General features: G+C 39.3%; 4 protein-coding genes across 5 annotated transcripts; 3 read left to right on the top strand and 1 right to left on the bottom strand.

Annotated features, from left to right (window-relative positions):
• The first annotated feature begins 6,776 nt into the window (after window positions 1–6,776).
• Window positions 6,777–14,321, top strand: LOC127452543 (syntaxin-12-like). The gene is made up of 10 exons (XM_051718070.1): window positions 6,777–6,816; window positions 7,155–7,259; window positions 7,496–7,565; window positions 8,271–8,370; window positions 8,453–8,590; window positions 11,274–11,317; window positions 12,393–12,489; window positions 13,131–13,203; window positions 13,326–13,408; window positions 13,493–14,321. The coding sequence occupies exons 2-10, from the start codon at window positions 7,160–7,162 to the stop codon at window positions 13,583–13,585; spliced, it is 798 nt and encodes a 265-aa protein (XP_051574030.1). The 5' UTR covers window positions 6,777–6,816; window positions 7,155–7,159; the 3' UTR covers window positions 13,586–14,321.
• A 47,695-nt stretch (window positions 14,322–62,016) lies between these two features.
• On the bottom strand, window positions 62,017–116,853 carry LOC127452547 (uncharacterized). Its single transcript, XM_051718077.1, has 2 exons — window positions 116,844–116,853; window positions 62,017–63,040 (listed from the first exon to the last, which is right to left on the bottom strand). Exon 2 carries the CDS (start codon window positions 63,036–63,038, stop codon window positions 62,331–62,333), a length of 708 nt encoding a protein of 235 aa, XP_051574037.1. The 5' UTR covers window positions 63,039–63,040; window positions 116,844–116,853; the 3' UTR covers window positions 62,017–62,330.
• Window positions 77,872–80,250, top strand: LOC127452541 (popeye domain-containing protein 3-like). The gene is made up of 3 exons (XM_051718067.1): window positions 77,872–78,557; window positions 78,651–78,759; window positions 78,838–80,250. The coding sequence occupies exons 1-3, from the start codon at window positions 78,064–78,066 to the stop codon at window positions 79,129–79,131; spliced, it is 897 nt and encodes a 298-aa protein (XP_051574027.1). The 5' UTR covers window positions 77,872–78,063; the 3' UTR covers window positions 79,132–80,250.
• A 3,006-nt stretch (window positions 116,854–119,859) lies between the features above and the next one.
• LOC127452520 (E3 ubiquitin-protein ligase HACE1-like) lies at window positions 119,860–190,648 on the top strand. Of its 2 annotated transcripts, XM_051718018.1 has the most exons (25): window positions 119,860–121,504; window positions 122,299–122,353; window positions 126,618–126,707; window positions 126,924–127,028; window positions 127,231–127,306; window positions 127,889–128,020; window positions 149,141–149,263; window positions 149,673–149,755; window positions 151,159–151,255; window positions 153,159–153,260; window positions 153,356–153,462; window positions 153,542–153,692; window positions 161,820–162,127; window positions 162,388–162,456; window positions 162,575–162,662; window positions 172,730–172,841; window positions 172,922–173,019; window positions 173,195–173,282; window positions 173,523–173,672; window positions 174,360–174,556; window positions 182,591–182,722; window positions 185,021–185,119; window positions 187,414–187,484; window positions 187,679–187,792; window positions 187,985–190,648. In XM_051718018.1, the coding sequence occupies exons 1-25, from the start codon at window positions 121,426–121,428 to the stop codon at window positions 188,085–188,087; spliced, it is 2,829 nt and encodes a 942-aa protein (XP_051573978.1). In that variant the 5' UTR covers window positions 119,860–121,425; the 3' UTR covers window positions 188,088–190,648. The 2 variants fall into 2 exon arrangements, with proteins under 2 accessions (XP_051573978.1, XP_051573979.1); XM_051718019.1 differs by lacking the exon at window positions 149,141–149,263.
• The last annotated feature ends 97,710 nt before the right edge of the window (window positions 190,649–288,358 follow it).

Below are 288,358 nucleotides of genomic sequence, written 5' to 3'. Positions count from 1 at the left end.
ACCATCAGGGGTGGGAGCTCGTTCTAAACTGTCCATCATATTCCAGCTACCAAGGAGCTTGGATGGCGGTGACCCCCAGTGAATTTGACAAATTTCTTGGGTTGCTCATTTACATGGGGTTTTCAGTTCTCCAATTCCAATTTCCACAATACGAATGGCTCAACCGAAATTACTAGGTTTGTAAAAAATGATGGCGACTGGACAAAAGAAATAGCCCTCCAGCCCACTGTCATTAGCGATTATAACAAAAACATGGGCGGATAGGTCAGACCAAATGGTAAAATCTTTCGACGTCCTACAAAAAACTCAGAAGTGGTGGAAGACTCTTTTTTCCACTTCATAGACATTGCCGTCATCAATAGTTTCATACTGTTTAAGGAATGGCAACACATTCATGAGGCACCAGGAGATGAGCATAGACCGGTGAACTTAACCCAGATAGATTTCAGAGAAAATCTGGCTTGTCAGCTGGGAGGTATCGCATGCACTCTGTAGTCCCTCTTTAGCCATCACTCCACACAGCCCATGTCCCTAAATTTGAAGAGTCCTCTAAGAGATGTTGGCTATGCTATCAGAAAAGTAGGACTGAAAATAAAACTAAAGTAGCTTGCTGCATGCCGGAATGTAATGGCAAAAGACTTTGCTTGGTTCGCGATTGGAACTGTTTTCAGTCTTGGCACTCAGTTGAGTGTGACCAGTTTCGCAAAGAGGCCTAGGTTGGGCTGTGTTTACTGGTGTTGTTGTCCTCCCCCTTTCCTCTTTTCTCCCTCTCTTCTCTCCACAGGTATTGCAGTTGTTGAGTATTTATGAATTTATATATATTCTGTTCCTGCACTCTTTATTAAAAATGTATTTATATAGATAGTTCGAAAGTTTGATGTTGTATGTTTTGCTGTGTAATTTGTGTGTAATTCTAATGTTCAAATTAAATAAAGTGTGTGTTTTATTGAACACATAAAATGTATATTTCAGTGTTTGTGTCCTTCAATTTCAGATGCAATCTCAATTTATTATTACAGGTGCTCAAAAGAAGTATTTGAGGAGTGGTCATGTGAAATGTATCTTAACATTCTAAATGTTTGTTTTATTCCGTTTTCCCACTAATCACAAGAATGGTCATAACTTTTAAACAATAGATTATATTTCTAATCTGTCTGCTATTCTACATTGCCCACAAAATTATGTATATTTCATACACTCTAAGTTTCCCTCTAGCTTGTAAATAAAATGGTTGAAAATGCAGTTGTCTGATGAAGTATGGTGGCCAGAGATGATTTTTGTAAAAACTGCTGTGTGAAATCTTATTGATAAAGGATGATTAGCCTTAAATAATCATACATATATTTATATAATTTGAAAGCCCTAGTTCGTCTCTTCAATATGGTATATACAGTTCAGGTGTGTGATGTTATATGAATATGAATATGAATATCATATTCTGGCACAGAATGGAATTTTCTTAATTTTGGGCTCAGGCTTTAAAGGGTTAATAGTGCATCAACCAATGGTAACAAATACAACTTTCATTTAAAAAATGTATTAGTATATGTTGAAATTAACATAAATTAACAACCAAGATTAATTTAACAACCAATGTTCATTGTTAGTTCATGTTAACTAATGTTGTTAAGTAATGCTAACAAATGGAACCTTAGTAATTAGTCATTTGTAATTAATTACTTTTTTTACGCAACACAGATAAGAAAACATCAGGCAAAATTAAGGAGGCTGTGAACTGTCTCAACAGTATTGGACTAAATACTGTATATCGTATTCTCTATGTAATGCAATCATTTTGAAAACATTACAGATGATGGATTCCTAACAAAAAATAACTCAAAACTTTCTTTTAGGTGAAGTACAAGGTATGTGACCAGAGATCTACCAATTTGAAAACTAAGATGTCTTTGGTGCCTCTTTGGACAGCATGCAGTGACTGTGTTGATTGTGTTGACATTGAGAACATGATGTTCAATGGTAAAAATGGTTTAAAAATGGAATCAGGGTAAATGTATTATTTTGTTGCTATATTGTTCGTAGAAATTGATAAAGTCTGTTCTAATATTCTGAACTTTTTTCTCATCAAATTTACTTGCCTCCTTTTCCAAATATACAAGTGAAACTGGCCACTCACTTCTTCAGCTGCTCTGTTGCAGCTGGTATATACCATGTTAATTGCATCAAAAACTGCCAGAGGAGGCAGTACACATACGCAATATGCTTTCCTCTAACCAACCAATCAACAGAAAATTGTCTGGTTATGACTGTAACCCTGGTTCCCTGAAAGGAGTGGAAAAAAATTCTGCATCAATTTGCTGATGCTATGGGAAGCTCCTCCCAGTAGTGATGATCTTTGAAGCCCTTAAAATCACGGCAGTTTATTGGCAGATGGTGCTTGACACTCCTCCCCCAATGAGCGCATCACTACGGGCATATAAACTGGAGCACAGCGCATTTCATCAGGATTTTCGATTGAAGAGAGCACATCTCTCGAACCCTTAACAATGAGAAATCAGTAGAGCGGCCAGCATAGGCTGCATCTCGTTCCCCCTTTGGGGAATCAGGGTTACAGTCGTAACCAGACCATTCCCTTTCAAGTCAGTCACTTCGACGCTGCATCAGTTGAAGATGCTATGGGAACCGTCTACCATCTCTCCATGCTACTGATACGCATGCACAAGCAATGTCTACTAGCCAGTAGGGTAATTAACAGGCACTGATAGAGTCTCCCCTTCATATTGACAAATAGGGAGGAAAAAGATAAATAAAATCCAACAATTTAAGGTAGAGAATGTGACAGTGGCACTAGCTAATCTGAGTAGCGAAGCATCGCCGAACTATAGCCATAAACATTATGGTGGGGAAAAAGGTCAGAACGGTCCACTGACAAATTCACATAATGCCTCTAGCCAGCAGGGTAGTAGGACATTAAAAATTACTCTTTACACTGGAAAGAGCCAAGAACAACATGGTTCAGAGACCGATAGTCAGAATACAATGCACTAGCTTGCAAGGTAGTGAACACTGGGAAATCAACCCTCCTTCGTAGTAAGAATATGGGAGGAGAGCGAAGAGAATTCCTAGTTATAAAACCTGGCAATAGTGCTAGGGAAAGCCAAGCCTGCAGCCAAACAGATGTCCTCCAAGGACACACCCTTAGCCCATGCCAAGGAGGAGGCCATGCTCTTGGTACAGTGAGCCTTACCACCCATGGAACACTGCACACCTTGTGAATCATAAGTGAGTGCAATAGCGCGGACTGCAGAGTGAGAAAGTCTTTGCTTGAAGATGCAAAGCAGGCAAAGAGCTGATCCTTCAGCCTATGTTGACTTGTATGGACAACGTAAATGCATAGCACACTCACAGGGCAGAAAATGTGTTGTTTCTGTGACTCGTCTGACAAGAACAGAGTAGGAGACAAATCTTGTGAGATAACAACCTGAACCTTGAAGGGAGTGGCCAAAACATTGGGCACATAACCTTCCCTCGGCTTGAGAATGGCTGATTTTGACAAGCTATGTCTAAACTCTAAGCAAGAGTCATTGACCAATAAGGCCTGAAGGTCCCCAATACGTTTTACTGAAGTCAATGTGAGTAACAATGCGGTCTTCAGAGAGAGTATGCACATACTTACTGTGTCTAGTGACTCAAATGGGGAACCCGTAAGTGCATTCAACACAAGCACTTAGATGGTAGAAGGGCGAGAGGGTCTCAGCCGTCTCACTCCTTGCAAAAATTTGATGAACCACCCAAAGGGTCCAAGCCAGTCGCTATAGCAGTGACATACACTTTGATCTTGGATGGAGTGAGTCCTGAATCCAAACACTCCTCTAAGAAGTGAAGCGCTGTGCACTGCACAGGGCAAGAGTAACACCAGTCAGCAAAAAATTGGCCATTTCAAGGCATACAGCCACATGCCATTGAAGTGAGGCGGTCGCCTCGCAAATTGGGAATTACATTAAGCGTATTACCCGAGCATGTACATATCTCTCTAATGAAGCCCAGAGATAAGATGTCCCTGATATCATCACCACTATGTTTTAAGACATTGTTAAACAAAAGGCTCTTTTAGTGGTTTTTCAATGAAAGAAACACAAAACAACACAATGCACAGGGTTGGGAGGGTTACTTTTTAAATATAATCTGTAACAAATATAGATTACTTAGAAGAAAATGTATTCAGTAACTTAATCCAGTTACCTCAATAAGAAAGTAATTACTTTTAGATTACCTCATGATCGCATATGTGAATAAAGTCAAGAGAAAAAGCAATATTTTCTCAAAGAATTTTAGTCATGTCATCTGAATGCAAACAAACCAATATTATTATGAATGCCTCCAGTGCCTGTCCTCTGCTTGCTCATGATCCTGAGTCAAACATCACCAGTTAATGTTTATGGGTGATTCTATGTTTATGTTTAAGGAGGATATTAATGACAAAAAAATTAATAAGATAAAAAAAATAAAAAAAATCCCTTATCATATCTGTACCACTCTAAAGCAAGCAGCGGTCTTCATCATTTTATGTCAGGAGGATCTTTTGTTTATTTTTTTATTTATTGAAAGTTTTATTCCTGCTACTAATCCCAATTTTTACCAAATGTAACTGTAATCTGAATACCTTGAGTTTTTATGTAATTGTAATGGATTACAGTTACACATTTTTTGTATCCTGATTATGTAACACTGTTACAAGTATTCTGTTACTCCCTAAGCCTGACAATGCACAATATCAAACACGGAAGTGTTTAAAAGATACGTTGTCCATCAGAACACAAGCAGGAAGGCAGAAAATAATCCAATCACTGAAGGTGTGCAATATCAGCGATGAAGCGAATATTCAGGCATTCATAGCACAAGAGATGAAATCACAACCCTAAAGTAGAAAATTCTGATTAAATGGTGCTGTGCTCCAGTTTACATGCCCACGGTGACGTGTGCGTCCAATAAATTCCCCTGATTTTAAAGGGCTTCAGAGATCGTCACTCCTGGGAAGAGCTTCCCATAGCATCAGCAACTGACGCAGCGTAGAAGTGACTGACTTGAAAGGGAACCACTGCTTCTCCAAAACCAAAGCAGTGATTTTTGAAGATGCATGCGAGACACCAAATTGTAGAGAAGCCCTCATCTACAGGAAACTGTCATATGCTTGATTGTAAATTATAGTATGAGCCTTGGCCAAACAATGATCAAAATCAACTGATAAATCCTTTATCAATGTGGATTATATGGCTATTCTGTACGGTCTGGTGGTAAGATTTGATTCTGCACCAAAATCTGATGACTAAAGAATTGAAATGCCTCTGCACCTTCATTAAATTACAATTGTCTTGAGGTGTTGATATTTTAGTAAGCGACTGAAAATTACCTCTTTAATACTGAACAGACCATTGTCTATACTAATAAACAAATGATTTTATCATTGTTCTGTTTAGAACCTGTTTTCTGTTATGAGGGGCAAAACCAGAGAATTTTCAGCTGTGCTAACTATCACATCTGTGGCAAACATCTTTGCTTTTAATGAAAGTGCCACAAACTGTGTGCCCGATAATTGCATACTGCTCTTTCAGTCTCCCCCGTGCTGTGAACAGGTAATATAGAGGCACAGTTTAAACACAATGTGGACTGACATGTAAAGACATACTTAACCATTTTTTAATTAATTAGCTGTGTGACCTCCATAACACAGTTTCTGTGTTCCTCTCGTAGAGTGACTTTGATTATAATGATAATACAGCAGGTAGATTGTAGATTTTTATTTTATTTTATTTTTTTATTTTCACTCAAAAAGTGTTCTGAATACAAATAAATGTTTGACTGTAAGCACAAGATTCCACTATAAGTGCCTCCCTCAGTGTGACTGAAGTCATGTGACCAGAGTCCTATGAAAGTCATGAGGCAGGAACCTGACTTTGCCAAAGAGCTTTAATTAATTCTCTCTTTAGCCAGTCACTTATGATTATGACACAATGTACTTTACAATGTATTTTAAGTAAGGCCTTTTTATTAGTGATGTGAATGGACAAGACAGGAACCTCACGTGTTCACAACCCAAAATTTATAACCCATGACATTTATAAAAAAAAATAAAAAAATAAAAATAATAAAAAAAGAGGAAACAGGCTATACTAAATGTTCTTCATGTATGCTTGAACATTAAACATATGCAGGCCTATAAACATAATGTTTGCTGTCAGTGTGACGCGCATGATTTGTCTAATGTGAATCCAAGCATCATCCTAAAAGGAACATTGCGTGGCAAATATTGATATTAACAACAGTTTTCTATGAGATGTTTATCTTTCAACAGGGGGCGCTAGACGGCTCAGAAAGCTAAATCATCAATTGAATCACATTCGAATCTCAGGACGTTTTTGACTTAGATATTTGTACACTAATAATGATAAAAATAATAATAATTTTAATTTATTACTTCAAAGGAATATTAACCGGTAAATAAAATCAAATTCTACCCCAGCAATCTCTTTTAAACGAGTTATTAAAATTGGTTAAAACAGTAATCACAAACTACATTGATTGGTCCATCCTTCAAGCGCTGAGCAAAGTAGCAGATACCATGTGACAGAGCCGCTTTTGCAGCGCTCTTCTAGACAATAATTTATACATAAATAATGATATTGAAAAAGTTAAATAGCAATTTATATGCAAGTACACAGTGAAGAGTTAACATAGGTGAATTAATTGATTTAAAACGACATCCAGGCAACCAAGCCCCGCCTACTTTGAGTCTTTGTTTCATGCTGATTGCCATTCTATGCGGAGGAGAGCGCGCTTTACCGCAACACAGCATCACAGGTAAGCGACTCGAGCTTACTGTTTCCTTTTTAAATGGTTCACAATGTGGATATTAAACCAAGTATTTCTAATTGCATAATTCCATGTAGCAATATGAAAATAAGTATTGGAACTATTGAATCATGATGACGAAAGGCCTCCTCAGCCCTTATGAAGAAATGTCTCATTGCGTTGCACAGACAGCACATTTTTATATTTTGTCAACCTTAATTATTTGTTTTTATGTAATATTACCAGAAAACATTTAATCTGTAATATGATTTGTTGTTATAATACTGTGAAAAATTGTCGTCTGTGTAAAATAAACGCAGGTTTCTAGCAGCTGTGTTGTTTTTCAGTCATCATGTCTTACGGAATGATGGACAGCTGTCAATCTCAGCCGGGAGATTTCAACAATCTCACTCAGACATGCAGCTCAAACATCCAGAAAATCACACAAAACAGTAAGTGAATATTTACACACACTTGAGTTGAAGATAATTAGTCATAACATTTCTCTGTTTTATTATTTTCCATATAATAAACAGGCTTTCACATTTGGACAGTTAAAAGTCTTTTGTGTGAGTGAGTGAGTGAGTGAGTGAGTGAGTGTGTGTGTGTGTGTGTGTGTGCGTGCGTGTGCGCGTGTGTGCATAATTTAGTGTTATAAAGTCTCCTCTGTTTGTGTTTTTGTGGATAGCTGGCCAAATCAAAAGCATGTTGTTCCAGCTGGGTACCAGACCCGATACACCAGAACTTCAGGACAGACTGTGAGTTTCTCCAGTATCTTACATGTTCATCCATATTGAAATCTCACAGAGACAGACTCATGACTGTGCATAAAGTCTGGTCCACCTCGCATCTTATTCTGGCAAAGAATGGCCCACTTAAGGCCAAAGTATACTTCGGTCAGACACGAACACTAGGCGAACACGCAAATTTCATCATCATTTTTATAACCACGCATACCCTGCGCGCACAGTACGCGCATGTGCCTGAAATTATTTGCACTAATAAGTGGGTCCACAAGGTGACAGCACTCACAGTTGAGCCTTTGCTGTCACGAAGAAGCACTAGAAGAAGATGTAATTGCTGCTAAACAACAAGCGAAACAACAACAGTGGATGAGCATGTCAAAATTGAGCGTGTGAAGAGGTCAGGAGATACCTGCATTTGTATAACTCGAGTCTGAAGTAATATAAAGAGATCTTTATGGGTCTAAACTCCTGAAGAGAAAAAGTCCAGTATCTCATAGCACACAGGCTGGAAAAAAGCCAAAACGCAGTAACTACACCAACAAAAATGGCGTCAAAGGTTTTACTATCTTGGCAATTCTGAATTACATGCTTTTTTTTTTTTTGTTACATGCAATTACATTTCAGCTAGCATCTGCTCATTTTTTATTGAAAATAAGAAAGCATTATAAATCTAAGTAACATTCATTGGTGGTTCAAGTCTCTGGATGTTGCACACAGACAGCAGATGCAGCATTATACAAATCAGTTGGCAAAAGTGACCAACAGACACCTGAAAGACCTGGGCTCTTTACCTCAGCCGCAGTCCCCTTCAGAACAGGTGAGTTTATAGTCCTCCAGAGAAACACACACCTGACCTCAAATCAGCCCAGTGTGTCACGCAAATGCTGGTGTTCACACAGCGGCAGCAGAGAATTCAGAAAGACCGTCTGATGAACAACTTCTCAGCCGCTCTCAACAACTTCCAAGTGGTTCAGCGCCGAGCCGCGGAGAGGGAGCGTGAGTCCATGGCGCGGGCACGAGGCGGCTCCAGACTTTTGGTAACTGCTGTAAAAATACTGATCTGAAGATTGTCTGTTTTTTTCGTTTGTATCTGTATATATATGATGTGTTAGGCAAATAAACATTTTACATTCTTGAGCTCTGTACCAAGACCTAGTGAGCTGCCCATGGAAGCGGCACTTTAAGGCATCCTAGCAAGAGAAATGTTGATCATAAATCGACTTCATTTAATACTAAAAAACATTAATTCTTAAAAAAACTATTATAATACAGTTTTACCCAATATGTGTGTGTGTGTTACTTATTTTTATGCATCTTATGGATGATGATTCCAGAAAGGTGCCTTGCCTGTGCCTGACAGTCTGATCAGGATTTATTTTTCTCCAGTGCAGAGTGCGATTTGTATGCCACACATAGTTGCTGCCTACTGTATGTAGAGATTGCTCCACATTGGCACTTACGTCTGTTTGCTATGTTAGCCAGCTGTAGTTTGTCAGCGCAGTCAGTAATGTAGCAGATTGAAAGGTAAACATCAGAGCATCTTTTTGCAGCTCAACAGACATCGGTGCGGTGGTGGATTGTGTCTGTTGACTGTTGATTTCACGCTATGTTGTTACCTAGTTGGTGAGATGCAATGCTGGTCCATCTTTTACTCTCCGTGACAACGAGCTTATAGCTAACTAGCTAACCACGTATCTACTTTCATACACTGTCAGCTGAGTGGAAGCTAATGAGTAAACGTGTATTCACCAAACTGTTTTGTTCAGGAATCACAGTTTGGTACCCCCTTCAACCGAACAATTCCAGTCGTTGCATTTATAAAATATAATATTTAAAAGTCTGATTTGACTGATACTAAACATACAGTACTGATGTTTATTTAGCTATTTATTTTATTTTTATTTATTCTTTATTTTAATGGTCAGCATCTGACTGATACTAAACATACAGTACTGATGTTTATTTATTCTTTATTTAAATGGTCAGCAACTGACTGATACTAAACATACAGTACTGATGTTTATTTAGCTATTTATTGTATATGTATTCTTTATTTAAATGATCAGAAACTGACTGATACTAAACATAAAGTACTGATGTTTATTTAGCTATTTATTTTATTTTCATTTATTCTTTATTTTAATGGTCAGCAGTTGACTGATACTAAACAGTACTGATGTTTATTTAGCTATTTATTTTAGTTTTATTTATTTATTTAAATGGTCAGCAACTGACTGATACTAAACATACAGTACAGATGTTTATTTAGCTATTTATTTTATTTTTATTTATTCTTTATTTTAATGATCAGCATTTGACTGAAACTAAACAGTAATACTGATGTTTATTTAACTATTTATCTTATTTTCATTTATTCTTTATTTTAATGGTCAGCAGTTGACTGATACTAAACAGTACTGATGTTTATTTAGCTATTTATTTTAGTTTTATTTATTTATTTAAATGGTCAGCAACTGACTGATACTAAACATACAGTACAGATGTTTATTTAGCTATTTATTTTATTTTTATTTATTCTTTATTTTAATGATCAGCATTTGACTGAAACTAAACAGTAATACTGATGTTTATTTAACTATTTATCTTATTTTCATTTATTCTTTATTTTAATGGTCAGCAACTGGCATACTAAACAGTACTGATGTATATTTAGCAATTTATTTTATTTTTATTCTTTAATTTAATGGTCAGCAATTGACACTAAACAGTACTGATGTTTATTTAGCTATTTATTTTATTTTTATTTATTCTTTATTTTAATGATCAGCATTTGACTGATACTAAACAGTAATACTGATGTTTATTTAACTATTTATTTTATTTTTATTTATTATTTATTTTAATGATCAGCATTTGACTGCTACTAAACAGTACTGTTTATTTAGCTATTCATTATATTTTTATTCTTTATTTTAATGGTCAGCATTTGACTGATACTAAACAGTACTGATGTTTATTTAGCCATTTATTATATTTTTATTTATTCTTTATTTTAATGGTCAGTATTTGACTTATACTAAACAGTAATACTGATGTTTATTTAGCTATTTATTTTATTTGTATTTATTCTTTATTTTAATGGTCAGCATTTGACTGATACTAAACAGTAATACTGATGTTTATTTAGCTATTTATTTTATTTTTATTTATTCTTTATTTTAATGATCAGCATTTGACTGATACTAAACAGTAATACTGATGTTTATTTAACTATTTATTTTAATTTATTCTTTATTTACATGGTCAGCAACTGACTGATACTGAACATACAGTACTGATGTTTTTGATTTATTCTTTATTTTCTCAGTTTTCATTTCTCAAATTTGTTGACAATGTATAATAATAATGTCAAATATTCTTTGATAAAAATATCTGTTTAAGAAAGCAGCCTTCTGAGTACCTTTGCATAGTCATATCGGTGCAGAATTGGTGCACAGTCCACATAGAAAGGTCTGTTTTCATTCCAGCTCAAAAATTACAATATCGGCCACTATATCGGTAATCTGTGAATTTCCCCCCTCTAAAATCGGTATCGGTCTCAAAAATCCCATATCGGTCGGGCTCTAGTTCTGAGTATCTATTAAGATACTGCCTTAGAAGGCAGCAGCCTATGTAGGTAGTTGGCAGCCAGGCAGCTCACTAGGTTTTGGAACAGACCCTTGATATGTATAGCAATTGTAGTCCTCTCTTGTTTTGTAGGTTGATGAGAGCAATCAAGATGAACAGCTCGTGACATTTGAAAAGTAGGTTCAAATACCCTGATCTTAGTCACAAATGATGAATTAAAGTAATGTTTCAGGTTCATTACAAGTTGAGCTCAATCGACAGCACTTGAGGCATATTCATGATTACCACAAAAAATAATTCCAACTCGTCCCTTATTTATTTTTATTAGGAAAGCAACAATTGTGGTTACAATAAGGCACATAAAATGGAAGTGAATGGGGCCAGGCATAAATGCTGAAATAATTTTTTTTTTTTAAAAGACTTAAATATTATACTCTACATGTTTAACACACTGTAGATTTAGTCTGATAAAATCTCTGTTCTATATGATTTTTGTGTGGAAAAACACGTACCAGGATTACAGAGTTTACCATTTCCATTACAACTTTACCCAGATAAGGTTAGAAAGTGATTTTGTCATGCTGAAATCATGTTAAAATGTATTATGTTTGTGTCTTGTAGTTGTATTTTTGAAACAGTTTATGGACTGGCCCATTCACTTCCATTGTAAGTGCCTTACTGTAGCTGTTTTATTAAATAAATGAGGGATGAGTCTAAATAATTGTTTGTTGTAATCAACAATTATGTCACAAATGCTGTCGATTAAGCTTAAAGGGATAGTTCACCCAAAAAGTATCCATTTACTCACCCTCATGCCATATGTGTGACTTTCTTTCTTCTGCAGAACACAAAGTTTTTCCTCAAAAAGATTTCTAGAAACATATTTCAGCCCTGCAGGTCCATTCAGTGCAAGTGAATGGTGGCCAGAAATTTGAAGCTCCAAAAAGCACATAAAGGCAGCATAAAAGTAATCCATAAGATTCCAATGTTTTAACCTATATCTTCAGAAGTGATATAATAGGTGTTGGTGAGAAACAGATCAATATTTAAGTCTTTGTTTACTATAATTCTCCACCTTTGACCAGCCCCGACCAGTAGGTGGCGATATGCCCAAAGATTGTGAATCATAAAAAAATTTAAGAAGAAGAATGTAAAAGTGAAAGTGGTGATTCCTTTATAAATACCAGCCCAGATATGAACAGTATGTGTCTGGAGAGAGATGTGAAAGCAGAAATGTTTTCATCTGGACAGAAATGAAGGGTGGAGAACACAGACAGAGGAGGAGCCATTCACTGAAGAAGACCTGGAGATTATTAAAGAGAGAGAAACCAACATCCATCAGCTGGAGGTGAGCACCTCCTGTGAGAAGTGAAAACCCTCATAAACTTTGGGTCTTTGTGGTCCAACCTTTGCAGTTATTCTCACTTCACAATGTGTGTATATATATATATATATATTATTAATTGATATAATATTATATCATTGTCACACATGAAATTATTAACTGGTGATTCTACTCCATCCAGCTCAGAAAAACTTTAATATTTAAACCAGAGCTACTCAACTTTGGAAAGCTCTGGAGCCGCAAAGCGAAATCTCTATGAAATGTCGAGGGCTGCACTCTTAATTTTTTGTAGTAATTCTTGTATATGATACATATACAGTTACTGAGCACCAAAAATCATGCCACGGTCGAAATCACTCGATTCCCATTCTGATGGTTGATGTGAACATTCAGAATGCTTTTGCCATCTTTTGATGGCTCAAGGGCCACGTGTTGAATAGCGCTGATTTAGACACTGTCAACTGTACTTGCTTCTGTACCATGACTAGTAACTCTACAGACAGTTGTGTAGTGTTACTGGGATTGCCGAATATTAAAAAAGCAATCAAATACATCTGATAATAATTGAAGATTATTTATTAATGAAGTATGGAATTTCATGTTTGATCATACAATAACCAAACTGCTTTCTGGTCTCGGTTTAGTCAGATATTATGGATGTGAACCAGATCTTCAAGGACCTGGCGGTAATGATCCATGACCAAGGTGACATGATAGGTAAGTATAACTTCTCATCAACCAGATTTGAGGAGCTTCATTTAAGCTAATTCATCTGCATAGGTCGAGCTGTTCATTATTAAAGATTTTAAAGGCTGGTTTCCTCATGTCACCACACACAGACAGCATTGAAGCCAATGTGGAGAGTTCTGAGGTGCACGTGGAACGAGGAGCTGAACAACTCCAGCATGCGGCGTACTATCAGGTATGATCATCAGCAGCAGCATTTATACAGATTCAGTCCTCTACACGCTAGTAACTGTTCATAATTGTGTTTTGTTCTTTGAAGAGGAAATCCCGCAAGAAGATGTGTATTCTGGCTCTTGTCCTGTCACTTGTGGTGACAATCTTCGCTTTAATTATCTGGCAAGCAATCAGATAAGCTGAAGAAAGAAGAATCTGTCAGATGTACTGTATATTCAGTGTTAAGTAAACAATGACAGATTGTGTGTGTGCGTGTGTTGATGTGTGTGTTATGTGTGTGTTTGCACATGTAGCTATGAAAAAATGACTTCTGCATGAACGGCTCCTAAAATATTTTCTCAATTTCATACTGAAGTCAGAAAAAAATATAGTCTTACAAGAGAAAACACACCATTTTACATTGTTGCTTACCTCCTCTTACTGAGATGGATGGACATACCTTGTGTCTTTACACTACTGTAACTGTCAGTTCACCACAATTCTGAAAATATTTTCTAATAGAAATTTTAGATTCAGTTTTCAGTTATAGTAGCAGCTCAAACAAAGGACATCAAGTACTTGGCCATTGATGCACACTCCCAATGAAATTCAATGATGTGATCTAAAGCAGATCCTCCCAAAAATATGCACAAACTGGAACAGTCTAATATAGCTCCCATATCACTGTTCAGCTACAAGCCAAGTGTTTTGTTAAACAGAATATTAAATATATGGGGCAGATTCACTAAACAGTTGTGCCATTTCAAAAACCTGTGTCTTATTTATTATCCACCCTCAATCTATTTTAGCAGGTGCAATCAGTGCTGAAATTGTGCTGTATCTTTAGTATTTAAATGAGGTCAGTACTTTCATTTGCGGTAATGGCGCGATCTAAATTGTGCCAGGGAATTTGTGTGAATGAAGCGCAATCTACAATGAGCCTAATTTGCATAGAAAGGAGGCATGTTTATGCAGAAAGGAATGACAATAGCACCAGTCACGCATACAGCCTTTTCCTACACACTCTCATGGGAAATCGTCAGGATTCAGACGACTTTTCTAAATTTGGCTAATTTGTATGATATCGTGCGACTGCACTGGTATGAATTTGTACGACTTTCACTACAGCCAATGATGTCGCTGGACATCGTTTCCATCTAATATGCAACAATTACTTGCTTCGGTCACACACAACAGCTTCCTATCATGTTTACACACTCTACTGATTGGTTAAGTTTAGATAAGGGGTTTGGGTAAGGGCATTAAGGCGAAACTCGCGCTTACTTCCTCATTAGACATCCGGGAATTTGCACGTGATGAAATCGTTCAAATTTATATGAACGAACTCATACGAAATCATATGAAATAGCCAACTCATAAAATATGTACGAATTTTCATGAGACTGGGTTGCCTTTTCCAGAAAGAGGTTATGTGTGAACATATTTTTGAAAATACTGGTAAATTGGGCTCTGGCAGTTTCACTAAATGATAAGCTGTATCATTACCTATAAATGTCCATATTGATGGTATGTGTGAACAGCATATGTCATGAGGTACATTTGCCAGTAAAAGCAACACAACGATTTTCCTGTAATTTACCAGGTTGCATGTTTGAATGGTGCTATTGTCATTCCTTTCTGCACGAACATGCCTCCTTTCTATGCAAATTAGGCTCATTGTAGATTACGCTTCAATCTCACAAATTCCCTGGTGCAATTTAGAAATTGAGACCACAAATGAAAGTAGGCGGGAAAATGAATTGTATTCAAAAGAGATGTTTGTGAACATTTTCAACCGATCATATCAGCAGAATAATCTTCAAATGATGAAGAAGAGCATTATAACCTGGCATATATCCAGGTGTGCAGTGTCGTCAAGTGCACATTCTGCCTGTTTAAGAGATGATACAGGTGTCTGGATCAGAGTGATGCTGTTCAGTCTCGACAGGGTGTGTCAAATACGGTGGTCTGTAGCATCTTCCACTATAAAGTGCTCAGGATCAGAATTGCACACGCAAATTGTGCTAAGCAGCGATTTTTGTGGGCACATTTGCATCGTTGCTTTATCTACATAATTTCATTGATGAATCGAGACCGCGTGCAAAAAAACGACGCTTTTACCGGCCGCAATTAATTCATAGTGAATCTGCCCCATAGTGTTTATATTAAAAATCGACCTTTTTTTTTTCTTTTTTTTTTTTACAAGTATAAAATAATCACATAAAATGAATAAAAAAACAATAATTGTTCAAACCTCTTTGCACAAATTGTGTTTTTTTATTTTATTAATATTAATATGTATTATTCATGAGCCATTCATGCAGAAATATAGATCACCTCAAAGTGTTTAATGTTTTCACCGAATCTGCGCATAACATAAAGAAATGTTGCTGCCAAGAGCGGAGATCTCTCGAAATGTCTTTGAAATGTTAATGTTGGGGGTTATGATTTTATGATACACTTTACGCTAAGGTTATGTACGTTAACACATGCACATGTAACATGTAATACATTTCAAATTAGTTTTCAAGAAATAATGAATATTTTTAACGCAGTTGTTCATCTTGGTTTATGTTCATTTATAAGCTATAAGTTTGCTCACTGTTAGTTCATGTTAGTTCTTAATGATGTGACATTACTAATTTTTAATATTAAACTTATTGACATATACCATGATTAAAAATGGTGTAAAAAATATTGTTCATTTTTCATGTTAATTAATTGTGTAATGTTAATGAATACACGCAACCTTATTGTAACGAGTTACCGATACATTTAATAAACATTAATCAAACAATACTTCCATAGACATAGACTACATAAATTAAATATTATCATGTACTTTCTCGACTACTCCTAAACTAACTTTTCTTCACAAAATAGTAAAAAATGTCCCTCTTTGTTCTCTTTCTCTGGCTCTTGTTGTCTTCACTGATTGAAATCTCAGTACAAAAGGAAATATTTATTTTATTTGATGCAAATATCACTCCATGTTGCTAGAATTCGCTATCATTATAGGACTTAATTGAACTTTTTCTTGGATCAAACAGTGCATTTGTGAGTACAGTTGTTTCTTACAACACTATCGGGATATTTAAAACAGCTTTTATTTATACATTATTCTTAATAATGTTATTCTGTATGACGTGACAACATTTTCATTTGAAAAAGAGCACTACAGTTTTGTTTCTTTCTTTTTCTTTCTCCTGCCAATGATGATTCTGAGAATGCGCCTATACTATAGCCTATTGTTGATATAGTAACGAATGCAACTTCCAAGCTGTCTGATTGACAGGTAAAACGTAAGCTTATAATTCAGCTTTGTTGTTAGATTTGTGGTTAATTTTCGTTATTTCTGCAGACAGCTTGCTTCATCCTTTCGGATCAGCAGCATCAAGTTAATTTGCTGCGCTCTCCCTGATAGCACACGTACATCTCCCAGATGTCTGGTAGTGTGTTTAGATCTGAAAGATGTCTATTTTATGTTGTTTACTCATCTGCAATACATCAATTAGACGTACTGTATCCGTTTCCTTTCAGATGTCTATTAGACATTCAGTAGATGTCTTTGAGACATTTATGATTTGGAATGTTTTAAGATGTTTAGCAGATGTGTATTAGATTGCAATGCTTTCCAGATCAAAAGATCTAAAACAGACATCTCGGGGACGTATGTGTGCTATATGGGCTGTCCATGCGCGGAATGAGTGTGCAGATTCCAATTTAAAATCAAGCAGAGCTATAGAAATGTACATACAGTATTTACAATTAAAGCTTCATATTACGAGTACATTCTACTTTTTTTTTTTTTTTTTTTTTCTCTCAGATGAATCTCTTGGACTGGGAATCTGTTATATAATTTGTCTGTCATTATTTAACTTAATTGTGAACATACAGTAGTTCACAATTATTTGGTTATTTGAGTTATTTGATTTAGTATTTTACATTGTGAGATGACTGCTGGAACAATAAGTTTATCTTCTTGCTCGAGGTAAGGCGTCACCTTGTCTTTGAACATGCTAAACTATCTACTTATTTTACAGTTTAAAAGAAGGCTAAATGCATATTCTTAAGGGGTAGCTTTGAAATAAAATAAGCAAAATTGATGCTGCATATTTATCTCAGAAATGGGTGAGTCCATACAGTATTTCACGATTTCTATGAATTAGCGATCTGACCACTGAACTATATAGAAGCGGAACGCGCGTCTGTACGCGGGGGCGCGCGGTCTCGAGTCACTCTTAAATAGCTAGCTGCCACTACCAGCATGCGGAAATGACTAGAGAGAAGCATAATGAACTTGAAAAGTTTCTGAGCAAGTATACTTGTGAAATGGAGGCGGAATGTGTGAATTGTGTCAAACAAACACGGTGTCGGAGCATAAAAGTAATAGAATAGAAAAAACAAGCAAAGGTGCCGAACCTTTGCAGGCCAATTTCAGCCCTGACTGAATGTATGGCTCCAGATGGCAATAACCGTATTTAAATGTATTATTATTATTATGATTATTATTATTAATAATAATTTGATTATTATAAGCCCATTATTATAACTCTTTTTCACCCTCCGCCTATGCTTCGTTGGGTATCATATATTACTGTATATATCCTCGTAAATGTCAGCCTTATGTGAAATACCATTTGTTCGGCCGAACGAGTGCTGGACTACAGCAGCGCGAGCACAGACACTCGAGTGCACGCTCAGGGAATCTGCGTCTCACAAGTGCAGCGCGTTTATTTAAAGGACTACAGAGAACAGTGTCTGATTTACAAAGCGCTTCAAAACACAATGATAAGGTGCAGTTAAACCTGGCTGTTAGCCTACAATAGCATGATAGCTTAAATGTCATAGTAGGTAGCATGATTCATGCACCAGCTATAAGACTTTAAAATGTGTAAATCCTGCAGATGCATTTAAGGTATGAATGATCACCTGAGCAATGATTGCCTCTAACAGCCTGTCTGTCTATTGCAAAGGGTATGTGACATCTGGTTATAAGAGCTAGCTGGACAGTGCACGAACGAGTTGCTGCGTACATTTGTTGAGAGTCTGGACATGTTATTAAGTCATGGATGCATTAAAGCACAAACGTGCAGATTAGCAGTTGGACCTCACAGTGCACTGTGAGCTCCTGAGCCATTAAGAAGATACCTTATACAATAGATCTTTAAATGATAAAATTATATTAAAGCCGAACAAAAATAATCTCTGTCACTGCCTGCATCATAGTAAGCCTATTCTTAATCAATGGAAAATGCTCAATTCTACCCAGGCAGGTTCACTTTCCATGAGGCAGCGAACGCCTCGCTTTATAAAATCTTTGGAATGCTTTGATTTTTAAATGATTCAGCATTTAACTTGTGTAATTATTGTCTGCACACCAGAGACATTGGCTCACCGTTTATCAAGCGCTGAAACTGTGCCAGGTGAAAAACAAAACATACTGTATATATCATGTGTAACAGTCACATTAAGTCCAATTTGCAACCTAATCTTCATCAGAATGTCGATTTGTGACAATAGCACTGAAAAAGCTTGATACAGCGCAACTAATGGTGAAACAGAATACAGGTGTCACGAGATGCGTTTATAAATATTAAAGTTCTTTTAAACTTAACAGTGTCTATAAAAAAATGTGACGCTTCTGCACGGTACGGTGAAAAAAGTGTGTTGTGGCGCAACAATCGAGGACGTCCGTCCAGTGCGTTTACATAGAAAAACTACTGAAAAACTGCACAGATGCATGTAAACAGCCCGCAACCTGCCCTATAGCCTACTTGAAAATCAGACCCGAACCTGGCCCAAAACCTGTAGGTTTGTCGGGTACCGTCAGACTCAGACCAGGTTGAAGATCTTACATGTGCAGAATAACTAAATAGTGATTTTGGTATTTGAATACAGGCACTGTGCACATCCCTAATAATAACGCATAATTTTGGATTGGTTCATAATTAAAAAGTGCATATAATTGGCCATGTAAAACATTGCTCCAAACTTTTCTTCCATCTATTTGAAAAATCTAACCAAATCTGCCAAGCGTCGTGTAGGGCATAAAGGTGAACGTAGTCAAGTCATGGAGGGCCTCCATGGTGTACCGGCCCATGGGCCTCTCAGGTCTTAATCGGTCCTTGGTCACCGATGTGTGGAGTGATGTATGTTGTTTTGAAAAATTTACATGTTTAATGATGTGTTCTTTCATTCAGTCAGGACAGCATATAAGGACAGTTTCCATATCATGGTTCAGCATTACAAATTAATCACAACATCATGTTTCTGCTGAGTTTGAAGGGCCTGTTGAAGTTATTGTCAAGTGCTTCTTGGTCATTCTTGTGCATCATTTATTGTCATAATCAGCAGGCAAAACACTGCTGTCCTGCACTGATTAGCATGACTAACCCTTCAGTTCAACACATACATTTTATATTCATTTTGAGAAACTCTTGATTATGATTGTAGAGACTGAAGTATTCACTCAATCGAGAAGTGTTTATAGTGCTGGTCCAGGGAGTGTGTAGGAGTTTGAGACATTACATTGTATCTTAATGCAAACCATATTACAACCTTAGTTTGGTGCATCATAATCGCTTGCATTCTGATGTTCATTGTAACCGCAGAAGTCCATGGGACCTATTTTAAGAGTGCTTTGCGATACGTCATACGTGCAAAGTCAATGGGTATGGCCATGAAGTTTCTATATTTTTGTGCAAGCATGTGCTCAGTCTAGGCACAAATAGGTTTGGCGAAATTTGTGCACAAAGCGCTAATGGGCTGGTCAAGTGCAATTTAATTCTGTGTTTCTTCTCCAGTTATTGCACCATCAGCGTCCTATTATTGTATATTGTTAATTCCCTCAATAAACATTCTTGTTAGACAGTTAGCTTATGGGGTACTAAGAAATTGACTCAACAATCAAGAATTGACTTCTAGCTAAACTCTTCAGATTTAGAACAAAGGGTTTCACAAATTGAAATTTCCCCATCCATTCTCACTGATTTGAAATCTTTAACCTTAAAAATGTATTTGAAGTGTTACTGAAATTATATAATTCACCTTTAAATCATCAAGCTTATATGAAACAAATCCAATCGTTAATAAGTAAACATTGGGCTCAGGCAAATATTCTAAAATAATATAATAAGATTTGGGAACTACTGAAATTTGAGATAAGACAATTTAGCATTCAATTTGGAAAGAAATTGAAGGAAAACAAATCATGTATTTATTGAATACTTAATTTGTGAGATCTCAAATTTGACTCAAACTTCCACCCACCCATCCCAAGATATTGCTTTAGAACACTTGCAGTTAAAACTGGACAATACTAATAAAGAAAAACTCAAAGGTGCCTTTGTGGGATCTAGAAGAAAGTGGATGGAAGAAGGTGAAAAGAATAGTAAATACTTTTTCAATGTTGAGAAAAGGAATGCAGAAATGAGTTTGATTAGAAAACTACAATTTGATGAAAATGTGACTTAAATACAATCTCTAAATTAGCAAATTAACCCTCCTATTGAGTTCAGAAAATTATGCAAATATCTATTTGCTAATGCTGTCATTAGCAAGTAAAATAGAATGCTCCCAAAACCTCTCTCTAACTGAAATTGAGCTACATATAAAAGCACTGAAAATTAACAACTCTCCCAGAAATGACAGCCTTACAGACAGAATTTTATAAGGCATTTATAGACAGTGTATCTAAATTTTTACTTGCTGTGTATGAAGAGGCTATTAGCAGAGGGTCCCTACCTGCATCTTTAAGACAGTGTGCTATCACTTTTAGTTCCTAAATCTAAAATGTATACCTTATTTTTACAGAATTGTTGACCAATTCCATTACTAAACAATGATTACAAAATAATGGCAGCTATCTTTGGATACCTCATGAAAAATGCCATAAATGAAGTAATTGACAAAACTCAGTGTGGTTTCATGAAAGGGTGCCATATCTCTTCTAAAATCTGCTTAGTTCTTGACTTAGTGGGTAGCACTTTACAATAAGTTTCCATTTGTTAACATTAGTTAATAACATTAGTTAACATGAACTAACAATGAACAATAATTTTACAGCATTAATTAATCTTTTTTTTCTCCCCTTTTCTCCCCAATTTTGGTGTGCCCAGTTCCCAATGTGCTTTAGGTCCTCATGGTGGCGTAGTGACTCATCTCAATCCAGGTGGCGAAGGACGACTCTCAGGGGGCTTTCACACTGGGCACATTTGCTGCGGTCCGATTCCGAGTGCGATTGTTCCCGATGCCCACCGCAGCTTTGGTCTGGTTTCACACTCACTTGATTCTATCGAACCCCGGTCCATTTGCGTTCATCTTACGTCATCACAAACACGCATGGAGAACACAACACGACTCATCATACTTTTTGTTTTTTTGTTATTTTGGTGCCATTATGCACAGTAGAGTGAACGACAACTGCGTATATGTGCGCTTCATGGTGTAACTCATCAGATGTCCAAGGGAAGGCGGCTTGCTGCTGCTCGCAAACAGCGTTTTTTGAGGAGACAGCTGATTGCAAGGAATTCATTTGCATCTTTGTTTACACTGCACACTTACTCACACTCCTGTCCAAGGTGAAGTTATCGCCACTGTCATCTCCTATTATACCCTATATTTATAACCTATAATAGTATTTATATATAGTATTTATAAGGTGTATAGATAGATAGATAGATGTCGTCATCGGCTAAAACTCATGCGCAGGTTACTTTACTTCCTGAACAAGTGTGCACCCGAGTCCGAGTTGCTTTCACATTCACACGAATCGCGCTACAGTTCCATTGCAACTGAACTCAGTTCAGTTGGTAGTCTCAGGTTCGGTACCGCAGTGTGCTCCCCGGTCCGCATGACAGCTTTCACATTACCAATTTTTCACGTGAATCGTGCTGTGTTTCGAACTAAACTGCCAGTGTGAAAGCACCCTCAGTTGCCTCCGTGTCTGAGAGAGTCAATCCACGCATCTTATCACGTGGCTTGTTGAGCGCGTTACTGCGGAGACCTAGCACGTGTGGAGGCTCACGCTATTCTCCACGGCATCCACGCACAACTCACCACGTGCCCCATCAAGAGCGAGAACCACATTATAGCGACCACAAGGAGGTTAACCCAATGTGACTCTACCCACCCAAGCAACCGGGCCAATTGGTTGCTTAGGAAGCCTGACTGGAGTCACTCAGCATGCCCTGGATTCGAACTAGCGACTCCAGGTGTGGTAGTCAGCGTCTTTACTTGCTGAGCTACCCAGGCCCTCAGCATTTATTAATCTTAGTTAATGTGAATTTCAACATATATTAATACATTTTCAAAAGTTGTATTTCTTACATTACATTAGTTAATGGACTATAAACTTACATGAACTAACAATGAACAACTGTATTTTATTTATTAACATTAACAAAGATGAATATATGCTGTAAAAATGTATCATTAAGTGTTTATTAATGAAATCTAATGCGTTAACTAATGTCAAAGAATGAAACCTTATTGTAAAGTGATAAATTATAATGATTTACTAACTGAGGACCCTTTAATACTGTTCCTGGACTTTCAGAAAGCCTTTGACACTGTGAGTCATAATTCTAATATCTGGAGTGATGATTTGCACCCTGGTGTAAATAGCATCTGCCACACAATGCAGCTACTTGCACCCCAATAGTCTGGTACACCACAGGAATATACGACAAACGAATCAATAAAAGTCGCTGCAGTGGCATGAGGTGTAAAGATGGTGTGAATGTGTAGTGTCATCCTAGTGACCCCGGTTTAAATGTTTTCATCTTAGCTAGATCTGGGTATCGTCTGCATAGCTATGGTATGCACCAACAATCATCCATGTAATTATCTAATCAGCCAAACGTGTGGCAGCAGTGCAGTGCATAAAATCATGCAAATACAGGTCAGAAGCTTCAGTCAATGTTCACATCAACCATCAGAATGGGGAAAAAATGTGATCTCAGTGATTTGGACCATGGCATGATTGTTGGTACCAGACGGGCTGGTTTGAGTATTTCTGTAACTGCTGATATCCTGGGATTTACACACACAACAGTCTCTAGAATGAACTCAGAATGGTGCCAAAAACAAAACAAAAAACATCCGGTGAGGGGCAGTTCTGTTGAAGGAAATGCCTTGTTGATGAGAGAGGTCAACAGAGAATGGCCAGACTGGTTCAAACTGACAAGTCTATGGTAACTCAGATAACCCCTCTGTACTGGCACTGTTTGGTGGCACGAGGGGGACCTACACAATATTAGGCAGGTGGTTTTAATGATGTGGCTGATCGATGTATATAGGGAGAAAAGCAGAGGCCCTAAAACTGATCCGTGTGGCACTCCATACTTAACTTTAATTTGATCTGACAGTTCCTCATTTACACAGACAAAGTGGTAGCGGTCAGAAAGATAGGACCTAAACCAAGGTAATGCCTGTCCAGAAATGCCAATATAACTCTCAAGCCTACCAAGAGAATGTCATGATCTATGGTGTCGAAGGCAGCACTAAGATCTAAGAGTACTAGAAGAGAAATGCAGCCACGATCAGATGATAAGAGCAAGTCATTTGTAACTCTGGTAAGTGCAGTCTCTGGACAATGATGGGACCTAAATCCTGACTGAAATTCTTCATATATACCATTTCTCTGTAAAAATGTACATAGTTGGGAGGACACTACCTTTTCTAGTATTTTCAACATAAATGGGAGATTTGAAATCGGTCTATAATTAGCCAATTCTCCTGGATCAAGCTGTGGTTTCTTAATAAGTGGTTTGATAACTGCCAGTTTAAAGTTTCTTGGGACATGTCCTAAGGATGAGGATTATGAGGAGTGTGAGTAATGAGGAGCTAATAATATTAAACAGAGGTTCTGAGATTACAGGAAACACCTCCTTTTAGGAGTTTATTTGGTATTGGATAACATAAATGTTGTTTTGATAATTTTTGTTAGCTCTTCATGACCAATAACAGCGAAGGATTATTGTTGCTCGTAGGGAATAATTTTAGTCTTCTGGGGTGCTGTGGCAGACAGATGCGTAATTAGAATTTTGTTTCTGATGATTTTGATTTTATCAGTAAAGAAATTCATAAAGTCATTATTACTATGCTTCGATGGAATATCTAGTACAATTTAAGTTTTATTCCTAACAAATTTAGCCACAGTACTGCATAAACATCTAGGATTGTTGTTATTTTCTATGAGTTTGCTCAAATATGCAGACCCATCAGTTTTTAGAGCCTGTTGAAAAGTTGAAAGAATAGTTCTACCTGAATGATAACATTGCGTAGACTGAGTGACCTTAACATTGCGTAGACTGAGTGGCTAAGCGCAGCATACAAGAGATGAGGTAATGATCTGAGATATCATCTCTCTAAGGCAGAATTTCATTATATTATCAACATCAATTCCATATGACAAAATTAGATCTAGTGTATGATTTTGGAGATGGGTTGGACCTGTCACATTTTGTCTAACCCCAACAGAGTTCAGAATATCGATAAATGCTAGTCCAAGTTTATAATTTTCATTATCTGTGTGCAAAAACAAAAGACAACAAAGATTTTTTATTTATATCTGTCGATGTCACATTAAGCATTATCAGTTCCACTACTTTTATATGATGGTTATCTTCAGATTTTTTTTTTTTTCAAGTTTGACATCAATGAATTTTTTTCTAAATGACTTAATGTGAGTTTTGTGTTGTAGTTTGGGGAACAGACACAGTCTCTATATGATAAAGTATATAGGTGATTCATTCTCTATGTGTTGTAGTTTATGTGACCTGTGTGATGTCTCAGGGCAGCTAGCAGACGTTTGGATTAGCCAGTTTGTCTGCTTCCTGACCTGGGCCCCAGTTAGTCAAATACTATCACTATTAAGACTATGAGCCAAATTACTAGAGAGGAGAGTGGCACCTTCCCTGGATGGATGGAGTCCATCTCTCTTTATCAAGTGAGGTCTACCCCAAAAACTCTTCCAATTGTCTATAAATCCTATGCTATTATCTGGAAGCCACTCAGACATCCAGCCATTCAGTGACACTAATCTACTATAAACCTCATCACCATGATGAGCAGGAAGGGGGCCAGAGCATATTGCAGTGTCTGACATCGTTTTTGCAAGTTCACACACCTCTTTAACATTATCTGTAGTGATCGCCGACTGGCGAAGCCGGATATCGTTAGTGTCGACATGAATAACAATCTTAGAAAATCCACATTTAGAATTAGCCAGCACTTATAAATATGATCTTAAGTCAGATGTTCTGGTACCTGAAATGCTTTTAACAATGGTGGCTGGAGTCTCTATTTCCACTTTCCTTACAATAGAGTCACCAATAACAAGGGTGCTTTCAACATGATTCTCAGTGGGTGCATCACTGTGGGGAGAATCAATTGGAAATCCTAACAGGAATGGGAGAGTGGTGTCGCTTTGCCCTACGAGTATGCTGCCAAGACGTCCCCTAAACATCCTGCTGCGGGGGCTCTACAACCGGAACCAAAGTGTGTGTGTTGCTCGCTGTACTACCCGCATCAGAAAAAGTATCTACCGACTTCTCTTTCTCACTGACCTCCACTAGCATTCAGATGCATGTCTCTAACTAATTTATCTTCTCTGTCAGCTTGACTAATTCTTTACATTTATCACATGTAAATCCCACACTGCTGATGGAAGAAGCTTTAGTAAACTTCTAATGGTGGTTTAGTAAACATGTGACATGTGGTGCAAGTAACTATAACGTGAGGTAATGCCATGACTTACCGCAATTTTTTTGTTGATTTTGTGGTGGTGGTTTTTGATCATTGGGGGTTTGAGATTGATGTGAATCCCTCAAGTAATTGTTGGTGTTGTGGTGGTTCCTGATCACCAGTGGTTTGAGATTGATGTAAAGATTTGTGTAAAAAAGCGTTCTGTAAAAGCGCACAGTTTAAGTGCGATAAAAGTAGAAAGGCGGGTGTGCGTGGTAAAATGCACATAGTAGTATTACGTTAAAAGTATAAAAGTGGAAAAAACAATGCACATGGAAAAATGGGAGAGATTAAAGTTTAAACACTGAAAACAGAAAGATAAGCAATGCTAATCAGGCTAGCAGGCTACAAACACGAGTGCTAGCAGCATCAGGAACAGGAAAAGCATCACCACAGGAAACCACTAGTTAGCAGTGGAGCAGCAAATCCAATAAACAAAGGATAGTCCCTAAACGATAATCCAAACAACAGTGGGGTGGTAGAATCTGGAAAACTGTCCAGCAAACTATATCCGTAATGCAGCTTTAAAAGAGTGTCAGTGGGATCTGAATACAAAAAATAAACAAACTCACAGGTAACAAGACCGACAGAAAAGATGGGCCAACTGTACAAGGCAAACGGCACAAGACAATCTGACACAAGACAGCAAACAAAGGGGAACTAAATAGGAAGAAAAATCAAGAGGGTGATGAGAGACAGATGTGGCTGATAACGAGCGGCCATGATGATCAAGCCAGAGTGAATCAGCAAATGGAGGAGTGGCCACCACGTGGCACCTGTCAAAACAAAAAAACACACAAGGTGAGGGAACACACAAAAGACAGACAAGAGAATAGTGGGTGGATCACTCGGCAATCCTGAGAGTACCCCACCCGAGCACCACCTGGCCTTCCCACAGTTGTGGCAGACGTAGGCGATGGAACTCCTCAATCAGTGAGCAGTCCAGAATGTCCCGAGCAGGGACCCAGCTCCTCTCCTCAGGACCATACCCCTCCCCGTCTACCAGATATTGAAACCCCTGTCCCCATTGCCTGGCATCTAACAGCCTCCTGATAGTATACAAAGGAGACAAGATGGGGGAGGGGGAGGAGAAAATACAGGAGGGTTGAGAGGACTATGACACACAGGTTTAACATGAGAAACATGGAACACAGGCTGAATCCTCCGCAAGGAGACCGGAAGCCTGAGCCGCACCACCTCCAGACTGAGCACCTTGACAATGCAGATGAACTGGGGCCCGCTGTCAGAGATCACATCCACCGGCAATCCTTGTAGCCAGAAGATGTAGTCTACCACCACCAGTGCCGCCTCCTTGGCCTTGGGCAATTTGGTAAGGGGAATGAAGTGGACCGCCTTGGAAAAACTGCCCACAATGGTGATAATGACCATATTGCCACTGGACAGGGGCAACCCCGTAAAAAAGTCCAGGGCAATATGGGACCAGGGATGGGAGGGTATGAGAAGTAATTGGAGCACACCAACTGTGTTGCTTGTTGCTGATTTTATTACAAGTACAGACCGAGCATGCCCCCACGAACTGGCGGATGTCTTCCACTATGGCTGGCTACCAAAACCGCTGGCCAACGGTGGCCAGCGTCCTCCTGACTCCTGGGTGACACGACAACCTGGAAGGCATACCGGACCAAATCAGGAACAATCAGCAGGCCATCTGGGTACCCCCCAGGTGCTTTGACCCTGGCAAGAGCCTCCTTGACGTGCCATTCGATGCCCCAGATGATGGCCCACACCACAACATCCAAAGACAGGATGTCATCAGGTGGGGAGCCCTCCACTCTGGCATCAAACTGGCATGAAAGGGCATCTGGCTTAAGGTTTTTGGAGCCAGAATGGTAGGAGAGGGTAAAAACAAAGCGCCCAAAAAACATTGCCCATCGAGCCTGCCTGGAGTTAAGCCTCTTGGCTGAACGGATATACTCCAGGTTCCTGTGATCAGTCCAGACCGGGGAAGGAATAGCCGCTCCCTTCAGCCAGTGGCGCCAATCCTCCATGGCCATCTTCACCGCCAACAACTCTCTGTTCCCAATATCATAGTTCTGCTCAGCTGGGGAGAGACGGTGAGAAAAAAGCACAGGGATGCAATTTTTCATCAGTAGGGGACTGCTGGGAAAGAACCGCCCCACCTCCAATATCTGATGCGTCCACCTCCACAATGATTTGTCTATCAGGGTACGGCCTCACCAAAATGGTAGCAGAGGTAAAAAGGGTTTTAAGGGAATTAAAGGCAGTCTGAGATGTCGTGGACTCCTTCTTTGAGGAGGTGAGCGCAGTCAGAGGTGTGGCTACTTGACTGTAATTTTGGATAAATCTTCTATAGAAATTTGCAAACCAAGAAACTGTTGGACATCTTTGCGGGAGTCGGGAACCAGCCATTGGAGACGGCCCTTACCCTAGATGGATCCATGCGGAATCCCCTCGCCGAGATGACATAACCCAGGAGCGGAACTGGCTGGAGATGGAAGGCACACTTCTCTGCCTTGATGAACAGCTGATTTTCAAGCAACCTCTGCAACACTTGTCGGACATGCCGAATGTGTGCCTGGATGGAAGAAAAAATCTGAATATCATTCAGGTACACAAATACAAACTTATCAAGCATGTCTCTCAGCACGTCGTTGACAAGTGTCTGGAAGACGGCGGGGGCATTGGTCAACCTGAAGGGCATGACCTGATATTCAAAATGCCCCTTGGGTGTGTTAAACGCCGTCTTCCACTCATCTCCCTTCTTGTTCTGGCCTAAATGATAGGCATTGCAGATGTCCAATTTTGTGAAGAACCAAGCTCCCTGCAAGATCTCGAAGGCCAAAGACATAAGCGGCAGTAGATACATGTTTTTAACCGTTTGTCATTCAGCCCCCAATAATCGATGCAGGGACACAAGAAGCTGTCCTTCTCCTACACTAAATAAAACCCTGTGCCGTCCGATGAGGAGGAAGTATGGATGAGGCCCGCTGCTTGAGACTCCTTGAGGTAATTATCCATCGCCTCCCTCTCAGGGGCGGACAGGGAGTATAGCCGTCCATGGGCAGAGAAGTGCCTGGGAGGGGATCAATGGCGCAGTCGTATGGCCAGTAAGGAGGCAAGGAGGTTGCCCGTGACCGACTGAAAACCGCCCACAAATCATGGTACTCCAACAGCACTCCAGAGAGTTCCACCGCTTCCTCCTGCAACACAAAGAGAGAAGAGACAGGAGAAGATGCAGACCCAAGACAACTGGACAAACAAAATGTGCTCCACTGTTTGACTGAATTATGGGACCAGTCGATGTGCAGGTTGTGTCTAGAAAACCAAGGGTGGCTGAGGATGATGGGTGCAAAGGGTGAGTTTATGAGATAGAAGGATATCTCCTCCCAATGGTTGACCAAAATCATCAAACTCACCAAGTGGCTGGCCGTCGAGTGTGCTGGCCATCAAGGGTACAGAGTGATCTTGTACAGGGAATCAGGCAGAGAGTCAGGATACAGAGAAGACTCTGGAGGGAGCAATGTTTTCCAAGAAGGATGAGTGGGACAATGGCGACAACGAAGAGCCAGTCGATCCACTTTGAAGGCCATATCCACCAAATCATTAAATCGGGTGGGAAGATCGTGAGCAAACATCTCGTCCTTCACTTTCTCCATGAGCCCCTTACAAAACATGTTTACCTGAGCTGCCGCATTCCAGCCGGTGGCTGCCGCCAGGGTGCGAAAGTTGATGGATAATTCCTCCACTGACCGCTCCCCTTGCCGCAGGGCAGCTAGTTGATGTGCTGCCTCCTTCCCATACACCGATTGGTCGAAAACCTTGAGCATTTCGGATGAAAAGTTCTCATAGGAAGCACAGAATGGAGCCTTCCATTTTACTGGTCAATGGCTATGCCAACAAATACTGTACATAAAATTGTAAATGTGAGCAAATGGGTTATGTCTGCTGTACTGTATTTGTTTTATCTATTTCTATTATAGATGTAAAAAATCAATGAACAAATAATATCAGCAGTCCGGTATGCCTATATGCACTGTTTGACTTCTCAGACATTGTGAGTCTATGTGTGTGTGTGTGTGTGTGACAAGCACTAATATAAACATACTTGGCTGCGTGCATCGGATAATCATGCTCGATCAGCATGTTTTTATTGTGAGTATACGAGTTTTAAACTGTTAACGTGGTGCTTTTGTAATAGTTTGGATAGTCTGTTTCAGAAAACAAACGTATATGCCTGAAAAGTTGCTGATTGTGTGAATGAAAACCGTGCCTGCAAGTAGACATGGCTGCGTGCATGGAGAGATCGCGTTTAGACGTGATGGCTGTGCATATACAAACTGTGACCTGTTATTATGGTACTTTGGTGACAGTTAGGCTGTTTGTTACATAAAATAAACATAAAATGTGCTTGACAAGACTCTTTGAGTAGCTGTTTGTTTGACGAATGACAATTGCTACTAATGTAAACAAATGGCAGCATGCATCGGAGGAAGATTGCGTTTGATGTATTGACTGCAATTTTTGCGTTCAGAATCTGCATACACCTTTTCTATGGTCAGTTTTGACCCTGTGGAACGTGAAATTATTCTCAAGCTGATGGTTTTAAGCTAAAACTTTACTTTAAGTCATTAATAACTTCTTAATTGTTCATACATGTCAAAAGATTTATATTTTTGCCATGTTAACTGACAAATATAAAAGTTACTAATTAACATGCCATTTTTTTTAAAATTCATGTGACACTGAGTCAAAAGATGTAAAATTGTTTTTTAAATGCTTGTCTAAAAATCTGAAGAAAAAAGAGAATATATATATATATATATATATATATATAGTAATTATTATTATTATTATTTGTATTTTGATAGTCTTAAACTTGGTTTCCATACTAAAAACTATGTGGTATTCAAAAATTATTATCTACCTCTTCCGAGTCAAAAATGATCCGAATGCAAAAGGAGGGTTAAATGAGTTTGACACCCCTTTCCACATTATGTCACTGCTCATCACTGTAGTTTGTTTCTCTTGTACCAATGATGCTTAATCAGTGTTGAGAGAGTGCATGAGAGAGAAGGAGAGAGAGAGATTAATTCATCGATTTTGGACATGTGGCCTGTTGTACATGTGTAATAGTTTCATAATTTTTGGGGATATGTTTAGATATTAAGGGTACATTTATTGAAAATAAGCTATTTTATGTACTATGTCTGTACATGATTGTTATGCTTTCAATGCTGGTCAATTAAATTAGACCCATAATTCATTCCCCGAGTTTGCCAAGCTGGTGCAAACTTACCAACAACTATGCAATCGTTCATGTAGAAACATTTCCAAGAACATGTCATAGGATTTTTTTAAAAATCGTATAATGCATAATATGGCCATGTTTAGCTGTATTGCCGTATTAGCGCCATGAATGCAGAAAGTAAACAAGATGAATCACACATTATCTACTGCATGTATTTAAATGTATTATCGCTTGGTTCAAAACAGCTTCTTTTAAGGTGGGCGTACACGGTGCGATTTTCGGCAGTCGAGCTCCTGACCGATTTTTGGAAATCATTGGTGCTCGTGTGGTCTCGGCTCACTTCATGTGAGAGGAATTACGAGCAGAGCCAAGTGTGTGTGGTTGAACGAGCCGGTTTGGTGATTTATCTGAAGTTGACCAATCAGGAGAACAGTTCAATTCAATTCAATTCAATTCAGTATTTATTTATAAAGCACACTTAAAAACAACCAAAGATGACCAAAGTGCTGTACAAAAGAAAAATAATAACTACAGGAGATAAAACATACAACAAAGTAAATAACAAATACTATGATAAAAAGAAAACAGTTCACAATGATCAAGGAATATTGAAGGCCAGAGAGAATAAATATGTCTTTAGAGCAGACTTGAAGGCTGAAATAGAAGGGGCTAATCTGATATGGAGAGGTGGACTGTTCCAGAGTTTCGGACCGGCGATCACAAAGCTGCGATCACCTTGTTTTTTGAGTCTAGATCTAGGCACAGAGAGTAAACCAAGATCGCAAGATCTCAGAGTTCTAGAGGGAATATACAGATGGAGCAAATCAGTCAGATACTGAGGGGCAAAATTATTGAGGGCTTTAACATTTTTAAATCGATTCTATACTTAACAGGAAGCCAGTGCATAGCTATAAAAATAGGTGTAATGGGCTCGTACTTGCGAGTCCCCATAAGAAGTCTGTCAGCTGCAAACGGGAGAGGGAAAACTAAGAGACACTGTAGTAAAGCAAGTTGCAATAATCTAAACGAGATGTTACAAAAGCGTGAATCACAGTTTGAAAGTTACTCATGGATAAAAAGGGTTTTACTTTAGTGAGAAGGCAAAGATGAAAAAAGCATGACTTTACAACAGTACTAATCTGTTTATCAAATATTAGATTATTATCAAACAGAACACCCAGGTTTCTGGAGCAGTGAGTTTTATATGGGGCAAGAGAACCAAGGTCAAGGTCAACAACACAGTTTTCCTTAGGCCCAAATAAAATAATATCAGTTTTATTTTCGTTTAGGTTTAGGAAGTTACTTGAAAGCCATAGCTTGAGTTCTTTTAAACAGGCCAGTTGTAAGTGGTTGTAATGCGTATTTATCATTATGTTTTAAGGGAAGTTAGATTTGAGTATCATCAGCGTATAAATGAAAAGACACTCCGTACTTATTAAAAATAGAAGCCAGAGGGAGCATGTAGAGTGAAAACAACACTGGACCAAGGACTGATCCCTGCGGGACTCCGCAATTGAGAGGTATGCTAGAGGAGTGATGACCAATGCAGACAGTGAACCACTTGTTAGTCAAATAGGAGCGGAACTACTGTAATACTGTGCCATGAAGGCCCACTGATATCTCCAGATGGGTCAACAGGGCCTCATGGTCGACCAAATCAAATGCAGCACTCAGATCTAATAAGACTAAAGCCATGGATTTCCCAGAATCGGTCTCAATAAAGATATCACTTGATTCGGCAGATTCGGTACTGTGTAAAGCTTTAAAACCCAATTGAAATATTTCATGGATAGAGTTTACAGTCAAGTAAGATTGTAATTGAATCAGTACAACTTTCTCGAGAATTTTTGAAATAAAAGGTATATTAGAAATAGGACGAAAATTGGACAGAGAGGAATTATCAGGGTTTGTTTTTTTAAGATATGGTGACACCACAGCATATTTAAGGCTGTCTGTGAAGGAACCAGTAGATACGCATTTGTTAATGACCAATAACAGGCCAGGACCGACCGTGTCAATGATTTGTCTAAGGAAAAGAGGAATTTTCCGCACTTTCTTTTTAATCTTGTACTTTTTTTGGTGAATTTTGTGTGCTTTATTATCATGCAGTAACTGGCAGCAACACACTGATGTTATGATTGATGTATGCAGTCGTGAAATCATACAGCCTCCCTTCGATATCTGAATCTGTCAAATGTTGGACAGCATTTGTAATATTTATTTTAATCGGCAGATGAGTTTTCAGCTAATGCAGCCCCTGGCCATGACAATCTTTTTTTTATTTCTAAATCACAAGCTACAAGGAATTAAAGCCATGTCCTCTTCTGGGTTTATGTCTTATAAAACAAATAGCACGAAAATTCATGCAATTGCTCTGGAATTCGGCAGATCATAAAGTCATGTCGTGTACGATTGCATCCGTATGATTTTCGGATAAACTGACTTGTAACGTGTGCAGGGGCTCACAACCTCCCAAGTGTCAGAACTCGCACCATGTACGCCCAGCCTTACTGACCTCATATAGATTGTATTTATAAAATGGAACATGTAGTCACTGATAACACATTTTAATGTCACATTGGTTTATGTTTATGTAGTCTGTTGATAGGTCAGCTTGTTTCTGGCATTTAAATGTTAGCAGTGTGGCCAGTGACCACTGCTCCATTATTTTGACTTTCTTTATAGCTCAGAATAAAGACAAAGAAGAGCTTCACCGTGAGTGTATCGTTGCCCTTAGTCTTGGGGTTAGGGATTGGGTTAAGACTATGTTTGTTTGACAGAAATGTTGTTCCAGTGGCCTGTGTCACAAAGCATGATTAAGTGGCTAGCTAGGTAAGTTGAAACCTAGTTTAAGCAAACTCAGTTTCCCTATCTGTCACTCACTCGACGTTGTGTCGATGTAGTGACACTAGGGGTCACTCTTGGTCTTTGATAAAAGGCCAATGAAAATTGGCGAGTGGTATTTGCATGCCACTCCCCCGGACATACGGGTATAAAAGGAGCTGGTATGCAACCACTCATTCAGATTTTCTCTTCGGAGCCGAACGGTCATGCTCACTGAGCTGAATTCTCACAACTGTTCATTCACCTCTGCTGGATCTGACGGCGCATTTCAGCGGCTTCTCCCTCCTCTGCACTGGTGCACTGAAAAGAATGCCCCTGGGCACTTCGGCAGAAATAAAAGAGTATATTTCTCTAAAAGAGTATATATCTCTAAAAGAGCGGTACACACGGAATGTCTTTTTAAAGATGCATCTTTTTAAAGATGCCTTTCCTTTGTGTGTTATTCCTGGTTGCACTCCTTATCTCTCGCCTTCTGATGGTCACAATCACTGTCTTTCGTGTCTGGGCACTGCTCACGTGGAGACAGCGGTCATGTACTCATTGAAAGAACATGTCCATGGCAACGATGCGGTCGCGGCTTACCTTCGTAAGAAAGCAAGCCACCCCAGAGGCTCCCCGCCTCGGTCCTTCTACCCACGGGTACGAGGCCAGCGCGGCTAGCACTGGGGGTGATTTAGGGACCTCAATGGGACCACCTCCACCGGGTATCCCCCCACAGACCTCCCATTCCCCAGCATGCTCGTTTGCCCCGATCGGGCTTCTGGATGAGCCCGCCGGCTCGTCTCACGGCGAGTTCGACCTCTTATTCAGAGCCCGCAAAAGTGATGAGCTCTTGAGCGCAGCATCGGAGAGTGGGCTCGTCCAGTCGGACGCAGAAGCCTCAGCTGACAAGGTCGTGGGAGGCACTTTTTACTGCCCGGTCCCGATCTTTCATCTTCCCCGCCCTCACTGCCCTCGATGGTGGGGCGGCCAAAGGCTATGCCCGCAGAGCGCTGCCACCTGGTGCGGGCGCCCAAAGCTCCTGTCCAAGGCCTGTAGGTTTACGTCGTCTCTGACTGCCAAAGCGTATGGTGCCGCTGGACAAGCCACCTCCGCCCTGCACACCATGGCTCTCCTGCAGGTCCGCCAAGGCTCTAAAGGAACTGCACGAGGGTAGTTCTACCCCGGGATTGATGCAGGAGCTGTGCTCTGCGACCGACCTCGCTCTCCGGGCGATGCAGGTCACGGTGCGGTCTCTCGGGTGGGCGATGCCCACCTTGGTGGTCCAGGAGCGCCACCTTTGGCTCAACCTGGTCGAGATGGGAGAGGCCGACAAGGCACGGTTCCTTGCTGCCCCCATTTCCCAGTCCGGTGACACCGAGGACTTTGCCCAGCAGTTCTCAGCGGTGAAGCAGCAGGCGGAGGTTATCCAGCACATCCTTCCCCGGCGCGGCTCAAGATCCCGCACCCCATCTGCTCGTCGCCAAGGGCGTCCCCCTGTGGTGACTGTACTGGCTCCGCTGCAGCCTGCCCCTGCAGCCCGGCCCTGGAGTGGAGCCCATAGCAGGAAGCAGATGCCACCCATCTTGTGGCCACAAAGAACCCGCAAAAGGCTTTGAAGCGCCCCTGAGACGGGCGACCCAGGGACGACAAAACCTGCTCCATCCCCCGGTCGAGGGCCGCAGACCACTCCATCCCCCGGTCGAGGGCCAGGAGGAGAATCTTTTGTTATCTTTTATTATATTAGTTATATTTTTATGTGAAAAAAAGAATTTCACTGTATATGTGCAAATGTATAATGTGTGAAAAATAAATATAATTATAAATTATAATTATAAATTATTTAATTGCGCTGCATGCCCAAGTGGATGCAGTACCCAAGAGTTCAGCAAGAGCGGTTTCCTTGTTCCCTGGGTCACATATCCGGTGTGCACAGCCGTCATCACGACCACCATCCACCACTCTATTTGGCAGGTTTGGCGCTCCAGCGGCGGTCTCCCCGACCCTGAGCGCCCACCTTTGGCACAAATTCGCCCCCGATGTGACAGTCTCCACGGGTCACGAGGACAGGCCTCTTCCTCCCCCGTCCAAGGCTGTTCCGGGGGTGGTCACAAGGAGCCAGTAAGTACTTCGATGTCCCTGAACTCAGCATGGCCACGACACGGTGTGGCACCTCAGGCTCCGCCCCGCTACGAGGCCCCACCCGCCGGTACGTCTGACGAGATTGTCCCACCGGCCAAGATAAAGAAGGGGTTTTACAGCCCTTACTTCATTGTACCGAAAAAAGGCAGTGGGTTGCGGCCAATCTTGGACCTGTGAGTACTGAACCGGGCTTTACACAGACTCCCATCCTAGATGCTGACTCAACGACATACTCTAGCGAGTGTCCGGCATCAAGATTGGTTCGCGGCGGTAGACCTGAAGGATGTGGGCTTCGGGTCAACTGGGAAAAGAGTAAGCTCGTTGACGGCGTGCCTCATGAACGAGCGCGCACAGTCGGTGCTGACCTGTTTGAAGGCGTTCAAACAGAAAACATCGGTTCCACTGAAATTTTTTCAGAGGCTCCTGGGGCATATGGCATCCTCAGCGGTGGCCACCCCGCTCGGGTTGATGCATATGAGACCGCTTCAGCACTGGCTTCAGACTCGAGTCCCAAGATGGGCATGGTCAATATGCCGATCTGTCACCACCTCTTCAGCCCTTGGACCGACCTCATGTTTTTATGGGCAGGCGTTCCCCTAGAGCAGGTCTCCAGGCACGTCGTGATCACAACAGACACCTCCAAAATGGGCTGGAGTGCTGTTTGCAACGGGCACACAGCCACCGGCTTTTGGACAAGCCCGCAGCTGTGTTGGCACATCAACTGCCTCGAGTTGCTGGCAATTCTGCTCACCCTGTGGAGGTTCCGGCCGTTGATCCAGGGCAAGCATGTGTTAGTTCAGACAGACAACACGGCAATGGTAGCATATGTCAACCGCCAAGGTAGTCTGCGCTCTCGTTGTATGTCACAACTCGCCCGCTGTCTCCTCCTCTGGAGTCAGCTGCACCTCAATTTGCTGCGAGCCACTCACATCCCGGGCGACCTCAACACTGCAGCGGACGTGCTGTCACTCAGGGGAGAGTGGAGACTCCACGCTCAGATGGTCCAGCTGATCTGGAGTCGATTCGGACAGGCACAGGTAGACTTGTTCACCTCCCAAGAATCCTGCCACTGCCTGCTCTGGTACGCCCTGACCGAGGCACCTCTTGGCATAGACGCGCTGGCACACAGCTGGCCCCCTGGCCTGAGCAAATATGCGTTTCCCCCAGTGAGCCTACTTGCACAGACTCTGTGCAAGGTCTGGGAGGACGAGGAGCAGGTCATCCTGATAGCACCCTACTGGCCCACCAGACGTGGTTCTCACGCTCCTTGTGACAACTCTCCACCTGCGGTGGTAGACACGATCACTCAGGCTAGGGCCCCCTCTATGAGGCGCTTGTATGCCTTTAAGTGGCGTCTGTTCGCTAAGTGGTGTTCTTCCCGATGGGAAGACCCCCAGAGATGCACAGTGGGTTCTTTCCTTCCTGCAGGAGAGGTTGGAAGGGCGGCTGTCCCCTTCCACCTTGAAGGTGTATGTTGCTGCTATAGCAGCACACCACGACACAGTGGATGGTAAGTCCTTAGAGAAGCTCGACCTGATCATCAGGTTCCTGAGAGGCGCTGGGAGGCTGAACCCCACCAGACTGTGCCTCGTTCCCGCATGGGACCTCACTGTAGTTCTTCAGGGTCTACAGAGAGCCCCCTTTGAGCCTTTGCAGTCAGCTGAGCTTAAGGCACTCTCCTTGAAGACTGCCCTCCTGACTGCACTCATTTCCATCAAGAGGGTAAGAGACCTTCAAGCGTTCTTCATCTGTCAGTGAAACGTGCCTGGATTTCGGTCCGGGCTACTCTCACGTGATCTTGAGACCCCGACTGGGCTATGTGCCCAAGATTCCCACGACCCCTTTTAGGGACCAGGTGGTGAACCTACGAGCACTGCCCCAGGAGGAGGCAGACCCAGCCCTGTCGTTGCTGTGTCCAGTGCGTGCTTTATGCAACTATTTGTATCGCACGCAGAGCTTTAGGATCTCTGAGCAGCTCTTTGTCTGCTTTGGTGCACAGCGGAAAGGAGGCGCTGTCTCCAAGCAAAGGATCGCCCACTGGCTCATTGATGCCATAGCTATGGCATATCAAGCCCAGGACGTGCCGCCTCCGGTAGGGCTATGAGCCCATTCTACCAGGGGTGTAGCGGCCTCCTGGGCCCTGGCCAGGGGTGCCTCTCAAAGAGACATATGCAGAGCACCTTGTGAGGCTCTACAACCTCCGGGTGGAACCGGTTTCTTCCCGGGTAGTGGCACGCAATACAAGCGGATAAGCCTGGGATAGCTGGCCGGGTGTATCGCTTGCACATAGCACCTTTCACCTCCTCTGAGCTGAAGACGTGCGCAATTAATTCCCAGTAGTGTTCACAAACTATGTTCCCTGGTTGACTTCCTCCGAGCCCTGTGGCAGTCAAGTTTTTGGAGAGACTCGCTGCCAGCCCAGTATACATGCTAACTAAGAGCCCTGTTTAGGGGTAGGTGCTCCGCATGTGGCGGTTCCCTGTAAGGTAACCCCATGCAATGTATATCTTCCGCTAATTCGTTTCCCTGTTGGCAAACTGCGTCTTCCTTGGGCAGAGCCCCCTCTGCCACAATCTCCATGTTTGTAGTAACTCCTCCCCCGTTGGGTAGGATCTACCATGAGCCTTCTCCACATGATTGGCAAGACCATGTGACGTATTTTCCACTTAAATATCCCCCCCTCTCTCTGGGCGAGGTGTGGTCTCTGCGGTGTCCTCCCCTTGGGAAGGACACCACCCGACTAGACCTGGTCGGCCCAGTTGGATAATCCCAGGGGAAAAGAGGCCATGACTGGGATAGCCTGTCTCTATCTTTTGGGTAGTCGAGTTGTCCCCAAAGGGCCGTTCGACACTCATAACTATGTTGGGGGAGGTTACGTGTTGGCCTGGTGCGCTGGCTAATAGGCACACAGTTGTCTGCCCGTCACACACCGCCAGTTCACATAACACATGTTCAGCCAGTTGTGGCATTTTGTATAGGGACCCCTAGTGTCACTACATCGACACAACGTCGAGTGAGTGACAGATAGGGAACGTCATGGTTACTTGCGTAATCTCCATTCCCTGATGGAGGGAACGAGACGTTGTGTCCCTCCTGCCACAACGCTGAACTACCCGTTGAAATGGCCGGACCTTGTCTCGGCTCCTCAGCATAAAACCTGAACGAGTGGTTGCATACCAGCTTCTTTTATACCCGTATGTCCGGGGGAGTGGCATGCAAATACCACTCGCCAATTTTCATTGGCCTTTTATCAAAGACCAGAGGTGTCTCAGGCTCCCAAGAGTGACCCCTAGTGTCACTACATCGACACAACGTCTCGTTCCCTCCATCAGGGAATGGAGGTTACGCAAGTAACCATGATGATTTGCGGTACCAGTAAGGTGGATAGGTTTTTTCAGAATCATCGCCATAGTTGCATACTTTAAATGGCTAACCTGCTCCGGGACAGTTTATGTTCTGGATCAGAGATCTCATACAGATATTGGATGAATCAGCTTTGAGTAAAGTGACAGATTTCTGATGCAGCGCATTCAAGAGCACTGCTTCTCTGATTCAACTCACTTTGCAGCAATAGCTTCACCATTTCTCCTTAATCCCATGGATCGTGGAGCACAAATTTTAAGAATGGTGCTTCATAGGGAAGAAGATTTTAGGGATAGGCAAAATCCCCTGGCTTTCCCTGATAGTTTATTGATGGATTGGTATTGATTTTCGGCAGAAGGAATCACCTATCGTTGTCAGCTTCTTCAGCCGCATATTTAAAATGTGACGAAGCGAAGCCATGTGCTCATTGTACTGCAAACTGCATGTATTGCTTTGTGCAACTTGCAAATAGTACATACTTGTATGTGGTGGGTGATGTCAAGCGGCTCAGCAAAAATACGGTTTTAAAAGCGATTCGCAATGTCGTTCTCACACTCCAGGATTACATTGATTCTTTCTTTGTTTTCCCCGGATATTTATCAACTCTGTCCATGAAAGAGGGCTTTTGCAGAATATCTGGTAAGATAATAGATTTAAACTTTTATATTTATTTAGCAGACACTTTTATCCATAGTGATTTCAATGAGCAATTTATCATCATACATATACTGTATAGTAGCACCTGTCAATTATGGATACTTCAGATGCAGTATACATTAAAAGGTTAATTAAATGCTGTGATTTTTGAAAGGATTCCTCAGTCATTGGTGCAATAGATTGCATTCACATTGCAATCTCCAAAGCCCTAGGAGAACATGAAGCTGATTTTGTAAACCAGAAAGTCCATTCACAGCCTTAATGTTCAAGTGTAAGCAAATTTGTCTTTAATAGATATGAACATGAAATTACATTCTCAACTGAATGTAATTCTAACACGTGACACTGGCCTACTGTATATCTCATCTGTTGTTATGTCAGCGCTTTGAGGAAGGTAAGGCAAATTTGGCACAGTACGCTAACACTTGGACACAAAAGAATAACCCGTGACATTTGAGTGAAGTTTGTACAACTTGCCTTCTTCTGTTCACTGATAGGGCAGTTCTGTGGGAGACAAGGGTTATGTGTGCCAGAGGGTTTTCCTGACCCCCTATGCAGATCCTGAGGCAGCAGCACAGCAGCACTTCAATGCAAAACCAGGGTCAGGATAGAGATGACTTTTGGTATTTTGAAGGCACAGTTCAACTGTCTTCGTCACCTAAAAGTGTCACCAGAGCAGGCAGCACAGATAGTGGCTGCATGTGCCATCCTTCACAGTATAGCCACCATTAGAAAGGAGAGGATGGCACAATACAGCCAACTCCACCCTGATAAAATGTTGCATGTTCCAATAAATATGACTTGACTCAGAGGCGTAGTCAAGACTAGACCCTCCAAGACCCAGACCAACACTAGACCCCTCGAGACCCAGACCAAGACTAGACCCTTCCAGATCCAGACCAAGACATGTCGGTCCAAGAACCAGGCAGTACATTTTAATAAACCAAGATGCTGAATTTATATATTGGCTGCTGCCCACCATTTTTCGTTCATCATTTGAACAACGCAGAGAAATCTCCCCCTTCCGGGGGCCCGTGTGTGCCCCTCCCGTACGCCTCTGGTCACCAGCGCAGAAGAAATCCACACTGCTCACAGTCTGAGTTCTGCTGCTCCACACTCGCGAATGATCTCATTATAAACAACAAGGTGTAGAAACGATGTAAATAAGATATTTATTGTGCAGTGTTGACAGTTTCATTGATTATAACAGGAGTTCTGGCAAGATAAAATTATAATATACTATAGTATAAAAAACTATAAATGTATATACAAATGATAATTATTAAAAAGACTAAATCATAATATAATATAAAAAATATAGCATAATATAGTATACTATCATACACTTTAACAAACTGTATCAATTACAGTATATTAATTTATTTACACGTTGACACAGTCAGCAATTTTCCTCCAGCAGTCCTGCTGTGGTTTCATGGCAGCAACAGTGTTGCTTTTTGCTTTTAAGTGTCCTTGTACTCCTCATATCTTAATTATTTATTGCTCCTCCACTGAAAAATAAACCAATCTGTAAAATAAACGTGATTGGCTGTTAGCAGCAAACATCACGATTTTATGTGTGCGTGCTCAAGAAGTAATCACAGCTTGACGATCTAATCCATAGGAATTCATACACAGCGTTGGGGAGTAACGGAATACATGTAATGGGATTACGTATTTAAAATACAAAATAAAATAATTCCACTACAGTTACAATTTAAATAATTGGTAATTAGAATACAGACACATTCAAAAAGTATTTTGATTACTGAAGAGATTACTTTGCATTTTATTGTCATTTGTTTCATTTAATATTTAGTCCTTTCAGATGGAAAACATTTATACATATAATTTTGATTGGGAAGGTTAATGTTATTAAAATTTATTGTATTCCAAAATTCAACTACCTGCTACAGTCTCTCCCTGTAGATGTTCCCCTCTCTTATTTCAAACAATTTTATAGCATAGTGAAGTCCTTTATTTGGAATGGAAAACGTCCCAGGTTACATTTCAATAAGTTACATAGGCCGATTGACAAGGGTGGGCTAGGCCTACCCAAGATTTTGTTTTATTTTTATGCCGGTCTTAGATATTTGGCTCATTGGTCGCTTCCACCTGAGAGAGCCCCTGCCTGGTTTCTTATTGAACAAGAAGTTCTTGCCCCTATTTCGCCATTGCAAAGCCTTTCGATCAAACTAACCGGAGAAGTTAAGTTACACCCCGTTATTGCGCATTTGCACATGGTTTGGACTAAAATGTCCAGAGTGTTTAATTCAGACATTTATTTAAATGTTGCCTCAAGCATATGGCTGAACCCTAAATTACATATTAATAAGTCCCCTTTCTGCTGGTCAGAGTGGATTGGGAGTAGGGTTACTACATCTCTATGAAAGTGGAGTACTGAGATCTTTTGATAATTTGGTTCAACATATTAAAATTCCTTGATTCCAGTTCTTTAGGTTTTTACAGCTGCACCACCTGCTGGTTGGAAGTCAACTGATGCACCCTCATTTCGTGAATGATACACCGAGTTGGGTAAAGTGGCAGCTTTCGAGGAGATGACTTCCAGACGGCTGCGGAACATGTTGAGTTATGGCAGAAAATTTATTTATTTATTTATTTATTTATTTTCATTTTTTTTCTCCCTATATGTTGAACTTTGTCTTTTTTTATGTACTTATGTATTGCTGTTTGTGTGTCTGTTTATATGTGGGTATTTAGTTATTTCATATTTGTGCTGGGGTGGGGGGGTTATAAGTTGATTCCTAATGTATAATTTTGTGGTTGCATTTATTTTTGTCTGTCTTGGAATCAATAAAAAATGTTAATAACAAAAATATATATTGCTAAGTTACAACACTGTTGCTGATGCCGAAAAACTAATTGCGTTCATACCTCAAGACTAGATTATTGTAATGTAGTACTGGGAGGATGTCCAGCAAGTTCTTTAAATAAACTTCAATTGGTTCAAAATATTCATGCTGTTATCCAGAGGGGAACTGGCCCCACAGTGAGCCTGGTTTCTCCCAAATTTATTTTTCTCCATTAACCAATATCTTATGGAGTTTTGTGTTCCTTGCCACAGTTGCCTTCGGCTTGCTCACTGGGTTTCTAAATACAATTATTATTTAATAACTTATTTTTATACACACTTCATAATCATATTTAATCAAACTACACAATGATGACTCTAAAACTTTATAGATATTACGGTTTCATTTTCTGTTAATGCATGATTTTCTGTAAAGCTGCTTTGAAACGTTGTGTGTTGTGAAAGGTGCTATACAAATAAAAATGATTTGACTTAAATTATTTGCATGCTCAATAGTCTAACACCACTTGTCAATGTCATTTGAGATGAAGGCGGGACTCAAGTTTAAGAGGCTAAGCGGGAAACTTGTGGATTATTCCAGTGCCACGCATCAGCAAGCAGGTCATATAAGAGTGTTAATGTCATGTAAGGTGTAAGTATCTAACTAAACATGCAATGTTTGCCCAGTGTTTTATGATTTAAATGTTGTACCGACTGACAGTAATTTCCAAGGGTGCAAATTATTCTCCATTTGGCAAAATTCGCCATTTCAAATTGAAAATATATCATGTACAGTACGTGGTTTGTATGCCATTTATAACTGTGAATGTGAAAACATTAACAGTAGCTTTCAGCATTTCAGGCTTAAGACAAAGAGCGAATGTGTGTATATTGTAAAGGAGCTGAATGAATGTGGTTGTCTGGCAAGCTTTTGAAGTAGCTTTTTTAGAAAATCCACTTGGCATTGTCTAAGAAAATTATCTATAAAACACAAAGTAGAGCATTATTACCCTCAGATTAGAACTAGAACATTAGACCTGTGAGTTGTGGCTACCATTGAGTTTTTAGGTTGTGGCAAGGACAGTGTTATATATTTTTAATGCAATGTTAGGTAATAATTTACTATTCAAATAAGATTTTCTAAATAATTTCTTTATGTCTTTAATTCTGAATTTTGTACAGCATCTCCTTCTTTTATAAGAGACCATTTTATTTTGAGCTGTCAAGCTTCAAATAGGACAAATGCTATAAAGAACTATTAAAGGTTCAGTATAAAGGCATCATAACAGTAGTCCATATGACTTGTGCACTTTATTCCAATCTTTCTGGGGCCATACAACAGCTTAGTGTTGTATGGACTACTTTTATGATATTTTAGTAATTTTTTTTTCTCTCTTTGGACCTTGACAGGAGTGGTCAATATGAACTGTTTTTGTATGGAAAAGAGCAGCGTTAGGATTCTTGAAGAAAAGATTGTGTTAAGATTCCACTGGGGGAAAAAAATCTATGAAGAACAACTTGATGGCAGTAAATAATTTTGTGTATTTTCTTTTTGTTAACAAGCTGACACAGTCATGTCATTTTACATAGTCATAGTGTTTGTCTTGTACTGTGTGAATAAAAAAAAAAAAAAAAAAAAACGTGTATCTATTAAAACCAAACAATTATCACATTTTGGCCCTTTATTATATTTAAAGCCTTTATTCAGAAAGTAATTGCATTCAGAGCCTTAAATGTTTTAAAAGAATTAATAGGCCCATTACACCTGCGACCCCTACCCACAAAATGGTTTGGTTCCCCCCAATGTTCAAGACATGGTTACAGCCTTGGTTGACATTACATCATCATGGCAACAAATTTGTAAAGTTGGCTATAACTTTACACATGTCGCCGGTGGGTTGTAAAGAACAACATGGGATACAAAAATATATTTTTGGTGTTTTATTCTGATGGCTGTTGAAAAAAGAGAAAAAACAGCGTCGATGGGGCTGTATATATATATAAAAAAGAAAGAAATTAAATTAAATTAAAAAATGAAATGTAGTTCAACGAAATATGGTATAACAAAATACGGTAGAGGCCAGTCATCACATGTGCAGCAAGCATGGTCAAACTCCACACATGCAATCCATATGCATCCAAAAGAATTCTCAATCGATGAACAAAACCTGGAGCTCTCTTGCACAATGTATGTTCTCATGCTTCTAACACGAGAGAGTGCCAGAAAGCAGGTGTCACAAAACTCCGGTGTAGCAAAACTCCGGTTCTTAAAGGGGTCACGTCCAATTTATGACTAGAGTTAAATTACATGAAATTTCTCCACTTGGCTACATTCTGCCCTGCTAATAGTCATTGTCCCCGATGACTTTATAAATATTTTTCACTTCTTTAACAGCTTCTCTATAGAAAACATTACCCAGGCTTGTTAACACCTGAGAGAAGACTTCAGGACTGAGTGAAACTCGTGCTAATTTTGACTCATTAAATGGGTTTGAGTGTATGCCAGCATTGGCTCTTTTAGTTCTTCTTGGTGCTGTACAGGCTTTTTCATCTCTGGTTCAGACACCCTCTAAGCCGAGCCAGTGTCAGGCTCAACCCTCTCTGGACCAGACACTCTAGGAGCTGTGTCATTGCTAAACTCAACTCTCTCTGGTACCAAACCTTGTTGTTCAATGTTCTCTGAAATCAGTACATGTTCACCTATAACAGCTTCAGCGGCTGACACAGGGTTTTCAGGGTTCACATTCTCTGTCTCTTGCAGATTAGGATATGAGCAATTCCACGAAAATGTCAACCATACCATGAAAAAATAAAGTTTTAAGCAAATGAACAAAACCTCTTTGAAATTGTCTATTTAGGTCTTCATTTTGCTGTATTATAGTGCTATTATGATTTTTATTAGGAAATTACATTGTTTAACCACCTCTTATGATGAGTTTACCATTTCTGAAACAACATTTTCAACCAGCCATATTTCATGGTTGCAAAAGAGGGGTCAAAGGACTCTTTATTTTCACTTTATGTTAACAATAATCATTTTCCAGAAAGATATGAAGATGTATAAGACATATATACAGTTATTTTGTCATAACAGCGCTATTTGATTAATTTAACAGAGCCACATTTATTAGGTCGCTACATTTCAGCACTGTGTCACGTCCGTAACGTTTTAGAGGTTAAGTTTATCACTCAAACAATATTCATTCAAATAAGTTTATACTTTCTGCTAACCTTTGTCGATGTTCAGTATGATGAACAAATTGTCTCCCTTCCTTACTTTAAACACCCATTATAATTGCGTTACGGACGTGACTGTTATGGACGTTTCATATCAGATCATATGGATAATCAGTGGGTGAATAACTATCCTATGAGCTCCGACGCACATTTTTTTTACATGGTGTACTCTAAATTTTTGTGCTAATTTAGAGAGAGATAGAGAGAGAGAGACTTAAGTCTATGTTTCAAACATATTTTATTATGCCTTTTTTTTTTTTTTTATATATATTTTATTTTTACTTTATGTGCAACATAATTTGTATTATTTAAAATTATCCTTTTTTACCTTATATGTCAAGTTTACATTGTATATTTGTCTTTTGTTTATATTATGTATGTACGTTGTTTTGCACTGTTTTACTTGTATGCAGCTCAGCTGTAAAAGCTTTGGCAATATGAATGTACAAATATTTGTTATGCCAATAAAGCACCTTAAAACTGAAACTGAGAGAGAGAGATGAATGAATAAATAGGCAAATCTAAGCAGGTGCTAACTCACATGGCCGATTTATTAACATCCTACTGTAAAGCACACGCCTCTCGCATTTAAGTATATTCCCTTCTCGCTGTCATTGGTCATGAAGTCTGAGGTGTTTCCCAAGCTCCGATTTTCGGATCGAATTCCCACTTTATTCCCACTCATTTGTGAGTCATTTTATACTTTTTAAGTATATGTAAATGTATCTTATGAAAAAAAAAAAAAACACTAAATTACAAAAAAATAAACAGAAACACACTGTGCTAATCAGTTTTAACCGCATTATTTATTACAATTTAGCAATGCTAACATACAAAAATAAATAACAAATAATAAATACTGACAAACAATAAAACTATATACAGTAACAAATAACAAATGAACAAAAAAATAAGAATCATTTTACAGTGCAATGGCAAAAACGGATGCTGAAAGACAGAAGGCATTCAGGGAGAGGAAGAAAAGGAAAGGAAAAGAAAATAGGCAGGAAGAATGAGAAAGAAGAAAACACAATCGAAACAAGAGGCAGATAGTGTCAGCGCTCTTGCAAGACAAAGGCAGAGAAAAAGGCATTTACTGAAAAAAATCCCAGGTTCCTTGCTCACCCAAGAGATCTCAGTTTAAAACAAGACAGTCTCTAGGCAAAGCAGTGAAATGAGCACTCAAAGCTTTACCAACTAGCCCTCACAAAAACAAAACAAAACAAAAATATGTCATACAAAAAATGTCCATGTTAATGGGCCTTCTTCCAGTGGAAAAAAAAATAATGTGACTCCCACTAGCACTACATATGATTTCTATGAATGAGATGACATTTCAAGACAAGCTCCAGGGATGAGGAATGTGGTCACTGTGAGAGAGGGAGGGCTAAATAAGAAGATTCAGAAATGGCATTTGATAATGTCAATCCTAGGCCTACCGCTGTTTCAAAAGGGAACATCCAGAGCCTGCAATTGGGAAATCAAAGTTTGCTGAGCTCCGGCCATCCCACGTACTCCTGTGTTCAGACACGCCAAGGAATGTGTGCCTTTGCCGTTACCATGAAAATATCAAATTAGCCATGGACTGTGTGCATTGCATGATACCAAGGCAAGTATTTCAAAGCATGCAGAATTTTATTGAGGCTGTAGTTTATAGTCCAGACAGGCCTCAGTGATTGTTAGGCCAGTGTGCTGAAAAAATAATGAGCTCTTGGAAATGCATACCCTCTGCCACATCCCTGAGGAAGACAAACAAATTAAGGTCACCTGGTATACATGGGAAGCAACAGGAGGGCTGCCATGTAAGGTACAAAAGAATGGCACACTGGGTGATATTTTTCATTTTCACAAGGCAGCCTTTTCTAAGTTTTTGCAGCACTGTTTCATCAAAAGACAACAAAGTGCCTCTTTTCAGACAAAAAAAATCCCAATGAAAGTCAAACCATGAAACTGTGGTGCTGCAAGTTGACTTTGCAGAAAACTATACAGCTGCCTACGAAGATCAAATCCAATCTGCACACTGGCATCAGAAACAGATCACAATATTTACATCTGTTCTATGATCTTATGGAGATCCAGAGTCATATGCCATTGTGAGTGACAGCTTGGAACATGGCAACAGGTCTGTGGCAACATTCCTCACTAAGATCACAGAACATGTTCAAGAGAAACATCCTTAGAGGAGACAGCTTCACATATTCAGTGATGGTGCTGCTTCTCAATTTTAAAACAAGTTCATCTGGTGTTTCTTTTCAACCACTTTCCAGGACTTGTTCACAAATTTAAGTGTAGAGTGGCATGTCTTTGCCACAAGCCATGGCAAAGGTGCTGTAGATAGTGTGGGGGCAACAGTAAAATGGGCAGTTAATACAGATGATCTCAGCAGACAGGCAGTCCTTGTTACAGATGCTGAATCACTTTGCAGAGACAGTTCTGGCAGAGTAGAAAGAAATAGATTAGAGAGGAAAAAAGACGTTAAAGAAATCCTGAATGATATGTCAGTCACTCACTGTAACGCAGTTCAATGGAAAGGAGGAGGCGAGAACCGGCTTGATAATATAAATAATAGTTTAATGATAAACGTAACCAAAGAAGACAAACACACACAGGTGTCAGAAAGCTGTCCGTAACTCTCTCTCGGTTGCACTGCCATCTCTGGTCGGCCTTATCCCTCTCAGGCTTAATCAGCCTAATTAGGGGCCGGGTGTGCGGAATCACGACCCAGCCTGCACTCCGCCCTGCCACATTCCTCCCTCGTTCTCTCAGGCATGACGTAAATCAACCCCCCCCCACCTTCCCTGGGGGGAGGCATGCCCTTCCGGCCCTGTCTGCCGGCAGGTCATCCCCGCCTTCATGGAACTGGGAGGGTGACAAGGGGAGGGAAACAACAATAACAAAAAACACGGTACATACACGCCGTAAAGGCCGATGATACCAACTTAATATTTAAAAAAGAGAGGGAAAGGCCAAAGCGGAGCGGCAGCTGGAGAGAGAGAGGAGAGAGAGAGAAAAAAAAAAAACGTACTCGCCGGTTCTCCAATACGCCGTAGCCTGGTCCTCGGCCACTCCTCCACCCTCTAGTGGACAACAGCCGCGCCTCCCCGGGCAGATCAGAGGCAGTTTTCCAGCCCTTGGCGGATGGAACGCCCCGCCACGTTTTCAGTGGACGGAAGGGGTCTTCCCCGCCCCTGGTAGCGGTTCTCCTGCTCCAGGCGGTCAGCCAGGAGCCCCCCTCCCCTCGCGGTCAGCGGCCATTCCTCCGCTCTCAGGCGGCCGGGCTCCTCCGTCCCCCAGCAGTTGGCCGTGGCTGCTCCGTTGGGGTGGATGGTAGTGGCGAGGACTCTACTACGGCGCATCCCTCCTCCTTCCCGGATTTCGGCACCAGTGTAATGCAGTTAATGGAAAGGAGGCGAGAACCGGCTTGATAATATAAATAATAGTTTAATGATAAATGTAGCCAAAAAGACAAACACACACAGGTGCCAGACAGCTGTCCGTAACTCTCTCTCTCTGTCGCACTGCCGTCTCCAGTTGGCCTGTTGGGTGTACGGAATCACAACCCGGCCCTGCCCTCCGCCCTGCCACACTCACATTTGTTCATATTTGTTTAGGTTAATTGATATTTATTTCCCTTGTTGTATTCACTACCTCTGATTTACATTAAAAATAATAATTCAGCGTTTCTGCACTTTGATAGGTAATATAATAGTTTTAATAGTTTCATCACTACAAAGTGTTGGGAATGTTTTATATGAAATTTATAGTTGTTTACAGTTCAAGTGCGTGAATAAGGTTGCTTTTGTCAACTATTACTTTAAATTATAATTGCTAAAATTATTTCTGAAGCATGTTCAGGTTTAACAAGTAAAAGTACATTTGAAATTAATATGAATACTTAATATGAAATATTAAATGTATGCTGACCTTGTCGTTGACATCTTGATGTTATTTCAGATCATGTTGCTGCATCTTTTTTCCTCTTCTTAGAATTCAAAGTGCCGAAAGTGACATCTTGCATTGCGAGGCATCATTAGACATGACATGATTGGAATAATTTTGACATAAAAGCATAGTAGGCTAATGCGATCTTTTTGACGCATGATTGTGACTTAAACTGAGATAGGCTAGATTAAATATAATAGCGTGATTGTTTTGACACAAAAACATAGACCATGTGGTCATTTTGATGCACTTGAGATTTGTTCTGTAACATTTAACAAACATGTAGCTGTTTAGAACAAAGCAAGTATTACTATATGCATACCTTTGTAACAAGCACACGCAAGAATAGCATTAATATCACATTCTCTAAATTCAGTATTATCTACAGTACACACAGCTCTTAAAAAAAGCCTTCAATGATGGGTTACACGTATGAGAGCGCGCCACATGTGCTTTGCTTAAATTCACAACAATTTGCGATGTCTTCCTTTTGACAATAATCTTGCAAAACCATATAGCGTTTTCACAATGCAAATATCAGTTTTAATTTAACATTATTATACAGCCTTAACCCGATGTCTCAGATCTTATAGTTTAAAGACCCAACAGAGTTCACTGTTAAATTGAATATATAAATATATATTTAAAAAATAAATATTTCATGTTCCTATTAGTGCCAACCCTTCTACATTATGTGGCTAGTATTATTTCAGTTTTTTTTTTTTTTTTTTTTTTAATTCACAGAGTTTTTACAAAGCATGTGGTCTCCTAAAAACTCATGTCCATTTTAGTCACATCTGTAATGCACATTCATTTCCCAATCTAAACGTGAAGAAAACTCATTTAGAATAAAAATGTCCTGATGTCTGGACTAACCTATCTGAAGAGATTTATGATTATACTTACAAATGGTGCTATATACTGGTACTGAGTACTTTCTATGAGAAGTTCAAGTTCACACTTTCACTGCAAATGTCACGTCCGTAATGCTGGAATTTCTTCTAACACAACAAAATCAGGATCAGAATGCACAACCTCAACCTGCTCAGAAACAGATTCTCCCCTCGATTATGGTGTTGTGGGAGAACGGGTTTCAGTCACCTCTGGCTCAGGAACAGTGTTAACACAAGGCCACAAGTCAAATCTATGGACTTTCTTTATTGGACCACCCTCAAGGGGCTCAATAGTGTGTGTAGTACCCTGCACATCCATGACCCTGTATACAGTAGGACCCCATGAATCCTGTATTTTGTTCTTACCCAAAGGTCTGTAACGCAAGTATACCTGCTGACCCACATCAATCACAGGGCAAGAGACCTTGTCATTAAAAGGGGCAAGTCTCTCTGAAGCCTTGTGTTCAAAATATTCCCTGGCTTTTTCATGAGCTTCTCTCAATCTGTCTTGGTGAATCACTAACAATCATGTTTTCTGTCCACAGTTTGCTCTTGACCTAGCAGTGCACTGGAAGATGTGGGTTGACTCCAAACAGCAAATAATGTGTTGAGTATCCAGTGGTTGCATGTGGTGTTACATTATAAGCATTAACTAATTCAGGAAGGTGTTCTGACCAATGCTTTTTCTTTTCAGGGGGAAGTGTACGTAATAGATCATGAAGCATTCTATTAAAGCGCTCACACTGAGTGTTACCCTGATAGGGTGTGGTGCGGGTTTTCTTTACACTATACATTTTACACAGCTCAGCAATCACGTCGCTTTAAAAATTTCTACCCTGATCAGAATGCAATCATTCAGGCACACCATATTTCATGAACCACTCTTTCAGAAGGATCTTGGCAGTGGTATCAGCCCTTTGATCCTTGGTTGGAAACGCCTGTGTGAACTTTGTGAAAACATCAGTCACAATTAACACATTCTCACGGCCATCAGAGGCAGGTTCAAGCACAGTAAAATCTACTGCCACTACTTAAAGGGGCCTTGAAGCCAGAAATGACTTCATAGGAGGATGTATCCTTGGCTGTGGCATCTTGGTTAAGATGCACCTTTGACAATTTTTGATCCACTGCTCCACATCATTATACATGCCAACCCAGAAGCATCGTTGCCTCAACAGATTTAGCATGTGCTCAATGCCCTGATGTCCCATAAAGTCATGGAAACTTTCAAGTATCTGTTCTTTTAGACATGAGGGTAAGAGCAGCTGTTGACATTCACCATGATGTTGGTCATCCACAATGTGATAAAGCAAGCCATCCAGCTGTCTAACACACTTCCACTGCTTTATCAGTGACAGTACAGACTTTGATAGACCAGATCTCTCACGAGTGGTGGGATTTTGTTTACGTTCCCAAGAGGTTCTAAAAGAAATGAGAGTGGGATCTTTCATTTGAAAATCCTTCAGTTCATCTGTTGTATAACCCAGCAGATTAGGCGTACTTCCGTGAAGGTTACTACCTTCCTCTGCTCCACACTCTAAAGCACGAATCTGTCTAACCCTACAGCACTTTTCACCAGCCATCACTAAGTCAGGTTCTAAGGCTATTCCTTTGTTTATTATATTGCAGATGGCAATAGAGTCATCATATTCTGCATCCTCAGGAGTGGCAGGCTCCCCTGCTGATGGCTGCCTAGAGAGGGCATCAGCAGCTGCATTATGCCGTCCTGGGCAGTATTTCACCTAAAAATCAGCACAAAAGGTGAAGCATAAGAACTAGTGCTTTCTTAACTCACTCCTTTCTATGGAAGCTTCGTGATATATTCTCTAACTACCCTATACTGAGTAGGTGGGATACGCCTCGAGAGCAAAAACATCAGAGCACTTCATCAACAAATCACTAAGCTCTGCCTGCTGTTCAGGAGTACCACCAATGTGTAGTTTGTGTAGCAATAACTGACTGTCCTTTGTGTTCACACTGATCTCTTCAATATTAGCAGAAATTTTTTGAAATCTCACATGTCTCATTGGACTTCACACTCTCGACATGAGACATAGTGGCAAGTTTTGTTCTGGCCTGTAACCAAATATCTTCTGGGGAGAGGTTCACAACCTGTACAGGAAACAACAGTTTCTCTTAAGACAGAAGAGAGGGAACAACAATCAGACCGCCAGGTAAGGGTGTGTTCACTGGTTCTAACAGGAAGTCACATGAACCATCATGTAACATAGTCTTTGCTCCCTTGACCATTACCGTTGTAATTGATGAAGCAAGTATGTGTACCATGTCTTCTCCAGCTATTCAGAATACGCTTCGCTTCTCTAGACTGCTGGCACTCTGCATCTGTTGAAATGCCTCCCTCCAATCAGACTGCAACTCTCCACCTAGGGTAGTATCAAACTCTGCATGAACCAGTTGTCTACATCTGATAATGATGTTCATGCCAGTGAGGGCTGGTACAGCAGAAGAGTTTTGTGAGTCTCTGACTACTAGAAAACTACAGTCTGGTAGGGTAATGCCCATGGTTTTAACCTCTAATTCAAGATAACCTAGGTATGGTATGTCTAAACCATTAGTAGCTGTAATCTTCAGATAATCTGCTGTGGATAGCATATCTTCATCCTTCCTAGACAGGTGTTCTCTGATGAAACTCTCAGAAATAGCACTGACTTGGCTTCCAGTATTAAGAAAACAAGAGACCATTATTCCACTAATCTTTAGATTAGCAACAGGACATTTTCCCAATGCACGCTTGAGTAGTTGGTCACGACAAGTATCAATATTGGCTGAGCCTATGGACTGCCTTCGCACTGCCTGGCTCACAGCAAGCGAGGGTGCAAGTTTCCCTACTGCACTAACTATGTAGCATTCTCTGTGACAGTATGTTTGTTTTTGTTCACACACCTCTTAGTTATGTGTCCTACACCATTACACTGGAAACCTATTGGCTGACCATCATCTGTAAACCTTGGCTGCATCTTGGGTTTACAATGAGCCACAGGTTCTGAATTAGTGCATTGCAAAGTGAGTTTCTCAACAGCTTGTGTTAGCTCTCTTATAGCTTTTCCTTGTTCTGCTACAATTTTTACAACTTTTAAAAGAGCAGCAGGGTTTTTCTCAGGTATACCAACAGCAGCGCGCTGAGCTTCTGCTGTCTCAGACACAACACTTCTGTTGCTGACTAATTTTGTGACATGAGATTTAGGATCTTCTAAAGACCACATGAGGGCTTCATCATGTACTTTAATTAGTGTTGACTGTGGCTTGTCTCTCACAAGTTTACGAAGCTCCCTTCTTAGGCCTGCGTCCCTAATCCCCTCAATGAATTGATCTCGGATGGCCAAATTCACATTTGAGAATTGTTTCAGGATAGAACACAGAATTTGAGACAAAGCATGAGAGTAAGCACGAACACCCTCACCTTCCATTTGTTTACAGCTCCAGAATATTTATAATAACTGAGACACACTGCGCATTTCTCGAAAAGCTTCTCTCAAGTACACAAAGATGGTTGCTTTGGTTCATTCCCCATCCATAATCTGACCTCTTCTAAAGCTGCACCCTTTACGAGGGAGAGTACGAGGTCTAACTGGTCCTTGGTGGTCTGATTTCTAGCATGTAACACCATCTCAACTTCTTCAAAAAACTCATCAACATATCTTCCATCTTTGCTGAAATCACCACTGAATGGTTGAATGTGACATTCTCTTGGCACATACAGTGCATCCAGAAAGTATTCACAGCACTTCACTTTTTCCACATTTTGTTATGTTACAGCCTTATTCCAAAATGGATTAAATTCATTATTTTCCTCAAAATTCTACAACAATACACCATAATGACAATGTGAAAGAAGTTTGTTTTTGTTGAAGTCTTTGCAAATTTATTAAAAATAAAAAATGAAAAATCACATGTACATAAGTATTCACAGCCTTTACTCAATACTTTGTTGAAGTGCCTTTGGCACCAATTACAGCCTCAAGTCTTTTTGAGTATGATGCTACAAGCATGGTACACCTATGTTTGGGCAGTTTCTCCTATTCTTCTTTGCAGGACCTCTCAAGCTCCATCAGGTTGGATGGGGAGCGTCGGTGCACAGCCATTTTCAGATCTCTCCAGAGATGTTCAATCGGGTTCAAGTCTGGGCTCTGGCTGGGTCACTCAAGGACATTCACAGAGTTGTCCCGGAGCCACTCCTTTGTTATCCTGGCTGTGTGCTTAGGGTCGTTGTCCTGTTGGAAGATGAACCTTCACCCCAGTCTGAGGTCCAGAGCGCTCTGGAGCAGGTTTTCATCAAGGATGTCTCTGTACATTGCTGCATTCATCTTTCCCTCGATCCTGACTAGTCTCCCAGTTCCTGCCACTGAAAAACATCCCCACAGCATGATGCTGCCACCACCATGCTTCACTGTAGGGATGGTATTGGCCAGGTGATGAGCGGTGCCTGGTTTCCTCCAGACATGACGCTTGCCATTCAGGCCAAAGAGTTCAATCTTTGTTTCTCATGGTCTGAGAGTCCTTCAGGTGCCTTTTGGCAAACTCCAGGCAGGCTGTCATGTGCCTTTTACTGAGGAGTGGCTTCCGTCTGGCCACTCTACCATACAGGGCTGATTGGTGGAGTGCTGCAGAGATGGTTGTTCTTCTGGAAGGTTCTCCTCTCTCCACAGAGAAATGCTGGAGCTCTGTCAGAGTGACCATCGGGTTCTTGGTCAACTCCCTGACTAAGGCCCTTCTCCCCCAATCACTTAGTTTGGCCAGGCGGCCAGCTCTAGGAAGAGTCCTGGTGGTTCCAAACTTCTTCCATTTATGGATGATGGAGGCCACTGTGCTCATTGGGACCTTCAATGCTGCAGAAATGTTTCTGTACCCTTCCCCAGATCTGTGCCTCGATACAATCCTGTCTCGGAGGTCTACAGACAATTCCTTGGACTTCATGGCTTGGTTTGTGCTCTGACATGCACTGTTAACTGTGGGACCTTATATAGACAGGTGTGTGCCTTTCCAAATCATGTCCAATCAACTGAATTTACCACAGGTGGACTCCAATCAAGTTGTAGAAACATCTCAAGGATGATCAGTGGAAACAGGATGCACCTGAGCTCAATTTTGAGTGTCATGGCAAAGGCTGTGAATACTTATTTACATGTGATTTGTTTTTTCTTTTTTTCTTTTTAATAAATTTGCAAAGATTTCAAACAAACTTCTTTCACGTTGTCATTATGGGGTATTGTTTGTAGAATTTTGAGGAAAATAATGAATTTAATCCATTTTGGAATAAGGCTGTAACATAAAAAAAATTGGAAAAAGTGAAGCGCTGTGAATACTTTCCGGATGCACTGTATGCATAAGACCTGGTAGGTTCTCTACTCAAATTGGCGATAGCTGCCATGGTCTCGTCATGCTTTCTGGTGAGTTCTTGCATCTGTCCCTGAACATCATGCATACTACTACCTGCACCATGTTCATCACCAGTGTTTTGTAATACTGGACTATCATCATCAGATTGTGACATTTTGAAATGTTCAAATAATCTCAGTTTGACTCAATAAAAAATACTCTTAATCAGTCCATAATGTTTTTTAATTATTATTTATTTCCTCTGTAGCAAAAGGATATGCTGCCAAATGTCTGTATATTACTTCTATGTTCACCTGTAGACAGTCACTGGATAGGTGTCTCATCAAACAGTTCCCCTGTGGAATCAGCAGAACTCAGGTGCCCACTCTCTTCCTCGTCCAGCAGTCTCGTCACCTTGCCTTGTCACCTCTGTCTGACGTCTCTTCACTGGACAACTGCACTAAGGAAGACTCTGTGTCCCACTGGCACCTATCTTCACCTCTACCATATTTAAAAAAGAACCAAAAATTTACCTATTGGCTCCCAACATTCAGATACCCCACTCCTGGTACCAAAAATGTAGCCGGTGGGTTGTACAGAAACAACACAGGATACAAAAATATCTTTTTGAAGTTTTATTCTGATGGCTGTTGAAAAAAGTTTAAAAAAAAAAAACAGCGGTGGATGGGGCTGTATAAAAAAAGAAAAATGGAAATGAAATAAAAAAATGAAATATGGTTCACGAAATACTGTATAACCAAATATGGTAAGAGGCCAGTCATCACATGCAGCAAACGTGGTTAAACTCCACACATGCAATCCATATGCATCCCAAAGAATTCTGAACCGATTAACAAAACTGGGAGCTCTCTTGCACAATGTATGTTCTCACGCTTCTAACACGAGAGAGTGCCAAAAAGCGGGTGTCGTAAAACACATCCAATTTATGACTAGAGTTATATCACATGAAATTTCTCCACTTGGCTACACACAGAAAATGTTCAGAGTGATTTAATCACACTAAAATCATGTTTACACGCATATCTTTTATGTCTTGTGTCTATATTTTTGAAAGAGTGAGTATTTTAACGTTCAGAAATTGGCCCCATTCACTTCCATTGTAAGTGCCTCACTGTAACCAAGATTTTTGCTTTTATTAAAGAAAAGGTGTGACGAGTAGGAATTAATTTTTGTGGTAATCAATATTATGCCACAAATGCTGTGGATTGAGTTGAACTTGTATTGAACCTGGAATATTTCTTTAACTCTAATGAAGCCTAATTGCATTTTTTTTTAAACTAAAACCAATCCTGGAATCCTGAATTTGTTGTGATACGTGGCACAGATCCAACAAAAGATGTTGTTCTAGCAACACATCCTACATGGTAAAATCACAGTCACCTAAAAGGTGTGTTGTCCCTCAACCTACTTATCAAGATATTGAGGCCATTTTTTTTTTTTTTTAAACCAGGCATGCCACTTGTGGTGTTTGCTAAGGGAACCATTGCTGTTATATTGTCCATACTAATGGATATTGGTTTAAACAAACCCCAAACCCTAACTTTAAACCCTTAAACTTCAGCATTTATGCTTGAATGATACCTCAAAAATCTCAAAAATATAATCCACTATAAATTACTAATTCAAAAATTGTAAATAGATTATTTTACAAAAGAAAAAAATAAATCACATGAATTACTAATTACTATTAGTAATTACTATTCTTGCTAGAGTACTGCAATAGCAGTACTACTGTGCATTTTAATGTAATATTGGGTTTCTTACCAGTTCAATTCAGTACATTTTTATTTAACCATCTTATTTTTCAGCGTGACTAGGACACTGCCATTATCCTCCTTGAATGGTGACCTCTTCCTGTATAAGCCACCTCCAGCTATTTTAGCGATACAAATATACTACATTATGTTGCTTTATATTGCAGGCTGGCAATATATACTACCGGTCAAAACTTTTGAAACACTTGACTGAAATGTTTCTCATGATCTTAAAAATCTTTTGATCTGAAGGCGTATGCTTAAATGTTTGAAATTAGTTTTGTAGACAAAAATATAATTGTGCCACCATATTAATTTATTTCATTATAAAACTAAAATGTAATAAAAAAAAATAAAATAAATACATTTATAACTTGGACCAAATAATAAAGAAAACCCATACTGTTTAAAAAGCATCCCAGGGTGATACCTCAAGAAGTTGGTTGAGAAACTGACAAGAGTACATATCTGCAAATTTTAGGCAAAGGGTGACTACTTTGAAGATGCCAAAATATAACACAGTTTTGATTTATTTTGGATTTTGTTTCGTCACAACATAATTCCCATAGTTCCATTTATGTTATTCCATAGTTTTGATGACTTTACTATTATTCTAAAATGTGAGAAAAAAAGAAAGAAAAAAAAAAAGAAAAAAAAAAAAAAAATATATATATATATATATATATATATATATATATATATATATATATATATATATATATATATATAATAAAGAATGAGTAAGTGTTTCAAAACTTTTGACCGGTAGTGTATGTCATCTAATTATTATCATTAATTATTATTTTCATAAACACATTGGTTTGTAGTGCAAGCAGTTTTACTGTTTATGACATTTTGCCATCGTCTCATCACACACTGTTGCATAGGCAGAATAAATGAGAGTTCAGGCGCTGATCACTTTTTGAAATAAATAAATAAAGGCAACATCAGAGGTTTAGCAGATGAATATGAATGGAGGTTTACATGGAGACATTAAAAACTGCATCGTCACGCTCAGGGATGGGCAGTATTTCAGATAGATGTATTTGAAATACAAAATACTATTTTGTACTTAGTATTTGAAAGACTTTGAAAAAAAATCAAATGTAATTTGTATCTTAATACATTTAAGTTTGGTATCTGTGTATTTTCAAAATACATAAAATACTTTGTGCCAGTCAGCCTCTTTATTAGGCTGCTGATTTCCATTATCAACAAGTTCAGGCAGCCCCAACTTTCATGCACACAAGCTGCAGATGTCAGAGAGTTCCTGCAAGGAAATGTGGACTAAGATAAGGTGAGGATGTGATGGTTGATTCTACTTGTTGCAAAAAACATAATATTTGCTGGCAACTGTTATTTAATTTCCATTCAAATATTAAGGTAGCTATGATACTTCATGCCAGCCAATGCAATGTATGTCAACAGTTACCAACTATCAACTATCGTTAGCGAGTTCACTAGCAATCGTTAGCTAGATTGCTAGCTATCAAGCTAAAGTGGAACATCATTCAGATTTGCCTTCAGTTAGCATGAAGGAACAAAAGAGCACTGGCAGGGGAAAATAGCATTCACACTAGCACTGGACGTTGGTGCTAGCTAGTCAGTCTTGCTAGCTAATTGGTTTTGGTGTTAGCAACTGCTTGTGTATTTACTAGCTAGCTAGTCAAGTGTGTAAAACACGTGATTTATTTAAGGCAGATGCTATTTCCACCCTGGTGCAAATAATGGTATATGCTATTTACACCCCATTGAAAATAGAGGCAAATATTATTTTCACCCCAACCCTGGTGCAAATAATGGTAGATACTGATTGCACCCTGGTTCAAATAGTGTCAGTTATTATTTGCACCCATATTAAAATACTAACGTACAGTATGGGCATCACTGCAATGTGTTTATTGTGTTTATTTAGAGTCCGACAGACACACTACATCAACCTCTATCCCTATCCCTAAACCTAACTTTAACCTTACCTTAGAAAAAATAACACTGGTTTTACAACAGTATCCATGGTTTCATGTGGGTACGAGAGCAATCGACAGACCCAGCCTCCGGATCAAACACTTCTCTGCACTCTCTGACCTTCACAGTGACCAAATCACTGTGATAAATCAACGTTTATATTAATTTTTATCTATTATTTTAAGTAGTATTAAATTAAATATTATTATGTCATATATTTCTGTGGTTCCACCAGACTATTGAGGTGCAAATAGCTGCACTGTGTGGCAGATGCTATTTACACCGGGGACACTCTTTAATGGTTTTTATGGGGCCATGAAATGCTTTTTTGTTTTTGTTTTGTTTTTTTACAATTTCATTATGTTCCCTGAGGTCCACTGACAATGTCAGTAAAGTGTTTTGCATGAAAACTGTCATAGTTTAGTAATAAATGATCATTTTCCATCCTGTCTCAGGCCCTCTGTCTCAAATGCTCAGTGACTCCTTTAAACATCAATGTAAATGCCCACTGTTCTGATTGGCTAACATCGTGCAGCCCCTCAAATTCAGCCATATTTGAAACTCAATCAGAAGAGAATAACAATCTCTCCACAACATTATAAAACTAAATTTCAGGGTTTACGCATAACACACATCCAACATATTGTATCCGAATATATTAAAATGTTCTCTCAAGCAGCACCATAACTATCAAACAGTCAAGACATTCGAAATATTCATGAATTAAACTGTTAACTCACGGTTTTGCTGTCAAGTCCAAGTGTTTTGAACTGCCCCATTCTTCAATAACATTTCCTTTGAAAAGCTGAAATTGTATTATGACTGGTTCACAAGCATTCAACGCTGATATTAGCCGCACGTACACAGTCTATTCCACGGTGAAACACGACACTCGCACATAGATGCACTGAGGCGCAGATCACCAGAAATGCATCCCAGCGGTCAAAGATGTCCAGCTTGACACCGCGACTTTTAAAAGCGGTGCGATAAACATGACAACAGTCAAAGACGTCTGTGTAATGCATGTTATATGCACAAAAAACTTTAAAATAGTCCAGATGGGTCCCCTTTAGTGTTCAGGAATAGTTGGTAAAACTAGATCTGTCTCTCTCCATCTCTGTTTATGATACAAACTGAGCACCAGTGGGTGGGTCCAAGGATGCTATAACACATGTTGTGGGTTGTGTAAATACAACTGAGCAATGTCTCATGACGTTGAGAACACACACTTTTCAAAACCAGATGTTTCAAAAAGGTGGTAACTATAAATGCTTTTTTTAGACTGGGGAGGAAGTTTTAAATATGAGAAATTTTCAGTATGTTTTTATAGTAACCTAACTTTACCTAACCTCTTATATGTCTAAATATCAAGGAAAATTTGATTTTCCATTTCATGACTCCTTTAATAGGGTTTGCCACAAGTAATGACCAGGAATCTGCCATCTTGACCAGGACTCCCTAGAAAGAAGAGATCTTGAAAATCTCAATGAGACTTTCCTGGCTAAATAAAGGATAAATAAATAAAAAAATAGCAGGCTGCAGTGTAACCTGGACAGAAATAAGTATAGAAATGGCTGCTATTTTGCATCACATAATTTTGTAATCATGTACCTGTTTATATATCATTGTCTTTATTTGATTGCCTTAACCTAACTTTTACAAAAAAGTACTGTGGCAGTGCCATGGTACAGTGATGGCATTAGATGTTACTTTGATATAAACCATTACCATAGTTTATATCAAGTGCGATGTCCAAGTAAAATAACACATACATAATAAATGTTTTTTTTGTCATTTCTTATTTTCAACTGGACAGGGGAAAGGAAGAGAAATGAAATGAAAACAAAAGTTTCTAAGTAGTTGTACACCAAAATGTTCTTTCCATACAGAATAGGTCCAGATGGATTTCAGCCTAATAGTGATACTTCATTGAATGGCCAATTTTACATGTATTTTGTGTATTTTCAAGATACAAAATACTGTATTTTTTAAAAAATATAAAATGCAGTAAACTTTTATTAAAACAAAATATTAAAAAAGAGATTCCAACTCCTGCTCCAGGCACAAGCGGAGGACTGACAGGCATTCCGGAGCCTGATGGACTGAGAGGGGGCTGCAGCTGCTACCCCAGAGCCCACATTGCCAGTGACTCTCATCAAAATGGGGCCAGGCGATGATCCCGAGGCCTTCCTTGACCTCTTTGAAAAGACAGCTGAAGTGTGGAAGTGGCCTCCTGACCAGTGGGTAGACCGCCTGTTACTGCTACTCTCCAGGGAAGCACAGCTAGCGGCCCAGCAACTTCCTGCCGCCAGCCTCCTCGAGTATAAAGACCTGTAGAGGGTCATCATGGAACGGGTTGGCCATACTCCCGAACAGAGCCGCCAACATTTCAGGTCCCTGAGGTTCGGGAAACATGGCCGTTTGCTTTTGCCCAACAACTCCAGGATGCCTGCCAAAAATGGTTGCTGGCTGAGGGAGCCCACGGCACTGTGGAGATCCTTGATCTGGTGACACTGGAGCAATTCATCTCCCAGCTTCCTCGACGGATGGCAGAGTGGGTCCAGTGCTACCGCCCGACGTCGCTGGAGGAGGTGGTCAAGCTGGCCGAGGACTACATGGCGGCATTTCCAGTTGGCAGCGAACCAGAAGCTGTTCCTTCTCTCTCTCTCTGGTCTCTCTCTGTCATTCTGACACCTTGTGCACCTTTTTATGTCTCCTTCCGCCATCACTACAACGAAAAACAGGTGTTAGATATAATGACAACCCAGGTGACAAGTATTACCGATCTCTCTCTCTCCCGCAGACAGACACACGACCACGCCCCCATAACCACATATCCCCACCACCTGATTCAGGCTAGGGTAACATCCGGCCTGCCAACTCCCTCCCCATTTCTGGAGAGAAAGTCAGCCACAGCCATCTGCGCTCCTGGTCTGTGGATCACCTCAAATTTGTATGGCTGAAGTGCCAGGTACCAACAGGTGATCCATGCATTGGTATCCTTCATGCGGTGGAGCCACTGGAGAGGGGCGTGATCTGAACAGAGGGTGAAGGCCCACATCAGCTGATTTGGCCGGAGAAGTGAAGAAAATTTGGCGTGAATTGTTGAACGTGTCGGCAATGCTGACGAAGGTTGTTGCTGACTTGGAGGATCTTGCTGTAATACGTCAATCGATTCACAGATGAAATTTACTGAGGTGGTTACAAGAGTGGGGGATGTCGAGAAACAGATCAATTATCTGGAGTCATCGGAGAGGGAATTAGCTGCTAACCCACTAGTGACCAAAGTGGAGCACGTCTGGGAAAAGCTGGAGGATATGGAGAATCGTAGTTGGCGGAATAACGTCCGTATTGTTGGAATTCCTGAGGGAGCAGAGGGTCAGAATATGGTGGAATTCCTGGACGGTCTCTTTCCGAGTCTGCTCGACATAATAGGCCATAAGCTGGAAATCGAGCGAGCTCACAGGGTTCCGGCTCAGTGATCTGCTGAGGGAGACAGGCCCCAATCAGTTCTGGCCAAATTTCTGAGATCATCCGATAAAGATCTTGTGTTACGTGAGGCGAGGAGTAAAGGAAAGCTTTCTTGGAAAAACCATAGCATTTTCTTGTTCCCAGACTTTGCGAATTCGACAAGAGAGAAACGTGATCGATTCAAGGAATGCAAGAAACTCTTGCATCAATGGAAGGTCGCTTTTGCAATGATGTTCCCTGCCAAATTGAGAATAGATGGCCGTAAAACATTCACATGCCCACAGCAAGCATTGTCCTTCATAAAGTCAGTGGAGTGAGTAAGTTATTTTGTGGTACTCACGTTGCAGCCGAGTGGGCCTGACTCACTGAACATTCACTTGACTGTTTGAGGAACTGAGCGCCTTTTTTATTTATTTTTTGTGCTGGTTCCGCCTAGTGGCTGGAGTTTGTTTTGTGGAATAACACTCCTTCAGGACAGTGTTGTGGATGAATCTCAACGTTCTTTGTGCTTATGCATCCTATTGGCTGGAGTTTGTTTTGTGGAGTATTTCTTGCAAGACATTGGAGAGACTGGGTCATTTGTTGCACTCATGTAGCAGTCGAATGGGCTGGCTCACTGAACATTTGTTTGACTGTCCGAGAAAAATTAACGGCTTTTTTTTTTTTTTTGTACTGGTTCCGCCTAGCGGCTGGAGTTTGTTTTGGGACAGTTATGTGGATGAATCTACATGTTCTTTGTGTTTCTTCTGCCTATTTGCTGGAGTATATTTTATAGATTTTCTTTTGTTGTGTAATTCTGTCTCACAAAATTGGTATAGAAACACTGGACTTCAGCGTTCTGACAGCAAAAGTGTCATGGGGGCTCTCATAGGCGTACATGTGCTGTTTGATTTTAAATGGATGGATGCCAGTTGGCGCTGTCTCGCACGGGGTTAATGCACACGTTTTCCTTTTTTTCTGTTTGTTTGGTTCTGGAGGAAGTTTGGGGTTTGATTGTTGCTCTAATGTTGGAATGTGGTCTTTATAATTTTGTTTTTGACACAATCTATTTTTTCTCATATGTCAAAATGTCAAATGTTAATATGAGTGGATTGTCTCTTTCCACATGGAATGTGAATGGGTTGGGGCACCCCATAAAAAGAAGGAAGGTATTTCTCTTCTTAAGCGTAAGAAATATGATATAGTGTTTCTTCAAGAAACGCATCTTTCCCCGCAGGAAGCTGAAAATTTGGGAAGATATGGGGTGGACAGGTTTTCTTAAGTGCTGGCTCAAGTAAAAGCAGATAAGTAAACATTTACAATTCAAATGTCTCAAACAGATTAAAGATAAATTAGGAAGAGTCATTATTTTTTAGCAGAAATTCAGGGGCAAAGTCTTATTTTGGCTAATATTTACGTACCTAATGTTGATGATCAGAAGCTTTTTTTATAGATCTTGATGGGATGTTGCAAGTTGCTGGCACCCCTCATGATATAATATTGGGAGGAGACTTTAATCTTTTGATGGACTCAGTCCTTGATCATAGTGAAGCAAAAGTGTGCAAGCCCCCTAGAGCAACATTGATGCTTCACAAGATGTGTAAAAATCTTGGGCTTACAGATATTTGGAGACTTTTGAACCCATCTGGCAAGGACTATAAATTTTTTTCATCAATCCATAAGATTTACTCTAGAATAGATTTTTTTTTAATATCTAAGTCCCTCATTTAATCTGTTGTTGATTGCTCAATTGGAAACATTTTAGTCTCAGATCACGCCCTGATGTGTTTTGAGGTGTTGCCACATATGGAGAAAAGGAAATCATATAGTTGGCACTTTAATGTATCCCTTTTGCAAAATCCTGAATTCCAACGAATGTTAAAGGCTGAAATCAATGTTTATATGGAGACCAACTGGTCCTGAGTATGGTCCATAATAAACAAACTGATAAAAAAAAAAGAAAAAAGAAAATAAAGTCTTTTTATAGCTTGGTATTATTTCAAATTTCACAACTTAGTCCTGCTGTCCTCATATGAGGACATCTAACTGAAACTATTTGCTCTTCAAAAGAAAAAAAATAAATAAATAATAATAATAATTTCTTTGCGTGTGGAAAATGCACATAGCAGTCATGCTCGGGTCTCAGGAGGTTAAAGAAACTGACTGACAACACAGACTCTCTCAACAACTCAACTTGCTCATTATGTAACTCATAAAAAAATATATTTTGGATTCGAGGACCCAGACAAACTGTTGTATAACCATCAAAGATTAGTGTAACCATACAATTATCAACTTGTTAGTTTTTTTTTATTTTATTATTATTATTATTGAAAAGTGGTTATGTTAAGGGGTATGAGTAAGGGATCTAAGATATCCATAAATTGATGTCCAAAAAAAATTTAACTATACAAATATATTTATGTTATAAAGGATTCATATATATTTTTTTAACATTTCTAAAGCTGTATACCTACAAAATGTTATATTTTAAATGTTATCAATACATCCATATTGAATATTTCAGCATAGAAAATTAAAGTTTAAATTTTACGTACAAATACCTACAAATAATAAAGAGAGGTGACTGTATGAAAACAGACTTTATTATTGCAATTCTGTTTGGTGACGCTAGTGGAGCAGAAATGACACTTCATCTTTACAGTGTTAAAATATATCCATCCATATTCTATAGCCTCTTGTCCTATGCAGAGTCATGGGTAGTGCTGGAGCCTGTCTCAGCTGTCTTGGGAAAAGGGTCTACACTTAACCTTCATAAATTTTTAGTTTGCAAAGGAAACCAGAGCACCCCCACATGGGGGCAGAAAGGCCTGATGGAGCTGGGACTCAAACCCAGGACTTCCTTGCTGCAATGCAACAGTGCTAACCACTGAGCCACCATGCCATCCCTGTACTGAACTATAGGTTTCATCCTATTATTCAATGTAGTTGTACATGTAACGGTGCAGAGGTTTGGATTTTGATGAATCCTGGAGTGTTTAAAGTGTTAGCAGTCACCCAAGAGACTCCCCACTTGCACTGTCAAAAATCTTTTAAGCTATAATAAGATGCAATTTAAGAAACCTGCCAGGAACAATAATGCTTGTACAGCTCTTGTGGTCGTGCTCTATTTTACTGTAACACCTCTCATTAAAGGTCCTTGCTCCCAAAACTCAGCGCTGTTCTTTTAGATTTTACACACACTGCTGCGCAAGAATAAATGGTCAAACACACAGTCTGATTAAATAATGCTATTCATACTGCTGTCTGATGGCTTTGCTCTAATTCTCTCTTTCTCTCTTGCAGAAACACATACACAGACACACACAGCCATTGGCAGATAAACTTGAGGTCTGGATCTATATATAGATGTGCTGGGTGTCAGATAGCCTGTATAAAGGCCTATATTCTCTTTGTTTACTGAAAAGACTTCAACACTTTATTGTTTGAGATGTAGCTCTTCTTTAATGATCTCTGAGTCTGTATAGCAGGTTTGTCCTCAATTTCTCTCTCAGGTGAAGTTTGTGTCATACCTCAGAGAGAGCTGTGTGTAAGGCACCTTCAGTTGCCAGGTGGTGGGGAAAGGGGTTTTAATTCTGGCTTATTTTTATCCTGGACAAAACACCCCGATATGTGTCCCAAGGAGAAAAGTATACTGGCCCAGTGTCATGCACTCTCTCTCATACTCATTATACAGTACTATAAGGTTTTCGCCCATGGAGTCTGCCGGTCCTCTACATTCTCCTTCATTATTTTTACTGTGGAAATGTATTGTACATGCAAGATTTACAGTACTAAACGTTTATTAAAAATGATAATTCTCTAATCATTTACTCATCCTCAATTCATTACTCATCCTTGTGACTTTCTTTCTTCTGCAGAACACAAACAGAGATATTTTGAAGAATGTATGAGGTGCTTTTGTCCATACAATGCAAGTCAATGGGGTCTAAAATTTTCAAGCTTCGAAAAGGAGAAACAGATCAAAATTTAAGACCTTATTCATTATAAATCTTGCCATCCAGCCTGATTGGATCACAGTGCAGGCTAGGCCTGGGCAATATGACTCCAAAATTGTATCTCAATATTTTTCTTGAAGGTGAGTAAATGGTCACAGAATTGTCATTTTTGGGTGAACCATACCTTTAAATTGTCATGCTCACAAGTTTTGTTTTCAGCAGGTCACATTTTTATGACTTTTCAATTTGCATCAGCAAAAGAAGAAAAGCAGTAACAAAATGAGGCTCTGTGACAGGAGATGGACACTTCACAGAAAGTTTGTTAGACAGATAGTTGACCAGAAAAGTAATTAAATTCATGTCTCTCAGCCTCAGCATGAACTGCTGTGAAATTCACACAGTTGAAACATGAGACAGCTGCTATTTGGAAACCGCTTGTATCCAAGGGTAGCATGGATAAATATGCATGGCCTAGTGTTCGGAGCACAACATCTGGGAACCCCCTGAGCAATGGAAAAACTAATGCACTGATGTGTCATCTTTTAACGTATTTTTTACTCCACCGTGATGACCTTGTTAGACTTTAAACTAATTTGCATTGAAGAATAGACAACAGTTCTACAATCTAATGTGAAATATTACTCAAAGACAATATGATATTAACTTAATTCACTGGCATAAGAGTAAATTTGATTTTAACATACATACATTGATAAGAACCTTATGTAGAATAGGCTTTACAGTCTTTGTTCTTCAACTATTTGGCCGCAAATGGGTGTTTCTTCAACTATGGGAATTTTCAGCCTTAAAATCCAGTTAAAACATTTTTCACACTCTCACTAGTTTATTTAATTTGTCTACTAACAATGTCCAGCAGTGTATGTACAGTACATGGATCACAGGAGATTTATGTAATTTTTGTCATTTTATTAGGAAAGTCATGAAATTTCCAGCACATTGTCATTTCCAACACATCTCAAATTCAGAATTCTTTTTAATAGAATTCTGTGCTGGAAATGACCGACTCCTTTGACTTCCTAAGGCTAATTTCATAGCTAACATTTTAACATTATCCTAAATACATGCAATTAAATCATATTAAAAAATGTTTTTGCATAAATTGGCAACACTACAGCTTGATTGGAAATGACGGCCAAAAAATATTCTGCTCACAAGTGATATTTCCCTTGATTTTTTATTTGAGTTTTCCTCAAATATCACTTTTCTCATATTTCATCTCAAACATGCTCTTCACTTACACTTTTGTCCACTTGTTACTAACTTAAAAAAAAAAAAAAATTGTTTAGTGTGGTGGAAATAACTCCACAGCTGTGGTACAGTCGCAAATTTTAGAAATTTTACACAATAAATAATTGTAAAAAAGCAAAAAGAAAAAAATGTTTAAATCTGTTCATATGAATTAAAATGTTCTCCTGAGAAAAGACCACAGTAATATCATGTCTCATCTTTTTTATTATTATTATTGATAAACATAAATGATTATGAAAGCCAAAATATTAAATGTCATGGATCAATATTCACTGAGTTATCAATTATTTTGTAGAGGGGGTCAATACTACTATTTTCACCAATGATTTGGAGCAAAACTACAGGTGAAATAAATAAATAAAAACAACCATAGAATGGTGTCAGTTACTAAAATCAGTTGACTTCAGGATTCCTGGTTGCATTACTGTGTATGAGTGCAAAAAATGGGAAAAACACTTTTTTGTTGTTTTTCCAAGTTGCAGTGCCTATAACTCCAGAAGTATATAAAATATCTTAATATATCTTTGGATTCTGGTTAAAAACAAACTTTACTTTTTGTAACCTTATTTTTTAGCCCGTAGATGGTTAAATCCCAGAGATTTGGGCCATTTAATACAGCACCATTCGTACACTGTAAAATCTCATTCGTTGACCTTACTTTTTCCAAGGCAATCAATTTGCATGCTTTTTCTAAGTAAACATACTTATTTGGCTCAGGTAAACTGAACTTAATTTTTGAAGTAATGTTAACTAGTTACAAGAAAGCTTTACTCGTCTATGATTAAAGTATCGTTGTTTTGATTTAATTATTTAAATTGGGTTACTGTATAACATGTTTTATGCAGTATAAGGGAAATTATGGCTGGACTCTAGGTTAGTCATATGGCACACGGGACTCTACTCAGTACATCATAGTGCACATAAATCTGCACTTTTAGGGTGTGTTCACACTTGGCAGGTTTGGTTCGATTAAAATGAACTCTGGTGCGATTGTTAGTGCGGTTCATTTGAACAAGTGTGAACGCTGCCATCCGAACCTTGGTGTGCACCAAACAAGCAAATAGTGGGTCTTGGTCCGTTTCCAAACGAACTCTGGTGCAGTTTGATTTTGCGATTAACATTTTTATTGATTCATCTATTAAAAAGGAACAGCAAAACATATATATATATATATATATATATATATATATATATATATATATATATATATATATATACACAGAATCAATATTTAACCCTAACTACCCCCCCCCCCCCACCCCCACCCCCAATCCCTCACCCGACCTCCATCAACACCCCGGTGGTCACATAATTACAGACACAGAACAAACAAACAAAAAAAAGTATATAAATAAATAAATAAAAATTAAATAAATAATAAACTAATCACACACATCCCCTACATCTCTCTTCACTGTCCCTCCCCGAGAGCCCTCCAAAAAAGACAGATATTTGCCCTATTTCTCCCCAAACAGGTCTAGACTCCCCAGTCTTCTGGATATCCCCTCCTCAAGAGCTGCCACTCTGGCCACTTCTGAACCCCACTCCTGAAATGGGGGCGCTCCAGCCGACTTCCAACTCCTTAAAATAATCTGTCTGGCAATCATAATACTAGTTAGGACCCAGTTTTTCACGTGTTTATTCTCCAAATTAATGACTGCCCTATCTCCTAAGATACAGAGTCTGGGGCAGAATAAAATCTGAGAGGCCAAAACCTCGCACATAAAACTCTGAATCCTCAACCAGAACTCTTGAATCTTAACACATCCCCAAAAGACATGGGTTGTGTCTCCATCTTCTGACTGACATCGCCAGCAGGTGGGTGTGAGTTTAAGACCAAGCCTATGCAATCTAGAGGGGGTCCAATAGACTCTATGTAAAATCTTAAATTACATAAGGCGAACCCTTGCATCTCTAGATGCAGATTTGACATTTTTTTAGAATCCTAGCCCACACTGCCTCCTCCAATCCCAAGTTTAGATATTTTTCCAATAATCTCTTAAGAGAAGCTGAAGTTCCGTCCCCCAGACTCTGAATTAACAGGGAGTAATACACCGATGCCTCATGACCTTTTCCAAAAGCAATAATCACCACTCCCAGAGTATCTGCCGCTTTAGAGGGTTGTAAACCACTCCCAAAAACAGTACAAAGCAGGTGGCACAACTGTAAATACGTACAGAACTGAGATCTGGGAATCCCAAAAAGTTTAACCAAATTTTGAAAGGATCTCAGCACTCCACTCTCATATAGGTCACCGAGTGTAGTAACACCCCTCCCAATCCATTCTAACCAGCAAAAAGGGGACTTGTTGATGCATAATTTGGGGTTCAGCCATATGCTCGAGGCAACATTTAAATAAATGTCTGAATTAAACACTCTGGACACTTTTGTCCATACCGAGTTCAAATGCGAGATAACGGGATGTAACTTAACTTCTCCGATTAATTTGATAAAAAGGCTCTGCAATGGTGAAATAGGGGCAAGAACTTCCTGTTCTATACAGAACCAGGGAGGGGCTCTCTCAGGTGGAAGCGACCAATGAGCCAAATGTCTGAGACCGAAAGCATAATAATAAAATAAAATCTTGGGTTGGCCTAGCCCACCTTTGTCAATCGGCCTATGTAACTTATTGAAATGTAATTTGGGACGCTTACCATTCCAAATGAAGGAATTCGCTATGCTATCAAACTGGTTGAAATAAGAGAGGGGGTCATCTATATGGAGAGACTGCAGCAAGTAATTTAATTTTGGAATACAATTCATTTTAATAACATTAACTTTCCCGATCACAGATAAATGCAATGAAGCCCAACTTTCCGCATCGCTCAAAAACTAAATCATGCAATTTTGCTGGGAATAAAATGCCCAAATACTTAATGCTCTGTTTGGGCCACTGGAAAGTGCCCGGCTGGAAAGCCGTTACCGGGCAGTACGCTGTCAAAGCCAAAGCTTCGGATTTAGACCAACTGACTTTGTATCCTGAAAATTTAGAAAAGGAATTAATAATTCTGTGGAGGCAAGGCATAGATCTAGTAGGGTCAGAGATGAATAATAAAAAATCATCTGTGTAAAGCAAAAGCTTATGCGCCACACCTCCCGCCACCAGCCCTGGAAAATCCTCCTCCTTTCTTATTGCAGCTGCTAATGGTTCCAGGGCAAGACAGAACAATAAAGGGGAAAGAGGACAACCCTGCCGAGTGCCCCTATTCAGAGTAAAATAATCTGAAATGTATCCATTTGATTGTACCGCCGCTACAGGGTGTCTATAAAGTAACTTAATCCAACCAATAAATGTACTCCTGAACCCATATATTTCCAAAATCTTAAAAAGATAATCCCATTCTATCATATCATACGCCTTTTCGGCATCAAGTGAGATGGCAGCGACTGGAGTCTGATCATTCGCCACTGACCCCATGATATTGATGAAACGCCTAATGTTGTCAGAAGAGCAGCGGCCCCTAATAAACCCCACCTGATCTATATGTATAAGAGTTGTCATAACTTTACTTAATCGATTAGCCAAAATTTTGGACAATATTTTTACTTCTAGCTGGATCAGGGAAATTGGACGGTAACTCTTACACTTGCTTGGATCTTCGTCCTTTTTAAGAATCAGACTGATCCGGGCTTGAGTCATGGTTGGCGGAAGCTTTCCATTCTTTAATGATTCCATATAAACTTCTAACAAAAGTGGAGCCAGTTCTGCAGCAAAAGGTCTAACAATTTCATCTGCAAAACCATCTGGCCCCGGAGCTTTGCCTGAAGGCAAGGCCTTAATTATCTTGTCAAGCTCCTCCAAGGTTATCTCAGAATCAAGATCATTTTTTTGCACAGTCGTCAATTTAAAGAGTTCTAATGGTTCCACAAATTTTCTGATATCTTCATCAGTAGACAAAGATGTGGAACTATAAAGATCAAGATAGAACTCTTTAAAAGCATTATTAATATCAATGGTAAAAATTTCACCACCAGCAGATTTCACTGAGTGAATGGTAGAAAAAGACTCTCTCTGTTTTATATATCTTGCCTGAAGCTTCCCTGCTTTGTCCCCCGACTCAAAGTATGTCTTGCCCTGAACAACCAAAATTCCACTTTCCGCAACAAAATAGTATTATATCTGTATTTCAATTGGGTCAATTCTCTGAGGCCATCAGACGACATTCGGTGCTTCAGCTCTGCCTCGGCACTTTTAATATTCTCTTCCAACTCTACGAGTTCTTGTGCTTAGGATTTTTTGGTGATTTTGCAAAAGGGATACATTAAAGCACCAACTATATGATTTCTTTTTCTCTGTATGTGGCAACATCTCTAAACTCACCAGGGTGTGATCTGAGACTAAGATATTTCCAATTGTGCAGTCAACAACAAATGAAATGAGGGATTTAGATATTAAAAAAAAAAATCTATTCTAGAATAAATTTTATGAACTGATGAAAAAAATATATAGTCCCTACCAGATGTGTTCAAAAGTCTCCAAATATCTGCAAGACCAAGATATTTACACATCCTGTGAAGTGTCACTGTTGCTCTAGGGGGCTTACACACTTTTGCTTCACTATGATCAAGGATTGAGTCCATCAATAAATTAAAGCCTCCTCCCAATATTATATCATGAGGGGTGCCAGCAGTTTGCAACATCCCTTCAAGATCTATAAAAAAGCCCTGATCATCAGCGTTAGGTGTGTAAATATTAGCCAAAATCAACCTTTGCCCCTGAATGTCTGCTAAAACAATAATGACTCTTCCTATTTTATCTTTAATCTGTTTGAGAAATTTGAATTGTAGATGTTTATTTATCAGTATAATGACTCCCCTACTCTTACTTGAGCCAGCACTAAAGGAAACATGCCCACCCCATATCTTCCCAAATTTTTCAGCTTCCTGTGGGGAAAGATGCGTTTCTTGAAGAAAGACTATATCATATTTCTTACGCTTAAGAAAAGAAATAACTTCCTTCTTTTTATGGGGTTCCCCAACCCATTGACATTCCATGTGGAGAGAGATAATCCACTCATATTAACAATCGACATATTGATATAATAAAAAAAATATATTGTGTGTCAAAAGCAAGATTATACAGACCACGTTCCCCATTAATGCAACAATCAAACCCCGAACAAAACAAACAGAAAAAAGAAAAACGTGCGCATTAACCCTGCGCATGACAGCGCCAATCACCGTCAATCCCTCTAAACTCAAAGAGTCCATGTACGCATGCGAGAACCCCCGTGACAACTTTGCCATCGGATTGCTGAAGTCTGGTGCTTCTATACAAATTTTGTGAGGCAAAATTACATAACAGAAAATATTTTGCCAACAGGCAGAATAAACACAAAGAACATGTACATTCATTCACAGATCTGTCTTGAAGGTGTGTTCCTCCACAAAACAAATTCCAGCTGATATAAAGCCGTTCAGTTTCCTTGGACAGACAGACAATTGTTCAGTGAGCCAGTTGTTATGAGTGCAGCAGATGACGTAATCACTCTAATGTCCTTTAAAATTACTCCACAAAACAAACTCCAGCCAACAGGAGGCATAAGCACAAAGAACGATCAGATTCACCCACTGCAGACCCGAAGGAGTGTTATTCCACAAAACAAACTCCAGCTGCTAGGTGGAGCCAGCACATAAAGAAACAAAACAGGCATCCCGATTCCTCGGATGATCCAGAGTCAAATTCACTCGAAGGCCGCATAAAAAACATACATCATGACTTACTCAGTCCGTCAACTTTATAAAAGATGTCCTTTGTGTGAGCATGTAGATATTTTGCAGTCATCCATAGTGTCCATTCTCAAGAACTTCAGTGTAAAAGCGATCTTCTGTCAATGCAAAAGTTTCTTGGTGTGTCATGCCACAAAACAAACTCCAGCCACTAGGCGCAGCCAAGTGAGAAAGAAAAAAAAATGCAGAAAGAAACAAAAAATGGCGCCCAGCTTCCTTAGACAGTCGTGACACTGAACAGCGAGTCAGTCAACCCACATAAGAAACGCCCAATGGTTTACTCACCCATAGTTTGTATGAAGGCCAGTGACTTTTTGGGGCATAAAAATACTTTGCTGCCGTCCTTGGTGTCTATTCTCAGTTTGGCCAGAAACATCAGTGCAAAAGCGATCTTCCGTTGATGTAAGAGTTTCTTACATTCCTTGAACCGATCGCGTTTCTCTCTTGTCGAATTCGCAAAATCCGGGAACAAGAAAATATTGTGATTCTTCCAAGAAAGCATTCCTTTGCTCCTCGCCTGGTGCAACACGAGATCTTTATCAGATGATCTCAGAAATTTGGGCAGAATTGATCAGGGCCTGTCTCCCTCAGCAGATCTGTGAGCCGGGACTCTGTGAGCTCGCTCGATTCCCCATTTCTGGAGTTGCGTGCAGAGATGGGGAGGGTGGCGGCTTTTGAAAAGATGACAGATGGAAGGTTGGGGCTGGAGGACTTGTTTTTCAAGAAGTGGGGTGGGTATTTGGCGGTTTTGGGGGACTCTAGGGGAAGGGATGAGGAGAGAGACATTAAGTTTAATTATGCATGTTTATTATATATATATATATATATTGTAACGTGTGCTGGAACTGGCAATGACGAAGACGTGAAGATGAAGAACCCAAGTGCAGTTTATTTACAAAAGTGAATGCCCTAACTATACACGTGAATTAAACATAAACATGAACTTGACATAAACCTGACTTGATATAAACTTGGCGTGACATAAACGTGGCCTGACATAAACGTCTACACTCACATTCACATACTTGACCAAGACACAATGGAAAACATGAGGCTTAAATACAAGACATGGGAGAACATAAACCAATGAACAAACAGAACTCATAACAAGCTAATTAAACAATAAACCAATGAAAACATGACACATGAACATGGAGGGAAAACAGAAATCACATGACAAGGGAAACAGGAACTAAACATTTCAAAATAAAAGACATGACTCAACAAAATACACATGACATATATATATATATATATATATATATATATATATATATATATATATATATTTTATTATTTTTGTGTGTGTGTGTGTGTGTGTGTGAGTGTGTATTATTTTATGTGACCATGGGGATGTTCTTTGGGGTAGGGTGGGGTTGGTGTTTGGGGAGGGACATTAATGAGGGTTAAAAGTTAAATGTTGATTCGGTGTGTATATGTTATTTTGTGTTATTTTCTTTGAATAAAAAATAAATAAATGTTAATTACAAAAAACAAAACAAAAGCCGTAATCGATCGATGTATTACAGTGAGATCCTCCAACTCAGCAACAACCTTCGTCAGCATCACCGAGATGTTGAACAGTTGACGCTGGATTTCATCTCCCGACATGCCGTCCAAATCGAGTCCCTGGCTCGCAGTCCCGTCAGAGGCCTCAGCTTGAACACGTAAGTGTCTTTTAATGTCTCCGGAGTCTGAGGACTTTTTTTGCCATGTTTACCTCAAAGAGCAAATATGTAATTGGGTGTATTGAATCTCACCAGTTATAACATGAAAATAATCAAAAAACCAGCAAAGTGCGCAGAGCTAGCCGCTCACACGTCTGCTTCTCGCATGCCGTCACTTGACCTGGTGCGGTTCGATTGATATATGAATGCAACATGGACCAAAGATGTCTAAACGGACCAAAAACATGAAGTAATCTGCCTAATACTGACCTCAAGCATACCTGGTTCTTCTCATCATAGGAGCTATGTTTCCCATTACAGTTCGGTACAGGTGTTGGAACCACTGTCAGCTGTCCTTGCAGCAAATCTACGTTTGTGTGTGCAACGGAGGAATTCCTGGCGCTGTTTTGACTCCTTTACACATTTTATTAGCTCTTTGTTTGTTCTCAGCTGGTAAAAATACCACCATATATACATATATAAATCTAACGAGCGCATTTCACCCAGCAGCCAGTATTGTTTTGGATGTTCAGCAAGTTCCGTCGCAAAATATACGTCATAAAAGCTGTCCAATCAGGTTGTGAATTTTTCCTGATGCCTTTTGTTTCGTATCTTTAGGTTCGGTGTTAAAAATGCCAGTGTGAACGCTAAGCGAACCAGGACTAAATGTATCATTTTCTTTTTTGGTCTGGACCAAGGTTACCAAGAGAACCGAACTACTGGTGTGAACACACCCTTAGAGTAAACAAGAATGGCTTAAACTTAACAGGCTCCAAGTTCACCAAAGGTAACAATAATCACCCTTATGGTGACTTCACAAACATCTAGATTATCAACCAGCTACAACAAAACAACAACAACAGTCATAAGAATAAAAATAAATACAAATAAAAATATATAAAAAAACTATTATTTTACTACATAAGTTCCCTTGTTTTGACCAAACAAACATAATTTATTCAAGTGCAAGGGTTTTGGAGTATTCCACACAGCTGCAATTTTGTACTTGGTAGTTTTGAGTTAGTAGTACTTGAAGCCAAAGTTTAAAGAACTTATGTATTTGACTTATAATCAAAATGTGACATTTCAAGTAATGATTAATTAGGACCACTTAAATGTTTTTATTAATGACAACTGTAGGATTTAGAGAGTAATGGTAACTTAGTTAAAACTATTAAGAATAGTACAAATTTAAGAGTAAACTATTTTTATATATATATAATTTGAGATTACTATTAGTATTTACAGAGCAATTGTTAAATTTAACCCATTTTCAAAGTTCTGAAGTACAAATAATGTTGAAACTAGAAATGTACTATAATTTATTCACATAAAAACAATAAAGGCAACATTCCATCCAGAAGAGTTTCTGAAATTTTGTTGATTTGACATGAATAACCTCAAATGGATTTTAGGAGAAACATCTGAGACAAAGCTAAAACGTTAATTAATCATGAGAACTCACCTGAGCAAAGAAAGAGCTCAATGTATGCAATAGTCTTCCTCTGGGGTGACTGTAAGAGGGCTCTCCTGTCTCTGTGCGCAATGAGCTGTCGCTGCGCAGGACCTGAAGAACAAACACTTCATATGGACTGTCTTTGTAAACGCTGCAGTTATGCGCTGATATATGTTCATATACGCTTCCCGTCGTATCTGGCCGATTATTCTCATCGATTATGGATCCATCGACTCATCTGAATCTAAGTTTTAGAGCGCTGAAATACCCGGTGTGCTCCGAATGGAGAGAACACCCCGAAGGATCAAGGTTTCATCTCGCCCATATTTTGCTGGTTTTAGGATTCATGGGAGGTGGTGGCTTTTACGGATTGCTCTACATGTTCTGCTTTTTAACGCTCGGGTTTTTCTGTTACTTGATCTGGTCGTGGTCCGATCCCTGCACAACGGACTCGTTTTCTTGGACTCTTGCGCTTTTCGTCTTGTGTTTGGCGCAAGTTGTCCATGTGTCATACCGCCTGCGAAGCGTCACATTTGCTAAGGAGTTTCAGGATCTCTATAATTGCATGTTCAAAAAGCTGGGAGTGTCTTTGACACACTTTGGGAAGATCGTGGAATGCTGTGAGGGGGATATCCATACAATTGAGAAAGACCACTGCTTCGCTATGGAGGGCAAAACCTCCATCGACAAACTGTCAGTACTCCTCTCGGGCAGGTGAGTGAGTCATTGGACATCTGTCTCGTGTCCATGTCCACTGTCCATGTAAGGTGTCTTATGCTTAAACAGAACAAATACACTTCGTTTCAGAATACGGGTGACGGTCAGCGGGGAGTTTTTGCACTACATCTACCCCTTTCAGTTCCTGGATTCACCTGAGTGGGATTCTCTCAGACCATCCGAAGAGGGCATTTTTCAGGTGATTTTGTGGGGGAAATGTGATTAGCATATACAGTAGGCTCAACGTTGAAATAAAGCGTTTCGCGTTTTATTCCAGGTGACGTTACGCGCAGATAGTCGTTGTCGGTATGTGGCTTGGAGACGCAAGAAACTCTATCTGATGTTCGCGCAGCACCGCTACCTCGCCAAGATCTTCGCGCTGCTGGTGCGCAACGACATCACGGAGAAGCTCTTCTCTCTGAACGACAAGGCTTTCGACAGCCGCGGGTTCCGCTATGATCTCCGTTTACCGAGCTTCTGTCACGGGCCGGAGCCAGAAATAGAAAATACGCGTCAATCCCGGCCAGTTCTGGTACAGAGTGCACCAAAACCAGTGGAAAGAGACTGTTGAGAATCAAGGAGGTCTCTGATTGGGATTTCCTACAGGTCTTATTGTACTCAATGCTCCTTATTTTTTGGCATGCATATAGTTTCCTATTTCATAGTGCTTTCAATTTAACCCTAGAATGCATATTCAACTTCACCCCCATACAATGCAATGCATATGAAAATTTCTTATTTAAAATGAACTGTAATAATAGCCTAATATTGTATTTATGATTTAGGTTTCCAAATAGTTGATATATATTTTATTCAATTCTAAAGAGTTTCACACACATTGGAAATAGAGTAGGAGATTTGGGTGACTGTAAAAAGTTCAATATAACAGACAATGGGCAATTTTCATGATTGGTGGTAAAATATGAAATGTCTCTACAGCCATGCCCACACAAATGCACAAGTACAATGGACTGGGATCAAATATTTTATTGTATTGTATTTTATTCGTATTATTTTTGACTATTTTACAATAAATTTAGTTGTAAACTTGAAAAATTACAACCTTTTGCGGTATATTGCTGTATGACACTATTTCTGTATTACTTTATGAAGCTATAATTGTTGTTTGGAGTGGTGAGGTGTTCTGAAAAAAATAAAAATAAAAATAAAAAATAAAAATTGCAGATTCAAATATGCTAAGAAGTAGTCCAGGAGCTGTTACCATTGTGCCCTGAACTAGGGTGTTTGCTCCGTGTGGACTGTTCCTGTGATAGGTATAAGCACTTTGGCTAGAAGCATCAGCTGAATGATATTTCACATAAATATAAATGTGAACATGGTATTTAACATACATTTAATTAAATAGCAAATGAAAACTAACAATAATCAATGTATTACAAGTATAAGTGTTCAGTGCATTGAACACTAAAGTAAACGCACATGCATTTTAGGGTAATCAATGCAAACTCTTATAATAAAAAAATAAATAAAAAATAGTCACCTAAATAAAAATCGAGTGGCAGATCAAAAGCCCACTTCTTGTAAAAACTTTAGTAGACAGCCATGTCATTTTTGACCCATATATGCATTTATGTCTTATGTCTTTGTCTTTTGCTTTCTTTCTTTTTCTTTTTTTCTGGTTGCAAAATGTATCAGTATTGAAAAATACATTTCTTCTTATTGAACATTTATGGAGCAACATATCTTGAGTAAAAAGAATAAGGTTGTTTTGAATAAAAAAATGAAAAAAAAATGGTGATGGGGCCTTTTACTTGTAGACAGATTTATTTTTATTTTATTTTTGAGAAAAGCAAGATGCTCTTTTGAGTAACAAATTAAAATATTGCTTATTCAAAAAAAAAAAAAAAAAAAGAAGACGAAAGTGACCTTGGATCAGGAAAAATTTGTAGTACATAGTGACAAACAGGTGTTCAGAAAGGTGCTGTGGTTGTTTTTTTCTTTCCCCTTAATTAAGTGTTTTGTGAGAAAATATCATCAAAGTGCATTTTAACATGGGACACTTCAGTCCTGTTGTACATCTACGAATATGCTATGCAGCATCATGAGAGGGCATGTGCTGGAGGGGAGATACTTTGCTCTAAGATGGCTGGAGCAAGATGGTGCCTTTGCAAGAACTACAGCTCCCAGGTCACCATGCGATGAGGCTAGAGTGGCAAGATGGCTGCCCATTAAAGTCTACAAAGCCCAGGTTGCCACCCAAAGTGAGTCGCTGCATCTAATGAGGGTGGCAGCATGATCTGATGAGAGGTTGCACACAAAGAAGAGAATGTGTGGGAGTAAAGACTGACTGTGTGAATGGATACAGACACGTAATTTTTAAGTTGTAAACTGAAGACAATTTTGATTTTGATTTTATGAGCTGAAGAGATTTGAGTTTGTAAATTGGAGACTTTTTTTGGATTATTAAAACAAACCACCATTCCTGAGTCTGTTTGAAGCCATTTTTATTGGACAGCTCCACCGTTAAAGATCCTTAACCCCCCTTGATGCCACAGCTACTATAGTAAAATATAATAAAAACTATCCATAATCGTGGTCTATAATGTATACAGTGGCCCTTTAAAATATTTGTAAACTTATCTCACGTAAAACTGGTCATTACACAGAATAATAAAATATGAAAGCAAGTATTTTTTTTTTGAAAACAATTGATGCTGGAGCTTTTCTCAGAACTTCACTTTTCCTAACCATTTATGTAATGGTTTTTAGAGAAAACGTCTCGATTACATACGTAACCTCAGTTCCCTGAGACGAAGGGAATGAGACATTGCATGCTAATGCATATGGGAGTTGTCCTTCCACACAATCTAGCTGAAACCTCTCTACAATAACGCCAATATTCTAATATTGGCTATGGTGTTTGAGCCCTGCCCTTTTAGGCGCGAAGCTGTCTGCTATAAAAGCAGGTGCACAAACACCATTCCTCAGAATTTTCTGACTGAGGGATAAGGAGCGCATCGCTCGCACCTCAGAAGAACTCTGAGTCTTGTAGTGCGGCCAGCGTCAGGGAACCGAGGTTACACACGTAACCGAGACGTTCCCTCATGACTCAGTACACTTGACATTGCGTGCTAATGCATATGAGGAACAGAATCCCATCACGCAGCACTACACAACATAACCTTCCAGAGAGGAAACATGACGCTGGACAGTGACCGACATGAGTATGCCGCAAGTGAGTGACCCTCATGTTGGGTCAGGAGGGGAGCACTCATAATGAATATATGAACTATAGTCATATATTATGAATTAACCCCTTCACGAACCCAGTCGGGAAGGGAGTTTATTTATAATGAAAGTGCTTGTGACTTTATGGTAAAGTACAACGGCCTGATGCAGGTGGTTGTGTAAAATGATGAGGAGCCCATACTTAAGGGGAGGGGCATAGGTATATGTTTGGCAAATGAAATAGCAAGCGCTCTAAACAGAGAGGACTTGTGAAGAGAGAGACGTTACATCTAGGTTATAAAACCTTGCGAATGTGTTTTGAGAAGACCATCCTGCTGTAAAACATGTCTTCTATAGACACACCATTCGTCCATGCCCATATGGAGGCCATGCCTCTAGTTGAGTGTGCTTTAACACCAACTGGGCAGATCTTACCTTGCGACTTATAAGCCAGGGCAATCGCATCAACAATCCAGTGAGAAAGTCTTTGCTTGGAGACACACATTCCTTTTGTGTGGCCTTCATAGCACACAAAGAGGAGTTGCCACGCATTCACGCAGCGGGACAGCAGTCTTATTTATTTTTTTATATACATTTTAATCCCCTTTTCTCCCAATTTGGAATGCTCAATTCCCACTACTTAGTAGGTCCTCGTGGTGGCGCGGTTACTCACCTCAATCCAGGGTTGCCTCCGCTTCTGAGACTGTCAATCTGCAGATCTTATCAAGTGGCTCGTTGTGCATGACACCACGGAGACCCCGCATGTGGAAGCTCATGCTACTTTCCGTGATCCACACACAACTTACCATGCGCCCCATTGAGAGCGAGAACCAGTAATCGTGACCACGAGGAGGTTACCACATGTGACTCTACCCTCCATAGCAACCGGGCCAATTTGGTTGCTTAGGAGACATGGCTGGAGTCACTCAGCACACCCTGGATTCGAACTCATGACTCTAGGTGTGGTAGTCAGCATCAATACTCGCTGAGCTACCCAGGCCCAGGACAGCAGGCTTATTAATTCATATGAAACAACCTCTATCGCGTTCTTTGCGAGAAGATTGTGTATTTCGGCTCGTAACACTGGCGTGTCTTTGGACGGAACCATCAAAGACAGAACACTGTTGAAATGGGGCATTCAAATTGGATCGTATAACCATCTTCGATTGTTCGATTGTTTTTAGCACCCAGTCTGAATGCCAGTAAGAGCTCACCACGCGTCCACGTAACAGGACAGAAGGCAATTTGGTATGTTCATAATGTGATATAATGCGCCGCTCACCATTGGGAAGCAGTTCTGCAAAATATGTGGGCTTTGAAGTGGGAAAGCCCTTTATTAAAAAAGTGTGAGCGTCTCGTGCGAGCGCTGTACTCTTTTTGCAATCTTTGTATATTCATACATGATATAATGCACCGCTCACCATTGGGAAGCGGTTGTGCATAATGTGCAAACTTTATTGCATGTGATTAATGTGAGACACCAAAAACAACTTATTAAACAACATTTTGAACAACAATATTCCTTTCCCGACAAACAGCAGTGGGGAAGAGGGGAACAGTATTGTGTGTTAGGAGTGCTTTGCTATGCAGGGGGGGTTCCCGTCGGTGCAGGGTTAGTGCTGAGGCAGCTGCCTTCGTCCGGGCCACGGCTTGCGTGGCTTTGCCAGCAGCTCGGCGGCGACATTTGGCGACGCTGAGGCAGCTGGTGTGGGGTTTTTAGCCAGGCGCTGAATAGGGCGTGCACCAGGATTTTGACAGTTCGTTATGAACTTCAGGGAAGAACGGGGCAGATCTACAAGACACGGTTGCTTGATGGCGTCCAGACTGCAGGAACCATTCATCAAGGCGAGATTGTGTAGGTTCCTCTGGAGGAGACCACTCGATATTGTAGGGCTTTACTGGTTGTTTAGATCAGTGTTACTATCAGAAATAATTGGTAATTATTTATTTAGTTATTAATTAATATTTAAATTAATTAATTGAATCTAACTCATTAAAACCTCATATGGGGCTCCAGTAAATGTAGTGTGTTACGTTTAGGAGCGGGTTTGGTTATTAGCAATAATTAATAATTATCAAAGATAATTATTCATTATTAAAATCAATAGAACATCGATGAGAATCAATGTTAATTTTTTTATCCTTTAAATCAACAATTATCAAAGATAATCACTAATCATTAACATCGATGAAACATTAATTAAAATTAACACTAGCTTATTGATCATTCAAATTCAACAATCATCAAAGATAATTATCAATTATCAATAGAATATTAATAAGGATTAATACTGACGGGGCACCACCCTGGAATCAGGGACTGATAACCAAATAGTATAACAGTCTCAATATTAGACTGTGTTCTTAGGAAAATCGACATCCAAAGAATATCGATTTTAGGAAAAAACAACGAATGAAGGCTTGAATCCGAGCACTGACATCCCGTCAGCATGACACAGGTGTATGCAAAACAAACCAAAACACTTCTCTTTGTAATATAACCAAGTTTATTTATGCAGTAATATCAATTAATAATTAATACAATGCAGTCAATAAACTTCCCACTTACAACTACAAACTAAACAGTGATATGATTAGATATGGAAATCAAAATAATCCTATAACACATGAGGGTGTGTGTGTGTGAGAGCGAGTGTGTGTGTGTGTGTGTGTGTAAGGAGGGACGTGCACAAAATGGCGGACGTGAATCTCGTGGAGAGTATGTCACGCAAGACTTCCGGCCAGAGAATATGGCCGCGAATGTGGCCGTCAATGGTAGCTTAGGGACAAAGCTGAGCTTTATCACGAAGCTATCTACTAGCCAAAAAAATGTGTGCGAGAATGTTTGTTAGGGGTCGCGTGTGTGTGTGCGTGTGTGTGTTAGTACGAGAGAGAGAGTATTAAGTGACGGCCCCAAAGCCGGTTTCGCGATCGTGGGAGAGAAAGCAGCTGTTAGTTTATCACTCAGAGACGCGGTGGACGGCTTGTAAACCGTCCCGCGGTCTTTGATTCTTTAATGGATAAACTCAGTTTGCCGGTCTCACCTGCAATGGCAGAAATGCACAACAGTCCAATGTGGTTGGACTACAATACAGCAAATCAAATTTGTGATAATTAATACCCTGAGGATTAATAATGAGCGGACATGGCGGTCCGTAAACTGTACAAGCAATAACCTTGATACACAAGAATAACACACTATAATATTCTATCTCTGCCCAGACGTAAACCTCTTACTTGAATCGCATGAGGATGCAGAATGTGTGACCATCCGTCCTTTAACTCAGACTCGGTTCCTCGAGGCTTGGGTGATGATGGGAGGCCGTTTCCTCGCTCTGTCGGCAGGTGATACGGCTGCCGATTCTCGGCGGGCTGGCGGAGAAATCAGTGACGTCGACTTGATTGAAGATGGAAGAGAAATGTTTTATCTCTTCACTTCTGCAGGCAAATGGATGAAGATGCGGATTGCTCAGCGGTCTCCTTCGGATCCGTTAGAGTGTTGGGTGGAACACAGAGTAATCTCAACTCATCCAGCGAGATGGAGATTGTCTGGCCACAGTTTCAAGTCGGACGTTTCTTCCTTGTGCCACAAGGCTGCACCTGAGTGCAGCGATGAGCTGCATCTACACATAGTGAGCAAAGTTGCTGGAAGCAAATCCTGGAAGTATTTCAGAGGTATTTCTACTCCTGATGATGTCATGGTTGAGGTGCGTTCTGTCGTGTGCTTCATCCGATAGGAGTTGAGAGTTCGATCCTTTAGGTGAGCAAGGCTTCATGGGATTTGTAGTCTGTTTTGGACTCCCTTTGTTTGATTTTGGCGCAGTGTTTATCAATAAGATTTATGACTTGTTATGTGGGGGCCTGAGTTAGGTTTTATGACTGTGTTAGGCCTGCCTTTGTCTTCTATCTGAATACATGAGGCCCAACAATATCGAGCTCTTCCACCCTTGAAAGGACGCAAAGCATCTCCTTGTCAGTGCTGCATACACGCTCCTCGCCCTGGTTGGGGGCAGGGGCAGTAGCATCATCCACTGACCACTTGCCTGATGCAGCGAGAGACATGACATCGTCATCATCCCCATCATCAGAACCGGTGAACGAGAGGAGGCCGTGCGCTCTTGCTGAGGGCCGGAGCTCATCATGCACATAATGTATCGGCATAGATGCATTGCATGGAGATTGAAGGGCTCACAGGGAGTGTGCCGGCACGAAGTCCACCTCAAATTCATCCTGCTCGTCCTCGCGGCCCCACCGTGTCTCCTCGTGTGACCCCTCAGGGATCATAGAAGAGGCGGGTGGGAGGGCACGTGAGGCTGAATCGTCCCTCAGAACGAGGGCGATTTGCGAGTGCAGCGTCTTGAGACTCATGCCCTCACAGTGAGGACAGTTTGTCTCCATGGGAGCTGGCTCTGCGAGGGCATGGCCCAGACAGAGAATACAGCTATCATGCTAATCTGACGGTGGGATGTGCCTCTTGCACAAGGAACACTTATGGAACAACATCTTTAAAAAGATGGGAACAAGTAAATATATATATATTTATAAGGATACACAACACCTGCCAAAGCGCTGCAGGGAATCAGGATGCTGAAGCGGCCCATTCACCAGCGAAGCGTCAAGCAGCGAGGCAGAGTGATGTTCGCCGGAACACTGTAGGGGAGCGAAGAGTCTTCTCGTTGCCTTGAAGATTCCGCCCGCTGACACGTGTAGTCGACGGCGAAGCAGTAGAGGGCTTCTAGATGAGAGATGAATCGCTATCTTGATGGAAGAAAATTCTGAGGAATGGTGTTTGTGCATCTGCTTTTATAGCGGACAGCTTTGCGCCTAAAAGGTCACCATAGCCAATATTAGAATACTCTATTGTAGAGAGGTTTAAACTAGGTTGTGTGGAAGGACAACTCCCATATGCGTTAGCATGCAATGTCAAGTGTACTGAGTTGTAAGGGAACTGTTAAATTCAGTGGATGAAGTCAGTTCCCCTCAAGTTGGTGTCCTGGCAGAGTTATCACAGGTGGATTTCAGCACATTACACTAACATTTGACAGCTACTTTAATGGTGAATTCCTCAATGAATCACTGGTTCCCAATTAGGTATAGGAGTTCTAACTCACTTGGTTAATTATAGGACCAGAATATTCATGCAAAAATCAATTTATTGATCTGTCCAGACTCAGAAGATCATCATGTGAAATCACAAGCGGTTTGAAAACTGACTCTCTGGCTACTGGAAACTCTCTCCTGTCTGATTAGGGACAGCTGATATTGATTACACTATGGTGCAGTAACCTGTATGCCCTGTAGTGGCTCCAACAACTAACGTGTCTGAATACTTTTCATTCAAAATCATGCCTTAAAAATTAGGCCACCAGCGAGCAAGCCAAAGGCGACTGCGGCAAGGATGGCGAAACCTGAAATTGCTCAGGTTCACTATTGTCTACACACTTGTATAATTTGTTAGCTAGACACAAACTATATGTTAAAACAACTTTGAATTTTTATATTGATTTTAAATTGACATATTTAGGGGTTAAATTAGGATTTCAGAAGTGGGAACCCTAATTACACTACACAACATTTATTTAAAAGTGCCTAAATCTTTTGCACAGTACTGTAAATAACACTGAAACCTTTTTCAGTGTGATGGTCCAGTGGTATAGTGGTGGGGATTTTGATTAATCTCAGTGACTCGAGTCCTTTGAATTTTGAAAAAGATTTGTTAACTGATTTGTTCAGTGGCCATTTCTGCACATTACGCCTTTGCGCCAGTAGGTGGCGACAAATGAGCATGTTTTATTGAGTCACTGAGCCGAAAGCAACCAGTCATTCATGATGGAAACAAGTCATTATCCTTTATTAAAATCTACAAATCTACCTAGAGACTTCAGCATTATGAGTGTTTTCCCCACAAATGACAACAAAGTTGGCCATGACTTTTATTAAGTTATACCAAAAATACAACAATAAATAATAGCCTAAAATAATGATGTGTTTCAATAATGTGAGTCATCTATGCGGGGCCACGTTTCGTGCTGCTCTATGGAGCCGCTCTCGACCAGCGTCCGCAGTGCTGGGTAGATTACTTCAAAATTGAATTCAAGTACTGATTACAAATTACATTACTAAAATTGTACTTAGTAACGTAATCTTTTGGTTCTAATATGATTCTTTTTAGATTACCTCTGACACAACGTTTGTTAATTTGATGTCACATGCATTTGAGTAGGATTATTTGGTACCATTTTCTCAAAATGTTGCTTAAATGCATTTAAGAAAACTTAATTAATTAATCAAAATATGATAATTGAGATGTCTTTTTGTTTTTAACTCACTGTTAATGAGTGAAATAAAAAGGTACTTAAAGGGTCATGAAATACAAAAACACATTTTAACTGATAAGAATAATTCACCAACATACATATTTAGAAGAAGAAAAACATGCATTTCTTATGGGTGAGTTTCTAGAATTATGGACAGGTTATCCGGGCCTTGTTTAACAAATGTGGTCTTACTCCAGCAATTTCAGCATTACAGATGCCATCCATGTGAGGTAACTGATCAGACCAGTTATATTTGTGAATCAGTGTCTCAAAACAACATGTCAAAAGTTATTGTAAAAGCACATTCATGTAAATTTTTGAAGCTGAGTAGAAGCAATTTGTGAAACTAAAACTAACTTTACCGTGCTAATGCAGTCAGTTCTGCATTTATGTGTGGATTAGGTTGTGAATACAAAATGACATGTATTTGGGCATTTTGCTAAGTTTGATGGATAAAACCTTTCCAAATACATAGTGACACATGGTTATATGACACACAGGATAATTCAAATAAAAATTAAAATGTGTTCATTAGGAGCTCATTAGATATGCAATGTAAAGTTAAGAAAACATACAAGCACACCTTCAAATGCTTCAGTAGATCTGACACAGAAGTGGACATGATAATAACTTTTGGAATTGGAAGGCAATGTTTACATTGCACAGTAATGTTTTTGCCATGTGTCTCCTTAAATGTACAATTATTTTTGTAAATCCAGTGGTCAAATGCGGAGTGAGACACTCCATCTTCAGTATTAGGTCTGTGTGTGCAATTACACAACCCTCCCCCCTCTTCCAGAAACACTCAGACTAACAAATGTATATCAGTAATAGGCAGATTTAGAATGATACATTTTAAAAAGAAGAATTAGGGGAATCATTAAATGAACTATTTACTGCCATTTTTTGGTTAACATGTAATCAGGTAATTCATACAAAGGTAACTGTAGTCTGATTATGAGTATTTTAAAATGTAATTTACTCTAAATACAAGTACTTATTTTTGTAATTTGATTATGTAATCTGGATTACATGTAATCAATTACTTTCCAGCACTGAGTGTCCACAAATTGAAGTTGAAGACTTGGACTCGATTGACAAACAGTTAAAGGGATAGTTCACCCAAAAATTAAAATTACCTTATCATTTATTCACCCTCGTGCCATCCCAGATGTGTTTGATTTTCTTTCTTCTGCTGAACACAAATTAGGTTTTTTAGAAGAATTTCTCGTCTCTGTTGGTCCTCACAACGCAAGTGATTGGTGACCAAACTTTGAAGCTCCAAAAAGCAGATAACGGCAGCATAAAAGTAATCCATATGACTCCAGTGGTTTAATCCATGTCTTCAGAAGCAATATGATAGGTGTGGGTGAGAAACAGATCAATATCAATATAAACATTTCATTCGTGTCATCTTGGACTTACAGTGACACCTAGTGGTGTGGATGCAGCATCATATAAAATCAATAGATTGCAGTTACAGATGCCATTGTAGAAATTCACTATTCACAATCAGCCATGATTACTTTAATACAAGAGTGAAAGTGTCCAATAAAAAGACGGTTACTGAGATTAAGCGAGTAGTATTCAGCAGGTCATGTGATTTTAAAATGGCAGCCCGCATGAGGGAACCCCTGCCACATGTAGAATAAAACAGCTTTTATCCACAGTTTTCCTGATCAACCACTGGGCGGTGCCATGATGATTCTAATTGCCTGTTTAGTGTTTCTGGTCTCGAGACACAATGTAAAAACTACCGAAACGAGCGATTCAGATGGAGAACAACAACCATTTAAATGTTATTTGAAGTAAAAAATAATTTCAGGCTTGTGCAATTTGTGCAGTTGTTTTCATAACAAGTCAAGGTAGTTAATGATATCAGCATAACAAACCATAACACCGCTTTATGACATCTACATACTCAGGTGAGGCACTGTCAAAAAAACGGTCATCTCGACACTGGAAAGTCCGGCACTTTAAAGCCACTTATTTTTTTTATTTCAAAAATGTAATACTTTAAACATCACATTACCCGCTAAGAATATACACCGATGCAGGTGAAAACACTGGAGACCAGAAATCGAAAAGAGGCAAATTATGGAACTTTTCCACATTCAGGAAAAAGGTGGATAAGGTTATTGGTATGACTAGAGTCCCCATGTCATGTGAGAGCTCATAATTTTATACATATTATAAAAAAATACAATTTGTTTCTTTAGAAGTAAAACTTTTTAATGCGGAAAAAATTACTGAGTGCACCTTTAAGTCCTTTTTTACTATAAATCTACACTTTCACTGTTCAGCAAAAGAAAGAAAGTTATACTCATCTGGGATGGCATGAGGGTGAGTATATGATGAGAGAATTGTCATTTTTGGGTGAACTATACATTAATGTTTATACAATTTACCCCAATTCCGAGCACAACACTGTTATGAGCATCCTCAGCTACACTGTGCTCATGAATGTTTCCCTCTAGCTGTGTGATGGTGTCAGTGCGCAGAGGAGTTGCTGCTCGGTTTGTGCCCATTTAAAGTCATCTGGCTGGAATACGCTCCTCACACACTGCAGCTCTCAACTCAAACACATGGGTCTGTTATCTTCTGTCTTACGTTACGTCCCTGGGGACGTATTATTTGTTATTAGTGTTCTTTATTTTCATATGGTGTTGCACCTTGATGTGTTTGAGTTTCTTTGTAGTTTCTTTGTGCATGTGTTCTTTTCTGTTCCCTCTGTGGCTCCTCCTACTCTGCTCCACAGGTAGCTGATTGTCATCAGCTGGACCTCGTTACCATCGGAAGGCTACCTGTTAAAAGAGCTGGAGAACACAGAGAAGTTTAAGCTTGTCTTCCACTTTTGTTTACCTTTCCAATGTTTTCTCCTGTTTTTTGGACCAGTCAGGAAGTTAGTGTACATCTTTTTTTATTTCTTTCTATAGTTTAGTTAAGATCTTACTCCTGGACCAGGTAGAAGACTTTATGTATGTTGTTTTGGCCTTTCCCTTGTCTGAAGTTTATTGCTTCCATTTCGAGTTGTTGTTTCTCATTATATTGTACATCTTTGTAAATAAACACACTAAAATTTTAACTTTGTAGTTTGTGGTACTGGGTCAGGGGACAGGCTATCACTCACAAACCAATTACCTCTGTTACTCCTCCCCGAGCCTCTCCCTTAGACCTTTTGTTGAAGGCGAGGACGTGACAGTAGTAATTTGGGGGCTCATCCAGGATCTCTAAAAAGTAGTAATTTGGGGGGCTTGTCTAACAAGTGATAATTGGGGAGCTCTTCTAACAGCAATAGTTGAGCTCGTTTTCACGTCCTAATTGGAAATTTGTCTAAAACACTTTGTGTATATTTCGTCTTCATTTTTATTTTTATCTTTTTGGTGAGGGTGAAGAGAGGGGTGTACGGTGACTAAAATGGAATTTGATTTAGTAGGATTCACCCTCGCTCCATCAACAGAGGTATTTAATCACTGCCGTAAGAAAGATCTATTGTTGATAGCAGATTTCTTTAAAATTTCAGTTAGATGAGACACTGCAAAACAGGTAATTAAGGAGAAGCTGTACAGCGAACTGGTAAGTAGAGGTATTTTACCTGCTGATTCGCAGGGTGAAGTTGTAGAAGAGGAGGTAGCTGTGGACGAAACTACTTCAGTCTTTCCCATTAGTACCGAACCTCTTATGGACCCACTGTTAGCGATAAAACCAAAAGAGCTTGATTTGGCAATAAAAAAGACCAGAGCATGAGATTCAAGTTGTTCATCTCCTCACGGTTGAAGCTGAATCTCAGCGAGCTATTAAGTTGCGAAGTTTAGAGCTACAGTCGGATTCTTTGCGCAGAAATCTGTTCCAATGCCGCGTTCTAGAGCTCGTTCACCTGTGTTAGCTGGCGCTCAGGCTCAAAATAGTACTATTAACTGTGAAACCACGAGCGTTGCCCAATTGAACTTTGATGTGACCAAGTATATTAAACGTGTTCCTCAGTTTAGAGAAGCTGAGGTAGATTCCTACTTTATAGCCTATTAGCACATCGCTGCAAAGTTAGGATGGCCAAGGGATATGTGGGGACTACTACTTCAGTGCAACATCATTGGCAAGGCCCGGGAGGTATGTTCAGTGTTGGCAATCGAACAATCTCTTGATTACGACATTGTTAATGCTGCTATTTTGAGGGCTTATGAACTAGTTCCTGAAGCGTGTTGCCAAAGTTTTAGAAAGTCAATGAAAACAGCCAAGTAGACTTTTGTAGAGTTTGCACAGGAGAAGAAAGTTCTCTTTGAAAAGTAGTGCCTAGCTAGTAAGGTTACAAGTTTTGAGCAATTGCAAGAGCTTGTCTTGCTGGAGGAGTTTAAAAATTGTATACCTGAAAGTGTGGTAGTTCATCTGAATGAACAAAAAGTAAACTCGCTCTCGGAAGCCGCAGTTGTAGCAGATGAGTTTGTGCTTACAAGACGGTATTTCCCTCCACACGTCAGTTTAACTGCCAGGGTTTAAATGAGCAGACAGATAGAGAAGCACTTTATGTTTTTCCTTCAGAAAAGCCAGAAAAAGATAGTAAGTCTATGACGAAACGCTCTGATCACAAACACGTCTGTTTTTACTGTCTGTATTCAGGTCACCTGATATCCAGCTGTAAAGCATGGAAACAGAAGACCGCTGTAGAAAAATCCAAGAGTGTAGCTTTTGCTCAGTCAGTGTCTGTCTCTGAATGCTCATTCCCACAGCTTAAGAGTTCTGGTTATGAACCATTTCTCCTAACTGGCTCTGTGTCTCTTATGGCTGACTCACCTGGCCAACCCATATCAATTCTGAGAGATACTCGTGCTGCACAGTCATTCATTTTAGCTGATGCCTTACCATTTTCTCCAGAAACCTACTCCGGTGCGGGCGTGCTAGTCCGTGGTATTGAGTTAGGCTGTGTTAGGGTACCATTGCATACCGTCTACCTTAAATCTGATCTAGTTACAGGTCCAGCTCACCTTGGAGTGCGAATAAAACTTCCTGTGGAGGGTGTGAGTTTAATTCTTGGGAATGACTTAGCTGGTGGTAAAGTTTTTTCCCATCCTATTGTTGTGGATAAGCCTGACACTTCGGAACACTCCGATGTCGCTGTCTGTTTCCCTGCTGCTTTTCCTGCCTACACAGTAACTCAAGCACAGGCCCGGAAAAGGGATGATGTTGTGAATCTTGCTGATTCGTTTCTGAACCCTGTGAAAGACTCTGGAATGCAAACATTCTGTAAAACCTGAATTACTCTCTTCTGAAACCACTAAGTTGTGCTTAGCAGAGAAACATTTGAAAACTGGCAAAGAACATTTAACTGCTGCTCAAAATTCTGATGTGTCCTTGGCAACCTGTATCGACGCTGCTGTTAACCTAAAGAAAGCTCCTAAAGCTCAGGTAGCCTTTTTCTGGGATGATGTTCTCATGTGTCGCTGGAAACTGCATGTGAATGGGGATGCATTAGCAAGCTAACAACTTGTTTTGCCTTCTGCTTATCGTCCTCAGGTTCTGAAGCTGGCCCATGAACATCCTCTCGCTGGTCACCTAGGGGTCACCAAAACGTACAAATGCACCTTAAGTACTTCTAGCCTTGGTTAAAGACTAGTGTAGCAAACTGGTACCATGTTTGTCATGCTTGCCAAATTACAGGTAAGCCAAATCAAACTGTTCCCTCTGCTCCTCTTCATCCAATACCTGTGAAGAGAGAGCCATTTGAATGGTTGATTATGGACTGTGTTGGACCCGTACCCAAGTCAAAATCTGGACATTAGTATATTTTGACCTTAATGTGTACAGCTACTCGAATTCCAGAGGCTATTCCATTGCGATCCCTGAAAACAAGGTAATTTAGTTCTGTTCTATGTTTGGGTTACCTAAAGTAATTCAAATGGATCAGGGCTCCAACTTCACTTCAAAGATGTTTGCACAGATTTTGAAGGAGTTGGGAGTTTCTCACCAAATGTTTAGCGCATGCCACCCAGAATCTCAAGGTGCATTAGAACGCTTTCACCAAACCCTCAAGTCAGTGCTCCATACTTATTGTGTCAGTACTGGCAAAGACTTTGTTGAAAGTTTACCATTGTTACTCTTTGCTATTCGAGAAACTGTCCAGGAATCGTTAGGATTCAGCACAGCAGAAATTTTGTTTGGTAACGGTTCGTGTCCCATTGAAACTGTTAAGTGAACAGTTAGTTTCTAAAACCCCTTCAGCAGTGAATGCCTTGGACTATGTGAGCACTTTTCATGAACAGTTGCACAACTCTTTTAATGTGGCTAAAGTTCACCATACTTGTGCCAAGATGAAGTCTCAGTTCGACAGAAAAAGTTTGAAACACTGTTTTCAGCCTGGCGACCTCGTACAAGTTTTACTACTTATTCCAGGCTCAGCTTTGCATACCAATTTTGCTGGCCCTTACACCATTGGGGAAAGGTAAAATATAGTGTAATCTGTGAGTGAGACAGATTACATAATTGCTACCTCAGACTGTAGGAGAAAGAGTAGGGTATGCCTCATTAATATGTTGAAGTTTTATTTAGTGAAAGACAAGGCAAAAATTACTCCTATCCCTGGTAATATATCTTCTAAACCTACTGCTGTGCTGCCTGCTGTTGTTTGCTCTCCTCTAGAGGATGATCTAGTTGTAAGTGAAGACCAATTGTCCTGTGTACATCTCAAAAATTCCACTGTGTTGAGTAACCTAGATGCTTATCTTGCTCACTTAGTACCAGGACGTGGCTATTACTGAATTGATAAGTAAGTATCCCATGTTGTTCTCTGATGTCCCTAGTCAAACTACAGTAATTACCCATGACATAGATGTAGGCGATTGCCTCACAATTAAACAGCATCCCTACCGTGTAAACCCTCAGAAATGTGAAGTGATGAGAAATGAGGTTGAATATCTTTTGAAACATGGTCTAGCTACACCTAGCCATAGTCCCTGGAGCTAACCTTGTTTATTAGTGCCTAAACCTGATTAATACTTCCGTTTTTGCACTGATTACCATAAAGTGAATAGCATCACTAGATCAGACTCCTTTCCTCTACCAAAAATGGAGGATTGCTTGGGTAGAGTTGGTTCCGCTCGCGTCGTCATTAAACTAGACCTGCTCAAGGGATATTGGCAATTGCTTTTGACCACTTGTGCATCTGAGATTTCCACCCTTTGTCACCCCTGACAACTTCCAGTATTCCATGATGGCCTTTGGTATGCGGAATGCACCTGCCACCTTTCAAAGTGTGTCTGTGAAGCCTACTTCGATGTCTTGATTTACTCGCATACTTGGGAAGAGCATCTAAGTAGTCTAGAACAAGTTTTTAGCAAACTTGCTAATGCTTTATTAACCTTAAAGTGCAGTATGTAAGATTCAGAAACCCTTGTTATTAATGACACCTGTGGCCGTTAAGTGAACTGCAGCCAGCTACCTGTTGCTCGTGCTTGCACACACACTCCATAGGGATGCGAGCATCAACCAAAACAATGATGTAATGTACGAAGAGACTGAATGTGATTCACCGACATCATGCTGACAGATGAGGTAGCATAATTAAAATTACACAATTATGACTGTTTTACTACAAACTTTGAGACTACATATTATATTTGACTCTCCAGTGCTGGAACAGGGCTAAAACAAAGTGTGGATACAGGTCTGACTATGCAAGACTGTTGTTTGAAGTAATCACTTTTCTTTGCTTGATACTGCATTTATACGATAGCGTATGTCGGCATTAGCCAGCTTTATCAATAGCTGTTAGCTAAATTTGGTGAATGATGACAGTAGCTGTTTATAAAATAGACTGTACATTATAAATATGCTGACACAATTCGGTATTGATATGATTCTATCACAATTGTCATTTTGATATATCGATGCGCTGTTGTTTTATAATAATAGAATGTATATATTTTCTGTATAACCAATTACGTTACACTAATGAATGGAGATTTTTGCATTATCCTGAACATTGTCTAGGATTAATTTCATGTGTTATTGTAGTTTACCTGGCTGAATAATTACAGATTAACATTATGTCAATTACTGTGAATCAGCATACCTGACTTTTAGTATAAAGAGAAGATCGTTGAAATTATTTAAAAGTTATGAAGCAAGGTAGCTTGCAATTCATCAGCATTAGCAGGCAAGATCAAGTTGGCTAAAATTACACAGATCAATCCTTATGGCATTATATTTCACATGCTTTGCAGTTATGCAATCTTGCCTGTCCAATAAGAAGAACGCCAATTTTGATCCCCAAAACCGAACGAAGGTCCCTCCAGGAATCAAATGCCCTGCCGATGTTCACTCTAGTTTTCGCTCGACCATGATCATGTTCCCGCTTAGCCAGATGGGATTCAGTAGATAAATGTATTTTTTTTTTTTTTTTTTGCTTACTCTGAGTTTGTGTAGGAGTCGGTGTTGTGCTGGGAGCAGGACATTTGCTGGATTCCATCTCTAAGATAACGTTACCTAGACTTGCAGTTTGTTGTAGCTGTTGAATAGCGGAAGAGACGCTACTGTCTGAGGCAAGGCTCTCAGGCGCACGCATAAACATCACATCCTTTAGATTTTCCTGGCAAAAGTGACCCACTTCCTTTCCATGAAAATCAGTCTACAGGCTTTAATAGGCAACCTAAGAAGTCTGGGAAGGGCTTATTTTTTAAATTGCATTACAAGCTGTTCACACTTTGGCAAAAAAGGTGAATATTACATGAAAAATGTTACATATTGCACCTTTAAACTTGTGTGAATTTGCAAAGGCTGTAGTTACTTACCTTGGAAAAAAGGTGGGCCAAGGCCAAGTGAAACCTGTGAAAGAAAAAGTAGCTGCAATTCTTAACTTTCCTACTCCTAATAACAAAAGTGAGCTACGCCACTTTCTCGGCATGGCAGGGTATTATAGGAGTTTTTGTGAGAATTTTGCTGCCATAGTTGCTCCTTTAACAGATCTTCTCAGCACTACCAAAAAGATCCTGTGGACTCCTGAGTGTGTTTGTGCATTAACGCTGCTAAAGACCTGTTGTGCAAATTGCAGGTGGATGCAAGTTCCTTGGATGCTGGCGCTGTACTGATACAGGAGGATGTATGTGGTGTAGAACACCCTGTATGTTGCTTTTCTAAAAAGCACAATTGAAAAAGAGGCCTTAGCCCTACTTCTGGCCTTGCAGCACTTTGAGGTTTACTTAGGAGGTAGCTGTAAACCTGTGATAGTGTAGACATACAATAATCCCCTAGTATTCTTGTCCAGGATGTGCAATTAAAACCAACATCTCATGCGTTGGTCCCTGATTATCCAGGAGTACAACCTGGACATCCAACATTGTAAAGGCACTGAAAATACTGTGGCGGATGCCCTCTCTAGAGTGTACGGTGCTGATGAATAGTGTCATATGTAAGTATATTGTGTATATTTATTGTTCTGTTTTCAAACATACAGTAGGTGGTGTTTGAAACTTATAGGTGGGGGTGTTACGTCCCTGGGGACGTATTATTTGTTATTAGTGTTATCTCTATTTTCATATGGTGTTGCACCTAGATGTGTTTGAGTTTCTTTGTGGTGTCTTTGTGCATGTGTTCTTTTCTGTTCCTTCTGTGGCTCCTCCTACTTTGCTCGATAGGTAGCTGATTGTCACCAGCCGGACCTCGTTACCATTGGAAGGCTACCTACTTAAAAGAGCTGGAGAACACAGAAGTTGAAGCTGCTGTAGTGCATTTAAAACATCCTCAATATCAGCAATACAAGTGGAAATGGGTGCGATGCCATTGGAAATTCGAAGAATCAAGCTGGAAATGGCATGTTGGATTTCTATAAAAGGACAGTTAGAATCACATCCAGTCAAAAGAGTTCTTGAGAACTGTTGGAATATGAGTATATGTAAGGAGGCTGAACAAATAGGAATAAGTAATATCAAAGTTAGCCCAACTGTTGTCATGTCAGTAGCACCACCATGGCTTTTCCTTATGCCAACAATTGACTTTCAGGTGCTAGACAGAATAAATGAAAAACAGACGAGTTTCAAAAGATACAATAGTGCGTCAGTATATGGACAAGAAATTTTTTCTCAATTCAAATACACACAGATGAATCTAAAGATCCTGATTCAGGCAATACAGCTGCACCCGTGTACATACCATATTTGAAGTACAAAATAGTAAAAAGAGCATCAAATCATCTATCAGTTTACACTAAGGAAATGCTTGCTATCATAATGGCTCTTCGTTGGGTTGAAGAGGTCCATCCAGCTGAAGTGGTGGTATGTTCTGACTCATACTCAGCTCTATCAAGTTTAAAAAGTGGACAATCATCTTCAAGGCAGGATATTTTATTAGATATACTTCAAAGTCTGTACAGGATACATAAGTTAAGAACAGTCATTTCCTTACCTGCTCACGTGGGGGTAGAAGTAAATGAGGAAGTTGATCAGATAGCTAAACAAGCTGTAAGACATCATGATATAGACTATAATGTATCATTGAGTAAAATGGAAGTAAAAGGAATAATCAAAACAGCTGTAATAAGGATGTGGCAAGGTCAATGGGATCGAGAGATAAAGGGGCGTCATTTATATAATATCCAAAGAGCTTTTGGAGTTGAGAGCAATAGTTATGGAAACAGAAGAGAAGATACCATAATATCTCGAATCAGAATTGGGCATTCCTCATTAAATCAATCACTTTTCAGTATTGGCAAAAATGAATCCAGTCGTTGCGTAATATGTGGTCTTCCTTAAACAGTTGAACATATTGTAATAATATGTAGGGCTTTACTGGTTGTTTAGATCAGTGTTACTATCAGAAATAATGAATAATTATTTCTGTAGTTATTAATTAATATTTAAATTAATCAATTGAATCTAACTCATTAAAACCTCATATGGGGCTCCAGTAAATTTAGTGTGCTATGTTTAGGAGCAAGTTTGGTTATTAGCAATAATTAATAATTATCAAAGATAATTATTAATTATTAAAATCAATAGAACATTGATGAGAATCAATGTTATTTTTTTAAAATCCTTTAAATCAACAATTATCAAAGATAATCGTTAATTGTTAACATCGATGAAACATTAATTAAAATTAACACTAGCTTATTGATCATTCAAATTCAATCATCAAAGATAATTATCAATTATCAAAAATCAATAGAATATTAATAAGGATTAACATTGACGGGGCACCACCCTGAAATCAGGGACTAATAACCAAATAGTAAAACAGTCTCAATATTAGATTGTTTTCTTAGGAAAATCGACATCCGAAGAATATCGATTTTCTGGAAAAAAACAATGAATGAAGGTTTGGATCCGAGCACTGACATCCCGTCAGCATGACACAGGCGTATGCAAAACAAACCAAAACACTTCTCTTTGTAATATAACAAAGTTTATTTATGCAGTAATATCAATTAATAATTAATACAATGCAGTCAATAAACTTCCGACTTACAACTACAAACTAAACAGTGATATGATTTGATATGGAAATAAAATAATCCTATAACACATAAGGTGTGTGTGTGGGTGGGTGGGTGTGTGTGTGTATGTGTGTGGGTGTGTGGTTAGTAAGAGAGAGAGAGAGAGAGAGAGAGAGAGAGAGATGATTAAGTGACAGCCCTAAAGCCGATTTCGCGATAGTGGGAGAGAAAGCAGCTGTGTTTATCACTAAGAGACGCGGTGGACGGCTCGTAAAAGTCCCGTGTTATTTGACTCTTTAATGGATGAACTCAGTTGCTGTCTCACCCGCGATGGTGAAATTACACAACAATCCAATTTGGTTGGACCACAATACAGCAAAACAAATTCGTGATAATTAATACCCTGTGTATTAATAATGAGCGGACATGGCGATCCGTAAACTGTACAAGCAAAAACCTTGAAACACAAGAATAACACACTATAATATTCTATCTCTGCCCAGACGTAAACCTCTTACTTGAATCGCATGAGGACACAGGTAGAATGTGTTTTCCTCCGTCCTTTAACTCTGACCCGGTTCCTTGAGGCTCGGGTGATGACGGGAGGCCGTTTCCTCGCTCTGTCGGCGGGCGGTACGGCTGTTGATTCTCGGCGGGCTGGTGGAGAACTCAGAAATGTGGACTTGATTGAAGATGGAAGAGAAATCTTTAATCTCTTCACTTCTGTAGGTAAACGGATGAAGATGCGAATTGCTCGGCAGTCTCCTTCGGATCCGTTAGAGTGTTCGGTTGAACACAGAGTAATCTCAACTCGTCCAGCGAGATGGAGATTGTATGGCCACAGTTTCAAGTCGGACGTTACTTCCTTGTGCCACGAGGTTGCACCCAAAAAGCTGCGTCCACACGCTGCAAACAAAGTCACTGGAAGCAACCCACGAAACATTTCACAGGTATTTCAACTCCTGATGATGTCATGTTTGAGGGATGTTCTGTTGTGTGCCTCATCCAATAGGAGTTGAGAGTTTGATCCTTTAGTGAGCAAGGCTTCGTGGATTTGTAGTCTGTTTTGGACTCCCTTTGTTTGATTTTGGCGCGATTTTTATCAGTAAGATGTACGACTTGGAAGGTGGGGGCTTGAGTTAGGTTTTTACGACTGTTAGGCCTGCCTTTGTCTTCTATCTGAATACATGAGGTCCAACAAATATGTTTGTCATATAAGAATGAAAGATCACAGCTTATAGAAGCAATGAAATCTATAGATATTACTCAGCTTTCACTGAAAAGCCTACTAAATAAGGATGGAAGAGAATACATTTTTACTAATATATTTGAAGGACACAAATTTGAAAAACAGGATTTAAGAATAGTTTTTTTATTTTATTTTTATTTTTTTTATTTACCATAACATCAATTATAACATATAAATCATCATACATGGTCTCTATAATATGTTTATTGGAGGTTAGTGTCTGTGTCGTTGGGCTTTTTCTGTATCTTGTGAGACTTTGAGTGCCAGACTTACTGTAAGTTTTTTTACATCACTGTTTAATTGGAGCATGGGTGGATATTTGATTTATCGCAATGGCAACTGCCATATAAACTCAGCAAAAATAAAAATGTCCCTTTTTCAGGACACTGTATTTAAAGATAATTTTGTAAAAATCCAAATAACTTTACAGATCTTGATTGTAAAGGGTTTAAAAATGTTTTCCATGCTTGTTCAATGAACCATAAACAATTTATGAACATGCACCTGTGGAATGGTCGTTAAGACACTAACAGCTTACAAACGGTAGGCAATTATGGTTACAGTTATAAAAACTTAGGACACTAAAGTGACCTTTCTACTGATTCTGAAAAACACCAAAAGAAAGATGCCCAGGGTCCCTGCTCATCTTCGTGAATGTGCCTGCTGCATGGAGGCATGGAGACTGCAGATGTGGCCAGGGCAATAAATTGCAATGTCCGTACTATGAGATGCCTAAGACAGCACTACAGGGAGACAGGAAGGACAACTGATCGTCCTCGCAGTGGCAGACCACATGTAACAACACCTGCACATGATCGGTACATCTGAATATCACACCTGCGGGACAGGTACAGGGTGGCAACAGCAACAGCCTGAGTTACACCAGGAATGCACAATCATCAGTGCTCAGACTGTCCGCAATAGGCTGAGAGAGGCTACACTGAGGGCTTGTAGGCCTGTCGTAAGGCAGGTCCTTACCAGATATCACTGGCAACAACGTCGCCTATGGGCACAAACCCACCTTCGTTGGACCAGACAGGACTGGCAAAAAGTGCTCTTCACTGACGAGTCAAGGTTTTGTCTTACCAGGGGTGATGGTCGGACTCGCGTTTATCATCGAAGGAATGAACGTTACACTGGGGCCTTTACTATGGAGCGGGATCGATTTGGAGGTGGAGGGTCCGTCATGGTCTGGGGCGGGGTGTCACAGCATCATCGGACTGAACTTGCTGTCATTGCAGGCATTCTCAACGTTGTGCATTACAGGGAAGACATCCTCCTCCCTCATGTGGTACCCTTCCTGCAGGCTCATTCTGACATGACCCTCCAGCATGACAATGCCACAAGCCATACTGCTTGTTCTGTGCATGATTTCTTGCAAGACAGGAATGTCAGTGTTCTGCCATGACCAGCGAAGAGCCCGGATCTCAATCCCATTGAGCATGTCTGCTGGATCGGAGGATCAGAGGATGAGGGCTAGGGCAATTCCCCCCAGAAATGTCAGGGAACTTGCAAGTGCCTTGGTGGAACAGTGGGGTAACATTTCACAGCAAGAACAGGCAAATCTGATGCAGTCCATGAGGCGGAGATGCACTGTAGTACTTAATGCAGCTGGTAGCCACACCAGATACTTACTTTTGATTTTGACCCCCCCTTTGCTCAGGGACACATTCCATTTCTATTAGTCACATCTCTGTGAAACATGTTCAGTTTGTCTTAGTTGTTGAATCTTTTTATGTTCATACAAATATTTACACATGTTAAGTTTGCTGAAAATAAAAGCAATTGAAAGTGAGAGGACATTTCTTTTTTTGCTGAATTTACATATTACATATATTTTGGGTAAGTCACGCATAGAGAATATATGCAATCCGAATATATAAATGAATGAATTCAGTGGATGAAATGTAAACTCTTAATCATAATGGATTTTCAGTTGTTCTTTGCAGAACCTTATAAGGAGACCCACAGTTCTTTTGGAAATTAAAAAGTTCTTCAGATCAGTGCATTGGTTACTTGGTTCTCTAAAGCACCAGCACTGATGTTTTTCTAATGAAATAGTCACAATGACATCAGAGTGTAAAACCCTTTTGGTTGGTTCTTACTGGAATCTCTATTTTTAAAACCTTAAACAGGCCCTATTATGCTTTTTGGGATTTTACCTTTCCTTTAGTGTGCAATAAAGCTGTTTGTGCATGTAAAAGGTCTGCAAAGTTGCAAAGCACAATGTCCACGCAAAAGGGAGTTATTCTCTCCCACAGACAATACTGTTCCTGAACTACACGAAATGCCTGGTTTGTAGTCCAGACATTTCTTCCGTAAAGTACAGTGCATCAGGATGCACCGGAGCTCAATTTTGAGTGTCATGGCAAAGGCTGTGAATACTTATGAACTTGTGATTTTTTTTTCGTTTTTTATTTTTAATAAATTTGCAAAGATTTCAAACAAACTTCTTTCACAGTGTCATTATGGGGTATTGTTTGTAGAATTTTGAAGAAAATAATGAATTTAATCCATTTTGGAGTAAGGCATAACAAAATGTGGAAAAAGTGAAGCGCTGTGAATACTTTCCAGATGCACTGTATCTACGTCACTATGTAACACATTTGCATAATGCTGCCTAGGGGCTGCTTTGGCCATCCCACCATGATGAGTTGGGCTAGTGTTGTCGCCATGTCGAGAAGATGCTGTTTTCTTCACTGTGAAAGCAAAACCTCTTGTTTGGACTTCCAAAGGCAGACAAATTGAAGAATCAGTGGTTGAAATTTATTTTTACCACTATTCCTCAGCAGTACAACCACAACCAATGCTGGATTTTCAAGACGGTTACCTCTGAAAGATGGTGCAGTTCCCACTTTGTTGGGACAATCTGGCACTTCAGGATCACAACCTGTAAGTATGCTTGATCATTTCTGGATTCATCTGCTACCAAGAGTTCAAATGCAGAGTTTTGTGTTGTAGCTATGGCGTACACCCAGTGCACAGCTGTAGGCCTGTGCTAACCTGCTAGCTAATGTTATTGTGTTTAAATAGTTTTGCTAATCAGCTGCGGGCCCACTTTTACCAACAATTGTGTAGAATTATGCAGACTGTTTGTCGTTCTTACTATCATGAATAGTAATCAAGTGTGGAGATGGATTTATTTTTACAAACGGTAATTTTACATCTGCAATCCATGGTAGTGCTCGGCTAACTTGCTGTGTAACGTTACGGTTTTGGTAAGGGTTTACTATTCAGCTGTGGGCCGGCTTTTACCTAAAACTGTGTAACAAAATGATCAATCTCAAGAGTCTTTATTAGTGGTAAAGTGTGGAGGTTTATTTATGATTACAAGCTGTAATGTTACAGGTGCTATCCACGGTAGTCCACGGCTAACTTGCTCACTAACTCTCTAATACAACCCGGTAATGTCCAACCAGGAGTAAGCCTCTGTTCTCTGTTCATAGCTCTGGTGAAAAGATGACTAATTTAGATGCACTACGTGTCTTTTACTTGAAGCTTTGTTAGGTTCACAATAATCAGTGTACTTGTAAGAAAGCTACAAAAGTAAAACTTACCACTGTGAAACGTCCTGCTCAAGTCATGCTTGCGAAGGTGGTTCGGGTTGATCAGCTTGTTCTTCCAAACTTTCATTATCGAACTCGGACTCAAACTGGTACGGCAAAATCCGACGCCACTATTACCGTAGTTACAATAGTGTTTACAGCTGCTCAGGAAGCCTGAAACTAGGTTATGGTAAGGGCCGTTACATTTCCGACACGTGCTCTATGTGGTTGACCAATCAAAACAGACTGGGCCAGCTGACCAATCAGAGCAGACTCTGCTTTTTGGAAAGGGGGGCTTTAAAGAGACGGGGGCTAAATCAGAGCGTTTCAGACAAGGTGAAAAGAGTTGCTGCAGCAATGTACAGTACGAGAAAAATGTGTTTTTTTAACATTAAAGCTTGCAAACCTATTCTAGTAGACCCACAAAATAAAATTATGAACCTGTAAATTTGCATAATATGGGCTCTTTAATACAAATGCAAAGCCTATTTCATTATTGACTAGAAAAGCACTATAAAAATGTAAGGACTTATTGTTGTTATTATTATTATTATTATTATTATTATTATTATTATTATTGGAAGCATGTTTCCACCACATGGGGGCGGGGGGAATTATAATGTAGCTCTAGAGCTCTAATCTTCTATGGAAGGGACTAAAAAATGATCGACCAATCATTGTATTCGGTCCGAATGTAATGATAGGATGTCCTTCCTGTCTGTCAATCTATATTTGCATATCGCCGCGCAACTTGTTCGTGCAGACAATCACATGTCATCAGCGCGGGTTCCTTGATGCTGTGCAGAGCGAGCTCTCATCGTGAAAACTCTAATATGCAAAATATGTTTTATTTGTAAAAAAATTACTTATGACATTATATTATTGCAAGATGTGATGTTTTTACCTTTTTTTTTAAACAGTTTATTCTTTCTTTGTTTTGAAAAAATAATAACCGTAAATAAGTTGTTTACGTTCGTTATTATTGTAATGTCTAACCTGTGAATGAGGCATGAGGTAATCTGAAATCGTTGCGATCGATTCCACCAACACGTCTCTCCTCCTGGCGCTTAGACTCCGCTCTGTGTGTGTGTGTTCATGTGTGACAGAGGAGGCGTGGCTTTGGAGACACCTCTGAAGCGAAGGCAGGCTCTATGCTTTCAAAGCTAGCTTGCTAACTGCTAGCCTCTCTGTATTACACACCCTAGCTTTAAGTGTGTGTTGATCCAATCATGCTTGTTATGATTTGTGTGTGAGAAGATGAAAATAATTAGTAATACTTACATTCTCTATAATTTAACAAAGTGTACATCCAAATCCTGAACCACGTTTTCCATGTGTATAAAAGGAGCATGTCACTGTCATAGAAATATGCCTGACATTCAACAATGACAAAGTTAATGCACAAAAGAATGAAGTCCATATTTCTATTCTTCTAATTTATTGCATACAGTCCATTTACACTACCAACTTCTTATGAATGTGCTGATTTTGTTTATATCGCTGGTGCTTGACAGGAAATGGACTAAATAATAGGATGCAGATGGTGAAATATATGGAGAAGAACCTCAGAATTAAATTGCACTTGACCCAGCCCGTTAGTGCTTTGTGTGTGCAATTTCACCGAACCCCCTTGCGCCTAGACTTAGTGCATGCTTGCACGAAAATACCAAAACTTCATGACCATGCCCACTGACTTTTTGCATATGACATATTGTATAGCGCAGGCTTATAACTAAAATTAAAATAGGGCCCTTCATGTCATAAATATGACTTAATATCTCATCATGCATGGGCGTTGTATTTTGGATTCACTATATGCAACGCATAATATAAATTAATTTAAACCAACAGATCTTTTTTTTGTTTGTTTTTTGTTTTTGTCATTAACAATTTTTATTGATTCCAAACTCAAATCAACACAAACAGCACATGAAAACACGGAATCAGCTTTTATCAAAATATGCCCCCCCCCCAAAACACACATCCCAGTGATCAGACACCGAATAATAACAGACACACATTCAAGCAGACAGTCCAAAGAAAATAATCACTGATATAAAAAAATAAAAACACAAATAATTGCCAGGTTTCCACACATCAATCAATTACATACACACCATTTAAACTGTCCCTTTCCACTGTTCCTCCCTGGCAAACCTCTAAGAAGGCCAAATAAGTGTCCCACTTCTTGTCAAAGGCACCCAAGCTGCCCAGCCGTCTATGCATCATCTTTTCAAAGGCTGCAACTCTTCCCAATTCAGTGCACCACTCATGAAATGAGGGCACACCAGCCGACTTCCATCCCCCAAGGATCACTTTCCTGCCAATCATCACACCGGTAAGGACCCAGTTTTTTATGTGTTTATTCCCTACGTTAACACCCGCCCCATCACCCAAAATACAAAATCTGGGGCAGAGTGCACAGGATCTCAGACATAAATCTGAACCCTCGACCAAAATTCTTGAATCTTAGTACAGTACCAAAGAACATGGGCTATGTCCCCATCCTCTGATTGGCATCGCGAACAGGTGGGTTTGTCTTTAAGACCAAGCCTGTGCAATCTAGAGGGAGTCCAGTAAAAACGATGCAGAATCTTAAATTGAATGAGTTGCACCCTTGCATCCCTAGACATAGACTTGACATTTTTAAAAATCCTACCCCATTCTTCATCCTCCAGTACTAAATTCAAGTTTCTCTCCCATAACTTCTTAAGAGATGTCAAAACCCCATCCCCTAGACTCTGAATTAGACAAGAATAATACGCTGAAGCCTCGTGACCCCTTCCAAAAGCCACTAGTACCATCTCAAGAGTGTCTGCAGCTTTAGAGGGCTGCCTACTGCACCCAAAGGTGGTACAAAGTAGATGGCGTAGCTGTAAGTACCTGAAGAATTGAGATTTGGGATTCCCAAACCGCTGTGTAATATTTTCAAAGGATCTCAATGCTCCATTTTCATACAGGTCACCCAGCGTAGCAACTCCCTTCTCAATCCATTCTGTCCAGCAAAAAGGGGACTTGTTAATACACAATTTAGAGTTCAACCAAATACTTGTGGCATTGTTCAGGTAAATGTCTGAATAGAGCACATGGGAAACTTTTGTCCACACTAACTGCATGTGTGAGATAACAGGATGTGTCTTTACTTCTCCAGGCAGCTTGGTAGAGAGACATTGCAATGGCAAGATAGGGGCAAGGACCTCCTGTTCAATAAAGAGCCAGGGAGGAGCTCTTTCAGGTGGAATCAACCAATGCGGCAAATGTCTGAGACCATAAGCATAATAGTAAAACAAAATCATGGGGAGACCTAACCCACCTTTGTCAATTGGCCTGTGTAACTTGTTAGAATGCATTCGAGGATATTTACCATTCCTGATAAAGGATTTAGCTATACTATCAAATTGTTTAAAATAAAAGTGGGGAATTTCAATGGGGAGAGACTGTAATAGGTAGTTAAATTTTGGAATACAATTAATTTTTATAACATTAACCTTCCCAATCATAGATAAATGTAATGAAGCCCACCTGTCCACATCACTCAAATTTTTTTTATTAAAGGGTCAAAATTAACTCAAATTTTACACAATAAAATACACAAATACTTAATGCTCTGTTTGGGCCACTGAAAGGTGCCTGGCTGAAAAGCCGTTACCTGGCAGTACGCTGTGAGGACCAATCAACTCTGTATCCCGAGAATTTAGAAAAGGAATTGATAATTCTGTGGAGGCAAGGCATAGATCTAGTGGGGTCGGAGAAGAATAATAAAATATCATCTGCGTAAAGCAACAGTTTATGCGCCAGACCTCCCGCCATCACCCCTGGAAAATCATCTTACTTATCGTGGCTGCTAATGGTTCCAGGGCAAGACGGAACAATAATGGGGAAAAAGGGCAACCCTGCCGGGTGTGAAATTAATCCATTTGTTTGTACCGCCGCTACCTGGTGTCTATAAAGTAACTTAATCCATCCAATAAAAGTATTCCCGAACCCATATATTTCTAAAAGCTTAAAGATAATCCCATTCTACCATATCAAACGCCTTTTCATCGTCAAGTGAAATGGCAGCAACCGGAGGCTGATCATTCGCCACTGACCACATGATATTGATGAAATGTTAGAAGAGCTACAACCCCGAATAAAACCCACCTGATCTATATGTATAAGAGATGTCATAACTTAATCGGTTAGCCAGAATTTTTGACAATATTTTAACGTCTAGCTGGATCAGGGAATTTGGATGGGAACTCTTACACTCGCTTGGATCTTTGTCCTTTTTAAGAATCAGACTGATCCGGGCTTGTGTCATGGTTGGCGGAAGCTTTCCATTCTTTCATGATACCGTATAAATCTCTAACAAAAGTGGAGCCAGTTCTGTAGCATAAGTTCTAAAAAATTCAGTGGCAAAGCCATCTGGCCCTGGAGCCTTGCCTGTAGGCAGGGCCTTAATTACCTCGTCAAGCTCCTCCAAGGTTATCTCAGAATCAAGAGAATTTTTTTGCTCAGTCATCAGTTTTGGGAGTTTTAATGGTTCCACAAAGTTTCTAATATCCTCATCAGTAGACGAAGACGTGGAACTATAAAGATCAAGATAGAACTCTTTGAAAGCATTATTAATATCAATGGCTGAGATAACTATTTCACCACCAGCAGAGGGAATGGTAGAAAAAGATTCTCTCTGCTTTATTCATCTACCAAAAGTTTTTCTGCTTTGTCCCCCGACTCAAAGTATGACTGTCTTGCCCTGAATAGCCAACAAAAAGAAACAAAATGGTGCCCAGCTTTCTCAGACAACCAAGAGTAAGTACAGCGAGTCAATCCACTCACATGAGAAACACCAAATGGCTTTCTCATTCCAATGATTTTATGAAAGACAGTGCTTGCTTGGGGCATGTAAATACTTTGTGGCCATCCTTAGTATCTATTCTCAGTTTGGCCAGAAAAATCAGTGCAAAAGCGATCTTCCACTGATGTAAGAGTTTCTTGCATTTCCTTGAATCGATCACGTTTCTCTTGTCGAATTCACAAAGTCTGGGAATAAGAAATGCTGTTATTCTTCCAAGAAAGGTTTTCTGTACTCCTTGCCTCGCGCAACACAAGATCTTTATCAGATGATCTCGGGAATTTGGCCAGAATTGATAGGGGCCTGTCTCCCTCTGTGGATCTGCGAGCCAGGGCTCTGTGAGCTCGCTCGATTTCCATCTTATGGCCTGTTATGTCGAGCAGAATCGGGAAGAGCTCGTCTAGGAATTTTACCATATCTCTGCCCTCCTCATGCTCAGGAATTCTAACAATTCGGATGTTATTCCACCTGCTCCTATTCTCAAGATCTTCCAACTTTTCCCAAACGGTTTCCACATCTATCTTAGTCGCTGGCGGATTAGCGGATAATTCCCTTTCCGATGACTCCAGATAATCAATCCGTCTCTCGACGTCCGACACTCTTGTAACCAACTCAGAGAATTTCGTTTCTATCGCTGTAATCGATCGAGGTATTACAGAGAGATCCTCCAAGTCTGCAACAACTTTCGTCAGCATCACAGACATGCTCGCCAATTGACGTTGGATTTCTCCCGCCACACTGTCCAAACCGAGTCCCTGGTCCGCATGCCCATCAGAGGTTTCAGCTTGAGCACGTAAGTGTCTTAAGATCTCCAGAGCCCGAGGATTTTGACTTCGTTGCTATATTGACTTCAAAGAACAAATATGTAACAGTGTGTCAAATTTCACCAGATTATAATACAAAATAGTTCAAAACTAGCAAAGTGGACAGAGCTCGTCGTTTACACATCTGCTCCTCGCATGGCGTCTATGAAAACTCCCAAACAGACAGATCATTTAAACCTCATTAAATTTTTACATTGAAACCTGTTTGACTCAAAAGTCTCTAGGTTCATCCGATATGCCATTTTGAAAATTTTAGTGATTTATCGTGAATTGGCACACTGTTAAACACAATGACCATGGACGTGGACTATAGAGTTATTTTTCCCTTAGAAATCCTATACTCACTGTGTGTTATCACATTAAAAATCAATGGGCTCATTCAAAAGCTGAAAAATTTCACTTTCAGAGACTTTATATGGAGTTAGGTTAAAAATAAGGTGCATTTCGAACTGTTCTGAGACCAGTGCAGACTGGCAGCACACTGAAAGTAATTCACTAAATAGGGAGCAAGGGAGCATCCTATAGCTTTCCTATGCAGCCAAGTGCATTCACTCATAAAATCTCACCAAAAGTTCAGTTTCAGGCTGCAGATGATGTTTGGGACACTCAACATGTTTGGCAGACATGGGACCATGATAATCAGTACATAGAATCAGAATTTATCATGTATAATTTTATTTTAACATGATTCGCAGTGATTGGACGATGCTGGCCATTGCTTTGAATCAGAATTATTGTTAATTTCAGATTAGTAAAATTCTTTAGCACTGGCTATCACTTGTTTGTTTGACAGTGCAAAGAGAGAACATTGAGATTTTGTTACCAAAGTAGAAAAAAACTTTGTAACATAGATTTCGTTTTTATTTGTGCTTCTCCCAATACACATTGTTCCAAAGCAGCTTTACAGAAAATCAGCTGTAATGTCTGTAACGTCTCAACATGTAAAACCAACACTCCTGGAAACAAAATAAACTATATGATAAAAATCGGACTTTCTATTGCTTGGTATTATTTAAAATTTCACAACTTAGTCCCGCTGTCTTCATATGAAGACATACATTTTTAAGAAAACTATTTGCTCTTCAAAAAAATTAATTAAAAACAATTGCATGTTTACTAGAGGCCACTAGTTACAAATCAAAAAGGGAAATGGAAAGTGCACACAGCAGTGACGCTCAGGTCTCAGGAGGATAATTATGACATAGTATCTCCTAATGATGACATTTAATCCCATTAATGACTTATTATTTCATAATTTTGATTTATCTCAAAATTAGGAGTTTAATCTCATAAATATGGCATAGTATCTCAATCTTGATTTACCAAAGCACAATATCTTTTCCATTTGACAGAAATGGGCCTCCATAATGCAGAAAGGACACCAGGCCTTTAGTGGCAAGCCTCTTGTAGATACCAGTTTATGAGTTTTACTCTGGATTCTTTCCCCATCAGCTTGAACACCTCAGAATATCAGACTGTTATCACTACACAATATCTCCACTGTACTCCAGTGTGTCTTCAGTCACTGCTGATTCAGGGTTGGAGACAAACATTACATCATGTCAGGACTTGCAGCAGGCCCATCACCTGCTGTTCCACCTGGCCAGCCTGAGTGTGGGTGTGGGTTTCCTCACCTCCACTACAATAGGACTCCAGATGAGCCTCCTCAGACTGCTGCCAATGACAGGTACAGAGTGCCCTCTAATGCTCAACATGACAGATATATGTTATGTAGGAATGTGTTTATCTCACGATTTTTCATGGCCATTATAAAATATTACGCATTATAAAATATTTGTATCACGCAGCTGTTTTGAAATTTGATGTCGGGATTTAGAATAGGAATAATCAGAAATAAGAGATAAAAGTTATGATAGAAGATATGTCTTTCAGCTCACTCCAGAACTTTGAATAGATTTAAATAATTGGTAACATTATACAGTAAGGTTAGATTTGTTAAAAGTACTTAACATGAACTAACAAGGAACAATAATTTTACAACATTTATTAATCTTAGTTAATTTCAACATATACATTTTTAAAATCAAAAGTTGTATTTGTTTACATTACATTGTTAACATTGTTAATGCACTATGAACTAACGTGAACTAACAATAAAGAATTGTATTTTTATTAACTAACACTAACAAATATTAATAAATGTTGTAAAAATATATTGTTCATTGTAGTTCATGATACCTAATGCATTAATGTTAAAGAATCAAACGTTACTGTAAAGTGTTACCAAATAATTCCTTTGGGGTTGGTAATAAATTCAAAATTAATTTAGTAGATGGCCTGAGGTTAATTATTAACAAGTCACTAGTGTGTCTTAAAATGTACTTTTGAATATAACAAATAAATTATGATTTTGAAAGAACTGAGCAATTCTTACTTTCCACAATATTTGCAACCTCATTCAAATAACAAAGTTTTTACGGACATTTTCAACCTTTCCCTCTCCTTGTCTGTGGTCCCCACATGCTTTAAAATGTCCACCATTGTGCCTGTACCAAAGCAATCCAAAATCACTTGCTTAAATGACTGGCGTCCTGTTGCTCTGACCCCCATCATCAGCAAATGCTTTGAGAGACTAATCAGAGATTACATCTGCTCTGTGCTGCCACCATCACTGGACTCACTGCAGTTTGCTTACCGCAACAACTGCTCCACTGATGATGCCATTGCATCTACAATACACACTGCTCTCTCCCACCTGGAAAAAAGGAACACTTATGTGAGAATGCTGTTTGTAGACTACAGCTCAGCATTCAACACCATAGTGTCCTCCATGCTTGATGAGAAACTCTGGGCTTAAACAGTTCACTGTGCAGTTGGATCCTGGACTTCCTGTCAAGCAGACACCAGGTGGTTAGAATGGGCAGCAACATCTTATCATTGACCCTCAACACTGGAGCCCCGCAGGGCTGTGTTCTCAGCCCACTCCTGTATTCCCTGTACACACATGACTGTGTGGCAACACATAACTCCAATGCCATCATTAAGTTTACTGATGATACGACGGTGGTAGGTCTGATCACTGACAATGATGAAACAGCCTACAGAGAGGAAGTGCACACTCTGACTCGCTGGTGTCAGGAGCACAACCTCTCCCTCAATGTCAGTAAGACCAAGGAGCTCGTAGTGGACTTCAAGAGAAAAGACAGAGAACACAGTCCCATCACCATCAATGGAGCACCAGTGGAGAGAGTCAGCAGCTTCAAGTTCCTCGGTGTCCACATCACTGAGGAACTCACATGGTCCATCCACACTGAGGTCGTTGTGAAGAAGGCTCACCAGCGCCTCTTCTTCCTGAGATGGCTGAGGAAGTTTGGAATGAACCACCACATCCTCAAACGGTTCTACACCAGGACTGTAGAGAGCATCCTGACTGGCTGCATCACTGCCTGGTATGGCAACAGCACCGCCCTCAACCGCAAAGCCCTGCAAAGAGTGGTGCGAACTGCCAGACACATCATCGGAGGTGAGCTTCCCTCCCTCCAGGACATATATACTAGGCAGTGTGTGAAAAAAGCTCGGAGGATCATCAGAGACTCCAGCCACCCGAGCCATGGGCTGCTCTCACTGCTACCATCAGGCAGGTGGTATCGCAGCATCAGGACCCGCACCAGCCGACTCCATGACAGCTTCTTCCCCCAAGCAATCAGACTTCTGAACTCTTGATCTCTCACGATCAATATACATCAGCACTGCACTTTATTAATCTTATAATCTTATATCTCACACTGGACTGTTATAAAAAACACACTTGCAACTGACTATCACCCGACAGCATGAATATCAATACAGCACAATACAACATACTGTATATATTTTATATATTCTATTTTTATTGTATACTGTGTATTCTATATTGTGTGTGTGTGTGTGTATTCTATATTGTGTGTATTGTATACTGTACATTGTATAATATTATTTGTATATTGTGTTTTTTAGATATGTAAATTGTGTTGTGTAAATCTGATGTTTATTGCAAATTGGTATATGTCTCATCTATGTCTCATCACTGTCATGACTGCTATGTTGCTCGAAACTGCACCCAAGACTTTCACCCACTATTGCACTTGTGTATATGGTTGTGTGACAAAGTGATTTGATTTTGATTTGAAGTTCAAACAACATATTTTTTTTTCATCTTAATTTTTATGTTGTTGTTTTGTCCTTTGCCAATTGCAGTAGAATCGTTTAACATCTTTTAGTGATCATTATACTGACATTTTGCACATATAAACAAAATATCTTGTGTCTAATGATGCTGCATCCACACCACTAGGTGTCACTGCAAGTCCAAGATGATATATATATATATATATATATATATATATATATATATATATATATATATATATATATATATATATATATATTAAATAGTAAATAGTAAAAAAGGATTTAAATACTGATCTGTTTCTCACCCACACCTATCATATCACTTCTGAAGATATGGAAATCTACTGGAGTCCTATAGATTACTTTAATTCTGCCTTTTATTTTTTATTTTTTTTACATTTTTGGACCTTCTGAGTTCTGGCCACCATTCACTTGCATTGTATGAACCAACATAGCTGAAATATTCTTCTAAAAATCTTTGTTTGTGTTCTGCAGAAGAAAGAAAGTCATACACATCTGGGATGGCATGAGTGTGAGTAAATCATGAAAGAATTGTAATATTTGGGTGAACTATCCCTTTGAGGAGTTAACCATGGTTTTACCACAGTAACCATAGTTTATTGTATTTGTAGTAAAACCATAGTAACCACAAAAGTTAACCATTGTAACTACATTCATGGTTACTACAATATAACTATAGTAAAACCATGGTTAATTTTCAAAGGGGTTAAAGAAATAGGGTGACAATATTAAATTGCACATAAATTTATATGTAACATACACTAATAAAAATATAAACACGCTATTTTATAAAACTGAATCGAAATATAGTCATAAACAGCAGCAATTAACTAAATATTTCACTTAAAAAAGGCAAAGTCCCTTTAAAAGTGCACTAAGTTTTTGCTCATTAAAAACTTTGAATAGCATTTTTTTAAAATATGTTGAAAATAATGTACACACATCAGATGAAGATGTAACTCATTAAGTAGCTCAATAAAAGCTGTTTAATTTTACATTGAGTCATGCACTTGACAGAGATACTACCACTAATAATGACAATAACAATATGTTTACTTTATATAGCGCTTTCAGCCAATGCTCAAACATAAAAGTAAATATTAAAAAAGCAAGCAAACCAAACACTAAAACAACAAACACAATATACTTACTACAAACAACAATGGAGCCCAAGTCAACAGTTTAATCCAGTGTGATCGTATGGATCAGCACGAGTGTGATCCACCAGACAGTCTAAACAGAATAAGTGCAAGTGAAAAGATACAATCGCCAAACAAGTGGGAGTCACAAATCAAACCGCTATGACCTGCAGCTCTCATGGCGCTGCTAACGGATAAGCAGCACGACCTCAAACGCTAAGCGAGAGCACAAGTTGGTGTTCAGCCAGGCAAGAGTGTGCAACAATGTGCGAATGTTCATTTGGATTAAATCCAAGAATGTCCATAATAGGGATGTGTGTTGTATGAGATGGAGAAAAACACACGAAAGGAACAACAGAAGTTTAACAAACATCTTCAGTGTGACACAGCAGCAAACAAACTTCCAGTAAGTATCCAGGACGACAGGTGTCAGTATAGAGTCCAAAACCACAAGTTCTACTGTGACCGATGGGACGAGTAAGAGCCAACTAAAATCTTACTCAGGGCACCTTTAAGGCTGCTCAGGGCTTAAATGAATCAGTGAATCATTTATATGAACTAGGTCATTTACAAGAACCGTCTGAAAGAACTGACTCACTAAAATGAATTGGTTTTCCCAGCGCTACATGAGTGTTTGATTACTCCCTCAGCTCCATTGCTGTGTTCAACGTTGCAACTTGTTGCATAAATGTGACGTTTTGTTACTGAAAAAGCTATTGTGCAAATAGCTGAACCACTGTGAGTAGTTAAGTTAGTAGCATCACTACTTGTAGTTAACAACTCCCCAATTGTAAATAACTAAAAGCAGCAAAACTTTGATTTTAATTTCATGGGGTTTTAAATTCAAGTCAAGTCATGTCTAATTTTCATTCCTTCTCATCTCCACTCTGCACTGCATATATTTCACTGTGAGCTGCTAACAGACACTAAATGTGTGGTGCTGCTCAACACATTGGTGTGATTTGAAATTATTAATATCAGGTGTCAGCTGACGTTGTCTCCTCCTGTTCCTCCTCTATCTGTGACCTCAGATCAGGCCTGACGGGGTGTAAGATGTCTCTTCCCCAACCCCACCAAAATGACCCAGTTATCATCTTGAACATAACCAGATTGTAGAATAACTTCTCTCTAGTGCTTAGACGTGACCTCGAATAACCAGGCCTGTCATGAAGTTAACCATTAACATCCAAACAACTGCATCCCCATCTTTATATAACTTTCATCTAAAGTCATCTTGTCAATATTTCAAAAACTGTTTTGACTCCTGTAAATGTTGAACACTTTGTTCCTCTATTAAGAAACTCTAAAAAAGGGTTTTAGCAGAAAACAGCGTTCTGAAACGTTATGTAAACAAGAACACTGATTTCCTTTCACTGTTTAAGGGATTAAAAGAAAGTGGTTTAACACACCTGGCTTTCTCTCGGAGAATGCAGCTTAATGTGATCATGTAAGAGGCATTCTGATGGGTGTTTGAAGAGTGTGCGTGCATGGAACAGACCAGGATAATAAATGTCATAGGAACAACAACTCAACACAGCAGAAAGAATTCAGCATTTCTGGGAGTATAGTGGGAAAATCACATACACTATAAACTATACCCATTTATACTCACCAATGTAAAATATCCACTGTCCCTCACGTTCCCGTATGCACTCATACATTGGGGAAATCCTGGAGTTTTATTTAAGATGGAAATTCCACTATTGCAGTGCAATTCAGCTGCAGGTCACGATAGAAAGTGAGGGAAACAAACACAGCAACAACTTTGGAATATCTGGAAATAAAGTGAAGCAACAGAGAATAAAATAGCAAAGTCTTCCTCGGATGCCATGTGTGTTATTTACAAAAAAATTACATTGCTGTGGAGAAAGCTGCTTACTGACGGAGCCGCATGTACTGTAAAGAGTACACTGCTTAAATAGTGCATGCAAATGGGAATGGCAGTCACTTATTTCCAGGGGTTTCAGTACAGCATAAGAGAAGTGGCATCATCAAGTAGGTGTAGTCTGTTTGATCATTTGTATAGGTCAACGATCATGCGCAGTTTCGCTTTACCGATTGGCAAAATTTGCAGGTGTCGCAGTCAGTGGAGGAGTTTATAAAAGAGTTGTCAAGCCGGAAACTTTGTGCTTTCTGTCATGTGCTGGATTTGATAGATATTCAAATAGACAGAGGTTTGAATTTTACATTTAATAACCAGAAACACTATTCATTTGAAATGTGCTGCTTAATAGTTTTTTTAGTTAAAGTTTTGTGTACAACAAGAAAGTCCAATAAAAGCCTATGATTTTAATACCAATAAAGGAGTCGGTATTTTAAATCAGTTTGAAATTGTGAGGTTTGAAATACCTGTTTCATTGATGTCTGCATTCACAGGGGTTTGATGTTACAACAGCACTGTATAGTCTGAAATACCCGTCTACATTCTGCGAATTGGCTCCACTTTTGCTAGAAGTTTATACGGAATCATTAAAGAATGGAAAGCTTCCGCCAACCATGACGCAAGCCCGGATCAGTCTGATTCTTAAAAAGGACAAAGATCCAAGCGAGTGTAAGAGTTACTGTTCAATTTCCCTGATCCAGCTAGACATTAAAATATTGTCAAAAATGTTGGCTAACCGATTAAGTAAAGTTATGACATCTCTTATACATATAGATCAGGTGGGGTTTATTCGGGGCCGCAGCTCTTCTGACAACATTAGGCATTTCATCAATATCATGTGGTCAGTAGCGAATGATCAGACTCCAGTTTTGGCCATCTCACTTGATGCTGAAAGGACATTTGATATGGTAGAATGGGATTATCTTTTTAAGATTTTGGAAATGTATGGGTTCGGGAATACTTTTATTGGTTGGATTAAGTTACTTTATAGACACCCGGTAGTGGCGGTACAAACAAATGGATTAATTTCAGATTATTTTACTTTGGATAGGGGCACCCGGCAGAATTGCCCTCTTTCCCCATTATTGTTCTGTCTTGCCCTGGAACCATTAGCAGCTGCGGTAAGAAAGGAGGATGATTTTCCAGGGGTGGTGGCGTGAGGTGTGGCGCATAAGCTTTTGCTTTACGCGGATGATATTTTATTATTCGTCTCTGACCCTACTAGATCTATGTCTTGCCTCCACAGAATTATTCATTCCTTTTCTAAGTTCTCAGGTTACAGAGTTAATTGGTCTAAATCTGAAGCTTTGGCTCTGACAGCGTACTGCCCGGTAATGGCTTTTCAGCTGGGCACCTTCCAGTGGCCCAAACAGGGCATTAAGTATTTGGGTATTTTATTCCCAGCAAATTTTTGTGATTTAGTTAATTTTGACCCTTTAATAAAATGGTTTTCGAGCGATGTGTGCAGGTGGGCTTCATTACATTTTTCTATGATTGGGAAGCTTAATCAAAATAGCACTGTATAGTCTGAAATACCCATCTGCATTCACAGGGTTTCATATTAGAATAATACTATACAGCTATGAAATACCTGTTTTACTTTTAGTAGCTCACAGTCTGACTAACTTTACATAAATTCTTAATGAATTAAAAACGAAGACTAAAATCTGAAATGAAACCCTGTTTCTTACCAACCTCAGTATTGTTTCCACTGCTGTTGCCCCATTCTAAGAAACAAACTGAAAACTATTGAGGCTTTCATACTTAACTTTATTTAAGCAAGATCGAATGTTGACCAGCTGGTATAATTAGTGGAGGCAGGAGCTCCTGATTCTGAGGACATCAGTTTTAGAGAATCTTCTAATATTCTTACAGACCATCACCTTTCCTATGAATGGAATGTCACACTACAAAGAAAGAGAGCGAGAAAAAGAATCATCATGAATTAACAGTGTTAAAATGCTCAAAAGGCAAGAAACAGGGCTCCACACGAAGGGACTCCTATTCATTTTAACAGCAAAAATAACAAATATATTGAGAATCAAAGATTTGAAAGAAAACTAGCTCAATCATGTCTGAAACCCGTCTGAATGTGAGTCGCTTTCCTTGTTTAATGTAGTCTGCATATTTGCAAGCAAAAACACCACAGTCATTGATATTCTTCTGTCTTGGAATTGCTAGACATACAGTACACAATTACTAGCAGAACATTTACCTTAAAAGGACACTTAAGCCATCTTTTCACTGCTAAGGTGACACGGAAGCATTACCGCAATGCCATTAGTGTTGGTTTCTATGTAAGCTCTGGCTGAGAGCAAATATTTTTGCTGTTATTTTTAAATCTTTTTTGTTCTCCACTTTGATTAATGCATATTGTTCATTACATTTTTTTCCAAAAGAGAAGCATAGTTTGTCGAAGTTCTTATTTTAAAACCTTTCTTGGTAACATTTGTGAATAAAACAAATTATAAATTTCACGTACGTATCATTTTTAACATGCATTTCAATTTACGAGTAATCGGGTACTTGTCTTTTTTGGGTTAGAGTACTCGACTACAAAATTACTATAAAATGTCCATCACTAGAAACAGAATGTGTTACAAAGGCATCATAATTCACAAATGACTTGCAAGCAAAGCCTAGCATCTAAAATGTTGCAGCACCCTTACATGAGACAGAACTAAAAAGTGCACTTCTTCACCATTTCTTTAATAATTGTAATAATGTTAATCATTTTACAGCAGTGGTTCTCAATGGTGGGTCGCTGGTCTGTTCTAATAGGGTTTTGGACATCAGGGGAAAAAACAATTAAAAATAAAACTAACCATATAATTGAGCAGTTAGGATACATAGTTAGGATATAAACGGATGGCCAAAAGTTTGGAATAATGTACAGATTTAGCTGTTTCGGAAGGAAATTGGTACTTTAATTCACCAAACTGGTATTCAACTGATCACAAAGTATAATCAGGACATTACTGATGTAAAAAAAACAGCACCATCACTATTTGAAAAAATACATTTTTGAGCAAATCTAGACAGGCCCCATTTCCAGCAGCCATCACTCCAACACCTTATCCTTGAGTAATCATGCTAAATTGATCATTTGGTACTAGAAAATCACTTGCCATTATATCAAACACAGTTGAAAGCTTTTGGTTCATTAAATTAAGCTTAACATTGAAGTTGAAAAAAAAAAAAAAAAAAAACTGGTCAAAAAATTATTTTATGATACATTTTAGTTCAGAAAGTATGAACATCAGCAAAACAATTAGCACACTATTTAAATACATTTAAATGTCAAACACCAACACAGTCATTTCTCACTTTGTTTATTATAGCTGCTGCAATGAAACTACACATTACTATGAACTTTGAAACTCTATATTCAACATGAACATGAAGTCTGCCATGTTATCATAGATCATAAAGGTGCACTCAGAAATGTATTCCAAAAAAGCTTTACACCTGGAGAAATTAATAGTAATTTTAAAACATGTATTCAATCATGAGCACTCATGAGATGAAGACTCAAGTCATATCAGTATAAAAGCTGTTTTAATCTACACGGAGAGGATCCCCTCATGGGGGCTGCCATGTTGAGATCACATGACCAGCTGAATTCAACAAATGATGCCAAAAAAATAAATAAATTACTGAGTGCACTTTTAAAAGGCTGTGTAATTTCCACAGAAAGCTGTTTGCCATTGGTTGTACAAACAATTAGTCCTGCCTCAAACTCACATCATTGGTCAATCCAATGTTGCTGTCTATTATAGTTTTAAATAAAATCAACCTACAAATGGTTTACTGTACTTATAGTTGACTCTGCATTTCGAGGTGGGATGAGAGAAATAAATTTAACATTAAAAAATTGCAGACATTTGTAGCTATATTTTGTGTTAACATTTATTATTGGTGTGTTAACAAACAAACTATACATGAATAGCTACATATGAATTATTCATTAAAATAGCATTTTCGTTGATTTCATCATTTTGTAGACTTTTTTGTCACTATTTCATGAACAGTATTTTGTTGTTTAAAAGTCTAAAACGAGCGTCATGAGATCACATTGTGTATCCATGCTAAAACTACACTACCCATGTTGCATTGCAATGAAAACAGGAAGAAAGCGACCATGAGGAAATATTGTCAAAAATGAATCAGAGAGTGCTCGAGGGATACTGTGCGCTGGTGTGAGCGGTGGACACAACCCCTAAAAGCCCACAGCATATGGAGGAGATCGACGCTTTTACTGTTCAGAGAATAAGCGTTCCATGAGTTGAATTCCTGCTGTTTGACATCTCATATGATGGAACGGGCGATGGAGCAGCTGAATCGGTTAACGCGCTCATTGCGCCGCGCCAGGACAATAGAGCTCCCCGAAGGTGAGACGTCACACAATGCCGTTTATTTATAAATATTAGTTTTTTGTTTTTTTCCCCCGAACCCAGCGAAGTTTTCAAGGCGACCCTGATACATTGTAGCCATCTCTGCTTCCGGGAAGTATCCCGACTACGGCCATACATCCGGCTACATACATACTTCATCCGGCTTTTACTATAGTATATATGGTCAAGTAATTCTAAATGCCTAATATTGGATTCATTCTACGAAAACAAGTGACAAGAAAAATCAGGCAGTGGCATTGCAAATACTACAATGTGTAAATATTGTATATTATAAATGATATTTAATTGTTATTTTGCATTACAATAATAAGAAATTAAATGACAAAAAGTGAGAAAATGTCAAAAATAAATTAAAAAATATATTACATTTAAAACAGGCTTTTATCTTTAAGCACAATATAATTTATTATTTTTATTCTTTTGTTTTTGGGGTGACAGGCTTTGTGATATTGACCTATATATGGTAATTTAATGTCATATGGCTAAAACTGTAATTGATTTCCCAATCAGAAACCTGTCTCACCCCTGTAATGCTGCCTTTTGTCAATCAGAAGGAATCAGATGGATAAAGTATAGAATGCATTACTTACCATAAACAACTCTGATCTGTAAGGTCCATGTGTCAGAAAGGACTTTCTGTTATTCACACATAAACTGGTTTCCAAATCTGCCAGATGTTTAATAGAAACTCCTCACCTTCCAAACCAATTCAAGTACACAATTTGCCAAAGCCATCAAAGACATGTACTTCTTTTTTCTTCTTCTTGTAGATAGTGAAACAGCTGTGTACACACTTATGCCCATGGTCATGGCAGACCAGCACAGGTGAGTATCATAGTTTTCACAAAGAACATGTCAATCTGGATGTATTTTGTTACTTTCTCATTTAGGGTGAGGTCACAACTTAATCCAGAACACAATAAACAATTCTTTTTTTTACTGTTTAACAAATGGAAGCACAGGTTTCAGAGGTGAACAAAGGTTGGGAAAAAACTCAAAATGCCTCCCTGAGTGAAACATAAATGACCTAACAAAAGAGAAAAGCAAAATTACAATAACTCTGAATCTCTGTCTACCAAAACAAATAGAATGGCAACCACTCCTACTGCTTCCCTAGTATTAATATCAACTATGCACAGTATTTACAACAGCTCGTGAATTAGCAGCTATGAGAGCAATGAGAGTCACAGGATGTCAAGTTCATGTCCCCTTTTAGGCAGTAATACTCACCCTTAAGGCCTGGCATACTCACAGATAAGTTCTTAGTTGTTCGCTCGGAGCATAAAAGAAGCTTGAAACAGCTGAGCAACGACATACTGTTTGCATACATTCAGACACCGGTCACACCGCAAGGGGAGGCGTTTAGAAATACATTTAAATATGAGGACGCACAAGACTACATGTACTGTAAAACATAAACTAGTGTGTTATCAGTGACTTCATGCCTCATTCTATGAGTAGAATTCACACAAGATAGGTAAAAAAAAAAGCTGTATTAACCACTCGTTGATGACATAAAATAATGTATATGCAGTGGATAATGTGTAATTTGTCTTGTTTACATTCTGCATTCATGTGGCTAATGTGCTAACACGACAATAACATGCGCAGATTACACTCTGTTATTGTAATTTATGATGACACTGATACTACTGAAGAGTGAAATTAAAGAGTGTTAATGGGTAGAATACAGACAAGAGAATGATGATTTGAGGCATATCTTACTTTGGGCAGATGTGTGAATGGCCACTTAAGAGTATTTGAGTGGATTTAATTCCTTTTGTAGAGTAATACAAAAAAGAATTCTTTATGCGAATGATTGTACAGATGTAGTTCATTTTGCACCAGCTCGCTAACTGCACACCAGTGTGTTCATGTTGACTGATCTTAACTGACTGAACAGGAATGAGCTGTCAGCCTCAAAGTAGGTGGAGCTCCAGGTTACACCTTCCGATGATGTGGACCAATAGTAAGTTGTTTAGCAGCTGGTAAGAAGATTTCCTGGCAAGCTGTTATGAACCACTGAAACAAACTATAAAAAAATTTAAAAATTTCATTTTGGCCAGATTTTGTTGTAACTGACATCACACCCATTCGTTCTTTGATTTCGTATCAAGTATGCCAGGGCCTTTATACTGCCCTACAAAGGCAAAATGCAGTAACTACACATGTTGTCATGATTATGATCTGTCCTGTGACAGACAGATTTGGCTCAACTTTTCTCGGATTCAGAGACACAGAGTAAGACTATTTGATAATCATTTGGCTGGACAATTCAAAGAAAAGGGCAATTTCTTCAATTTCTTTTAGGCAGGAGAGAGAAAGAAAGAGAAAAAGAGACACAACCAGGGACAAAGTCAGGAGAGATTTATTTTATTTATTTTTTTTTATAAGAACAAAGAAACTTAGACTAATTGTTTGGATAGCTATTACCTCAATGATGACTTAACTATGCAATGTGATTTGCCCGCCCATTCTTATGTACCTGGAAACAGCAGGACAAAAGAACTGTGGAATGGACTTTTAATCATGCACAGTATGTAAATGATAGATTTTTATAATTACATTTTCAGCTAGTCAAAAAGATAATTCTCTTAATCAGCAATGGAATTACTATGAACATGCTCATTTTTTATATCAGTAATTAGTTTTGCACTAGTTAAAAATAGTATAAAAAAGCTCTGCTAGTAAAAAACAATTATTGATATCTGCAACAAGTAGAATTTGGTCTGTCATTCACTTCTGTTCAAAACACAATTATAGATACCGTTGAAGTCAGAAATTTACATACACTTAGGATGAAGTCATTAAAACTCATTTTTTAACCAATCCACAGATTTAATATTAGCAAAATATAGTTTTGGCAAGTCGTTTAGGACATCTACTTTGTGCATGCACAAGCAGTTTTTCCAACAATTGTTTACAAACAGATTGTTTCACTTTTAATTGACTATATCACAAATCCAGAGGGTCAGAGGTTTACATACACTAAGTTAACTGTGCCTTTAAGCAGCTTGGAAAATTCCAGAAAATTATGTCACGCCTTTAGAAAATTAGCCAGTTAGTTTCTGATAGGAGGTGTACTGAATTAGAGGTGCACCTGTGGAAGTATTTTAAGGCCTGCCTTCAAACTCTGAAGTTTGCCTCTTTGCTTGACATAATGGAAAAATCAAAGAAATCAGCCAAGACCTCAGAAAAAAATTGTGGACCTCCACAAGTCTGGTGCATCTTTAGGAGCAATTTCCACAATAGTACGCAAGTATAAACACCATGGGACCATGCAGCCATCACACCGCTCTGGAAGGAGACGCATTCTTGTCTCCTAGAGATGAACGTAGTTTGGTGTGGAAAGTGCAAATCAATTCCAGAACAACAGCAAAGGACCTTGTGAAGATGCTGGAGGAAACAGGTAGACAAGTATCTATATCCACAGTAAAACGAGTCCTATATCAACATAACCTGAAAGGCTGCTCAGCAAGGAAGAAGCCACTGCTCCAAAACCACCACAAAAAAGCCAGACTACAGTTTGCAAGTGCACATGGGGACAAAGATCTTACTTTTTGGAGAAATGACCTCTGGTCTGATGAAACAAAAATTGAACCATTTGGCCATAATGACCATCGTTATGTTTGGAGGAAAAAGGTTGAGGCTTGCAAGCCGAAGAACACCATCCCATCCGTGAAGCATGGGGGTGGCAGCATCATGTTCTGGGGGTGCTTTGCTGCAGGAGGGACTGGTGCACTTCACAAAATAGATGGCATCATAAAGAAGGAACATTATGTGGATATATTGAAGCAAAATCTCAAGACATCAGCCAGGAAGTTGCAAATGGGTCGGTCGCAAATGGGTCTTCCAAAAGCATACCTCCAAAGTTGTGGCAAAATGGCTTAAGGACAACAAATTCAAGCCCTGACCTCAATCCGATAGAATATTTGTGGGCAGAATTGAAAAAGTGTGTCAGGCAAGAAGGCCTACAAACCTGACTCAGTTACACCAGTTCTGTCTGGAGGAATGGGACAAAATTCCAGCAACTTATTGTGAGAAGCTTGTGGAAGGCTACACAAAACATTTGACCCAAGTTAAACAATTTAAAGGCAATGCTACCAAATACTAACAAAGTGTATGTAAACTTCTGACCCACTGGGAATGTGATGAAAGAAATAAAAGCTGAAATAAATCATTCTCTCTGCTATTATTCTGATATTTCACATTCTTAAAATAAAGTAGTGATCCTAACTGACCTAAGACGGGGAATGTTTTCTACAATTAAATGTAAGGAATTGTGAAAAACTGAGTTTAAATGTATTTGGCTAAGGTGTATGTAAACTCCTGACTTCAACTGTATCTATACTAAATTTTTTACTATTTTTCAGGAATGTACTTCTTACTAGTAAAAATGATACCAATTTTGATATAAATAATTATATTGTTACTAGTACATGTATCAATTTCTGATATCAACAATTGAATTGCACCTAGTGAAAATGCAAATGTTTGAAATCTGTAAATATGTTTCACCATGTTAGATTTGGTATTTCAGATACCTGACAATGGATATTAGATATAAATAAACTGAAGAGTAATTAAAGATGTCTTAAAATACTTTCTTACTAGTTACAATCTCATTAAGGATATCTGAAATTTGCCACTAGTGAAAACCAAATTAATTGTATCAGAAATTAGCAATTCAACAGGAATGGACATTTGCACTAGTAACAATTAAATTACTGATATCAAAAGTTATTATTTTTACCAGTAAGAAGTGCTGAATTGTGTATTTGGAATTGCAACTATTAATAAATTAATAATAGATTTCTGTAATTGCATTTTGAACACGAGTAAATGATAGATACAGTAATTGTGAAAATGCAGTAACGTACACCAGTAATTACGTTTTATACTAGTTATTAGTTTAAAAATGCTGATATCAAGAATTAGCATATTAACTTGGGAAAATTCAATGATAAATATCTATTATTCATATCCTGCATGTGATTAAATGTTGAAATGTGGGGCTATGTAGTAACTGTTCAGAACATTTGTGAATGTTTATTGCCTTTTTTATAAAGCGCATCATTTTTGATCATAGGTCAGTTTCTGAATTGCTTTTAAACTCCAAGTTTGATGTCAACTATGCCTTTGGACGTGTTAAAAGAAGCCTCCTACACATCGCTGCCAAGTAAGTTGCTGTTGTAGACTTCTTGTCTTTGTTACCTTCTTAAACAATTACAGAAATGTCACAACCACATGCTTTTGTATTTCCAGTTCCATTTTGAGACACCACTGTTGAAATCTACCTTTCATAAAGGGCTTTATTGAACAAGTTATTGCTCAAATATCTTCTTAACAAGACCTTGTTGTTATTTCTAAAACAGTTTCTGTTACATTGTTTCAGCTGTGGGTCAGTAGAGTGTCTCATCCTGCTGTTAAAACGTGGAGCGAATCCAAACTACCAGGACATTTCCGGCTGTACACCTCTGCATCTGGCAGCAAGAAACGGGTAAAACTCATTGAAGAAATTCATTACTGCCATCTGCTGGAGACAAAGCCATTCACATTCATTCGTCTATTCCCTCAAGCCATGTTTATAGCTGAAGCATTTGTGGTTATGTGAAAGAAAAGAAACCGTGATCAGTTTTGTGCTGAACAGTACATTTGTGAAGTCCCATGAACTCTTGCCATATTGTTTTATATTTTCACAGACAGAAGAAATGTATGGGCAGACTGTTAGAGTTCAACGCTGATGTCAATATCTGCAATAATGAAGGCTTGACTGCTGTGAGTATGTTAAAAACTACATTTGGGAAAAATTATTATTATTGGTGTTATGAATTATTACATTATTGTGATTTTTAATTGTGTATATATTAAATGTAATGTGTAATTTATAATTATTAAAAATAAAAACAATAAATAATAATAAATATTATAATTATATATATTTTTTATTATTAAGTAATATTACTTGAAGTAATTAGTTTTATCATGTCTTGTTAACTGCAGTAATTCCCTCAATTGGACTTTTATGTTACTTTTATTTTTTCTCATGTCAAAATAGTAAACTCTGAAAATATATTGTACAACTATACATTTTTTTCATACAGTTAATGTATTATTTTACAGTAGCCTATATTTCTTAATTTAAGAATTACTTTAATAATACAGATTAATTATTTATTACATTATATATGTCTATATTATGTATGTGTGTGTGTACTTTTTATATACTGTATTATAATATATATAATTAATATAGAAAAATTGTTATTAATATAAAAATAATATTATATATGATTATAAAATTAAACTTGGTATATGTTTTTTCTATTCAGTTATCATCTAATTTTCTTGTGTAATTAGATTCATTGGCTGGCTGTGAATGGAAGGACAGAACTGCTTCATGATCTAGTTCAGCATGTGTCTAATGTGGATGTGGAAGACGCTATGGGCCAGACAGCATTACATGTCGCCTGTCAGAATGGACACAAGACTGTAAGAATATATTTGACATTTTGCACAAATCTGCCTTTAATTGTATTTTTTATTGTATTCTTGTTTATAAATTGAAGTTCACAAAACCAATGAAATGGCTCCAGTAGAACATACAGTGGCCCCAAAAAGTGTTTGGACACTGTTTGGATTTTCTGGTTGTCAGACGTAAGCTGCATCCGTAATCACATATTTTTAGAAAATATACTGCATTTGATGAAGAAATTTACTTCTCTGCTTTTCTGCTTTTGGTGTAGACCTACCACATGTACCATTTTACCCAATTTGTTTAAACACAGAGTTGGAAACATTTAAAAATGTGTGCGTTTTTTCCCCTAATATCTATATTGGACAATATTTTAGGTACAGATATCTAAGATATCTAGTAAAAATACAGTAAATTTTCACAGGCATCATTTATGGGTGGGACATGTCCCCAGCAATTTTTGCCTGTTATCTCATACGCACAGACGCACTCTTTACTCACTCTGTCCAGTGTCCTGATTCATGATACATCCACTGACGTACAGATTTAATCTTGTTTTATTAAAACAAAAAATTATACTAGGGCTGAAAAGTTTGAACCGGGAACTCCTGTCAGTCACTGTGTATAACTAATAGTTGATCCATGTATTTTTTCACCTATCAAAATCCAACACTTGCAGATATAGGGGAAATGTTATTAAATTCATTATGTGAAATATTTATTGGAGCAATAGACTGGTCATCAGGAATGACTATAAAACAACAAAAGATTATTTGAAATTATCTGTGCATAACCTTCTTAATATTCATTAGTTTTGTGACTTCACAACCAGCACTACAACTGTCCCCAGCACTTTTTAAAACAAAGTAACGCCCTGTATTTATGCCTGCATGTATTTATCTGTTAGGAATTTGTTTCCATCCCCTCTCTAAAGAAAATTTTCTAGAATATTTTCACAGCCAAATCATTTGAAATGACAATTTTAACAAATGTAAAAATTAATTTATAAGAGTTGCATAATATAAATGCAAATGTTCTCCTTAAAATACATACATTTGATCATACCAATTTGAAAGTTAATAACTGATGAAATTGAACATATATTTAATCAATCATTATAAAATTTTAGTTATTAACTCCGTTTGACTGTATTTTTGACAAAACTCATGTGGCCTAATGTATAAACGTGGATATTTTTCCATGCACACATCGGGATTTCTAAAAAATAAACTTGGTGTAAATATCTACGCACCTTCCACACACTTTTGACTGCGTGTCTACTCTTTTTCTTGTGTGTGAGAATTGGTGAATCCAACTGGCCAAGTAATGAACTCTACAGACTGATTCTAAACTCTGCTTTTCTCACATTTAGAATGAAAAAGTATGGAATTAGGCACTCGAATTAGAAGTAATTGTTATGCAGTCGATATTAGGCTATATTCATTTTATGTAAATAATTGAAAAGGCATTAAAATGATAAGCTGTAAAAAATAAATATAAAAACACAAATGTAAAAATAAAAACCTCAGTCACAATGATAGAAGTTATTGGTGCTATTAAGTGCATTCAGAAAGTATGCAGACCCCTTTTTTTCCACATTTTGTTATGTTGCAGCCTTATGCTAAAATGCATTAAATTATTTATTTTTTTCACATCAATCTAAACTTCATACCCCATAATGACAAAGGAAAAACCAGATTTTTGATAACTTTGCAAATTTATTAAAAAGAAAAAAACTGAAATATTACATTGACAGAAGTATTCAGACCCTTATCTCAGTACTTAGTTGAAGCACCTTTGGCAGTGATTACAGCCTCAAGTCTTTTTGGGTATGATGCGACAAGCTTTGCACACCTGGATTTGGGGATTTTCTGCCATTCTTCTCTGCAGATCCTCTCAAGCTCTGTCAGGTTGGATGGGGACTGTCGGTGGACAGCCATTTTCAGGTCTCTCCAGAGATGTTTGATTGGGTTCAAGTCCGTGCTCTGGCTGGGCCACTCAAGGACATTCACAGAGTTGTCCCTAAGCCACTCTTGCGTTGTCTTGGCTATGTGCTTAGAGTCATTGTCCTGTTGGAATGTGAACCTTCAGACCAGTCTGAGGTCCTGTGCGCTCTGGAGCAGGTTTTCATTAAGGATATCTCTGGTATTTGCTGCGTTCAGCTTTCCTTCAACCCTGACCAGTCCCCCAGTCCCTGCCGCTGAAAAACATCCCCACAGCATGATACTACCACCACCATGCTTCACCATTAGGATGGTATTGCGCAGGTGACGAGCGGTGCCTGGTTTCCTCCAGACATGATGCTTGGATGAGGCCAAACAGTTCAATCTTCATTTCATCAGACCAGAGAATCTTGTTTCTCACAGTCTGAGAGTCCTTTAGGTGCTTTTTTGTGTTTTGCGCTGAGGAGAGGCTTCCATCTAAAGCCCAGATCGGTGGAGTGTTGCAGTGATGGTTGTCCGTCTGCAAGTTTCTTCCATCTCCACACATGATCTCTAGAGCTCAACCAGAGTGACCATTGGGTTCTTGGTCACCTCTCTTACCAAGGCCCTTCTCCCCCAGTTGATCAGTTTAGCCGGGCGGCCATCTCTAGGAAGAGTCCTGGTTGTTCCAAACTTCTTCCATTTAAGAATTATGGAGGCCGCTGTGCTCTTGGGAACCTTCAATGCAGCCGAAATTGTTTTTTAGCCTTCCCCAGATCTTTGCCTCGACACAATCCTGTCTGTGAGCTCTGCAGGCGGTTCCTTTGACCTCATGGCTTGGTTTTTTCTCTGTTGTGCATTTTCAGCTGTGAGACCTTATTTGGACAGGTGTGTGCCTTTCCAAATCATGTCCAAGTAATTGAATTTGACACTGGTGGACTCCAATCAAAGTGTAGAAACATCTCAAAGATGATCCAAAGAAATGGGATGCACCTGAGCTAAATTTCAAGTGTCATAGCAAAGGGTCTGAATACTTATGTCAATGTGATATTTCAGTTTTTTCTTTCTAATAAATTTGCAAAGTTATCAAATATAAGCTTTTTGCTTTGTCATTATGGGGTATGAAGTGTAGATTGATGTGAAAACAATTATCATAATTTAAAGCATTTTAGCATCAGGCTGCAACATAACAAAATATGAAAAAATAAAGGGGTCTGAATACTTTCTGAATACTATATATATATATATATATATTAGAAATATGCTTCCAGAAAAGATCTTAAGATCTATTAAAAAAAAAATCCTAAAGAAGACGGTGATAAAGTGATGATTTTTAACTATTCACATGCAACATGTGGCTTTAGTCTGTTTTATCTTGAAATGAAAAAAAATGTAACAAAATATTTGTAAATTCAAATTACACTTCAAACAAATCGAAATATAATCAAAATAATGAAATGGTCAAACATTTTTACCAAACCCAAACATTTTACCCTCTCTAACTTCTTTCACTGGCACCTTTTTCAGTGACTTAAAAATCATTCTACGACAACAGGTGGAAAAATACCAATATAATTTAGATCATAAATACAATTGTAAATATAAAAATAAAAATAATTGAAAAATAAAACCATGACTTACGCTATATTGCCAAAAGTATTCGCTCATCTGCCTTTAGACACATATGAACTTAAGTGACATCCCATTCTTAATCCATAGGGTTTAATATGACGTCGGCCCACCCTTTGCAGCTATAACAGCTTCAACTCTTCTGGGAAGGCTTTCCACAAGATTTAGGAGTGTGTTTATGGGAATTTTTGACCATTCTTCTAGAAGCGCATTTGTGAGGTCAGACACTGATGTTGGACGAGAAGGCCTGGCTCGCAGTCATCGCTCTAATTCATACCAAAGGTGCTCTATTGGGTTGAGGTCAGGACTCTGTGCAGGCCAGTCAAGTTCTTCCACACCAAACTCGCTCATCCATGTCTTTATGGACCTTGCTTTGTGCACTGGTGCGCAGTCATGTTAGAACAGGAAGGGGCCATCCCCAAACTGTTCCCACAAAGTTGGGAGCATGGAATTGTCCAAAATCTCTTGGTATGCTGAAGCATTCAGAGTTCCTTTCACTGGAACTAAGGGGCCAAGCCCAGCTCCTGAAAAACAACCCCACACCATAATCCCACCCCCACCAAACTTCACAGTTGGCACAATGTAGTCAGACAAGTACCGTTCTCCTGGCAACCGCCAAACCCAGACTCGTCCATCAGATTGCCAGATGGAGAAGCGTGATTTGTCACTCCAGAGAACACGTCTCCACTGCTCTAGAGTCCACTGGCGGCGTGCTTTACACCACTGCATCCGACGCTTTGCATTGCACTTGGTGATGTATGGCTTGGATGCAGCTGCTCGGCCATGGAAACCCATTTCATGAAGCTCTCTACGCACTGTTCTTGAGCTAATCTGAAGGCCACGTGAACTTTGGAGGTCTGTAGCGATTGACTCTGCAGAAAGTTGGCGACCTCTGCGCACTATGCGCCTCAGCATCCGCTGACCCCGCTCTGTCATTTTACGTGGCTTAAGTTGCTGTCATTCCCAATCGCTTCCACTTTGTTATAATACCACTGACAGTTGACTGTGGAATATTTAGTAGCGAGGAAATTTCACGACTGGACTTGTTGCACAGGTGGCATCCTATCACAGTACCACGCTGGAATTCACTGAGCTCCTGAGAGCGGCCCATTCTTTCACAAATGTTTGTAGAAGCAGTCTGCATGCCTAGGTGCTTCATTTTATACACCTATGGCCATGGAAGTGATTGGAACACCTGAATTCAATTATTTGGATGGGTGAGCGAATACTTTTGGCAATATAGTGTATACTGTAGGTAGTTTAACACAAATCTCAAACATTTATGTTTCATAAAGGGGCTACAACAGTGACCATCAGGGACATAATTTGATGTTCCACTATATTTTCAGAGTTTGGACATGAACTTTAATACCACCTGCTGGTGGAATCTCTAAACTGTAAATGCAGAAACAGAATTTAGACTGCGCTGAAAATAGACATGCTTTTGAAACGTCTTAGCGCAATTACAGTTGTGGCCAAAAATATTGGCACCCTTGGTAAATATGAAAAAATAAGGCTGTGAAAAAAAATCTGCATTGTTTATCCTTTTGATCTTTCATTCAAAAAAATCACAAAAATCTAACAATTAATGGAAGAAAAACAATTGAAACAGGGGTAATATCTCATTAAATAAAATTTTTCTCCAAAACGCATTAGCCATAATTATTGGCACCCTTTTATTCAATACTTTTTGCAACCACCCTTTGTCAAGATAACAGCTCTGAGTCTTCTCTTATAATGCCTAATGAGGTTGGAGAACACCTGGCAAGGGATCTGAGACCATTCCTCCATACAGAATCTCTACAGATCCTTCAAATTCAGAGGTCCATGTTGGTGGACTCTCCTCTTCAGTTCAGCCCACACATTTTCTATGGGGTTCAGGTCAGGGGACTGGGATGGCCATGGCAGAACCTTGATTTTGTGGTCAGTGAACCATTTTTGTGTTGATTTTGATGTTTGTTTTTGATCATTGTCCTGCTGGAAGATCCAACCAGAGCCCATTGTAAGCTTTCTGGCAGAAGCAGTCATGTTTTGATTTTTTATCTGTTGGTATTTGACAGAGTCTGTGATGCCATGTAACTGAACAAGATGTCCAGGACCTCTGGCAGAAAAACAGCCCCACAACGTTAAAGATCCACCACCATATTTAACTGTGGGCATTGGGTACTACTACATCTCTGTGTGTGCCAAACCCATGTCTGGTGTTTGCTGCCAAAAAGCTCTTTTTTTTTTTGTTGTTGTTTCATTTGACCATAGAACCCGGTCGCATTTGAAGTTCCAGTAGTGTCTGGCAAACTGAAGGCGCATGAGTTTGTTGTTGGAAGAGAGCAGAGGCTTTTTTCTTGAAACCCTCCCAAACAACTTGTGGTGAAGTAGGTGATGTCTGATATTTTTGTTTTAGACTTTCTGACCCCAAGCCCCAACTAATTTCTGCAATTATCCAGCTGTGATCCTTGGAGATTCTTTGGCCACTTGAACCATCCTCCTCACTGTGCATGGAGACAATGCAGATACACGTTCTTTTTCAGGCTGATTCTTAAGATCTCCAGTTGATTGGAACTTGTTAATTATTGCCCTGATGGTGGAAATGGGCATTTTCAATGCTTTGGCTATTTTCTTATAGCCACTTCCCATTTTGTGAAGCTCAATAACCTTTTGCCGCACATCAGAACTATATTCTTTAGTCTAACCCACTGTGATTGATGATTAAGGGAATTTTGCCTGTGTTACCTCATATTTATATCCTTGAGAAACAGGAAGTCTTGGCTGAACAATTTCATGTTCCTAGTCACCCAGGTGCACTACAAAATTTAAAATATGAATGGAAATATACTTCAGATATATTTTACTCATAAGAATTTCTAGGGGTGCCGTAATGTCAATGTGATATTTCAGTTTTTTCTTTCTAATAAATTTGCGAAGTTATCAAATATAAGCTTTTTGCTTTGTCATTATGGGGTATGAAGTGTAGATTGATGTGAAAAAATTATAATAATTTAAAGCATTTTAGCATAAGGCTGCAACATTACAAAATATGAAAAAATAAAGGGGTCTGAATACTTTCTGAATACTATATATATAGAATTGTGTCCTACATGTTTTGGAGAAAAATATTTATTTAATAATGAGATGGTTCCCCCCTTTCAATTGTTTTACTTCAATTAAAGGATAGATTTTTGTGAATTTTTTATGAAATATCAAAAGATTTTTTTTCACAGCCTTCTTTGCTCATATTTACCAAAGGTGCCAATATTTTTGGCCATCACTTTACGTATTTCTCAGGAAAATAGCAAATTGCACTTTGCAGCACTTAATTAACATACAGTACACAAACAGTTTGTGTGCATACACCCACAGATAGCACAAACACTCCCTTCCATGCCCAGTTGTGCTGGCATGAAAATTTTGCTTAGAATTAGTGCTCTCACGAAAATTAGATAAGATGCAGTGCACAGTAATTGTGTGTAGCTTTGTGGTTTGTGCACTCACGAAAAAAGAGCCCACTGAGTTTTAGACTTGGAGTATATTCACTTCAAAATGACGGGATCTAACTATTCACCAAACGACCATGATGGACTGGGATGCAGTCTCACTTCCTGGACAAAATGCAGGTGTGTGGCTAAAATCAGGCTCAACCAGTGGACTGAAAGTTTTTGTGTTTCGGTAGGGACATGAAAATATAGGACAGCATTTTTAAATTGTTTAAATTAAAACTTAAGTTTTAACATAAGTTGAAATATAGGGTTTGGGACAGCCACTTCCTAATACAAAGTACTCTATAAATTGTGATTTTGTATATAGTTGGATTATTATTATCTCAATTAATGTGTTTGGTTTCAAATAGATCATAACACATTATTTGGAAATATCCAATATTTGAATTTCTAAATTGTTCTTTAATAGTTTGTTATTGTGGGATTGCAGTTTGAACTAGTTCAGTAGAATATCCCATAAAGTTGGGATGTAGGCATATTCAAAACACAGCGATAGTTATTGTGAAAATGAATAGTCAGCATGATGAACTACACCTGTGTGACTCCATACATCCAATAAAAGTTACCTTGACACCAGTTGATTTAAAGTCATTGCAAAAATGGTGAAACAATAGAAAAGTGAAAGTTATTTTGAGAAAAGCTTTAGAAGATGTCGCTTTCTCCTGTATTTTGTAATCTAATGCAATGACATTCAGACATTTAGATTAGTCGCATTTCCACTGTCGGGCCAACTGAAGGCATGCTAGTACGTTCCAAGGCCAGTTGCATCCCCATTACTTCTGGGGCTTAATCGTGCCTTCTCGTGGCTTATTCGGGGCTAGGGATGTAACGGTATGAAATTTTCACGGTATGAAAACCAAAACAAAAAAATACCTCGGTATCACGGTATTATGGTTCTTATCTTATAAACCTTTAATTTTAGGTTTGGCACATGTCTGATAAACACACAGAAATTATAACAAGTTCTTTAACTTTATTTTTTATTTCTTTAGAACACTTTCTTAATCACATGACATAAACATAAACATAAGATAATCATAAAACAAGTTGGAAAAAAAAGTTTAAAAAAAAACAATGTTTGCAATAAGTCAAATGGTTTTTCACATAATTGCAAAACATAAAATACATGTCAAATCAGGTTCATACTCTACATCAAGTCAGGGTAGATTGTGATACAAAAATGTAAGCATATTTATGTTATCTGTGCTGTGGCGGGAGCGTTGTTTCAAGCACAAACCTTTTTTTAATTGTAATTTTGATAAATTACCCTGAAAACACAACATTATATTATATTGTGTAAATATATTGTGTAAATTAAATCAAGTTAATATATCTTGAGAAAAATATTTTTTGCAATGTAATGAATGGATGTAATTTTAAAAAGTTTATGAAATCAAATTGAGCCAAACAAGATACATTTGTGACCTGCTCCAACAAAATGAGACCTAAGGATTTTCATTTTATTTTCATTTTTTTTAAATCATGAAATTCACAAAATAAATGTTATTTTGACAGTCTTTGCCATGACCACTAATCACTGTTTTTGCCTCAAGTTTGAGCAGCATCACTGAGCAACACTCGCAGCCCGCGGCAAAATGGAAAATATCAGAGCAAATACCGTGGCAAAAAGTAGCACAAAATGGGAAATATCAGAAATTTTAAAAGATACAGTATACATTACTAAAATGTTTAATCTGCATGCCAAATCTGTGTTTCAACTGCAGGGAGTCGGCTTGTCATCTAACGTGCGACACTTACCTCATCTAATGCCCATAGTTCATTATTTGACTAGAACAATGAATTCGACAGGAGTATATTGCCAAAATGTTAAATATAATATTACATTTGTGCAAATAGGGTGTCCGTCAATACTGATGTTAGGATATAGGATAGACCTCAACGAAATTACCGGCCAGGTTGAACTGCGATGCACATAACTGATCTCTGCCTACATCACCTCGGTCTAATGATGGACTACACTCTTGAAATGGAATACATAGACTATCATTTAATTGCCAACAAAACCCTTCATCAGCCAACTAATAATGACAATTGCATCTATGTGAACTTCTGCAGTTAATCCATGATGAACTTCAAAGATATTAGTCATTAATATTACAGTTCTTATAAAATCCTTGTTTTAAACACTGACCCTTAACACTTAATTAGTTTAATAATTGTAAACCATGACTTGCACTATACATAAGTAATATTGGCATTATATTCATGATGTTAGCCAGAGGGGAACTGGCCCCCACAGTGAGTCTGGTTTCTCCCAAGGTTATTTTTCTCCATTAACCAACATCTTATGGAGTTTTGTGTTCCTTGCCACAGTCGCCTTCGGCTTGCTCACTGGGGTTATAAATACTATTATTATTTAATTACTTATTTTTAAACAATACACAATCCTATTTTATCAAACTACACAATGATGACTCTAAGACATTATAGATATTACAGTTTTATCTTCTGTTAATGCCTGATCTTCTGTAAAGCTGCTTTGAAACGATATGTGTTGTGAACGGTGCTATACAAATAAAAATGACTTGACTTGACTTGATGTTGCCTCTTTTGAAGTTGTTGTCTTTTAAATAACCCAAATACTCCCACACAGTGGACTTTAACCGCTTAGGTGGGGGGAAAAGAGGCTCATCCGAGTCCGACATTTCGTTCTACACAGCGCTCATGTGCTGCTGTCTGTTGGTCTGACAGAGTGACATGACGTGTTGAATGCTACTTTCTCATCTTTAATTTAAAACATTTTTTATTGATTTTTAGTAAATGGAAATATAATTCATTTACTTGGGATTTTTTACATTTATATATTTGTTTTTTCACACAATATCATCATTAAGGAAAAGTCAACGGTATGGAAACCATCTGTTTTTAATACCACGGTATACCATCATACCGTCATACCGTTACATCCCTATTCAGGGACAATGGCCTTTGGCCCACCGATTACCCTTGGTCCAAAGAAGGCCAACTGGAGATTGAGGCGCGGTCAAAGGCGGAGTTTAGCGAGACACTCGTGCTGCGTTTCATTCAAGTTGGATGTGGGATATTCTTACTTGAATTCTCTGAACTCCGACCATGAAGGAATTCCATTGCCAGATGCTTGGAAAATAACGTTTAAACGACCAAAACTGCAACACTCCCATTAGCATAACAGGGTTTTGACTGTTTCCTAGCAACCCAACTGATAAACAGCACTGCTACGCTAGCATTTGTGCTACAGCTCAAATGCTCAAAAGAGAGTTTAATTTACTGTGTTTTGTTCACCTGTCTCTGCAAGCGTTTGTTAAACAAGCTTTAATATCTTGTGATGGAGGAACTTTGATTCATTAATCGATATCATTTAACAAAAGTGAATGTTTATCACTAACTTGATACATTGTAACCTGTACATCTCTGGGTGTCGAGATAATTGTGTGACATCACGCACCTGCATCCTCCTTGTCTCCACTAATGAACCCCGTTACACTGTTGCTGAAACCCAGGATTTTGGAGGAAACCTACATCGACATGAGTCCTCACCGTTGGCGGAAGTCATCAAGTCCCTCACCAGTATGCACCATGCTCAACATCAGGCTCTGCTTGAGCTGAGCCAAGACCAGGATTGCCAATTCAAGGAGGTGCTCCGGGTTCCAGCAGGTGATCCAGAGCTTACTGCACCAGGAGAAAGCCCCAGCCGTGACCCCGGACACAGCAGCCCCCTTGCCTCCGGTCGCCCTCATGAAAATGAGGCATTTCTAGACTTCTTCTAGGGGACAGCCGAGATCTTGAGCTGGCTGCGTGCTCAGTGGGTGCACTGTCTCTGCTGAGGGAGTCATCGATCTCGTGGTGCTGGAACAGCTGATCCGTCGTCTGCCAAAAGGAACGGCGGAGTGGGTCCAGTGCCACTGCCCGGCGTCGCTGGAGGAAGCCATCCAACTGGCTGAGGACCATGTGTTGGCGTATCCAAGGGCGGATCCTTCTCTCTCACTCTGTCCCTGTCATGCAGCCTGTCCCGGTACCCCGGAGGTGAGGAAAGGTACCGCCGAAGCCGGCTCCCCGTTCCCGGGGGGTTCCCTGCTGCCAGTGACCCTGATGTCTCTCCACAGGTGGTTAAACCCGCTGTCACAATTGCAGATGTAACGCCTGGGCCGGCCGGTTGGAGTCACGGGGAACCCGGGCATTTCCGGGACCAAAGCACCGGGATGAAGGTGGGAACATCGGTCCGGGTCCCCCAATCGAGCCGGAGCATACAGAATAACTGTGAGTATCAGGGGAAGTTCAAATCAAGCCTTGCTGGATACTGGCTGTAATCAGACCACTATCCAACAATGTTTGGTTCAAGACGAGGCTTTGGGTACAAATAAAATGGTGAAGGTGTGGTGTGTGCATGGGGATATTCGCAAGTACCCTGTAGTGACACTCATTATTAAATTTTGGGGGCAAAAGTATAGAGTGGAGGCTGCGGTTAGTTCCCGCCTCACCCATCCACTAATCCTGGGGACTAACTGGCCAGAATTTGATACTCTATTAAAAGGAATATGTGTGATGCGCTGGCTGGGGAGGCGGAGCCAGGGCTGCCTATGTCAGCTCTACGTCAGGATGACACAAGGGAGGGGGAAGTCGGGACTTCAGGGGATTACCCTTTGGAGCAGACGTGAGAGGAAACTCTGAGACACACCTTCGACCAAGTGAAAGTAATTGATGTTCAATGCCTTCAGCCAGACATTGAACTCTCATACCCGTATTTTTCTATTATAAATGATCAGTTGTATCGAGTGACGCAGGACACTCAGACAAAAGAAGATACAACCCAGTTATTGATACTGAAAAGCCGTGGGGAAATGTTATTCCAGACGGCTCATCATAGTCCGATGGTGGGTCACTTAGGGCAAGAAAATACACTAAACCATCTGATGGCCTGTTTCTATTGGTCGGGCATTCACTGGGATTTTTGCAGGTAGTGTGCGGCATGCCGTGAATGTCAGCTGGTGAATCCGCCGGTCACCCCAGGAGCGCCTTTGCGCCTGCTTCCTTTGATCGAGGTCCCCTTCGAAATAATTGTTATGGACCTCATCGGGCCATTACAGCAGACGGCACGTGGACATTGCTTGTTTTGGTTCTGGTGGACTATAAAATGTGATATCCAGAAGCAGTGCCCCTGCGCAACATCTCAGCACATAGTGTTGCGGAGGCACTTTTCAGAATTATCTCCCTCACTGATCAGGGCACTACATTTATGTCACGGATACTACGTGAACTGTACGAATTATTGGGTATTAAATTGATTCACATCAGTGTTTACCACCCACAAACAGATAGTGGAACGGTTTAATAAAACCCTGAAGAATATGATTCGTAATTTCGTACGAGGATGCTAGAAATTGGGATAAGTTGCTCGAACCCCTATTATTTGCAGTGCGAGAGGTCCCACAAGCCTCCACAGGGTTTTCCCCAATCGATCTGCTGTATGGACGGCGACCATGCAGTGTGCTCAATGTCATGCGGGAAGCTTGGGAGGAGGGACCTTCAAACAGCAAAAATGAAATTCAGTATGTTGTTGATCTTAGAGCAAAACTCCACACTTTGGATCAATTAACACATGAGAATTTGCTCCAAACACAAGAATGACAAAGCTGACTGTATGATAGGGGAGCTCGGCTACGGGAATTCGCACCAGGAGATAAAGTGCTTGTATTACTCCCCACATCGAGCTCTAAATTACATACCAAGTGGCAAGGGCCCTTTGAGGCCACACGACGAGTCGGGGATCTCAATTATGAGGTAAAACGAACAGATAGAGGCGACACACGTCAAATGTACCACCTAAATCTCCTGAAATTATGAAGGGAGGCGGTCCCCGTGATGTTGGCAATGGTAGTTCCGGAGAGGGCAGAGCTCAGGCCAGAGGTGAACGTAAAAGCCAATCATGTCAACCCAGTCACTTGTGGAGACCATCTCTCACCGTCTCAAGTCACAGAGGTTGCCAAGTTGCAGAAAGAATGTTCAGACGTGTTCTCACCTCTGCCTGGTCATACAAACCTCATACAGCACCACATCAAAACCAAGCCAGGTGAAGTGGTACGCAGTCGTCCCTATTGGCTTCTCAAGCACAAGAAAAAAGTAGTTCAGGAAGAATTAGATGCAATGCTTGATATGGGGGTATGTGATAAGGATAAGTTTGTGGGCAATGGAGGAGTCGGGAGACAGCGAACAGTTGAGTGTTTATTCTCACTTCAGCTTCACACATGCACACACACAAAGCAAAAATGGCTCTTGGTGGCCAACTCAAAATAGCTTCCTCTCTCTCTTAATGATAGTTTGTGTTGCTCTGGGCCACTCTCTCTCTCTCTCTCTGCCACTCTGGTGAGCCTTATCTGGTCTCCCTCTGCCATCACTTTAATGAGAGACTGGTGTTTGAGTAATTACAGCCCAGGTGGCGAGCCTTACCGCTTTCCCTCTCCCGCAGACAGACACATGACCACACCCCCCCATGCCACATATGCCCACCGGGCCGGGGCAACATCCAGCCTGCCTACTTCCACCCCCCCATTTCTGGAGAGAAAGTCAGCAACAACCAACTGCACCCCCGGTCTGTGGATCACCTCGAACTTAAAGGGCTGAAGAGCCAGATACCAACAGATGATCCACGTGTTAGTATCCTTCATGCAGTGGAGCCACTGCAGAGGAGCGTGATCGGAACAGAGGGTGAAGGCCCACCCCAGCAGGTAGTAGCAGAGGGTAAGAACAGCCCACTTAGTCGCAAGATACTCCTCGATGATACTGTACTTTTTCTCCCTGAAGGAGAGCTTGCGACTAATGAACAGTACCGGCCATTCCTCCCCTCCCACCTCCTGCGAAAGCACCACCCCCAGCCCCCTGTCAGATGCATCCATCTGCAGAATAAAGGGGAGAGAGAAGTCAGGTGCATAAACAGCGGCCCTCCACAAAGTGCAGATTTTACCTTAAGGAAAGCCTGTTGGCACGACTCTGTCCACTGGACCGGAGCGGGAGCCCCCTTTTTAGTATGGTCAGTCAGCGGGCTGGTGACGTCAGAATAACTAGGCACAAACCTCCAGTAGTAGCCAGCCAGCCCCAAAAACTGCCTTACCTCCCTTTTGGTCTTGGGCATCGGGCAAGCTGCGATTGCTCCAGTTGTATTAACCTGTGGATGCACCTGCCCCTGACCCAAGTGGAACTCCAGATATCTAACTTCCACCCACCCAATTGCACACTTCTTCGGGTTGGCCGTGAGTCCCGCCTGCCGCAGCGCTCTCAGGACAGCCCTCAGATGCTGCATATGCCGCCGCCAGTCATTACTATAAATTATGATATCGTCTAGATATGCGGTGGCATATGCCATGTGTGGTCTGAGGATCTTGTCCATAAGGCGCTGAAACGTAGCTGGGGCTCCGAACGGAAGCGTCACGAATTGGTGTAATGTGAACGGTGTGGGAAAAGCCATTTTTTCTCAGGATATTTCAGTTAAAGGGATCTGCCAATAACCCTTTTAAGTCCAGTGTCAAGTAAAATTGAGCTGCACCCAACAGATAGAGTAACCCGTCAATTCGCGGCATTGGGCAAGCATCAAATTTGGACACCACGTTCACTTTCCTGTAGTCAACACAGAACCGGATCGAGCCATCGCTCTTCGGTACCAGAACTACCAGGCTAGCCCAATCGCTGTGCGACACTTGTATTATGCCCATTTCAAGCATTGCCTCTAATTCTTCCTGAACAATCTTTTTTTTGTGTTCAGGAAGATGATAGGTGCGGCTACGAACCACCACCCCCGGGTTGGTCTCGATATGGTGTTCTATGAGGTTCGTGTGACCGGGAAGGGGTGAAAACATGTCCGCGAATTCCGCTTGCATCTGGGCAATGTCTGTAAGCTGCGACAGTGAGAGGTGGTCTCCACAGGGGACCGGGGTGAATGAACTTGGTTTGGGAGATACTTCTGGCCTGAGCTCTGCCCTCTCCGGAACTACTGCCGCCAAGGCTATAGGCACCGCCTCCCTCCATGGTTTGAGGTTGAGGTGGTAGATTAGACGTGCCCCTCCCCTATCCGTTTGCCTAACCTCATAATCGAGATCTCCGACTTATCGTGTGACCTCAAAGGGTCCTTACCACTTGGCGAGTAATTTGGAGCTCGAAGTGGGCAGCAATACAAGCACTTTATCTCCCTGTGCAAATTCCCACAGTCGAGTGCCCCTGTCGTACAGTCGGCATTGACATTCTTGCGCTTGGAGCAAATTGTCCTGTGTTACCTGCCCCAAAGTGTGGAGTTTTGCTCTAAGGTCAAGAACGTATTGAATTTGGTTTTTGCTATTTGAAGGTCCTTCCTCCCAAGCTTCCCGTATGACGTCGAGCATGGTGCGCGGCCAAAATCCATACAGTAGCTCAAATGGGGGAAACTCTGTGGAGGCTTGCGGGACCTCTCATACTGCAAACAACAGGGGTTCAACAGGGTATCCCAATTTTTAGCGTCTTCGTGTACGAACTTACGAATCATGTTTTTCAAAGTCTTATTAAATCGTTTGACCAACCCGTCAGTTTGCGGGTGATTGATTCGCACCAGCGTTTATGTAATGCCTAATAATTCATACAGTTTGCGTAGTGTACGTGACATGAATGTTGTGCCTTGGTCAGTGAGGATTTCCTTTGGGATCCCCACTTGGGAGATAATTTTGAAGAGTGCCTCCGCAACACTACGTGCTGAGATGTTGTGTAGAGGCACTGCTTCCAGATATCGTGTTGCGTAGTCCACCAGAGCTTATACAGAGCGATGGCCGCATGCAGTCTGCTCTAATGGCCTGACGAGGTCCATGCCAATTCTCTCGAAGGGGTCCTCGATCAACGGCAGAGTGCGCAATGGCGCTTTTGGGGTGGCAGGTGGATTCACCAACTGGTATTCACGGCACACCGCACACCATTTGCGTATGTCGCCGTGAATGCCCAGCCAAAAAAATGGGCCATTTTTCAAAGTTTTTCGTGACCCAAGTGACCAGCCATTGGGTTATAGTGAGTCGCCTGGAAGAGTGTTTCCCGGTGGCTCTTTGGTACTAATAGCTGAGTTGTATTTTCTGTGGTCTGAATGTCCTGCGTCACTCAATCAATCAAATCAAAATCAAATCAAATCACTTTATTGTCACACAGCCATATACACAAGTGCAATGGTGTGTGAAATTCTTGGGTGCAGTTCCGATCAACATAGCAGTCGTGACAGTGATGAGACATATACCAATTTACAATAACATCAAATTAACACAACACAATTTAAACATCTGTTATACACATAATTACACTCAACAATGTACAAATAATAACATACACTGTACAGTATACAATACGCGTTTTTTTTTTTTACTATATAGATACACATTATTCAATAAAAATTAAAAAAAAATATATATATATATATATATATATATAAAAAAAAAGTATATATATATATAGAATGTACAGTATTGTACTGTATTGACATTCAGGCTGTCGGTTGATAGTCAGTTGTTAAGAGAGAACATAATATAATAATAATAATATAATTTATGACAGTCCGGTGTGAGATATAAGAGTAAGGGTAATAAAGTGCAGTGCTGATGTATTTTGATCGTGGGAGATCAAAGAGTTCAGAAGTCTGATTGCTTGGGGGAAGAAGCTATCATGGAGTCGGCTGGTGCGGGTCCTGATGCTGCGATACCGCCTACCTGATGGTAGCAGTGAGAACAGCCCATGGCTCGGGTGGCTGGAGTCTCTGATGATCCTCCGAGCTTTTTTCACACATCGCCTTGTATATATTTCCTGGAGGGAACTTCCTCAGCCGTCTCAGGAAGAAGAGGCGCTGATGAGCCTTCTTCACAACGACTTCAGTGTGGACGGACCATGTGAGCTGCTGACTCTCTCCACTGGTGCTTCATTGATGGTGATGGGACTGTGTTCTCTGTCTTTTCTTCTGAAGTCCACCACAAGCTCCTTTGTCTTACTGACGTTGAGGGAGAGCTTGCGCTCCTGACACCAGTGTGTCAGAGTGTGCACCTCCTCTCTGTAGGCTGTTTCATCATTGTCAGTGATCAGACCTACCACCGTCGTGTCATCAGCAAACTTAATGATGGCATTGGAGCTATGTGTTGCCACACAGTCATGTGTGTACAAGGAATACAGTAATGGGCTGAGAACACAGCCCTGCAGGGCTCCAGTGTTGAGGGTTAGTGATGAGGAGATGTTGCTGCCTATTCTAACCACCTGGCATCTGCTTGACAGGAAGTCCAGGATCCAGCTGCACAGCGAGCTGTTTAAGCCCAGAGCCTGGAGTTTCTCATCTAGCTTGGAGGGCACTATGGTGTTGAATGCTGAGCTGTAGTCTACAAACAGCATTCTCACATAAGTGTTCTTTTTTTCCAGGTGGGAGAGAGCAGTGTGTATTGTAGATGCAATGGCATCATCAGTGGAGCGGTTGTTGCGGTAAGCAAACTGCAGCGGGTCAAGATTGAGTGGCAATACAGAGCAGATGTAATCTCTGATTAGTCTCTCAAAACATTTGCTGATGATGGGGGTCAGAGCAACAGGACGCCAGTCATTTAAACAAGTTATTTTTGATTGTTTTGGTACAGGCACAGTGGTGGATGTTTTAAAGCATGTGGGGACTACAGACAAAGAGAGGGAAAGGTTGAAAATGTCCGTAAAAACACCAGCCAGCTGGTTCGCGCACGCTCTGATGACGTGGCCCGGAATGCCATCTGGACCCGCGGCTTTGCGGATATTCACCCGTCGGAAGGATCAGGTTACATCCGCTACAGAGACGGAGAGTGAACTAACCTCTGTAGCTTCAGCCGCGAGAGCTCTCTCCGCGAGGGCGGTGTTATTTCCCTCGAAACAAGCATAAAAAGTATTTAGCTCATCCGGGAGAGAGGCAGCGGTGTTCATGGCGGAGTTTTTATTCCCTTTAAAGTCCGTGATGATGTTAATTCCCTGCCACATGCTTCTAGAGTTGGTGGTGTTAAACTGTCCTTCAATCTTGCTCCTGTACTGGCGTTTTGCTGTTTTGATAGTTTTTCGGAGGGCATAACTGGCTTGTTTATGCTCCTCCGCGTTCCCGGAATTAAAAGCGGAGGTCCGCACATTAAGTGCCACGCGAACATCGCTATTGATCCAAGGCTTCTGATTCGGATAGATTCGTACAGTTCTGGTCGGAATCACTTCCTCTACGCACGTTCTGATGAAACACATTACGCTATCAGCGTAAAGCTCGATGTCGTCATCATCATAGGCGGACCGGAACATCTCCCAGTCCGTGTGATCAAAACAGACTTGTAGCATAGAGTCTGATTGGTCCGACCAGCACTGGATCGTTCTGAGGGTGGGTGCTTCCTGTTTCAGTTTCTGCCTGTAAGCAGGCAGAAGCAGAATGGAAGAGTGGTCCGATTTGCCAAATGGTGGGCGGGGGAGGGATTTGTAGCCATCCCGGAACGGAGAGTAGCAATGATCCAAAACCCGGTCCCCTCGTGTGTTGAAACTAATGTGCTGGTGATATTTTGGTACGACTGATTTTAAACTGGCTTTATTAAAGTCCCCGGTCACAATGAACGCGGCCTCAGGGTGCGCGGTTTCCTGCTCAACTCACTGCCAGCTGGATGGCCTCCTCTAGCGACGCCGGGCGGTGGCACTGGACCCACTCGGACATGCCTCGAGGAAGTTGGGAGATGAACTGCTCCAGGACCTCCAGATCGACAACTTCCACGGTGTAGCGGGTTCCCTCCGCCAGCAACCATTTCCAGCAGGTGTTACGGAGCTGCTGCGCAAAAGCAAACGGGTGGCCATGCTTCCCGAAGCTCTGTGACCTGAAGAGCTGCCAACTCTACTCCGGGCTACGACTGACCCGTTGCTGGATGGCCTTCTTCAGATGATTGTAATTAAGGAGGCTGGCGGCGGGAAGTTGCTGTGCCGCTAGCTGCGCCTCCCCAGAGAGTAAGGGCAACAGGCAGGCCGCCCACTGATCGGGAGGTCACCTTCATACCTCGGCTGTCCTCTTGAACAGGTCGAGGAAGGCCTCCGGATCATCATTTGGCCCCATTTACATCAGGGCCACAGGTGGGGTAGGCTCCGGGGAGGTCGCAGCACCTGCCAGTCCTCCGCTTGTGCCTGGAGCAGGACTTGGAAGCGCTGTTCCTGCTCCAGGTGTACCTCCATGAGGGCTTGATGCTGGCTCTGCTGGATGCTGGCGAGGGTCTTGAAGACTTTGCCCAGCGGTGAGGACTCCATAACAGCGTTCTCCTCCAAAGCTGGGTTTTCGGCACCACTGTGATAAGGATAAGTTCGTGGGCAATGGAGGAGTCAGGCGACAGCAAACAGTTGAGTGTTTATTCTCACTTCAGCTTCACACGCACACACACAAAGCAAAAATGGCTCTTGGTGGCCAACTCAAAATAGCTTTCTCTCTCTCTTTTAATGATAGTCTGTGTTGCTCTGGGCCACTCTCTCTCTCTCCTCTGCCGCTCTGGCGAGCCTTATCAGGTTTCCCTCTGCCATCACTATAATGAGAGACAGGTGTTTGAGTAATTACAGCCCAGGTGACGAGCCTTACCGCTTTCCCTCTCCTGCAGACAGACACATGACCACACCCCCCCATGCCACATACGCCCACCGGTCCGGGGCAACATCCAGCCTGCCTACTTCCATGCCACAGGGTAATAGAAGAATCCCACAGCAATTGGTCCAGCCCAGTCTTTCTAGTTCCTAAGAGCAACGGGTCGGTTTGATTCTGTGTGGATTACAGAAAAGTCAATGCGGTGTCTAAATTTGACGCATACCCAATGCCTCGTATTGATGAGCTGCTTGATCGGTTGGGTACAGCTCGCTTTTATTCGATGCTGGATTTGACAAAGGGTTTAATGGCAGATCTCCTTAACGCCGATATCCCGCACTTTGCTTACGCTGCTGCCTATCTGGATGACATCATCATATACAGTCACAATTGGCAGTGGCATATGCAGCATCTGAGGACTGTTCTGAGGTTGCTGCGAAAAGCGGGACTCACGGCAAACCCCAAGAGTAGAGGTAAGGGTGGAGGTACAGTATCTGGGGTTCCACTTAGGTCACGGGCAGGTTCGCCCCCAAATTGATAAGACCGCAGCGATTGCGGCTTGCCCGAGAACCAAGACCAAAAAGGAGGTGAGACGGTTCCTGGGGCTGGCTGGCTATTATAGAAGGTTTGTGTCTAATTATTTGGACATCACCAGCCCGCTGACTGATCTCACTAAAAAGGGACCTCCAGACCTGGTCCAGTGGATGGAGCAGTGTCACCAGGCATTTAGACAGGTGAAAGCTGCACTTTCCTGCCGGCTGCTTTTACATGCACTTAATTTCTCTCTCCCGTTTGTTTTACAGACGGACACTTTGGACAGGGGGCTGGGGGTGGTGCTCTCGCAGGTGGCTGAGGATGAGGAGCGGCTGGTCCTGTACATTAATCGCAAGCTATCGCTGAGAGAGACTAAGTACAGCACCATTGAAAAGGAATGTCTGGCCATAAAATGGGCTGTTCTCACCCTCCGATACTATCTGTTGGGGTGGGCCTTCACCCTCTGTTCTGACCACACACCATTCCAGTGGCTCCACCGCATGAAGGATACTAATGCTCGGATCACCCATTGGTATCTGGCTTTACAGCCTTTTAAGTTCGAGGTGGTCCACAGACCGGGGGTGCGTATGGCTGTTGCTGACTTTCTCTCCAGAAATGGGGGGGAGTGGGGGACAGGCCAGATGGCTCCCTGGCCTGAGTCGGGCGGTGGGGGTATGTGGAGGTGGGGGTGTGGTGGAGTGTTTGTTCGGAGAGAGAGAAAGCATTAAGGGTGCACACACCTGAGCACAATATGTCTAACACCTGTTTCTGATTGCAGTGAGCAATGGGGAGAGCGATATAAGGAGGAACCATGCCAGAGACTGAGAGAGAGCTAGCACACACATGCCCTGACTGTGTACCATTTAAATGAATGTTTTGAGTTAAGGAAATAAAAGATTACTTGTTTGAGTTGAAGTCCCGTTTCCCATTTCCTCCTTATCTCCATTAATGAACCCCGTTACAACACATTACAAATCCATTAAGATGCACAATGGACAAAGCGGTGCCCAAAGGAAGAACTTTCCATGGTTCGAGATCATGGACAGTGTGCTGGTACATCGTCCCGCTGTTAGTGGAGAGACCACTTGGGACACCATGGCAGTTAAAGTGGGTGAATTGTCAACATTAAATTATCTTGCTAGCTAACTAACATTTCCATACAATATAAACTTGATATTCTAGATAACTAAATAAAATGCGTGTTTGTTTTAGCTTGTGAAATGGGCGGGGTGTGTGACATTTGCACCAGGGCAGCATATTAAAGGCGGGTTTTAGGGCAACGCTTTTGGCCCAATGGTGGGAATGCAGAGCGATTTTGGTCTCATGGCTGGTGGTCCGAGGCTATTGACCCCGGCTGACCAGTTTATGTCCCTGGTTCGCACTGGCCCGATAGTGGAAAAGCGGTTATTGATTTAGTGCTGAAATACATTTTGGGGCCACTGTCGAAATCTTTGTTGTGTCACTTGGAGAAATTCTTTAAAGATGTTATCCTCCAGTCAATGTTTTGTGCTCACAGACAGTGCAGTGTCTTCTGGACAGTGGAGCAGACATCAACCGACCCAATGTAACTGGAGCCACTCCACTCTATTTCGCCTGCAGGTGAGCGGCCCTCCAGAATCAACCCCATGAACTAAGCAACCAGCTGCCAATGTACACACAGCCTGTTCAACATCAGTACCATTTATTTCACTACAGCCTGAGCTGCGCCACATGAGGCACTTTAAGAAATAAACATCCTTTCACTAAGTAAAAGTAACTGAATCTGGACGGCTTTCTGACCACACAAGAAACTTAATTCTGCTAATTAGTGGTTTGTACGCATGTCTTTTCCTGTATGTAACCTTTAACATAGGGATCTTGGAGCTTGTGAGCTTTTTGAGAATAACAGAAGGGAATTCAGCTTTCTTTGCTGTCAGGTCAAGCTAATAAGAATGCTTCCTGATGAAGCGACGCCACTGAAAAGACGTCGGTATTCTGCTGTTTATTTTCTATTTGTGGAGCATCGGATGTGCTTAGATGACCTCGGTTGCCGAGCAACATCAATGCATTCATCTTTTGTTTAGATTACATTTTGCCCTCGATATCAGCCTTTACAAGATGTATGAGGTTGGGATCTGGTCTATTATGCAAAACAGATAATTAAAAAAAGACTAATTCAACCTGCGCTTAATTGATACGTTGCTAAAACGGGACATCCGTGCCTTTAAAGGAATTAATGTAAAAGTTTAAATTCTCAAAGTTATTTTGCAGAATGACCAGACTGCTCTTTTCCACAATGAGTGTCAATCTCTTAAAAGGACAGAAAAGTATTTTACATGAAAGCACAATCTTTGAGGCCGAGATAATCAATGAGTGGGGAAGTTGCGTGGGGTCACAGAATAGACTGAATGTCTATGGATGAGCACATGGCGAGTGTTCAGCTGCGTCAGAGCGTCACCTGCATTTCAGAAATGTATATTGTGATGGAGGGTGATAGAGGAACATTTATTTTTCCTAGTACTTGCTGCCATCTAGAGAAATGAACAAACATTTGTAGCAGTGACATAAGAGCAAACAGAACCTGAATTACAGGCGTTCAAAGACGGTATTAAAAAATGTATGTTCATCATAAGATTGTAAACAACTACAATATTATTTATGAATTATTGGAATCTGTTTCTGAAATTTGAGGGGTTTTCTGTCAAATTAGACCAATATTTTGCAATTAGTCCACTGTATGTTTATAAGGTGAGCTTGTAAATTTGGGTTTGAAAAATTGCAGGCGGCAGCCAATATATGCAACAGAGCTTATCCAGAGACAACTTTAAGCAAGTCATTCATAGGTTGGTCAAGATTTTGTGTGATAAATGGATCTAAATTTGTTATTGAAATCAAATCTGACTTGTCCAGAAACATTCAGAAACATGGTACAACTGACATCATATAAAAAGGAGCTAGGGACTAAACTTTAAATGGAATGAAGAGATTAGTGTTATTTACACCTATTTAACATTATATTGCAGTCATGGTCAGAGAGACACTGCTCAAATACTACTCTTCAGAGGAGCAAAGTATCTGCCAGACAAGAATGGGGTCACACCTCTTGATTTGTGCGTGCAGGTGAGTGTAACACACATATACTACATGTACTGTATGTGTGTTTCTTCAGCTTTTGGCACTTTTAGCACTGTGGACTTCTAGAAAGTAGTCTTGTTAAAAAATAATTCACACTCTCACTAGTTTATTTAATTTGTCTGCTTTCAGTGTCCAACAGTGTATGCACATGAATCACAGGAACGTTATGTCATATTTTTTTTTTTTTTTTTTTTTCATGGAAACTCCCACAACAGTGTTATTATTCTTAAATTCTGTATTGATTTTAATAGAATGCTGTGCTGGAAATGACATTTTGGTAACACTTTACAGTAAGGTTACATTTGTTAACATTAGTTAATGCATTAAGTATCATGAACAAACAATTAACTATATATATATTATTACAGCATTTTTTAATCTTTGTTAATGTTATTTAATAAAAATACAATTGTTCATTGTTAGTTCATGTTAGCTCAGTGCATTAATGTTAACAAATACAACTTTTGATTTTAAAAATGTGTTAGTATATGTTAAAAATTAACATTAACTAAGATGAATAAATGCTGTAAAAGTATTTTTTTTATTATTATTTCATGTTAACTAATGTTAACAAATGGAAACTTATTGTAAAGTGTTACCGACAGTTTTTATGTTTTTTTTTTTTTTTTTTTAAATAAAACATCCGACTCCTTTGTCTTTTTAAGGCTAATTTCATAGCTAAAATTTTATGTATACAAAATATACAAAATTAAAGAAAATGTTTTACATAATTTGGCAAAATTGCAGCTTGATTGAAAATGATGCCCAATAAATATTCTGCTAACAAGTGATATTTCCCTTGATTTTTCTTTGTTTTCTTCAAATAACACTTGTCTCATATTTCATCTCAAGCATGCTTTTCACTGACACTTTTGTTGACTTAGTTAACAAGTACACTAACTTTTGAAAAAAAAAAATGCATTGGGGGGTGGAAATTTGTTTGTGTGTTGGAAATTATGCACAACTTAAACTGATACCCTGGGTTTAAATGACTACAAACAGAAGTAATAAAAAAGAAAAAAAAGAAAATAATTTTCACAATAAATATTGAAATGTTTGAAATGTTTATTTTGCTTTTTGTTTAGATGATTATATTTATAAACATGAAATAACTTCTAGTTTTATAACAGATTTTCATAGTATAATATTGAGGTCTGGGTCTGGTAGAAGGCTAAAACAGTCAAATCTAGATATAGAAGACATTTGAAAAGTACCAAAAATAATTTATGATGAAAAGTCAGTTTTAATATAGCCTTCATTTAACAAAAAGTAAAAAGATGAAATATTTTTTTTTTTTTTTTTTTTTTAAATCAACCCCAGGGACTTGAAATTGAAGTTGAAGAAACACTTATACATTCATACATAGGGAAGATCAGGGGCAATTGTAACATAACATTTCATAAATCAAAAATGAATGTTAACTTTCTTAGTCTTCAACTTTACAGAAAATATACTATCTTGTCCTGACTAATCAGCTGATCTGTATGTTTTAGTAAAAAGGATTTCACCCATTTCATATATATATAGAATTTAGGTATTACTTACGCTTTTACCTTTAACTAATTTTATTCCAGAAAGTTAAAATATTGATTACCATATTAAGCTGAAAACAATTTGATGTAAGTATTAAAACAATAATATTATTGCGTTGGAGTGTGCTCTGTTTTTGAGATACAGTGGGTTAAAACCCCCGTGGCAATTGTTTTGGGGTGATTAATAAGTCTTTATCAGTGTTAATATTTTAAAGGTACTATTACTGTTGGCACACATTAATGTTGTATATACCAAAAGATGGCAGATAAATTTGGAGTTATCTGTGAAGGAACATTGCCTCTGGTGTGCACTACTATTATTACAAACACTAAAGCTCCAGTGTAACTCATTTCAGGGTGGATATGGCGAAACATGTGAAATTCTCATCCAGCATCATAGCAGACTGTTTCAGATGCTGATACAGATGACCCAGAATGAAGACATCAAAGAGAACATGGTACTGCTCACCTCCCTCTTTTCGCATTGATGAGTTCATGTGCATAAATGGCCATAACATATTTACTGTGGATGTTGTTGTGTGCATACGTTCAGCTCCGGCAAGTGTTAGAGCATGTCTCGCAGCAGAGTGACACCAACTACCAGAGGCTTCTCACCAGCTTGGCTGAGGTGGCCACTACAAATGGACATAAACTGCTCAGGTACATCTCAGTCACAGCCTGCCCGTCATTTTTTAGAAAGTCTTATATAGAAATTGCCTTAAACACAATTCTATTTCAGTTTGTCCAGTAACTTTGAGGTCCAAACAAAGAGTTTACTCCGGATTATCCGCATCTTCTGCCATGTGTTCTGTCTCGGACCTTCCTCTCCAAATAATGGCAATGACATGGGCTACAACGGCAACAAGACGCCCCGCAACCAGGTGTTTAAGGTCAGTGGACATTGCTAACAAATCATGTAATCTGTTTCTAGTGGACGTGAAGACTGTTAAGGAATAGTTCACCCAAAAATGAAAATTCTCTCTTCATTTACTCACCCTCTTTCTTCTGCAGAACACAAACAAAGATTGTATGAAGAATATTTCATGTCTGTAGGTCCATACAATGCAAGTGAATGGTGACCAGAACTTTGAAGCTCCAAAAAGCACATAAAGGCAGCATAAAAGTAATCAATACAACTCCAGTGGGTTAATCCATGTGTCAAGAAGCGATATAACTATAAATTCTTCTCCCTGCCCAGTAGGTGACGATATGCATGAAGAATGCGAATCGCCAAAAATAAAAGAAAAAGAATGTGAAAGTGAAAGTGGATATTTATAGTAAAAAAGGACTTATATAGTGATATGTTCCTCACCCACACCTATCATATCGTTTCTGAACACATGGATTAAACCACTGGAGTCGTATGGATTACTTTTATGCTGCCTTTATGTGCTTTTTGGAGCTTCAAAGTTTAGGTCACCATTCACTTGTATTGTGAGGACCTACAGAACTGAAATATTCTTCTAAAAATGTTTATTTGTTTTCAGCAGAAGAATGAAAGTCAAACACATCTGGGATGGCATGAGGGCGAGTAAATGTTGAGAGATTTTGTTTTTATTTTTAGGTGAACTATCTCTTTAACACTGCAAGACTTGTGCAGCTTCATTCATTATAATGGGAGTAATCTATAAGGTCACTTTTAGAGTCTGTAACAAAATACTGTAACTTAACTAGCCAGCTAAACTCCCTAAAGCATGTCTTTACTAGGGGTGTAACGGTTTTCAGTAAAACAAAAACGAACCGTACGGTTCACCAACCTCCACCGTATTCTCCCCTGTCGACATTCTCGGGAAGGCGTGCATGAAAAAGTTTCAGCGGGAGAAGTTGATGTAAACACAGAGAAGGTGCACAACGGTTAAATCCATCCATGTAGTGCATGGTGATTGAGTGCGAAACGTTAAGCCCTGGGGCCCCGGAGCACCTTAATATGGCCCTGCGCATCTGGATCATACAGTTTGGCAAAGAAAATAAAGCACCAAATAGACATGCTCAGTTGTAACCTTTGCTAATGCACCTGTATGGCTCTGTAGATGGACATACTCTGCCTGTGTTTCACGTGTGCCAACTTTCTAAAGAGAGAAGTTGTTCTATTAACTGTAAGTATGTTAAATCAGTCGAGGACATCACAGTTCTGCACACATTAGTGTGAAGTTGAAAATGGCAAGCGGAGAAAACAAGCCGCAAGATAGAAGCCCCTGCATCATTCAAGTCTCCTGTCTGGGAACTTTTTCTTTTTGCGGTCAATTGTAAAAGTGATGGGAAAAAAAAAAACATTTACAAAACAGGCACTGTATGCAGACATTGCTTGACGCGAGTGCTGCATACTGGTAATACATCGATGTTTGATTATTTATTTACGCTGACATCACCTGGGAATATATAACGCACGGTGCGCACAGAGCCGCAGGTGAGCCCGAAACTGCACACAGACACACTCCCTTCCGTCTTTAAACAGGCACTCGGTGCTAGTTCGGACAGACATGAAACAAGAACTAAAGCGCTTGTGGTGTTCATTGCCAAAGTTATGTTATCTTTACTCCATTGATGAAAATGTGGGATTTCTGCATATGACACTTGTTGCGTTACAAAATCTCTTCTAGCATACATTTTAACAGCAAGGTTATTTCTTCTATAGTGATGTACAACTTCTGAATGTTGATTATATGTTGAGTTGAGTATGAAATGCACTTTATGTTGATGCATATAGCATAAATGCAGGTGTTAAGTTAAATGTTGAGTAATTAGAGCATGTTAGAGCAAGGAGCAAATTAAGCATGGTTTTATTCAGTAATACTGTAGTAGCCATATAGTAATCATGGTTTTACTATAGTAATATTGTAGTAGCCATGACTGAAGTAAAAATGACTACTGTCACCATTGTTTTCTTGGCAGAAATCATAGTTTTGATACAATTAACCTTTGTTTTACAACAGTAATACTGTAATTTCCATATAGTAACCTTGATTTTTTTTGTTGTAATTAAAATTTTTTTATTAAATTATACAATAACAATGAAATGCAAAACACACACATATATATATATATATATATATATATATATAAAATCAACATTTAAACCCCGTCTTCCCGATGACACCTCCTCATAAGCAGCCACCCTCCCCACCTCTGTGCACCACTCCGGATATGGGGGCGCACCAGCTGACCTCCAGCCCCTCAAAATAACCTGCCTGGTGATCATCACACAGGTCAGAACCCAGTTCTCTATATGGCCATCCCCCACATCGATGATTGCCCCATCACCCAGAACACAAAGTCTGGGACAAAACGAAACCCGAGTGCCCACCACGTCACACACAAAATTCTGAACCTTCGACCAGAATTTCTGGATCTCGACATACCACCAAAAAATATGGGCCATGTCTCCATCCTCCGATTGGCATCTCCAGCAAGTGGGTGTGTCTTTAAGACCAAGCCTATACAGTCTAGAGGGGGTCCAACAAAATCTATGCAAAATTTTGAATTGTATAAGACGCACCCTTGCATCTCAAGATGCAGACTTTACGTTTTTAAGAATCTTAGCCCACACTCCTTCCTCAGTGCCAAGTTGAAATCTTTCTCCCATACTCTCTTGAGAGGAGTTAAGGCTCCGTAACCCAGACTCTGAATTAACAGGGAGTAGTACACTGATGCCTCATGACCTTTTCCAAAAGCCGCAATCACCTCTCCCAAAGAATCTGCCTCCTTAGGGGGGGTGTGTGCTACTCCCAGAAATAGTACAAAGCAGGTGGTGCAGTTGTAAATACCTATAAAACTGAGGTCTGGGGATCCCAAAATGTTGGACCAAGTTTTCAAACGATATCAACACTTCACTTTCATATAGGTCACTGAGCATAGCAACCCCCCTCACAATCCATTCAGCAACCAATCCGGACAGCAGAAAGGGCAACATTTAAAAAAGTGTCCGATTTAAACAATTTGGATATTTTAGTCCATACCGAGTGTAAATGCAAAATAACAGGTTGTATCTTATCTTTTCCAATTAGTTTGATTGAGAGGCTTTGCAATGGTGAAATAGGGGCAAGAACTGCCTGTTCAATAACAAACCAGGGAGGGGCTCTCTCAGGTGGAAGTGACCAATGAGCCAAATGTCTGAGACTGAACGCATAGTAATAAAACAAAATCTTGGGAAGGCCTAGCCCACCTTTGTCAGCTGGCCTGTGTAATTTATTAAAATGCAATCTGGGACGTTTACCATTCCAAATGAAGGACTTTGCTATGCTATCAAATTGCTTGAAGTAAGAGAGGGGGACATCTACAGGGAGAGATTGTAGCAGGTAGTTGAATTTTGGAATATAATTAATTTTATTAGCATTAACCTTCCCAATCATCGATAAATGTAATGAAGCCCACCTGTCCACATCGCTCAAAAACCTTTTTATTAAAGGGTCAAAATGAACTAACTAAATCAGACAAATTTGCTGGGAATAAAATCCCCAAATACTTAATGCCCTGTTTGGGCCACTGGAAGGTGCTCTGCTGGAAAGCCGTTACTGGACAGTACACTGTCAGAGCCAAAGCTTCGGATTTAGACCAATTGACTTTGTATCCTGAGAATTTGGAAAAGGAATTAATAATTCTATGGAGGCAAGACACAGATCTAGTAGGGTCGGAGACAAATAATAAAATATCATCTGCATAAAGCAGAAGCTTATGCGCCACACCTCCCGCCACCACCCCTGGAAAATCATCCTCCTTTCTTATCGTGGCTGCTAATGGTTCCAGGGCAAGACAGAACAATAATGGGGAAAGAGGGCAACCCTGACGAGTGCCCCTGTTCAGAGTAAAATAATCTGAAATTAATCCATTTGTTTGTACCGCTGCTACAGGGTGTCTATAAAGTAACTTAATCCAACCAACAAATGCACCCCCGGACCCATACACTTCCAAAATAAAAAATAAAAATAATCCCATTCTACCATATCAAACACCTTTTCGGCGTCAAGTGAGATTGCAGCGACCGGAGACTGATCATTCGCTACTGACCACATGATATTGATGAGACGCCTAATGTTATCAGAAGAGCTGTGGCCCCGAATAAACCCCACCTGATCTATATGTATAAGAGATGTCATAACCTTACTTAATCGGTTAGCCAATATTTTTGACAAAATTTTTACATCTAGTTGGATCAGGGAGATTGGACAGTAAATTTTACACTCGCTTGGATCATTGTCCTTTTTAAGAATCAGACTGATCCGGGCTTGTGTCATGGTTGGAGGAAGCTTTCCATTCTTTAATGATTCAGTATAAACTTCTAACAAAAGTGGAGCCAGTTCTGTAGCATAGGATCTAAAAAATTCTGCAGCAAAACCATCTGGACCTGGAGTCTTGCTAGTAGGCAGGGCCTTAATTACCTCGTCAAGCTCCTCCAAGGTTATCTCAGAGTCAAGTGAGTTTTTTTTGCTCAGTCGTCAGTTTAGGAAGATCTAATGGTTCCACAAAGTTTCTAATATCTTCATCAGTAGACGAAGACGTGGAACTATAAAGATCAAGATAGAACTCCTTAAAGGCATTATTAATATCAATGGCCAAGGTACAAATTTCACCACCAGCAAATTTCACTAAGGGAATGGTAGAACGAGACTCTCTCTGCTATATATATCTAGCCAAAAGCTTCCCTGCTTTGTCCCCCGACTCAAAGTATGACTGTCTTGCCCTGAATAACCAAAACTGCACTTTTTGCGACAAAATAGTATTATATCTATATTTCAATCGGTCAATTCTCTGAGGTCATCAGATGACATACAACGTTTCAGCTCTGCCTCTGCACTTTTAATATTTCCTTCCAACTCCATGAGTTCTCGTACTTTGGATTTTTTGATGAATGAGGCATAATGTATGATCCGGCTCCTAAGAACTGCTTTAAGTGCCTCCCAAGCCACGCCCACAGAGGATACTGAGGACCAGTTGGTCTCCATATAAACATTGATTTCAGTCTTTAACATTTGTTGGAAATCAGGATTTTGCAAAAGGGATACATTAAGGTGCCAACTAAATGATTTCTTTTCTCTTTATGTGGCAACACCTCTAAACACATCAGGGCATGATCTGAGACTAAAATGTTTGAGCAGTCAACAACAGATGAAATGAGGGATTTGGATGTTAAAAAAAAAATCGATTCTAGAATAAATCTTATGGACTGATGAAAAATCAGCGTTAGGTGCGTAAATCATCAGCGTTAGGTGCGTAAATATTAGCCAAAATCAGACTTTGCCCCTGAATTTCTGCTAAAACAGTAATGACTCTCCCTAATTTATCTTTAATCTGTTTGAAACATTTGAATTGCAAATGTTTATTTACCAATATAATGACTCCCTTGCTCTCACTTGAGCCCGCACTAAAGAAAACTTGTCCACCCCATATCTTCCCAAATTTTTTTGCTTCCTGCGGGGAAAGATGCGTTTCTTGAAGAAACGCTATGTCATATTTCTTACGTTTAAGAAAAGAAATAACCTTCCTTCTTTTTATGGGGTGCCCCAACCCATTCACATTCCATGTGGAGAGAGATAGTATACTCATATTAACATTTGGCATTTTGATATAATAGAAATAATTAATTGTGTGCCAAAAACAAAATTATGAAGACCACATTTCAGCATTAGTGCAACAATAAAACCCCAAACTTCCCCCCCCCCCCGAACAAAACAAACAGAAAAAAGAAAAACCTGCACGTTAACCCCGCGCATGAAAGCGCCAACTGGCGTCAATCCCTCTAAACTCAAAGAGTCCATGTAAGCCTACGAGAGCCCCCGCGACAACTTTGCCATCGGATTGCTCAATTTTGCCTCACAAATTTGTAAGGCAAAATTGCATAACATCAAATTTGTAAAACAAACCCCAGACAATAGGCAGAATAAACACAGAGAACGTGTAGACTCATTCACAGAACTCGAAGGTGTGTTCCTTCACAAAACAAATTCCAGCCGATATAAAGCCGTTCAGTTTCCTTGGTCAGACAAACGAATCTTCAGTGAGCCAGCTGATTAGTGCAGCGGATGACTTAATCATTCCAATGTCCCACGAAAATACTCCACAAATCATACTCCAGCCAACAGGAGGCATAAGCACAAGGAACTGACAGATTCATCCATAACTGTCCCAAAGTAGTGTTATTTAACAAAACAAGCTGCAACCGCTAGGCGGAACAGCACAAAGGAAACGAAACACGCATCCCGGTTCCTCGAATAGTCAAGAGTCAATTCATTCAGAGGCCGCATAAAAGTATATCCCATGACTTACACAGTCCGTCAACTTTTATAAAAGACATCCTTTGTGTGGGCATGCAGATATTTTGCGGTCATCCGTAGTGTCTATTCTCAATCTGGCCAGGAACTTCATTGTAAAAGTGATCTTCCATCAATGCAAAAGTTTCTTTAAGGAAAAGTGTTAATCCACAAAACAAAACAAACTCCAGCCGCTCGGCGGAGCCAACACAAAAAGAAACAAAAATGACGCCCAGCTTCCTCCGAAAGCCAGAGTATGTACAGTGAGTCAATCAACTAACAAGAGAAACACCCAATGGTTACTCACTCATTGTTTCTATAAAAGACATTGCCTGATTGAGACATGTAAATACTTTGCAACCATCCTTGGTGTTTATTCTCAGTTTGGCAGGGAACATCAGAGCAAAAGTGATCTTCCGCTGATGTAAGAGTTTCTTGCATTCCTTGAACTGATCGCGTTTCACTCTTGTCGAGTTCGCAAAGTCCGGAAACAAGAAAATACTGTGATTCTTCCAAGAAAGTTTTCCTTTGCTCCTCGCCTGGCGCAACACGAGATCTTTATCGGATGATCTCAAAAATCTGGCCAGAATCGATCGGGGCCTGTCTCCCTCAGCGGATCTGTGAGCTGGGACTCTGTGAGCTCGCTCGACCTCCAGTTTATGGTCTGTTATGTCGAGCAGACTTGGGAAAAGCTCGTCTAGGAATTTCACCATATCTCTGCCCTCCTCATGCTCAGGAATTCCCACAATTCGAACATTATTCCTGCGGCTTCTATTCTCAAAATCTTCAAGCTTTTCAAGAACACGTTCCAAATCAACTTTGGTCATGGGCGGATTAGCGGCTAATTCCCTCTCTGATGACTCCAAATAATCGATTTGTCTCTCAACATCTGTCACTCTTGTGACTAACTCAGAGAATTTTTTTTTCATCGCTGTAATCGATCGACGTATTACAGCAAGATACTCCAAGTCCGCAAGTACCTTCGTCAACATCACCGACATGTTGGACAGTTGACGCTGGATTTCTTCTCCCGCCGCGCCATCCATATTGAGTCCCCGGTCCACAGGCCTGTCTGGGCTTTCATCTTGAACCCATAAGTGTCTTTTAATGTCTCCAGAGCCCGATGATTTTGACTTCTTTGCCATGTTTACCTCAAAAAGCAATTGGTTAACTGGGTGTATCGAATTTCACCGGATTATATCAGGAAAAAATTTGCAAAGTGCGTAGAGCTGTCTCTCACACCTCTGCTTTTTGCATGGCATCACATGGGACCCCCAGTAACCTTGATTTTAATATAGTATTGTAACCATGACAATAACTATGTTAATTTTGTGGTTACTAAGATTTTACTGCAAATACAATGGTTAAACTATGGTTACTGTAGTAAAACCATGGTGATTTGTAGTGAGGGCAAATCTCTTGAAGTGTGTTACCAAATAGAATATTTTTACTTTGGTAATACTTTTTTTTTTCCCTGAAGATAAATACCAAACGTACCGAAACCGTGATACAAACCGAACCGTGAGAAATTTGAACCCCTAGTCTTTACCCGATAAGGCAAGTGTGACAGTTCAGTCAGCTGGCCCAAAACTCTCTCACACTGACCCTGTGTAACTGCCAGTAGACCATCCTTATTGTTGAACCCAGAAAATCATATAGAATATATTATAAATATTAAAGATATCACCCTGCCGTAGTGGTAAGTACTATATAGAAGAGCAACTGGAATCCAGAGCTTTAGGTTGATGATGTGTTGATTTTGATGTTGTTCAGCCTCTAGAGCTGTTATGGCACTCGCTGGAGGAGTGGCTGGTGCTCATCTCCACTGAACTGGATAAAGAGTGCAGAGACGCCTGCGTGTCGTCCTCAGGAAATGACATCGCCTCACTTCTCCTGAAGAAGCAGGAGTCTGACCCCTCTGTGTCCAGTGAAACCCCTCCACGGCTGCTGAACACTAAAGCCGTGATAGTGACGCCGGAGGGATACGTCGATGGCCAGGATGTCATGTCCATGATAGCCAATCGCCTGAGTGCTGTGATACAGGCCTTCTACATGTGCTGCTCATGTCAGATGCCACATGGGTAAGACTGGTCTTGTGTAGGAGAACCAGGACAAGTGTTTATGGTCATCTGCTCATTCAAATCATAAACATCTCCACATAAAAGCTGCTGCAGTGTGAGAGCTCATAATGTCTCCTCACAAGCTGCTGCTGATGCTGCTGATGTTCTCTAATGACAATGTAATTGGATCATTAAATCGCCTCTTAATTAAAGCGTTATTTATATACTCTCATCTGCAAGCCTGATGCACTGCATACTCATGTTGTTTCTCTGTTATCTAGCATGACGTCCCCTCGATTCATCGAGTTTGTCTGTAAACATGATGAGGTGCTCAAGTGTTTTGTCACAAGGTAAGTTAAGAGCATTTATTAGGTTATGTATTAACCTGTATGCGTTTGAAAGTTTAGCTTTATGCTTTTAAGACCACTCCTCACATCAGTCTCCCAATCGCTTGTCTTTCGTTCCCAGGAATCCAAAAATCATCTTCAATCACTTCCACTTCCTGCTGGAGTGTCCTGAGCTCATGTCTCGATTCATGCATATCATCAAAGGCCAGGTAAGCATGATGCATGAGAGATTGAAGGATCTTTTGTAATACACTGGTCCCAGAATGGATTTGGACATTTAAGTCACAATTAAAAATGCCTATTGTTAATGTTATTGCATTAGATTACAGAATTATTAAACTTGTTAACACTTTATTTTTTCAGGAGTGAAATTGTTGCATTCTTCTGATAGGCTGTACATAATTTCGGACTTTTCTGTGCCAGTTAGATCTCTTATTGGTCCATTTGACCTGTAGTAAGAAAACTGCCTAATAATTCTGCTCAACTCAATACAGTGTGCAAGTCGATTTAAGCCACACTCTGCTTCATCAAGAATTAAATAGCACTTGACAATTATTCTACTTAGTAACTAGGGATAGGCGATACTGCTACAAAAATTATATTTTGATATTTTTCAGCCTATTGATGATATTCAATATGTATCTCGATAATTATGTATTTTCTCTGAAATGGCTCAAAAGCTATGTATTTATTTATTTATTATTCAGAAGAACCTACATTTCATTTTTAGCCAAGTAGATTTGATATTTTAACGGCATTGAATAAAAATCTATTTAAAAATAATACAGTCATGTTTTCCCATGGTTTTACATTAGTGAACACAAAGGAAAATCAGATTCTCATCGCTTTTCATTGAAATGCACTTTTATAGTAATATATTATATATAATGATATGTAGTAGCTTAATAAAAAGCATTAATTACCTTATTATATTTTTACTAAAAAAAAAAGGTGTGCAAAACTACTCCACTTATTTTTTAGTACCCAGTTGAATATCGCAGAATAATAAATTATTACTGTGGGACCCAATCAAGTTTATTATTATAATACTGAATTATAATTATTATTTTGAGGGTTAGATTTATATATATATAAAAGTAATATATTTCTGTCCCATTCACTTCGTCACCTGGAGCTTTTGTTTTGACTCTGAAAGTGCAGTGTTGTGAAACACTTTCATCTCCTCCCTTTCTGTTATACTGAGCAGTGTTTGTACATTTGTATAATAACTTGTAGCAGTTACTAATGTTTGTAATCACGGAAATGCTTGAACCTGCAGTACTTGTATGTGAATTGCTGTAAAAGCACTAAAACACGAGCCCATTAACCCTCTCGAGTGCACACAACAGCCGTCACCAGTTTATTCTGAAGTGCACACAGACATGTTTATCTGCTTTAATCGCAGCCTTGTGAAGTTTAATAATCACATATGACCATATCGTCATTTTAATGTTTTTATTTTATTAATTCGGCAGACCTGAAGGATCGTGTAATTAGTCAACTGATATACTCTTTTATAAGCCTGATGGCCAAATATAAAGTGCATTAAAATCATATGTAGCATATTCCCAATATTCATCGCGACTATAATGTGAATATTCGATATATCGCCAAGCCTTATTAGTAACTATTGAGGTTGATATGATTTGGAATTGGAAAAATATGCTTGGAAATATGATAAGAATGTTGATTAGCCTAATAATTATGCATGCATCGTCAGTTCCCCTCAAATTCACACAGGTGTCCTAGAAGAGTAAATCAAACTTTTTTCTATGTGGGTGTGGGTGTGGGTGTGTGTGTGGACATGCGCCTGTGCAAGCTGCATAGCATCCAGAAAGTCAGAAGGTGAAATGTCAAAACTGGTTATTTTTTATATGGGTCAAATTTGAGTCGTTTAGGCAATGGAAGGAAAAATTTTCAAATGGTTAAATTGTTATTTCTCTTAAAGATAAAATTATATATAAAACACTTTTTATTTTTATTTTGTTTGTTTTAATGGTCTTGACAAAGCCACCACATTTGGTTCCAGTACCAAAAACTATGCAGTATTTATAACATATTCTTTACCTGTCCAGGGTCAAAAATTACCCTAAGACAATAGGATGGTAAAGTTTTCTTCATTTCCATGTAGTCTCTCAAATAATAGGAGCTCATAAATGCCACATGCTTAAAAGTTATAAAAGAATTATAAAAGAATAACAGCAAAATGTGGTTTTTATATATATATTGTGTGTGTGTGTATATATATATATATATATATATATATATATATATATATATATATATATATATATATATATATATATATTGTATATCTATATACACTGATGAGCCAAAGCATTATGACCACTCACAAGTGAAGCAAATAGCGTTGATCATCTCCTAACAAGGCCATATGTCAAGGTCTGGGTAGATTAGATGGTAAACGAACAATCAGTTCTCGTAGTCAACACGTTGAATGCAGGAAAAATGGGCAGGAGTAAAGACCTGAGCGACTTTGAAAAGGGACAAATTGTTATGGCCAGATGACCTGGTCAGAGCATCTCTGAAACGGCAAGGTTTGTGGGGTGCTCCCAGTCAGCAATAGTGAGTACCTACCGACAGGGGTCTGAGGAGGGACAAACCAGCAACAGGGAGTTGGGAGCCCAAGGCTCATCGATGCACGAGGGCAATGAAAGCTATCCCGTCTGGTCCGAACTGAAAGAAGGTCTAGTGTGGTACAAGTCACAGAAAATTGTAATGATGGTTACGAGAGGAATGCGTCACAACACACGGTGCATCGCACCCTGCTGCGTATGGGGCTGCGAAGCTGTAGACCGGTCAGAGTGCCCAGAATGACTTCTGTCCACCGTTGAAAGCACCTACAAATGGCACATGAGCGTCGAAACGGGACCTTGGAGCAGTGGAAGAAGGTTGACTGGTCCGATGAGTCCTGTTTTCTTTTACATCACGTGGATGGCTGTGTACATGTACGGCGTTTACCTGGGGAAGTGATGGCACCAGGATGCACTGTGGGAAGACGACAATATATATATATATATATATATATATATATATATATATATATATATATATATATATATATATATATATATATACACAGCTGAAGTCAGAAGTTTACATACCCTTAGGTTGAAGTCATTAAAACTCATTTTTTAACCACTCCTCAGCTTTCATATTAGCAAACTATAGTTTTGTCAAGTTGTTTAGGACATCTACTTTGGGCATGACATGAGTAATATTTCCAACAATTGTTTACAGACAGATTGTTTCACTTTTAATTGACTATCACATTTCCAGTGGGTCAGTTTACATACACTAAGTTAACTGTACCTTTGAGCAGCTTGGAAAATTCTATTAAATGATGTCAAGCCTTTAGGCAATTAGCCAATTAGCTTCTGATAGGCTTATTGGCTAATTGGAGTAAATTGGTGGTGTAACTGTGGATGTATTTTAAGGCCTACCTTCAATGCCTCTTTGCTTGACATCATTGGAGAATCAAAAGAAATCAGCCAAGACCTCTGAAAAAAAATTGTGGACCTCCACAAGTCAGGTTCATCCTTGGGAGCAATTTCCAAATGCCTGAAGGTACCATGTTCATCTGTACAAACAATAGTATGCAAGTATAAACACCATGGGACCACGCAGCCATCATATCGCTCAGAAAGGAGACGCAGTCTCCGAGAGATGAACGTAGTTTGGTTAGAAAAGTGCAAATCAATCCCAGAACAACAGCAAAGGACCTTGTGAAGATGCTGGAGGATGCAGGTAGACAAGTATCTATATCTACAGTAAAATTATCCCTAAACTGATATAACCTGAAAGGCTGTTCAGCAAGGAAGAAGCCACTGCTCCAGAACCACCATAAAAAAAGCCAGACTAGAGTTTGCAAGTGCATTTGGGGACAAAGATCGTATTTTTTGTAGAAATAGTCTGATGAAACAAAAATGTAACTGTTTGGCCATAATGACCATCGTTATGTTTGGAGGAAAAAGGTTGAGGCTTGCAAGCCGAAGAACACCATCCCAACCATGAAGCATTTGTTCCTACAGAAGCCTGAGAATTTAATGTGATGGCGAGGAAGTCACAGAGAGCACATGCAGAGAATGAAATCACAATCTACATGTTTAATTCTGTAATTAACAAAACGCTGCAGCCTAAACTGATATTTGTGTAACACTTTTTAAAGAAAGCACACTTTTCGAGCCAAACATTTAACTTAAACTTTATTCTAAAGCTTTCTGTATTGTGACACTCTGTGGTTGTCAAACGTTAGTGGAACATGTCCACAGTGAGTGAATGTACTGAACTCCACCTGTGGAGGTAATATGTTAGTCAGTAAGTTTACTTGCATGAATTTATATGATAGTGTACAATGTTAAAAGGCCTACTGAATATAATTTTCTCCTAAAACATAAGATCACAGAAATATCTATTATGGCACCTTCCTTAACCCCTGTAACACTGCAACAAAATGTTTGACATTAGTGGGCGGGAATGGGTTTGTTGCAATGGTGGATTTGTTGACAAAGTGGGCCCATTTTAACCGCTGGAAAAGGCAATACAGATTCATTTGTGAAATAGACGTACTAAAATTGTAACTCAAAAATGTATACTGTTGGTTTACTAGAAGCAGAATAAAAAAAAATTGTTGTAATATAGTTCAGCTATTACAAAATGCCAAAAAGTGATTGAAGTATATGCAAATTAAAGCATCCTTGGTCAGCTTTTTTGTATTATATATAAAAATAAAAAAAAATCTTAAACATTATGTGACTCCATTAAAATTCAGAACGTAGCCCCAATCATTATACACTTTGAGTCTGCAACAAAACAGATTATCTTTAATGGGATTCTTTAGTAGCGTTGTACCCTAATCAAGAATTTATACATTTTGAATGATTTTCAGTGCAGGTCAAAAAATTACTCAAATGCAAAAAGGAGGATGCAGTTTCTTTTCTCAGATTAACATTTTTATTGGTTGCTCCTCAAGCATGATACATAACAAAACAAAACATTCATGTACAGAGACAACCATTATCCCCCTTAAACCCCATTATTTCACTTCCTCCTCCCAATCCCCAACCCCACCCTGCCCCCCACAAACATCCCTGTGGCCAAGTCTGAGTACACACGCAGATGCCACAAATGCCAAATAGCTGCCACACTTTTTTTCAAACAACTCCCGGTTGCCTAGCCTTCTATACGACACCTCCTCAAATGCCGCCACCCTGCCCATCTCTGTGCACCACTCCTGAAATGAAGTGCTCCAGCTGACTTCCATCCCCTAAGGATGAACTATCTGCCAATCATGACACTGGCTAGGACCCAATTTTTTATGCACTAATCCCTTATATTAATGACCGCCCCATCGCCTAAAATACAGAGTCTGGGGCAAAATTAAATTTGAGTGCCCAATACATCACACATAAAACTCTGAACCCTCAACCAAAATTCTTGGATCTTAACCCACCACCAAAAAACATGGGTTGTGTCTCCATCTTCTGATTGGCATTACCAGCAAGTGGGTGTGTCTTTAAGACCAAGCCTTTACAATCTAGAGGGGGTCCAATAGAATCGATGTAAAATCTTAAATTGCATAAGGCGCACCCTTGCATCTCTAGATGTAGACTTGATGTGTTTTAGAATCCTAGCCCACGCTTCCTCCTCCAAAACCGAGTTTAAATCTTTCTCCCATAATCTTTTAAGAGAAGTTGAAGCTCCATCCCCCAGACTCTAAATTAGCAGGGAGTAATACACTGCCTCGTGACCTTTTCCAAAAGCAGTAATCACCACTCCCTCAGCTTTAGGGGGGTGTATGCTACTCCCAAAAGTAGTACAAAGCAGGTGGCGTAGCTGTAAATACCTAAAGAATTGAGACCTGGGAATCCCAAAATGTTGAACCATATTTTCAAAGGATCTCAACACTCCACTCTCATATAGGTCACCGAGCATATTAACCTCCCTCACAATCCACTCTGTCCAACAGAAAGGGGACTTATTAATACATAACTTTGGGTTCAGCCATATGCTCGAAGCAAAATTTAAATAAATGTCCAAACTAAACACTCTGGACACTTGTCCATACCGCGTGCAAATGCGAGATAACGGGGTGTAACTTAACTTCTCCGGTTAGCTTGATAGAAAGACTCTGCAATGGCGAAATAGGGGCAAGAAATTCCTGTTCAGTACAAAACCAGGGAGGGGCTCTCTCAGGTGGAAGTGACTAATGAGCCAAATGTCTGAGACCGAATGCAAAATAATAAAACAAAATCTTGGGTAGGCCTAGGCCACCTTTGACAGTCAGCCTTTGCAACTTAATGAAATATAATCTGGGACGTTTATCATTCCAAATGAAAGACTTAGCTATGCTATTAAATTGCTTGAAATAAGAGAGGGGGACATCTACAGGGAGAGATTGTAGCAGGTAGTTGAATTTTGGAATATAATTCATTTTAATAACATTAACCTTCCCAAACATAGATAAATGTAATAAAGCCCACCTGCACACATCACTTGAAAACCTTTTTATTAAAGGGTCAAAATGAACTCTAACTTAATCACACAAATTTGCTGGGAATAAAATACCCAAATACTTAATGCCCTGTTTGGGCCACTGAAAGGCACCCGGCTGAAAAGCCGTTATCGGGCAGTACTCTGTCAGAGCCAAAGCTTCGGATTTAGACCAATTCACTCTGTATCCTGAGAGGCAAGGCATAGATCTAGTAGGGTCGGAGACAAATAATAAAATATCATCTGCATAAAGCAAAAGCTTATGCGCCACACCTCCCACCACCACCCCTGGAAAATCATCCTCCTTTCTTATCGCAGCTGCTAATGGTTCCAGGGCAAGACAGAACAATAATGGGGAAAGAGGGCAACCCTGCCAGGTGCCCCTTATCCAAAGTAAAATAATCTGAAATTAATCCATTTGTTTGTATCGCCACTACCGGGTGTCTATGAAGTAACTTAATCCATCCAATAAAAGCATTCCTGAACACATACATTTCCAAAATCTTTAAAGACAATCCCATTCTACCATAACAAATGCCTTTTCAGCGTCTGGAGTCTGATCATTCGCCACTGACCACATGATATTGACAAAATGCCTAATGTTATCAGAAGAGCTACTGCCCTGAATAAACCCCACCTGATCTATATGTATAAGAGATGTCATTAACTTAATCGGTTAGCCAAAATGTTTGACAATATTTTAACGTCTATCTGGATCAGGGAAATTGGATGGTAACTCTAACACTTGCTTAGGTCTTTGTCCTTTTTAAGAATCAGACTGATCCGGGCTTGTGTCATGGTTGGCGGAAGCTTTCCATTCTTTAATGATTCAGTATAAACTTCTAACAAAAGTGGAGCCAGTTCTGTAGCAGAAGATCTAAAAAATTCAGCGGCAAATCCATCTGGCCCCAGAGCCTTGCCTGTAGGCTTGGGCTTAATTACCTTGCCAAGCTCCTCCAAGGTTATCTCAGAATCAAGAGAATGTTTTTGCTCAGTTGTCAGTTTAGGAAGTTCTAATGGTTCCACAAAGTTTCTAATATCTTCATCAGTAGAGGAAGATGTGGAACTATAGAGATCAAGATAGAATTCTTTAAAAGCATTATTAATATCAATTGCCGAGGTAAATATTTCACCACCAACAGATTTCACTGAGGGAATGGTAGAAAAAGACTCTCTCTGTTTTATATATCTAGCCAAAAGTTTCCCTGCCTTGTCCCCCGACTCAAAATATGACTGTCTTGCCCTATATAGCCAAAACTCCACTTTCCGTGACACAATAGTATTATATCTGTATTTCAATCAGGTCAATTCCTTGAGGCCATTAGACGACATTCAGCGCTTCAGCACTGCCTCGGCACTTTTAATATTCCCTTCCAATTCCATGAGTTCTTGTGCTTTGGATTTTTTGTTGAATGAGGCATACTGTGTGATCCGGCCCCTAAGAACAGCCTTAAGTGCCTCCCAAGCCATAGCCACAGAGGATACTGAGGACCAGTTGGTCTCTATATAGATATTGATTTCAGCCTTTAGCATTTGTTGGAATTCAGGATTTTGCAAAAGGGATACATTAAAGCACCAACTATATGATTTCTTTTTCTCCGTATGTGGCAACACCTCTAAACACACCGGGGAGTGATCTGAGACTAAAATGTTTCCAATTGTGCAATCAACAATAGATTAAATGAGGGACTTGGATATATTAAAAAATTTTATTCTAGAATAAATCTTATGGACTGATGAAAAAATTTATAGTCCCTAACAGATGGGTTCAAAAGTCTCCAAATATCTGTTAGACCAAGATTTTTACACATCCTGTAAAGCATCAGTGTTGCTCTAGGTGGCTTGCACACTTTTGCTTCACTGTGATCAAGGACTTAGTCCATCAAAAGATTATTTTCTTGAAGAAACACTATATCATATTTCTTAGGCTTAAAAAGATAAATAACCTTCCTTCTTTTTAAGGGGTGCCCCAACCCATTCACATTCCATGGGGAGAGAGAGACAATCCACTCATATTTACATCTGACATTTTGACATATAAGAAGAAATAGATTGTGTGTCAAAAACAAGATTATAAAGACCACATTCCAACATTAGTGCAACCATCAAAACCCGAACATTCCTCAGAACAAAACAAACAGAAAAAAGAAAAAGGTGCAAATTAACCACGACAGCGCCAACTGGCGTCCATCCCTCCAAACTCAAACAGTCCAAGCGAATGTTCAGTAAGCCGGTCCACATGGCTGCAACATGAGTGCAAGCAAATGACTTTCTCCAATGATTTCGCAAGAAATACTCCACAAAACAAACTCCAGCCAATAGGCAGAATAAGCACAAAGAGCATGTAGATTCATCCATAAATCTGTCCTGCAGGTGTGTTGCTCTACAAAATAAACTCCAGCCGCTAGGCAGATTCTTCAAACAGTCAAGCGAATGTTCAGTGAGCCGGTCCACTCGGCTGCAATGTGAGTACAACAAGATGGCTTACTCACTCCATTGACTTTATGAAGGACATCGCTTGCTGTGGACATGTGAATGTTTTACGGCCATCCTTAGCATCTGTTCTCAATTTGGCCGGGAATATCACTGCAAAAGCGACCTTCAAAGTCTGGGAACAAGAAAATGCTGTGGTTCTTCCAAGAAAGCCTTCCTTTGTCGCAAGTTCAAATCCAGTTCATGCTGAGTGACTCCAGTCAGGCTTCATAAGCAACCAATTGGCCCGGTTGCTAGGGTGGGTAGAAAAGGGGAGAAAATAAAAAAAAAGAAAGCCTTCCTTTACTCCACGCCTCGCGTAACACAAGATCTTAATCGGAGAAATTTGGCCAGAATTGATCGGGACCTGTCTCCCTGCCCGGAGCACCGATCAGGAACCCTGTGAGCTTGCTCAATTTCCATCTTATGGCCTGCTATGTCGAGCAGATTCGGAAAGAGCCCATCCAGGAATTTCACCATATCCTGTCCCTCTTCGCCCTCAGGAATTCCGATGATTCGGACGTTATTTCGCCAGCTATGGTTCTCCATGTCCTCCAACTTCTCTCAGACTTGCTCCAAATCCATCTTGGTCGCTAGTGGATTAGCAGATAATTCCCTCTCCGATGACTCCAGGTAATCGATCCATTTCTTGACATCCCCCATTCTTGTAACCACATCAGTGAATTTCACTTCCATGGCAGTGATCGTATCACAGCAAGATCCTCCAAGTCAGCAACGACCTTCGTCAGCATTGCCGACATGTTCAGCATCTCTCGCCGCATTTCCCGCATATCCCCAACTAAATCAACTCCCAGGCTCGTGGCCTGCTAGGGGGTGTCAGCTTGAGCATGTAAATGTCTTTTAAAGTCTCCAGAGCCTGAGGATTTTGAATTTTTTGACATATTGTCCCCCTAGAACAGTTATGGAACAGAGTGTATCAAATCTCACCGGTTTATGTCATTAAAAGTGTTAAAACTAGCAAAGTGCGCAGAGCTCGCTGTTCACACGTCCAATCCTCGCATGCCATCACGTCAGTCCTGAGGGAGAAGTTTCTTAATACAAAAGGAGGGTTAAAAAAATGGTGACCACATACAGGACCTAAAGTATGCACTTTATATCATCTTCATTCATATAAATGTTAATCTAAAATCTTGATGTTGTAAAAACAAGTCCATGGACATGTAATGCATCAACGGCCCAGTTGTTAGTATTTGTCTAAGATGCAAGAACCGGACATTAGGGCTTATTGAATGCCGTCATGTGTAATTAGTCTTTGTTTCCCTCTCCTCAGCCGTTTAAAGACCGGTGTGAGTGGTTTTATGAACATCTTTTGGCCGGACAGCCAGACTCTGATATGGTGCACCGGCCGGTTAATGAAAATGACATTCTACTGGTTCACAGAGGTGAGCAATGTCTTCATTAACTACAGTATGACTCATCCCCACTCTTTCATTCATCTATCTTTTGGATCATCTTCTTTCAGACTCAATTTTCCGCAGCAGCTGTGAGGTTGTGTCCAAATCCTCCAATGAGAAGCTCAAACAAGGCATCGCCGTTAGGTTCCACGGTGAAGAGGGCATGGTGAGCTTGAACATATCTCAAACCATGTGCCACTTTCAGACGTGTTGCCCTGACATAACTATTTTATCTATTATCTAATCGGATTAAGAGATTGTTTTTATTGGGATGTAGCTGCAAGGCATTAGATCCAAGTCTAACGCCATGAATAACTTTATTCTCTGTGTTGTTTCCTCAGGGTCAGGGTGTGGTCAGTGAGTGGTTTGACATTCTATCCAATGAGATCATCAACCCAGACTATGCACTGTTTACACAATCTGCAGATGGTATATGACACTACGTTAAATCCTGTATGATTAAAAATGGCAAATGTTTGTCCTGCTTGTTTGGCTGCATCTTAGTGGTTCTGAGTTTCTGTGTTTGTCCACAATAGAAACATGATGGAAGTCTGAAGTCAAAATTCTGTGATCAAGGAGAAATCTTGCACAGAAAGAAAAAATCTCTTAATTGTTTTGTATGTTTACAGTATGTTTGTGTTTTTGTGGGTGCATTCATTTATTATACAGGTACCACGTTTCAACCCAACAGTAACTCCTCAGTCAACCCAGATCATCTGAACTACTTTAGATTTGCTGGTCAAATCTTGGGTCTGGCGCTCTACCATCGCCAGCTGGTCAACATTTACTTCACACGCTCCTTTTACAAGCACATACTGGGTAACACACTCCACTCACATAGTGAATGCACTTATGCTTGCTCGTGTATTAGTACAGACCTTATGTGAAGTAGGACTGCAACAAATGATTATTTTGATAACTGAATGATTATTCGAATGATTAATCGACTATTCGGGCGATTAATCAACAGCTCTTAACTGACAATTCAGCTTGTGCCTTGAGTGCAGAGATTTTATTAAACGTGCTTACTAACAAAAAAGTAGTGAGGATAAAATAATCTTTTAAAAAGTTCAAACTTGTGTGTGAAGACGCGTCACGCCAGGTTTGACGTCAACAAGGCCTTATGCTGGTGGTTTTTACGTGTAGTAACCAATTACACAGCTCCAAGTTTAAAATAGCAGAATGCCCCATGCCAGAGTCTGCTCTCTGTCAAACATGTTTTATTGCACTGTGGTATTTCTGGCCCACTGAGAATGTTTATTTATTTATTTTTTTCATTCTGCTGACACACTTGACAGGGTTTTTAACAAAGTCAGCTCAGAATCAGTTTAAGAGTTTTTTTTTAGTTTTTTTTATTAAAAAAGGATCTTTTAACATCTTTTGTAGGTTTTTAGTCGCAGAAAATCAATAAAGTCACGGAATGTTCTTTTTCAAGCATAGACTCATTGACAGGAGTGTTTGTAGCATGCATGACATGTAAAAGTGTCTTTTTTTATATGAAATCAGGTATCCCAGTGAGCTACCAGGATGTGTCTTCCATTGACCCAGAGTATGCCAAGAACCTGCAGTGGATTCTGGACAATGACATCAGTGATCTTGGCCTAGAGTTGACCTTCTCTGTAGAGACGGACGTGTTTGGAACCATGGAGGAGGTGCCTCTCAAACCAGGAGGAACTACTATACAAGTCACACAAGACAATAAGGTGAAAACATGTTCTGTCTTTTTTGAATGAGAGGAACTTTTAAGAGACTCCTGCATTCTGTTCTATTCTGATGTACACCGTCTAGCTGTTTTTTAAATGCAAGTATCCCTCCTGTTTGTACACCCCCTTAGAAGGCAACTGACTAGGTAGACAGTGGACAGTGAGACAGCAAACTGGGTTTTGGAACAGAGCCATTGGTATGCCTGGAAAGAAAAAGTGTGGTTAAAGGAATATTCTGCGTTCAATACAAGTTAAGTTCAATCGACAGCATTTGTGGCATAATGCTGCAAATGTACCATAAAAATTATTTTCAACTCGTCCCTCATTTTCTTAAAAAAAAAAAAAAAAAGCATATTTAGAAATATTAAATAAAAAGAAAGAAATATTTTTTGAGCTGTAAAGTTGACATTTTTACAGTCATTTTAGGGTTTGTTGACATTACATCATCATGGCAACAAAGTTAGATTTTTAGAAAGTTAAATTAGCTATAACTTTAAACAGAAAAGGTTAGTAAGTGATTTTTATCACACTAAAATCATGTTTACACTCATTGTTTACGTCTTGTGGCTATACTTTTGAAACAGTGAGTATTTTAATGTTTACGGATTGGCCACATTCACTTCCAATGTAAGTGCCTCACTCACTGTAACCTCGATTTTTGCTTTTTATTTTTAAGAATATGAGTGACGAGTCAAAATATATTTGTGTGGTAATCAACACTGTCACAAATGCTGTCGATTGAGCTTAACTTGCATTGAACCCAGAATATTCCTTTAATCGAAAATAGAAACATTTCATTTTATTTGGCTGTTGTGCAATTGTGGACAGTATTGTGTTTTTAAACCAACACTAACAAAAAAAAAGTGCCACCACAAGTTTTTTGGACATGTAGTACCATGGATTTTTTTTTAAGTATCTATGGTTGATGAATATGGTCATTCAGTACCATGGTGAATTTCAAAGTATCATGGTATTACCACGTCTCAGAGCTATTGAATATACTATATAATCTTCAGCAACATTTTCAGAAGGGTCAGAAGAATATACTTATTTATTTAATTTACAAAATTTCCAGCTATAATGTAGCTCTGTGACAGCTATAAACTGCAAAAGACTTGTGCTGGAAATTAACGGCATGCACAGCAATACACATTTTTAGCCCATTCTTACTGATGCGTGTGAGACTATAACATTTTTTCTGAGAATTTCTACACAATCAGCTGTGTCAGCCAACTAGATACTTTTATCTTGGAGACAGATCATGAATCAACAGAATTCAAAAACAACAGTTTATCACAGAAAACCAACGGCTTCTTTCAAAATGAAGTTCTAACCAAAATAGGGTCTCTTAGACCAGGGGTTTTCAAACTTTTATATACCATGGACTCCCAAATATAATGATCACCTATCAAGGAACCCCCTTCTCTATTATGTTAAAACAACTGTATTTGTGAAAAGTGTGAAATATAAGCAGTACATGAGATATAATACAGACAGCATGATGTCTGCAAAATTAAATAATAAACCTTAATATTGTAATAAAGCCAAAATAAATTATTAAAATGTTATCTAGAAAATATTTACTTTGTATTAAGTCATCTATATACAGTTGTGTTCAAAAGTTTGCATACCCTTGGAGAATTGGTAATATATGTACCATTTTTAAAGAAAACATGAGTGAGCAGGCAAAACACATTTCTTTTATTTCTTATGGGATTCATATTCAACTGTAGGTTATAACAGAATGGCACAATCATAAAACAAAACCTGGCAACAAAGTAAAAAATAAAATTACCCCTGTTCAAAAGTCTGCATACCCTTAGTTCTTAATACTATTTATTGCCCCCTTTAGCATCAATGACAGCGTGCAGTCTTTTGTAATAGTTGTCTATGAGGCCCCAAATTCTTGCAGGTGGTATAGCTGCCCATTCATCTTGGCAAAATGCCTCCAGGTCATGCAAAGTCTTTGGTCGTCTTGCATGAACCGGACGTTTGAGATCTCCCCAGAGTGGCTCGATGATATTAAGGTCAGGAGACTGTGATGGCCACTCCAGAACCTTCACCTTTTTGTGCTGTAACCACTGGAGGGTCAACTTGGCCTTGTGCTTAAGGTCATTGTCGTGCTGGAAAGTCCAAGAGCGTCCCATGCACAGCTTTCGTGCAGAAGAATGCAAATTGTCTGCCAGTATTTTCTGATAACATGCTGCATTCATCTTGCCATCAATTTTCACAAGATTCCCCATGCCTTTAGAGCTCACACCCCCCCCCAAAACATCAGTGAGCCACCAACATGCTTCACAGTGGGGATGGTATTCTTTTCACTATAGGCCTTGTTGACCCCTCTCCAAACATAGCGCATATGGTTGTGACCATAAAGCTCTATTTTGATCTCGTCACTCCAAATTACAGTGTGCCAGAAGCTGTGAAGCATGTCAAGGTGTTGTTGGGCATATTGTAACCGGGCTTTTTTGTGACATTGGTGCAGTAAAGGCTTCTTTCTGGCAACTCGACCATGCAGCTAATTTTTGTTCAAGTATCGTCGTATTGTGCTCCTTGAAACAACCACACCATCTTTTTCCAGAGCAGCCTGTAATTCTCCTGAGGTTGCCTGTGGGTTTTTCTTTGTATCCCGAACAATTCTTCTGACAGTTGTGGCTGAAATCTTTCTTGGTCTACCTGACCTTGGCTTGGTATCAAGAGATCCTCGAATTTTCCACTTTTTAATAAGTGATTGAACAGTACTGACTGGCATTTTCAAGGCTTTGGATATCTTTTTATATCCTTTTCCATCTATATAAAGTTCCATTACCTTGTTACGTAGGTCTTTTGTCAGTTCTTTTCTGCTCCCCATGGCTCAGTATCTAGCCTGCTCAGTGTTTCCATGTGAGAGCTAACAAACTCACTGACTATTTATACACAGACACTAATTGCAATTTAACAAGCCACAGGTGTGGGAAATTAACCTTTAATTGCCATTTAAACCTGTGTGTGTCACCTTGTGTGTCTGTAACAAGGCCAAACATTCAAGGGTATGTAAACTTTTGATCAGGGCCATTTGGGTGATTTCTGTTATCATTATGATTTAAAAAGGAGCCAAACAACTATGTGATAATAAATGGCTTCATATGATCACTATCCTTAAATAAAAGATCATTTTTTTCATGATCAGTCATATTTTCAAAATCAATGCCAAAATCTCAATTTCTGCCAGGGTATGCAAACTTTTGAGCACAACTGTGTGTGTATATATATATATATATATATATATATATATATATATATATATATATATATATATATATATATATATATATATACAGTTGAAGTCAGAAGTTTACATACACTTAGGTTGAAGTCATTAAACTCCACAGATTAATATTAGCAAACTATAGTTTTGGCAAGTCGTTTAGGACATCTGCTTTGTGCATGACACAAGTAATTTTTCCAACAATTGTTTACAGACAGATTGTTTCACTTTTAATTGACTATATCACAATTCTAGTGGGTCAGAAGTTTACATACACATACAGCTTTGGAAATTCCAGATAATGATGTCAGTCCTTTAGACAATTAGCCAATTAGATTCTGATAGGAGGTGTACTGAATTAGAGGTGCACCTGTGGAAGTATTTTTAGGCCTACCTTCAAACTCAGTGCCTCTTTGCTTGACATCATGGGAAAATCTAAAGAAATCAGCCAAGACCTCAGAAAACAATTGTGGACCTTCACAAGTCTGGTTCATCCTTGGGAACAATTTCCAAATGGCTGAAGGTACCATGTTCATCTGTACAAACAATAGTACGCAAGAATATACACCATGGGACATTGCAGCCATCATACCGCTCAGGAAGGAGACGCATTCCTCCTAGAGATGAATGTAGTTTGGTGCGAAAAGTGCAAATTAATCCCTGAACAACAGCAAAGGACCTTGTGAAAATGCTGGAGGAAACAGTAGGCAAGTATCTATATCCACAGTAAAACGAGTCCTATATCGACATAACCTGAAAGGCTGCTCAGCAAGGAAGAAGCCACTGCTCCAAAACCATCATTAAAAAGCCAGACTAGAGTTTGCAAGTGCACATGGGGACAAAGATCTTACTTTTTGGAGAAAGGTCCTCTGGTCTGATGAAACAAAAATGTAACTGTTTGGCCATAATGACCATCGTTATGTTTGTAGGAAAAAGGGTGAGGCTTGCAAGCTAAAGAACACCATCCCAACCGAGAAGCAAAAGGGTGGCAGCATCATGTTGTGGGGGTGCTTTGCTGCAGGAGGGACTGGTGCACTTCACAAAATAGATGGCATCATGAGGAAGAAAATTATGTGGATATATTGAAGCAACATCTCAAGACATCAGCGAGGAAGTTGAAGCTCGGTCACAAATGGGACTTCCAAAATGGACAATGATCCCAAGCATACCTTCAAAATTGTGGCAAAATGGCTTAAGGACAACAAAGACAAGGTATTGGAGTGTCCATCACAAAGCCCTGACCACAATCTGATAGAAAATTTGTGGGCAGAACTGAAAAAGCGTGTGCGAGCAAGGAGGCCTCAAACCTGACTCAGTTACACCAGTTCTGTCTGGAGGAAGGGGCAAAATTCCAGCAAATTATTGTGAGAAGCTTGTGGAAGGCTACCCAAAACGTTTGACAATTTAAACAATTTAAAGGCAATGTTACCAAATACTAACAAAGTGTATGTAAACTTCTGACCCACTGGGAATGTGATGAAAGAAATAAAAGCTGAAATAAATCATTCTCTCTACTATTATTCTGACATTTCACATTCTTAAAATAAAGTAGTGATCCTAACTGACCTAAGACAGGGAATGTTTCCTACAGTCAAATGTCAGGACTTGTGAAAAACTGAGTTTAAATGTATTTGGCTAAGGTGTATGTAAACTTCTGTCTTCAACTGTATATACAGTACTGTGCAAAAGTTTTAGGCACTTAAGATGTTTCACAAAACATTTGTCTTAAGATGGTTATTTATATCTTCAGCTTTAGTGTGTCAATAGGAAAAATACATTTTAGACTCCCAAACATTACTTTTGCAAATAGAAAAGATTAGAATAGAAGAACAGGGTGCTCTGCAAGAGATGGCATTGCCCCCACAAAGCCCCCCACTGAACATCAAGACAGTGTGGGATTACATGAATAGACAAAAGCAATTGAAACAGCCTAAATAGATTGAAAAACTGTGGTGAATTCTCCAAAAAGCTTGGTACATCCTATCTGCCAACAGCCAAGAAAAACTGTGTCCAGGTGTACATAAGATAATTGGGGCTGTTTTAAAGGCAAAGGTGGCTACACCAAATATTGATTTAGCTTTTTTTAAGGTTTACTGGACTTTGTATGATGTTAATTCATAAATAAAAACAAGTGCCTAAAACTTTTGCACAGTACTGTGTGTGTGTGTGTGTGTGTGTGTGTGTGTATATATATCATTATTATTATTTATATATACAGGTGCATCTCAATAAATTAGAATGTCGTGGAAAAGTTCATTTATTTCAGTAATTCAACTCAAATTGCGAAACTCGTGTATTAAATAAATTCAATGCACACAGACTGAAGTAGTTTAAGTCTTTGGTTCTTTTAATTGTGATGATTTTGGCTCACGTTTAACAAAAACCCACCAATTCACTATCTCAAAAAATTAGAATATGGTGACATGCCAATCAGCTAATCAACTCAAAACACCTGCAAAGGTTTCCTTAGCCTTCAAAATGGTCTCTCAGTTTGGTTCACTAGGCTACACAATCATGGGGAAGACTGCTGATCTTACAGTTGTCCAGAAGACAATCATTGACACCCTTCACAAGGAGGGTAAGCCACAAACATTCATTGCCAAAGAAGCTGGCTGTTCACAGAGTGCTGTATCCAAGCATGCTAACAGAAAGTTGAGTGGAAGGAAAAAGTGTGGAAGAAAAAGATGCACAACCAACCGAGAGAACCGCAGCCTTATGAGGATTGTCAAGCAAAATCGATTCAAGAATTTGGGTGAACTTCACAAGGAATGGACTGAGGCTGGGGTCAAGGTATCAAGAGCCACCACACACAGACGTGTCAAGGAATTTGGCTACAGTTGTCGTATTCCTCTTGTTAAGCCACTCCTGAACCACAGACAACGTCAGAGGCGTCTTACCTGGGCTAAGGAGAAGAAGAACTGGACTGTTGCCCAGTGGTCCAAAGTCCTCTTTTCAGATGAGAGCAAGTTTTGTATTTCATTTGGAAACCAAGGTCCTAGAGTCTGGAGGAAGGGTGGAGAAGCTCATAGCCCAAGTTGCTTGAAGTCCAGTGTTAAGTTTCCACAGTCTGTGATGATTTGGGGTGCAATGTCATCTGCTGGTGTTGGTCCATTGTGTTTTTTGAAAACCAAAGTCACTGCACCCGTTTACCAAGAAATTTTGGAGCACTTCATGCTTCCTTCTGCTGACCAGCTTTTTAAAGATGCTGATTTCATTTTCCAGCAGAATTTGGCACCTGCCCACACTGCCAAAAGCACCAAAAGTTGGTTAAATGACCATGGTGTTGGTGTGCTTGACTGGCCAGCAAACTCACCAGACCTGAACCCCATAGAGAATCTATGGGGTATTGTCAAGAGGAAAATGAGAAACAAGAGACCAAAAAATGCAGATGAGCTGAAGGCCACTGTCAAAGAAACCTGGGCTTCCATACCACCTCGGCAGTGCCACAAACGGATCACCTCCATGCCACGCCAAATTGAGGCAGTAATTAAAGCAAAAGGAGCCCCTACCAAGTATCGAGTACATATACAGTAAATGAACATACTTTCCAGAAGGCCAACAATTCACTAAAAATGTTTTTTTTATTGGTCTTATGATGTATTCTAATTTGTTGAGATAGTGAATTGGTGGGTTTTTGTTAAATGTGAGCCAAAATCATCACAATTAAAAGAACCAAAGACTTAAACTACTTCAGTCTGTGTGCATTGAATTTATTTAATACACGAGTTTCACAATTTGAGTTGAATTACTGAAATAAATGAACTTTTCCACGACTGCACCTGTATATATATATTTTTTTTTTCTTCTGCCCATTACTAGAGAAATGTTAGATGTGAAGACCTGAAAAGTAACAAATTTAATTGTATAGTTATTTCACCTAAATTTACCTATATATTAATATTTAACAATTACTCAAATATAACCTTACATACAGTAGGGGCATCGCTGCAGCATGTTTATTGTATTTATTTAGAGTCCCACACTACACCTAACCCTAAACCTAACCCTAACCTTCCCTTACAAAAATTAACCTTGGTTTTACTACGGTAACCACAGGATCACCATGGTATTTTGAAGTAAAATCAGAGTAACTATAAAATTAAACAGGATTACTATAACACCATATTACTGCAGTAACACTGTAGTTAAGTGCATCAAAACTATGGCTTCAGCCAAAAAATATGGTTACTACAACATTACTATAGTAAAACTACCTTTATATGCATTTTTACTTATTATAATAAGTGGAGACAGTAAACAGTATGGAAAAAAGAGTAGGACAAAGGCGGATTCGAACCCAGGTTGCCCACACGAAAAGGTTCATTTGCACCAGCATTACACCCCACACCACTGCAGCAGCACTTACAATGCAGTTTGTTTTCAATTTCTATGTTTCTACTAGACTATTGTGGTAAAAATAGCTGGGCTGTGTGGCAGGTGCTATTTATACCGCATTCACTTTGGGAAAAAAATGATGAAAATGTATCTCGTGATTTCCAGTCTTTGGAAAGCAGAATGAAACTGTAATAATGTCAAATTCAATAAATGTTAAATTAATTTAAAAAATGTGTTTATGTATTTTTTCTTTTTCTTTTTTTCACCTTTGATCCCAGTTTTGACTTTGTAAGGCAAATTGTTGATCCCTGATTACTATTACTTTTCCATTATACTGCTGCAGTTTTTGTTAGGGAAGTTTGTCCTCACTTTAGTCACTCAGGGTAAAAAGCACTCAAAGACTGTGAAGAATTGAGTGATAGACATTATTTCTCATATGTTTCTTTGCTAAGGTGGAGTATGTGCAGCTGGTGACGGAGCTACGGATGACACGAGCGATCCAGCCCCAGATCAATGCGTTCCTGCAGGGCTTCCACACTTTCATCCCCCCCTCACTCATCCAGCTCTTTGATGAATATGAGCTGGTCAGTCGATTCTTCTCTCATCTCCACAAGATGCTCTGCTGCTTCTATCTCTTTACATTCTCCTCTTGCATTTTTTTAGTTTCTCTATGTCTGTTCTCTTCCTCTGCTGAGCTTTTGGGAGTCATAAGCTTCACCTTTCGGCTGCTGCCATGCCATTGTGCTCCATGTTTACATTTGTATATGCGGGAAGGAGGCATCTTCTCTCTGAAGGGAATTCTCCAAAAATGAATTGCGCCCACTGATAGTGTTGTTTATTTGCACATGCTGTCTGTGTTGTTTTAGCACCTGATTCACTAAAGGAATTATGAAAATCATGTAAGAGCACAGACACCCACAAAAAATTTAAATACATAAATTAAATTAGATTACAGTTAAAAATAATATAATTAAAAAAATTATAATAAAATAAAGTTCAAAATATATTAAAGCGGTCATGCCATGACATACACTCACTTATTCATGCGATTATCTAATCAGCCAATCGTGTGGCAGCAGTGCAGTGTATAAAATCATGCAGATATGGGTCAGGAGCTTCAGTTAATGTTCACATCAACCATCAGAATGGGGAAAAAATGTGATCTCAGTGATGTAGACCGTGGCATGATTGTTGGTGCCAGACTGGCTGGTTTGAGAATTTCTGTAACTGCTGATCTCCTGGGATTTTCACGCACAACAGTCTCTAGAGTTTACTTTGAATGGTGCCAAAAACAAAAAACATCCAGTGGGCGGCAGTTCTGTGGATGGAAATGCCTTGTTGATGAGAGAGGTCAGAGTAGAATGGCCAGACTGGTTCAAGCTGACAGAAATGCTATAGTAACTCAGATAACCCCTCTGTATAATTGTAGTGAGCAGAATAGCATCTCAGAATGCACAACACATCGAACTTTGAGGCGGATGGGCTACAACAGTAGAAGACCATGTCGGGTACTTTATTATGACCATAGTGTTTCTAATAAAGTGCTCGGTGTGTGCATGTTCCTTGAGGTTCACTTATAATATTATTAAAGTTTTTTGCACAAGAAACAGTCATATATTTGTAAAACATGATAATTTTCCAACTTCATTCTGACCCTCTGTCAGAAACGCTCTGTTTTGGTGCTGCTTCTCTTTTAAGACTTGACAGCAAATGGCCACTGTTAATTGGGTGGGTCTATGGAAGTGATAAGGTAAAGTAGGCGTTGAGGTGGTCAGATGCAAATGTCTACCACAGTGTGACATCACAATGTGGAGGAAGTAGAGAACAAGCCATTTTGGCAGCTTGGTTTCAGCAATTGCTCTTTTTGCAGTGAGGAGGAAGTTTTGAGTTCTGAAACTTACAGTTTGTTTTTACTGTACAATGAACTCATACATGTCAAAAGATCAAGGAAAATGTAATTCATGTCATGACCCCTTTAAAAAAAATTGGGGCAAGTGTTTGGTGAATTTGCCCCTTTCTCTCTCTCTGTCTGTCTGTCTCTCGCTCAAGCCCAGATCAATGTAGCAGTGGGTCGTTACCGTGCTGCTCTCAACATTTGTACATTTGTTTGGACAAACACAGTCTTGACAGTTCTTCTAATAAAAAGCTATAGACAGCATGCTTCATGCTTTACTTTATTCTTACACTTCTTTAAGTCTTTTTCACAGTTGTCTGTTGTGTTGCTGTGCCTTTCCTAACATGCTCAAAGAAATGAAAACTGTGTCGTCATTTACTCAACCTTATGTCTTTTGAACCCAAAAAAGCTTTGGCAAAACCAGCTTTGTCCTAGCAAGCAGTGACCCCATCTGCCAAGTTCCAAAAAGGACAAAACACACCATTAAGGTATCATAAAAGTAGCCCATACAACTCATGTGCTGGATTCCAAGTCTTCTGAAGCCATACAATAGTTTTGTGAGAAACATACTCAACAGACTTAAATGTAGGTCTGTTCCTCTCACAAAAATAATGAATGGCTTCATAAGACCTGGAATACAGCGCGTGAGTTGTCCAGACTATTTGTGGTGGTGTTTTTTTTTTTGTTTTTTGTTTTTTTTGTTTTTTGGAGCTTGAAGTGCAGATTCACTGTAATTGTATTTAAGAAGCAGAAAAATTAAATTTTCTTTTGCATTTCACATAAGAGAGAAATGTATGGGTTTACAAACAAAATGAGGGCAAATAAATGATGCCACATTTTTATTTTTGAGGTGAACGTTTCCTTAAGCATGGTTAACAGTGCCGTGTTAGGAGTGAGTTAGATATTTCGAGTTTAACAGTCCCAGACAGATTATAGATGTGATCGGCTACTTTTAAGTGTCCTCGATAGCATGTGTGTGTGTTTGTAGGAACTGCTGTTGTCTGGAATGCCAGAGATTGATGTGATGGACTGGAAGAGAAACACAGAGTACACAAGTGGCTATGACCTGCAGGAGACTGCTATACAGGTATCACATACATACACCACATTAATGCTGCTACACTTGTTTCAGCCAGGGCTGGGTGATATCACTAAAATATAGTTCAAAATAGTATATCTCAATATAAATATATTTTCTCTAAAACTGCTTTTTCAGTCACTTTGATTAAACAGCCTTTCGAAGCAAGACAATTAAAAATGTTTAATGCAGAAGTGTATAGTAGCATCCTGTTTTTTTTTTTTTACAGCTGAGGGCAGTATTGTGTTTTAAACCATCACTAAAAAAACAGTACAAAGAAGTACTATGGTACTACTATGCTTTTTTGAACAATGTTGTGCGGTTTGACCTGCGGTTTGCAGGCAAACTGCATCACCATCTTTGGAGAAGTAGTCCCACACCTTACTGCCCGTTCGCTGTTGCTTTTCAGCCATCTGTAAGTGATAGCGGAAAGAACATTTTATTTGAGCTGGGCATTTTTAAGATGGGTATTTTTAAGATGGATATTTTTTAAATGAAGAGATAACAGTTAATTTTAACTGATCATATATTTTACATATAAAATATTGATCCGAAAATTAACTAGTAACTACAACTGTTAAAAAAATAAATGTAGTGGAAAAAGTACAATATTTCCGTCTGTAATGTAGTGGAGTGGAAGTATAAAGTAATAGAAAATGCCATGGTAATACTCAAGTAAAGTACAGTTTTCTTGCTTATCAAAACATCAGCAATATTTAGTTGTTAATGTATAACAAAACAGTCACAAACAATAACTCATGGTTCGCTGTTGCCGAGTCGAGAGATAAACGGCGGCAGCGGTGTTACACTGTATTTTGCAATACAAGTTCAGGGGAAACTTTCAACGGTGGAAAACCAGACTTTTAAATATTACATTTTGTAAATGCAACGACTAGAATCGTTCGGTTGAAGGGGGTACCAAACTGTGAATCCTGAACAAAACAGTTTGGTGAATACATGTTTACACATTAGCTTCCACTCAGCTGACAAGCAAAGAAAGTAGCTATGTGGTTAGCTAGTTAGCTATAAGCTTGTTGTCAAGGAGAGTAAAATGTGGACGTTGTTTATTTACTTTCCAGCATTGCGTCTCACCAACTAGGTAACAATGTAGCGTGAAATCAACACTCAACAGACACAATCCACCACCGCATTATTGTCTGTTGAGCTGCAAAATGTTGCTCTGATGTTTACCTTTCAATCTGCTACATTACTGACTGCACTGACAAACTGTAGCTGGCTAACATAACAAACAGATGTGATAAACATGAGTGACATGATTGTTAGGGACAGGGTTAATGTTATATTAGTTATATTGAAAAGGGAAAATTATGGGGTCATTGTTTATTAACTTTCCAGTATATATTTCACAAACTAGTTGGCAACTTACTGAGAAGACACCGCTTAACTCCGCACCGCTTAACTCCACCCTGCCTGCAGAACCACCGTCAGCTCAGCTCTGTAAACAATGGAGTTGGAGCTTGTTCTGCTGGACAAACTACGTTATGAAACCAATTTTAAATCACCCCAAACATTGTTTTCTGCATTATATGTTCTGAAAAAAAAAAGTTTTCATATCTGCACATATCGGAAAACATGTACGCCAATACGATATATCTTTGAAAGGCTAATATCGGCCGATAATTTGGTCGGGCACTATTTAGAAGAATATCTCAGCTCTGTTGGTCCATACAATGCAAGTGAATCACATAAATGCAGCATAAAAGTAATCCATAAGACTCCAGTGGTTAAATCCATGTCTTCAGAAGTGATATAATAGGTGTGGGTGAGAAACGGATCAATATTTAAGTCTTTTTTTTTACTATAAATTCTCCTCCCTGCTCAGTCAGTCTCCCATTTAACTTTCACATTCTTCTTCTTGTGTTTTTGGTGATTCACAGTCTTCATGCATATCGCTCCCTACTTAGCAGGGAGGAGAATTTCTTGCAAAAATGGACTTAAACATTGATGTGTTTCTTACCCACACCTGTCATATCACTTCTGAATATATGGCAAAATTTCAAATAAAATTCTAAATTTTGGCACCCATTCACTTGAATTGTATGGACCTACAGAGCTGAAATATTCTTCTAAAAATCTTCATTTGTGTTCTGTTGAAGAAAGAAAGTCAAACACATCTGGGATATCATGAGAGTGAGAAAATTATGAGAGAATTTTCATTTTTGTGTGAACTGTCCCTTTAATGGCCAAGTAAAAAGTGATTGCACTGAATAAGTATATCATGAATATTTGCTCTCTCACATAATCTCTTTATGATTGTAGTCGTACATGTGTTTGTGTTACAGTGGTTCTGGGAAGTGGTTGAAAATATCACTCAAGAGGAGAGAGTCCTTCTTTTACAGTTTGTTACAGGAAGGTATGTCTTGTTATTTCTGCATGCTGTATTCATGTCTATTCATGTTATTAATATGTTATAAAACACAAATACATTTCAAACAAGTATGATGCTTAATATTGTTTGAAAACAACCACTGACCTTTTATAGCCGTATGTATATCTGTTTGTCATAATTATCTTGTGGTTTTCAACTTGTTTTCTTCTATCTATCAGTTCACGAGTCCCTCATGGAGGATTTGCGTTTCTAATGGGCGGCAGCGGTCTGCAGAAGTTCACTATCGCCGCCGTGCCATACACATCCAACCTACTGCCTACCTCTAGTACATGGTGAGAGATGCACGTGTGTGTGATGTTTTTCAGATAGAAGCACTAGAGGGCAATGTGACTCTTCTGATGTTCCTGAGATATAAACACAGAGCAGCTTTATAACGTGATCACGAAGCAAGAGATGGTCACAAAGACTAACAAATGCATGTAATGAAAAAAGCATCACTTACCTGTCTGTCCCTGCCCTCGCAGTATTAACATGCTGAAACTCCCAGAGTACCCCAGTAAGGATGTCCTGCGAGATCGGCTGCTAGTCGCACTTCATTGCGGGAGTTATGGCTATACCATGGCCTGACGCAAGCTTATGTTTGCTGGGACTCAATGGACATACAACACGCACATGACTCACTTCAGGGATTCTTCAACACTCCTCTGATTCAGAAGCCTTTTGTTAACTTTTAATATGTTTTGCATAAGCAAATCTATGTCAAGGACACATCAATGAATAATTATGTTAATTAGTGATCATTCAGGCGCTTATGCCATTGTGTATGAGTGAACCTTGTGAAAACATAACCAGGCCACATTTCATCCCAAAATCAAAAGTAAAAATGATGTGATATAATTTGCATAAAATAAATAAAGCCTTTTTTTTTTTTTAGTAATAATGGGAAATTTTGGGGGGTGTTTTTTATTTATTTATTTATTTTTATTTATTTTTTTTTTACACATCTTAAATTTCTATTTTTGTAATGTTCATTATTTTCAGTGGTGATTCTCATTACTATACATCTAACACAGTGATTTTTGTTTTGTAGTACAAAAAAAATTAAAAAATACTGTTAGATAGTGATTATTTTTTAAATTAATCAAAATAAACAAAAGCCAGTACAACTACTGTGATGCATAAATGCTTTTTATACCCCCGCATTGCAGTAATGACAGTACGATTTTAAGACCGTTGATTTTAAGATTTTAAAAATTCCAAGTGAAGATGAATTTAACTCTCATGAGAATAATGTCACTATGCCAAAATCGTAATGTCTTAAACAGTGTCAAAAATGTATTTTTACATTAAAGGGCAAATTTTGCCCCCTGAATTTGGTTTTATGGGGATTTTTTTTTTTTTTTTTTTTTTTTTTTTTGTCAAATACATCAGTTCAATCAAATCAACTCATTATGAAATATTCTCAACATTGAGAATTTATTACCTCTTACCCTAAAAATGTAATTAAATATTCATGCCATATATATGTTTAACTAAGACTAAAATAGAATATTCTATAAAACTATATCAGATAAAAAATATATATATAAATTCATTGCGGGACATTTTTTTGCTCCCATATTTTGAATTAATAGCTTTTTTTTTTTTTTTGGCATTTTTATCCCCGAGCTACACCCAGCAACACCCCCCCCCAACCCCCTAATTTCTGACCCTGTTCTTAAAGTGGGCTTCATTTTCTTTATGCAAAATACAATGTATTTATTTCTTCACATTGTGTGGTGAAATATGACCCAGACATGTTAATGCTTAGAGCACTGCAAAACAAAAACATTTTCAAGCATAAACGTCATACAATTTTTGTAAGATTTCTCTGATAACAAGAAGACATATCTTATGCCAATGTTTTTTTTTTTTTTTTTTTTTTGCAGTGTAAGAGTCACCTTTACAACATTCCAAATGACTTCCCAGTGCATACAGCCTGTGTTACATGCAAGTGTCAGATTCCTTTTACAGTATTAAGTGAACTCCAGGCTGTATTATTTCAGGGATGATGCTGTTTAACTCACATCATGCTTGAAGTGTGTGTGTGTGTGCACATGAAACATAGAAATATTTATAGCTTTTATCACAACTTATATAAACAAAACTATTGCATTTTTTTCCTGATATGTTGTTTTATTTGTCTGTTGTATGACGTGCTCTAAAAAGTTTATATTGTCATGATCATTGTGGCATATATATATATATACACACACACACAGTACTGTGCAAAAGTTTTAGGCACTAAAGATGTTTCACAAAAACATTTGTCTTAAGATGGTTATTTATATCTTCAACTTTAGTGTGTCAATAGGAAAAATACATTTAGACTCCCAAACATTACTTTTGCAAATTGAAAAGATTAGAATAGAAGAACAGGGAGCCCTGCAACAGATGGCATTGCACCCACAAACCCCCCACTGAACATTGAGTCAGTCTGAGATTACATAAAGAGACAAAAGCAATTGAAACAGCCTAAATAGATAGAAGAACTGTGGTGAATTCTCCAAAAAGCTTGGTACATCCTATCTGCCAACAGCCAAGAAAAACTGTGTCCAGGTGTACCTGGTGCTGTTTTGAAGGCAAAGGTGGTCACACCAAATATTGATTTAGCTTTTTTATGTTTACTGGACTTTGTATGATGTTAATTCATAAATCAAAAATAATGCCATAAATAGTTTGACATCCTCACTATGCAACATTTTTCACAACTGCCTAAAACTTTTGCACAGTACTGTGTATGTGTATATATATATATATATATATATATAATTAGTTCAAGAATGATTCATTTTATATTTATGTATGAATTGTGCAGTTAAGTTGTTCTATAAACATATCTAATACTGTTTTGGTTGTGCCAAATATTCTCACAAACATATCAACTATAAAGTTTCTTCTTGTAAAAGAAGGATGTGGCCATGCTGGAAACTATTAATTTTGAAAAGGGAAGTAATATCATTTTAGGAATGGAAAATATCATCTTTAGCATTGGTGATGGTTAAGTGATAACTCTGTGATAATATGAAAATGCTGATATTAATTTATTCTGATTAATCATGATTTGGGACTTTATTTATTTGTATTTGTAATAACAGTGTATATACTACACTATCTTTTGGATATTTTCAGGTGGGCATCACAGACATTAAAGTATACATTTTATTATACATGAGGCTATCTGTTATTTGTTTGCATTTAAACATTTCTACCAGAAGAGTGTTTGTTTGCTCTGTGTGCTGCAGGGTTATTACGGTCAACTTTCTCTAATTATACCTGAACCAGTGTCATTCTGCATGCAAAACGAAACAATGCTTTTACATTTATTGAAGAAAAATGGGTGGTTATGTTAGCATGTGCAAAACTCACCATCAAAATTCCTGTTGTACGTGGTTGCCAAAGTGTTGCTAATCTGTTTGCAAGTAGCTTTTAGCATGGTTGCTTACTGGCCCAAGTCAAAATAGCCCACCACTAAGTCTTGATGGCTCAAGTCCATATCCCATTAAAATAAGACAAATCTCATGAGCAATAGTAGTAGTGATGCTTGCCTTTGCAAACCCCACTGGCAATAAGCAGCTTCTTGTAAGTCCAATTTACAGTGGGCCCACTACCAAACTAACTCAGACCAAAGTATTTCTAGCAGGTCAGTCCACTGTTGGCCATCTTTGGAACACTCTCTGGAGACTATTTCCAGTCATGCCAGTGCAGCTCCTATCTACTTGAATGGGGGAACACTGAAATAAAAAAATAAATAATAAAAAGGTTGGTCAAGATTACTATCAAAGAACATATTTCAAATCAGCAATAAAATCTGATAATATTGGAATCATAAATTGTGCTTCTTCACATCATTTTACGCTAAAGGTGATTGGCTCTTTCACCTTTAAGGCGGAACTTCCTTTCTACATCTGTTAAATGTTGAGAGCTAGAGCTTCTTGGTTGGGCATTCCAGTTTCTCCCATTCATTTTAATACAAGTGGCCCATCTCTGCTAAATAGTCTGCTCAGACACAACCCTAACATTCATTTTATTCAGTCAGAGCTGCGCATCTTAAACCATGTGATGCTTTACCAGGACCAAGCCCCTTACAATATGTCATGCATCAATTTCTTTCCACTATTAGCATAGTGTGCATGAGGCACTTGGCAGCTGGCAAAAGTGCTGTTTTGATATCACCTGCTCACTATGGCAATGCTATTGTAATTGCAAGCTGCTCTCCGTGGCAACCCAGCATCCAGAGCAAGAGCAACTCAGCATGGGGCCTGCGAACTAAACATATGTCACCATGACAGCCAAGCAAAAACAAGATTGGGTATGAGAGAGAGGAGCTGGGAAACTATAATAAAGTGCACAAAATAGAGTCTATATATGTGTGTTTGAGTGGTTGTGCCCCAGTGGAGCAGATACAGATTGTACTTTTCATGCCATTGTGCTTTTCCACAACATTTTGCCTTTGTCCACACCCTCTTGTGTGACTTGTGTGAATTTAACTCTTGCAACCCATTCCATTGCAATATGTTCCAGTTCAACTGAAGTTCCAGTCCATTAATTAGAAAGATGGGAGAACGTTTAACTCCAAACTCAGATGCCTTCATCCATCCAGCTCTTGTCAAACTCTGCTTTTCATACATTTATACAATAATCAATTTTCTGAATCATCCTACCTTAACATTTAAAACAGTTCACACAAAAATGTTAATTCTGCCATTATTTACTCACCCCCATGTCGTTCCAAACACAAATGGCATTACATTTTCTGTGGAACACAAAAGTAGAAAAAGAAAGTAAAAATTTTAATCAATTGACAGGCTTAGTTGTTTTCAACTAATTAATTACATGATATGGCAATTAATTAATCGAATAAATCACAATTAATTGCATATATATTCCATATAACGGTTCAGCAGGGTTGGATTGACCATCGGGAGAGTTGGGACTCTTCCTGCTGGGCCAGTGGGACACTGGCAGGTTGATGCAAATTATGATATACAGTATACTATATATATATATATATAAAATTGAAGAATTAAACAAATCTCCTTTAAAATATTACAATATTGCTGTATAATACATTTAATTAAAAAACAAAAAAAACAAAACAACCCTCATAATGCTTAATTCCTGAATGTTTCACGTGCCTATCTTTGTTGTCAAATCAAAGAGGATCAAAGAAGGAGAAAGGGCCGTTCACACAGAACACACCCTTGCACTTTAAAAAAGCTAGAGGCAGCCCAATGAACAGAACAGAACACAGGTGTCTCAAGAGGCATTTTTAACCTTTTAAATTCTTTTAATCGTGTCACGGTGTCTAAAAAATGTGGTGCACATGCACAAGGCGCTGGACAACAGCAAGATGCTTCACAATTGTAAAAGACGTCTGTTTAGCCCATGTTTACATAGGAAAACTATTGAAAAACAGCACGGATGGATACAAAAACTTGCAATTAGGCTTGACTACAAGTTCCTAAGTTCCGTATGCTGGCATTGCCAAAGTGGAATGTGAGAGGAGGTTTTCAATGAAGTTCCTTAAAAAAAAAAAAACTGACTTGATCAACCGGATCACAGTGTTCTCCTACGACAAATATTTATTTAAAGGAAAGAATTAGTTGTTTGTGATCTTATTATGTATTGGATTTTAAATTGCATTGTGTTATAGGGCCTTAATATCAGCAGTTGTGGGAAATACTTTAAACCATGCAATGCCATGCAATACTTTAAACCATCCAATGTCTTTTTTAAATGAATGAAGTTTATGTTCTCTAAAAAAAAAAATAATATAAATATAAACTGTTTTGTTTCCTAAATAATACATTTTCGTTGTTGCTATAAGCCTATTTACCTTCCAGCTGCATAAAAATAAGCACCTGAGAGTAAATGAGGTTGTGTGTTGTAACAATTTCGATGCGTCGTCAATTGCATCAGTCAGTGGGTCATAGCATGGATTGATCTATTCTATTTATCCGCTACACTCATATTTAAATCAATAATAAATACTACTACTACTACTACTACTATTAATAATAGATATAGATATAATAGATATCTATGGTGAAACGTATGTTCAGTGTGCCTCAATATTACTGAAATTCCTGCTAAAATTTTGTCTCCCAATCTGACCCTGCGGTCCAAGAAAATTATTAATTGTGTTAATTTGTTTAACATGTTATTTTTTATTTAATTAATTGCACCAAATTAATGTGTTAAATAGAAGCCCTAAAAAAAAAACCACACAAAAACAAAGAAACAACAACATAAAAAAAAAAAAAAAAAACACCATTAAAGCATTATAGAAGTAGTCCATATGACTGTATTGTTCTGAAGCAATAAAATTCCCACCCTTTTTAAGCAATAACATTCCATGACTTTTCCATGATCTTTCCAGGTGTTTGTGTTTCTGTATACAGATTTTGAAAATGATTTACTGAACCAAATCAAATCATTCAGACTGATTCGCAAATGAATCATTTTGAATCATGGATGAGTGAATCATTCTGACATTTGAATGATTTACTCACAAATCAGACATCAATGGCTTGCGTGCAAGTTTTACTCTTATAAGAGCAATATCTTTCTGATGAGATATTTTTTGAGTAAAGGAAAACAAGAAATGTTTATATACACTTTTAGACATTTCCATGACTTTTAAGATTTTAACAGTTTCCATGATTTTACAGGTCTGGAAATCCCAATTTTTAAAATTCCCTGATATTTCCAGGTAATTCGTGAATGTCGGGACCCTGGAGTCAACAATGAGCACATTTCACTTTTGTGTGAACTATTTCTTTAATAGGTTCTTAATACATTCATTTGCACTCATACACATCCATTTCCATCTGTCATCTTTGTTTTCTAGGCAGGAGATTGCACTAACTGACCTTTCACCCCATGTTCTTCACAGTACTCTGGCAAATGCTCTGATGGAGGAAAATACAGCCCTTCGCCTGGGTCATTTAAAGTTACGACCTCAACATCAACATGCACTGATGCACTCAATCTGCTTTATATGTCTCTTGTGTTTGCTTTCTAGCCTGCACATCATGCTGGGCACATTGTGATGTAAACTGCAATGGAGAGGATTAACATTGTTGTTTTACATAATGTATACTCTAGCATTTTGGGGCTCTAAGCAGGTTTTCAAAATGGTGTCTAGAGAGACCGGTCTCTTCCCAGTGTGCACACAATGGTGTCCTCGTAGGTCCAGGGAATGGGTAACTGTGTTCCCGTCATGACCCTCACTCTCCGCTGACATATGAGATGCTGAGCTGCTGTGGAAATTTGTCACTCACACATTATTATTTATTTAATTTTTTTATGTTGGAATTTTTGTTTGGACAAGAATTCACAAAAATTAATCTACTTTAACCCCTGTGCTATGTTCATTTTGTGCTAACACATTTTGTGTTCCCGGTCAATAATTACTGCTAAAGGCTAAACGCCAAAGTATACTTCGGGTGTGAGTGTTGCGGATTGCTCCGCACACAGTATGTGTGATGCAGATTGCGTCATCAGCACAGCCGCGCGGCTTGACCGTGCGCCGCCTAGATTTTCTTGACTCGGCTGTGTGCGTCGCCTGCGCATGCGCTGGCCATTGACTGTACTAAGAGTCACAAAGCAGTTGTAGTGTGCATGCGTCGAACGCGCTCCTTTCCGTTCATGGTCAGAAAGGTATACTTAGAAAGGTATCGTCCAGGGGCAAACTGAAAATAGATTTTTTTTTTATATCTAAGTCCCTCATTTCATCTGTTGTGGATTGCTCAATTGGAAAAATCTTAGTCTCAGATCACACCCTGGTGAGTTTAGAGGTGTTGTCACATACAGAGAAAAATAAATCATATAGTTAGTGCTTTAATGTATCCCTTTTGCAAAATCCTGAATTCCAAAAAATGTTAAAGGCTGAAATCAGTGTTTATATGGAGACCAACTGGTCCTCAGTATACTCTGTGGGCGTGGCTTTGGAGGCACTTAAAGTGGTTCTTAGGGGTTGGATCATACAGTATGCCTCATTCATCAAAAAATCCAAAGCACGAGAACTCGTGGAGTTGGAAGGGAATATTAAAAGTGCACAGGCAGGGCTGAAGCGCCGAATGTCGCTTGATGGCCTTAGAGAATTGACCTGATTGAAATACAGATATAATACTATTTTTTCAAGGAAGGGGGAGTTTTGGCTATTCAGGGTAAGCCAGTCATACTTTGAGTCTGGGGACAAAGCAGGGAAGCTTTTGGCTAGATATATAAAGTAGAGAGAGTCTTTTTCTACAATTTCCTCAGTGAAATCTGCTGGTGGTGAAATATTTACCTTTATTAACCATTTATATGAATAATGCTTTTAAAGAATTCTATCTTGATCTTTATAGTTGCACATCTTCTTCTACTGATGAAGATATTAGAAATTGTGTTGAACCATTTGAACTCCCTAAACTGACGACTGAGCAAACAAATTCTCTTGATTCTGAGATAACCTTGGAGGAGCTTGGTGAGGTAATTAAGGCCTTGCCTACAGGCAAGGCTCCGGGGCCAGATGATTTTGCCGCTGACTTTTTAGATCTTATGCTACAGAACTGGCTCCACTTTTGTTAGAAGTTGATACAGAATCATTAAAGAATGGAAAGCTACCACCAACCATGACACAGGCCCAGATCAATCTGATTCTTAACAAGGACAAAGATCCAAGTGAGTGTAAGAGTTACCGTCCAATTTCCCTGATCCAGCTAGATGTAAAAATATTGTCAAAAATTCTGGCTAACCAATTAAGTAAAGTTATGACATCTCTTATACATATAGATCAGGTGGGGTTTATTCGGGGCCGCAGCTCTTCTGATAACATTAGGCGTTTCATCAATATCATGTGGTCAGTGACAAATGATCAGACTCCAGTCGCAGCCATCCACTTGATGCCGAAAAGGTGTTTGATATGGTAGAATGGGATTATCTTTTTAAGATTTTGGAAATATACGGGTTCGGGAATACTTTTATTGGATTGATTAAGTTACTTTATAGACACCCATTAGCAGCGGTACAAACAAATTGATTAATTTCAGATTATTTTACTCTGGATAAGGGGCACTCGGCAGGGTTGCCCTCTTTCCCCATTATTGTTATTATTGTCTTGCCCTGGAACCATTAGCAGCTGCAATAAGAAAGGAGGATGATTTTCCAGGTGTGATGGCGGGAGGTGTGGCAAATAAGCTTCTGCTTTACGCAGATGATATTTTATTATTCATCTCTGACCCTTCTAGGTCTATGCCTTGCCTCCACAGAATTATTAATTCCTTTTCTAAGTTCTCGGGATACAGAGTTAATTGGTCTAAATCTGAAGCTTTGGCTCTGACAGCGTACTGCCCGATAACGGCTTTTCAGCCGGGTGCCTTTCAGTGGCCCAAACAGGGCATTAAGTATTTGGGTATTTTATTCCCAGCAAATTTGTGTGATTTAGTCAAGTTAATTTTGACCCCGAAGAGGTTTTCGAACGATGTGGGCAGGTGGGCTTCATTACATTTATCGATGATTGGGAAGGTTAATGTTATTAAAATTAATTGTTTTCCAAAATTCATCTACCTGCTACAGACACTCCCTATAGATGTCCCCCTCTCTTATTTCAAGCAATTTGGTAGCATAGCGAAGCCCTTCATTTGGAATGGGAAACATCCCAGATTACATTTCAGTAAGCTGTATAGGCTGACTGACAAAGGTGGGCTAGGCCTACCACAGATTTTGTTTTATTATTATGCGTTTGGTCACAGACATTTGGCTCATTGGTCGCTTCCACCTGAGAGAGCCCCTCCCTGGTTTTGTATTAAACAGGAAGTTCTTGCCCCTATTTCGCCATTGCAAAGCCTTTCTATCAAACTAACGGAGAAGTTAAATTACACCCCATTATCTCGCATTTACACTCGGAATGGACAAAAGTGTCCAGAGTGTTTAATTCTGACATTTATTTAAATGTTGCCTCAAACTTATGGTTGAACCCCAAATTATGTATTAATAAGTCCCCTTTCTGCTGGTCAAAGTGGATTGTAAGGGAGATTAATACGCTCAGTGACCTATATGAGAGCGGAGTGTTGAGATCCTTTGAAAATCTGGTTCAACATTTTGGGATTCCCAGATCTCCGTTCTTTAGATATTTACAGCTGCACCACCTGTTCTGTACTATTTTTGGGAGTAGCATACACCCTCCTAAAGCGGCAGATACTCTGGGAGTGGTGATTACTGCTTTTGGAAAAGGTCATGAGGCATCACTCCCTACTAATTCAGAGTCTGGGGGATGGAGCTTTAACTTCTCTCAAGAGATTATGAGAGAAAGATTTAAACTTGATATTGGAGGAGGGAGAGTGGGCTAGGATTCTAAAAAATGTCAAATCTGCATTTAGAGATGCAAGGGTGTGCCTTATGCAATTCAAGATTTTACATCAATTCTATTGGACCCCCTCTAGATTGTATAGACTTGGTCTTAAAGACACACCAACCTGCTGGCAATGACAATCAGAGGATGGGGATATAACCCATATCTTTTGGGGGTGTGTTAAGATCCAGGAGTTTTGGTTGAAGATTCAGAGTCTGGTGTGTGATGTATTGGGCACTCGGGTTTCATTTAGCCCCAGACTCTGTATTCTGGGTGATGGGGCGGTCATCGATGTTGAGAATAGACACATAAAGAGTTGGGTCCAAACCAGCATCATGATCTTTTAAGGGGTTGGAGGTCGGCTGGAGCGCCCTCATTTCAGGTGTGGTGCTCGGAGATGGGGAGGGTGGCGGCCTTTGAAGAACAGAGAAATAGGGCAGATATCTGACGTTGCTGGATGTGTGATTGTTAGTGTGTGTGTGTGTGTGTGTGTGTGTGTGTGTGTGTGTGTATCTATAATCATGTACAACAACTGGGATGTCATTAGGGGCCAGGGTGGGGTTGGGGATTGGGAGGGGGTGATAGTGGTGGTCAATTGTTGATTCTGTATATATATATATATATATATATATATATATATATATATATATATATATAATATATATATATATATATATATATATATATATATATGTTTTGTTTTTCTGTGTTCAATATGTAAATCAATCAAAATGGTTAATTAGAAAAAACAGATAAAAAAAAAAAGAAATGAAATGCTCCTGAACACTTAATATTTCTGTATTTTGTAGTTTAATCCATTCATTTCCAATGGCCAGTCATTTTTGACAGGGAACACAAGTGTAACAAAGTGAATAACCCCCTATTTTTCTTACAAATATATGTGTATATATATATATATATATATATATATATATATATATATATACACATATATTTGTAAGAAAAAAAAAGCTGTCAAGGTCAAAATGACCAGAACACAACATAAGGGTTAAACTACCGCTAGAGAAACATGTTTGTTTACTTTTGACTCAGATCTTTACTGACATACCCTTGGAACATCTTCCCCATGTGACAACTAGCCCTGGTCTCACCTATATATACAAAAATTAAATTAAATTAAATAAAAAACTAAAAATAAGATTGTATTTAATGGTTTGATTTATGTCTGTCACCATTATGGTTCTATCAGGAAGACTTGAGTGAAATTTAATATGACATTTATTTGATGAATATAAAACAGAAATGTAATGTTTCTCTTTGGTGTAAGCCCCGTCTGGCGGTCCGAAGAAGTTGTACTCGGAACCGTCATATCCTGCCGGAGATAGGAGGCAGGGGCGAGGAGCCTACCCCCATTCAGGACGGGACTCAACTGGTGGTGGTGGGGTGGTGGAGGTTGCCGTGTTAGCACACTGAAACAGCAATTTGATAGATTGTGAGCAGACTTATAAAGTAATGGCTTACACGTGATTGGCAAGGAGTAACCTAGCTAATGGTGCGATGAGGTACAGCTGCTAGTCTTCCCACTATAACTACACTGTGCTTACATTTCCTGTCCTTTTAATTTTTGCTGCAGCCAGCACAATCCCCTGGGAAGAATAAATTGCTATTAAACCTCACCTTGTCATTTTGCTCCATTTTATTACATTAAAGGTGAAAGTCAGAAGGCTTCCAATACATCTTTCTCATGTGTGGGTATTTTGGAGCTTAGAAAATATTTACAATAAGGATCCAATTGGCAGACTTATCAGTCAGTTTCCACTCTGCCCATTTTGTGTTCATGTGCCTTGATTTCAACAGGTCCTTTATATGGATGTTATTTGGGGTATATGGTGAATGAATGATGCACAGATAACGATTGAGGTGCAAAAGTGAATACCCTGGAGGGGATTTTTATTGATCTATGTGAGGAATGATGTGAGCAGCAGGAACTCTCCTTTCTGGTTGTGATGGGGAGATATTTCAGAGAGGGTCACACACATGCAGCTACTTACACATTTCCACCACCCACCGAGAATTGAATGGAGTGTCCTGATCTGTAAGCATGTCCTTTAAGCTGGTGCCCCAATAGCAGACTTTAGTGATGTCCGATTCTTGAACGAATCATTCTTTTTAGCCGATTCTCAAGAAGTAACCAGTCGAGCCAGTTCACAAAATTGAACTGAATTGAACTTTAGTTCTGGGTTGATGACGTAAGACACACAGCTGAAGTACTTTGTGGCTATGCAGCACGTCAACTGTGTGACTCTGAAAGAACCGAATGAGCCGGTCCCACTAACTGTTGAAGTTTGCCGAGGATTACCGAGGACTTGCTGTGTTGAGACGTTCATGGTAGTAGCCAAATAAATATTTATAAACCTACAGATGTTTGTTTCTGTTATTTTTGTTATTTGCAAATGAAGGTCTTGATAATAAAGTAGGCATTTTTACTTGAGAAGTAATAAACCCTCATTAAGTCATTAAGAAATGTTTTTTATTGATGTCAAACTTGAAAATAAACATCATATAATGGTAAGGCTACTAAACATTAGGTCGTTTTCATCCAAATCACTAATTGTAAATGAAATTATTACAGATCATTGTTTGGATTCACTCTGTTTGAATGAAACCTGGATTAAAACAAATGGATATTTTAGTTTAATATCCATTTATCCATTCTACTCCATCAGGTTATTGTTATAAACATGAGCCTCGTCTGAAAGGTCGAGGAGGAGGTGTTGCTACAATTTATGGCGATATTTTTAGTGTTACTCAAAGGTCTGGATATAAGTTTAATTATTTTGAACAAACAATGCTTAATGTGACATCGTCAGATATAAATAAAAAATCTTTGGCATCGTTTGTTCTTGCAACAGTATACAGACCACCTGGGCCATATTCTGAATTCCTTCGAGATTTAGCTGATTTTCTCTCAGATCTAGTGGTTGCTGTGGATAGAGCTTTAATCGTCAGTGACTTCAACATCCATACAGTTAACGAAAATTATAAACTGGGATTAGCTTTTATCGCTATTCTCAACTGTTTTGGGGTTAAACAAAATGTCACAGGTCCAACCCATCGCCAAAATGGTTTGATATAATTTTGTCATTTGGAATTTTTGTTTCCAATGTTGTTAATATAGTAATTCTGCCACAGAGCGATGATATCTCAGATCATTACCTCATCTCTTGTATGCTGCAATTAGCAAAGGTAACAAATCTACACAATGTTATCGTTCAGGTAGAACTATTCTTTCAACTACTAAAGATAGCTTCACTAATAATCTTCCAGACTTGTCTCAAATACTCAGAATGCCAAAACGTTCAGAAGAACTTGATGTTTTTACAGAAAATATGGATACCGTCTTCTCTAGCACTCTAGATAGTGTTACCCCTCTTCAATTAAAAAAAAAGTTAAAGAGAAAAATCCCGCACCATGGTACAATGATCACCCTAATACTCTCAAGAGAGAAGCTCGGAAAATGGAGGGTAACTGGAAGAATAGAAAATTAGAGGTATTTTGCTGTGCATGGGAAGATAGTGTCTCTAACTACAGACAGGCTCTAAAAACTGCCAGGTCTGCATATTTGAGCAAACTCAAGGAAAATAACCACAACAATCCTAGGTGTTTATTCAGGACTGTGGCTAAATTGGTTAGGAATAAAACTTCTATTGAACCAGATATTCCATTGCAGCATAGTAGTAATGACTTTATGAATTTCTTTACTGATAAAATCAAAATCAATAGAAACAAAACTGGAATAATGCATCCGTCTGCCACAGCACCCCAGAAGACTAAAATTATTCCCTACGAGCAACTTCAATCCTTCGCTTTTATAGGTCAGGAAGAGCTAACAAAAATAACCAAAACATAAAAATCAGCAACATTGATGTTAGATCCGATACTGTCTAAACTCCTAAAAGAGGTGTTTCCTGTTACCTCAGAACCTCTTCTTAATATTATTAACTCCTCGTGTCCTTAGGGCATGCCCCAAGAAACTTTAAACTGACAGTTATCAAACTGCTTATCAAGAAACCACAGCTTGATTCAGGAGAATTGGCTAATTATAGATGATTTCAAATCTCCCATTTATGTCCTCCCAACTATGTTCATTTTTTACAGATAAATGGTATATATGAAGAATTTCAGTCAGGATTTAGGCCACATCACAGTACAGAGACTGCACTTATCAGAGTTACAAATTACTTGCTCTTATCAACTGATCGCAGCTGCCTTTCTCTTCTAGTGCTTTAAGATCTTAGTGCTGCCTTCGACAACATAGATCATGACATTCTCTTGGATAGGCTTGAGAATTATGTTTGCATTTGTTGACAGGCATTAGCTTGGTTTAGGTCCTATCTCTCTGACCACTACCACTTTGTGTAAATGAGGAATTGTCAGATCAAATTAAGGTTTAGTATGGAGTGCCACAGGGATCAGTTTTAGGGCCTCTGCTTTTATCCCTATATATGCTCCCCCTGGGAGACATTATCAGGAACCATGGAATTAGTTTTCATTGGTATGCTGAAGATTATATTTCTTCAAAACCTAACTAAATTTCACAATTTAAAAATTCAAAATTATATAAATGATATCAAAGAGTGGATGGCTAGAAATTTCCTAAATTGCAATAAAACAGAAGTACTAATTATTGGAACTAAAACTTAAAAAAAAAGACACTAAAATATAATCTGACTCTTGATGGATGTACTGTAATGTCAACTTCTACAGCAAAAAATTTAGGTGTTATATTTGATAGCAATCTAACCTTTGAAAAACAAATTTCCAATATTTGTAGAACTGCATTCTTCCATCTCAGAAATATTGTGTTACGACTAGCTCCAAAGTACTTAAGTAACCTTCTATCACACTATAATCCATCACGCTCATTAACAATACAGAAAATATCAAAATCCACAAAAGGAGGGAGATAATTTTCATATTTGGCTCCTAAACTATGGAATAGTCTTCCTAGCAAGGTGCGAAACTAAGACACACTCTCTCAGTTTAAGTCTAGACTAAAGACTTATCTATTCAGCCACATATACACCTAATTTATCCCTCAATTCATAGTTATGCTGCTTAAGTTAGATCTGCCCGAATCAAAAACACTTCTCTTATTTCTTTAACCCTGCTTTAAAGTGAATGGCATCTACGCTAATTTTATTCTATTTCTTTCCCTGTCTAAATCTCTGGATTATATCCGGTCCTGTCTGATGTCCCACTGTGTCACTGAGTGTTGATGACCAACTGCAGCATGTGCCAGCCAGACTTCACTTCAGTCTACTAAGATGGATTTCACAGAGGATGAATTGATGCAAGCTCAGAGACATGGGATTCTTCAAGAGCCACTGTCTGAAGCATGGGCTTAGGATGGAGTTCACCAAAATGACCTGCCATAAGCTTCTAGCCGTACTGCTATGCTCCTCACTGAATGATTCCTATATCAACTTGGTCAAAGGAGGGACAACACTCTTAAACTACATAGAAAATTAATTAACCACTAACAAAAGCCTTCATCAGCTAAAATCAAAGGATCTACATGCATTTCCTCAGTTAATTCGGGATGACTTCAAAGACTTTAACACTAAAATTTGTAGTTCATTCAAAATCATTTTGTTTAATCATTGACCACAACATTTACTTAGTTTAACTATTTTAACCACTAATAGTTCTAAACATATACACTATATTGCCAAAAGTATTCGCTCATCTGCCTTTAGATGCATATGAACTTAAGTGACATCCCATTCTTAATCCATAGGGTTTAATATGACGTCGGCCCACCCTTTGCAGCTATAACAGCTTCAACTCTTCTGGGAAGGCTTTCCACAAGGTTTAGGAGTGTGTTTATGGGAATTTTTGACCATTCTTCCAGAAGCGCATTTGTGAGGTCAGACACTGATGTTGGACGAGAAGGCCTGGCTCGCAGTCTTCGCTCTAATTCATCCCAAAGGTGCTCTATCGGGTTGAGGTCAGGACTCTGTGCAGGCCAGTCAAGTTCTTCCACACCAAACTCGCTCATCCATGTCTTTATGGACCTTGCTTTGTGCACTGGTGCGCAGTCATGTTGGAACAGGAAGGGGCCATCCCCAAACTGTTCCCACAAAGTTGGGAGCATGGAATTGTCCAAAATCTCTTGGTATGCTGAAGCATTCAGAGTTCCTTTCACTGGAACTAAGGGGCCAAGCCCAGCTCCGAAAAAAACCCCACACCATAATCCCCCCTCCACCAAACTTCACAGTTGGCACAATGCAGTCAGACAAGTACCGTTCTCCTAGCAACCGCCAAACCCAGACTCGTCCATCAGATTGCCAGATGGAGAAGCGTGATTCGTCACTCCAGAGAACGTGTCTCCACTGCTCTAGAGTCCAGTGGCGGCGTGCTTTACACCACTGCATCCGACGCTTTGCATTGCACTTGGTGATGTATGGCTTGGATGCAGCTGCTCGGCCATGGAAACCCATTCCATGAAGCTCTCTACGCACTGTTCTTGAGCTAATCTGAAGGCCACATGAACTTTGGAGGTCTGTAGCGATTGACTCTGCAGAAAGTTGGCGACCTCTGTGCACTATGCGCCTCAGCATCCGCTGACCCCGCTCTGTCATTTTACGTGGCTTAAGTTGCTGTCATTCCCAATCGCTTCCACTTTGTTATAATACCACTGACAGTTGACTGTGGAATATTTAGTGAAATTTCACGACTGGACTTGTTGCACAGGTGGTATCCTATTACAGTACCACGCTGGAATTCACTGAGCTCCTGAGAGCGGCCCATTCTTTCACAAATGTTTGTAGAAGCAGTCTGCATGCCTAGGTGCTTCATTTTATACACCTGTGGCCATGGAAGTGATTGGAACACCTGAATTCAATTATATGGATGGGTGAGCGAATACTTTTGGCAATATAGTGTAGCTGCAAGCAGCAATGATGGGCCCAAGCATTATGGGTCCATTTCCACCCGGTCGCTTTCAGAAAACAATGCAAGGTGTACGCATGCATTTGGCATTTGACATTATTCTAAACAATTCTGAAGCAATTTGGGTAAATATTAGAGAACTATTTTAAAGTCTGTTGTAAGAGTCACACTTCCTGCTGCCTGGTGGTGGCGCTATGACCGTGACCCAAAATAGTCACATCCATGTTATTAGCACCCATTACCAAACATACAGTTGAATTTTCATCAAAATCATACAATGCACACAGAAGAAATAAGTAACTTCCTGTTTCACATTTGTGCCCTTAATTTATTGCATCGCCATGGCAACACCATTCAATATATCAAAAATCAGTTCACAATTTAACATCTTAAATGTCTTGGCATAATATTGCCTAAGTTTGGTACCAGTCACATGAATCCCTTAGGAGAAGTATTCGAAAGTTCAGGGCCTGCAATTTTCAAAAAATGCACATTCTATCCAAAATGGCCGACTTCCTGTTGGGCAGAGCTAATGATTGTAATTTTGAAAGTTGTCTGGCTTGATGAGAACAATATATGTAGAAAGTTTGGTGACCGTAGAAGAAACTGACCCCACCACTTTTGTCAAAAAGTGGCTATACAGAGCTCCCAGCCATGCCCATATGTGAACTTTTTCCCAGGCCTAATGGCAGGCCTAATGACAACTCTGGTGTGTGTACAAAATACCATGAAAATTCAAGCATGCCAAGTACCTCAAAAACGTGAATATACATAAAAAGAAATAATTACATTTAATGCATTTCTATGGCAACACTATTTAAGATATCAAGAATCCCTTCAGAATTTAAAATCTGCATTGTTTTGACATTATAAAAAATTTGTTTTGAAGCAATTCGGGTAAACATAAGAGGGATATTTCAAAGTCCGCTAAAAGTGCCACACTTCCTTCTACCAGTTGGTGGCACTATGACCGTGACCCACAATAGCCACAACAATGTGATCAGCCCACAAGGCCAAACATACGGCTCAATTTTGATGTAAATCACATGATGCACGCAAAAGACATTTTTTTATGTTAATTTATCATGTCGCCATGGCAACATCGTTCGATATATAAAAAACCTGTTAGCAATTTAGCAGTCAATGTACCTGTACCTGTAACATGAATTCCCTAAGAGGAGTATTTCAAATTCCAGAGCATGCATTTTTCAAACAATTCAAAATGGCCAACATCCTGTTGGGCGGAGCTTATGACTGTCAGCGCGAAAGTTGTCTGGCTTGATGAGATCTATACAGTGGTGGCCAAAAATATTGCCACCTTTGGTAAATGTGAGCAAAATCTGCATTGTTTATCCTTTTGATCTTTCATTAAAAAAAATCACATAAATCTAACCTTTAATTGAAGTAAAACAATTGAAACAGGGGAAATATTATTGTTAAATAAATATTTTCTCCAAAATGCATTGGCCACAATTATTGGCACCCTTTTATTCAATACTTTTTACAACCGCCCTTTGCCAAGATTACAGCTCTGAGTCTTCTCTTATAATGCCTAATGAGGTTGGAGAACACCTGGCATGGGATTTGAGACAATTCCTCCATACAGAATCTCTACAGATCCTCCAAATTCAGAGGTCCATGTAGGTGGACTCTCCTCTTCAGTTCAACCCACAAATTTTCTATGGGGTTCAGGTCAGGGGACTGGAATGGTCATGGGACTGGAATGGTCATGGCAGAACCTTGATTTTGTGGTCAGTGAACCATTTTTGTGTTGATTTTGATGTTTGATTTTGATCATTATCCTGCTGGAAGATCCAACCAGGGCCCATTGTAAGCTTTCTGGCAGAGGCAGCCAGGTTTAGATTTTTTATCTGTTGGTATTTGACAGAGTCCGTTATGCCATGTATCCGAACAAGATGTCCAGGACCTCTGGCAGAAAAACAGCCCCACAACATTAAAGATCCAGCACCACATATAACAGTGGGCATTGGGTACTTCTTCATCTCTGTGTGCGCCAAACCCATCTCTGGTGTTTGCTGCCAAAAAGCTATTTTTTTGTTTCATCTGACCATAGAACCCAGTCGCATTTGAAGTTCCAGTAATGTCTGGCAAACTGAAGATGCTTGAGGTTGTTGTTGGATAAGAGCAGAGGCTTTTTTTCTTGAAACCCTCCCAAACAACTTGTGGTTATGTAGGTGATGTCTGACTTTTTTAGACTTTCTGACCCCAAGACCCAACAAATTTCTGCAATTCTCTAACTGTGATCCTTGGAGATTCTTTGGCCACTTGGAGATTCCTTTTCCAACACATTTGCATAATGCCCGCCTATGGCTACTTTGGCCCACCCTTAAACAAACATAGTTATAGTAGAGGCCAGGATGAGTTAGGTTAGTGTTGTCGCCATGTTGTGAAGACGCTGTTTTCTTCACTGCGAAAGCAAAACCCCTTTGGTTGGACTTCCAAAGGCAGACGAACTGAAGTATCAGTGGTTAACATTTATTTTTACCAATATTCCTCAGCAGTACAACCACAAACAATGCCAGATTTTCACTTTGTTGGGACAATCTGGCATATCAGGATCACACCCTGTAAGTATGCTTGATTATTTGTGGATTTATCTGCTACTGAGTGTTCAAATGCAGAGTTTTGAGTTTTAGCTACGGTGTACACCCAGTACACAGCTGTAGGCCTCTGCTAACCTGCTAGCTAATATTATTGTGTTGAAATAGTTTTGCTAATCAGCTGCAGGCCCACTTTTACCTACAACTGTGTAGAATTATGCAGATTGTTAGTCATTCTTACTATCATGAATAATGATCAAGTGTGGAGATGGATTTATTTTTACCAACGGTAATTTTACGGTAGTGCTCGGCTAACTTGCTATGTAACGTTATTGATTTTGTAAGGGTTTACTATTCAGCTGTGGGCCGGCTTTTACCTAAAACTGTGTAACAAAATGGTCAATCTCAAGAGTCTTATATAATTATCTAAATTACAGGCTGTAATGTTACAGCCGCTATTGGTAGTCCACGGCTAACTTGCTCACTAACTCTCTAATACAACCCGGTAATGTCCAACCTGGAGTAAGCCTCTGTTCTCCGTTCATATCTCGGGCAAAAAAGTTCGGCTACACCCATTACAGCAGAAGATGACAAACTTAGATGCACTACGTGTCTTTTACTTGAAGCTTTGTTAGGTTCACAATAATCAACAGTGTACTTGTAAGAAAGCTACTAAATTAAAACTTACCACTGTGAAACGTCCTGCTCAAGTTGTGCTTGCGAAGGTGGTTTGGGTCGATCAGCTTGTTCTTCCAAACTTTCATTATTTCATCAGAGTGTTTCGGCCAGAGTATGAAGATGGGGAAAAGCAATGTACAGTATGAGAAAAATTATGTGTTTTTGAACATTAAAGCATGTAAACCTATTCTAGTAGACCCCCAAAATGAAATTATGAACCTGTAAATTAGCATAATATGGGCTCTTTAAAATAAAGGTGGGCACGTTGTAACAGGTGAGGGGCACATTGTAACAAGATCATATAACAGCTTAAAATCCCCCTCTAACAACTGTATCTGATCTAATTAAAAAGCCTAGAAGATAACCTAAATTTTCATGTCAATAAAAGCCATTTATTAACTTTGTCATATATGACATAGCAATAATTTTGACACTTGACAATAAATACACAACAAAGCCACAGCACTGACCGAAATAATGCATGGATTGATGAAAACACACACACACACACAGACACACACACACACACACACACACACACACACACACACACACACACTCCCACACACACACACACACACACACGCATTAAGGGGAATTATGTAAATTACATATCTGACTGCATGGAATTGCATATAGTTTTGTAATTGGGGCACATTGTAACACAGTGTTACAACGTGCCCGGTCAGCGCAACAGGGATTTAAACCTGACTGGTCACTTCAGCTGGCTATCTGAGAATTAAAAAACTATGTAAGATGCTAGCTAAAAGATTGGAAAAGTTTGCCTCATTTTAAATAAACAGTAAAAACAGAGATGAAAATGTACTTTCATGTGAATTTTTACTTTTGCTACTTTAAAATGAACTTTTGGCAATATCTTCCAAAGTTTTTTGAATTTGTCTGCATTTTTTTTTTATCTGCACAGTGTTGATATGGCAACAAGAAAACAAATGAAGTTTCGTCTTACCAACTTGTGTGGAAACGTTTAAACCACATGTGTTACAACTAGCCCCGCGTTAGTTTGCGCCCCGCTCTCCCCCCTACATCTTAAAAAAATGTCTATATCGATATTTACATGTTGTATCGATAACATTGGATCGCTGGTCAATGGATTGATGCATCGATCCAGATCGATGGATCGTTATACCCCATCCAGGTGCACTAAAACAATTTGAAATATGAATGGGAATATACTTCAGATATATTTTACTCATAAGAATTTCTAGGGGTGCCAATAATTGTGGCCAACGTGTTTTGGAGAAAAATATTTATTCAATAATGAGATATTTCCCCTCATTCAGTTGTTTTACTTCAATTAAAGGTTAGATTTTTGTGAATTTTTTGAATGAAAGATCAAAAGGATAAACAATGCAGATTTTTTTTCACAGCTTCTTTGCTCATATTTACCAAGGGTGCCAATATTTTTGGCCACCACTGTATATGTACAAAGTTTGGTGACTGTAGCTCAAAAGGGATGTGCTACAGAGCCCCCCGAACATGCCCAGCCTCTAGGTGGCACTACAGAGCCCCCTCTACACACCCATGTATGAACTTTTTCCAAGCCCTAATGGCTGATGACTCTGACACGTGTGCAAAATTTAATGAGTTTTTGAGTATGATAAGTGCCCCAAAAGCCCCCGAAACCTTGAAAAAATATATAATAATAAAAATAATAATCCATAAAAGAACAATAGGGCCTTCGCACCTTCAGTGCTTGGACCATAATAGCCCTTAGAAGAACAATAGGGCCTCCGCACTTTCAGTGCTTGGGCCCTAATTATCCTTAGAAGAACAATAGGACCTCCATATTTTCAGTGCTTGGGGCATAATAATAATAATTCTTAGAAGAACAATAGAGTCTCCGCACTTTCAGTGCTTCAGCCCTAAATAACTAATTTAGGCATTATATTCTTATAGCATAATTTCATGTAGTAGTAGTAGAAGTAGTTTAAGTCTTTGGTTCTTTTAATTGTGATGATTTTGGCTCACATTTAACAAAAACCCACCAATTCACTATCTCAAAAAATTAGAATACATCATAAGACCAATAAAAAAAACATTTTTAGTGAATTGTTGGCCTTCTGGAAAGTATGTTCATTTACTGTATATGTACTCAATACTTGGTAGGGGCTCCTTTTGCTTTAATTACTGCCTCAGTTCGGCGTGGCATGGAGGTGATCAGTTTGTGGCACTGCTGAGGTGGTATGGAAGCCCAGGTTTCTTTGACAGTGGCCTTCAGCTCATCTGCATTTTTTGGTCTCTTGTTTCTCATTTTCCTCTTGACAATACCCCACAGATTCTCTATGGGGTTCAGGTCTGGTGAGTTTGCTGGCCAGTCAAGCACACCAACACCATGGTCATTTAACCAACTTTTGGTGCTTTTGGCAGTGTGGGCAGGTGCCAAATCCTGCTGGAAAATGAAATCAGCATCTTTAAAAAGCTGGTCAGCAGAAGGAAGCATGAAGTGCTCCAAAATTTCTTGGTAAACGGGTGCAGTGACTTTGGTTTTCAAAAAACACAATGGACCAACACCAGCAGATGACATTACACCCCAAATCATCACAGACGGTGGAAACTTAACACTGGACTTCAAGCAACTTGGGCTATGAGCTTCTCCACCCTTCCTCCAGACTCTAGGACCTTGGTTTCCAAATGAAATACAAAACTTGCTCTCATCTGAAAAGAGGACTTTGGACCACTGGGCAACAGTCCAGTTCTTCTTCTCCTTAGCCCAGGTAAGACGCCTCTGACGTTGTCTGTGGTTCAGGAGTGGCTTAACAAGAGGAATACGACAACTGTAGCCAAATTCCTTGACACGTCTGTGTGTGGTGGCTCTTGATACCTTGACCCCAGCCTCAGTCCATTCCTTGTGAAGTTCACCCAAATTCTTGAATCGATTTTGCTTGACAATCCTCATAAGGCTGCGGTTCTCTTGGTTGGTTGTGCATCTTTTTCTTCCACACTTTTTCCTTCCACTCAACTTTCTGTTAACATGCTTGGATACAGCACTCTGTGAACAGCCAGCTTCTTTGGCAATGAATGTTTGTGGCTTGTGAAGGGTGTCAATGATTGTCTTCTGGACAACTGTCAGATCAGCAGTCTTCCCCATGATTGTGTAGCCTAGTGAACCAAACTGAGAGACCATTTTGAAGGCTCAGGAAACCTTTGCAGGTGTTTTGAGTTGATTAGCTGATTGGCATGTCACCATATTCTAATTTTTTGAGATAGTGAATTGGTGGGTTTTTGTTAAATGTGAGCCAAAATCATCACAATTAAAAGAACCAAAGACTTAAACTACTTCAGTCTGTGTGCATTGAATTTATTTAATACACGAGTTTCACAATTTGAGTTGAATTACTGAAATAAATGAACTTTTCCACGACATTCTAATTTATTGAGATGCACCTGTAGTTATTAAGCTTATTTATTTTTTGATGACTGTTATCCTATTGAAGGGCTGTGCTTAGTGTCTAAGAAATGAGTCTGATTGGTGTCTAGTGGAAAATACTCCAACCTAATTACACACGGCTTTGACTAATCATCGACATAACCCACGACTAGTCAATTTTGAAATTACGCTGTTTTACACATCCTTAACCGTTGTGATGTTGAAATGAAATGAATTAATATATTAATTATAAATCCTAATAGCTCATGATGAACTGGTGTATGTGACAATAATAGTTTATTAAAACCACAAAGGTGAAACATGAATTAGAACTGTTGTGCCAGATGATGGCCCAACAATGCCCTCTTAAAATGTAAAAAATGCCCATGAAAAACAACTCCAGGGGTCAAATATTGCCCCTTAACGGAGAGGTTAATATACATCACTCTGGTATGATATGAACGGTGTCTTTTAGAAATGCTTTAGCCAATAGATACACATGTACTCAAGAAAATTAAAAAATTCAACCTAGGTAACATGCCCAGACCCCCCTTGACAATAAGGGTACACTTCTTTTCTTGGTCAGGTTGTTGTGCGTACCCTGAGATTAAATCCCGCAGAAATGCGATTATGAAATTTTTTTTCTTGAAAAAGTTTTATTTCATTTTTATAAAATAGAATATAATGGTAATAGATAGATGTTAAAAATAACTAATATTACTTCAGAGTGCTTTTAAGTGTTGTAGCAAATTAGCTTAAAAAGGGAATTATTTATAATTAATTATAACTGGTTATAATTAATAAATATTTAGATTAGATCTTAGAATTAACTGTAGCAGAATCGATATTACAATTACTTGATCTGTCCGTCCACCGAGCAGACAATATAATTATTTATCAATTCTAGGAAGATTACTTTCCTGGCCAAGGAACAATAGCCTTCCTACTTATACAGTGCTAGCAGTAGTTTAGCATGTAGCAAGGAGCAACATTCAGTGACTTTGAATTGTGAGCGGAACACAGAGACAATCAATTGTGAATATAAGGGATTTAATAAATGAAACTATAACTAACATACAAACAAACTAAGCAAAACATACATATATAGAATGAAGGAAAGTAAGGAAAGGAGAGAGAAGAGCAAAGAATGGCAGTATTTCACATCAATTAACCACAACCTAAATGAGAATCATCAGAGGCACAATTCACCTTAAAAGGGGTTCAAACTTAAACGCGCATCTAATCAGTTGTACATGGTTACTTGCATTGGTTTGTTGCTGAATAAGAGTCTTGATGCGGTAGACGAGGTTCTCGACGATTTCTTTAGGAGTGAGTTGAAGAAGTCCACAGCAAATCCACAAAGTTACTTGAAGGTAAACACTGCCAGAAGGTTAAACTCAAGAGGAGAGTTTTGGAGTGTGTTGGTCTCAAGAAGAAGAGTTTTGAGCGATGATTAGTCTGCGTTCTGGAGTTTTAATAGTTCATTGCCGCACCCATTTTGTGGGTGGAGTGGCCAATCAGAGGCATGCATTTTGAGCGGGAGAGACATCCTTTGTCTCCGTTTATGGCCCATTCGCATTTTATTGCTGATCTGGACCGCTAGTGCAGCTTTTAATTCAAAACATAGTAAGAATTGTTCGATGCATTTCACGATCACATGGTGTACATTATTGTGTGAGAAATAAAGAGAAGATCATTTTGATACCAAGAAGGTAACCTCCAGACGATATTAAAGCAGAGATACACTCATACACTTGAATATAGGCATTTAACGTCTAACTAATACAAGTAAAGGGTTTTAACTAAGTTAATATAATAGGGGAATATACATACAACACATGCATATAGCAGATACATTTATAACTGCTTACTATGGCCTAAATAGAGAAAATGTCTTTAGGTGTGTGTGTGACGTGTATTGGAATTACTGGAGACAGACAACTGCTCTGGTGCCTGGCACGGGGGTCACCCCCCTTTCTGTGGAATGTGTTTGAAGCTTGATGGAGACACTCCAGAGGCGACCTGTTTTAGCATCCTTTTGATAGTGATAAAGACCATCTGCAATTTAGCACCCATATAAATGTAAACGCGGAGGCCAGGTCAGTAATTTATCTGCAAATGTCAAAAGGCTAAAAGGGTTTTTTTTCAAACAAAGTGTAATTAGCCATCACTGATCTTACACAGACGTTACAGTGTCAACCAAGCTGTCACGAATGGTTGCTGAGATGAGACAGAAGATGTAGGATCTATTTGCAGGCTTTAATAAAAATGATGACAATGAAACAACAGACAGGAACTGACAAAGAAGGAACAAAATTAGAGGGTATTTATACATACAAGGCCTAATGAGAGAATGGAAAACAGGTGAGAACAATAAGGAACAGATGGCAGTGATGAGGGCAGTGCATACTGGGTAACGTAATCCAGGGGAAACACTTCAAAATAAGAGTCCTAGGAAACATGAGGGAGGCAGACTGTGACACAAGCCCCCCAGCCATGACACCTATTTCAAATCTACTGAGTTTGCATGGATGATTTAAAGAGAAATACAAGACATCAAATACAAACCATTTTATTTGGTTAAGTTGCAAAGGCCGACTGACAAAGGTGGGCTAGGCCTACTCAAGGTTTTGTTTTATTATTTTGCATTCGGTCTCAGACATTTGGCTCATTGGTCGCTTCCACCTGAGAAAGCCCCTCCCTGGTTTTGTATTGAACAGGAAGTTCTTGCCCCTATTTCGCCATTGCAGAGTCTTTCTATCAAGCTAACCGAAGTTAAGTTACACCCCGTTATCTCGCATTTGAACGTGGTATGGACAAAAGTGTCCAGAGTGTTTAGTTTGGACATTTATTTAAATGTTGCTTTGAGCATATGGCTGAACCCAAAGTTATGTATTAATAAGTCCCCTTTCTGTTGGACAGAGTGGATTGTGAGGGAGGTTAATATGCTCGGTGACCTATATGAGAGTGGAGTGTTGAGATCCTTTGAAAATATGGTTCAACATTTTGGGATTCCCAGGTCTCAATTCTTTAGTTATTTACAGCTACGCCACATGCTTTGTTCTATTTTTGGAAGTAGCGTACACCCCCCTAAATCGGCAGATACTCTGGGAGTGGTGATTACTGCTTTTGGAAAAGGTCACGAGGCATCAGTGTATTACTCCCTGCTAATTCAGAGTCTGGGGGATGGAGCTTCAACTTCTCTTAAAAGATTATGGGAGAAAGATTTAAACTCGGTTTTGGAGGAGGGAGTGTGGGCAAGGATTCTAAAAAACATCAAGTCTACATCTAGAGATGCAAGGGTGCACCTTATGCAATTTAAGATTTTACATCGATTCTATTGAACCCCCTCTAAATTGTATAGTCTTGGTCTTAAAGACACACCCACCTACTGGTGATGCCAATCAGAAGATGGGGACACAACCCATGTTTTTTGTGGTGGGTTAAGATCCAAGATCCTGTGGTGCACAGGGATGGGCAGGGTGGCAGCATTTGAGGAGGTGTCGTATAGAAGGCTAGGCAACCAGGAGTTGTTTGAAAAAAAGTGGGGCAGCTATTTGGGGATTGGGAGGGGGAAGGGAAATAATGGGGTTTAAGGGGGATAATAGTTGTCTCTGTACATTAATGTTTTTTTTTGTTATGTGTCATGCTTGAGGAGCAACCAATAAAAATGTTAATCTGAAAAAAGAAACTGCACCCTCCTTTTTTCATTTGGGTAATTTTTTGACCCGCATTGAAAATCATTCAAAATGTATAAATTCTTGATTAGGGTACAACGCTACTAAAGATCCCCATTAAAGATAATCTGTTTTGTTGCAGACTCAAATTGTATATTGATTATGGCTACATTCTGAATTTAAATGGAGTCACATAATGTTTAATATATATATATATATATATAATTATTTTATTTTTTATTTTTTTAATAATACAAAAAAGTTGACCAAGGATGCTTAAATTTGCATAGATTTCAATCACTTTTTGGCATTTTATAATAGCTGAACTATATTACAACATTTTTTTATTTATTCTGCTTTTAGTAAATAAACAGTATACATTTTTGAGTTACAATTTTAGTACATGTCTAATTCACAAATGAATCTGTATTGCCTTTCCCAGCAGTTAAAATGGGCCCACTTTGTCAACAAATCCACCACTGCAACAAACCCATTCCCGCCCACTAATGTCAAACATTTTGTTGCAGTGTTACAGGGGTTAAGGAAGGTGCCATAATAGATATTTCTGTGATCTTACGTTTTAGGAGAAAATTATATTCAGTAGGTCTTTTAACATTGCACCCTATCTTATAAAATCATGTAAGTAAACTGTGGCAGGGCGGAGGGCAGGGCCAGGTCGTGATTCTACACACCCTGCTCCTAATCAGGCTGATTAGCCCGAGGAGGGATAAAGGCCGACTGGAGACGGCAGTGCGACAGAGAGAGAGTTACGGAGAGCTGTCCGACACCTGTGTGTGTTTGTCTTTTTGGTTCAGTTTATAATTAAACTTATTTATATTATCAAGCCGGTTCTCGCCTCCTCCTTTCCATTGATGTGTTACATAAACTTACTGACTAACATATTATCGCCACAGATGGAGTTCAGCACATTCACTCACTGTGGACATGTTCCACTAACGTTTGACAACCACAGTGTGTCACAATACAGAAAGCTTTAGAATAAAGTTTAAGTTAAATGTTTGGCTCGAAAAGTGTGCTTGTGCTATCTTTCTTTAAAAAGTGTTACACCCAAATATCAGTTTAGGAAATGCATGCAGCGTTTTGTTAATTGCAGAATTAAACATGCAGATTGTGATTTCATTCTCTGCATGTGCTCTCTGTGACTTCCTCGCAATCACATTAAATTCTCAGGCTTCTGTTGGAACAAATGCTTCATGGTTGGATTGGTGTTCTTAGGCTTGCAAGCCTCACCCTTTTTCCTCGAAACATAACGTCATTATGGCCAAACAGTTCAATTCTTGTTTCATCAGACTTTTTTCACAAAAAGTATGATCTTTGTCCCCAAATGCACTTGCAAACTGTAGTCTGGCTTTTTTATGGTGGTTCTGGAGCAGTGGCTTCTTCCTTGCTGAGCAGCCTTTCAGATTATATCGATTTAGGGCTTGTTTTACTGTAGATATAGATACTTGTCTACCTGCTTCCTCCAGCATCTTCACAAGGTCCTTTGCTGTTGTTCTGGGATTGATTTGCACTTTTCGCACCAAACTATGTTCATCTCTAGGAGACAGAATGCGTCTCCTTCCTGAGCGATACGATGGCTGCGTGGTCCCATGGTGTTTATACTTGCATACTATTGTTTGTACAGATGAACGTGGTTCCTTCAGGCATTTGGAAATTGCTACCAAGGATGAACCAGACTTGTGGAGGTCCACAATTGTTTTTCAGAGATCTTGGATGATTTCTTTTGATTTTCCAATGATGTCAAGCAAAGAGGCACTGAAGGTAGGCCTTAAAATACATCCACAGGTACACTACCAATTGACTCCAATTAGCCAATAAGCCTATCAGAAGCTAACTGGCTAATTGCCTAAAGGCTTGACATCATTTAATGAAATTTTCCAAACTGCTTAAAGGCACAGTTAACTTAGTTTCCCTATCTGTCACTCACTCAAAGTTGTGTCGATGTAGTGACACTAGGGGTCACACTTGGGAGCCCCAAACACCTCTGATCTTTTGAAAAAAGGCCAATGGGAATTGGCGAGTGGAATATGCATGCCACTCCCCCGGACATACGGGTATAAAAAGAGCTGGTATGCAACCACTCATTCAGATTTTCTCTTTGGAGCCAAGCGGTTGCATTCAGTGCACTGAATACAATTCCTCCAATTCACCTTGTAAAACTGCTGCATTTACGGTGTGTTTCAGTGGCTTCTCCCCTTCTGTGCCTGTGGAGTGCAGAGAACGCCCCTGGGTTCTTCGGCAGAGCAAAAAAAGAGAGTATATTCTAAAAGAGTATATTTTCATTCACAAAAAACTTTAGAAGCTCTGAGCTGCTCTTTGTCTGCTTTGGTGGACAGCAGAAAGGAAGCACTGTCTCCAAACAGAGGATCGCCCACTGGGTCATTGACGCCATCGCGATGGCATATCAGGCGCAGGACGTGCCACCCCCTGCAGGGTTAGGAGCCCACTCTACCAGGAGTGTGGCGGCCTCCTGGGTGCTGGCCAGTGGTGCCTCTTTGGCAGACATCTGCAGAGCAGCGGGCTAGGCAGCACCCAATACCTTTGCGAGGTTCTACAATCTCCGGGTTGAGCCGGTCTTGTCCCGTGTATTGGCAGGCATGAGCAAGTAAGTTCCGGGACAGCTGGCCGGGTGTACCGCTTGCGCATAGCGCCTTTCCTCCTTAGCCCTGTGGCAGTTGAGTTTGCAGAGAAACTCGCTGCTGGCCCAGTACGTGCACTAATGAGCCCCTGTACTGAGGTAGGTGCTCCACATGTGCTGGTTCCTCGAAGGTAACTCCATGTGATATCTTCTGCAAAATCGTTTCCCTGTCAGTAAACTGCGTCTTCCTTGGGCAGAGGACCCTCTGCCCCCGGTCGCCATGCATTGTAGAAACTCCTCCCCCTTCGGGTAGGACCTACCATGGGACCTCTCCACATGACGTATTTCCACTCAAAATACCCCCCCCCCCTTTTTGGGGAGGCGGGGTGTGGTCTCCATGGTGTCTCCCCCTTGGGAGGGACACCCCCCGACGTGGACACTTATGGTTCCCAGTTGGTTAACAAATTCCACTCTTTTTGGGGAGAAAAAAGAGGAAAAGTGGCCTCGGCTGGGCTAGCCTGTCCCTATTTGTTGGGCAGTTGACTTGTTCCTGAAGGACCATTCAACGGTCATAAGAGCGTTGGGGGAGGTCACGTGACGGCCTGGTGCTGGCTACAAGGCACACAGCTGTCTGCCTGTCTCGCACCGCCAGTCCACGTAACACAGTTCAGCTAGTTGTGGCATTTTGTATAGGGATCCCTAGTGTCACAACATCGACACAACGTCGAGTGAGTGACAGATAGGGAACGTCATGATTACTCTCATAACCTCCATTCCCTGATGGAGGGAACGAGACGTTGTGTGCCCTTTTGCCAAAACGCTGAACTACCCGCTGAAATGGCCTGGACCTGGTCTCGGCTCCTCAGCACAAAACCTGAATGGTGGTTTCATACCAGCTCCTTTTATACCCATATGTCCGGGGGATTGGCATGCAAATTCCACTCGCCAATTCCCATTGGCCTTTTTTCAAAAGATCAGAGGTTTGGGGCTCCCAAGAGTGACCCCTAGTGTCACTACATCAACACAACATCTCGTTCCCTCCATCAGGGAACGGAGGTTATGAAAGTAACCATGACAGTATGTAAACTCATCCACTGGAATTGTAATAGTCAATTAAAAGTGAAATATTCTGTCTGTAAACAATTGTTTACACATGCACAAAGTAGATGTTCTAAACGACTTGCCAAAACAAGAGTTTGCTAATATGAAAGCGGAGGGGTGGTTAAAAAATTAGTTTTAATGACTTCAAGTGTATGTTTCAAGTTTCAAGTTTTATGGGTCACATACATAACCATACACAGTACGACATGTAGTGAAATTCTTGGTACGACTTTTCTCCCCACAGTTTTACAGTTTATGATCAAATTATATGAGTAGAAATTGAAGTAAAAAAAAACACAATAAAATACACAATAAAATAGGAGAAAGAATATACTGTATGTACAAAGTATGCAGTATGAAATAATGCATAATGACAGATGTAGAGGTGGTAGCAGCAACAGTTGACTGGCAATATGTACATGTGCAAGGTAAAGTGCAATGTGCAGTATGTTGACCTGCAACAGGCTAATGTTATAGAGGTGATGTTGTAGATGTATAATAATGATATATAATAATATGATAATGTAGTGGTATTAAGGAAGGTGCAGTATGATAAGGTAGTGGTATATTGCTTTAAGTGTGTGGTTGTTGAATAGTGAACCTAGTCCTGGTGTTGTCCTTGGTTCAGGACACGGATGGCCTGTGGAAAGAAGCTCCTTCTCATTCTCTCAGTTTTGGCCATCAGGGAGCGGAAACGTTTCCCTGACAGCAACAAAGATAAGAGTCCATTATTAGGATGGCTGAGGTCTTTCATGATCTTCCTGGCTTTGGTCCAGCATTGTTTGTTGTAGATGTACTGCAGGTCAGGGAGTTTGATGTGGGTGATGCGCTCAGCTGATCGCACCACTCCTGTAGAGCCAGTCTATCTTGTTTTGTACAGTTTCCAAACCAGGCTGTGATGTTTCCTGTCAGGATGCTCTCAATGGTGCAGGTGTAAAAGTTTTTTAGCACCATAGAGGGCAGTTTAAAGTCCTTTAAGCACCTGAGGTGGTAAAGATGCTGACGGGCCTTCTACACCATGGTGTTAATGTGGCAGGTCCATGACAGATCGTGTGATGTGTATGCCAAGATAACGGAAACTGTCCACTTTCTCCACTGTGGCCCTGTTGATCATAATGGGGTTGTAGTTCCTTGCCTGCTTTGTGCTGAAGTCCACTATCAGCTCCTTTGTCTTGCTGATATTCAAAAGGAGGTTGTTCTCCTGGCACCAGTCCTCCAGGCCTTTGATCTCCTGCAGATATGGCCCTCTCATTGTTATCAGAGATCAGGCCCACCACAACAGTGTCGTAAGAAAACTTGACAATGGTGGTGCAGTTGGAAGTGGTCACACAGTCATAAGTGTACAATGAGTACAGCAGGGGGCTTAGAACACAACCATGGGGGGCTCCAGGGTGAGGGGGGAGGGTGAGACATGTCTTCCCACCCTTACTGCTTGTGGCTTGTCAGTCAGGAAGTTGGAGATCCACTGACGCAGAGATGGGCTAAATCCTAGGTCCTCCAACTTGGTGGTGAGTTTAGAGGGAATTATAATATTAAAAGCTGAAATGTAATCAACAAACAGCATTTTAACATAATTTCCCTTCCTCTTGTCCAGATGATCTAGGACTGTGTGGAGATGCATGATGGCATTGTCAGTTGAGCGATTTGGACAGTAAGCGAACTGTAAGGGATCCAGGGTGTCATGTAGTGAGGGGGTGATGAAGTCTCTAACCAGTCTTTCAAAGCACTTCATCACAATTGAGGTCAGTGCTACAGGACGATAGTCATTAAGGCAGGAAGGTTGGGGTTTCTTCATGACAGGAACAATGACGGACTGTTTAAAGCAGGTTGGAATTACTGACTGTTGCAGGGAGAGGTTGAATATCTCTGTGAACACCAGTGCTAGCTGGTCAGTGCAGGCTCTGAGGACCCGACCTGATATTCCATCTGGTCCTACTGCCTTCCTGATGTTCACTCACCGGAAAGCCTTTCTCACGTCTCACTCTGTGATGGTGAATGCATTTCCATCGTTAATGCTCTCCGCATACAAGCGGCCGTTATCACTATTGGTGCTGTCAGCACCATTAGCGCAGTAAACTGCAGCCTCTAAGCGAGCATAAAAAGTGTTCAGCTTGTCTGCGAGAGAAGCATCAGTGTTTGCGATTTTGCGGGATGGTGTTTTATAGTCTGTTATCGTTCTCAGTCCCTGCCACAGGCTTCTAGAGCCACCCTTTTGAAATTGTGACTCCAATTTCCTCCCGTAGCACTGCTTTGCCTCCTTCACCACTCTGCATGTGTTGTAAGACGCAATTTTGTAATTGTCCATGTTCCCGGTGGCGAGCCCCACTTTATATGCAGTGGTGTGGGATGACAGAGCGTCGCAGATGGATATATCCACCCACGGCTTCTGGTTGGGAAACATCCTGATGGTGGTTTTACAGACTGTATCATCTACCAGTTTCCCAATCAGTCCCACGACTGCTTCCGTAAACATGTTGATTTCATCAGAGCTGCGCCGGAACACGTCCCAATCTACGTCATCTAGAGCGTCTTGCAGAGTGGCCACTGATTGTTCCGTCCAGCTTGTGCCTCCCTCTGAACCGGAGCTTCTTGTTTCAGCCTTTGTTTGTATTTGGGTATGAGGAAGATGGCAACATGGTCTGATTTCCCAAACATTGGTAGATACTGTGCTTTGTAGCCTTCTTTAAATGGGGTGTAATGATGATCTAGAGTCCTGTTGCCTCTAGTAGGGCAGGTAATGTGTTGGTGGAAGTTTGGCGCTGCACGTTTTAGGTTGGAGCTGTTAAAGTCCCCCATCACAATGAGCGCAGCGTCCCGGTGATGAGTCTGATGAACAATGAGAGCCTCATGTAGTTCACATAAGGCAGTGTCTGTGTTCGCCTGAGGTGGTATATATACGGCACTTACTATGATCGAGGTGAATTCTCGAGGAAGGTAGAAAGGGCAACATTTGATGGTCAGAAGCTCCAGGTTGGCTATGCAGGAACGTCCGAGAGGAACAATGCTCGTGCTGTCGCACCAGCTGTTGTTAACCATCAGACATACACCACCTCCCCTTGACTTCCCTGACTCCATTGTTCCGTCCATGCGAAAAACCAAAAAGAACTCGGCCGGCTGGATGGCGTGGTCCGGAATCGCTGGATTCAGCCATGTCTCAGTGAAGCAGAAGAGGTTGCAGTCTCTAAGGTCCCTTTGGAATGTAACCCTGGCCCTGAGGTCATCCAGTTTGTTCTCCAGTGACTGAATGTTGGCTAGCAGAATACTAGGCAGAGGAGTGCGGTGAGTGCGAATCCTCAGTCTGTTCCTGATGCCGGCTCGTTTCCCTCGGGGCCGCCATTTCAGGTCACGTCCTTTGTCCTTCCTTAGAATCTCGCTTGGCCAGCATGGGTCCAGTGTAAAAAACGATGGGTGAGTAAGTTGTAGACCAATAGAGATAAGAGTATGTCTGTCGTAGTTGATAGTAACCATGGTGAGAATTAAGAAAGATTAAAATAACTTGAAGTGCAAGGGAAAAAAGCAAAAGAAGCAAACTGTGGTCAGAGCAATCGAGACGGCAGCCAAACTCACCGGTGCCATCAGAGTATGTAAACTTCTGACTTCAGCTGTATATACACACATATATATATATTTCCCAGCAGAACATTGGCCTGAGCATCACACTCCCTCCACTGGCTTGTCGTCTTCCCACAGTGCATCCTGGTGCCATCACTTCCTCAGGTAAACGCCGTACACGTACACAGCCGTCCACGTGATGTAAAAGAAAACAGGACTCATCGGACCAGGCGACCTACTTCCGCTGCTCCAAGGTCCCGTTTTGATGCTTGTGTGCCAACTGTAGGTGCTTTCAACGGTGGACAGGAGTCATTCTGGGCACTCTGACCGGTCTGCAGCTTCGCAGCCCCATACACAGCAGGGTGCGATGCACTGTGTGTTGTGACGCATTCCTCCCGTAACCATCATTAAAATTTTCTGTGACTTGTACCACACTAGATCTTCTGTCAGTTCGGACCAGATGGGACAGCTTTCATTGCCCTCGTGCATCAATGAGGCTTGGGCTCCCAACTCCCTTTTGCTGGTTTGTCCCTCCTCAGACCACTGTCGGTAGGTACTCACTCCTGCTGACTGGGAGCACCCCACAAACCTTGCCGTTTCAGAGATGCTCTGACCCGGTCATCTGGCCATAACAATTTGTCCCTTATGAAAGTCCCTCAGGTCTTTACTCCTGCCCATTTTTCCTGCATTCAACACGTTGACTGCGAGAACTGATTGTTCGCTTACCATCTAATCTACCTAGACCTTGACATATGGCCTTGTTAGGAGATGATCAACGCTAATTGTTTCACTTGTGAGAGGTCATAATGCTTTGGCTTATCAGTGTATATAGATATACAATATAGATTTACAATTATATATATATATATATATATATATAAACCACATTTTGCTGTTATTCTTTTATAATTCTTTTATAACTTTTATGCATGCAGCATTTATGAGCTCCTATAATTTGAGAGACTACATGGAAATGAAGAAAACTTTACCCTCCTATTGTCTTAGGGTAATTTTCGACCCTGGACAGGTAAAGAATATGTTATAAATACTGCATAGTTTCTGGTACTGGAAACAGTTGTGGTGGTTTTGTCAAGACCATCAAAACAAACAAAATAAAAAAGAAAATGTGTTTTAAATATAATTTTATTATTTTACAAATTTTACAATTTAACCATTTGAAATTTTTTCCTTCCATTGCCTAAACGACTCAAATTTGACCCATATAAAAAATAAACAGTTGTGACATTTCACCTTCTGACTTTCTGGATGCTATGCAGCTTGCACATGCGCATGTCCACACACACACAGAAAGAGTTTATTTTTTTATTTTTCAGATTTGAGTTACTCTGCCAGGACACCTGTGTGAATTTGAGGGGAACTGACGATGCATGCAGAATTATTAGGCTAATCAACATTCTTATCACATTTCCAAGCATATTTTTCCAATTCCAAACCATATCAACCTCAATAGTTACTACTAAGGCTGGGCAATATATCGAATATTCACGTTATAGTCGCGATGAATATTGGGAATATGCTACATATGATTTTAATGCACTTTATATTTGGCCATCAGGCTTATAAAAGAGTATATCAGTTGACTAATTACACGATCCTTCAGGTCTGCCGAATTAATAAAATAAAAACATTAAAATGACGATATGGTCATATGTGATTATTAAACTTCACAAGGCTGCGATTAAAGCAGATAAACATGTCTGTGTGCACTTCAGAATAAACTGGTGACGGCTCTTGTGTGCACTCCAGATGGCTAATGGGCTCGTGTTTTAGCGCTTTTACAGCAATTCACATGCAAGTACTGCAGGTTCAAGCATTTGCGTGATTACAAACATTAGTAACTGCTACAAGTTATTGTACAAATGTACAAACACTGCTCAGTATAACAGAAAGGGAGGAGATGAAAGTGTTTCACAACACTGCACTTTCAGAGTCAAAATAAAAGCTCCAGGTGACGATGAAGTGAATGGGACAGAAATATATAAATTGTATATATATATAAAAAAAAGGCAGACAAAAAAACACTTGGTGACAGAATCATTATGGATTGCAATCAGCGTTTGTGATATGCAGCTGAGTGCGATGTAAACGTTCATATCAGCTTGACATCATGTCAGTTGATCAGTAATAGAAGTAGTTAAATTATCACTTGACGATAACACAAGTTTCTAACCATTTTGATGTTTTTTTACTGTTGCTGGAACCATTAATTCAGCAGGTAGTCCTGACAGTCAGGTGATTAACGACCTCCCGCTGAGGGACACTATTGCACACTTTGTCTCCCTCTGATTTGCTGTTGATTATGTTAATGAAGCTTACACATCGGCTAGTGGGGTGCTGGCTTTAGTATACCAACTCTGCTGAACAACAGATGATACACTACGTGGCCCAAAAGTATGTGGACACGTGAACACTACACCAGCATGTGCTTAAACATTTATTTTCAACAGGTAGATTGTCCTCCATTTTGTGCTACAACAGCTTTATTTCTTTTGATAAGACTTTCAACTAGATGTTGGAACACGGATGATTAAATTTGCGCCCACTGAAGACAGGCAAAAGATATTGAGATGTTGTTCAATGGGTTTAAACACATTATTTAGAATGGAGCGTGCACATACTTTTGGCCATGGGGATGACTATTTGCAAAGGAATAGCTTCAGGGTAATGTAAGGAAAAATATAAGATACAGCACAAAGACTAAGTGAGTTGCAATATGCTCACAATTTAAATTAAACTGCCCACGTATCTCCACCAATAATATGTAGAATTTTATATGTAGATAAATAATTTAAGAATCTTGGCCATGTTCAACCACTAATAAATATAGGATAAATGACAAATGATCAGATTAGAAATCTAATGCAAAATTCTCCACCATTAAATATGTAATACAACAGGCTCGTTGCATCTGCTCACAATTAATATGCAAGGAATTTTAGCTCAAGAATGGAATTATAATTAATTTGGGGAATATTGAAAGAATTAAGGTTTATGTCTGATCACTCTGCGACCAGCACTGAGTTGATATGACACATGGCCATTGCAAATAATATCACAAATATGTTAAAATATTATTTGAGAATGGAGCGTAGCTCTTAAGAATCATGTGATGAGTTACTTATCAAAATACACTACAGTCAACTTCTCTGTGAATACAAACAAACTTTATTGACTAAACTACAAAATAAAACTAAACTAACGCACATCAGACAAACATGAACAGATTAATGAGTGAGTTTTAACAGAGAATGAATAGAAATAATCTGTAACAGGAAAAAAAAAATTCTCTTTATGAAAAACTTTATGGCATCTATAGGCCATGCCTTAAAACCACCAGTACTACAATTTAGTACTCCATGATTTGAGATCAGGTTACTCAAATTATATTAAAGAAACACCAGCAATTTCAGCGAAAGTTTGGAGGAACTGCACTTGCGTTACATTGTTTGGTGTTGAAGTCCTTGATGTCCTTTGGTTTGGCTTGTAGAAGTTTGTGTTTAGTTGGTCTTGAAGTTCTGAAGAAGTTGGAGGGTCGATTTTGTCAGAAACCTGAAGAAATAGTTGTTGGAGGCAGGGTGTTTTATGGAGTTGAGGTTGGCCGCACCCCAAAGCTGATTTGAGCCAATCAGAAGTACTGAACTCGCTGTCCTCCCTCAAGGTGATTTATAGTTCTTTGTGTGAGGATTCCTTAAAATTCCCGCTCTAGAAAGTACATGTTCTAATCATGCATTTTATATCTTACATACAACAGATTATAATGATAAAATTAATTCACCCTTTGTTCTCCTCATGGAGAGACACATTTTTACACAAACATAATATATTTGCTCTCAATAATAGTTGACTAACTATTTCAACATGGATAATACAAGATTAAAAGTCATAATCAGTTATATAAGTGATTACAAGTCATCACACATATGTTAAAGGTTACATCAGGCTATAATCATTTGAGTCAAAGTTAGATATATTAGATACATGTATACACATGAAAAGTTTGTTTTGTGCATTTGGAGATAGGAGAAAAGCACTTGTTCTGGTAAAAAAAAAAAAAAAAAAAAAAAAGTCTGAAGGTTCAGATCCAACAGAAATGTTCTTTGTGATGTGTGCTAAAGGATGGTTGATGGAAACAAGTCACATGCTCTCTTATTAGTCTAGTTTTTAAGTGTAGCAAATCGGTATATCAAAGAGCAAAGGAGGAGTGTCTTCATTCTGGAATTCTGTGGTTTCCAAGGTGACCATGGCAATGGTTCTTTATCTATCTCTTGGAATGTGTGTGCCAGTGGTGGGGTTTTTCTAGGACTGTGTTTGGACAGATCTGCCATTTGTATTTAAGGCAGTTACATTGGCCAGATGCAGGTCAGATAGAGAGACTCAACCTTTGCTGCGTAACTAATGAGTAGTATATATGTAATTTACAGAAAATAAAATCTATTTAGGCCTATTCTCTACCTTCCATCAATATATGAGGTAGACAAAATACAACCATTAGAGGCAGAGAGGGCACTTAAAAGATATCCTGGTTGTATGATAGTGGAGTTAGTACCAATGATAAAGAATATGGATGGGTAAATGTAATACAGTATAAATTGACAATAGGAAAAAGAATAAATGGTGAGACAACACAGCTGTATCCCATAAAACAAAATGTGCAGAAAAGCAAAAAGTTAACTCTTAGCTGGCTGGATAAAATTTAGCTTTGGGTTGTTCTTTTCATTCCTCGATGGAAGCGTGATAAGTACAAGATTAACCAAACTGAGAAAGAGCAGCTGTTGTTATTGTTGGACGTGTGCCAGATCATAACTCTCAAACCAGACTGTAGCATAATAGTTTATTTGACTTCATGCAGGGAATTTATACATTCAAGTTGTATAACCGTGCTTGGAGTTAAAGTTCATATCACAGTGAGAAGTAAGAATATTGAAATTATAAAGAACTTTAAAGTGATTGAACTTCATTTGGGAAATCACAATATCTGGGCAAACAATAAAGCTTTGAGTCCAGTGTATCGCTTTAAACTAAAGTCAACTAAGTAATTGGATTTTAAACAAAGGTTGTATTGAAGATAAGTTTTGTTACATTACAATAAGGTGGCAAACACTCCAGTGGAAATACTAAAATCTAGAAATTCACTGTGAAGAGAACTGATTGATAAAATCTAAAAGAAATGGAAAAAAAAAAATATATATATATATATATATATATATAAAATGGCCAAGAGGGAACATTTGCTGTGACAGTTTGTGAGGAGATGGAAACACTGGTAAAGAACTATAAAGTGAATGATAAGAGTAAAAAGAGAATGATTAAAAGAGAACAGGAAGTGTTGACAATGTTTAAAAAAGGTGAAAACATTGAGAAACATAAAACAGACAAGAAAAATGCTTAAAGATGAAGACAAAAAGACATGAAAAACTAGCAGAAGTGTTTGCTAAACCTCCTCCTTATGCACCCTCAAATGGTCAGTTCCTGATGATGAGGAACAACGGAAGTGATTGGAGAGGTCGATGTAAAAGGGGAAGTAGAGATAGATGAAGGTAGAGTAAGCACAGAAAGAACTCCAGAAAGGGAACGAGCTGAAGGAAGACAGAGGGAGTTAGATTTGGATTGTTATAAACAAGGGAAGGAGGCATTGAGCAAGTCAAAAGAACAGTACAAAGAAGGTTCAGGATGGGACATATTAGATGAAAAAGGAAGGGAAGATGAAGATAGTGAAGGAGAAATGAGAGAGATAAGGTCAGAAAGAAGCTTTAACGAAGCAGATGGTACAAGCCTAGTCAGACGTAGAAACAGACTAAGAAAAAAGAAAGAGAGCAGGCAGAAAGACTTTGGAGAAAAAGCTGGACAGAGGAATTAAGGGCTAGACCTAAACAATATCCCATTCTAGTTAAAGGTACACAGCCCCTCCAGGTCCTGTGTGGCCCATGACACATAGCATGAGGGGGCAGGGAATTGGGTTAGAACGTATGAAGAGACAATGGGTAAGCTCTTGGCAGTAGGAGACTTCAAGGCAATCCTAACAAAGATACTGGGCGAAGCAAAGACGGAAGAGATCCTCTTTAAATACAACCTGGGAAAAGTTGTGGGCACAACCACCATGGATGGCACAGCCTTTGATCTGACCTGACCAGATGTGTGGAGGGCACTAAGAGCTGAATACCCAACCAGAATTGACCAAAAGCACTGAAAGGAGAACACCCAACAACATATGTCCTGAGACAATTGAAAAGATGGAAGCAAGGAACAGAAGGGGATCCAGAAAGAGACCCTTTTATGACCACACTCTTCAGAAATGCAGTGGTTGATGCCATGCCACAAGCAGTCAAGAGCAAGCTGGAAGATGTGGTTGGTTTTTAGGGTAATTTAGGGTACTGGGGTGCCCAGAGAATCCTACAGAGGAGAGTCAGCTTCCAATTTTGAAAACAGAAGCTGATCAAGAACCTATGCTGCAGGTTAAAATAGAGGGTAAAGTCACACCCATGTTGATAGACACTGGAGCAACTTACACTTGTGTAAGTTCAAATTATGCCTCTCATCTCCCCATGTCTGGAAAATTTGCAAAGACAGTAGGTTTCTCTGCTAAAACACAGCTAATTCCTGTGACAGCTCCAGTTAGTCTACAAACCAAAAATAAAAATGTATCTCTACCAATTCTTGTATCAGATCAAACTCCTGTCAATTTGTTAGGAAGAGTAAATTGTGACTGCAAATTTGGTGTACTCCAGAAGGAGTCTATAGTGACACAAAAGGAATAGGGACACAAATGATGGTATGTGAGCCAGGTGCAAATGTGTACTGGTTAGGTTAGATAGGGGATGAGGCAAGAAAGACAATCAGTAAGTGGTGAAAGTTTATCAGGGCTCAGATCCCTGAGGCACATTCACCAAAATCTGAATTTCATTGTACAATGATGTATGATCCAACAAGAGACTTTGAGAAAGAAAAGAAATGGCAGGAAGGAACTAAAGGGCAAAAATCCAGTTAACTTCACAATACATCATAATAGGTAAACAGGGAGCAGCTATGAACATAGATGAATGTGAATTTGTGAAAGAATGGTTCAATGAGCCAAACCCAGTTCACTGTATGTAGGAAAAGACTGGGAATCAAAAGATTTGGGACAGATGATGAAGAAACCTAAACTGTGTATGGGAACCAACTATTAACCCATTGATTTTTCACTCAGCTGACAAAGTTTACATTAAGATTTTGTGTGGAGTGGTAATGACAGGTATTCCACAGGAAGTAATCATAAATAAAAAAAAAAACTGAAAAACAAACGTCAACAGTTAGACAAAATGGAATGCCAGGTGCCAACCGAAATATTGTCGAAACATGATACAGATGTAGGGCTGCTAAAGTCAGATAGTCCAATAAGAATTTAAACCAAGCCAGGTGTTTGTTTGCCAAGAAAATCACAATACCCACTGTGACCAGAGGCCGAACAAGGCATTAAAAACAATATTGAAAGATTGGTTGTGGCAGGAGTATTAGTAGAGACAGAATTTTACCTGTTGCAAAAAGAGACAAATCTAAATGGTGACTTGTGCATGATTTGAGAGCAGTTAATGGCATAGAAGACTGGCCAGCTGATGTTCCTAATCCTCGCACACTGCTAATGAATGTTCCTACGGATGCAAAATATTTTACTGTAATTGATCTTTGTTCTGCATTCTTCAGTGTTCCATTGGCCGAGGTGAGCAGACATCTGTTTGCATTTACGTATGGTAACAAACAGTATACTTATAACAGAATGCCACAGTGTTTCAAACATTCGCCACGTGTTCAACCAGGTACTTAAGGCTGATTTGGGAGATCTTGTGATAGGCAGTACGTTAATACAATATGTGGATGATCTGATGAATTGTTCCACTTTGTTGGAGCAGTGTCACAGAGATTCCATCGCAGTGCTCAAAAAATTGTCTCAAGGAGGCCACAAGGCTTCAAAAACTAAATTGCAGTACTGTCAACCACAGGTAGGATGACTGGTAGCCTATGGAACAAAAGCCATAGCTCCAGCCCAATTGGAAGGCTTAAGTAAAGCACCATTGCCTCAAACAGTAGGTCAAATGATGACCTTTTTGGAATGACTGGTTTTAGTGCAGACTGGATAGAGGAGTATGCAGTACAAACTGCACCATTGCATGAAATCATGAAACAAGAAGGGTTAAAAAATTTGAATATGCCATTAACATGGAGTAATGATGCATTGCTAGCATTTGAGTCGATAAAGATAGAACTTCAAAAAGCACCTAACTTAGGTATGCTAGACTACACTTAACCATATAATTTGTATGTTGCTAATAGGGTCGATGGATATGCATCAGCATTGTTGATGCAAGAAACATGCAGTGCAAGGAAAAACAGCATAGCTTATTATAGCACCAAATTGGATAGTGTAGCTCAGGGCTACCCACCATGTTTCCAACAGGGCCCTGCAGCTGTACATTACACGTATGAGAAAGCTTCAACAATAACTATGGGATATCCAGTGATTATATACATGCATCACAAAATTGTGGAACTAATTGAACAGAGCAAATTTGTTTTGACGCATTCTAACATACGTATTGCTCCATACATACCCAGATGTCACCATCAAGCAATGTAATACAGTTAACCCAGCTGAATTGATTCCTTTAGCCCATGAAGGAACACCACATGATTGCGTGGCTAATTCATTAGCATTCACTAGGTTGAGGCCAGATCTTGAGTCTATACCAATCTCTGAAGCAGATGGCACTTATTTCGTAGATGGTTCTTGTTTCAGGGATCATTTGGGAAATCATGCAGGATATGTAGTTGTGAAACAAGACGAAGATGACTTTATATCGGTGTAGCAAGGAGGAGGGTGGGGCCAGGCCGTGATGATGCACGCCCGGCCCCTAATCAGGCTAATGAAGCAGACGAAAGGGATAAAGGCGGCCGGAGGCAGCAGTTCGGCAGAGAGTGAGCTACAGGCAGCTGCCCTGTATGCGTTTGTGTTGTATGTCTTTTGCTTTAAGTTAATCATTAAATTATTATTTATATTGTCTAGCCGGTTCTCGCCTCCTCCTTTCCCTTTTACCCTGTTACAATCGGTAATATCACAACATTGTACTCAACCTGGTTCTGCTCAACTAGCAGAATTAAAAACTCTTACTGCTGCGTGTCATTTAGCTAAAGGACAAACAGTTAACATTTTCACTGATTCGGCTTATGCTCATAGTGTTTTATCACTTGTTTGGAGCTGTATGGAAACAAAAAGGTTTCAGAAAAAGTGATGGAACCCCAATTCAACATGCAGAACAGATTGGACAGCTGATTTCTGCAATGATGTTACCTAAAAGATTGGCTATCATTAAATGTCAAGCCCACAAAAAGGGCAATGACTTTGTCATCAAGGGAAATAATGCAGCAGATTTAGAAGCCTTCTGGCTGTCAAGTAGCAGTATTAGCACCAACTGTTCTTACTGAACCACAACCACAATTGGATGATATAATTTGAATTCAACAGGAAGCAGGCCCATACATACACTACGTGGGAACATAGGTGTGCCAAGAAAGATTCACAAGGTATATGGCGTTCACATGAAGGACAGATTGTTGCATCAGGTTTGCTTCTCAATGTTCTTATTTCAGATGCACATGGCTTTGACCAATGCGCGGGGGGGGAGAGATAAGGAAAATTAAACAACAGGGATATTGGTCTCCATTTTTGCAAGCAAATGTTGATGAGTTTCTGTCCACATGTGAAGTCTGTACTCAAAACAATGTCAGAAAAGGAATAATAACACCCATAGGTCACACACCAGTACCAGAAGAACCATTCAAACATTTGGTTATTGATTATGTGGACATGATAAAGAGAGTGCAAGAAAAGCGCTATATGCTTGTGATCCTGCATGAATACGTATCTAACCCCGCATGAAATGCTTACGGGTCGACCCATGCCTGTGCCAAACTAGAGATGTCCTTATAAAGGACCCTTGCTTGAGCAATTGCAAATGGAACTGAAAGCGTATATGCAACAACTAACTGCAATACACAAAGCTATCTATTTGCAGGAAAAAAGGAAGGAGCCTAGTGAAGCAGAAGTACCCTGTTCAATTATCCCAGGTGATCAGGTGTATCTGAGAGTATTCAGGAGAAAGTGGAATGAGCCCAGGAGAAAGGAACCCTATAAAGTGGTGAGAGCAATGCCAAAAGGAGTCCAAGTGGAAGGCAGCACCACATGGCTCATTATGAATAATGATGAGGGAGAAATAAATCAAGAAGAAAACGCATTGTGGGAACTAGCACAAAACTACCTTTGGTATGAATGGGCAAATTATACAGCAAAAGAGGCAGGGAAGAAAAATTGTCTATTGTGTGCACCGTCACCCCAAGTAAGGTATTAGTAGTTGGAGTTGTACATAGATCAGACAGTAGTTGTAGCAGATTTCCTTTGGGTCGGTGAAAAAAAGAAACTTATGACCTCCTTACCATGAGAATGGAAAGGAATATGTGCTAGAGTATGGATTGTTCAGGAGGTTAACATAGTGGAATAGGAACCAGGACTGCCTATTAAGGAAAATGAGAAGAATAATAGAGCTAAAAGATCTTATAAACCAGACCCTAGAGTATATTTAGACTCCATAGGTCAGCCTAGAGGTATACCTAATGAACATAAGATTAGAGATTAAATAAAGGCAGGATTTGAGTCAATATTTATTTGGATAACACCAAATAAGAATACAGAATGGATCAAATATATTTACTACAATCAACAGAGGTTTATCAATTATACTGATGCTGCTTTATCCGCATTGGGAGAACAGGTAGATGCATTAAATTGAATGTTAGCAGATAAGAGGGGTGTATGTGTTCTGTTTGGAGACCAATGTTGTACTTTTATTCCTAACAACACAGCACCAGAAGGTGCATTTACTGTAGCCATGACTAAATTGAAAGCATTAAAAAAGGAAGTTGCAGAAAATGCAGGAAGAGGTGCGAAAATTTGGGATTGGTTCGATTTATCATTAGGAAAATGGGGTGCATGGTTGGCTAAAATTGGCATAATGATTGGAACAACAATGCTTGTGGGAGGAATAATATTCTGTTGTGTGTTACCATTGATCAAATCATTCTTGATCTGAGCAGCAGCGAAGCAGATGACATCGATCAATGTGAATGGTAATTGGGAATTGATTCCTCCAATAAAGATATACATGAGGAGATGAATGATGAGCCATGCCCTGGGATGTATGTGCTAGCCTAACCTTTCCCCAGTGGTGGCCCTCTACGTTATGCAAAGTAACTGGGCCAAAGATCTTTTGTCATTGGGATCTTTGAAAGAAAATAACTTTTTAGTGTTGGGTTACTTCTACTATTTTTTATGTCTTTGATATATTTACTGATTTTGATCTTAATGCTGTTATATCCAATGTGCTGTTATGCTACTCTGATCAAAATGTTATGATTTTGAAAGGTGTTTTCTGTTATATTCTACATAAATGTGAAACCACGGGCAAGTGCTGAACCATTTACATGCTCATGCAACACAATATTCTCTCTCTTGAGTGTAGGGTTGAGGGAGACAGGATCTTTTACTCCTCTCTTGTTAAGCATGGGGGAGATGTTTGGTCCTGATGCTCCACAGGAGTGCTGTTCCAGGATCTGGTCATTGATAAGAGAGACTGTGTGACCTAAAATTGGTCAATAGAAAGTGATGGGTGAAGGTACTGGATTGTAAAGTAGCACTCTTGAATTAGGCTAAATTAGTGGGACTTTGTATAAGCCTCAAAGGGGGGAATATGTGGAATATTTTCATTTAATCATTCAGTTAATCCATTCTGATAATTGAATGAATATGTATGCAATATGAAATTATCTAAAAATGACAATGTGTAATCAATGTACTATGAATAACTGCATTATGAATGTTATTCAATATGTTAGATATTTAATCATTCATTCATTTATTGATTTAATTATCATTTACTCAGTTTAATAATCAAAGTACAAATCAATGGAAAAATACAACTTAACTTCTCTATGGAGAATTATAGCCTCTCTCTGTATCTCTCTGTATGACCCTTTCTGTGAATAACCCAGAAGGAGATGTGTGTGTCAATACTAAAAGCATGATCTAATGATTTACTTAGAGCAGAGTCAGGCACTACCTGGTGCCTGAAAGATGAAGATAATATATGTGCGTTAATTAGTGCTAGAAACGAGATGAAACAAATGTATGTGTATAATAATACTGTAGGGATGGGGAGAGATCCTCAAGATGGCGCCGAGTATGGCTGCTGCGTTGCGAGCTCCGACACAACATAGTAATGTTTTGTTTGTTTTTTCACAATTCTTATGTTTTTTGTATTGGATGTTGTCTGCCTTATTGTCTACGACAGACAAACACTTTTGGACTTTGGTTCAGCAATTTCACACCGTAAACCTGACTTCAAATTCCTCAATGCCAACCCACTGTTTACAAATACGCAAGTGGAGCCCTTTGTCTGGGCAGCACGGCTGTGGAAACGCAGGAGGAAAAGGGGAAACAGAGCCGGCGTTCTCATCAGAGTAAGACGCCGCGCAAATCGACCCCCGCTACCCACTATTCTACTGGCAAATGTTCAGTCTCTGGATAACAAGCTCTGCGAGCTGAAAGTGCGGATCTCTTTCCAACGAGAGACGAGGGACTGCTGCATTATCTGCCTTACGGAAACTTGGATGTCTGCGGAGATTCCAGACTCAGCCATTGAACCCACGGGGTTCTCTGTGCACCGAGCGGACAGAGCGAAAGACCTCTCAGGTAAAAGTAGAGGTGGTGGAGTATGTTTTATGATCAACAAATCCTGGTGTGATCAGAGGAACATACATTCTATCAAGTCTTTCTGCTCTCCTGATCTGGAATTTCTCATGCTTCTGTGTCGACCATTCTGGCTACCGAGGGAATTCACAGCGGTCATTATCACTGCTGTGTACATCCCCCACAAGCCGACACAGACCGGGCACTCAAGGAACTGTATGGGAGTATAAGTGAGCAGGAAACCGCGCACCCTGAGGCCGCGTTCATTGTGACCGGGGACTTTAATAAAGCCAGTTTAATATCAGTCGCACCAAAATACCACCAGCACATTAGTTTCAACACACAAGGGGACAGGGTTTTGAACCATTGCTTCTCTCCCTTCCGGGATGGCTACAAATCCCTCCCCCGCCCACCATTTGGCAAATCGGACCACTCTTTCATTCTGCTTCTGCCCGCTTACAGGCAGAAACTGAAACAGGAAGCACCCACCCTCAGAACAATCCAGTGCTGGTCGGACCAATCAGACTCTATACTACAAGACTGTTTTGATCACATGGACTGGGAGATGTTCCGGTCCGCCTCTGATGACGACATCGAGCTTTACGCTGATAGCGTAATGTGTTTCATCAGAAAGTGCGTAGAGGACGTGGTTCCGACCAGAACAATACGGATCTATCCGAATCAGAAACCATGGATAAATAGCGATGTTCGCGCGACACTTAATGTGCAGACCTCCTCTTTTAATTCCGGGAACGCGGAGGAGCATAAACAAGCCAGAACCGCAAAACATCAGTACAGGAGCAAGATTGAAGGACAGTTTAACACCACCAACTCTAGAAGCATGTGGCAGGGAATTAACATCATCACGGACTTTAAAGGGAATAAAAACTCCACCATGAACACCGCTGCCTCTCTCCCGGATGAGCTAAATACTTTTTATGCTCGTTTTGAGGAAAATAACACCGCCCTCACGGAGAGAGCTCTCGTGGCTGAAGCTACAGAGGTTAGTTCTGTCTCTGTAGCGGATGTAACCCGATCCTTCCGACGGGTGAATATCCGCAAAGCCGCGGGCCCAGACGGCATTCCGGGCTGCGTCATCAGAGCGTGCGCGAACCAGCTGGCTGGTGTTTTTACGGACATTTTCAACCTTTCCCTCTCTTTGTCTGTAGTCCCCACATGCTTTAAAACATCCACCATTGTGCCTGTTCCAAAGCAATCAAAAATAACTTGCTTAAATGACTGGCGTCCTGTTGCTCTGACCCCCATCATCAGCAAATGCTTTGAGAGACTAATCAGAGATTACATCTGCTCTGTGCTGCCTCTCTCTCTTGACCATTGCAGTTTGCTTACCGCAACAACCGCTCCACTGATGATGCCATTGCATCTACAATACACACTGCTCTCTCCCACCTGGAAAAAAAGAACACTTACGTGAGAACACTTATGTTTGTAGACTACAGCTCAGCATTCAACACCATAGTGCCCTCCAAGCTAGATGAGAATCTCTGGGCTCTGGGCTTAAACAGCTCGCTGTGCAGCTGGATCCTGGACTTCCTGTCAAGCAGATGCCAGGTGGTTAGAATAGGCAGCAACATCTCCTCATTACTGACCCTCAACACTGGAGCCCCACAGGGCTGTGTTCTCAGCCCACTACTGTATTCCTTGTACACACATGACTGTGTGGCAACACACAGCTCCAATGCCATCATTAAGTTTGCCGATGACACGACGGTGGTAGGTCTGATCACTGACAATGATGAAACAGCCTACAGAGAGGAGGTGCACACTCTGACACACTGGTGTCAGGAGCACAACCTCTCCCTCAATGTCAGTAAGACAAAGGAGCTTGTGGTGCACTTCAGAAGAAAAGACAGAGAACACAGTCCCATCACCATCAATGGAGCACCAGTGGAGAGAGTCAGCAGCTTCAAGTTCCTGGGTGTCCACATCACTGAGGAACTCACATGGTCCATCCACACTGAAGTCATTGTGAAGAAGGCTCATCAGCGCCTCTTCTTCCTGAGATGGATGAGGAAGTTTGGAATGAACCGCCACATCATCACACGGTTCTACACCTGCACTGTAGTGAGCATCCTGACTGGCTGCATCTCCGCCTGGTATGGCAATAGCACCGCCCACAACCGCAAAGCACTGCAAAGGGTGGTGCGAACTGCCAGACACATCATCGGAGGTGAGCTTCCTTCCCTCCAGGAAATATATACAAGGCGGTGTGTGAAAAAAGCTCGGAGGATCATCAGAGACTCCAGCCACCCGAGCCATGGGCTGTTCTCACTGCTACCATCAGGCAGGCGGTATCGCAGCATCAGGACCCGCACCAGCCAACTCCATGACAGCTTCTTCCCCCAAGCAATCAGACTTCTGAACTCTTGATCTCCCACGATCAAAATACATCAGCACTGCACTTTATTACCCTTACTTTATTACCCTTACTCTTATATCTCACACCGGACTGTCATAAATTATATTATTATTATATTATATTCTCTCTTAACAACTGACTATCAACCGACAGCCTGAATGTCAATACAATACAATACTGTACATTCTATATTTACTACTATATATACTTTTTTATATATTTTTATTTTTTATTTTTATTGAATAATGTGTATCTATATAGTGCGCATTGTATACTGTACAGTGTATGTTATTATTTGTATATTGTTGAGTGTAATTATGTGTATATCAGATGTTTAAATTGTGCTGTGTTAATTTGATGTTATTGTAAATTGGTATATGTCTCATCACTGTCACGACTGCTATGTTGATCGGAACTGCACCCAAGAATTTCACACACCATTGCACTTGCGTATATGGCTGTGTGACAATAAAGTGATTTGATTTGATTTGGGGAGATGTGTGTGTGTGTATTGAGGATCAAACACCTCCTGTTGCAGTGCACATATTTCTCCATCTTACAGGGATGTTTTGTGTAACTGTAATAAGGGAGATCATTTAATATTCTAATCAAATTAATGCAGAAAGTAATGATTGATAGTCAATATAAAATATGTAATCATATGAAGTGATTACATGAAGTTTTATGCATATAAAATGAAATAGTCATGCTTTTGCCACCATTGAAGCAAGTTGGGTCAGGATGACCAGCTAGTAGGGAGACGGTGATGAAACTAGGTGGGTATAAGATGATTTTATTGGATGATGAGGCCATCGCCCAATGAGATAAGGAGAACAGGAACTGTATAAAATATGCATGTTCTAAAGTGTAATTTTAGATGCTCCATGGACCACCTCGGCTTTGTTACTCTGTAATAAGTCTATTTTTGTAATCAGAACTTTGCCTCTCCAAGAAATCTTTGACTCGACTGCACTTCGATTGCTGTTTTGGAGAATCTGCCATGACAGTACTTGGCCAGGGAATCTGTGAGCCTCTCTCAAAACCGGTCCATGTTTCCACAGACTATGTTACTTATGTAACCTTCCCCCATACAGACATTATTGGTTGTGGGTGTTACCTTCCACCACATTGAATTTTTCCCAAAAGTGCATGGGCTGATGAACTGCCCTTCTTTTCATGGCAAAAGAACTGTGGTATTCAGCTAAAACAGCTTAGGAAAAAAATAGGCAAATTCCAAACAGCCATTTTTGTGCCCTTGAAGGGTAAAGCAGGAACGGGACACCACTCAAAGCGTCATTCCAAATGAAAGTGAGAAAATAAATATTTTCTCTTCCACATGATTGTTAGCAGAGAGTACAAATATACATCAATAGCATGCTCCTTTCAGAGTACCCACTTCTAGGGCTTTGCCTTTGGAGTGAGAAGGGCATAGGGATGCTCAATTTTTATTAGATTTTGGCCATTTTCAAAATTGGTGTTAGCTTCAGACTCACTCTCAGTTGGTCTCAGAGTCCAGAGGTGCTATGTAGGGTTACACTTTATTTTTCAAACTAAGTGTTGACTTCTTCTGTGGCACAATTTAAAGATACATTAAGAGAGCCATGCTAGACCAGTCCTATCCCAGAACCAGGGATACCAGCAGCTGTGACACATCTTCCATTCAAGTGCCCAAACCTGATCATTGCACATGAAATTTGAAATTTGCTCTCACTCTCGAGCAAGTATCTCTGCGTTCAATGCTTCATATTTTTTTGCAGAGGAGTCAGGGGGAGGGAGTATTAGGTTGTTTTGTGATTCCACAGTTAGAAAGTATGTACTCCACCACTCCTCCTCAACCCAGTCTTCGTGCTCTGCAGCCATCTCAAATGTGTGGACATATACCTCAGTATCCTCATGCTCAGTAAGTTTTGTCAGTGGGAGTGCATGCTCTGTTGTATGCTGGTGAGCAAACTATAGGCAGCCACATAACATCCAATCTCATGATCAGTTTGTCCATTTAAGTCTCTGTATCCATTCCCAGATAAGGCTTGTCCTTCCATTGATTTGAGACAAAATGATCCATTTTTGTTGTACATTTTGGATTTAAGAGTGGTCCAAGCCTATTGTTAGTATACAAATTTATTTATTTTTTTTACTTTTTGTTACACTTTTAAAATTGTATGTAACAATGTTTAGGGAAATGTGCCATAGAGATAGGTAGCATTAACTGGCATCCTATTAATATTATATAATAAGTGTTTCTGGGAATCCACACTATTAACATGTAGCTTTAATTAACTATATTGGCCAAGAACATTTTTGATTTAGACTAAGAGTGAGGATCCATATACGTCAAAGAATCAGGTAGTCCAGGCAAGAATCAAGGTTACCACAATAATCAAGAAAGATAGTACTCAGAATTGCAATGAGATAACAGGCAAAATGTTGCATGTTTGATATACTGTCTATCTATGTACAGAATACTGTATGTTTAGAAAGGATGTGTATATGTAGTCGTCATTTGGTTAACCATTCAACGTGCCTGTATTCGAGTACTACTTTTTCAAGTATAAAGTGAATTAGTGGCTATTCACATGTATTTTTGTGTGTGTCTGTACTATTTTTCAATAGTTTTTCTATTTAAACATGCACACGGTTTCCTTTTTTTTTTTTTTTTTTTTTCAATGTCTTGAACTGGACAGACACATTTTTAGACACATTGTCAAGTTGAAAATATTTTTTTTTATAAACATATCTTGAGACACCTGTGCATTCTGTTCAATAATTGCACTGTGTCTAGCTTTTTTAGCACAGGTGTCAGGTGTTAATGTTTTGAAGAAGTTCAGGTTGCTAAGATTTCATGTGACTGTTGCACATGATTCCAGATTGTTTTTCACCCAGCAAAGTTTCAACGCTTGACAAACGGCAAACCAATATTTTTTTTTTTTCAATGTCTTGAACTGGACAGACACATTTTTAGACACATTGTCAAGTTGAAAATATTTTTTTTTATAAACATATCTTGAGACACCTGTGCATTCTGTTCAATAATTGCACTGTGTCTAGCTTTTTTAGCACAGGTGTCAGGTGTTAATGTTTTGAAGAAGTTCAGGTTGCTAAGATTTCATGTGACTGTTGCACATGATTCCAGATTGTTTTTCACCCAGCAAAGTTTCAACGCTTGACAAACGGCAAACCAATATTTTTTTTTTTTTCCCCTTTTGCTGTGGTGTGCATAGTTGCGTACAATTATTCCACAAGTTCAAAGCTGAACAGTTTAAACATTAAAGCATCCCGAAGAGGCTAATAAACTACAGCAGTGTAACATCACTGGGTATAATGGGGCTAAAGGCACCCCTTAAGGAAATTGTGCTTTTTTCATGGTCACAAAATGTTTCAAGGTATAAAAAAAAAAAAAACATTTTTTTTTAAAATTTAAAAAATATCTATATATCTATATATCTATATATATATCTATCTATATATATATATATATATATATATATATATATATATATATATATTATATATATATTTATTTATTTTTATTGAAAATTGAGGGAGCAACTTCATTTGTGTGAAAATAAATAATAATGGAAGGTTGTTTCGATTAAAATTCAGTTTTTAAAAAAAGGTGGTGAGGGAGCCTTTTACCATACTTGGGGTAAAAGGCCCCTGGGAGGTTTAAAGTGATATCGTGTATATCCCGGGCAGTAGTTATAGGGCACAATTTGTCAACTAATGCAAATAAGTTTGAGACACCAAGATTCTTTGAGTAACAAATTAAGATGATTGCATACTCAATATAGCTTCTTCAGAAAAAAGTAGGCTGTCAGTAGATTACAATTTTTTAATTGCAATTAATCTCAGATTTTAAAAGTAGTCAAATTTGACTCTATATACACTTATTTCCTGTCATAATACATTTATTTGTTCTTTGGAAAGAACAACACAATAGAACAAAACAATACACTATGTAACAAAAATGTTTTATAAACATTTTCCAAACTCCACAGTATAAAGACAGAAATACACTAAAATAGCTCCAATTCGAGGAACATTAAACATTTCCCAAAGTCTAAGTGGGATGTTGACTAAGAACTAGTATTCATTGCAATGCACATTAAACCATCTTTTAATATTAATCAGCTGACAGGCTGTTTTTCACTTTAGATTTGGAATGTGCATGATTCGTGTCAGGGCGTCCAGTGCTGCATTGAACTCCATATGAAAAGCGCATCTTGTTCTGCTTTTAGCGTTGGCACTTACAATATAAAGATAAGTCATCCGAACTGTCTGGTAATCATTAGCTGACACTTCAAAAGCAACAGGTACAAAGTTGAAATTATATGAAATTTGAGTGGTGTCAACAGGGAGAAAAACTAGCTGCACAGCGGGCTTGTAAGAATCGACATGCTTATGTGGTAAAATGCTGACTTCAGTGAAAGTCCCTTCAGCATTAGTTTTATAAGAGATTGTTTCTCCAGCACTTAATCATTGGCATGGACTCGCTGTTGTGTGTTTGTTTTTAGTGTGAATATGAGTGCAATGTACCCAGTAAACACATCGCAAAGACCTCGCCCTCTAACAGTGTTTACAACTCACATGGAGCTGAATAAAATGTCAGAATCGAATGTTAAATTGGTACATGCTGTAACGAATGAGGCTGGTATTCATTCAGCCAACATTGAACCATTTCTTCTATGGTGACTTCCTGTTTTCACTCTACAAATAGCCATACTTCTCCATTGTTACTTTGCGAAGTATTGCCAGTTTCACTGCCTTACCAAGCGTTTTTCCCATTCCCTGTTTTCATTGTCTTCATGTTATGACCATTGTGCCTGCCTTTTTGGATTACCGATTTTTGGATTACTGTTTTGCTCTGTTTGCCTGGTTGGACTGATTACTTGATAACGACTACTTTGCCTGCTTTAACGATTACGCCTCTGCCCTGTGTTTTGGATTTGTTTGCTGTGTTTAATAAACTTCCTGCATATGGATTCTACCTTCGCCTCCACATCGAGTCCCTCACACATGCCTTAACTGCGATTTAATAAAAATTAACCATGCCATGTTTAACCACTAGCATCAAGAGTCCTGAGATTCAAGATCTAGTCAAGGTTTCCAAAGAATATTCTGAGTTTTCTGAGGTTTTCAGCAAGGTCAAGGTAACACAACTACCCCTCATCGTCCATGGGACTGCGCTATATCCTGTTAATTTCAAACACATTTGGCATTTTATTACATTTTAATATTCTATAAACATACTAATCTCTTATGATTGGATGAGTCAATGTGAGCCCACTTTGAACATTTTTCATAACAAATCTATATGTCCCATTTAAAAAAAAACAATGTGTTTACAGTTTTTCTCAATCGAATTGGCACATTTAATGAAACAAACTTACAGTTGTCAAAACTCTAAGTACAATCCTCACATCACATGGTACATTCAGCATACCACTCTATGTGACTTGCAAAAGGTGATTACTCAATCAAAAGAATTAACTCAAGTTTCAAATGTAAATAAATCCATCAATGAATAAATCATTGTCATCAAAACAAAAGGTTCCTTTATCATTGCTTAGACCAAGACAGTCAAAATGCAAAGACATCTTGTCAAATGACAGTGTACTCTGAAAGTGTGATAGTTACCCACTATGTAATATTGTCCAACTGCTAACATTGTATATGTAGGCAGCTGAATAGTATTGATGTCAAAAAGTCATGGCACATACTATACTTTCAACAAAACATGTATTCAAACATTTCTTATCATTCTCAACATTCCAATCTCTCCTCTCTGTCTGGCCACAACATTTAATCTACTTCACACCTGATATCATCCTTTGCAATGCTACAAGGGAAAATCTTTTTTGGCATGATTCAGCCACCCCTTATAACAATCTGCTGTGACATCCTCATGACCAGCATCCATTGCACCCAGTAAGGACAACTGGTCGTGAGGATGGTGATAATAGACCTTCCATCTCCATGCAGAAAATAACTCCTCAATGGGATTTAGGAATGGGGAGTATGGTGGGAGAAACTCCAACAAAAAACGTGGGTGAGCAACAAACCATTCCATGACTGTATTTGAACGATGGAAACTTACATTTTCCCAAACTATAACATACGTTGGCAAGTCATTTCTTACACAACATCTCCTCAATTTCCTGGAAACTCTTTACAGGGTTCTCATTCCTGAGAATGAGAGGGGGTTGGTGTTATAGGGCCCAGTGATGGGAATGTGGCTGAGTACACCATTCCCACATATGGTAGCACACATTGTAATGTTCCCTCCACGCTGGCCTGGCACATCAGCAGTGGCTCTGTGACCAACAGTATTATGGCCACGTCTCCTGACTTTGGTCAAGTTGAATCCTGCCTCATCAACATACACAAAAATGTGTGGGGATTTATCAGCCTCCAGCTCCATCACTCTCTATAAAAGATAATAAAGCAATTTAGGAAATAATTTACTGTAGATATTGTAAATCATACAGTTACACATATCCCACATTGTGTAACATATTCTGCTTATACAGGTTGTACTTGTCAATACTGAAAGACAAGGAGATTACAGCACTATGTAGTATACAATGATGAATTCTTACCTGTAGATACATTGCTCTAAATTGTGAGGAAATTGAATTGTTCCCAATCTAGCCTAAGTCTATCCATCTGACAACTATTACAACAATACCACATAACTACTATGTATCTAATATATGTGTGACAGGTTATTGTGATTTGTTGGTTGTTCTATTTAGCATGTAGGGATTTACACAATGAACATGTGTATAATTGCATTTTGAGAGTAATATCATTCAATTGCAAATGAATGCAAACTACTTTAATCTGCAAGGCTTACTCAATGCATTTCAGTAGTTTGTATGTTAATGTAATCTTGTGTTGAAGTAGTAAACCTATTTGGCTTGCTGTCCGTATACTGGAGGGCTCGGAGCTCGAGACTCGACTCGAGTCCTGATTACCTGAGTCCACCTTAGTCTTCCAATCCCCCAGCTCCGCCTTGCTCCTCCGAGCCTCCAGCACTGCCTTGGTCCTCCCTGCCATCGGCTCCACCCTGGCCCTTCGAGTCTTCGGCTACTCTCCGGGCACCAAGTTCCATGGCTCCGCCCCTCGAGCCTCTTATGGCTCCACCCCCATGGACTTTGCCCTGGTCCCATGCCCCTCACACTTTCTCGCCACGCTACGTCCCACACCTCAAGACACCCCCCCCCCCCCAGCTCCCTACAGAACTTTGGAATTTTGTAATGTTTTTTGTGTTTGTTCTTGTGTTGGTGCGTCGGGAGCCGCCCCTTAGTGGGGGGGATATGTCGTGTATTTTGTTGATTCATGTCTTTTATTTTGAAAAGTTTAGTTCCTGTTCCCTTGTCATGTGATTTCATGTTTTCCCTCCATGTTCATGTGTCATGTTTTCATTGGTTTATTGGTTAATTGTCTTGTTAGCTTGTTATCAGTTCTGTCTGTTCATTGGTTTTCATTGTCATGTGTTCTCCCATGTCTTGTATTTAAGCCCTCATGTTTTCCATTGTCTTTGTCAAGTATTGAATGTGATTGTAGATGTTTATGTCAAGCCAAAGTCAAGTTTATGTTTATGTTTATGTTTCACGTTTGCAGTTAGGGTCATTGGTTATCACGTTTGTAAATAAACTGCACTTGGGTTCTTCATCTTCACGTCTTCATCATTGCCAGCAGCCAGCATACATTACAATGAGTTACAGTCTATGGAATTTAAAATTTTTGTCAAGGCAGCTAAAGGTTGTTTGTTGAGCACATTCATACTGACCTCACTGTGAATTTGCAAACAGTAGGTGGACATTTCTTGAGATAAGCTTTCTTGAGCTAGGGAAGTCTTGTTGAATGTATGGGCATGTGTGAGCTCCAGTTTCCAGGTGAAATGTCCACAGAGGGGCAACAAAAATAAGTTGTTTTTAGTTGTAAATGATGTAAACTCTACCCCCAAACCCCAACAAAAATGTAATCTTAGAGAAAAAATGGAACCTCCAAATTGCACTTGTCACTGTTTATGCAAACATTATCACTTCCTGGTTTCAATGAGGGACGAGAACCCGGGTCTCCTAATTGCTGACGTAATATGCTATTAGTCACATCACAGGAGAAGGTAAACATAATTTTTTCTTCGACACTGTTTTTATTGTTTCTATGTATTTTTTTACATAGTTCACAAAAAGCCTATTCACACACTTCAGTGTATCAGTAAGGACAAAAAGTCAAACTAAAAAAAACAAAAAAACACAGCTACAAAGACCAAAACAACATTAAAAACTTCTTAAAAAATCACATCAAAACAAAACAAAACAAAACAAAACAAACAAGGCTTCTCAGTACCTTTACATTAATGTTCAATAACACCTCTTTCCCAGTTCTTTGTTAGAATCTCACCAACACCAACATATTTCAAAAACAATTTTAAAGAACTTCAAACTCCCTTAAAGATTCTCCATTTATCCCTAAAAAAATAAGTGCATATTTTCCATTGGCATATTTGTTGCTATTCCTTTCAGCCAACACCCAGTATTTGGGACACCATCACTCATCCAATGCAAAGAAATAAGCCACTTTGCTTGCAGAATACTCATGTCCATAAATATTTTTACATTATTTTGTTTTCTCCTGTGGATATAAATGAAAGAAATAATACTCTCACTATCATATTCTTCACATCTTTCCAAAATATACTACTTCACATTCCCATATGCAATGGCAAAGTACCTTTGAACTTACTGAACCTCAAAAAAGTTGTGGCGGAGTGAAAATCAGCCCTGCCATTTTAAGGATCCGCTCAATTATAGAGAGAGAGAGAGAGAGAGAGAGAGAGAAAGTAAATAAAATGGCTGCTTTTTTATAGTGCACCTGTTGGTGGTAGGAGCAGGCATGCCAGCCCTTTGTGTGTGACCAGTGTAGAAAGCAGAAGTTGTGTCTGAGTCTGTAGAAAGAGAGAATTTGCCTTTTGTACATATGTTGGAAGAAGGAACGTGATTTGAGTAGTATGACGCAACACTGGAAGTATTGAATCTCACTTGAAAGTGTTGACCTGGTTTTTCAAAGCCATCAAATGACTCCTTAACGCGGAGTGGTGAGACACATGAGACACAGTAAGAAGTCCATTGATCGGCTGAAGTGCTCTGCAAAGGAGTTGCGCCTTAGACTTGTCCTCTGCAATCCTGCCATAGTGCCTCACTCATCTCAAGGTACATGTAAATATAGGTGTGGTAAAGTTGTTTTTATATTGGACATTCGTTTGACTTTCGAACTTTCCATACCGTTACTTGGATGTAATCGCTAAAAAGTGGTGGTCTGTACGTTGTGTCGTCCAGATGTAATGGTACACCATTATAGTAACAACGGGAAATGCTATTACTCGGTAAATGTATTTCAAATGTGTGAAACCTGAAACAGCAATCTCCACCCAGGGAACAAAGTAAGGGAGTGTCGCAAAAATGCAAAACGGACAAACATCCGTTAAATTTACTTCTGTATTTCGTGATTTAATGAAAGGATTTTAATTTTATAGGTGGAACCTAATGTTGTAAAAGAAATGGAAAAAGCATTATGAAATTATGTACATTTGTGGTGGAATTGCTCCGATTTAATATTTTTGCCTGCTCGTCATATCACCTGCGAACTATTCACATGCTCTTAATCTTGCTTAGGCTACATTATTTAGTTTTTAAGAAATATGGATGTACATTTTTTATCGGTTTCTAAAATCGTTAAATTTGTTGAACGCAGTTCTCCACAGTTCCCACACCAAAGTGGGAAGATGCCCAAATAATGATCAAGTATAGATTTGATGAGTTCAGTGCACTAATTCATTGTCAATATTTGGCTGTGCACCAAGATACTTGTTCCTGTTTTGGTGTAGCAAAACCAGAAACAATTTTAAGTAAATTTTTCCTCTAAACTGTTTAATTTTTAAGTATTATAATTTTGATGTTTAATGTCAACTGCTTGATTTCGAGTTTGACTTTGGGATTCTGGGATATATGAACAAATAATGTTATGTTTTGTCACTATTTAAAGCACTTTTTAATATGTCATTTTGAGTTCCCAATTTAAAAGTTGTTGTTCCTTTGGCACAGTTCTTACCTATTTTTAAATATTGAATTTCTGGACACAGACACAGTTAGTTAATTTGTAGCACTTTTTTTTCTTCTTCAGTTTGGATCCCTTTTTTATGGTAAGGGTCTTCCTCTACCTGTCTTGTTCTTGTCTGCAAAGTATACTTCACTGTGGTCCTTGTGCACCTCCAATCCATAAAAAACAAGCATTGTCTGTTCTTCTAATTCCTGTTTTTATTGGATTTTTATTTTATTTATTGTTTTAAAGCTTTAAATGAATAAAATACATCTATATAACTTCCTGGTTTCCCTTGACTTCACTGTGTTAATTTGTTTTTTATTTTTTTATTTTTTTTAAATGTTGTGTGTGTACTAGTGGATCATTGTGTTGTATTTCTACAATGTTTTTATTTATTTATTTATTTATTTATTTATTTTTTTATGTCCAAGTAATTTCTTTGCAAACACCTCCCAATTCTTTCATACTTTGTATATTAGCATTTTGGATTTTTGCACAACATCCATGGAAATAGTGGCCCTCTGCCTGTATTGGAAATGTTGTCTATGGCTTTCACTTTGTTAGATCGTTCAGCCAACAATGCAAGGAATGCCAGATCTGGTCTCCCATTAGACCTCCGTCAGAACATATTCAATATATCAGTCTTAACAGCTTGTAATGTTAACTCTTCTACCAGCTCAACGGGCAGCAGGGGAATAGCAGAAGGCAAGAGACGAGGTGATGGTAAAAATCAGCAGAATCTATTGAATATTTGCTTATTTCTCAATGCTTAGTCTGACTTTGACTAGCACAAATTCAACAAATATTATTATACTAATCAAAAGACAAAGAAAAATTGCTGCTTGACCACACTGTGATGCTGAAGACCTTGAAATGATGTCAACTAACTTGAAGATAAAGCAGCACACAACATAAGATTAAACTGTATGAAATAAATGTATGCTTAAAAATAAGAAAAATGTTCAATTAAACATTATATAATGTAGGGCTTTACCGGTTGTTTAGATCAGTGTTACTGTCAGAAATAATTAATAATTATTTCTGTAGTTATTAATTAATATTTAAATTAATTAATTGAATCTAACTCATTAAAACCTCATATGGGGCTCCAGTAAATGTAGTGTGCTACGTTTAGGAGCAAGTTTGGTTATTAGCAATAATTAATTATTATCAAAGATAATTACTAATTATTAAAATCAATAGAACATTGATGAAAATCAATGTTAGCTTTTTAAATCCTTTAAAATCAACAATTATCAAAGATAATCGTTAATTGTTAACATCGATGAAACATTAATTAAAATTAACACTAGCTTATTGATCATTCAAATTCAATCAAAGATAATTATCAATTATCAAAAATCAATAGATTATTAATAAGGATTAACATTGACGGGGCACCACCCTGGAATCAGGGACTAATAACCAAATAGTAAAACAGTCTCAATATTAGATTGTTTTCTTAGGAAAATCGACATCCGAAGAATATCGATTTTCGGGAAAAAAAACAATGAATGAAGGTTTGAATCCGAGCACTGACATCCCGTCAGCATGACACAGGCATATGCAAAACAAACCAAAACACTTCTCTTTGTAATATAAACAAAGTTTATTTATGCAGTAATATCAATTAATAATTAATACAATGCAGTCAATAAACTTCCCACTTACAACTACAAACTAAACAGTGATATGATTAGATATGGAAATCAAAATAATCCTATAACACATAAGGTGTGTGTGTGTGACAGTGTGTGTGTGTGTGTGTGTGTGTGTGTGTGTGTGTATTAGTAAGAGAGAGAGAGAGAGAGAGAGAGATGATTAAGTGACAGCCCTAAAGCCGATTTCGCGATAGCGGGAGAGAAAGCAGCTGTGTTCATCACTCAGACATGGCGGTCCGTAAACTGTACAAGCAAAAACCTTGAAACACAAGAATAACACGCTATAATATTCTATCTCTGCCCAAACGTAAACCTCTTACTTGTATCGCATGAGGACACAGGTAGAATGTGTTTTCCTCCGTCCTTTAACTTTGACCCGGTTCCTTGTGGCTCGGGTGATTCCTCGCTCTGTCGGCGGGCGGTACGGCTGTTGATTCTCGGCGGGCTGGCGGAGAACTCAGAAATGTCGACTTGATTGAAGATGGAAGAGAAATCTTTAATCTCTTCACTTCTGTAGGCCAACGGATGAAGATGCGAATTGCTCGGCGGTCTCCTTCGGATCCGTTAGAGTGTTCGGTTGAACACAGAGTAATCTCAACTCGTCCAGCGAGATGGAGATTGTATGGCTACAGTTTCAAGTCAGACATTATTTCTTTGTGCCACGAGGTTGCACCGGAGAGCAGCAAAAATAACTACGTCTATATTCGGTGAACAAAGTTGCTGGAAGTGAATTCTGGACGCATTTCAGAATTATTTCAACTCCTGATGATGTCATGTTTGAGGGACGTTCTGTTGTGTGCCTCATCCAATAGGAGTTGAGAGCTCGATCCTTTAGTGAGCAAGGCTTCATGGATCTGTAGTCTGTTTTGGACTCCCTTTGTTTGATTTCGGCGCGATTTTTATCAGTAAAATTTACGACTTAGAAGGTGGGGGCTTGAGTTATGTTTTTACGACTGTGTTAGGCCTGCCTTTGTCTTCTATCTGAATACATGAGGCCCAACAATAACAATTTATATATATATAAAAAGAAAATAATGTGAACGAAATAAACCACCTAGTACAACACAGATGTATGTTTGCTCTCTTGAAGCTGTTCACACACTCAAATTAAATCATTAGATCCTTCAGCTTTTCTAAATAATAGAAGAAAAGGATTGTTAAAACAAGATATCAGACACTGTTATGCATTAATAAAGTACTTGAAATCAATGTCAAAATGCAGCAACATGTACACATCTCTACAGTACATGTTGTGGAAATAACATAATATTTTAATGACAATACTATGAACTTTGTCAATTACCTGTTCATAAGTTGTGCTTCAGTGCACAACAAACAGAACCATGGTAATTCCTTGCCAGAGGTCTCTTTAGCATTGAACTGTGCACATGAATCATGGAACCACCGAGCACACTTCTCACACTGAACCTGCATGAGGTTGAAAGAGGGTGAAAATATGGTAACTAAGTCATGGTCATATTTAATGGCAGCCCTGACTTTGTGCAGTCTGCCATATCAGCATAATGCCAATCGCAATCTAAATGTCATGTGTATGTTATGTGTTATGTTTTGACATAACACATAGCCAGTGGTAATTAATTACAAAGCATATATTTAACTTGTTTAATTATGCAATGTGTGATAGCATTTAAAAGGGATAGTTTCCTCAAAACTGAAATTGTGCCATAATTTATTCACCTTCTTATTATTTTAAAACTTAATGACTTTCTTCTGTGGAGCACAAAAGGAGATTTTAGGCAGAAGGTGGACAGTCAGTGGTGACTGGGACTGTCATACTGCTGAACAACTCCTATTGTTCCCATCAAGACAAACCATGCAACCAGGGGATTACTTTTATGCTGCCATTTTGTACTTTTGGAGCTTCAAAATCTTGGCACCCATTCACTTGCATTGTAAGGACCTACAGAGCTGAAATATTCTTCTAAAAATCTTTGTGTGTGTTCTGCAGAGGACAGAAAGTAATAAACATCTGGAAATTAAATTCTACGTAAGTTACGATGGCTTTGGGAAACTGGCCACAAAACTAAAACGAATCATAAGAAGGATTTTATGATCTACTTGAGCTTATATAATGCTTTCTGGAAACAAGGCCCTGGTTGCCATGTGCTGTTGTAACACATGTTGCCCACTGTGCGTATGTCAGGACATGCCACTTTATTCATATATATCAGTCATGGTCTATTCTAATTCAACAAAAACGGCAAAAACAATGTATGCTAAAGAAGACCTATGCAAAACTTACTCAGTCAATGATGTCTGTGCTTGTCTCTTAAGAGAGGTCTCTCAAAGCACAGATAGAGCAGTAGTCTTCTTTTGATTCTAAAATGGAAATTTTTATGTAATAATTAACACAATTGTTTAGCTCACATTAACTGATTTAAATACCATGACACAAAAATGTTTCATTGATTTTTGACCAATTAACCTGATGCAAGGAATATTTCCTCTGCAATCTTCCTTCTGTTCTTTGATATGCTCTCTAGATGGACTGATTTTGAATGTACGTGGAATCTCAGGAAACTGTTCCACAGTTTCTTTTGTCATCTTTATTTTTTTTTAACAATGTTTGTTATAGCAGCAGAGCTTATAAAAGATACATATGGTTACTTAATGTCAATTAGAAGACTTTTTGTCAGTGAGATCAATGTCTAAAGTGACCCAGTTTTTCGGATTTCACAGTTTTGAAAGTTTAATCTTTTCATTAGAAGATTACCTGTAAGACAAACACCCCACAACTCATTGCATCTTCTTGGACTGTGTGTGAAATGTGACCAGGCTTCCACTGAATGTTCACCCACTCTTCCTTTCCGAGTTGGTTCAGGTGCATTCTGAAGTACTGTCTGTGTTTGAAAACAATTTACACAGTTTTACAAAATGTCCGAAAGAAAATGTAACTTTACAAGTGTACATCTTTTTATAATTATTTATTGGTGCATTCATGTGAGTCATGTAATATAAATAAGAAGGTCTTACTGAAATTTTTGGGATGCAGTTCTGAGGCTCTCCATGTCAGATTCAGCAACAGCAGGATCCACAACAAAAATTTGTTCGGAAGGAACATGAAGATACTAACAAAACACAATGAACATTGAAAAATGAAATCTTTTTACATTGTAGAATTATGTCCGTGTTTCCACAGTTTATCATAATATTTTTTTATTATTCCATAAAAGTTTAAAGGGATAGTTCACACAAACTTCTCTCCCTTGTGTCATCCCAAATGTGTTTCACTTTCTTTCTTTCTTTGACATGAGGGTGAGTAAATGATGAGAGATTTTTCAGTTTGTGGTGAACTATCACTTGAACAACAATTTGAGTTGATTGTAGGCAATCCATGTGTAGTGAACTGATTTGCAAATCATGCAAGTGACTGACTATGAATGTACTAAATCTTCCAGGACTTCTGGTCTCTTAAAAATAACCACATTTTTGTCACCGGTGTCTTGCAGGAATTTATTTTTTATTTTTTATTTTTTTAACAAGACATCTGTTTATTTTGGTCAAAGTCTGACTGACTTTTCTCTAACATGCCTCATTTCATGTGGACATCCACAATTTATGTTCGTTGTCTACATAGTGATATTAAACCATCTTAAATTTATTAAATGCCTAGCATCTAAGACAATTCCTCCCACCAAGACAGTCGCTATATTGTAAAAAAAGAAATAAAATAAATTAAAAAAAATTCGCTGCAGAGGTAACGCAAGTAGCGAAGCTAAAGATTGCAAAATTCTGCAAATGCTCGATTCAGGACCGTGGACAGAAACCGAGCACAACGATTTAGCCATTCGTTGGTGGCGTCACACCAGGTGGACCTTAATCCGGCCCTGGGGCATCATTAGATCAAAACCAAATTTGGTCCAGCCCTGAATGTTTTTGTTCGGAATTGCATGTGTTTGAGTGGAACTGAAGTGGGATTTAAAAGTATAGCGATGAGAACTGTCACTGAAGTATTTATGTTCTACTAAATTTAGGTAGGGCCTATATGCATAAATAAGAACATGAAGAAATTCCTTCACTTACCACTAACATCCAATGGTTGTTTCTTATATTTACAAATGAAATGGCTCCATCAAAGGTTTCAAAATTAACCTGTACAGTGTAATAAATGAGCATGATTATATTATTCAGTATTAAAATATTAAACATTTGCACTTTTGTATAATTTTTTTTATACATAGTTGCATTTGTTGTTTTAAAGGTGTAGCCTATACACATGCATTTCTCTATACTATAGGCTACTTACATCCTTCAAAGCTTGTCGAACGACTTGGTCTCTTCGTCCATACAAAATTACTCCAGTGGTGTAGTGATTTGGCTGGCACAGTCTCCCAGGCTTGTCGTGTTTGTTTAGGATAGCACGAATGTAACTCTCCATAACCTAAAGAATATGAATAACACAATTAGAAGATGCGTAATTATGCTACTTGGCTGATCTTAATTTCTTTGTTGTATTATTATTATTATTAGTAGTAGTAGTAGTAATAGTAGTACTTTATATTACCATTCCGTGCCTCATATACTTTTTATTTAGGCTTGGTCTCATTCATTACAGTAATTACATGCATTACAATCAACAGCATCTGTTGTACATAATAAAAAAAAACAAAAAAAACCAAAACAAACTAATATACTGTATACACATACACACACACACACACACACACACACACACATTATATATATATATACAGTGGTGTGAAAAAGTGTTTGCCCCCTTCCTGATTTCTTATTTTTTTGCATGTTTGTCACACTTAAATGTTTCAGATCATCAAACAAGTTTAAATATTAGTCAAAGATAACACAAGTAAACACAAAATGCAGTTTTTAAATGAAGGTTGTTATTATTAAGGGAAAACAAAATCCAAACCTACATGGCCCTGTGTGAAAAAGTGTTTGCCCAACCTGTTAAAACATAACTTAACTGTGGTTTATCACACCTGAGTTCAATTTCTCTAGCCACACCCAGGCCTGATTACTGCCACACCTGTTCTCAATCAAGAAATCACTTAAATAGGACCTGCCTGACAAAGTGAAGTAGACCAAAAGATCTTCAAAAGCTAGACATAATGCCGAGATCCAAAGAAATTCAGGAACAAATGAGAAAGAAAGTAATTGAGATCTATCAGTCTGAAAAAGGTTATAAAGCCATGTCTAAAGCTTTGGGACTCCAGAGAACCACAGTGAGAGCCATTATCCACAAATGGTGAAAACATGGAACAGTGGTGAACCTTCCCAGGAGTGGCCGGCCGACCAAAATTACCCCAAGGGCGCAGCGACGACTCATCTAAGAGGTCACAAAAGACCCCACAACAACATCCAAAGAACTGCAGGCCTCACTTGCCTCAATTAAGGTCAGTGTTCATGACTCCACCATAAGAAAGAGACTGGGCAAAAATGGCCTGCATGGCAGAGTTCCAAGATGAAAACCACTGCTGAGCAAAAAGAACATTAAGGCTCGTCTCATTTTTGCCAGAAAACATCTTGATGATCCCCAAGACTTTTGGGAAAATACTCTGCGGACTGACGAGACAAAAGTTGAACTTTTTGGAAGGTGTTTGTCCCATTACATCTGGCGTAAAAGTAACACCGCATTTCAGAAAAAGAACATCATACCAACAGTAAAATATGGTGGTGGTAGTGTGATGGTCTGGGGCTGTTTTGCTGCTTCAGGACCTGGAAGACTTGCTGTGATAAATGGAACCATGAATTCTGCTGTCTACCAAAAAATCCTGAAGGAGAATGTCCGGCCATCTGTTCGTAACCTCAAGCTGAAGCGAACTTGGGTTCTGCAGCAGGACAATGATCCAAAACACACCAGTAAGTCCACCTCTGAATGGCTGAAGAAAAACAAAATGAAGACTTTGGAGTGGCCTAGTCAAAGTCCTGACCTGAATCCTATTGAGATGCTGTGGCATGACCTTAAAAAGGCAGTTCATGCTCGAAAACCCTCCAATGTGGCTGAATTACAACAATTCTGCAAAGATGAGTGGGCCAAAATTCCTCCACAGCGCTGTAAAAGACTCATTGCAAGTTATCGCAAACGCTTGATTGCAGTTGTTGTTGCTAAGGGTGGCCCAACCAGTTATTAGGTTTAGGGGGCAATCACTTTTTCACACAGGGCCATGTAGGTTTGGATTTTGTTTTCCCTTAATAATAACAACCTTCATTTAAAAACTGCATTTTGTGTTTACTTGTGTTATCTTTGACTAATATTTAAACTTGTTTGATGATCTGAAACATTTAAGTGTGACAAACATGCAAAAAAATAAGAAATCAGGAAGGGGGCAAACACTTTTTCACACCACTGTATATATATATATATATATATATATATATATATATATATATATAATAAATAAGTCCATGAATGGGTTGGAATTTTATTCACGGCTTTATCTACTGCATGTGGAGGCTGTGAGCTTAAGTGTATTAACAAAATCTGCACTTACTTCACCATTTAACAACTCATTGGGTCGTAGTGTCAGGAAGTCTGCGTGCCTCAAAACAATAGTGAACTTGTAAGGCAGAGCTTTTATTTGTGCCACAACCTGCTCATTCTCTTCACGTCGTCACAGTGTTGCAACCTGTAAATATATTGTTGGAACTTATTCAGAGGAGAACCATATTTAATTTTTGACCACAATGAAAACAAGGCAGTGAGGTAGAGAATAACCTGCCAGAAGTTCCTCCACTGGTGTATTTCTCAACCTCTTATAATATTCCTTGCTGACACCTTTAATTACAGCTTTGGATATTGTTCCACGTCTGATGTTGCTAGCATGTCGGAAGCGCTGATCAGATTTTCTATGTAATATTTCACCAGAACGGCACACAGTCACTGGAATGTTCTGTTGTCACAATGATTTGCTTCTGATGGTAAAAGAATAGCTAGCACAGCATGATGGAAAAGTGCATTTGGCACGCACCGTTATGTAAGGACAATGCAATTTTCGGCTCCCCATTGCACGTACATGTTGGTAGGTGAACCGGAGTGTACAGCAAGGATTCATTTTTCGAAATTTTTTATCTGGCTATTTTAGACCAGATCTTTGGTTCTATTAGCAATTTGAAGTTTTTTGGGTGGGTCTGTGGCATCTTTCGAAACGTATTCTTTGGACCTTGTCCAACTTTTGTTTCGACACTTTGGAGACTCAGCTCACTTGGGGGAGGCACATGAGTATCACTCCCCGTCTTCTCAAAAGCCTCAGGTTCACTCTCTGGCTGAGCCCTCTCCTGATTCTCCAGAGTTTCTTTTTTGTTATTTGTCTTCTGGGAAGACATTGCCATTTGAGAAGCAAATGCTATATCTTCTTTACTTCCTTGCTCCACAGTTGTTGTTCTTATATCCCTTCTGTTGTATTTCCACACAACATATAGCCATTGTCTATTTTTTTGTGTGTTGTGTCCAAATATTTTATTGGACAATGTGTGCCAGATCTGTGCATTTTGCTTGGTGTCTTGCTGAACTATGTTTTCTGCCTTAAAGAACTTAACTAGAACGTCTTTACCTCCAGCTGTTGTCCACAAGTCTTGTCTGAGTGCTCCTTTTCCTCTTTTTGATTTTGCCATTATTATAGAAATGTATTTTTAACAATGACCAAAATTACACGGTTTAGTACCAGTCTTTCGCAGTTATGAAGTTATTGTAGCATTAGCAGTGGCATCTTTTTAATCACGTGGCCTAAATTTTGATAAGGTTTGTAGCAGGTGCGCCAGGTGTGTGTGTGTGTGTGTGTGTGTGGACTACAGGTGATGATTATTGTGATGTCAGCAATATACATAATTAGGAAGAATGCCAACGGGTGGGAATACAATTACATACACCCTGTCTACATTACGCCTCGAAGTGAACATTCTCAATAACTTCATGCAACAATCAGCTGTGAGGTCAAGGCTACAGAGCAATGCTTCAGTGGTTCAATAGCCTTTATTTTCAATAGAAATCCAGTGTGTCATACACAATTACTTATTGTTGTGCATTATTACTATTATTATTATTGTTGTTGTTGTTATTGTTATAATAATAATTATTATTATTCAGTTACAAGTCAGTTAAAACTGTGTATATATGGTTAGAAGCAAGAGATCTTTTGAATTACTAGACCCGAAACATCACGAGCCGGATTTAACTCTCAGAAATGAACTTAAAAATGTAACGAATAAAATGAATGGTTAAAACATTCACACATACATTTGATACATTTATTTCAGACGGACTGGATACGAAAGTGAATTAAGAAGCTCTGCAACCTGTCAACAATAGCACAGGGAGTTCGTCTGCACTACGTGACACACGTATTCAGTATCTTTGATTATAATTGGAGTGATTTGAAGCATCTCGGCACGCCCCTCACGTTCGGTTTAGACAGGGAAGACTGCACTGATACACATAGGCCTACTTATTCCATTACAATATCTCTGAATCGTTACAACTAATCCATAAAGCCAAACAAACTTAATACTAACCAGGCAGCAAGATACAAGACACAGAACTGACGTCTGCATCTGACATCAAGTATGGATGGGCATCAAAGACATGACTAGTCATTATCCTTGAAGCTTAATCATTATTCTATCATTATTTAAAATTGCTTTAGCTTGTGGGGGAAAATCCTCATTTAATTTATTCAATGTACTGTATCTGTGTTTTGTATTACACATATGTTAATAAGTACCTATTATAATGTGTGATAAACAGATTTATATGTGAAACATCCATTCACTTGGGAAATAAAAGCTGAGCGCACACATCACGCAATGTGTATTTAGGATTAGATCTTCATGTTACTTTGTTTGGACCTGGAAATTGTGCTCAATGCTGCTGTAAATCCAGAATGTGTCCAGAATTCAGCTGCTTATTTAATGTTGAGTTCAACAAACAAACTGTAATACTAAGAAAAGTCTAAAATACATCATAAAAACATAAAACTTACGTTAATAAGCTGCTTTAGGTAACATCAAAATGAACTTTTTATTTGAGTCAAAAATATTAAACCGAATCAACCTGACAAACCATTAAGTTAGCCTATAGGGTACAATGGAGAAAAGGCTTAACACGTTTTTCTTAAGTGAGGGGATTAGATTTGTTATGAAGAATGTTCAAAATGAGCTCAAATTCACTTATTCAATCACAAGGGATGAAACTGATTATACAATACGTGAGATGTTATAAAATGTCAAATGTGATTAAAATGAACAGGAAATGGCGCACTCTTTTTTGGAAGTTATTTTGAATAAGCATTTTCTAAATTTGTAACTTTAAAAGCATCTTGCTGTCTCAAAAGTATTTGCTTAAGTTGACAAATTTTGCACAATGACTATTGTCCCTATATCTTCAAGGTATCAATATAAACACCCTAGAGAACTTTTACCCCAAGTATGGGGTAAAAGGCACCCTCACCACCTTTTTTTTAATGAATTTAAATGAAAACGATCTTCTGTAATTATTTATTTTCATACAAATTATTTTTCTCTATCAATATCCTATCAAAAGAAATACATTTTTATTTCTATCTTGATACATTTTATGACCAAAAAAATAAATAAAAAAGCCAATTTTCCTTAAGGTGTGCCTTTTGACCTGTTGTTACCACTTTTTATAATTTTGAGAGCAGGACAGAAAAAATTACATATTTGGTCATACTGTAAATCAATAAATGTACCCCATTTTAGTGCGAAAATTTACTGATAAGAACGTTGTAGTGACACTTTACCATATTGTTGTTGAAGTGTGGTAAGCCAGTCATGATCAATACAAAGTAGCCTAAAGTAAACAAAAATCCCTCGCACACCTGCAGTTGGGGTAAAGGCAATTGTGTAAAAAGAAGACATAAGCTCCGCATGAGACTATTTTCCATTTATATGTAAATGAACAGTAACTCCTTGTTCTTACGACTTGTTTCTTTCAGGCATAGGCCTAAATGAACAAAGAAGCTACGACAAGGATATTTAAATGTGGAGTAGCCAATCAGATAACTTTCACCCAATGACGTGATCAATAGCATAGCTATAGGTGACAACCGAACATGTGAAATCAGATATGGGCTGGGTTTCCCAAAGCACTAAGTACGTTAATAGCATTTAAGTAGTTACTTCATCTCTACGGCGCATTTCCCAGAAGCATTGTTATCCAAGTAGTCTTCATAAAAACTTTCATAAATGAATGATAGCTTTGCTTCTTAAACATATACACATTCTCGTATCTTTCAGTTTATCAGAGACAAAGGGAAATTTAAAAAATATAATATATTATGATAACTGAAGAGGCCATTGTACAGTAGCCTATTTCATTGTAGGATATTAACGATTTGTAAATAACTGCATTGAAATCAGTTGGCAGTCTCTCTCAAACTTTAGGCTATGTGAGAGCCCCTTATGATTCACATCGCTGCCTTCTCATTATTGCGCCACATGAATTAATATACACTATATTGCCAAAAGTATTCGCTCACCCATATAAATAATTGAATTCAGGTGTTCCAATCACTTCCATGGCCACAGGTGTATAAAATGAAGCACCTAGGCATGCAGACTGCTTCTACAAACATTTGTGAAAGAATGGGCCGCTCTCAGGAGCTCAGTGAATTCCAGCGTGGTACTGTGATGAGATGCCACCTGTGCAACAAGTCCAGTCGTGAAATTTCCTCGCTACTAAATATTCCACAGTCAACTGTCAGTGGTATTATAACAAAGTGGAAGCGATTGGGAATGACACGTAAAATGACAGAGTGGGGTCAGCAGATGCTGAGGCGCATAGTGCGCAGAGGTCGCCAACTTTCTGCAGAGTCAATCGCTACAGACCTCCAAAGTTCATGTGGCCTTCAGATTAGCTCAAGAACAGTGCGTAGAGAGCTTCATGGAATGGGTTTCCATGGTCGAGCAGCTGCATCCAAGCCATACATCACCAAGTGCAATGCAAAGCGTCGGATGCAGTGGTGTAAAGCACGCCGCCACTGGACTCTAGAGCAGTGGAGACCCGTTCTCTGGAGTGACGAATCACGCTTCTCCATCTGACAATCTGATGGACGAGTCTGGGTTTGGCAGTTGCCAGGAGAATGGTACTTGTCTGACTGCATTGTGCCAACTGTGAAGTTTGGTGGAGGGGGGATTATGGTATGGGGTTGTTTTTCAGGAGCTGGGCTTGGCCCCTTAGTTCCAGTGAAAGGAACTCTGAATGCTTCAGCATACCAAGAGATTTTGGACAATTCCATGCTCCCAACTTTGTGGGAACAGTTTGGGGATGGCTCCTTCCTGTTCCAACATGACTGCGCACCAGTGCACAAAGCAAGGTCCATAAAGACATGGATGAGCGAGTTTGGTGTGGAAGAACTTGACTGGCCTGCACAGAGTCCTGACCTCAACCCGATAGAGCACCTTTGGGATGAATTAGAGCGAAGACTGCGAGCCAGGCCTTCTCGTCCAACATCAGTGTCTGACCTCACAAATGCGCTTCTGGAAGAATGGTCAAAAATTCCCATAAACACACTCCTAAACCTTGTGGAAAGCCTTCCCAGAAGAGTTGAAGCTGTTATAGCTGCAAAGGGTGGGCCAATGTCATATTAAACCCTATGGATTAAGAATGGGATGTCACTTAAGTTCATATGCGTCTAAAGGCAGATGAGCGAATACTTTTGGCAATATAGTGTATACGATGTCGAAAGGCTACATCTGAAACTCTGTCTTAACAGACAGTTCATGTTCAGAATTAAAACTCCTGAGCTAGCTTGTCAAAAAATCCTAAAGGATCCCAATGAGAAAAATTTACAGGATTCCAATTTGAATTTCTATCATAATTTGGAACCATTCATATAAGATCTTAAAGGGATGTTTTTCTTATAGAATCAAACATGAACAATCTAATAAGAGTCTAATAGGAATTCATATCCTGTAGGACCAGTTCTATGGGATTTATTTTTTCTTTTGTTCTAAAGGATCTTTTAAAATGGAACTGAGTCTAATTGGATTTCTATACAGAAACTTTTATGGGATTTAAATTACTCTTTTAAGAATCTTAATTGTGCCCTTTTCCACTGTGAAATAGATTTGTTTTATTGGACAATGTGTGCCAGATTTGTGCATTTTACTTGGTGTCTTGCTGAACTATGATTTCTGCCTTGAAGAACTTAACTAGGATACTTAACAGATGTTTACTTAAACAGATATGTTTAAAATGATGTACACTCACATGAGATGTAGACTCCAGTCATATCAATGTTCTAGAAGGCAGTTTTATTGTACACTGAACAGATAATCCACTCGTGGTGGCTGCCAATTTGAGATCACAAAACCTGCCGTGTCTTGCAGTTGGAGTAAGTGAAGTCAATGAACAAAAACTTAAGACAAACTTAAAAATGGAGGCAGATTACTAAGGGACTGATAATGGATTCTTGAAATGTAAATGAAAAATAAAAAAAATTGTATTTCTAATTGTTTCTTTATTGTCATAACTTTATCCTTAAAATTTTCATTACATTTTAACTTTTATTACTTACTATAAGTTTGACTACTTTTATTAATTACAGCCTTTCAACAAAAAGAGGAATATAAAGAGCATGCATAAAGAAATGCACTATATTGCACAACAGGGTAAAATAGGCTTACAATGTTGACAATTTTTTAAAATGCTCAATTCTGATGCACAATAATTATGGTGTCTTTTGGACAGCTTGCATTCATTCACATGGGAGATGGCTTTCTTGATTAGCATCACTTCATCATTGAATTTATTTTTGATGTAGCCTGTAAGTCAAAAGAATAAAGAGCAAATAACATTGATATTAATAAACAATCCATAAAGAATGATGAAGGACTAGTAGGCCATACCCATGTTCACATCAGAGCCCTATATATTGCAGTGCTGTGCCTATAAAACTAGATATAAATAACTTGTAACTGCTTAAGCACCATGTTATGTGGCATTGCAACATAACTGCAGCAGCAGGCTTGCATTCTACTTTCACACTGACAGTGTTTCTTTTGCTCTGTTGTCTACTTTCTTAAACAGCCAATGGTTAGGGCCATGACAGCTGCCTACTTTCGCTTGCCTGTTATCCCTTTCTGGTCTCATTGAAAACCATTTTAGACACTGCACACACATCGCAAACCAGAGGCGTTTCAAATGAAAGATAGAGTTAAATATAAGAGCAGGTTCAACATGTGCTGTTGTTGGATTAGCACAAACATTTTATTTCTCAAGGAAATATTTGTATAGAACACCCACAAGTTAGATATCAAGAGAGTCTGTGCACAGTGCCCAGCCATGCCTTATTTCATGCTGATGCATGAGTAAAGGATCAGCTTATTAAGATGCAAGAATTTTAATCAATTATTTCAACACAGGAAAACAACAACAATACAATGTCTTTCATTTATATTAATAAGAATTTTTGTAGTAGTGTTTAAGCATTTGACACTACATCCCGTCAACCTCCGGCACGTCAGTTGATGTGATGTGACGCACCATAACGGCTTGATGTCTTTAATGGACGTGTCGAAGTGAACATTCAAAACCGTTTATTTGTCTTGTTGACAGGAGTAGCGCCAGCGCATGCAGCGCAAAATGAAGCAGGACACCCGTTTACTGTTGGTGCGACGCAATGCACAGCAACAGATGCCTTCTGTGTAAACAGCATCATTGATTATAATAAAATATATTTGTTTTTGATGTGATGCGAAGCAAGCATCCAGTGTAGACAGGGTGTTAGAGGTTTGTGTAAAATAACAAACTGTAATTTACAGTACACTAGCTAATAAAATGTAAAACAAAGTGAATTCTGCAAACAACAACAGACTTTCAGTATGAATCACAAGGAACTTGTGCTTTCTGGAAAAATGTTACAGAAAGTAAAGTGATTTCTGGGTTACTACATCGAATATTTCCTTTAATAATGATTCTAAATTCTAAAATTCTAAAATAATTCTTGGGAGTGAGTTATTGAGAACGTTTACAAACTTTATCATTGAGAAATCTCATTCTATATGAGGAGGGGAACCACTGTAACACTCAAATGCCAATTAATCTACACGAACAGAACCTAAACCCCAAAGTGTAGCAATAAACTCCTTAAAGAAATACTTTATCAGAAAATATGTATCCTGTCCTTTTTTACTCACCCTAATGTTGTTCGTTCCAAACTTGTATGACTTTATTTCAGGTAACACAAAGGACAGGTAAGAAAAATCTTCACACAGCTTTTCATCATATAATGAAAGTGAATTGTGACTCCAAGCTGTGGGGGAGTAAAAGATTTGGAATGACATGAGAGAATTTCTATTTAATTCTTTTAATTTAATTACACAGTGTTAAACATAATAAGCTAGGGAAAATTTGTAATATTTTCTTCAAATAAAATACAATATGTTTAAAAGCTATGCATTAATGAGTATGTTGGAGTTTTATAGTATTTTATAGTATGCATGACTTTCTTTCATGCACAGTGTAATCATGGAATGAACTTACTTTGTCTTGACTATGTGGTTGAATTTTTTATAAGAATTTGACTCTTATCCTGCTGACCTTCTTTGCAGTGACTGGTTTACTGACACACTGTATATAAAAGAGAAAGAACAACAAATATAATCCATATAGCTGCAAGCAGCAATGCGGATTCCTCCTCAAAATGGCAAATCATTTAAAAATGTATCAGTAGAGGGTTGGGGTTAAACCCTCCCAATTTAGGAATCCAAAAAACATGTCTTTCTGTCTGAATCCTAAATGAAAAATTATGGTTGTGACTGGATTTGAACTTCTGACCCTTCACTTACCAGCACAACAACTTAGCTATTCACATTGCTGAATAGTTCTGTTTTCAGTTTCTGTATAAAAAAAGAATCAGTGGCTAGCATTGTCAGATTTGGCCCAAGTTCAAACAGCTGTAATTCAGTCATCTTTTGACATATCAAGGTGATATTTTGTACGGTACTTCAGAGTGATGTCATCTTGAAGCATGTTAGGTTTGAAAAACCATCAGTCAAAATGACATTTGATTTATTGACACATATACTATATTGAGGCAATGTGAACATTTACATAAATACGCCCCTTTCAGCCATTTTGTATTGTATTCATTTTTGCTAAGTAACTAATTGAAAGACATCAATTCTACACATGGGTACCAAATTTCAAGTCAATTGGATTTATGGTTCAAGAGAAGAAGATTTGTTTAGGTTTTCCCATATTTTCAGTATACAGGAAAATCCATCATGGTGGACCTTATGGGTCCTTGAGGCTTTTTTGTTCCCCATGATAAATGAGGCATGTACACCAAGTTTCAGAAAGATTGGACAAATGGGGTGGAAATGCCATCACTTTGAAAATGGGACATTTGGGTTTGGCCTGTAGCGCCCCCTAAGGGCAAATGTGGGCCATTCTTGGTGTGGGGGTTCCCGGTGGCCTGTAGTATCAATGTGCCAAATTAGAAAATTTTTGACTGGTGACTTTTTGAGATATTGGGGCACAAGCAGAATAATAATAATAATAATAATAATAATAATAATATTAAGCATGTAAGATCCTTGCATATACATTTAATTGCACATTCCGTGGTCCATCCTTTGAGATTAATTTAGGAAAAAGTTCTTGTAGCTTTTGGCTAATAACTTTTGACAATTGTAAGGGTAGGGCTGTTAGCAAATTCATGTGTTATTGTCAGGACAGTGTTGCAAATGACGATCCCATTTGGCTCCTTGCAAATTCAAAAGGCTGACAACCAAAATGTCCTCCATAGTAACATTGGATATCACTTAACTCTGTGTGCCACAAGGATAAATAATTGGTTTTATAATAAACAAAATCTTTTATATAACAAATTATAAATAATTTATAGCATCCCGACCATTATAGGTCAGTGATTCCAACCTAAATCTTATAGATCACATACTGTAGTTCCCAACTGGACTTTTTATTGATTACAAACAGGAAAAAATACCTATAGCACGCAATAAGAATTTAAAGAAAATTCTTTAGGATTTTAAAACTTCCATAGCATCCTTTGCAATTTCCTATAAATGTCCATTAGCATGACATTATTCCAATACAATACAAGTAAGGTTTCTTTAAAAATTTCACAATGTCCAACAGGATTCTAAAAATAAAATAAGATCCTACAGGATAAACCAATATTCTAATAAGATATTTTGATAAGGGCACGTTACAATCCACAGGGTCCCTATACAGTGTTCACTGCTCTCTATTCACTGAACACGGGATATTTGTTGAAGTCTATTTCACTTGACAAAAATCTTTCATTTGGATACTCTGGCTGCAACATCACTGACAACATACCTGGAAGACAAAATAATGTACTCGTGTAAATGCATATACATATACTATAACTTGCCTTTGCCTTACTATATAAACAACTTTATATACTACATTCACACATAATCTTATTAAATATATTAGACATTAAAATTTTCATTTCTCCAGACTTTTAACCTGTAAGTTAAATAGCTGTTGCTATTCAATATAAAAATAAATATTATTTGGTTATCTTTATATTATGTGTGTCTTCTTAACTGTAATATGACCAATTGTCAGTATAACGTATGTAACGGTCGCATCTCGTGCGATTTACACTCACATAACCGCTTATCAAGCACACCTGAGGTGAATTAAGCTTAATTAAAATGCAAGAGCCTGAAATGCCTTTTGTTTATTTTATTTGAGCGTTTATTTTTGCCAGACTTCGTCAGTTCTCTGATGGTTTGCAATGACTGGTGGGTAAGTGAACTGATGAAGTTATGGTACCCTTATTCCCTGTGCCATTTAGAGTGACCTTCAAACTGAACATTTTCACTCAATTCAGATTGGAATCTCACTTAAGATGGCTGAATACCATATTAAGTCCACTTCGCAGGACACTACCGGTCGATTGGAACGCACTACTGGACATCTTGGCAAAAGTTTCAGCACCTTTGACTGGACAGCTCCCGTAACGAAGCATTTAAATTCTACTTTATAATGAATGATAAGTGCTGGTTTGGTACACAGGAGTTACTCCTTCGTAAAAAAAAAGAGCATTCGTAAAGATGATCGTAAACGCTTAAAGGAATAGTTTATTGCAAGCCGTTTTAGCTTTTATTCATTCGCAGAATATGAATTGTTGATATCAACAATTCAGTTTTCACCAGTTAGAATGCTAATTCTTGATATCAAGAATTAAATTTTTGCTAGTGGAAGTGGCAGTTGTTGATATCAGTATTTACATTTCCACTAGTAAAAACATGAATTCTTGATATAAAAAATATGCTTCGTTTTGGACTCCACTGCTGATGATGACTAATAGCAGTCGGTGCCAGCCATACATCACTTCAGTCTATTACGATGGACTTCAGAGTATGAACTGATGCCAACTCCAACCATAAGACATGGGATACATCATATGCCATTGCCTGAACCTTGGATTTAGACCTCACCGAAATGACCTTCCGGTTGAACTGCAATGCACCTCACTGATCTCTGCCTGCATCACCTCGGTCTAATAATGGACTCTTATAATGGAATACATAGACTATCAATTAACTGCCAACAAAACCCTTCATCAGCCAACTAACAAAGGACAATGCATCTATGTGAATTTATGCAGTTAATCCAGGATGAACTTCAAAGACATTAGTCATTAATCTTACAGTTCATACAAAATCTTTGTTTAAACACTGACCCTTAACACTTTCTTAGTTTAATAATTGTAAACCATGACTTGCACTATACATGAGTAATATTGGCATTATATTCATGATGTTTAGTCAGAGGGGAACTGGCCCCACAGTGAGCCTGGTTTCTCCCAAGGTTATTTTTCTCCATTAACCAACATCTTATGGAGTTTTGTGTTCCTTGCCACAGTCGCCTTCGGCTTGCTCACTGGAGTTATAAATACAATTATTATTTAATTACTTAATTTTATACACAATTCACAATCGTATTTTATCAAACTACACAATGATGCCTCTAAGACATTATAGATATTACAGTTTAATTTTCTGTTAATGCATGATTTTCTGTAAAGCTGCTTTGAAACGATCTGTGTTGTGAAAGGTGCTAGACTTGCCAAAACTATAGTTTGCTAATATTAAATCTGTGGAGTTGTTAAAAAAATATTTTTAATGTCTTCAACCTCAGTGTATGTAAACTTCTGACTTCAACTGTGTGTGTGTCTATACAGTATATATATATATATATATTGAGTCCAGTGAATCCAGTGAAGGTCTTAGGGTATGGAGGTGTTGGCGGTAAAGCAGTCTGATAGCCTGAGGGAAAAAGGCTCTAATGCTGTGGTACCGTCTGCCAGATGGTAGCAGTGAGAGCAGTCCATGGCTTGGATGGCTGGAGTCTCTGATGATCCTCCTTGCTTTTCTTACACATTGCCTGATATAGATGACCTGTTGGGAGGGAAGGTCACCTCCAATGATGTGCTGGAATGTTCGTACAACTCTCTGCAGCACTTTGTGGTTGAGAGCAGTACTGTTCCTGTACCAGAAGGTGATTCAACCAGTCATAATGCTCTGCACAGTGCACATGTAGAACGATCTGATGATGTTGTTGCTCTTCCCAAACTTCCTCAGTCATCTCAGGAAGAAAAGCAGCTGGTGTGCCTTCTTCACTATGGCCTCTGTGTGGACGGACAATGTGAAGTCGTCAGAGATGTGAACTATAAAGAATTTGAAGCTTCTGACCCTCTCCATCAGTGCTCCGTCAATAGTGATGGGGCTGTGTTCTTTGTCCAGTCTCTGTTGTGGCTTCTGCCACCTCTGTGAAACATCACTCTCGAAGTCTTGGGGTTTTGATGCCAGAAGATAGACTTCATTATCAGAGATAAAAAAGCCTAGTTGTTCCCAGCACAACAACTACAGCTAAATGGTTTGCACCCGCTTAAATACATATCATCTACCAAGGAGTGGCCAATACCTTCCATACATGACATGTCACCATCATCCATCACCCTATTCTTTGACTCCAATCTGTTTATTTTAAGAAGTTGACAGGAGACACCTGTGGAGGAACCTCAACATATATTTTCTCAGCAGTCATGAGAGCAGTTTACTATATGTGAGCACATTCCTTTCCTACACAGGCTTCTCCACACACACAAGATTCATGCTTGACCATCAAAAATAATTGTAGAATAAAATGACTATATTAACATTGATTATACTTGATTAATTTATACTCAACTTGATAAAAATATTCTACATCTCCTGTAGTCCACCACAAGCTTCTTGGTCTTGTTGACGTTGAGAGAGAGGTTGTTCTCCTGGCACCAGTGTGTTAGGGAACGCATCTCCTCTCTACAGGCCATCTCGTCATCATCTGTGATTAGGCCTACCAAGTTCAGTAGTTCTGTAGTCTAAAGACTGATCGTTGTCATGATAAAAAGCCATGCTTTCCAAAACTGCACTTGAAACATACGTGCAACACCAAGTGCAATCCATGTGTAAAGTGCTGAAGTTGCTGTCCATGTGTTAAGTGCTTATGTCGCTAACCATGTATAAATTGTTGGTGTCCCTGTCCATGTGTAAAGTGCTGAAAAGGTTTCATGCAGTGTCACTCGTCATTACTAATTACATAATATTTGTGCGCAACTTTATAAATATTTATTTACCTTTTTAAAGATTATTTTCTTAACTTCTCTTCTTAATGAAATAAGTCAGCCTGCTTTGTCATCATTTTGTGCAAAACAATGAATTACACAATAAAAAGTGTTTTTATTTTTCATCTTAAAAAATACTTACATGTGCTAATATGTAAATTAATTGGTTTTATAAATAAAAACATTCTACACAAAATGCTAAATATACCTCATGATTAGTATAATAATTTTAAGTGTAGAGAGTTGGTTACACTGAAGAACCATGGAATGTCTTTTTCTGTGATTTCATGGGTTTCCATGGTGACCATGGCAACGGTTCTTTTGATGTGTGTGCCATTTGTAGGGGATATTCTAGGAGTGTATTCTGACAAATCTGCACGCTGTATTTAATACAGTTAAGATTTGCCAGATGCCAGAACTTCAGACTGGCCGGCACCAGCAGTAATCAGGATAAAGTCAGTGTAGCTTCTGTACTTAAGTCATTCTACATTGAAATTAATTCTTCTGCCAACAACATCCTACATATGCATGCAACCAATATATGTTAGGGGTGTGATATCATCAGGTCACATGACCAGGAAGTTATATGGATTTGAAAGTTTCAAAAATCATAAAAAATACACAAAATCATATTTCCAAAATCCAAGAGGTGTACGATATGTTATAAGTGTTTGTGAATATATAAGAGGTGGCGTGACATCATCAGGTCACATGACCAGGAAGTTATATGGATTTGAAAGTTTCAAAAATTATAAAAAATGCACAAAATCATATTTCCAAAATCCAAGTCATGAACGATGTGTTACAAGTGTTTGTGAATATATAACAGGTGGTGTGATATCATCAGGTCACATGACCAGGAAGTTATATGGATTTGAAATTTTCAAAAAATTATAAAAAAATACACAAAATCATATTTCTAAAATCCAAGGGGTGTACAATATAAGTGTTTGTGAATATATAACAGGTGGTGTGACATCATCAGGTCACACGACCAGGATATTATATGGATTTGAAATTTTCAAAAAATTATAAAAAATACACAAAATCATATTTCTAAAATCCAAGAGGTGTACGATGTGTTATAAGTGTTTGTGAATATATAACAGGTGGCGTGACATTATCAGGTCACATGACCAGGAAGTTATATGGATTTGAGCATTTCAAAAAATCATAAAAAATAAACAAAATTATATTTCCAAAATCCAAGAGGTATACGATGTGTTATAAGTGTTTGGGAATATATAACAGGTGGTGCAATATCATCAGGTCACATGACCAGGAAGTTATATGGATTTGAAAATAAAAATGAAAATTAATAAAAACAGTTATAAAGTTACAAATAAAAGTCTAAAATAAAAGTTATGATAGGTGGAATGGTGTTATGTATACATGTGTTATAGGAGGTCTGACATGCATCTATTTCTGTTAGCTATAAGTTAAATGGAATTTCAGTTACATTACATTGTTATAACATCATTACATATCCTAGGGAATAAGCCATTTATGGCTTTAAATGTTTGTTTTTTGTACCATATATTTCTGCTTAACTTGTTTGACGATATTAAGTTACATCTTGATAAAGCTACACGTTTTTATAGTCACAGAGTAATCTGTTTTTCACCGGCCTTAGTCCATTTCACACTTTAGAGACACTCCCTAACTTTGCCTGCCAAATGTCTAACGAATGTCCAATATAAAAACAACTTTACCGCACTGTAAATATACTCTGGACCCAATGCACTCCAGTTCACGCATCCTGTTGAACTCTCTCCTGTTGCACTTGCTCACACAAACATCATACACCTACATTACACTCATTGTAACTGTGTTTGATTTATTGGTATGTTTATGTAATTGTTTGATTTTGTTTGCTATTGTTAAAATAAATTTTTTAAGGTATTTGAGTTACCAACACTGGTGCCCTTGGTCTTTATCATTTCTTGTTTTGTAGAGATTCTTTTGTATGGCAGTAATTTAACCAGCATTTAAAACTGGTCTCTTCCATCGCTGTGACTGGTGGCTTTTTTTATTTATTTATTTATTTTTTTTTTCAGCTATCCTGGGTTAAGTGGTTGATATTTTGACATGCTTAGTCCTGTCTGGCACCTGATTTATTTGTTTAATTATTATATACATTTATTTATTTAAATTAAATTTGGGTCTGCCACCGTTACAAAGTGTCAGGGATATTTTCATTATATTTATGCAATACAACTGTAATGTAAATCTGCATCAACCATTTATATTGCAACAATTTTGAATGTGCATTGTTTGTCTGTGTCTTGGCTTCTTTACGTGCTTGCATCCAGTCATCCATCTGAATGTCCTCATTTAGATTTACTCTCCAAGCCTCTAATTTGAAGTCTAAAGAATCCTTTGAGTGTGACAGCAGTATATTGAATAATGATGAAGTTAAACCTTTACTGAAACAGTCTCTTGTTATTTATTTTTCAAAGATAGACAGCAATGATAAGCTAAATCAATAGAGTTATTTTTGGATTTAAATATGAAATTTCTTATTTGTAAATATTTAAAAAATATTTTATAGGGATTTTGTGTTTTGACTTCCTCAAATGACACCAGTTTGTTGCTAAAGTATAGATATATCTGCCATCATTCTGATCCTCTTATCAGCCCAAATAAGGGGTGGTGGTGGGGCTTTGACAGCAGAAGATTCTGTATTCATCAAAGGTTGACAGTTCTGGGGTAAACAAAAATAAAACGTAATGGTTCTAGGTTTGGCAGCCCAATAGTATCACTGTGTCATCTTATGTCAAGTATAAATATGTCAGGGGCAGTCTTGGACGTCATACATCAATATCAAATCTTTTGTTTGGTTTGGGGAATCCTTCCCATTTTCGATTTGTACATTTGCAACCGTGACCCCCACTACAAACCCCAATCCACCCCCCTTACCAACTACACCTCCCGAAAGGCGATTACTACATAGGGTAAACTCGCCATGGCTTTGCTTGGGACAGCCCTGGTTCTACTTTAAAGCACTGTGGAAGAAGTCAAACCTTTTAAATAGCTAGACAGCCCCAACATTATAAACGGTTCTGATGAGGTAAAGAGGAGACAACATTGTGTCATGTATAAACATCACTCACAACATTTTTTCAAATACACATTATCACTATTACTAAAATGTATAATGGTTTTAACTGCAGGAAAGCTAGAATAAAAAAAAAAAAAAAGAAAACATTGTAGAATAATAAATCTTACAACTGGATCTTTAGTTACTTTCTGAACCTGTTTTGGAATGGATTAAAATCATCACCCCTCTCTCATTGGAAGTTTGACAGGCAAAAAATTAAATCCTTCCCATTTTCGAAGTATCCTCATTGCACTTTTTACCATTTTGTGGGTTTCCTGAAGATAAACTATTTCTGCCCATATTTGTTTGATTCTGTCCACTACCTGCATCTTATATTATCATTATTTTTTTACTTTGCCCAATACTTGACTATTCCAAGTTAGAAATTTCACATTGCCATACTCGCCTTTGATATTTCCTCTGAGGCATATTTCCTTTAATGTTCTCACCGATGTTATGCACTGAGAAGCAAAAAATAAAAATGAACAAGAACATAACACATATTTTTTAAGATATATTCAACAACATCTCTGGTTTCCCCAGTAGAATCTATGCTACTGGATTAAACCCCTTGCACTCTTTGTACGGCGTTGATTGGTCCACACACCTGTGAGGAACTATCAGGTACTGTCATTTTTATCTTTGTCATCAAACCCTATTTGTGTAACTACTCTAACTTATTACCTTGAACAGCAAAAACTGTAATATTCTTGTATCAACATAGAACAAAATTCTGAATGGTTTTGGTTGCCTGTGCTTCGTTGTGGATACACCTAGGGTTAAACGTGTACTCCAAAAAAGTGCAGATGTAACTCTATTCTTCTTCCTCTGGTTTCTTTTCTCCATGTCATCAACCATCTCTGTTAGTGCTTTACCTTGGGATTCTAAGGTTTTAGTGTGAGTCCTAAACTGAACGATTTCATTTTGTGCACCTAAGATGCCTTCCTCTGCCTTTTTCACTCTCTCTTTTATCTCTTTGATCGCTGACATAACACCCTCGATTTATTTATTTAGGACTCATTTCTTTGATAGCTTGTAGAACATCTGTGTTTCTAGGGTTTAGTTCATTTATTTTCGTAGTCATCATCTTCCTCCGTCTCAGTCCATCCGCTTGGTCAGGATCCTGTGATAATTCATGTTTCAAATTCATTTTTCATTTTCTCTCGAGTTTTGTTCTTTTTCTGTGGCATTTTCATTATTGTTCCTTCACTAACAAATTACAGATTAGGTTTTAAGTATGTTTGAAGGATTTTTACTTGAAAACTGCAGGAGGGCCAGTAACTCACATTTTCCACCACTCCATAACCGGAAGTTAAGGTAAACATACTTGAACCAATGCAAAAATGTCTGATGGGAAATGGCATTTGTTAGTAATTCAGCAGAATGGGGCCTATGTCAGGGTACTGGAACATTCGGTAGCAACATGTCAACTTCAGTGTGATCATGTTGCATTGTTCCAGGTACCCTCACAGTGACACCCCTATGGTCGCATACTGCAGTGCTTACAGCTGCTTTCCTTGATTGGACAACAGCCTTAACATGTACTGGCATCCTTGTTACATGCGCTGCTCTTGCTCATTTAATCTCTTGCCTGCTCCTCATACACAGCTGCAGGAACAGTGGGTCCTGGGAATAAGCTTTGATATGCAGAGTATACACTCTTGTATGAATTGGTTTTGACATTCTGTTGGAATGTTTGTCCAGACCATTTCTGCTGCCATCCAGTCATTTACATTGTCACACTTTTATTTAAACAAGGGTCACTTTGCAAACTAAATCTCTCCTTCTTTCCCCTTCTTTTAGAAAAAATTAAAATAATGGAAGCGAAGAGCATTTAAAATGGTTGTTCATTCAGGACACCATTTCCTCTTGTAGATACTGTATGTCTCATCCTGTCAGGTTCTGATCTGTCACATTGGGAGATTTATGCATGACCTTGCTACACTGTAGAAGACAAAGCATGTATAATATATTCTCTCTAAAATCTCCATTTTAATATGCAGTGAACAGCTCAATTTGAAATGTCCTTTTCTTAAATGTAAACAATTTTAAATATCCCCCAAAATTCCTATGTGCTTCTATTATTCAAAACTTCTCATCTTATACAATATTGTCCACTACTTTGAAACCAATGCACATAAATCTTTGTTAATTTATTAGTAGTGTTTGCTATGGCAAGTGTTACTATTATTAAAACCCCTAACCTTAAGTATTAATATTAAATACTTGACGTGCCAGTATTATAGATGTATAATAATACTGGCCTTTTTACATTTTAATCTCAAAATGCCAAACCACATACCACCCGAATTACAAGCGCATGGCTGCATAAACAGAGAGTGTAGCAGTAAGAAAAGCTCTCAAAATCAGGGGTCCCAGATGTCAAAAGTCAGAGTTTATTGAGCATACCAACAAACCCAAGATGTCAGCTGAGGTCTCTTGGTGTAAACTCTCATCTTTTGTACAGTTTCTTATCTGACATTACCTCATGCAAATGCCCCTTCATTATTTTTTGTTGTCATGGATACCGTCTGCCACCATTATCTCATAAGGACTTTGATTCCTTTTTAATGGTAGCAACCTGACTTTAATCTATTTTTTAAAAAATAACTTTTTAATTAAAATAGTATAAAAACATTTCCTTCTTAAACATAGTGCAGTCACTTTGACCACTAGTTGTTTTCTTCTTTACCTTCAGCTGTGTTTTCCAGGATCCCACCTCATTATTTCTGTTACAGCTGATGCACTGTGTGGTTTTTGCATCTTTAACACTTTTTGGCAAACTCATATGCTCTCTCCTGGGTCACACAAAGTCCAGCAACCTCATATGCCCTCTTCAGGGTCACACACAGAAATCAGGGTGTTCTACAGTAGTCCTATTCTATGTGATATATAAAATATTCTAGAAAAATATAGAAAAATATACTATATATTCCCTCCTTTGAGACTTACAAAAAGTCTCACCATCTATTACCCTTTCCCAGAGTGCAGCCTCACAAGCCAGGTTCCTTCATTTCTTTCAAGTGACCAATTTAGGACACACATTCCTCTAACAATGCCAATACTTATGGAACTGCACTCCAGAGGAGAATAAGACCAAAAATCTTCCCCCACTTTTGACTAGGAGATAGTAAAAAGATCTTATTTCCCTAGCTAAGTTCTTTCCGGAGGGTAAATTAATCACATTCTTGTATAAAGCATGTAGAGTACATCAGTGATTAGACTTATTTCAGTAGGTTAACATATTACAGTGATTAAACAATATCAGCAGACTACTTCAGCATATGATACATCCCACGGTGCCAGAGGAACTCACAGACATTTCCGGTAGCCTGGAGCACTATCTGGTGGTATTGGAGCAGACAGTGGGTTTTTAAACCTCCAGTAGAGTCTTGCTCTTGCTGCTAAGCACTGAGGTGCTCGTCGATTCTTACTTCATTTTGTGGCGTTTTATCCTCTGTCCCTCCAGTGGTACTTCCAGTGTTTTTTTTTAAAGTTTATACATGCATACTATATTTCATTCAACAACATTACCTTTTTACATTACCTCATAACATGGATAATGATCTGCTGAAAACCTTCATCAGTCTTTTCATTCGCATGATTTGATTAAACAAACATCAATTAAAAAGAAAATAATCACTTCAGGAAGGGGTATATGCCAAAATAATAAACATAATATCCTTCTTCCTGCCTACTCTATTCAGTCTAAAATACCACCTAATTTTAGCATAAAGAAAAGTACAATGAGTATACTGACTCCCTTACTATCCAAAAACAAGAGAGAACTGAAAAGAAAAAGTCAAAAGAAAAAGGCACCCCTTCCCTACCATTTCTGTGTCATTTTAGGGTCTTTTCTAGAATTCGTCCAGCTCATCCAGTCCAGGGCCTATGGAGTATATAGTGGCCCCAGTGTCAATTTCAGATGGTTTACAGACACATTTATCATCTGTTTGGCTGCAGCATTGGCCATCATTGACCTGAGAAGAGGCACAACACAACAAAACAACAACACAAAAATAACAACAGCTCTAGCCATTATTATTCCTACTTTAGTGAGCCATTCTCCCCAGGATCCAAATAGGTTATCAAACCATTTGCCAATATGTTATCTCTCCCAGCATTGGCAGTCACTTCTTCTCATAAGTTTTTCAGCTTTTTCATGGCTATGGTAAATGATCCATCAGGAGCTGTATTATTTGGGATATAAGTACAACAGTCAGCTCCAAACCTAACACAAACCCCTCCTTTTTCTGCCAATAGCCAGTCTAGGGCCTGTCCATTTTGCCATGTCATTTTACTGGTTGCAGCTAACTGCTCACCCAAAGCCTTTAATGCTTCATCAGTTAATTGATAAATGATAAATCAGATTCATTGATAAATCTCTGCTGATTATAATAAATGTAGTTGATCCATTCTGCATTCTTGTTGGGTGTTATCCATACAAATATAGACTCAAAGCCTGATTTTATTTCATCTCTAGCCTTAAATTCTTGTGGTATTCCTCTTGGTTGACCAATTGCATCTATTATTACATTAGGGTCAGGCTGATATGCTCTTCTCACTCTATGTTTGCTTTGCACAGTTCTTCTAGGTGTAGTCGGGATGTCAGAGTCTTCAGGGCTCCATGTTAGTATAGTCACTTCTTGTGCTAGTCTTACTCTTGTGCATACACCCTTACAATTCTCTGGTAATGTAGCTCTCAATTTTTTCCCACCACATACACAGAAATAGTCTGCTATGGCTTCAGTTTGACTCTCATAAAATGTCCTTATAGGATAGATTGTATCTTCCCACCAAGTCTTCTTTTGGCATATGGGACCTGCTGTTATTGCTCCTTGTTGTGTAGCTGTTGCAAACATTGTATAATAGGTACTTGTTTTGGTATTATTCAGGTTTTCATCCAAATGCCAGGTTACAGTGCAATTTCCTTTAAATATACCCACATTTACCTGTCCCTTTGATTTATTAAAACACTCATATTGAAGTCTTGGGTTTATTACATAAGCTACAGGTCTGTCTCTTTTGTTTGCAGGTACCCGGACATCTAGACTTTTACATTCATTTCTCCACCTCTCTGTTGTATAAAATACAAATAAGTATGGATTACTTAATATAGCCAGACACTCAGCAGGGCAGAAAGGTATTCTTTCTGTATCTGTTACATTGCAATATTGTTTATAATGCTGTGCACATTGTGTAAAATCATGAGGATTGGGCACTACCATCAGTTCCTTCAAAGGTGATGGTGAACATAACAAACAGTTAGACATTCCTGATTGTTTTGCTGTGTAGTCTGCCCATTTAAACCAATCATTATGATGTGCACTTTCTAATAATTCTTCTCTTAACAATGTCAATTCAGTCTTGTAATCTACAGGTGCATCTCAATAAATTAGAATGTCGTGGAAAAGTTCATTTATTTCAGTAATTCAACTCAAATTGTGAAACTCGTGTATTAAATAAATTCAATGCACACAGACTGAAGTAGTTTAAGTCTTTGGTTCTTTTAATTGTGATGATTTTGCTCACATTTAACAAAAACCCACCAATTCACTATCTCAAAAAATTAGAATACATCATAAGACCAATAAAAAAAAACATTTTTAGTGAATTGTTGGCCTTCTGGAAAGTATGTTAATTTACTGTATATGTACTCAATACTTGGTAGGGGCTCCTTTTGCTTTAATTACTGCCTCAATTCAGCGTGGCATGGAGGTGATCAGTTTGTGGCACTGCTGAGGTGGTATGGAAGCCCAGGTTTCTTTGACAGTGGCCTTCAGCTCATCTGAATTTTTTGGTCTCTTGTTTCTCATTTTCCTCTTGACAATACCCCATAGATTCTCTATGGGGTTCAGGTCTGGTGAGTTTGCTGGCCAGTCAAGCACACCAACACCATGGTCATTTAACCAGCTTTTGGTGCTTTTGGCAGTGTGGGCAGGTGCCAAATCCTGCTGGAAAATGAAATCAGCATCTTTAAAAAGCTGGTCAGCAGAAGGAAGCATGAAGTGCTCCAAAATTTCTTGGTAAACGGGTGCAGTGACTTTGGTTTTCAAAAAACACAATGGACCAACACCAGCAGATGACATTGCACCCCAAATCATCACAGACTGTGGAAACTTAACACTGGACTTCAAGCAACTTGGGCTATGAGCTTCTCCACCTTTCCTCCAGACTCTAGGACCTTGGTTTCCAAATGAAATACAAAACTTGCTCTCATCTGAAAAGAGGACTTTGGAACACTGGACAACAGTCCGGTTCTTCTTCTCCTTAGCCCAGGTAAGACGCCTCTGATGTTGTCTGTGGTTCAGGAGTGGCTTAACAAGAGGAATACGACAACTGTAGCCAAATTCCTTGACATGTCTGTGTGTGGTTGATGCCTTGACCCCAGCCTCAGTCCATTCCTTGTGAAGTTCACCCAAATTCTTGAATCGATTTTGCTTGACAATCATAAGGCTGCGGTTCTCTCGGTTGGTTGTGCATCTTTTTCTTCCACACTTTTTCCTTCAACTCAACTTTCTGTTAACATGCTTGGATACAGCCAGCTTCTTTGGCAATGAATGTTTGTGGCTTACCCTCCTTGTGAAGGGTGTCAATGATTGTCTTCTGGACAACTGTCAGATCGGCAGTCTTCCCCATGATTGTATAGCCTAGTGAACCAAACTGAGAGACCATTCTGAAGGCTCAGAAAACCTTTGCAGGTGTTTTGAGTTGATTAGCTGATTGGCATGTCACTATATTCTAATTTTTTGAGATAGTGAATTGGTGGGTTTTTGTTAAATGTGAGCCAAAATCATCACAATTAAAAGAACCAAAGACTTAAACTACTTCAGTCTGTGTGCATTGAATTTATTTAATACACGAGTTTCACAATTTGAGTTGAATTACTGAAATAAATGAACTTTTCCATGACATTCTAATTTATTGAGATGCACCTGTATGTCATTGCTGGTCATTGCTACTACTACTTCTGCAGTCTGATTTTGCGTCTTCTTTTTTTTATTTTGTGCCTCCTTAATAGGTTGTGGTGGCAGTGGCAATTGGATAAACTGATAATCTATTCTTCCATATGGATCCTCATAATCTTCTATATTTAAAGACCTTCTTTTATTGGATTTGTTTACTGGCATACCTTGAGTTGACTTAATGAAGGAACTGGAAATCACCAAGCTCTGAGAAGTCGATTGTTTGAAACTCTCCTGGCCCTGGGGAGAAGTAAGTTTGAGAAGGTACTGCCTGTTCTGAGTCTGAGGAGTGGTCGCCAGAGAGTCTTGGGGAGTGGTAGCTGGGAGACCTTGGATCTGAGGGAGTTTTTGCAACAGGTGTACCAACAGCAAGATCCATTTCAGAACTTTCCTCACCTTCCAGTTCTGACCCCCCTGGTTGCCGTACATCCTCCTGCAGCTGTACTTCATCTCTAGCTTCAGCGTGCTCAGCTGCCCTAGAATGAGTTTTAACAGCGTCACTACTTTCTCTCTCCTGCTCCGATCCTTCCCCTGGTCCAGCTCTTTCTTGTTCATGGGTTTCAGGTTCTCCCTCAGTTTCAGGAGACTCTACATCTGAATCTTCTTCTGCTCTATCTCTCTGCTCTGCCGGTCTTGGTAACCTCAGTAGAGGAACCCATTGCAATGATTTAAATGGTACCACGTTGTACTACCTTCTACCTGTACTGCTGCTGGGGTTGCTCTCACTACTTTATACGGGCCTTGCCTTCTGGGTTCATTCCATCTTCTCCTAAAAACTCTTAAATACACTTGATCACCAGGAACTATGGGGCACGGAGCTTCTTCGTCCTGTCTGGGTCCCCTGTTCTGTTCCTGTGAATGAATAGCTTCGTGTATAGCAGTTAATTGTCTCATGTAAGCTCTTAGCTCCATTTGTAGTTGTTCTAAAGGTGGGCCTTCATAAGGTCCTCTCAGGTAGGGTACTGGCATGGGTCTGCCTGTTAACATTTCATGTGGTGACAGATTAGTGATTCTATTAGTCTGCATACGGTATTTCATCAATGCAAGGGGTAGAGCATCTACCCAATTGAGTCTAGTTTCACGGCAAATTTTATTGATCTTAGTTTTGAGAGTTCCATTCACTCTTTCAACCATTCCCTGAGACTGTGGATGGTAGACACACCCTAGTCTCTGTTTGATTCTCAACTGCTGTATCACTGTTTTCACTGTTTTTTGAATGAATGCTGAACCATTGTCAGAACTAATTTGAGATGGTATGCCAAATTTTGGAATGACTTCTCTAGTCAAAAATTGTATCACTGTTTGAGCTCCTTGATCTGCTGATGGTACTGCCTCTACCCATCTGCTGAATCTATCTATTATCACCAACATGTATCTTTTTTCTCTTATTGATCTTGTCATGTCCACATAATCCATTACCAGATGTTTAAATAGGCCTTCTGCTACTGGTATGTGACCTATTGGTGCTGATGTACCCCTTCTGACATTGTTTTGGGCACAAATTTCACATTCAGCCAAATATTCATCTACCGTGGCCTGTAGATATGGGGACCAAAATCCCTGTCTTTTTATCTTTCTAAGTACCTCCCCCCTTGCGCAATGGTCAAAACCATGCACATCTGAGATTAGTATAGTAAGGAGTGCTGTAGGAGCTATCATATGTCCTTCGTGAGATCGCCATATGCCATTGACGTCTCTGCTTGCCCCTCTTTGTTGCCATACAGCATGCTCATAAGGGCCAGCTTGCTGTTGCAATCGTGCAATGTCATTTAATTGTGGTTGAGGCTGAAGCAAAACATCTACAGGTGCCATTATTGCTACTTGGCATCCTGATGCTTTTTTGGCATGTAAGTCTGCAGCATTGTTACCTTGAATAACAAAATCATTGCCTTTTTTATGTGCTTGACATTTGATGATAGCCAATCTCTTTGGATGCATCATGGCTGAAATTAGCTTAATTATTTGGTCACTATGTTGAATTGGTGTCCCATCAGTCTTCTTGAACCCTCTTTGTTTCCAGACTGCTCCAAATAAATGGCATACTCCATGTGCATATGCAGAATCTGTATAAATATTAACAGTTTGATTTTTAGCTAAAAGACAAGCCTCAGTCAATGCTTTTAATTCAGCCAATTGTGCTGAACATGGCTGTTCACAATGCTGCATCACAACTGGAACAAATGTTTTGTCATTTCTTTTGACAATAGCATACCCTGCATGGTTGCCTAGATGGTCTCTGAAGCATGACCCATCTACAAAGTATTCTGCTTCTGCATCTATGATTGGTGTTGATTCTAGATCTGGTCTGAGACGAGTAAAAGCTAGAGAGTCTATTACACATTCATGAGGTGTTCCCTCCCCCTCTAGAGGAATGAAATTTGTTGGATTTATCATTGTACATCGTTTTATGGTAATGTCTGGATAAGTCAACAGTGTTGAATATGTCAAACACCTGGCTTGTGTCAGAACAAATCTACCTTGTTCTAATAACTCTGTTACTTTGTGATGAGTATAAATTATCACTGGGTAGCCCATTGTTACAGTGGAAGCTTTATCATAAGCAAAAGGTCAAAGGCCAACCATCTTTGTGGGCTCCTTATCATTTACTGGTGTCACTACACCTTGCGGTATCTGCAGGTTTTTAATACTCCCCTCCTAGGAGACCTACCAATGCAGCCCATTCCCCAACTGAGAATGCGGTATCCGTAGGATTTTCAAAACTTGCCCATTCAGCCCTCCCAGGGGTGCAAGCAGTGTCATTCATCAAACTGTGCGCTCACCGCTTCTTTACCAGCTCAGGGGCCTCTGTCTATGCAGGCTCCCCTTCTATGCTGGCACCCCCCTGAGAGTGGTATCCGCTAAGTTTTGTGTGCACTTCAACTTATTTACAAGACATATTTACATTTGCATACATGCCTTTTGAAACCTGGAACCCAATTCTCCTTTTCATCTAATTAGTCATTTAAATCAGTTCAAGACTGGAAAGGCCTTTATAGAGATACTACCTGGGTCAAAACTTGCAAAAGACTGCACAAAAACACCATTAAGCAAAACGCTTACCTCAGTTTTTGGCGCCAGTGAATCTGATCAGTCAGTGCAAGCAGCCCACAGCAGCTCCTCTTGGCCCTGTGCCAGTCCCTTCGTGGTCGCCAAAATATGTTGTGGAGTAGCAGTAAGAAAAACTCTCAAAGTCAGGGGTCCCAGATGTCAAAAGTCAGAGTTTATTGAGCATACCAACAAACCGAAGACGTCAGCTGAGATCTCAATCTCTTGGTGTAAACTCTCATCTTTTGTACAGTTTCTTATCTGACATTACCTCATGCAAATGCCCCTTCATTATTTTTGTTGTCATGGATACCGTCTGCCACCATTATCTCATAAGGCCTTTGATTCCTTTTTAATGGTGGCAACCTGACTTTAATCTATTTTTAAAATAATAACTTTTTAATTAAAATAGTATAAAAACATTTCCTTCTTAAACATAGTATGGTCACTTTGACCACTAGTTGTTTTCATCTTTACCTTCAACTGTGCTTTCCAGGATCCCACCTCATTATTTCTGTTACAGCTGATGCACTGTGTGGTTTTTGCATCTTTAACAGTGCTGTAGTAAAACCATGGTAAGTTTTCATAAGGGTATCATTTATTAACAAGGATTACAGATCATTATCAATGTTTTAACGACTCTGAATTTTAATAAACCTGTAAAAATTGTCAGACAAGCCCAAGCCCACGTCTAGGTTTGTCATTTCTTAGTGTGAATAACTCCAGATGCTGTTTTTCTGTCATTACCTCAGGAAAGCACTGCTGCCTCTTTGAACGAGTGCTATGATTGAAAGGGTGAGCGCTGTCTGACTGCTGGTGTATTTTAGCATTTCTACCCGTCAAGATGAGCGGAAGAAAAAAAATAGTTCCGGTGCCATGCAACAATTCGCTCAAATAATTATTTTTTTCCACTTCAAAGCTTATGAGATGCATTAATATTCATGTAATCTACATAATAGGGATGAGCTAGTACACCATTGTCTGTATCTGTATCTGTTCAACCAACTAAATTATCTGTATCCATACTCGGAATGGGTGTGGCTTAAACCGGAAGTGGGTGTAGCAAACCAGAAATTTTTAATTTAAGCCTGAAATTGATATGGATTGATTAGAAGTTGCTATATTTAGTAAAAACTATTTACAGAACAGCCTCAGAATTGAGCTTCAGAGCAATGTTTTTGATCACAAATGAACTATTTACAGTTTTTTTATAAACTTGAATAAATAAATTAATCGATGAACACATGATGTACGAAGTAAAAAGCATGAACTACAGTTTTTATAGTCAACATAACTTTCTTTTTTTTTACTCTTTAAAAATTAAATTAAACAATGTAATGTTTCTGTGTGTGATCACTTTTTTCACTGCCTAGTGTTTTTATTTTTGGGGGGAACGGTATTTTTTATTTCTACACAAAGTAAAACACAATGTTAATTAATTATTTGGTGTGTGTGTGGGGGGGACTTTTCTTCTACTGATCAAACAGTCCTGTGCTGTTTTTCAAATCCTCATTTACTTTAATGAAGACCAGTTGTTCCACATGGCTAGGGTCTAGGTTTGTACACTGTGGACTGACCACATTTCCAGCCATGCTAAAAACACGCTCAGACTGGACACTTGTAGGTGGACAACTGAGATGCTGCAGTGCAAAGCGTGCAAGATTGGGCCAGCACTGATGCTTGTCTGATCAGTATTTCACTCAGTCATCAGTAAGGCTGATTTCCCCATCTGCCAGGTAGGCCTCCACATCACCTGATGGTGCATGTGTCCTAATTGGAGTAGCAGATTTATTTTTCTGCAGGAATGAGAAGACTGAGCAGCCGCTAGCGGCAGGTGTCTCTTCTGTGTTTCTTGCAGGTGCAGCCACAGGACCACAGAGCTCCATCCTATGGACTAATGTCCTCTCAGCAGCAACATCCTGCCCCAACTTCACTGTGGCATCCTGATCATCACCACCAGCCATGACATCCTCATCATCACCACCAGCCATGACATCCTCACCAGATTCATCCGCCCCAACTGCAACAGCTCCCACATGCATTGACTTGATGATGGAGCACAAGCCATGCAGTAGGGGGATGACCTCAGAGATGGAGGCACTATATTTTGAAAGTGCCTGTGTAACCTCCTCAAAAGGACTAAGAACAGTCATAATGTCTGATGCTAGCCTCCACTCATTTGGGTAGATGATTGTTGGAGTTTTACCCATGTTGGACTCCTGTTTCATAATCTGCACAGCCCTGTGCTGCTCCACCAGCCGCTGGAGCATGCAGAATGTATAGTTCCACCTTGTTTTTATATCTGTAATGAGCGTGTGCAGGGGGAGTTCCAGCTGCGTTTACAGATCATGTAGTCTGTTGCTGGCTTTGCTTGAATGATGAATAAAGCCAGAGATGCTCCTGGTCTTGGAGAGAAGGGATGTCACAATCCTGTCCAGCTCCAGTGCTTTGGTCACCACCAAGTAAAGCGTATGGGACATGCAGTGGATGTGCACATATTGACTCAAGGCCTTCACCATGTTGGCTGCATTATCTGAAACAACAAAGCCTATTGTAATAGCCTGCCCAAAACACTCTTCCCACTCTCTTATCTTTTCCTTAAGGCAGCACAGAATGGTGTCTGATGTGTGCTCAATGTCCATCACACCAACATTTAGCAGCCCTGCTTTCCTCTACTGAAGACTCCCCTACGCGTTCACACCAGTGCCCAGTAATGCAGAGATATGTATGAGCATTGTGTTTGCTGGTCCAAATATCAGTAGTGAGGTTGATGACACCTCCCTCAGCTGCCTTAAGTGACTGGACCAACACCCCTCTCATACAGTTCAACTGAAATAGTGCCTCGATGGGATCTTATACTTGGGCTCTAGAAAGGCAACAAGTGACTTGAAAACTCTCCTCTCCATTGATACCAAAGGTTTCTCGTTGAAAGCAATGCGCTTGCTGGATGCATCGGAAACTGATGCTAGAGTGTGCCTTTGGCGTGCACGTGCAAGGCTCTTATGGAGTTTTGTGTTCCTTGCCACAGTTGCCTTCAGCTTGCTCACAGGGGTTCTAAATACAATTATTATCTAATTATTAAATTTTTATACACAATTTACAATCATATTTAATCAAACTACACAATGATCACTTTATAGATATTACAGTTTCATTTTTTTGTTTTTGTTAATCCATGATTTCCTGTAAAGCTGCTTTGAAACGATGTGTGTTGTGAAAAGTGCTATACAAATAAAAATAAACAATTGCAGTAATTCATGGCATCAGCACACGTTATCACTAACTTCACTACATGCCACATGTTTATGATTGTTTCATCGCCAGCAATGAGGGATTTACATGTGATAAATGTAAGGAATTAGTCAGGCTGATGGAGAAGGTTAATGAGTTAGAGACACGCACCCGAACACTAATGGAGGTCAGTAAGAAAGAGAAGTTGTTTCGGATGCGGTTAGTAAAGCGAGCAATAAACACAGTAGAGCCCCTGCAGCAGGGCAATTGGGTGACGTCTCGGCGGCATGCTTGCACAGCAAAGCGACACTACTCTCCCGTTCCTGTTAGGATTCCAAAACGATTCTCCCCCCTCACTGATGCACCCACTAAGAAGCCTTTTGGAAGCGTCCTGGTTATAGGTGATTCTATTGTAAGGAATGTGGAAATAGAGATTCCAGCCACTATTGTAAATTGTTTTCCCGGGGCCCGGCCAGGGGCGGAACATGCAATGGGTTTTATGGGCAAGTGTCCAGGGGGCCAGGACACTAGAGGGCCCACACGAGCAAAAAATAAAGCTGATATAAACACGCAGATGGTGCGCAACAGCAAAATGTGTCCGTATTGCACATGGTCATAGGGTTAGAACATTCTGCGCAACACCCCCCATCTGACCACTGGCTGGGCCCAGCAAGACTGCAAGCCCAATCGAATTAAGTCATTTAGAAGGTCAAACTTGAAAATAACAAAAAACTGAAGATAACCATCATATAAAGTTAGGGCTACTGGACATTAGATCTCTTTCAACCAGTTCACTTATTGTAAATGAAATTATTACAGATCTTAGTTTCAGTGCGCTCTGTTTGACCGAAACATGGCTTTTTCCAATTTAACACTTTTTATTGATTCACACAAATGAAACAGAAAAGCAAACATATATACACCGAATCAACTTTTAACCCCCTTTCACCCTCCCAATCCCCAACCCCACCCTGACCCTCAACAAATATCCCTGTGTTCCAACTTGAGAATACACACACAAAAAAACAAATATATATATATATAAGATCACACACATTTAAAACTACACATCTCTCTCTACTTCCCCTCCCTGAGAGCCTTCCAAAATGCCAAATAGCTGCCCTATTTTTTTATTAAATATATCCAAGTTTCCCTGCCTTCTATATGACATTTCTTCGAATGCTGCCACCCTGTCCATCTCTATGCCCCTCTCCTAAAATGAGGGTGCTCCAGCTGACTTCCATCCCCTAAGGATGACCTGCCTGCCAATCATAACACTGACTAGGACACCATTTTTTTTTGTTATACTATCTGGTTATTAGTCCCAGATTCCAGGGTGGTGCCCAGTCAATGTTAATCCTTATTAATATTCTATTGATTTTTGATAATTGATAATTATCTTTGATAATTATTGAATTTGAATGATCAATAAGCTAGTGTTAATTTTAATTAATGTTTCATCGATGTTAATGATTAGTGATTATCTTTGATAATTGTTGATTTAAAGGATTAAAAAAAGCTTACATTGATTCTCATCAATGTTCTATTGATTTTAATAATTAATAATTATCTTTGATCATTATTAATTATTGCTAATAACCAAACCCGCTCCTAAATGTAGCACACTACATTTACTGGAGCCCCATATGAGGTTTTAATGAGTTAGATTCAATTATTTAATTTAAATATTAATTAATAACTAAAGAAATAATTATTTATTACTTCTGATAGTAACACTGATCTAAACAACCAGTAAAGCCCTACAAGGGGCAATAAATTCCTGTGCAATACAAAACCAGGGAGGGGCTCTCTCAGGTGGAAGGGACCAATGAGCCAAATGTCTGAGACCGAATGCATAATAATAAAACAAAATCTTGGGTAGGCCTAGCCCACCTTTGTCAGTTGGCCTATGCAACTATGCAATAATCTGGGACGTTTACATTTCAAATGAAGGACTTCACTATGCTTTCAAATTGCTTGAAATAAGAGAGGGGGACATCTACAGGAAGAGATTGTAGCAGGTTGTTGATTTTTGGAATACAATTCATTTTAATAACATTAACCTTTCCATTCATAGATAAATGTAATGAAGCCCACCTGTCCACATCGCTCAAACCTTTTTATTAAAGGGTCAAATCTAACTCTAACTAAATCACACAAATTTGCTGGTAATAAAATACCCAAATACTTAATGCCCTGTTTGGGCCACCTGAAGGCACCCTGCTGATAATCCGTTACTGGGCAGTACACTGTCAGAGCCAAAGCTTCGGATTTAGACCAATTAATTCTGTATCCTGAGAACTTAGAAAAGGAATTATTAAAGGGGCCTGGGTAGCTCAGCGAGTAAAGATGCTGACCACCACCCCTGGAGTTCACGAGTTCAAATCCAGGGCATGCTGATTGACTCCAGCCAGGTCTGCTAAGCAACCAAATTGGCCTGGTTGCTAGGGAGGGTAGAGTCACATGGGGTAACCTCCTCGTGGTCACTATAATGTGGTTTGCTCTCGGTGGGGTGTGTGGTGAGTTGTGCGTGGATGCCGTGAAGCCTCCACACGTGCTATGACTCCGCAGTAATGTGCTCAACAAGCCACGTGATAAGATGAGCGGATTGACAGTCTCAGAAGTGGAGGCAACTGAGATTCATTTGCCACCCGGATCGAGGCGAGTCACTACTCCACCACGAGGACTTAGAGCGCATTGGGAATTGGGCATTCCAAATTGGGGAGAAAAAGGGGAGAAAATCAAAAAGAAAAAAGAAAAGGAATTAATAATTCTGTGGAGGCAAGGCATAGAACTAGTAGGTTCAGAGGTGAATAATAAAATATCTTCTGCGTAAAGCAAAAGCATATGTGCCACACCTCCCACCACCACCCCTGGAAAATCATCCTCCTTTCTTATCGTGGCTGCTAATGGTTCCAGGGTAAGACTGAACAATAATGGGGAAAGAGGGCAACCCTGCCGGGTGCCCCTATCCAGAGTAAAATAATCTGAAATTAATCCATTTGTTTGTACTTCTGCTAACGGGTGTCTATAAAGTAACTTAATCCATCCAATAAAAGTATTCCCAAACCCGTATATTTCCAAAATCTTAAAAAGATAATCCCATTCTACCATATCAAATGCCTTTTCGGCATCAAGTGAGATGGCAGCGACAGGA

This window comes from Myxocyprinus asiaticus, chromosome 15, assembly GCF_019703515.2.
Source record: "Myxocyprinus asiaticus isolate MX2 ecotype Aquarium Trade chromosome 15, UBuf_Myxa_2, whole genome shotgun sequence".
NCBI classification, from domain to species: Eukaryota; Metazoa; Chordata; class Actinopteri; order Cypriniformes; family Catostomidae; genus Myxocyprinus; species Myxocyprinus asiaticus.
Note: the sequence above shows the minus strand (reverse complement) of the source record. Positions and strands in the feature narration are given on the sequence as shown.

Bases quoted from the DNA above. Each gene is read 5' to 3' on its own strand.
- LOC127452547 (XM_051718077.1), bottom strand. From the start codon at position 63,038: ATGGCGGAAGGAGACATAAAAAGGTGCACAAGGTGTCAGAATGACAGA.
- LOC127452543 (XM_051718070.1), top strand. From the start codon at position 7,160: ATGTCTTACGGAATGATGGACAGCTGTCAATCTCAGCCGGGAGATTTC. The intron at 7,260-7,495 runs GTAAGTGAATAT...TTTTGTGGATAG, and splicing joins CCAGAAAATCACACAAAACA to CTGGCCAAATCAAAAGCATG. The intron at 12,490-13,130 runs GTGAGCACCTCC...GTCTCGGTTTAG, and splicing joins CCAACATCCATCAGCTGGAG to TCAGATATTATGGATGTGAA.
- LOC127452541 (XM_051718067.1), top strand. From the start codon at position 78,064: ATGGATCCATCGACTCATCTGAATCTAAGTTTTAGAGCGCTGAAATAC. The intron at 78,558-78,650 runs GTGAGTGAGTCA...ACTTCGTTTCAG, and splicing joins TCAGTACTCCTCTCGGGCAG to AATACGGGTGACGGTCAGCG. The intron at 78,760-78,837 runs GTGATTTTGTGG...GTTTTATTCCAG, and splicing joins CCGAAGAGGGCATTTTTCAG to GTGACGTTACGCGCAGATAG.
- LOC127452520 (XM_051718018.1), top strand. From the start codon at position 121,426: ATGATGGAACGGGCGATGGAGCAGCTGAATCGGTTAACGCGCTCATTG. The intron at 151,256-153,158 runs GTGAGTGTAACA...AACTCATTTCAG, and splicing joins CTCTTGATTTGTGCGTGCAG to GGTGGATATGGCGAAACATG. The intron at 187,485-187,678 runs GTATGTCTTGTT...TCTATCTATCAG, and splicing joins TTACAGTTTGTTACAGGAAG to TTCACGAGTCCCTCATGGAG.